The sequence below is a fragment of the Hippoglossus stenolepis genome, chromosome 6 (genome assembly GCF_022539355.2).
Source record: "Hippoglossus stenolepis isolate QCI-W04-F060 chromosome 6, HSTE1.2, whole genome shotgun sequence".
Lineage (NCBI taxonomy): Eukaryota > Metazoa > Chordata > Actinopteri > Pleuronectiformes > Pleuronectidae > Hippoglossus > Hippoglossus stenolepis.
Genome location: NC_061488.1, coordinates 7613075 through 7869669, shown reverse-complemented (window position 1 = coordinate 7869669; position 256595 = coordinate 7613075). Strand labels below are relative to the sequence as shown.

At 43.3% G+C, this 256595-nt stretch overlaps 1 protein-coding gene and 1 non-coding gene across 2 annotated transcripts; both read right to left on the bottom strand.

Annotated features, from left to right (window-relative positions):
• Nucleotides 1–7555: 7555 nt before the first annotated feature.
• On the bottom strand, nucleotides 7556–7638 carry trnal-uaa. The gene has a single exon. It is a non-coding gene; the product is annotated as a tRNA-Leu (tRNA).
• Nucleotides 7639–15629: 7991 nt separating this feature from the next.
• Nucleotides 15630–231089, bottom strand: LOC118110790 (cadherin-4). Its single transcript, XM_035158856.2, has 17 exons — nucleotides 230620–231089; nucleotides 229310–229421; nucleotides 131728–131751; nucleotides 80418–80650; nucleotides 71117–71314; nucleotides 52352–52507; nucleotides 48039–48183; nucleotides 45633–45805; nucleotides 42753–42890; nucleotides 37694–37879; nucleotides 34395–34651; nucleotides 27894–28036; nucleotides 23526–23765; nucleotides 23142–23378; nucleotides 21662–21801; nucleotides 21402–21566; nucleotides 15630–19941 (listed from the first exon to the last, which is right to left on the bottom strand). The coding sequence occupies exons 1-17, from the start codon at nucleotides 230674–230676 to the stop codon at nucleotides 19735–19737; spliced, it is 2811 nt and encodes a 936-aa protein (XP_035014747.2). The 5' UTR covers nucleotides 230677–231089; the 3' UTR covers nucleotides 15630–19734.
• Between the last annotated feature and the right edge of the window lie 25506 nt (nucleotides 231090–256595).

Here is a 256595-nt window from a genome sequence, read left to right as displayed (position 1 = left end):
CAGACTCATTAGTGGCTGCACAAATTGCCAAAATGCAACCTCTTGCACACACTCCTCTAGAAACTCCCCGTTTAATATCCTCCTCTATTAAAACGTATTCAGCAGCACTGCAGAGGGAGCGTGATGAGGCCAAGTCCTCAAAATAAAAAATTAATTAGGAGCCCATTACTGCTGGATAAAACAATACATTACGCATTGAATTTCCTTCCTTAACCTTGAAACATAATCAAAAGATGTTTTTTCATAGAAATAAACAAGATTTGTATCTCTCTACTTCAGTATTTCTGTTTTTCTACCACAGATTAAACTGTAATCTTTAGTTTTTTTTCTTGCATGTGTTCCGTCAGATGATTAAAGTTTAGCTGAACTCACTCGGGGCACTTTTAATCACTGTAAATTTATTTTATGCCTCTTGAATTTATACCTCGGTGACAAAACGGGCCTAAATCACCAGGACCTTTGTCTTATCATGTTCACAGAAAGAGGCAGTAAAAGTCACATTTATATGAGTGGTGGGAGTGAGCGGGGGAAGCTGTTCATGGTGTAATAGTTACAAAGTTCCCTCATTATTCACTCTGAGGTGTTCTTTATGGATATGGGGTATTTTAAAAGTGATCTACTGCGCAGTGGGAAGACATGTTGAGCCCCTTGGGAACTGTTTTACATTCATTCTTCTTCATCTCAGGTTCCCTCCTTGTAGCTCTATAGGTTGTTTTCACCCGTCTCATGGTTTGTTTGCTTTTTAAAACAGGATTACGCAAAAAATTGAAATAACAGATTTCTGTGAAACTGGACGAATGGGACTTGGGCCAAGAAAGACCCCTTTAAATTATGGATCCAGACAAAGGGGCCATATTTAGGGAACTAATATCTATGAGCGTTTGGTGCAGCACCATCAAATTTAAAGGGACTGTTTGGCCTCGGCGAAGTTTTGGTTTCTGATTGTAGTCTTTTGATTTGGTGTGAAAATCTCATTCATCACTGAGCGGTTTGTGGTCGCTGAGTGGAGAACACAGACCTGAAGTGAGTCGAGCCTGATGTGGGAGTCGGGGTGGCTCCACAGGAGGGCACTGTTGCACCACCTGGCCACCACACTCCAGAGTTCAGTCTGAGGCATCTGCTGCCAAAGGCCTGTATGACCTGGGTCCATATAACTCACATGTTGCCATATGTAAGAGCTGGGAGGAAAAAGTTTTACCAGCAAAAGTCATTTATTTTTGAAGCGCACGATAAAAAAAGTAACTTTTGTTTCTAAGGAAACCAGCTGCAACATGATTCCGTGCGAGTACTGACTTCCTGACGTCTGCTTCATGGAGGATCTGAGAACACAGACACACACACACACACACACACACACGGGCAGATGGACATCTCCGTTAAGGATCACACCAATGCACTTCCATCTCTTCCCTCATATTTGTTGGATTTGAGGCTTAGGAAGTTGTTTGTTCTGCTCCCTCTGCAGACAAGGTATCTCATGCCTGTTGTCGCCCAAACCGTTGTCTCGGTTGTCTGGAGATCCAGGCACGGGCACACTTCTAAGTCTTCTGCAATATGAGTTGTCAGGCTATATTTGCTTATGTTACTCTGGGACACCAAACTCAATTCCACTGCCTTGTTTGATTTTGCATAATGAGCGGCTGCTGGCTGGGATCATGTGTTTGAGTGACAGCCTTGAAGATGAGTGAATACGTTTCACATATTCTGATGGATTTTATACTTTTACACTCTAATGGCTAAAAACATGGAGAACCAGTCTCTACTGAGCCCTGATGTGAGGTTTAAATAAAGTGGACACCTGTTGCAGGTGATTATAAATGAGTTTAAGAAATATTCACGAGTTATAAAGTTTGAAACATAAATTATTGTTCATGGACAAGTATAAACTATATACTTTCCTATATAGTTTGTGTAGAATATATGTGCCTACAGAAATAAGTCATTATTTATGTCCTCCAACTTAAACTAGGATTCAATATGTAGTTTTTATCAATAATTTCCAACGTAGTGTTTATAGTTTGGTTATATAACCTTTGATTTACAGTTACATTTCATTATATAAATCATGTACAAAAATACTTAATGGTTACTAACGCAGTCCAAGAAAAAAAGAAGAATACGTATTTTTTGTAAAAACCAAACTGATAAAATATATAAATATAAACAGTGTGGAACAGGCAACACTTGATATTACAGCCGACAGAGCTTTCACCGTTAAATTAAAACATGTACAGGTATCTCTAAAAATAAATACTACCTTAGCTCCCCATTAAACATTAAAGAGTATCTGTGTTTGATCCACCAGCCTCTGTATGTGACACGACTACATCAGCTCATGTTCTCTTCCTCACATGCGATAGTTGTGTTCTGCTGCTGCTGCTGCTTCGTTTCCACGTCTGCAAAACGATCTCTCAGCTTGTGCCTTTTCTGGATCATACAGTGAAGTCGAAAGACATGAAAATAAATCCCCGGAGTACAGGTGCAGATTCCCTGTCGAGAGTTAATATGTATTTTTTAATGTAATTGCACCAAATTAAAGTTTGTTAATAAAAGAAACTCTGAGGTGTATTTTACATGACACAGTGAAAAACGGGTCTATGAACTGTAATAACATGCACGGCTGCTCTCACCTTTTACCGTTAAATTACACAATGAGAAACAGGATGTTTTTTTTACACTATTTATACCAAACTTCAGGTTTGAGTTTATTATTTGCAAAAACACTTGGCATGTAATTGTTTTTTCTCCTTTTGTCTAAAGTTCAAAAACTTTAACTCCCCGGTTGTCTTGAGTCTTGTTTACTTCCATATTCCATAATTATTCTACATTTAAGTACCAGTAAGGTTTTTATTCCCCCAAGATATTGCAGAATCGAACCTGCGGCTGCTGCAGGAGCCTCCGTATGTGAGGTGCCCACACAACCAGGTGAATTACACCTGCCCCAAGTACCATGAAGTCATTTTACCTGATTTATTCACCCACATTTCCCTGTATATTCTCAGTTGTGTTATAATATCAATGTTAGAATTACGGCAAATCCCTCTCAAAACTTTTACAGGTGTTAAAAACCAAAGAACTGAACAAAGTCAAAACACAAAGTCAAGGGATCACAGTTACATTTACTCTGACTGGGACTTGAGGCTGAATTTGATCCTTTCAGCAGATGTTGCAGCATTTTACATCTGGACAGTGCATGGACATCCTCTGGGGATCATGAATAAAGTGAAGGACAAACAGACATCAGGTCTTTGGGGCTGAAAAACAATCTCTCATGTCTAATGACTCGTGTTGATCCTGCAAAAATTTAATACAATCCACAAACACCAGTTATTTTACTGTATATTAGCGTCATCACTTCCCTCCATGTGCTCTCAAATGTGTGTTTACAGAATATAAATTAATTCACAGAATCAAAGTCCTGTAATAAGTGTGATTTGCTGCTGCTGGATGTCAACTGTATCGCACCGATCAGAGCAGATGGATGAGATTCCCCCAACAGAGAGAAACAGATAAACAAAAAACAAGCCCTGCTCACCTGTTTAGCAGGAAGTCAGCGCGAGTTCAAACTTCCTACAGGTGCGAAGCCAGAGCTTGTTTTTGTTTCTGACATTTCTCTGTCAGATGATATCCGGAGGCTCACTGGAGGTTTTGGCCTCGCAACCGTGAGCCGCTCTGTGTTCCGACATCTGCTCCCATCACTGAGGGGGGAACGGTGGAGAGGATGAGGATGAAGCTCCAGCTGCAAGAGACGAAGAGCTTTTTTACGTCCTGTAAATAAAACATCAAGTTTAAAGCTGCTGTCGACACAGTGTTGAACCAAAAATGGAAATTCAGAGACTGAAGATGAAACCCTGAGGTGAGAGGATCGAACGTTTTCCTAAGATATTTTACTAGAATGTTAGATTGTGTTGTAGTGGAATCCCACAGTGCTCCCAATTCAAAATGATCCTCTTTATCATTTTAAAATACTGTAAATATATATATAAATACATATGAAACATTATGACTGGAGTTAATGGCAGACAAATATAATGTGAACACAACTTGTTTTATTCTTTCTCATTTCTTATTTTTCCTCCATTTTTGGAATTGAACCCACATTCAAAGAAATTCTGTCAGAAAAGTAGAGGATGGTAAAATGAAGGAACTGTTGTCAGGATGTTGTCGACATCCTGACATTGGCTATAAATACAAAGATGCTTTGTTAAAAAATGTAAATGTATATTTCATTTATGGCCTTTACAAGCTAATAAATGAGTTTTTCCCACTGACAGGATATCAAATTTAGCAGAATATATCATAAAGACCGACCAACAACTCTTTATTACAGCAGTAAAATATTATGGCATAAAGATACAAAATGAAAAACAGTCAATTAAATCTGAATTTGGACGTGGACGCATTTACAATGAGCAGATAGATGTGGAGATTTATTGTTTATCACTGAAACTGAAACACCAGTTTGATTTCCCTGGAAGATAATTTGGGAAACAAGTCTTTCTGTAGCTGTCAGGTTTGGTTTAGAGCGAGAAATATTCAAGCCTGTAGGTTGCTGCTTTTCAACTGGCAGCGTGTGTGTGCGTCCGCGTGTGTGTGTGCGCTGGTGCGTGCGTGCGTGCGGTGTTGTGTGTGTGTGTGTGTTTGTGAGAGAGAGAACAACAATCTCAAACTGATCTCAGAAAACAGAAGGAGAGGCGAAAAACAGGGGAAATTAACAACACAACTACTGGTGTATCAACAAGTGCTTTAAATGATCTGCAACACATTTCAACAAATTGTCGTTCACTGTGCATCTTCAAGTAGTAAAAATAGAAGTAATTAAAAAAAATGCTGCTAACAGCCGCAATGATTTACCTCATAATTTAATTATATAAAAAAATAACAGTTTGGGTTTTTTAGGTTATGTTCCCTCAGGTTGGATTTAGATGGGTTTATTCAACTGGTGACTGACTGACTGGTTTCATTGACTCATAACTGCCAGACTCACGACTGCACTGACGTGGCAGCCGAGCAGGAGCCCGGTTACAGAATCTGATTTTTCCCTCTGAAAGGTCAGAGAGAATCGTGCTGCAGAGGAAACTTCGTGGCATTAAATCAATCTGGGGCCAAACAAGCTCTGTACAACTCTGAGCGATCGCCATCATCCCATGATGCATTTCTCTCGTGCATTGGAAGACATTTTTCTCCTCTCACCGGTTTCATGAACACGTCACTGTTTGGACACGTGAAGCCTGGTTACATAAAGGTTTATAACCTTCATCAATATCAATGTGAGAAGGTTCAATACTTATCGATATGATGATTTTGCCGTGTGTAAACACAGTGAGGAGATATTAAACATATTGATTCACATCGGGTGAGTCAAATGTTTTGCTGTTTATCTGGTATTTGTCTTTATCTGCTCATAAAGAAGAGTTTAAATCCACATAATCTCTGAACAGATTCTGCGTGTGAATAAACAGAATCTGTAGATTTCCTTTTCCAGTTTGACCAATCCCGTCTGAGCAGGCTTTGATCCATGTGGAGAGCAAACACACCGACTGAAATGCATCGGTTTTTCAGCTTTTTTAATTTCAGTCTGAAAACCTACGTTTGAAATATTTATTGCAGCAGCAGCACAAAGTTAGAGTTGGGTGTCCAGGCTCTGACTTCATCACTTTCCCCAAGTATGATAACACTAATATTGGGGGGGGTGATGATCAACTATACCACAGGTGGATGCTGGGCTGAATCGACAGACAGCGATACTGACGCAGGGCAGCAGAGACATTGACAAGCAAAGGGAGAGATGGGAAGTCTTTGCAGATTAACCAGATTGATGGGAGGGTGTGTATCATAGAGGGCTGTGGAGAGTGAGGCATGTCACGTGATCACAGCAGCACAGAGAACTAGCCTGAACTAGCTTTCAAGCGTCGCTCCATTTATCTGCAGTCATTTGAGGGAAAGAAGTTGTCGTCCTGACCTAAAACATCACTGTTCAAATCCCTATTTGTGAAAAACACGGTCGTGTCGTGTCTCAACTCCAACTCCATTCTTGCATCTCTCCACAAAAGGAAGAGTCTTGGATATCTACTGTCTTCACCAGAGGCCCTAAAGTATTGTCAGTTCCCGCTATTGGCTTATTCGTTGTCACGCGATAGCCAACGGGCTCCGAGTTTAACAAATAATGTGACTTTTACCACGAACATGATCGATATCGACTGATGTGAAATACAAGAAACGTCACAGACCCATGTGTTCACGCTGGTATTTTCCAACATGCTCCATGTGTTGGATATGGATTTCCATTACTCAGCTCATTCAGGGAAGCAAAGGGAGAGGGAACGAGCGGCGCTCCCTCCGGACTGAGAAACAACCTGCGCCTGCATCCTCGGCGCATAATTGAACAAATTAGCCGTGAGCAGCTGTTACCTGTTAAAGTGACCCGCATTCATTTTTATCACCGCGGACAAGAGGTCCGATAGCATCTGCGTGCTACAGCTGACAGCCAGTCCGATTAGCTCTCTGATTCCTGCTTCCAGTATATCATGACAAAGATAATTACCTCGACGTCTCATTTTATGGATTCTACAAATCGCCAGGCTCACGGAGCACGCCAAGTGTCCATCAATTATCGCCACGCTCTGCTGGTTGTAGCCCGTCCAAGTTGGCTGCCTCGGCTTTGAGAAACCACTTTGTCTTGAGTGAGAGAAGGTCTCTAATGTTGCCATAAGTGAGCGCCCACTGCTGGTTCACTTCTAAAATTAGGAATACAGTGTGTAATCATGAGGCAGAAGCACATGACCCTCGTGGTCTGACCTCTCAGACGCTTGGCGAGGGCTCATCAGCGGCTCGACCTCGAGAACGCTCGCTGTGACATCAGCCTCTGAGCGAGCTCGAGAAGACTCGGCCAGTAATGACCATTTATAAGTTTTGGCATTCATTGTGTTGAAGTTAAGTGGCTGTAAAACCGAATACTTACAGACATGAGTGTTCAGGTTCATTGAACTGCTGAGGGATCTTAAACACAAGTACCCTGTCTGAGAGCAAATCTCCATTCGTTATCTGAAAGAATTAAATAAAAGGAAACAACTCTCTCCAGCCTCCTGCTGAGGCGATAGTTTACTTGAAGTTCTGATAAAATTACCTCATATGGTGCCATCGTCTCGTTAAAAGAAAACTCAAAGCTGCAGAAATGAATCCTTTTATGTTATCAGAGGATCAAAGATGACGTGTCATGTGAAAGTGTCGTTATCACTCAGAGGATTTAGCCTTTACGGACGCAACACTAACATCTTGGTTCAATCTCACAGCTTTCATCAGTGTCAGGCAGACTCAGGAAGCAGTTCAATGAAAAGGTTTCTATAAACTCGACTTACAATAAGTGCATTCAACCATGAGGTACAAACCCAGAACAAGAATCAAGAAAGTACAGTTGTCTTTAAGAAAGCCAAACTACAAAGTGCTATCAGTAAGTGCCATTTAAGTTTTTTAGTTTTATTTTATTCAAGGTATAGTCTGAGACATTGTTTATATCATATATAACTGGAGCAAGCACATTAAGAATAAAGCAGAATACCAGGAGTGGGGATCGAACTCACGAGGGCATTTGCCCATTGGATCTTAAGTCCAACGCCTTAACCTCTCGGCCATCCTGGTACGAAGGACAGTGTCTTCAGGTAGCAAAACTCACGACAAACTTAATGTTCATGTTGTTTCATGTGTGGTCGATATGCGATATATGATGTTATTATAGATATAAATATGTTTGCTTTCATCAAAAAAGTGACAATATCACAGACTGTATATAAAGTCGGACGACATGACTGCTCTCTAAAAGTGAAGCCAAAGCAGCTCACCCACCTGGTGGCTGGCTGTGGTATAGGTCAGAAACCCCCACCTCATCCATGTGAGTGGATGGGACATGGTATAGTCAGGTATGGTTCTCATCACACTGATGATTGATTAGTTATTTGATGCAATAAGAACAGGGTGAAACATCATGATTGACAGCTGAGACGGAGTCACGATTGGTGGAGCGCTAGTGGACACGCGTTCTCCGTCTTTATTTACAGGCTTGGGATATGATGTTGAAATTATTTTGCACTCGCACATGTAATGTTATAAATGTGGAAAAAATATTGCTGGGTTCTGAACACCTCTTCTAAAGTTAGCCTTGACAACTGAAAATTTTGTGAACAAAAAAAAGATAATGATGATGAATAATAAATGGATTTCATTAATATACAAAACACACACACACACACACACACACACACACACACACACACACACACACACACACACTCTAATAAAAATCTTATCTGAAAAATGAAATAATAATAATAAACGAAAACAGATGTTTATCATCCACTAATGACTTTGTGAAAGTGGAGTTCACGTCCATCATCCATTCGTTCTGCATTTAATCTGGATGGAACTTCCATTGTATTTGACTAATTACCCAGAATTACCCTGGAGTCAAATTCGTATGCACCAAACTCAAAACACCTGAATCTCATGTTTTCTGTGGTTTTTAAAGAGATTGAAAATTTAATTTCCCAAATCAGCTTCTCCCAGGAGCAGAGCAACAGCACAGCAGTAATTCATTTGTAATTTAAAAATCAGCATTATAGCCGTATGCGTATATTTTACATTTTCACTCATGGCTGGAGTTATTGTTTGCATCGTTCCTGTTTCCTCTCAACTCGGGACACTCGGGGCAATAAACTAAGGCGTATGGAAAATAAATGCACAGCAGCAGCTCCATCCTTTTGAACTATGTGCACGTTATTCCAATAGTCTTCCTTGGAGCCGCCTCAAATCATCCACCTCCTTGATTATGTGGTCGCACAGTGCACCTCTCGACAGCTGACCTTTTACTGCCGGAGCAGTCGTCAACATGGAGGAACGTGCGTCTGATCTGTGCATCTTCTGCAGTCGGAGGAAACGGGGTGAAGGCGAAATGCTCGCTTCTCTTCAGACGGCTTTGTCCGTGCAGAGGAGCTGGACGACAAATCGCTCTGGACCAAAACTCCAAAACTTTTAGCAGCTGCAGTGATCACGCACCGTCATGAAATGTACTTTAAAGAGCTCAGTTGTAACATAAAACAAGCCAAAGGAAGAAAGAGACGCAAATTTGTTAAGTCCCCCACGAGGGAGGCGGTAAACTCCTGAGGCCTCATCTTGCGTGGAAATTAAAAAATTGGAAGATTCGGAACCGAGCAGGAGAGACTACAAAGGGGATTTGAATTCAAGACATTTCACACCCTGCAAAACAATAAAAATGATTTTTTTTATTCTTAAGCGTCTGGGGTCTTCTCAGTCTGTCTATTGTACTTTTCCAAATCCCTGCTCTGTATCTTCAGATTAATATTTCAGATTTTAGCGGTGAAGGCAAAGCGTTTTTATTGTTGCACTAAGATCTCATAAATCAAACATGTCGCTTTAATGGGAAATAAATCGTCTGCTTGTGGATTGTTTGTTCATTATTAATACAGTTGAACGTGTTGATGCGAGCGATGTAGGGTTCTGTTCAGAGAGGATCTCGGAGCGGCAGCCGATACAGTGGCTCCATCAGGGCGATATCTTGTAGGTAAGCGGTGACAGACGGTGGGATCATGGTGACAGCGGCTGTGTCTGTGAGTGATGGATCGCTTCTCTGTGAATGGCTGTGGAGCGTAATACGATTTAGATGTGAGAATGGATTCTAAATCTGATTTCAGGCGATACTATGGGCCCAGAGCTTCACTCCTTTATCCCCGTTTCCCTCGCCAGCCATAACACGGTCAGCCGTTCTCTCTGGGGTGCAGCCTCACTGACCCGGGGAAGGAAACATTACCACTTCCAATTCCAGCTTTTAGTCGCCTTTATGACTCTTCGAAACGACTCCCATCATATCATAGCGCGCGTGCTACCTGCCCCTGCCCATCTCGACTGGCGGCTTCTTCAGGAAGGCTCCGCGTGAGTCAGACATCTTTAGTTGATGTGGTGACCCGTGGCAGAGCCGGAGCAGAGTTTCAGGATTGTTTCCCCCGCATGGCTCCGTGGTTCTCTTGACTGTTTGAACTCATTTCTCCCGAGAGGCCGCTCCTCCCCTACGGTGCAGTTACTCTCTGCGAAAGGATTAAATGAGGAGTTCACCGCCGGGGCATCAGGCAATCTACATACAATCGTCCACTATGGCTGCGGATAAATCACAATTGATGTAGGACACTAAAGCCAATGCGGCGTAGCTATTTGTTTATGACACCGAGCAGCACATTTTGAACCATTCGGAGGAAAATGCGTTACTTGGAGATGACTCTGAACGCAGACCGCCCTCACTATCTCCATTACACTCTCTGTGCGCCATGTCTGAGTCCAGAGGCGGCCCGGCCGTCCACTAAAGCGGCCATTAGATAGCTATCCAGTCAGACTTGGGCCATTCCCTCTTTCCTGCATCCTCCTCTGTCCTTCACGTCCTCGGGCTATAATAGAGGAAATGAAAGTCACTGATGGAGAATATGAGGGAATAGTATGGGTAGATGGATGACTGGTCGGACTGTGTCTACAGAGCTCCCTGAGGGAACGTATATATAACTTATATATACACACACCTGGCTATATGCTAACGTTAGAGCAACAATATACACAACAGATGCAGATCTGTGATCGTTTTGATAACTTCTGCAAGTTGTTGAAACATCGCCTTCTGCAAAGAGCTGAAAATGTTTTTTTTATCTAAACTAGAAAATAAAGAATTTCATTAATTGATTATTTCAGCAAAAGTGAAACATCAGTCAGATGCATTCAGTTCTATTCCTGTTCAGCCAATTCCAGAAGTTCCTATTTGGATGATGAGCTTTGCTGAATCAGAATGAAACTGTTCTCTTACAGTGTTATATCTTGTAGAGTAGAGTAAGAAATTTAAATGATTATTATTCTTTGTCTGGAGACTTTAGTGCACAGTAATAAATATGCAGTATTTAAAACACACATGTGAAGTGGTGGGATGAATATTCATCAATTAATTATATATGCCGCTTATCTTTTGAGGGTCACGGGGGTCAACTGGAGCCAATCCCAGCTGACGGTGCATTCACCCTGGACAGGCTGCTGGTGTATCACACGGTCAACATATAGAGACAAACAACCATTCACACCTGTGGTCAACTTAGAGTCTCCAATTAACCCTTTGTGCTTTGTGTTTGGCCTGAGGGGTGAAGCTGGAGAACCAGAGAAACCCCACACAGACACAAGGAGAACACACAAACACACAGAAAGATCCCGGCTGAATTGAGATTCCAACCGAGAACCTTCAAGTTAAATATATTCCTCTGAAACATGAGCAGCTTCATACGAATATGAATTCTCATCCTATCTGAGACAAACCAACGGTCTATGAAGTGACTCAACTTCATTTGAGCTGCAACATTACTGTATGAATGACAATCCAGAAACAAGGTGCATATAAATACTCACACTCATATTGTTTTTTATCCACATAGAGTGTATGATTACCATTGATACTCTTGATACTTGATAATACTGTAGTAGTTTTACTCAAAGTAAGATTTTGATTGCTGGCTATTGGCTTCTAATTTAGTATGAGTACATTATGGTATTAGTACTTTAATGTAAAGAATCTGAATCTATTGCAGATATTATTGCAACATAAAATAAAGGATTAATAGATTCCAGAGCTATTAATAGCTACATATATATATATATATATATATATATATATGTGTATACTTTATTCATTTCTGCAACTCAAACTAATACTAACTTTTCGTTAACTTTGTCTTTTTTCCCGAGACACAAACCAAGACGAGCTTCAGTTAATTGAATCCACTTGGATGTGACAGATTTCACTCGTAGGCGTCATTTGGTCCCAAGTCAACGAGGTTCAGAGCCACAGTTTAAATATATGGAGTTTATATAAGTAGCACTCATGTGTTTTATGATGATAAGTATGTTGACAGAGACATTAAGGCATTAAGTAGTTTAATTAATGGTGTCGTTAGCAGAACGTGTTGTGTTTCATAAATCATGGTGATTACAGTGGGACACCGGAATAACTCGTACTGTTTTGATTAATGGAATGTTTGGCTCTTAATCAAAGCATTTATAGTTTCTGACCAATCGGAAGATTTCAAATACCAGTAACGATCGTGTCGTTCACTGGGATAAAATCACTTTATAAACAGGAGGAAAATAAACATCAAGGAATGTAAGATGGATGAGGTTGAGAAGTTTGAACGGATATGTTTGTTTTTTAGCTTTCACAAAATACACAGTCTGGAATTTGCTAAACAAGAAAAAGTCAATAAGTTCAGAAAACTTTTTGCTGCATGTTTTTCCAAAAATGACTCATTCATTTAGCAGACAAGTAATACGCTTTTACAAAATGCATTTACTGCTGATGTCAATGACATTAACATCATGAGAGGCTCTGGTTAAGTGCACAAAGGGAGAAAACTCATAACTACCCCCACACTGTATTATATGACGATGGATCAGTAGTGTGAGGTCATGTGTGTGTTTTTACTTTTTGTGTGTTCGATCCAGGATGTCACTGTGAACTTTGGAGTTCTGTGAGAATCTGAACATAAACATACAAATGAAATGGATGGTTTCTGCAGTGAAAAATGTCAGTGAACCTTTTCACTTACTGCACATGTTCAGTATCGACATTTTTACTTGACAAATCGTCATGGTGGTGCAGTGGTTCGCACTGTCGCCTCACAGCAAGAATGTTCTTGGTTCATATCCTGATTTAAGGCCTTTCTGTGAGGAGTTTCCTCATATTTGCATTGTGGCTTAATTGGAGACTCTGAATTGAAGCTAATGTGAGTATAAATGGTTGTTTGTCTCTGTATCTCCGCCCTGTGACGGGCCCTGTCCAGGATGTCCCCCGCCTCTCACCCCATGTCAGCTGGGAAGGGCTCCAGCCCCCCCCCCGCGGCCCTGTAAAGGGTAAGACCACATACGTGAATGCAAAGGGAATACTGCTGGTCAAAGTTGAATCACCACAGGAAGCGGCGCGACAAAGGTTCGCCTCTAAAATATATTTGCTTATGTGTGGCCGGGACCTTAGTGGTACAGACATTGGATGGATGGATAACTTACAGAATACATACATTAATATTTCCTCATTAAATCAAATTTATTCTGGATGCGTTACTAATTAGTTTGTAAACATTTTATTTACCCTTTGCTGTTTTCAGTGGTTGAGTTAAGGTAAGCTAATGAAATACTAGCTGTAGGATTCCTCCCTATTTAACTGACGGACAGGTGAGTGGTCTCGTTTCACTCACTGGTTTCCAGATAGTAAATATGCAGGTGACATGTAAAACGTCGCTCGTGAAGCTGGTAAAAATAACTCAGCTGTAAAGCGCCCACATGTATAAATCAACTCAGGGTCAAAATCCAGCATGGGGCGGTTCCGATAACCATGTGACCGTTAGTTGAATTAATGCATTTTGATTCGTCCTGTTGACCCCTCGGTGAGGCTGGCGGGGGGCAGGTTTCGGTTTAGCCTCAGCTTCCTTGTAGTTTGAGGAGGGAGATTTGTGCATTCATCTGTGCTTGTGTCATCGGTGTGCAACAGCGGGGCCCATTCTGTCTGCGTGTGCATCGACATGCTCTGACAGGTCAATCAATGAGGAGGAGCTGCAGTCTGCTGTCGGTTCATTGACCCGCTGTGGTGAAATACAACAAGTGAGGGGTCAGCTCATCCCCGTCCTCACGCTGCTCTGACCGCGGATGTATTCGCCACATTCCGGTTTCCGCTCTTGTTATCGGCGCCGTCGCTGAATTAAAGGGATAGTTCACCCAGAAATGACTCACCACTATGCCGATGGAGGGGGGGGGGTGAAGTGTTTGGTGAAGAATTGGTCACCAGTTCCTTCAATTGTACTGGATTTGGCTGTAAACTCCAAAAGTGTTTTGTGGACTCAAACACTTCACCCACCCCCCTCCATCGGCAGACGGTGAGTGAATTTTTATTTTTGGGTGAACTACCCCTTTAAGATTTAAGTGAAATGTCAGTCAAGACATTTTAAGGTTGACAAACAGGGATGTGATTGTGCAACATGTTGTCTTAGGACCATGCAAGTGCTTTCTGCCCTTAAACGGATGTGTTGCCTTAAATAACTCCGCCAACGAGGTTATGTTTTCACCGCTGGTTGTTTTGTTTGTCAGCAGGATTACGCAGAAACGGATTTCCACAAAAACACACCAAACGTTGGTACGGATGAGGACAAAGGGGCAGATTCAGGATTATTTATCTATCTTTTGCACCCTTTGACATTTTCAACCGTTATCCCTCATGGATTAATTTATAGACCTCTATGAAAGTTATCGGGCGTATTTCGGGGACTGATATCTATGAGTGGCTGCAATTTGGTGCAGCTTGATTGAATTGGAGGGGGCTGTTGGGCCTTGGCAGATTAATGCGCTCCACTGAGTGCCATTCTAGCTCATTCCATTTTATTTCATTGCCAATATTGCTCATATTTTTGTGCCACTTGGTGCCATTTGGTTTTTGCCTCTTTAGCGGCTCACCAGCTCGTGTCTGAGAGTGAACCAAAAAAAGATTCAGGTGATAATTCATCACCTCTCACATCACCACATTGTTTTCATACTATCACTTCATTAAACATTCATCCACTAATTGCAGAAATCTCTGTTGGCAGGTGTAATAGTTTTAAAAATATCAGTTATTGCCAGTTAAATGTTTTCGAATTGTTTTCATTCATAATTGAATAATTAAAGCAAATTGGCTGAGGAAGTACAAATATCAAGCATGAAAAAAAAAAACGCACATGCTGCTCTGCATAGATCCGCGTGGGTGTCAAACAGATAAGCTGTAGCATCACGTCTGTTTTAGATTCCGCTGGTGACATTTGCAGCATAAAAGTGAAATATAGAAAACATTAAAGTTGAATAAAAGAGAAAAAGAAGGGAAAAAAGGAAATTAAATACTCCCCTTTCTGTTTTTACACAGAGTCACTTCATTTCATCTGCTTCGGCTCGGAATCACTTCATTATCCCACTTTGGGACTCGACCCCGTCAGACACAGTTCACAAACCAGCAGCCGTAATTGTGTTGATCACTTTAGTTTATGTTTGTTCAGGAGAGGCGTTAAAACTTGGAATAGACACAATAAACCACATATTAAACAGACTCATCGTGACATTCTCAGTGTTGAAAGGTTTCCTGGAGAACTTCTCTGCAGCCGTGCTCCTCAGTGTGTGCACAACGTGAGCCTCTGTTTTAGTGCATAGTGCTTTGTTATGTTATTTACTGGGAGAATGCAAACTGGAAATGGCAGCGTGTCTGATCTCATTCGCTGGAAATTCATCCGGTCTGCTCATCCCCTTCTCCTGAGAAGAGTCTGGTTCTGTGCTGATGTGTTCTCTCACAGCACAATATACAGTTAACATGCATTTGTTCACTTATACCGGTCTCAAAGACTTTTTCAGTATTTCTGAGTAAAAAAGGTAAAATCGAAGTTTAATTTTAAGAAAATTATAACCCTGCCTTTATGAAATATAACCTTGAATTAATGTGCAGTTATTTCAATTTAAAAACGTTGAACTCAACTGAAATTTAACACAGTGTAAAGTTGCCCGACTTGACAAAGAAGAGACAGGAGCCAGTGTTCTTATAAGGAGGGGAGATTTTATTTATAACACATGGTGCTGACAGGGAGTCTCCAGCTCAGCGTCTATTTTACAAGGTTTGATCTGCAAGGCTGCGCATGTACTGTACGGTATTTGGAAACCAAGATTGCAGTGGCACTAGAAACACACGCTTGAAACAACAGACTCTTTCTGTATTTTTTTGGTGGTTTTTTTTTCTCCATTGTTTTCTTACAAAATGGTACAAACAACAATACAAAATATTTGTGCTGTTGACAATTTACAAAAGAGGTCTTCTGACTCAATAACTGTGCAATTATTTTTTTTATCAGCTTTTAAATTTTTTTTTTCTCCTCCATTTTAAACTAAGTGAGTATGGTCGACCAGAATCCCTTTTTCCCCGAACGGCAGCCCCGGTCATGCGGGCTGCGACACATTTTAAAATGTTGTATGATTACTGTAATAGAACTCATCTGTCCATTATAAAAAGACACATGCAAAAAGCTCCAATTGTACAGTTACAGTTTGCCTAACTCAGTCTGCTTAGCGTCAAGCAAATACTACATTATGTACACTTCCACTTGAGCAGTATCGGGAGAACCAGTACGAAAACACCGCCGCCTGTTCTTTTGTGATTCTTTCCAAGGGCAGGACAAAAAGTCTGGCGTCCGCTGGAGCCTCCCGTCATGTGCGTGTCCATGGTCAGGCAGTGTGTCCGCAGTGAGACCACGTGTCCTTTAACTAACACCAGTCAGAGAGGCAGAGGAGCTGCTGCAGGGAACAGGGACGGACTAGAGCAGTGCGATAGCTCTTCCCTCGTTGGCCAATTCTCCCCCTCACTTTGGCGAGGGGACGTCAATAAGACAAGTGGAGCACGGATGGAACGGGTGAAGATCAATCTTCCTCCGTTTCACAAATTGCATTTAAATGGGGGTCAAGTTTGACCGACTCCACCGGTGATTTGCTGCCACTTGTCACTGCGAGTCTGCGATAACATTCAGTATCGTAATGGCGTTTGTGTCATGTATGATGACACAGTGATAAAGGTCAGTTACCTTGTGTAAAGTGTGTGTGTGTGTGTGTGTGTAGGGGGTTGGGCCTCCTGCTGTGTTTGGCCCTGAATCTGGTCTGTACGTCTGATAAAGGTACGTCTGTATCCTGTGAATGCTGCACGGCCTTCGGTAAAGTGGGAGCTCTGTGGCTGAATTGGAACGATGCTGAGAGGGCTTATATAATATAGAACACTCACGTATATACAGTAAGGCCTAGAGGAGTGAGTGTGTGCGAGTGGAGACTGTACACGTCGGTTTGAGATGGAACCGTTTCACCACCGGGGAACTTGAACAGCGACGAGGGGTATGGCTGAAAGCTCGTTTGAGAATCGCACCGATTCTCCTTAAATGCACATGGCTTTTTGTGGTGACATATTCCTCGCCCCGGGTTTTCATTGGAAATAAAAAAGCAAGTGAGTGAAAGAAAATGGAAAGACCACACGGACACAGACAAGTCAGTCCACCAAATGTATAAAAAAAAAAAGTTCTGTATATACAACATTTATACGTCAGAAATGATCACAAAGAGTAAGAAGTAACAGCTGTGTTTATTTTGTGTATGCTGATGGATGAGAGCTTATCCAGCAGCGAGTCTCCTGCTCTCAGCTCGGAAAATCACCGCTGACCGTTTCTTCACTGACGAGGTGCGTTTTAAACCCATTTATCTGCGGATCTACATCAAGAGATTCTTACCCTGTAAACGTTATTAATCAAACTCCCTTCCCTTGTTTATAGTCGACTCACTCGCATCCTCATCTCTTTTTAATGGCATGATGAATATTTACATTAACAGGTACCATTTCCCACTTATCTCTTGTCACTTCTTTTCCCTTTCCGCTTTGAAACCGTCGCCAGCCTCTCGCACATTCTGCCGTTTGCGTGACGACGACGGAAAAAAGGGTAAAGATAGTTTCAGCGAACCCTTTAACGCAGGTGAGGAGCAGGTGAAAAGCGGTCGGAAATACAAAAGGAATACGAGCGGAGACTCCTTCACCTTCGCATCGTCTGAAGAACACTGCAGCTACGGAGATCCCCCCCCCCCCCAAGTGTTCATCATATTCTTAATTAATAGAGGATCTGGTCAATCCACATCAAGATGAAACCACCGAGGAGCATTTCAATGGGCACTCAGAAGATAAGGAATGATTAAATCTTTTCTATCATTCACCAGAATCTCGCCGGTCCCCTCTGTGAAATGTTTTGCATATTTAAATAATTTAATATAAAGACTAAAGCTCTCTCTCCCCCAGTTCTCCATGTAGAAGCAGTTCCGGGAGCCTGAAATATGATTACAAAAGCCCATGGGTAGTGGTGCTTTTTTTTCATTAAGTCACAAAACACAACTGTCTTTCAAAACGTCTGTCTTTTTAAAGCGCAATTACCGAAGCTTTAGTTTTGCCCGTCTGCTTTGATAAAGTGCGGCGCTTCATAACAGACTTTCCCTTCCGCTAACTTCTTTTCAAAACCTCTTGAACTCGCATGCCAACAATTTCAGGAGAAAATTTCAGATGAATGAAACGCTGCCTGAAGAGAGACAGATTGCGAAGGCGCTAAATCCCTGGCTGAGGCTCAGTTCCCCTCGTTTCGGTGACAGGGACCAGCACCAAAGTTTGTATATTAAAAGTTTGTCGAAGAAACAACAGTGAATCAACAAAAGAAGAAAAGGAACGGAGGGAGGGAGACAGAGAGAGGGAGAGAGAGAGAGAAGGGGGCTCAGAATGTGGCTCAGACGAGCTCACGACTCTCTATGAAATGTTATCGGAGCGATTTGAAGTCATCTCGTCTTTCCTCTCCCCCTCGTGTTTGTACAGTTTATGGAGTTTTCTTTTTGGAAACATTGACCACACGATAACTGGCGCCGTGCTCGTGACCTTTGGGTGTCTCGGCATCAACATGCAAACCCTAATGACCTGAGAGGTCAAACCCCTCCTCAAATAACCCTCATATGTACTTCACATACAGTCACATCACAGAGGTAACACACTTGACTTGTCGAAAATTCAGCAACAAGCCTCATCAAGTTTTATGTGCAAATACTGAGAGCTCAAAACAAACACAGCTGCTATTGAAAGCCACAATAAACAAAGACACACGCAATGCATTTCTTCTCTAACACAGTCCCATTATGTATTTTTCCGTAACCACATCTATAGGAGCACAGATATGCCCGACTTGGAAAGTGAATGATTTGTCCATAACTCACAGACACACTGTTGGCCTATGTACAGTACGTCTACATACAGTACAGCGCCAGTCAAACCAGCACTGACGCCCCCTTCCCCCCCCCCACAGGTGCCACAGCGCTGCAGGACGACAGAAATGAGGAGGGAAAGGGCTGAGTTAAAGGGTCAGGGGTCGTATGGGGGCATGTAAGCCCAGAAATGGCAACCAATCCTGAGTTAGCGGGAGTCTGCTAAAATACGCACCACTGAAGGCACTTTTTAAACAACAGTGCTTCTGTTCTAAGTAATTCAAGTTCAAGAAAGAATAAACCAGCGCCCTCCGTGCAGGAAGGACTTTCATATCCGCGTTCTTCTTCTTCTTCTTCTTTTTTTTTCTTTCTTCCTTTTGTTCCTCTCAGACAAAGCAAGAAGCTCAACCTAAAGCTTCTGCGGAGAGAGGCAGGCGGGGGCCGACAGCGAAGGGAAAAGTGAAAACCCTTAGGAATCGACTTGAATCAAAAGGGAGTGAGGACAGAAAAAAAAAAGCTGCAGGAACCAAAAGGAAAAAACAAAACCAGACAAAAGTTACTGAAACCCTACATCCGGCGTCAAACCTAAACTGAAACGAAAGCACAAGAGTTTGAGGAGACAAACTACGAGAAGCCTGCGATTCGGAGCTTCAGTTTCAGTCTAAGACTTTCGAGCGGGTGACGGCTGAGAAGAGAAACTGACTCACGGGGACCGGTCCTCTGTGGTGGGTAATTTCGATTGGTTGGTTGGTCAGTGTGAACAAGTCATTTTTACCAATAAGGGTGTTGTAGCCCCATGTGTTAGAGGGACAGAGCATGGCAGGCCAGCTGACGGGACGAGCGTGTGTGTGTGTGTGCGTGCGCCTGTGTGACCGGGCCGGTTTAATCTTCGTCCCCGCCGCCGTACATGTCGGCCAGCTTCTTGAAGCGTGGGCCCCAGTCGTTGAGGTAGTCATAGTCCTGGTCCCCCGTGCTGGAGGAGTTGAGCGAGCTGACGGAGCCGGCGGTGGAGCCGCTGCCCTCGTAGTCAAACACCAGCAGGGAGTCATAGGGAGGAGCGGTGGGGTCATTGTCTGCTGCTCGCAGACCCTGAACAGGAGCAGGGAAGAGGCAGTGATTAGTGCTCATGTGCTTATATAGTGGAACATATGAATCAAATATAAAGGACCAGTGATGGAAAAGCAACAAGTTGTTAGAGATCAGCTCCATCTCTCACAAAAGACTAATTTAGAAGAAGAAAGGTAAGAATTGGAGCAACAGAAGATGGGGCAAGATACTGAGCAAAGGTATTTTGCTTTGTGGCACTGACATTTATCAATTCTATCTTTGTCGTAGCCCTTTGTTTAGTCTCAGGTCTACTTGTGAAACATAAATGCAGTTAAAAAAAACATCCACGGCACTGTGGGTGAAAATCTGTTCTCTGGGCTCCAGACTAACTTTTAACATTGGTTGCACTGGTGCCCTTAACTTTTTCATTTAGGCGCACCAGCACATACTTTAGGTGCACCAAACATTTTTCACTGCACCTTTTAGCACCGCTATAATACATCTATTATACATTTTCTTGACAGTTACCATATACATTGGTAATTCCTTGAGGGCGAGGAAGCGACACGACTCGATCAAATACAGAGACACCAGATAAATTTCTGTCGTACTGGTGCAACCAAGGACGTTAATTTGTCAATACGCTTAAGTTTTGTATTCAGGTGCATTCGGTGAAATGGTCTAATTCCTGTTACATGTAGCTGTGCAGATGTGTCATTAAACCTTCCTTTTAAAGGCCAAGAGTCAGTGTGTCTATAAAGGTTCATGTGTATAAATACATGAATAAGAGCTTTGGCTATTTCTTCTTTCTGAATTTGATCTTTTATCGTTTAAACATAAATCAACATTTTATTGCGGTTATATAAATTCGATGTGAATGAGATTTGGTCTGTATGTTTTCTGCTGCCGCTTTAAAACCCGGACTTGTTTCTCCAATGACAAAATGAATGTCATTGACCAGAGGGTTCGTCAGGAGAAGAGAATTTGACTTCATCCACATCAGTGGGAAACAGTCAAAAAAGCCTCAACCCTCTGGGGCACAGTGCGTGGAACACCATGTGTTTACCAGCCTGCTGGAGCGCCGTCAGGTGAGTGCATGTGTGAGTGAGGGGGGGAGAGAGGAGAGAGAGAGAGAGAGTCAAGGCTGGATGGATCAAAGCTGAACAGCTGCTGACACCCCTCGAGTGCGAAAGTGTTGTCACGAGTCTGTCAATCAGCATTTTCTAGCATCACTGTGCCAAAGCTGGGGTTGTGTGTGAGACAGGTGTGTGTGTGTGTGTGTGTGTGTGTGTGTGTGTGTGTGTGTGTGTGTGTGAGAGAGAGAGCAGTGAGAGCAGGGGAAAGCTACACAAAACACAGTTTCATCACCATTCTGCAGTTTAAGTAAGAAAAGCATCTAGAAATGAGTAATCACATTAAATATCAAAACAAAATATCATGATGGTTTTGCTCTCATGCGTGTGAGATACAATGTGTGTGTCCGCTGTGTGTGTGTCCGTCACCTCGTGGATAAAGTCCCCGATGTCTCCAGGATGGGGCACGACAGGTCTAATTGGATACTGGGACTCTGGGATTATGGGACGCTCGTCCACCCTGCGGACACCAGGCGGCTTGCTGATGATGTGCTCCAAGGAGTCGGGCTGCTGCAGCTGGCTCAGGTCATAGTCCTACACAGCCGCAGGGGCAAACAGATGTAAGCAGGGCAGAGGCCAACATGGAAAGCATGTGTGTGCGCGAGGGCTGAGTCTCTCGGGGATCTCACCTGGTCCTCCTCTCCTCCTCCCTCTTCATCGTATTTGAGGATGTTGTCCCTGACATCGTCTTCAGGGTCAATCAGCAGCTGCTTCGTCTGCCTCTCCTTCTCTCTGCGCTTGATCCACACCACAAACAACAGCACCATGCCTGCAACACACACACACACACACACACGGACATGATAAATTGTGCTGCAACAATCGGCATTAAAAATAACCTCACCCTCTGTGAACGGTACTAAATACTAAAGTCTAACAAGTATAATGTTTAACTTGTTCACCTTCTTATTTTAGCATCTGAGCATGGTGACACACTAATAAGCACAAATACACTAATAGTATTGCAGTGTCATAAGTTTTCTAGGTGTTCCAGGTATATTAAGTGTTGAAAAAAACATATATTCTGCTCTGATATGTTTATCACCGAAATTATTTTATCCTGGTGGTCTGTCCAACAAATGTCACTTCAAACACTTAATGAGACATTTCTATACCTCCAGTAAACTGCACATACCAGTAAACTAACCAGATCTACTGCCCTGTGGTTTTTACGCCTCCGCCAACCAGCGTGGTTTCAGTCTGAATTCATCCTATGAGGTCACGTTAACTTTTCTCTTCAACCACCAAAATATTATCAGTGAACGTTTGTGCTAAATTTGAAAAGATTCCCTGAAGGTTTTCCAGAGATGATGCTCTCACAAAACCAAAACATTTCTTTGGTTAGTTCGCCTTTCATCACCAAAATCTAATCAGTTCATCGTTGAATCCAAATTTCTACCAAAATTGAAGAAATTCCCAAAAGGCGTTCTTGAAATATCCAATCTTCGAGAGTCTTTCTTTTATTCATATGAAATTATATTAATAATAATAAAAATACATAATGCACATAGGTAAATAAGTATACACACAACATGGAATACATATTTGCACCTGCTGAATATGCATCGTTATGTAAAGTGCAGCAGCAGTCACAAGGTGCATGTGCATCGTTGCAACAGGTTCTAAAGGACGTTGTGCATTATTGATTGAGTCAACTGAAGATTGTGTATTCGTGTTGCGTACAGTATAACAGTGCAGTAGCCTATAGTATTAACTCACAGCTACGGGTGAATTTGTCTATAGGACGTCTCTGTATGTACGAACAATGCAACCAAACAAACAAGCAACAGAGTAAGCCAGCGGCATGAATCAGTGGAGGACGGAGTAGCAGATATTTACTCTTCCAGGATCACGAGACAAAAACTCCTCGTTGAAAGACGCTGGAGAAGATTCCAGCAGTCGAGACATTCATCCATTATACAAACTATTGTTCGTGTTGTTGTCTTACAGCCTGGTTAAAGTTTAATGGCTGCAACCTAAACTGCACAGAGAGGAAAATCAATGCCAGTCACGGGCAGCTGTAACTTTTCCCATTGTAACTATGTGTGTGGGCGTGTGAGAGTAGTGAAGTGTCAGTGGAAGAATGGGATCTGAACACGTGACACTCACTGAGCAGTATGATGATGCACATCAGGATGGAGATGATGGCGCCGGTTCCCAGGCCAGCGGCTGCCACGGCCCCGAGAGTGGTGCAGTCTCCGTTTTCATCGCAGGGACACACCTTCACTTTGATGACCGACCTGTTGGACAGTGGAGGGTTCCCAGAGTCCGACACGATCACAGGGACCTCATACACCCCGGGCTCTAAATATATCTGGTACCGCAGACCCAGTCGGGCGTAGTTGCCTGTGGAAAGAGAGAAAGAGTAAAGGAAAGAGTAAAGTTACTCGATGCTATTAATGGGGATTTGAACAAATTGCTGGACGAGTGCCATGGTACATTTTGTAACGCGTCAAAAACATTAATCTTTCATTTTCCCTGACACCTCCTCACCACTGATCCGGGAGATTGTCCAGTTGCGTCGGATGCTGATGGGGAAGTTGGGCAGCTCAAAGACAAAGGGTCCGGCGTTGGGGTCAGTGTCGGCATCAGCGGCAGTGATGTTGACACCTTTGACATTCCTGTTCACCCTCTCGCAGATCTGAGACTCCCTGGGTATGAGCGCTGGAGGGTTGTCATTAATATCTATCAGATAGATCTGCAACGTGCCCGTGCCACTGGCTGCAGGCAAGCCTGGGAGCAGGGAAGAGAAAATAGTATCATGACGAGAGGAAAGGATGACAAAGGGAGTAAAAGGAGCGATACGGAGGAAAGAGGGACACGATTTGAAGGCCGACAGAGGGAAGGCCGATAATGAAAGAGAAGATTGAGGGAAATAGAAGAGAGGAGGTGAAACGAACACTGTTTATTTACAGTAGTGATGTTCGAGGCAGGGTCGCTGCAGAGCTGGAGGAGAATTTCTACTGTTGACAGAAATACTTCTGACATTTGTGCTTCGCAGCTCCTCTTTTAGCCTTAACACACAAATCAGAGCCATCCCAGTCGGGCCAGACGCAGGCACGGCACATCCCAGCGCCAGGAGAGGGCTTAGGTACAATAACGATGACTGTAATACAATCAAACAAATCCTTGTCTGTGCGTATTTATACAACTCTGAGAGCCATCTATGATTCAGTAGATAAAGGCACCTCTGTTTGCAATATTAACAATGGAGTTCCTGAAAGGTGAACTGGGAATTCTGGTAACACCCAGTCCTCTGTTGTCACATATTGACTTGTTAAGAGGACCTATCCACCGCCTGCGTACATACATATCAGATGTTACTCTGCGTTCACAGATAATCAAGCACTCTTGAGAATAAGACCCTCGAGATCTCCAAAGTCCTCCTAGTGACATTGTTGTGTGAATAAGTAAAATCAGTGTGAAAGCAGCTTTCCCACAGTGGAGAGTTTAGCATCCAATCACATGTATTTTTTAAGTAAAACGTGCAGTATTTTATTAAATTAATAGAAGCAATATTAACGGCACTATTCCGTGGTGTAAATGTTGCTAATTTTGAAAAACGGGTCTGAAGTTAGTTGAATCCCTGCAGTACTCGTGTACTTCTGCTGAAAACACATTATTCATTATTTTGCATATATCTTAGCCACTATCAATCATATTATGTGCAGATGTGAGAGCTGTGATATCCTCTTACATGAACCCCTGCAGACCTTACACCATGTTGTAAGTCTGTGGACATTGTTGAGGCCAATTGTCGTGAATCAGAGCAAATTGTTGAGCTATGTGGTCTGATTCGACTGTAGGCAGCCATTGCAGACTCACTACAGTGTTGCCACACTCGAACACACGTGGTAACATGCACTGGTGCACACAGACACAGACACAGACACAGACACCGACTGATGGTCTGTTGCACTGACTGAACAGAGCAACAGACCATCAGCAACAGCATTAGCAGAGCATTGAGGGTAAAGGATAGACACTTTAAACCATCAGAAAGTAAGATAGCAGTGCGGCCAGAAGAATGCATGAATGTGCATGTGCCTGTGTGGAATGTGTGGTATGGAGAAATCCCCCCCCCCACCACAAAAAAACAAGAGTTCTTAGTAGTATTAGGCTCAGAGCTGTTTATTGAGTGTGTGTCAGGGGGTGACGACACTTAGCTGCTTCCAATTACGAGTCATTTCCCCGCCATGCCCCACTGGCTGAACCACTGGAATCAAGCGACCCAAGGGCCCATCTCTGGGAGGAGATAAGGGCGATGTAATTTACAGAGATTTATGCAAAGCTGACAGATCTGCCAATTAAACATGGCAACAGAGCAAGACATTTGCCACGAGAAGAGTGAGACGCGGTTAAAGTTCCTCTCCTGGCATTGATTAAACCTTTCAAACTAATTTCTGTTCCTCAAAATTATATCTTTAGGAGTTTTTTTACGTGAATAAAAATATGTTCATGACCTTAAGATGGCCTGGATGTAACTGCCCACCTCTGCTTCATTTAGTATTTGTGGATCTATCTCCACCTAAAACACACACACCTCTGTTTTGTTAACTATTGAATGCTACACAAGTAATTATTTTTTGTTTCGTTTGAGAGCAGGACTTATTGATTTCACATTTAGATGCTCTCACTCAAAACCCTGCACTTGCACTCAAATGTAACCTGCTTGTGCTTTGATTTCCTGTCCAACCAATAGAATCGGTTATAGTTTCACTCATGTTAGGGTCTTGTGAAAAACTTGATTTTCATTGGATGGGGGTCTGTAATACTGTAAAAAAATGTAAATGTCCAATGATCACAAATCTAAGTGCTACTAGAGCTTTAGTAAAGTGTAACAAAGATTATTTCTGAAATATAATTTATTTAGGGTCAGTTGAAGGTTTCATAGAGTTGAGAGACATGAAAATTTAACCTAATACTTACTTTCATGCCAAATCTGGATATTTCACATATAAAGTGAATAATGTAACAGCTACCACAGCTAAAGAACACAAGGAAAATACAGAGATACCCTTGTATAGAACTAATGACATAGCAATACCATTAAAACAATAACTTGAGTTGCATTCTGACAATAAACATACATGATGACTGCCACATATTATTATTGACAGTAAAAAGATTTTCAGATTTTCAGCGATTTTTATAAAAACTTCTCATTGCTTTGAATACATTATATTCAATCATCACTATTTACACATTATCTTATGCTGTTATCATTAGTGGCCACTTGTTATAAGCATATAGTACATGCTCCTTTATTTTACTTATAAATAGTTATTAGTATTCGTTATTATTCAGGTTATGGGGACATGCTTTTGTCTCCATATGGAAGACAAGTCTCCATAATGTGACTGTCTAAACAGATTTAGATTGCCACAACATGAGTAATACCTGGACCACACACACACACACACACACACACACACACACACACACACACACACACACACACACACACACACACACACACACACACACACACACACACACACACACACACTCATACACGTGTGCACACTCATGCGCATGCACGCAGAGGCTTTTCCATTTTGCTGCTTTGTTAATCCCAGCCATGTATGGGGGACATGTGGAAGCAGCTTGCCACAGCTGATATGAGAATTATGTGGGTTTTAACCAGCTAAATAAATAATTATGTTTGTGTAAATTCCTCAAAAGGATTTGTATTAACTCCCTTTTTTGATGCCGGCTCAGAGATGTGAAGCATGGTGAGAAGACTTGTACCAGGCCCACCACATCGAAGAGCACACGAGGACATAGACAATACCACCGGGGTCGTGAAGAGGTGCGTGTCAGAGAAGGTCTGAAGCATTCGGGTTGTGTTGGAGGGCACACACACGCACACACATGCACACACACACAAGCACACACACTCGCACACGATATCAGTCAAACCCAGGTCAGGCTGAAAGAAAGGGCCTCTAGTAGCAAAAAAGAAAACCAGGGACTATAAACAAGAAAAACACAAGAGTTAAATGTTTGCGGAGTCCAATCAAACACTAATCCTGCTGCCTCTTCCTTCCCATCATCACGGCAGATTACATATCATGGTGTCTGACATCAGTCGAATACAGAAACACACACACACACACACACACACACACACACACACACACACACACACACACACACACACACACACACACACACACACACACACACACACTCGCACAAATGTGTTACAAATGAGCACATGCTCACAGCTAAAAATACACTAATGTTTCAAAGCCAGCTCAACTTAAGGTAAACACAGCAGTGCACTGCACGTCAGTGATAAGGCCGTCGAGGAGGGTGAAAGTATTCCCGTCTTTTACTTGAGGAAAAGCACTCACTTCAACTTGTGTGTGGGGGGGGAAGGAACCTATTTGTTTGCTGCGATTGAGTTTGTGCTTAGTTAAGCTTGAGTTTGAACTTTGAGGCAGAACAAATAATATATGCCACATGAATTTTGAGCAGAGGAGAGGAGCAAAGAGGAGAAAAGATGAGAGGAGCGGAGAAAAGAGGAGAGAGCTTCTATATCCTTATCTCTTTTTGGGGGGAAATTGACAGGTGACTGACTCATAAGCCCTGAAAATATCATGCATACATAATGTGGACAATTTGAAAATGCTTCAAAGTTAATAAGGGGCAAAAATTCAAAGTGATTTCTAGAACGTCTCATTTGAGTTTTAATATTTTACTTTAGTACCAGATAATGGTTTTTACCAAATCAAAACTATTTGTGAGCATAAATAATAAATCCCCAGTTCTGTGATCCTGGCTTTTAAAAAACTGTGATACAGAGAAATACAATCAATCAGGAAAAACATTTAAAGCATGAAAGGAGCCTCTTACCATTATCTGTTGCCAGGAACGTGGCCTCATACACATTGTTCTTGACGTAGATGGACTCCCGGTCCAGCATCGCCGTGGTTACTATCTGACCGTTGGTTCTGTTGATGGACAACCAGTCCGCGGGGTCATTCAGCTTTGAATACCTAAAGACGCACGAGGACAGATCGATGGAGAAGTTAGCGCCTGGCTTCCTGTGTTTACAAGCAATTATACATTTTCTCTTGCATCCGTGCATAGATTGCCTGCAGCACACACACACACACACACTCACAAAATCACAACAGCCTGACCTTCACACAGTTTAATTCTTCATTGACTTCTCCTCCTGAGCCTGCAGCCTACAGTCAATTTCACCTCATTTTTCACTCCTGTGTACCAGGCACTGAAGTCAATTACCTCCCTAGTTAAGCACTGCTGCAACTGCCCATGTGTGTGTGTGTCTGTGTCTGTGTGCGTTGCATGCACATATTCACAGGAAGTGTTTTTGCAGAAGGCTAAATTCCCGTACAGGGTTTTATGGTGCATGCATGTTAGGGTATGGATGTTTGCAAATGTTCCTGTGGGTGCACGAGGAAGCATGTGAATCGGCTGGAGTCGGGATGATAGCATCTTGGTGCTGATCGTCGAACAGGGAAGTGGATGTGGAAGCAGGCGGTGACTCTCCCCTGGGATGAAGTGCAGGGGAAGGAAAGGGATCAACTCCAGGATTGAATCCCAATCTCGCTCGGATCTAACTGTTCTTGTGTCTCTGGCTTTTGTCGCTTTTCGTCTCGTTCCACACTTTCTATTTTATCTGATCTCTCTCTCTCTCAACCAGCGCCGCCTCACCTCATCTTGCTGTGCTTTTGTATTCATACATTTTCTTATCCCCGTCTGTATCTCCTCATCCTCGTCTCATTCCCTCTGTGATACAGGGTTCATAAACTGCCACCTCTTCTGGCTGCAATTTCACTTTTGGGAGTGAAACATCAGCCGTGGACATGTGACACCTTGGCCTTACACAACGAGGTTTCTACATCAATCCGATTTCATTTACTGAGTGTCAGTTTGGGCTACAAGACCATGTTATTATATGGCGTACACAAGCTTTTAAAATCCTTCCAAATTGAAATGGATTTTCCCTTAACCTTGCTTTTATATTTATTAAATTGTTGTGTACTTACTGTCGGTATATACAGCCCACTTGTTTATTTGTGCCTGATTAAATACCGGATACACATTTCTTCTTACATAGAGGAGAATGGAAGCCAATAGGAGTGTGTGACGATGTGGTGGGGGGTTGACAGAGAGTATAATCTCTCTCCTGCAGAGAGGGAGGTGGGATTTTCCCAGCAGGCAGTGGGCATGATCCCAGGCGTAGCGCAGTGCGGGGAAGGGGATCACAGAGATGACATTCCCACACTCTAGACGGTTTCACACAAGCCAGCCAAACCTCTAACTGGCGGACTGTGAAATCACCGTCAGCACTAGAGTGAGTCCATCACAGTGGGAGGGCGGGATGAAAGGGGGAGGGAAATGATCAGGACTGGGTGGGGGAAGGAAAGAGGGGCAGGGAGAAGTGACATTTGGAAGTAGCAGCATGGCTGTGTGATCTGGTTCTGATATCCTCATTAAGACTGACTTTATACCTCGAGCTATTCTGTGTCCAACTGCTTCTTTGTTGGTTTTCCCAAACGGACTCTCTCTGTCTGTTCACCCAAATACGAGAGAGAAGCATCCTAATGAGTGGACATTTTTTTAGGGAGTTTAATTTAGTTTATTTGCCAAAAGTTAAAATTAAAAAGGATGTTTAATGCATGTATGCTAAACGCAGAAGAGGAATCAGCTACAGATTAGCCTGGCTCTGCCTAACAGCACCTCTAAAGGTCACCGACTAACACAGCATATCTTGTTTGTTTAATTTGTAGAGAAATTCCAGACTGGAGCCTGGGGTCTGGAGTTACTGCTAATTACTTGGCAAAGCTCATTGCGATGACAAGACTCCAGGAAGTCACTTCTGTCAGCCAAGAAAAGGTCCAGCATGTTAGAATCCTCATAAAACCAACGCTTACTTTTATTACAAAGCCGTTTGTGTCGCCTACATTTCAGATTTTTTATACCTCTGGACATAGCCATTGTAGTCGTTTTCATATTCTGTGTTTTTATGCTGATCTACGCTAATTGTATATTGTAATTGTATCATTTGCATTGAGGCGTGACAGTGGTATCAAGGTAAATCTCAGCAAGAAAATGAACAGAAAACAAAAAACAAGCACTACCTACGAGTACTAGGTACACTAGGTACAACGCAACCTACGAGTGAGGATACCCAAGTCAAGCCCATTGTGTCCCAACGGGCTCTGACGGGTTTGGACAACATTTTTTAAATGCTACTCGGCTTCGGGTTGAGTTTAATGATGTTGGCTAGGTTATCTATGAGATTTATTTATGCTGCACTTGCCTCTAATCGGTGAAAACATCAGATCAGGTTCGGACACAAAAAAACATAAATCCCTTTCAGGTTCGGGTTGCTCTCTGTTTGTTTTTCTCCTGGGCTCGGACGGGCTTGGGCAGTAAATTTCAGCCTGACTCTAATGAGCACCATAAGGAAACGTTTATCACCATCCACTCTGCCACATGGAAGGAAATATCTCAAAGGCAAAAATCACACAAAATGAGTTAATAAAGCCAAACCTATCTGCATGGCTAGACAGAAGTGAGAAAATGTGTTTTTTTGTGTGTGATTTGGATTTACTGACCCTTTAATATCGGGGACAAAGAAAAAGAAAACCTGAGACTTTTCCTCCTGTAATGGGCGATAAAACACCGCTGGAAACTTCTCTTTTCTCCGCACAAAGCCACGATAACACAAGTGGATGTGTGCCCTCCGATAATAAAAGCCGTATCACAAAGGTTTGTTCACAAAGCAGAGTGCTCTGCTCACCACCGTACTTTAATTAAGTCTCCTAAACAGCCCTCAGTGCAGATGTAATAAACCTGATACGGAGCAAATGAAGAAGCCCTGAATGAATGGTCTTTGCAGCCGAGCTCATTTCCAAGACACTGAATAGACAATCCTCCGTACGGTTCGTCTTGTTCTTCCAAACTCCAAACTCTCTTCTGTGAAATAAGTTAACGGCAGATGGTTTGGCTTCGTCCAGCCACGCGTATATGTCTCTTTACGGATATATTTCCACTTCAGCGTCTTCATGCACCCTGTAGACGATGAGGTTATTCTGGCCATTAGAATGTTCCTGTGAAAGCACCCAGTGTTTTTGTTTACAAGTCCCGACCGTCAACAACGTTACTGTGGGCAATTGGCAGTCCCCGTCGCTAACTTTTTAACGAAGTGTTGTGCCAATATTTTCTCTACTTGGAAGGGTAAACAGTTCTTGTTTACGCAAGTGCTATTTTGGAATTAAAAAAAAGAAGAAAACCGGGGTGCAAATGTTAGAAATTGTGTGAAATTTTAATGATTTCTTCTCGTCTCTTTATTTCCAGGGCTTTATTGAGTTCTCCTGTATATCTGAAGGTTTTTCTCATTTTGATGTTGGTACGTGTCTGCGTACGGACGGATGTCTGATTAGGACTGGCAGGTTAGTGATCTTAGCCAGCAGCAGGGAGACGCATGACATTTATTTTCAAACCCCCGACCCTGAGGATGAAAAATGCATGTCTGGAGCTTAGCCAAGGCAGCTTGGGTAATCATTTATGCCAGTGTCTCCAGTCCCGTGTCTCGACCTTACTGGTTGGGTATCTGACAGGTGATGCGTGATGCCTCGTTCTCCCTCGGCCTCCTACCAGCCCTTCTCCTGTCCACATTGCCTCCTGCGCAACCCACGAGAGGATGCTGTCAGTCCATCCCCTCCTTTGATAAGCACCTGTCAAGTTTCCACCTTGACCCGGAGTCAGCTCACGATCCGCAGTTCCCCTTCTGCCTCCCTCCACTGCAGTCCCGCTCTTTTCTCACCTTAACGGCTTCCTCTTAAATCTTCTCCATGTCTCTCTTTATGTAACTGCACCAACCGTTTACAAAGACATTTTGCTCTTTGTCATATGCAAAGACGAACTATAAATCCACCACAAATCTGAATGTCCACCGAATGCAAACAGGCATCAGCTGAGTATTTGACAGATGTGTTCACTGAAAACAGTCCTGTGTGGTAAAAGTTTGAAAATGAGAGTTTAATTGGGTGATGCAAACACGGCACAAGTTTATTGGAAAGAATGAGCACCTGAATTTCCATTTCTTCTTGGTAAAGGCTCAGCGTAAGATATGGAAACGGATGGAGCCTCCTGTCTGTTCTTTTGTTCTTTTGTCTTCTGAAGTCTTACGGACACAGATGAAGCTGACCAAACAGAGCAGTGTGTGATCCACACGCGAACGCGGCTCCGGAGGAAAACAGTGAACATTTAGGTTAAAATGTGTTATTAATGACCTCATTTGGAGTCAAATTTGAATGTCGGGGCTTACGGACACTTGGATGACACCACAGGAGCAGTATGGAGGCATTTTATGTTTTTTTCTGTTGATTTTTTACATTTGAAGACTCAGTCACCATTTACTTCAATTGTATTGGATCTGGTTGCAAAGCTGTTTACCCCCGAGACTCTGTTTACCCCCGATGCAAAGGGCGCATGGAAGTAAGGTGGCTGTCATATCACTTGAAATTTACTTATGTCTTTTGGTACATAAAGGCGGCATTAATGAGCCTTAAGGAGGATTCAAGAGACAGAGGAAGCAGGTGTGATTAGTGTCCTTGCATAACAATCCTGGATGAAAGTGGCGTAAAGCGGGGGGATTGATTGTGATCCTGTCCAGATGGATCCAAATGACTGAGGTGGTGGTTTGCCATCCCCGACGTGGTGAGAGAAGAGGCAGGAGATTTGGTTCGCATTTGTGTTAAGGAGACCTTGACAGACCACAGCACGGTTAGCTAACTTAATTCCAAGATGTCAGGAACTGCAGTCTTGCACAGGTCATGGGAAAAAAAACAACCCAGGGAGGAAAACCCAAGAGGTCAAGGTGAATCGAGTCGGGAGGGAGGATAAGAGAGACAAAAAGAGGGCAGGGAAAGAGAGGAAGAGCCAGCTGGTGACTTTGTCATCGATCTAAATTATAACGTACAACCAATTTACTCTCATTTGCTGTGAAATTAGCTGGGAAATTTGTTTAGATCGTTTCCCCCAGAGAAAAGGGAGGGAAGGGGCTCTCGGAGTGTGAGGTGGTTGGGGGGAGGTGGTTTTAATGTCACACTGAACAGCCGTGTCATCCACTCATTTACTGTGCTGGTCCCAAATTACACCAGCACATTCTATGTAAAGTATAGGGACACTGTACATGTGACAACGAAGGGAAACACACGTGAGTTGTATGTTCAAAATATGTCGATATCGATACAGAAGAAAGTGTATTTGATAGATGACCTAGAACCTTGACAGACAATAACGCAGACATTGTTTAAAAAGAGATGACGGTGCTTCAGCAGAACCAATAAAAAACAGAACTTTTCAACAATTCAACTCCTGTCGTTTCACTGAACTCTGCATTTTCCCCTCAAGGGAAAGAGACATAATTAGGTTGACGTGACAAGGATTCATTGAAACCACATCATAAGTTACATATAACTACCACACTGTTGTCTCATTAATTAGTCTCATGTTCCACAACAAAGGTTGTATATACTGTATGAGAGATTATAAACATTACATTCAAAATGTGATGCTAACTCAGAACGACAACTAAATCTAAACAAACCTCCCACAGAGGGAGCTCTTCGGTCTCCGTCCTTGTCGGGCGTGTTGCACGTGGTTGCACGTGGTGACAAGTTTGTGCCCCTGTTACTGTCAGGATGACAGCGGGACTGAGAAAAGGTCTGCTGGTCGTTTTAAAGGTTGGTTTACATTTAAAGTCCAGAGAGGCTTAGTTCAGAGTAAGAGCACTGCAGGTGGACATAATGCTGTGTCAGACATTTGGGCCTCGGCCAGCTGTTCTCTTTATCCTCCCTCCATCTTTTCTCTTCTCTCTCTCTCTCTCTCTCTCTCTCTCATGTGCATGTGTGTGTGTGTGCACCTGCATGCATGTGCTGGTGCAACACTCAGAATGCACACACTTCTGATTACCCCGGAGGCCATTGCTCCCTATTAACCTTCGTACCCTCCTTCCTCCCCGTTCTCCACTGGCTCATATACTTTGCACAGTAAGACTTTGAGAGATGGGGTGATGCCAAAATATAGTTCCCTTGTTGAACTCTGACCTATAACTACTGACATGGAACTCATCCAAGAGGCTCTTTAGCCCGCTGCTGGAGCATATAGAAGGATTTCTGCCAGGTTTGTACCTACACTGCAGCTCGTGAGACTTCAAGAGTCATTCAGACATTCCTCTTCTTCGTTTAGCGACAGACTAAGTGTAGTAGAAATGATCTAATCAATACTACTACAAGGTAATTATACTAAAGACATGGTATTAAAATGTCAGAATGACCCGTAGCAGTGTGATTTACTGTTTTCACTCAGTACCTGATTATCTGCTGCATCTGTAGTCGGTCGGGATCTGAGGCTGAGAAGGTCGTCAGGCTGGTGCCGGCGGGGACACCCTCCTCAAAGCGGATGGGTTTCGGGTTTGTGGGGAAATAAGGGGGTTCGTTGACATCCTGGACAGATATGGTGACCCCAGCGGTGGACTGGAGCGAAGACTGAATGCCATTGGCCAGGTGGGCCTGGTTGGACACCACCACCGTCAGCATGAAGGCCCGGTTCATCTCAAAGTCTACGGGCTAGAGGAAGAACAGACGTTAAATTGTATTCAGGGAGTTTAAACTTTATAGAGAACATGAAAACCATGAAAACCCTTCATACTTGAGCACTACAACATGTACATTTGTTACCATATTTATATGGTAATTATTGCATCGGTATCATTGACGTCTAAGTGACTCCAAAGTGGCAACTAATTTGTTTGTCTTCATTAATTCTCAAGTTACGAGCACTAAGTAAATAAACCGTGATAACTTGAGAAATAATAAAGTACAGGTATTTGTTTGGCTTGCACAAACAATATTTGTGTGTGTATAGAGGAAACACTGGATGATATTCATTAGGTCCTTGTATAATCTTTTCTTACACATATGCTTCCTTAAGTACAAAACTACAGCCTTTGTTCTTGATTTACAGGTAAAAATAAAAACAAGGCCATTTCTCCTTCGATGGGAAAACAATATAACAGCTACAGTTAAAAGTGTATTATTGTTATTATTACATTTTTATGAGTAAACCATGTCAAGTGTTCAAGCATAAGTGTCCTATAAATATTATGCTGATTACGGTGTTAAAACCCCTGTCAACATTTCTCTTTCCCCTGTGGCTGTGGAATATGTGTTCAACCTTGTTGATGATAAAGGACAAGATAAATGAACAGATGTCGTGACAAGTGGACACACACACACACACACACACACACACACACACACACACACACACACACACACACACACACACACACAAATACATATATAAATACACAGACACGCAGCCACACACACATGCACACACAGGATAGGAGGATACAGCAAGGCCTATACTATTCATAGGGTGCTCTTTGGCATTGATTGTGCCTTTTGTGTGTGTGTGTGTGTGTGTGTGTGTGTGTGTGTGTGTGTACTCTACAGGGGGGTTTGCCAGCTGAGCCTAAATCAGACTGACAGGTCCGTGCTCTCCTAATGAAGACTACACAATCAGGTTCAAATGACAACAACAAGAAGCAAGGAAACAAAAAAGAAAACAAATTAAGCTGCTGGTCCATTTCTGCACGGGCAGATGGTGATTACCGCCGCGAGGCTTGTGTCTGTGGTGTTTGATGGTGATGTTAATGACGTTGAGCACATCTGTATGTTGCACTGCCTCAGTGTTATCAATGGACAGCGTGGCGGCAAACCTCTGATATAAAAAAAACATCCTTGATCACGCAGCCCAGCTGACAAGGGCACAGGAGTTGATACGTCTGTGTGTGTTTGTCTGTGTATGTGGACACACACACAAGTTTAAGTAAATGTAAGCACATGAGTGTGGCTACGTGTGTGACCCCATGGTGCAGTGGGAACCCATTTACAGGCGAACCACGCTCAGGGCTCTTTGATCAACGGTCAGTGGTATTCAGAGCACAGGGAGGTCTGGAGTATGGCTGTAGGCAAACTAAAACACACATGCACACAAACAAACCCTGAGGGACGCCAGAGGGTCGAGAGGTCAATAACACGGCTTCCATCTTTAGCCCACGAGCCATCACATCTTACATCTCCTCTGTATCGCCTCACTGGTTCCTCTCTTACCCTTTTACCTAATTTGTTCTGCTGGAACCCCCATCAGCAACTTCTGTGTGATCTATTCCCCGTGGTCCGCGTCTCTCGATCCACGGATATCTGTCTTCGCATCACTTCTCCTCACTTCCCCTGTCATCTTCTGTGCTTATCATAAGCTGTGATTTACATATCCTAATGACTCATGTGAACCAAGCGGGGTCTGTTTGTGTGTTTTCATCCATGCTTGTTCGTCTACAGGCTTTATTACCATGCGGCAAAACTACGTCTCATAAACTCCCCGGAGAGCAGAGTAAATGTGTGACATGTTCTGGGTGCGACCTCAGCCCTTGTTTACAGAGGAGCCCGGGTCCCTTCTGGAAAATTGAGGCATACCTGGGTGTCACTGCAGTTTCTATGTGTCGACACAAGTAGCAGCAGATGCCTTGTTAAAAATAGGAACACCGAGGTAGTATCTACTTTTGGCTTCTTGATTTTACCCATCGTACCTTGTCTGATGTGAACCATTCTGCCTCCTCTTCCCCTGGAGCTAGCTTAAGCCCCTCTGTTTACTTGTTGAGACAGTCTATTTCTCATCTCTTCCCAGGAGGTGTCCTGTCTGTTATTTCATGATTTCCTGATAATCTCCCATGGGTCTCCGTCGAAGCTCACGGCTACCCGGCTGCCTGCTGACTTTTACATAAGGGTGTCAGAGGAATGGATTATAAAAGGCAGTCATCTAGAGATAATGAAGAGAAGCAAAATGCCAACGCTCATTGCTCTGGGTGCAGTGGGAATTACAGGGAGATGTTATTGCTGCTTTTTCAAACATTACTGTGTGCGATGCGAGATGCGATTTGCAAGAGTGAGATACACGAGGATAATACCCTTGGGTCACCAGGGTCATGAAAATAAACTAGTTATTTCCACAAAACACGACACGCGACATGATAATCACATTCACTGTGAACCATTCATGGGTGAGGACACAAATCCTAAAGGCCATTCAACAGGAAGCATATTTACACACTTAACATACACACACACAGAAGATACCATGAACATCTGTTGTCCATTATCTGTATATATTCTCCTGAATGGTTTTAAAACTCTCCGGACAAGCTGCGTCCGAGAGGTTGAACACGAACACACAAGGTTGTTACAAGACATAGCTTTGTTGTGGCTGTCATTTACCGCAGCGGCCAGCACATTATGGGTGTATAAGAACCGTTGCCTTTGTAATTGAGAAATCAATACCTAATTTGCTACAGTGGTCTCGCCAGCCACTGTGTTCGAGTCCGCGTGTGAGTGTATGAGCTGTTTGTGAAGGGTGCGGCGGCCTCCAATCCCTCATTTGGACATAAAGGGGCACATGAAAGGCAAAAGACCCCAGCATGTCCCCATTTAACTTATACCTTGTTATTGTTGCTTGTGCACGTTCCAGAGGGGATCTCACATTCAAATCAGAAAAAAAAGAGATGACGCTGTTTCTTCTACACAGCTCTATATAGACTGGTGTCTTACCTTAACCACAGTGACCATGCCGTCATTGGTGACGGGGTCAGTGCGGATAGTGAAGTGCCCGGACGGGTCGCCGCTGATGATTCTGTAAATCGCGTTCCAGTTTGGCGAGTGTGGTTGGTCGGCATCGATCACTGTCAGATTAGCCACCACAACGTCCACTCGATTCTCCGGGACCTCACCGGAAAACTGCAGAGGGGGAGAGTCAAATGTTACTTTGTAAGATGCCACTTTGAAATATCTTCATTTTGACAGCTCTTTGAGAGAGGCCATGTTTTTTACAAAAAGCCACTAAGTGCCTATCTCTCTTTTTTTTCTTCTTAACAGAGCCAGTCCTCCTTTCAGGTTTTCAGGTAGAGTAGGTTTAATGACCTCGCTTTTAGGACCACTGAGTCAAGCAGTAAACCCAGTTGCAGACCAGCAAGCTCATCCACACTGGGGCATCGCTCCAGTTTCAAGTGTTATTCATTTTTTCTGTATTCCCGTTCGCAGCCTTGATGAGCACAAATATTTTGTTCCTTTGAAATCCAGAGCGACAGAGAAGGAGAGAAGGAGGCCAGCAGCAGCGGAGAGGGTTAAAAACAGCTGTTTGAGTGTATACGAGTGGCTTTTAGTTGTCCCCGTGCTGTACAAACACATGTGCTTTGTCCTGATAAGCCTGATGAGGAGTGAGCCGCTGTCTGTCATGTGTCTGTTATGGTGGGGATTGATGAAAGCCACATAGGCTCAGGGGATAAAACCCACAGAGGCAAACCAACTCGTAAAAAAACACGAGTCGACCGCAGCCCCACCTTCACGACCAAACCTATCAACTCATAACCAATCATGTGGGGGGTCAGAGGGTGAGCATGTTGACACGTCCTCATCTAGAGGCAACAGGCATGTAGCACTACACAGTCACCGTGTCACTACTGGTAACAAGCGTGGAAGAGCCACTGAGCGGCTTATGTGAGTGTAGGATATCAAAGAGCAAAGCCCCAGACCAAACACTCCGAAGGACCATAATACCCTGCCTGGCAACCCTCGCATCACCCAGCAAACAGCCGACAGCAGCGGGCAGATTAGGAGGCTGCGTCAGGAGAGCTGTTCAGAGACTCAATGACATTCTTAAGACAACAGACATGTCCGGGTGGTCGTGATACACTGTCTGCTTTGGATAAGTAGGCATGCTGTCGTATGTTTGTGTCAGAGCGTGTGTGTGTATGTGTGGTTTATTACTGGGGTCGGGTTTGATTTAGTAAAATAAAACTTCAGATATCTCTTAAGCTCCGAAGGACCCTCGAGCATCTTCTTTCTCTTTGCTCAGTAACACCTAAGGCAAAGTGTTAACCAGATCTGATGGAGAAAAATATGTGAAGTGTCCGTCGCAGCTCTTATTATCAATATCCCAGTTCAACGTCCATTCTCCCATTATTTCATCATAAAGGGGGGGGGGGGGATTGGACGGGGTTACGTCAGGCATCCAAAGCTCGTGTGGAAAGAGTCATTCAATTTTCTCATTCCAATCTTAACACGGTGTGACAGTTTCACATTTCCTTCAATCATTCAATTCAAACATTTAGCAAATAAATGGTTCATTGAAAAGGAAAATGTTGAAAAGCACAGCGTTGTGTAAACACCAATTGAAGGAGGTGCAGGAAGTCAGCTATGAGTCCCAAACAACACCGCGGTAAATACACATCAGCCACCGAAAATTAAAATCTGTCATCTGTGATTGTAATATAGAATCTGGTTGAACTGTTTTCTGCTCTGATCAACTAGACTGATGAATTAAGTGTCTTTCAACAAACAGAAATAAGAATCTAAAGAGAAAAATAAAAACAAATCCCAATTCTTCTCCTTATTTTGTTCAACTTGACGGCTTCTCCATCTCTGTAGGACTTCCTCTCATGTTATTGTCAATGATGCATTGTGATGCATCATTTGTGAGTTTTAAGATTAGAGTCTCTCTTTGAAAAGGATTGGGGGCTGTTCTCTCTTTTTCACTTGCCTGATGCATATTGTTTTGACACTTGATGGTTCGAGCGGTGCAGTGGAAGTTGCTGCACGGCCGTGGTGTCTTTCAGCTCCGGCTGAGCCTCTCTCTGATCCGGTAGCTCTCCCTGCTATGATACTGTCCCTGGGAGGGGGTGGGGGGAGTCGGGGTGAGGGTCTTGCAATTGTGACTGGCACAGAGTGCAGTTGACTTTCTCGCAGCACTTGACAAAACACTTCTTGCCAACACCCTCACCCTCCTGTCACCGTGTTGGCACACGGGGGAAAGACTAAAGCGGGCGAGGGGAGGGGAGAGAGAGGAGAAGTGACAGGATACTTCATCACAGGGACTTTGTGCAGGATTTCTACTGCAGTGCTCTGTCGGCCTCCTTCGCTCACCGTCCTCACAGAGATGTGTTCCCTGCTTGATTGTAGGACCTTTACACTTAATTACAAAGCATTCAGTACAATATACTGTAGCCCCTCTGGTCAACAAACCCATTAACAGCCACTAACTTTTGTCTGAAATGGGACGGGACACAATCGGCATTCAAATGACTCTGCAGTCGACTCCGATCAGTCGCTGTGGGAACACGACACCCGGGTGAACCTGCTAACTTCCTCTTATTCGTCTCCTTTGTTTTAACGGTCTAGATGCGGTTGCTGCACCTTTACTGGGTGGCTTCATGACGTGCAATGAAATTATTATTGTACTTCTTGCTTTTTACATCTATGGAACAATATGCAACAGCGTTTTTTTTCTTCACATCGTGCAAGATGCAACCCAGGTGAGACAGCGAGGAGAGAGAGCTTCTTCAGTCTCCGACGTGTTTGTGATGACGAATGTGACTTACGGGGGAAACAAAAAACTGAACGGCAATGAGAAAGGAGTCATTTGTGTGAAGGAGACGTTCAGGAGATACAGATATTGTTTTGCGGCGCACTGTATACATAAACAAAACGAAGAGATAAACAACTTTTTCTGGGGAATCCTATTCATCTGCATCACAGAGAAAAGATGCAGAGCATGCATGCAGCCTCCGAGTGCAGCACCCAGAGCCTTCACACATGCACCCACCCTTTGCCGCCTTGAAAAATAGGCCACCCTCTGATAGACGTGATGAAATATTAATCATCAACATTAAAGACAAATTCCCCCCCAAACTTTATATTTCTGGGACACAGTGAAAGATCTACAGGGTTTATTGCAAACACTAAATATTTGCATAATGGCCTGCATTCTCAACAAAATGGCTTTTTACGTTATCCCGCCACTGAAGCGGGTGATTTATGAAAGTCGTGGGTAAAAAGTGCTCCGCTCGTCGTGGCTCTAAAAACGACGAGATTTATCATCAGTTTCCATGACGTGCCGATGGAAATGCACTTAAACACGGTGGAATACAGTTAGAGAATATTAATCTATTACTGGCCACAATCATCAGTACAACACCATCAGTGGAGAATCCCAATGCAAAGGAGGGGGGGGTTGCCAAGTCAGGAAAGGTCCCTGATTTACAATGTGACACGTCTATGCTTTATCACTGCTGCTGTAGAAAATAGCTCCTTTGACTAAACAATCCTTCATCCTTCCTCCTCTCGCCATCACTCTCCCAACGCTTTCCCCCTGCATTTTTCATCATGGATTCTGGTGGTGGTCCAGTCATCGACTCCTCTCCCCTCTTTGTTGTCCTTTTTCTCCCACCCTCTTCTTCATGTCTTTTCTCCCTACTGTCCCCCTCGCTCTGTACATTTTCTTCAGCGTGTGATATCGCAGCTCTCTGATGAGCTCTAAGGCTGACGCATGCTCGCTGCCATTGATAATTCATCATTACGAGGGTCTTAATAGCCCCCAGGGTAACAGCTAATGCTAACGGCTTCAAACTCAAAGAGCCGAGGCTACAGTAGGACTGCTGATGCAAGAGCTGCATCTGCCTGCGAGGATCGTGCTCTCATTGCGGAGGAAGCCGTAGTGACACCCGCAAGGATTTCTAAACTGAAAATAGAATGCAGACAAATGGACGCCATCTTTACATCCCTAAACAAATGAATGCCTTTGCCACAATAAAATAAATGTTGACTCTCTCAGCCATGCAAATAATAAATAACAAGTTTTTTTTCCCCAATCCGTCAATGAGAAATATTACAACCGCCTCATATGACACGCACACGTCTGAAGATTCAGTGGCTCTGAGAGAAATAATCTAGAGAGTTATAAATAATAAAACGAGCTTAACTTTTCAACAATTCTTTTTCGTTTTAACTTCAGTAATTAATTTAGTGATGACGTTGCGGAATTTCACCACCAGTGATACCATACATTATATCCAGTACATTACTCTGGGCTTCGGAGTTTCACCTCCTTCTAATAATGACCGTCCGTAATGTCATCATCATTCTAAATATCACAATCACGACAACAATCATTAACAATTCGCTGGCTCTAGTTTTTTTTTTTTTTGCTGATGAAAGGCCGATGATATGGATTCATTTTTGTGTCTCTTGTGTGAGTGTGTGTGAGTGTGTAGAAGGAAATTAGCACGTAGCATTTGCACTCCATACCCCACCCTCACTGTTATATGTGCAACAATGCAGGTGTAATTACCTTCTTTCTCCTTTCTTTATTCAATTTGTCTTTATTCTCTCCATTAACGTCATTCACTTGCTACACTTTTATTATATTTGTACTCTGATAAACACTTGAGCGGATTAGCCCCTCTGTTTTACAAAAAAATCTCCGTCCAGATCAAAAACCACTACGAACACTCCAGGACCAGTAGGTGGTGATAAAGTCTCCATCAGTGATTGGTCAAATACCAGATCAGAGCGCCGTGGTCCAAGTAGCTGTGGGCGAGGCTGACACCTGTGACTGCGGTGTCATGTGGTGCAATGTTAAATTCAGCAGGAAACTTGTAATCAGACAGTGCTAGTTAAATGTAGAGAAACCTATATATAACCAATACATATACCTATATACAGCCATTGTTGTTTCGGGCAAATGCTCATTAGATAAAGCAACAGTGCAAAACCCTCTTCTTCTTAAAACCGTGACCCCCTTTCCCCCGCCCCCCTCTCATCTGTAGCCACTCACAGTTCTGGAGGTCAACATGGGAGGGTTGTCGTTGATGTCGGTGACCGTGATGATGGCGGTGGCCGTGTTGGAGAGGCCGAAGTTCAGGTTGCCCTCCATGTCCGTGGCCTGCACGATGATGGTATACTGGGACACTTTCTGTTGAAGGTAGAGAGGGAAAAGACAACAGTGGGCAGTTATTGTCTGCCAAGCAGCTTTCACTTTCTCTCGTCTGAACAGCAGCAGCCACATACTGTGATTCCCAGAGGAGAAAAGAAAAGCTGAGCCTGTGCTCTGCTTCATCGTCACCGTCCACGGTCTTATGTGAAAAGCAGAACTGCAAGGGTGAAGTCTTTTTATCCGACTAACTTGAAACCTCCTCACGAAACATTTCCTGCCTTCACACCATCTGCAGCGGCTGAACTGTGAAGCCTCGCCATGGGTGTGTCGTCGAAGACACTGCTCGCTGCCCCTGATGGACAGATGTGAGGACGACGTTCTGACTGACAGAGATTAATAGACTGTCTATGGAGACATGATATGAGACAATGATAAATGCCATTCCATCTTTGAAATCTGGAAGCTGCAATGTGCTTCTCTTATTTGTGTTTTTGCACTTTTTGCATCCTCCTTCCCTCCCCAAGTCTCCTCTCTCTTCCCTGGCATCCTCCGTCTCCTCTCCTGTCCCATGGTGCAGTTAATGGGCTGCAGGAAGGATGGAGCCCAGGAGCCGACTGTCTGGATAATGTGTCTCGTCACTGAGATTCCCAATTACATTCCCAGTCTCTCTCTCACCTGCTAATTACCGAGTAAATATCCCAATTAAGCCAGGACGCCACATCAGGAGGATTAGACAGCTCCTCTCAGAACCTCTCATCTTGATGCCAGACGAGATGCTGAACTCCAACCTTGCACTCACGCTCTCATTAACGCCCACACGTACACACAAGCGTAGACCAACACTCACACAGAAACACACACACACACACAGCGTTTTTTCTCCGTATGTTGTTTTAAAAGCAGTGCTCGCCCGACTGTCCCATCAGCCCGTGTGTTCAGCGTGTACACAACACTCTCACTAATTAGACAAGGGAGTAATTATGTAGAGCTCCCCCCGAACCTCTCAGCTTTGCAACAACACAGCGGCATGACCGGGTTCCTCTGGAGAACCGAGGTCTGTTACTGTCAACGAGCTTTTTAAAAGTCCGCTGCAGACCGGTGCAAACCTTTAGAGGGGAGTCGGTGTGGAAGTTTATAAAAGGAGAGGAAGGAGACATTTCAAAAGTAAAGAACAGAGGGGAGGAGGAGAGACAGCAGGGGAGGCAGCGGAGGCACAAGGGAGGAGGGATACCAAAAATAGATGCCTGTGTATTTTTATTTCTATTTTTTTTCGAGGAACCTTACACCTCCAACAGCCCAGCCGAGGAGGGGAAGGGAGAAGCAGAAACTTTTCAAGTTTGAAAGGGCCAAAGTGCTGACGAAAAGTGGACCAGGGAAACACTGCAGTCTGCATCTTCCCTCTCAGTCTATGTACAGTAAAGTATAGAAGCTCAGCTTTTTTCACTGCAAGGTTTTAGACTTTTATCTGCTCTGAAAGGAGAACGTCTTAAGCAAACAGGAGTGTGAATATGTTTACTTCAGTCAACGTCTGGCCCTGTGAGAGCCAATTTGAGTTTTAGAGAGAGAGGGCATTTTTTGGGAAAGATCCTCGCTTCACACAGTTTTAGTGTTAACTGTTTTAAGGTTAAGGCAATAATCTGGGTTAGTTTCCAGGTTGGGATTACACATTTTGTTGAGTTAGTTAAAGATCTGAAACCCACGATTTAGACCCATTATTAAGATGCTGATATGGAGACGCTGTCCAAGGTAATGACCCGGGAGGCCGGACCTGGTAGCCCTGGATTCTGAGGCTTGGGTCCTCCTGCAGCCGCCCCAACTTTCATTCTGAAGGTTCAAATTAGCTCTGCGCGGTTGACAAATTTGTCAACAAGCCTGACCTCGGGTGAAGAGAAGTGATGCTGCTCTGGGCTTTACTGCCTGTCAAAGTAGGGGCGCTCTGTTTTGGCTTGGTTGAGACAGCAGGAAGACGTGAGATCTTATCTTGTTGGACAAACTGTCTTTCTATAGAATATGGTCAAACTGAATAGGGCACACAGTCACAGTCACACATAGAATAGTCACATCCATCATATACCTCTCAAACTCACCCAATGTCTCATGTCGATCACCCCGTCTTCTTTGCCAAATTCCCACTCACTCACTCCACCCTCATCATAATACCCCATCAGCCTCGCTCTGTTTTTGTTCAATCGCTCCCTCCAGTTTCCTTCTCTCACCTCCATTTCCTGTGTTTTATCGAGTATAGATGTGATTATATGGGCTTTTGTGTTTGCCTGACAGGTGTCAAGGGCATTCCATCTCAGATATTTCCACTCTGTCTTCACCGCACAAACGCACACATACAACACAACGTGAGCAGCCCAATGCAGCGTGATGTGTTGTTAATAGGTCTGTCGCCGGTGACAGTCCGGGACGATGATCTGTCTCCGAGATTTCTTTGCGGGGTTTGTCTTTGGCATATCCATGCCGCATGAATACACACATTTGGATGTCGGCACAACTTTTATAGCTCCATAAACAAGGTGACCGCAGAAGCAGGCAATTTAGTGTGAAAAAAAAGATGGCTTGATGTGGGTTTGTGTGTGTGTGTGTGTGTGTGTGTGTGTGTGTGTGTGAGGAGTGACTACAAAACATTTTAAAGTCAGATCTCAGGGTGTTGTCAACAAACAATGATTAAGGTATATCTTTTAACTAGTTGTGTTCTTAGTGTTTTTAACGACAGAATCATTATTATGTTGATGTTGTGCTTAATTTAAAAGATTGGGGATGACGATGACCAACCTCTCGATCGAGACCAGGCGCCACCGTCACGATGTCTCCCGTCTCGCTGTTGATGGTGAACATGTTGGGAATGGGGCTGTGTGGCGTCTGGGACAGGATCCGATAGCGCACCATTCCGTTAGCGGTGGTGTTGTCGTCCGCATCGAACGCCGCCAGGTGCATCACATACGTTCCTGAGGAAGACAACAACATTATTTAACATTTAATCAACATAAATACAAGTGGTCAGATAACAGAAAACAGAAATAACTATGTTGCATTCAATTTGTATCATTTATTAAACCTTTATCTGTGTTAAAATAAGACTGGGTGACATTTTAATGATAATGACATAACACAAGTGTCCTTTTTAGTGAAGGACAGTTGAATTTATTGGATACAAATGCCCCCTTAACTGCTTCAATACACCTACATACACTCTGATTACAGCTTAAAGGCCCATTTACACTCCACCTTACAGATGTAACCCTGTGTCTGAAATGTTTTCTAAATATTCTTGTGTGAATATGAATGAATTGACTAATATTGAGATAGGGCTACACTATGTTTTAAAATGTCACAGATAAACAGTTACATTGTACAACTGAATCTTGGGGATGGAACCTAAGCATTATTCTGTGTTTGTTAATAAAACATTTCTCTGTCCCTATTTAACTGATCATTTTGTGCGACCATGCCTTTTATTAGATCGTTAAACAAGAGGAAGAAATGCACTGTGCACAGTGCAATGCTATCTGTGATCAACCATCCTACAAACACATTTTAATGATATACACTGGTATTATTCACACACTGATGGTGGTTAATGTGAAGATAAAAGTGGTGAATATACCATAACATGTCCCATAACAATTTATATTTGTTATATATATATATATATATACCAGCATATAAATGGTGAACACATATTTTGCAAATAGGCACAAACATAAAGTAGGTTTACATGCCGATATTACTCACATTATACTGTACTTTGCATTAATGAGATTATTCTGATATTGATTAGTTTATTACATAGCAAGTGAACTATGTAAATGTTAGATACCAGCAGCTTACACTGATCTTTACAGATAAATGCAAACCTCGAACAGGTTCTCGAAATGAAAATGTCTCCACCGTGAAGGGCAAGTAAGCACAGGCATAAATATGTTGACACTGTTGTGTTGCAGAGAATAAGACGCTACCCTTGAACGCTGCCTGTTGGTTTTTCCTGCCTCCACACACACACTTGCATAACTCTGTGGCATCACTGCCTGTCACCTAATCTCTCCATCTCTCTCTCTCTCTCCTTCCCTCCCTCATGCTCCCCCTCTCTCGTGGCTGATTGTAATTGCCAGAGATAGTGATATCATCCCAGTGACAGCCCCTGTCCGAGGATAATTGTAACCGCAGCTCCCATTTCAAACTTCATTACATTTCAAAGCAACATTTGTCAATGACTCGGCCAGAGGGAGCACTCCGAAGGCCTCTCAGCGAGACGAGAAATAAAAGCGAGCGAGGGGGGAGCAAAAGAGAGAAATAGAGGACAGACTCCATATTTGGTTGGATTCCAAGAGGAGTGACTATCAGTCCTTCACCCATCTTTTTTTTTTAGATGGAGGGATAGAGAGAGGGAGGTGAAGAATCACAATGGCATCGCATCAGCGGGGTAATTTCATTAAGCTGCACTCTTAGGGGGTTTAATGTGGACCCTTTGTACGGGCGTCCTAAGCTGCGCCTGACAGGATTAGGTCCCCATAATGACTCTTTAATTTGCAAACTAATTCAAGTCTGTAATTGGCCTTCCATTGAAACTACTGGAGCTCTAAATTCTAAAACGCTATTTTTTTTATGATTATTGTTTAGCAGAATGTCATGCACGCCGCAGAGACGTGTCTGCTGTGCGGGTGGGGGGGCTGAGGGGAAAGGGAAGGCAGGATAGCAGAAGAAGAAAGAGAGAGAGAAAGAAAGAAAGAAAGAAAGAAAGAAAGAAAGAAAGAAAGATTTTATTGCAGTTCTGGTGCAATAAACTTGGGCTCATCAGACTCACACACATGCATGCACACAGAGAGCTCATCTCCGGGTTTCTTGCGCTCTGAGGTTACACATAAAATGACCCAGTGGTACTAGAGAGTGGCGCATTTAATCCTCAATCTCCTCTCCACCCTGAGCACCTCTTTGCTTTATGGCCACTGCTGAAGCCGACTAAATGAAAAGCCACTATAGGAGACAGATCCTCCGTCTGCTAAATCAGGGGGAATGGAAATTTCACAGTTGGGTCAGAGATTGCCTGGTGCCGTCATACTTACGACACAATACCGTTCATTACCCCTCCCTTCGTATCCAATACAATCACACATTTCTTTCATCTTTAATTAACACACTGAAATTGCTCCGGCTTCACACTTGACTTGATGTTCCGCGTACCTGGTTTCGAGCCTTCGTCCACGGAACCATTGTAGACCTGGTTTTTGAACTCAGGTCTGTTGTCGTTCATGTCGATGACGAAGATGTACAGATCGATGGGGTTCTCCACCTGGTTCCCATTCATGTCCACAGCGTGGGCACGCAACTGAGAAACACAAACACAAAAAGATTAGTTTACATTACAGCACATAGTTATTACTGCAGTTCAGAGAAGGGATGAGTTCATGAAAATGTTCATGTACCCATTTGAGTCATCGTCAGTTATTATAGTGACACTGGGAACAACACGCACACAACAATATAGATTTTATTTACAGGTAGGGTCTTTGTATTGTTCTGAGGACAAGTTACTGCAAATGACTGCATGTGTTTCTGGGACATCGTTTTACTTTGAGGACCAAAACTACATTTTACTGCACTTTAGTCTATAGTTTAGTATATATATATATATATATATATGTAGAAAAACAAAATAAAAACCCAAATTCATTCATTGTATTACTTCTGAAGCCCACATCTTCACCCTGTGTCTGCTGTCTACATCAGTATGCGGCTTAAATTACTAACTTGTGTTTTGTTTGTGCCTTAACTTTAACAGCACATTTTCCAAACAGTTGTTGGCATGTTTGAAAATCAGTTCTGATAAACACACCCTTACTCTTTCAGAGTATTCCCAACTGTCTCCGCTCACAGACGTAAAGAAACTAAGATGCAACGTTAATAAAACCCCAAACAAACTGGGAACAAGTGGATTTCTCCTTCAAAGTAAATACTTTCAAAGCCAAATAGAAAAATACCTAAGCAGCGTTTTCTGAATTTGTCATTTTTATCATGCTCCAGAACACAATGATGGATAATACGTGTATTTTTGAATTATAAAGTTTAAAAAAGACTAAAACCCAAAGGACAACATTAAGTGGGGTCAAATTCTGGATATTTTTCTTGCAGATTTATTGCCTTTGCGTATCGTGTGCTTTGTCCAGACTTCTTATCTTTTCTACACTTAGTCCCCAGAAGTTTATATTTCAGCAGCACCCAAAACCAGAAACATCTTATTTTCAGGGAAGTCGGCTGTGCTGGGAAGCCGAGGTGTCTGTTTCAGGATCACAGCATTGAGTCCCGGTGCCGACATTCTGTTTGATTTTGTTTGAAAGAGAGTCGTGAAATCTCCCCCACAGTCGGCGCATCTCAAAATTCAACGCAGAGGTGCTCAGACCAATGGAATCGCCAACTAGGATTTTCCACACAAAGTTTGGACGTGAAGTTATGACAGGAATCAATACGTGATATAAAAAACAGTCCTGGCTGCTTCCTCTCTTATGAAGTCTGGGGGAGAAAATAACAGAGTTATCAGGGAAATGTTGAGTTTGAATAAGTGCTTGTGGTCTGTTGTTCTGCAGCCATACGTGAAGGTCAAAACAACAGACCAAAGTGGCAATTGACAATGAACTGCTCGCTTCAGTTTAAGGCTGTTTTGATTCACTTCACCTTACCTGGGAATGTTTATATCCCTGAACATGACTTATTCAGTGATACTCCTGTCAGGTGGTAGCACTGGGGGATATGTTTAGTTTATACGAAGGAGAAAGAAGAGAAAAAAAAAAGATCTCAGATACTATCTACATCCTGCATCCTAACGACATAGGCTGATCAATATTTATTTTATTAAAAATGTCGGCAATCAATTTCAGAGCAAAGGACCCTCCGACTTATGGGATGTTAAGGATATCCATCTATAGGACGGCCAAGGGACGAGGGAGGGTACCGTGGCTGGAAGGGGCGTCTGGAAGCAGATTGTAACACGAGCCCTCTCTTCCCACCATGTATGGAGAATGGAGGGAATCGTTCTCTTTCCAACTGAGCCTGTCTGATGGGAAACATACTACCTGGTCACTGCAGCAGCAAGAGAGCCAGATAAGTGAAATACCCTCTAGGCTCATTTCGGCAGGAAATAGAATAAAAAAGCATTCACCATCGGCTTCTTCTCCTCAGAGAGGTGGAGATCTCCTCGGCTGCTGCCTGTCCACTCCTCTCCACCGTCCGCACTCCACTCCACGCCTACACTGAAATTGCGTCCTCAGGTCTCCCCGAGGTTAATTTGACTTTACTTTTTCCAGTGCATTGTCTGATCTGTCCTGCACCCAATATCCGCGCACGCTGCCATCGCATCTCGCCGCGCTGGAAGCCAGAACCCCCTTATCTCCCCCCCCAACCCTCATCCCTCCATCCTGCATGCACCCACACCCTAATTCAATAACAGCAGGAGTCAGAGATTACCGGCATGTTTAAAGAAGGCAAAATGTAATTCTGGGTCCACATTAAAGTTATTATCTTGAAAGGCAGGGGGAGAAAACAGAGCGTAGCATGCAGCGCTCTGCATTTGGCAGAGAGGAAGCGTCCTGATAGAGATAACAGCAGGCCAGATGCTCCAAGGTTTTTCTCCTCATAAGAATGCATCTTATGTTGCTTGGCTAGTTTTGAATTTCAGAGTGCTCATTCTTTTGAGGGAAAAAGAACTCGACCATAACTTTGTTCTGTCCTTGCATGAAATATGAAGTAAACAAATGAAAGAGCACAAAGTCAACTTCTAACTTTTGTGTGTTGTAGTTTTCCAGGATAATGTTGCTCACAATATTTAAAGTTTGAACCGATTCAGTTTAATTGCCGTCTCGTCCCTAACAGCATCAGAGTAATTGATCGGCAACACCTTCCCTCATCTGTTTACATCTTTACCTTGTCTCATCTGGTTTCCCCTTTCAATTTGTATTCCACAACATTAACGAACACTTCTCCTCCACAGCAAACACTGAATTTAACTAAAGCAGCCTTTAGAAAGCCTTCGCATTTCTTAACAAATCACCTCATTGATTGGAGTTTCTCGCAGGTATTAATCTGCTCGGCTCCCACTAAAAGGTTGGGCCTGCCAGCTCTCTAGGACCGTTACTCAGACTCGGCTCCCATAGAAAAACAAGGTTCAGAGACAGACACAGAAACGTAAAGTGATAAATCCACTGTGGTTACTACACTACGCCCAAACCTTCTTCTCGTGGCGGCGGAAAGACTTGTGGAGAGACTTGCTCAGGCAGAAAAACAAGAAGTTAGTGCTTGATTAAATTTTAAATACGCTTTGCCTGACTGCCTAATATTTCCATTCTTAGAGCAGCATGCACAGCACAAAGGCTGCAGAGAGATGGCACTTTCATTCAAAACAAGCAGAGCCGAGGCAGGTGTTGGTATTTATGGGAGAAAATGGCTTCAGACCAGCACGGCCATTAGCCACCATTTCACATTTCTGTTTCACTTTAGGTTTAACTGTCTATAAAGATATATACGACATGACTGCTCCCCAAAAGTGAAGGAAGAGCGTCTTGATCGCCCTGTGTTGACCTGCTTCAGGATACGTCATGAAATCCCTCCTCCTCCATGTTAGTGGATGGGACATGGGCAAAAATGGGGGGAAAAAATACTATTAATATAATATTTCTGTCATTTTAGGTAGTTCTCATCACACTGATGGATGTCCAAGTGCTCCTTTTAGTGGTAAGCTTGGTTTTGATACATTTTTTGATGATATAAAACCAGTTGAAACGTCATGATGGTAATCGAGCGTGTGAATCGACAGGACCTCAATCCTCTGATCACTTCACTGCGCAGGCTCAGGCTCAAAATGCACAACATGGCGGCGTTACTATCCTTTGTATTTTAGCCTAAATTCTGCAACGTGTGAGGAAGAAAAGATGCATCACCCATCTTTATATGCAAGCTACAGGTTAAACAAACAATAAACAGTGGTTTTATTCCTCAGCTACAAGTTAAATGCGATCCGCTGTGAACTCAATGATCGAGTATTACTTTCCCTGACTTTATACATCACTTCATCCTGATGCTTTGCATATAACACATAGTGAAAACGTGCAAGTTTCCATCATTCTTTTCAACATCACTGTGCACTAGACTAATCCTTGCTGTGATTCAATGTGTTCATGCTTAATAATGTACTGCAATATTCTTATGTAATGTTTATGGAATGGCTTTTCACTTAATGGCTTCTACAGCTGATTTGTTTGTTTGTAATTTGTTGTATTATCTGTTGTGGTTTTCCTCATGTGTAACTACACAGATTCTGATTCAATCCCACTTCTGTTGAGGTGGTAAAGTAGCTGTTTGTGTCAAAGGGTTTAACGGCTTTATAATAATCTTCACGAGTTTCATCTCAAAGGTCATCGCCGGTGTGGTGTGCATGGACGTGTGTGTGTGTGTGTGTGTGTGTGTGTGAGGCCGAGAGAAAGAGAGAAGGGGCGAGAGACACTCACATGGTAAGAAGAGCGATGTTCTCGATCAAGAGGTTTGGTGACAAACATCTTCCCGACCACGGGGTCGATGCTGAACACCTCATTGGGCGGTTGATCCGCTCCCACCCCAGTGATGCTGTATCGGATCGAGATGTCCTGGTCCTGGTCGGAGCGAATCTGCATCACATGAAAGAGAAGAACAGGAAATCAATGGAGAGATTATCGGTCTCATGATGTGTTTCTAGAAGCGACGCCACTTTCTATCTTACTTCTGTCTCTACCCCAAAAGACTAAAGTCATTCACACAGATCCCCACGGCCAACCCACACCTGCTGGTTAAATATACACAGTGAGGGGTTTATTATTCAAGCACCACACTGTGAAATATAAAAACTCCAGAGTTTAATAATCTAAGAAACCTGATAGTACATATTATTCACTGGAAACACACACACACACACACACACACACACACACACACACACACACACACACACACACACACACACACACACACACACACACACACACACACACACACACACACACACACACACACACACACACCACAGTTGGGCATTTGGAGGTAGCACATACTCAAGGATTCCATTAGTGCTGCTGCAGGGAGCACTATGCATTCGGTTTGGCAGAATTGGACTGCTTCAAAAGAGAAATTCAAATTCAATATTTCTGGGAGGGATAAATGAAATGGACATTTATTTACTGTGACGGTCAGGTAGTAATTTAGAAGGACTTCCCTTGAGCCATGCTGGGAATACAGACAGGCTGTGGACAAAATGACAATTAGATAGGTAAAGGGAGGATTTGAGGTTATAATGTCTGTGTGATTAGGGAAGCAACAACAGCCAACATAACAATAAACTGTTCTTTCTTTGCAGGAGGAAAAATAGGACAGAGGAAAATAACAGCCTCAAATCCAGGGTGCACATGAGAGCAGCATTATTTAATAACTGTGGTATATAAGAATCACAAAGTTTTCTAAAAAATGAAATATAAAAAAAAAGGTATTTTGGCTCAGCCTTCCTTGCTGGATAGAAAGCTCCGAGCATTGTGCAGTAGGTCTGTGATTTGGTCTGAAGCAGCGCGTAACTGGGCCTCATCTGGAGGAGTTTTTCTATTTAGTGCCCAAATAGTCCGAGGCTCCGAGTGTGCTCTCTCTTTCCAATAAGTACATGACAACCTGAGAACATCAGCTGGTGTATCAGAATGACTCAATCACACACACACACACACACACACACACACACACACGCACACGCACACGCACACGCACACGCACACGCACACACACACACACGTACGCACAGAGAAAGGCCCAACCTTCTTCTTTTGTTCAAGGACTATTTCAGTGGAGATCCTGAGTGCACAAGAGTAAGACTGTCCAAAGTTGTCTCCATCTTTCACCACTCGTCGAACCAATTTAGCCGCACTTTTGACACACCGGGAATTCTGCCTCGCTGAGAAAATTGCCGGAGCAACTAACAAGGACAAGGTAAGGACATGTGGTATTAGACAGGTGTCATCCTGACTCTTCCTGCCTCTGGAATAAAAACCTGTCACCATCACCAACACCGCTATTATCACAATCTTGCTTGTCTAGGTTCGGCATCCACGTTATCATCAACTCCCTTTTAGCAAAAGCGCAGTCGAGGTGCGTCTCAATAATCAAACCAAAACAATCATTTATAGACACCTCAGCTGTAATAATGCAAGAGGAGCCGTCACGACAGCTCACTAATTCTATTTGTGCAAGTCTGTGTTTATGCGTTTTCTCGGGGGAATAGCGGGAGGAGAGCATCAGCACGCTCTGCACATATCTCAGCGAATTACTGCTGACAGCTATGATAATTAACGAGCTGCAGGCATCGACCGCTATTACTTCAAAGAAAATCCACCCGTTCAACACCGACAAACTAACAACTACTCAGCGAGCGGCTGGGTTGAACTCCCGATGTACCGCCATTACCCTCCTGTGCAGGCGAAGCTACAAGACCACAGCACGCCGACTCCATCTACCTCTCCTGTCGCATTAGAAAATACAAGCAATTACTACACATCCGCCTGCCAAACTGTCTCCCCCCTCTCCTTCATCCCCCTGTTCTTCTTGTCTCTCCCTTCTCCTCTCCATCTCCTTCTCTCTCATCGTCACTCCTCCCCTTGCCTCTCATCTCTCCCCTCCGCCGTACTCTCTCAGCACTTTCTCTCTCCCGCTCTCTCTCTTTCTTCGCTTCAGGTCTCTGTGGGGACAGAAGCCATGCATAAAAAATGAAATTACTTCAATCCGTTGGCCCTGGCAGTGCTGTATAAATCCTCACTAGTTAGGAAGTGATAGCTCTCCATAATTCCATTTGGGTTTTCCCCGCCCCTCTGGTTTCCCACCCGTTTCCAAGTTGTCCTGCTTGGGGGGGAAAAAGAGCTTCAGCTCCATTTTTCCACAGCCTTTCCAGCCAATTAGCTCTCGCTCCCACAATGTTCACGTAGACGTTCTAAATTGTTAAGGGACGGCGCCAGGATCCTCAGCCTCGTCTGTTGCGACCAAATATTTGTGCATGGCTACATGTGCACACATATGCACATTCGAGCGTGGACGCTTTCTTCAACTTTTTTGTTTGTGCCAATTAAAAATGTACAAAAACAGAGAGAATGCCTCGTTTCACCTCCAGTCCTCACACTTGGCTTGTTTGTCTCGGAGCGGAAGGCGAAGTGATGACAAAGTGCCTCCGCCACGACGTCTGGCTCATGATTAACAATGTATGTAATAAATCACATGCACACATGGTTGTGCGTTTAAGGGATCCAATAAAGGCCGTCAAGAAAATGAGTCAGCTAAATGTTGCATGCTCGTCTCCTCCTTTTATCAGAGAATATTGTGACAGACAGGATGTCATTTCAACAGCAGGCAGCTCTCAGTGTCACTCTGCCATTTCTCAGCTCCAGAAAGGAAGTGAATGTGTTGGAGAGAAAAAAAAAAATAGTCTTGCATGACACAAACGCAAAAAGCTTCTCATGACTGTATCAGAGCTTTTATTTCCTTTAATGAAGAGAGGGAGTCTCTCTCTCTTTCTCTCTCACTCGGTCTTTCTCTTGTTACACTGCTATCTTGCACTTCGAATGGGACACACACACACACACACACACACACACACACACACACACACACACACATAAAAAGTAAGGGAGTGCCAATAATAATCGACAGTTTCTTCTTTATTTGTCTTTTTCCTTTGTTCCCTCTGATTTTTTTTCTGCATTGTCTTGATAATGTGTGTGTGTGTGGGGGGGGAGAGAGACTGGACGAGAAGTGCTCAGCCGAGAGAGTCTGAGAGAGAGAGAGAGAGAGAGAGAGAGAGAGAGAGAGAGAGAGAGAGAGAGAGAGAGAGGAAGTCATGACTGCATCATTAGGCATCAGAAACTAGACACCGTCTAAATGACCCATTTGTCAACAGATCAAAGCCGTTCCCTTCATTACTGACGACTTGTCGGCTTCTTAAGGAGATCTTATCAGTGAGCTGGGCTCCCCTCTGCCAGGCAAAGCTGAATCAAATGAGAAATGATTGTGCCACTGGGTCCACGGGGACAACAGCAGAGGAGATGGAGGGAATGAATAACACAGTCGTTCTACGACTGCAGTCACCAGGGTGCGGAGGAATTTAACTATCACTTAAAAATTCATGTTAACTAACGCTAACAAAGTATCCAGCTACTGCTACTCAGATATGTGACCACACTGCATCTTGTAGAAACACGATGGCATTATTTAAAGATACGATGAAATACATATTTAAATGAAATGAATCCAAAGTTTGGATCAGGCAATCTATACTGCCAGCCTACGGGGTAACACTAGTATGAGATATGTATAAATACCTGAGGAGCTATATACATTTTATCAACTCTAAAGAAACAGATGACATCTAATCCATAACAATTTACATATATGGGGTCAAACTAAATATTAGAAATATTAAAAACACCTCTACATACAATATATAACAAGTAATCCCTGTACAATCCCTAAAAAGTCCTACTAATATATCCAGAATTATCTTTGACTGCTTTAGAACCAGGCCTGTTTTTACTGAAATTCTGTTTCCACAAACCAAACGAGGAGACGAGTGGAGACTATTTTATTAATGATGGATAAGGAGGTAAAATTGTCCCAGTCAGATGATGATCTCAGACATTGAGTGACCAATTACATTTGAAACTTCCCATCCATCCATCCCTCATGTTCACAAGCAGCCCATATGATTGACAACACAGTTTTCTGTGTGTCAGCTCTGTGTCATTAAAATCCGACCAGTCAGCCAAACCTGAACCACCATTTTGATGATTTCTCTCGAATGCCTCGAGCGTCTCCTGAAACGCTTCCTGGACCTTAATCTATCACGGTTACAATAACAGAGAGTGTACCAGGAGGGACGTACTGGACCTTCATTGCTGTTACAGTATAATAATATAATACACACACAGTTAAGCTCATGGAATCGTCACAGTTTGTTTAGGTTTGCAGGCACAAAAAACTACTTGGTTAGTTTCAGGATGAGATTGTGGTTTTAAATGAAAAACTCCCTTTTCAAGGATCAAGAACCTTTGTCATCACGCAGTTATAAATATGCAGTTTCTTTTCTGTATTGTCGACACATTGATTCACACCAACCTTCTCCTGAGCTCTTCACACTATCTCCCACACTACGACTCTTAGAGGTCACTTAATAATAAACCTTGACTATGGATTGCAATAAGGAGCTCACACAGAAGACCTTTGTGGTTGCGTTTTACAGTCTCTTGAAATCAATGCATGAGAAATGTACTTTACACGTTATATGCTGGTGTATTCTGTACTTTTATATACACCACATTTCATGCTTTATTAAAAAAAATCTTAATTAACAGCTTTCCAAATATGCATCCAGCAGTGGCAAACGTTTATCATGGGAAACACTGACTTATACAGCGATCTAGATATACTGTCAATTACTGTTACAGCTACATTTTCTGAAGAGACAAAGCGAGTCAAGGCTAAACCCGAAGCACCAGAGCCACAAATACAAGCACAGCTAACTGCAGATCATCTTATAACTGGATCACACCGGCCACATGTTGACATGGTGACTCATGAGTGCAAATCCACACGGGTGGTATTTACATTCCTTAGTTAAGAAAGTGCAGATAAGATCCATTCATACAGTTGATGTTTGGATTCACATCCTCATCCGAGCTAAACTGAGCCAGGTCGGATTTATATTCATATTCAGTAAAAAGCCAAACAAAGGCGACATGCACTGGATTTGTTTCTGACATTTGATCTGTGTTGAATAGAATTCAAGACGTGCATCGCTTTGTTTATAGAGAACAGATTTAAAACTCACGACCTCCGTTTTTTTTTGTTTTTATTCAATTTTCCTCAAACACATGACACAAGACAGAGGCTCTGGTGCGGCTCCAACATGGAGACAAAGTGGCCACATGTTGGTGTTTGTGCCAGGAGAATGGTGCAAACACAAACCACAGCAAAGCCTACAAAATATTGTTGAATAGTGTTTCTTGAAATCACTTTGCATCGAGCTGAATAAAACCTTCAATTTCAAAACACATGGAAATGGAAGGTGGCCTTTCAACTTGAATTGTCATGCAGCTTTGTGCATTACATCTTCCAGACAGCTTGAAATGATTGGCCGGCTTCCATTTCTTTTTCTTGTGAAACGGTTTTGAAAAATAAGGAAAAAACTCAATCTAAATGAATAACACACTACGAGAGATGACCCGTGTACTCGGCACTTGTATACATTTGTATATGAATAAAATGTAGCCACAATAAAAATGAAAAACAGTATCTTGACATGGAGCAAAACTGAAATCACTCGCTTTGAGTTGGTGTATTTCCAGAAAATGCTCGAGATTGAAAAAAACAAATCACTATCTGGCTTAAACATGTCGCACACAAACACGAAAAAGAAACAAACCCACAGACACAAAGACACAGAACTGACTCGTGAGTTTGCCAATTAGTTGTGCAGTGGAGCCGAGATGTGTTTCAGAGAACGACACTGGTTCAGGGAGCGGGACAGTAGAAACAGTCTGTCGCTTTCAGACGGCAAAGTCGGAGCCAACGCAGTTTAGAGCCCCGACAAAAAAACAGGGATTTAAACTCCAAACACAAACACAGACAGGAACAAACAGAGATACCTTATGTTTTCCGGAGCTGTGCCGTAAAGCCTAACAGGCAGACTAGAGATGCAGGTACACTAGAGATGCAGGTACATGGCCAACAGGTCACAAACAAACTCTGAAGAGAAAAGAAACCCCTCTACAAGAGCGAGGTCTTTGGAATGTCCTCGTGTATCACACACACAGACCATCTGTCAAACGTTCTCTGTTCTACACGCAGAGATGAAAAGACACCTTGTGTTTTGCTGCGAGTCAGCAAGGTGTTTGCATTAAGAGCTTTCATGGCCTTTTTTTAAAAACAAAGAATTTTGCTCAGGCTTTGATGTTTTGCGCGTTGTAACTCTTCAAAAAGAAGGGCAGGATTGATGTCGACTACCTCAGTCTTAAAAGAAATTATTCCTTTCAAAAAGCCCTCTCGTTCAGTTAAACATAAAACATAAATTGTGTAACATATTGTATTAATTAGCTGGCGAGGATTGCACAGCCGGCTCGAACAGATGTACCTGTGGCTCTGTAACAATAGGCTGTAATGCTGTTTCCGTGAGAGAACGAGGAGCATCCAACCCAATGAAAGACATTTAATCAACATTCATGTCCTCCTCGAGTTGAATTTTCACAACTTCATCTAATGTCATCATCAGGCAAAAGTGTGATAGGGTTAAAATGTGTTGTTTAGAGAGGTTTCAGTACCAGCATTGGAAATGCCTGGGAAACTGTCAAAAACACAATTTTTTGCATCGGCGAGTACGAAAAATAAATGTTTGCGATTAGAAATGATTACATGCACCCACTACATTCAAAACTGCAATTTAGTTTTTCAGGTAATCACTTGTTCTTTGCCGCTCCAAAACAGCAGTTGCGCTGCACAGCCATTGACAAGTACTGTTTTTAGAGCGGCAAAGGGGAAGTGATTTCTGGTAGTGTGGCATTAGCCACAGCTACTTAAACAGTGGCTGCACTTTAACAGCTATTTGCAAAAAGTAATGGTTGTGTTTTCCTAAATGTATTTTACAGTCGACTGTTCACCCTGAGCCAGGACATATAACGACGACAGCCATCATCACTTCAATACAGGGCCGTATAAATATGTTATATAAGTTGTAATGTCTTTAATATTATATCAGTACTCTGCTGATACAGAAAGTCCAGGCATCAGAATCAGTATCTGTATTTTGTGTTCAGAAGGGCTACGTGCTAAACCAAGGAGGTGAGCATGGTAAAGATTAAACATGCTAAACATCAGCATACTTCCACTGTGAGAATGTTAGCATGCTGAGGTCAGGCTTTACATCAAATCACCCTCAGGGCTGTCTATATGGCTGCACACCCTTAGTCTTGTTGGGTCATATTTGTGCCAAATCCTCTTTTTCTCTTCATATTGATTTGCAAACAACAGAATCATGCACTCATCTCTCTTCCACCTCGGTGTTCTGCTCATCATCAGATGGTCAAACCTCAACCACTGCTGCTTACCGCACTCCCCTCTATTGGGTTTTAATAAAGGCAAACTCAAGATTAAGTTGTTTTGAGATACATTTTGTCTGATACATAATAATACTACTTCAACTAATAATAATAAATGTTACTGAAGTAGCACTTTTCATACATAAAATTAAGGTAAAAGTGCTTTTCAATAAAATCAAAGACATGAAATAAGATAGATAAGATAATAATAAGAAAGACTTAGGATAAAAGCCTAAAACTAGAAAAAGGAATAAAAAGAAGTAGAAAGGATACAATTAATTAAAAGCAAGAACATAGAAATTGGTCTTGAGTTGTTTCTGAAAACTAACAACAGAAGAAGCTTGTCTGATGAGTGGTGGGAGTTTGTTCCAAACCTTTGGTGCATAGCAACAGGAAGCTGCTTCCCTAAACTTTTTGTCGTTCATTTTTGGGATGTTTAGCGAGCCTGCGGTAGAAGACCTCAGGGAACGGTTAAGAACACACTACGATAAACAATCAGAAATGTACGAGGGTGCTGTACCATAACTTGGAGAAATAATGTTTTTTATTGTGGCTCATAAATGCTGCAACATCATCACATCACTATTGTATGATTGCAAAAAAAATAAATAAATACAACTTACTACCAAACCTGTTTTGACCTCAATGAAATCTTACACAAATTATCACACCCCTATCCTCTGGCACGCCATTTCCAGATCTACTGAAGGGACAGAGAGGACGGAAGGGCAAAAAGGTAAATCTTCCGGTTTCCTCCAGCTTACGCGAGTGAGCGAGAGAATAAAATGGAGAGATGGTGTGTTTTATGTGTCTCTGTGTTATCTGAATGGAAGCTAGAAGTTATGCAGGTGCAGATTATTAAAACAGATCTTTCCCCACATTAGGGAAAATAACGCGGAGTAATGGAAGTTAAGCAGTGAATGACTTTTCCAATTATTGCAGTGTGAAAGGAGTCTGGTCTTCAATAGTGCAGGCTTATGGCAAATTAGAGGAGCCATTCTCCCCAGAGGTAACAATGGAATGACTCGCCCTCCGCACTCCCCGTCTTCCAGGCAGAGAGAATGAAAATAAGGCAGCCATTGTGGCGGCAGACAAAGAGCGGACACACCCCCCTAAGCTTTGCTTTAGCGGGGTTAAGGTGTTAGGGCTGCCATCTCACTATCACCCCTCTCTCTCTCTCTCTCTCTCTCTCTCTCTCTCTCTCTCTCTCTCTCTCTCTTTCCGTGAGGGGATTGATTAAATTGTGAAATCGGCAGTGTGATGGATGCATGAATGACTTCTCCAGTTGCTCCCTATTGGCTTTGACAAGGACAATATCAAGGACCCCCACCCCCCAGTTATTGCCCCCTTTCCTCCCTCGTCCCTTCATCCCCAGGAAACCCAATCTGGGCAATTAGAGTGAGGAGTGTTGGAGAGAGAGAAAGAGAGAGAGAGGGGGGGTGACAGTGACATGAAATATGCTGCTATAGCATTTTTCCCAGCCATTTACTCGCCCAGCCAAACTCCATATATATATACACACGCACAATTCTGCTTCGTCCACTTTTCATACACCACTATCACCCTCCTCTTCCAACACCCTCCCTCTCTTTTTCTTCTTCTTCTTCTCTCTTTCTACATCTATCAGGCTGCGGTGGAGATGAGAAATGCGGACTAGAGCGAAAATGAAGGGAAGTAAAGAGAGAGGAGAGTGAGAGCTAGGGGGGAGAAATAAAAACTAAAATCTGTGAATTGACTGCATCAGCAGAACTCTGTGGCGGAGCATGAGCCTTTTGGCCGGAGAACTGGAAACAGGAAGTGTGGAGAAGTTGCCAGGACTTTGAGTGGACATCCGTCTGGCAGGATGGATCTACAGTATAACAAAAAAAACAACCTAAGAGGATAAAGCTTTTCCCCCTTGACCAGACATATGACCTCTGTGGGATCCTGTGCCGTAAATTGTATTTTTTTCATCGTAGTCAGAGAAACATCCACTTACGTCATTACACACACACACACACACACACACACACACACACACACACACACACACACACACACACACACACACACACACACACAGTGGACACAGCGCTGAAGGGGTGTCTGGACGGGAGAAGCATGCAGTACACTCATCCCAGCCTACAGGGACAAACACTCTGGAGGTATCACGAGGTAAACAGATGTCTAAGGACCCAGATGCGAGTGCAGAGGCGAGGGAGGAAAGGTGTTGCTGGTGGAGGCGGGAGCAGTGTGCACGTTTGATGTCGACTGGAAGCCTGACAAAATGGGCCGCTCCCTGCCAAGCCTGCCCCTGCCAAGCACAGGCAGAAACTGAAGAGGGGCTGGACCTTGCCATGCCGCTGCTGGGCGTTTTGAAAAGTTGCACACGCACACCAGCACAAAGACACACTCGCTCATGTACATACACACGCACACGCGTACGCACACAATCCCAGTGCAGCCCTCTAAGTGTGTGTCAGAATGTTTCCCAGGATGTTCTGGCTCCCACTAACCAAGCGAGGGATTCAGCTTGGCAAACTCCACCTCAGCAAGAGTCCAGCTGTCATCTTGACAAATGAACCTTGGATGAGTGAGGAGGTGTGTGTGTGTGTGTGTGTGTGTGTGTGTGTGTGTGTGTGTGTGTGTGTGTGTGTGTGTGTGTGTGTGTTTGTGCAGCCCAGCCATGCATGTGTCTGTGGATTCAAGCCGGTGTATTTTCTGCTGGAGCGTAAGCATATGTGTCATGAGAACGACATGCAGATGTCTGGTGTACATGTGGTTTCTGCTTTTTCAGAAGCAGCCGACATGTCAGTTGTGTTGATTGATTGATACGGATCAGGAAATTGATCAGAACCAGCTGTGGTCAGTTTCTCATCCCGGAACTCATCAGGAAAAAAAATCGCAGAAAATCAGGAACTGCCGCACCCTAACCCTAACCCTCCCTGGCCACTTGGCTTAAAAAAAAAAACTAAAACGGACTACACAGCGACCAGTACAAATCACCTTATATAAAGAAGCGCTTTGCACAGCCTCAGATGAACCATAAAATAATCCCCCTGCATGCCGCGATGCCAGGTGCTGTGCAACGAGCTATGCATCATTCTGGTTTTATTAACAATGTGGGATGTTATAGCTTTTATAGAGCGTTAGGAGGAAATGTTCCTTTCTCCTGAAAATGAAGAGCAAATAAAAATGTGTAAAGCAGCATCGGGGAATATTGGCCAGAAATAGTTTACTTCACTCACGACTGAGAAGCGAACGAGGAAGCCACAAAACTAAAAGACAAGTTATAAAAACACCGGCAACTTTTTATTTGGGTGCTAAAGTGTTTACCTTTAGGATAAACGCATTCACAGCGGTGATGCACTGTACGCCTGCTTGTACCGGATCTTTATGTGTTTGTGCTCCTGCATGTCTCTGGGTATGTATGAGCTCAGGGGACGTTTACCACTATACAAAAACACCATCACCCCATGACAGTATCCATTATGCTCGCATGAAAAGATTCCGACTGGGGCCTTTCATCGTAAATGACAAAGTAAATAGGATCTGAATTTTTCTGTCGCAAGCCTCGATTTTTGATTTCCCCCTCAAATTTTTACCTCCAGGAAAGAAAGAACCAAAGAGAGGAAAATGGAAAAAATACAAGCACATTAGGTGAGATTAGAATTTACCTCACACGACTTGCATTCAAGTGCTTCAATTCAATCTCATGCTCAAGGACTCCCCCCCCGCAATGGCTCTTTTCTCCCATTTCCTCTAAACGCAGTTTTTTTATGTTGAATCAGATTGTTATTTTGTCTCTTGACCAGGCAAACGTGAGGTGGGAGGAAAGAATTACCTGATGGGTCGACCGCATTTATCTGCATGTCTTCTCTGTCTGTCTGCTCTGCTTTCCATTTTGTCCCGCTGTCTGTCTGTCTGTCTGCCAACCTGTCTGTCAGCCCGTCCTCTCCGTTCGACCGACCTTGTCTCATATCGCCAACAATCACTGCCACCCACAGCCCCTCACTTCATCACTGGTCCCCACCTCCCCGAGTCCCCTTCCGAATATCTTTCTTCCAATTTCACTGCACATTATTTTTTCATGTCTTCTGAGGAATAGATTCTTGGCTCTCCTTCATCCCACTGATCCGCAGGGTCGCCGAGGCCAACCTCCCGGGGACCAGACAGAGGCTGTTTGTTAAGCTGTTATTTATCTCCTTCATAAAGTCCTCCTCATCTCCTATTAAGGAGCCCAGAACTGTTGCCCTTGACTCACATATAACTCTTGTGTCTTTTGGTGGGATGATTTACTGTTTAATTTAACACCAACTGAACCCAGGAGGGAGCCCGCCTGGTGCTGCCTGATGTCATATCTGAGAGGAATGTGGTGGGGGGGATTTGTGAACATGTGTGTGTGTATGCTGTCTGAGCGAGTGTGAGCGAGTGGGTGGCTGAGGCGGAGTTTTTCTCTTGTTTGTTTTGTTACTGTTAAGCCTAAGTCGTGGCGGCTCTGGGCCTGGATGTGCACAACCCGGCCGCGGCTGGATTTTCTTCTCTCTAGCCGAGTGCGACTGATGAACATGTTTACCGGGACTTCACGCCACTAATTTCAAAATAATGAGATATTAAACTGTGAAAATTACATTTCAGTCTCACTTCCCCGAACACAAAAGGGAAAACAAAGGCCAAACTGCTGTTGACAAATGCACGAATGTAGTAACAATTTGTTTTCCTCATCAATACCGGTAGATTAGGAGACTCCATTTCCTGGGGCTGATAGATGTAATTATATTGATCTCACTAATTTCATTAGGAGGAAAGGAAATGCAGTTCATAAAGTATTTTGCGCCGAGACAAAAGGTGTGGCCCTCGGGAAAACAGTAGATCATTGAGGGGGAGACAAGACTCTGGAGTGTCAAAGAATACATGAAGCTATTCCCTTCATATTTCACAAACGCCCTGGATCGCCTCCTTGCGTGAGATATTAATGCAGCCTCAGATGCTCACCTCTTCTCTTAAATACCCGAGTCTCACACTATTCGGAAAATGGTCTGATGTTTTATTAATCACCTGACCTGTCAGAACGGACGGCGGTGAGCATGCCTCTCCATCACAAAGACTCCATTAGCAGGAGTAACAATGTAAAGCACTCTCGACTTCCTCCCACTAGCTATTCAGCTTCATCCCTGTATAGTCACAAGAGCAGTTATTTTTAGTGAAATGAATGAATAGTCGTCATATGTGAACACTTCAACTTTACACTTATGTGTGAGGGGGATGATCTACTTGTGCACATGCTGAACACTTAAGAAGTCAGGCGATGTTTTTTTCGATAAATGTGTTATTTGAATGTAGAAAGCTGAAATATCGTTTGTATCCGTAGCAAAGTTCATTGCAATGAAGCGAATCATTTTATATATAAGTTTCACTCAGGTTTTGCGCTAAAAGGAGAAGCGAGGTGATCAGAAACATATACCTTATGATTCCTAACACATCTCTACATCGTCGTCAATTGGTACAAAACGCTGCTGCTGGGATTATTACTGGTTACGGACTCCAGCCTCGCTGCTGTTTGTTTTCGCATTGATTTTAAGATTCTGTTGATGAAGCAGATCCAACGTCGCCGTAGCATCAGTGGAGCACGGCTAAAAAAGAAGACCAGCAAATATCAAATATTTGGCCCGGGTGATTTGCGGTGTCAGCTGGAATAAAAGTCAAAGCTGGGGTTTGGAAGAAGGAGTACCTTGTGTGAATTCCTGAGGAAGTGAAACCAAACAAAAAAAGCCAAGAGTTTAAAGTGGCCAAGATGTTTTACTGAGTAAAAACAAAGAAGGAATCAAGTGCTGACACGGCTGTTTGTGCTTTTTTCCCCCCAGAGTGGACCAAGGTCTCTCGCTCCTTTTTCCTCCCTCTTCAAACTTTACAGGAGGTCCACCCATTTCTGAAAGGAGTATATTGTTTCCTCTATTTACTTCCCCTGGCCAATGAAGAGAGAGCATGTGTGTTGGAGGACGTACGGCTGCCAAGAAAGAGACTTCAGCAGTTCACGAGAACATCGAAAGAATGCAAGACAAAACACGGCCCCGAACAAAGTCCTCTTGAATACATATACACCGGTGCACATCCTGTACAGTGCATGTGTTTGATAGACTTAGTGTAGCCACACATTTAAGTGTTTTCACAGCCGGAATTTATTTAGCCCCGAGAACTCTGCAGTCCGACATTCATAAAACGTTCCATATGGGCAGCGATGTGGTTTCCCAGTGACCGAGCTCTGGATTGGACTGTGATCCTTAAATACTCGCATCCCAGCGTTTCACCATCCTGTGGCTTCTCTGGTCGACTAGGTTATAAAAAAAAACACACACACACACACACACATACACTATGGAGTCCTATTTTTCTAGCTTAGCTTTTTCTCCTCTTTGTTCGGGGATAAAGCAGAAATGCGAACAAACAAAAAACCCCGAACAATGAGCATTTACAAAGGCAACAATGCAGCACATACGCTTTACAGAACCTTTATTTGCCGCCTGTGCAGGACAAGTAATTTCTCTCTGTGCCCGTGTGTGCATATGTATGTTTGTTTGTCATCGAGCGTGCGTGCGTGTGCTTGTCTCAGCGGGAGGGAGTGGAAAAGGATGAAGCGGGCAGACTTGAGCTGTGCAGTGCTGGTGTTGGCCGGGCGGTGGGGTGGCAGATGCCAGAAGCCTTCATTAGACTCAAGGGAGGAGGCTGTGAATGGCATTTCTCCGGGAAGTCTATCAGACCTAAACACAAACACAGACGTGCCTCTAATCCTGGTCTAGCCCTACACTCCCCTCTCTTGCTCCTTTTCCCTTCTCTCTGTTGCTCTCTCTTGTTCTCAATCATACCCAAACCTTTTTGTCCCCCCCCCTCCCGCCCTCAAATTCTCCAATTCAATCAGCTCCAGCTCACTTGTACAGTATGTTGCTTTTTGTTCCTTCCTTTTCTCTCCGTTGTTTTTGTTGTTGCCGTGTCTGTCAGTGAAGCGGAGCAGTCATTAATCACCAGTAAACGTACGCGGAGGAGAAAGCAGACACCTCGGGGGGGGAGTTCTCTCATTCTGCTCGAAAAATGCTTTTTTTTCGCAACATGCTCAATGGAGAAAGATGTGGAAAGTGGAGCACAGGTGCTGCAGCGAGAACAATAAACATGACCAGATGCACTGCAACACACACCGACTAAGATGCAAATGCTTAACATGCTGGCTGCAAAGCTGCTTCCAGGAAGTAAATACAGACAACACATAACAGATATAAATGGCTTGTCGATAAAAGTCCAGGATATCAAACGAAACTAACACTTTCTCTTCATATCAGTCAATACAGGGCTTTAGACAAGTACCCATTTATTTGGCTTATTGCTCTCACTGCTGCTTTTTCACTCTATGGTATTCCTGTCAATATAATGCCCTGTGATTATTGAAAAGTGCAGCTGCACTTTATCAGGATATCTGGCTTCTGTGTCTCAAGGACACGCAGCAGGTGGGAAGAAAAGATCCTTCCAAAGAGATATTATCCAATAAAGCAACAGTTTAGCTGAAGTTGGAGAGATCTTCACGTCCCTTAATCCAAGCTCTAAAAGTAATGTCTTCTTTGTCACAATCTTATTACTGTTATAGTTAAGTGTTTTTTTATCATATTAAGAAAAAGGTAGAAATGAAGAGTGAAGACGGAGGAAAAAAATTGCAATGAGTGTGAACAATTACCTGAGAATTGATGGTGAGAATGTAGAGAGAAACAGAGCCTGTGAGGGATCATTTTCCTAACGATTAGCTGTTCCCATGGGAAAGAACATCACATTTTATTAACTGTTAATAATTGACGATTTGGTAAATTGCCATGACAACAGCTGTTATTCTGACTATGTGAATGTAGATTTCTCTAAAAAAGACTGTTCATGCTTTCCAATTTATTGTATGATACAAATAGTCTGATATCAATGATACCACGACATCATCTGCATCTGCAACTCAGACATGACAAAACCACATCTCTCCTCCCTCATACTCTCTCACAGACCAGAGTCAGTGAACAGCAAAATGACAAAGTTGGTTAACGGGACCAACATGTATTCACAGTCTCATCTTGTCCCTTGCCTAGATAGTTGTTTCATCGAGGTCTTGCTCACTTTTTCTGCTGACGCTTCTAATAGGGGGTTAAGGGAGCTGAGTGGTGGAGGGGGATGGTTACGTTGAGTCTTTATTTACCCGAGCAAAAGAAATCGATGTGTCTCAGCCGTAGGAGAAGTGCGCGGATCAATGCAAGGTCTCAAAAAAGCCTCTGTGAAAAATCGATGTCCCTTACATGCTATTGATGGCTGTTTGGCTGCAGAAGAAAGAGAACGACATAGAACAACTGTTTATTGTGAAAAATGACGCCCCGCACCCTTTGTTTTAGTCTTTCTGGATCTCTTCTTCCCTTTGTTTTCTCTAGAATAGTCGAGCGTTGCTGTTTCCTCTCCATTGCTTTCTTAGCATTTTCACTTTTTGGAACAAGTTACACACTACTCACTGTCAATTATTGTAACGGACCATTGCAGTAGTGAAACAGGTGCTACATCCAACAAGGCTTAATATTAACCCTTTGAGTTGCACCGTGCACACTAAATCTCCATGTGCAACGGAAAAGGCGCAAGTGCCGGAACAATTATTTCAGTGCTGCTATTAATAAATCGGAGTCGATATAATTTCTCTTTGAGCTTTGACACTGTCTTGGCTTTAGAGCACGATGGGAGTACAGTGCTGCCAAGACTTTACCGGAGCAGTCAACATCTCCCTCGAGCCATGTCAGGCTGCGGAGCTCAGGGGCCAGTCAGTGGGGCCTCTGTCCTGACACCTGCCCGATCCTGTGCCGGCCTGATCAAAGCGACAGTGCTGCAGACCTGCGGAGATGCAGGTGAGGGCTGCTGTCACCCCCCGCCTGTCCAACTGATGGCAACTTGGTCAGGGCAGGGAGGAAAGCGGCGGGATGGCGAGTAAGGCCGCCGCCTGCTTGTCACTCACTGCTCTGCCGGATGACAGGACGGCCCATTAGGATGGGGACTGACATCACAGGCCATTAGGGGAGCCATCACACAGCCGAAGCACTCGGAGCGCTGAGCCTCACACGGAAACACTGTACGCTCCGTTTTGAAACGTGGTTCATATCATTATTAAAATAGCAATTAACGTTTTGAAGACATTGAAAAAAATCGGTCTTCACCTTTCCTTGGATTTTGTTGTTGTTTTGAGTACGATTTTAAACTGAGGGAATTGAAACAGACGCACGTAAGCCTCAATTATCCAAAGAAGAGCAACGAGGTTATAAAACTGGACTAAACACATAAACAACAAGTGAAGCAAAATCATCCACATGCCATTCACCCCCAGAGCTGTCTCCTTGTTAAAATCACTAGCTCTCAGTTCGGCCCTGCCTGCCCTCCAGTCATCATTAAAGAGAAAGACGGGAACCTGAGAGCCCAACAGAGGCATCAACACGCATCACTTCTCCTTTTGCTCTGAACGCTCCAGTCTCAGCGATCCACCAGCCCCTGACGGACCTGTTTACTGCACAGAGTGGATTGTTTTTGGTAGCTCACTATACTTCCAAATGTTCCTTTGATTCGTCTTCTCCAGGCTCCGTCGCTCTCTGGTTCGGACTCAACCGTGGAAGCAGCAGAACCCGTCTGGCCGGTTTACGGCTGGGTGTCGCTCTTCTGAGGGGCTCAGCGGGCTTAAGAAACGAGTGCCACACTGCGCCGGGCTGATGGGATGCGTTCCAGCTGCAGACCCACTTCAACTCCAAATACAAAAGACCTACAAACTCTCTCCTCTTTGAAATAAAAAAAAAAAAAAAGTTTCCCTCAAGCAGCTCCCCGGGCATTTCCCTGGGGATTGGATGAAACCCGGCTGAAAAACAAAGAACAGAAACAAAACAAGACAAAAAAAAAAAAAAAAACACAGAGGAAGAAAATAACTGCCTCTTTTGCACAATTTAAGACCCCAAAGAGATAAACTGTGAGAGTTTTGTAAACAGCGAGGAAAAGCTGATGGCTACATATTCCAGATAAAGGAGGGAAGGAAAGTGGGAGCAGGGAAAAGCAGCGGTCTCCAGGAATGGTGTTTTTTGATGAATTACAGCGTGCACCACAAGCTTAGAGTCGGGAGCTTCGCTACGAGACAGACAAACTGCACTTTCTGTTATGACAGAACCTCTGACTTCCAAGCACTGTGCAGCTCAAGCTTTTCACATAGCAACACATTTACAAACCTTTGTTTACTGGGTTTTTTTCTCTCTTACAGCCTCAACCACTAACCTTCACCATGTCGAATTTATATTATATTTATATACACAAATCAAAACTAGCAGTTTTGAAGAAATGAAATTTGCTGTGATAAAAGTCGGTCGTTGTCGCCGCGTTACGATCTTGAATGCTAAGCGAGAGCCGGTTTGTGGAGCTGTGATTACAGGCGCCAGCAGCTGAGGTGTTGCTACTTGTAAATTCCCTGTATTGTGTAGACATGGATGCACACAGGGACACACATGCAGGGTGAGGATGCAGTCGGGTTCTTTGTCACGTTGTTACCTGTGATTTATTTCAGTTTTAATGTCCTTATGGGGGCGCAGAGGAATAAACCCCTGTCCTGCTCTTTTGAGCCGGAGAACGGCGGCTTTTCATACTTTCTCTCTATATCTCACTGGAGGCCCAGAGTTATGGCTTCAGTAAAGATCCTGTGACAAATTCTATTGTTATGGAGCGGCTATAAAAATGGAATTGAACTTCGAGCAACCTTTCTGAAACGGCCTGATAAAGGGAAGAAAAAGATGCACAAAAGAGCAGAAATAATCATTTGTTTCCCCGTGAACCCGCTGGACCTCGCACGGTGGGAGAACTTCGCCTGAGCTCGGCCTGTGAATGACGGGGGAAACTTCTCAGGGCCAAATCCGGGGCTGTTTAAATACCTTACGATTTTTTGTGGCTATAATTACATCAGGGGGGGGATGTGGAGAACCAAACCAGTTATTCTAATGCACTTTTGTTCAATATCAAAGTCCATCACACGTCCCCAATCAGCATTAGCCGTGAAGTGCCCTCAAGACATCCCAGCTGTAAATTCAGAACAAATCAGCGACGCGGCCCATCAGGTCTGTCACTTACGCTGACGAGCATCTGAGGGAACGGTCCTCGAGAATTCTCCGCCACGTTGATTGGTGGGATCACCCAGTCCCTCTTCTGCCGCCGCAGACCCTTGGAGCCGTTCCGGCCAGACCCTGAGAACATGACGACAGGAGGCGGGGCCTGGAACGCGTCCGTCTTCTCTTTTCTCTCAGCGACTTCTCCGTCTTGCTTTGTGACCTTTAAAAACAAGAAAAAGGCTTTTACTTAGCAGGCAGGACGTGCTTTTTTTTTTTATGAAAACAGTAACTGATGTGTCTCTTTCAGTCTGGATGTAGAAATTGGCAGAACAGCAAGAAAAACAACAACATTCAAGGCTTGTGAATCCGGTTGAAATGACACATCTAATGAATTTGTGATGCGTGAATCCATTGAGATTTTTAGGACTCGGTCATTATGAATAAGTGTCATTCAGATACTTAGTGGTTAGTGCTACACCAACCTATAGGGAAGTGAAGTGGTCTGTATCTCTAATGCTCTGCAGCAGAGCAGAACTCCGGCTGCTGACTACATCTGATCCTATTAACAACCAAACTCTGCACATACTCTCATCTCATCACGCAGCCACATGGGATACATATTTAGATAAGGGAACTGTTAGCTGGTTTAAGTAATCTATCACAGTGAATTATCTCCTAAAACTTTAGAGCTAATGTCGCTCCAAGTCTGGTTTTGATGAGTTTGTTCATTGCTGGTGAACAGGTGTATAACTCAGGGGAAGGCAGATAAATGTGGTCTGACAATAACTGCAGGGAGGAGTGTATAAAAAGCGCCTGGCTGACCTCCAGCTGCTTCATGAAAGGCATCCTGTACAGTTGTATGGTTTCTCCTGTCAATACTGCTTGTGAAATAGAAATGCAAGTATACATCATTTGTTTCTGCAACCTACAGTATTTCTGTTATCTCCACAGCTGAAGAGAATACATGGTGTTACTATGGAAACAAAAGTGCACGGTGTACATCCTGCATTTGAAAGATCTAATAGAACCGACTCGCACACACATTCACTCATTCTGCCCAAAGGCATAAACTCGACATTCAACCTAATTATCGTTTTCAGAACAAACTGTGACTGGTGCATTCATTAAGAACAGTTAAGTTTTAGATTTAACAAACTGGGTTATTTCGTAAAGTCAAGGGATAAATTCCTTGAAGATTCCTCTAGTCACACATAATAAAAGATACAGGAAAACAAAAGATTTGAAATGAGTGTATGTAGTAAATAGACAATTCTGTATGATAATGATGCTTAAGAGTGGAATAGCTAAAGGCAACAAATGGGCAAGAACTGGAGAAAGGTTATATAATTCATACTTTAACCATTATGCTCAATTAGCTGGAACTACATGGCAATCATGAAATTAATTAAAGTAACTCAGTTTTCTGGGTCTATAAATGTCCTGAGTTCTGAAAACAAGAACTTAACTGTGGTACAAATGTACACACACTTCTCTGCAGGTGCATTGAGCTCTCAATACTTAGTTCACAATTAACACTAGAACAGATGTAAATCAGTAATTATTATTATTTTTAAGGTTAGAGCAAGTCTTACACATAAACCTGGGTTATTGTCTTCTAAATTAATGTGTCACATATTTTGACTATTTTGGTCCTATCAGGATTGAGGGATTTTGCCTGTAGCAAAGCTTAGGCTAGTTTAATTAGCTGAATGATGAATAATGAGACCGAAGACCCCGCCGGCACATTCAAGTCAGCAGCGGTCTGAACCTCCTCTGTTGTTGAGTGTGATATCGGAAATAAGCCTCAACTACAAACTCACTGAAATGCTCAGTTATTTGCACCCACACTCTAACTGGGACTGGGTAAACCATCTCAAACACAGCAGCATGGAAATGGGAGAACGCTGCACAGCTGAAGTAGGAAGCCTCAGTTCCTCGAGGCATAACGATCTACTGTTTGGATTGTGCCAACTAAACAACAAACACAATGTGTTAAATCAAATGATATCGATCATTTGTGGCATCGTGCATCACACCTGAGCAGCACAGAACTGTAAAGTGTGCGCACACAGGTGTGAATTCTGAATTATTTCTATGTATGCATGTGCACATATATAAATATATATATATATATCTACAAAAGAGACCATAAACTTCAGACTTTGTCATTGACACCGACTATAAAAATCCTATTAACAGAGATCAAGTCTCAGGGTGGATTTACAGCCCCTCTCAACAGACAGTGACAGCTGAATCACAGACACATACTTCAATCATACAGTATTCTCCCATCATGCACTTCCCTCACACGCTCCCTGCAGGCAGAGAGAAATTACCACCACAAACCTGTCTGTTTGAAAGATGCTCAAATAAGGAATTTGAAAGGAGCCCATTTTCAATCTCCTCATGAACATTAACTCACGCGTGAGTCACAGGAGCTACATCAAATCCTGAAAAGTATCAAGCATATCACCGACTTAACATAACGTCCTTCTGTGGAGATGCTGCAGAAATACATTAACGGGAACTACAGGGAATCTACTTCATTATAGATGCTTCCAGGGTGGGTAGAAACAAACAAAAGTCATTGAAAATACAGTAAGAGAGCTTTAATTGTGTAGCCCAGGGCAACGGAGTGTAGATAATCAGATGTTGCTTCTTACGCTCGAGTTTATTAGACATATTTACACCTCTCGTCAAGGTTAGGTAGGGTCTACCGTTTCACCAGGCTCATTTCTCAACTAGCATGCCGCGTGTCCCAGGGGATGCAGTAGATGTGCAGTATAGATATATATAAAGGTTATTTTAAATTGACATTCCGGGGAGTTGTTCTACAGAAAGTTTACCAACATATCTCAAGGTTACGAGGCAGAAAAAAAACATGTCAAGAATTCAGTCACGAACATCTTTGCTGAAGCAATGCATCAGTTGCACTCTCGGTCTCAATCACATTTCCCTGAGCCATCCCCTCGCTCCCGTGCTCCACCCTGCCCTTCTCCTCCACTGTTATTGTTTTCCCTCCGTCTCTCCTCCCAGTCAGCGCTGACAACTCGTCTCGATAACAGCGATTCCTCATGCACTGGGGCTGTGTTCGACTGATGGCGCACCACAAGGTAAAACAGCAGCCATAGAAGTTCACCTGTTCCAAACCTTCCTCCCACCGCGCCCCAGCACATTCTCAATTCCTGCCTTTGTCATGTCTGCCTCCGGGGCAGGAATAAAAAAATAATATATTTCCATCCATTCATTCAACCTTTGTTTATGCAGGCTGGTCCAATAAAAGCAGTTTACGACCTGAGTTAGATAAACATTTAAATGTGTACAACTGCAAATAAAGTATGAGGGTAAAACAGGGAGAGGTTTAAAAGGGTTGTCAAAGTAGCAGTGAACACAGCCGTATTAATTCAGAGCCTAGTCAACCGAAAACATCAGCGCATCCTTCAGAACGAGACGTTGCAGGAATGTGGACTCTGCATTCAAATGTGTAAACATCTGCCAGTGACTCGTTTTTATGCAGCAGTGTTTTGTGTTTGGGGAAGAGCCAGGTCGGGAACTGTAGTAAAGCAGTGAGATTCACCATAAATGAGAGGTTCAAGATGGGCTGTTTTCTTAGATAGCTTTAAAAACACAGTTACATATATTATTCCGTATGATTCTGATGATGTTCAAATTCTGAAACTGAAGCAAACTCTCATCGCTGCCACTACTTCAGATGCAGCCTGTTGAGTTTAAGTAAAAGATCGACATACTTCTTTTAAAAGCTGAGGAAAAAACACTGTTTTTAAGGTAAAAATAATATTAGATTTTATACTTGAGTGCACATGTAATGCAAATAATTACCAGGAAAACAACACAAAAGGGTAATTTAAAATACAAGTGCTGTTATTTTCCTCTTTCCCTGTAAAACTTCAGCAGTAGCAACCTTTGAATTACTGCGTTTACTCCCAACCGTGCACTATTAAACTAATCTCTCCAGTTATCATTTCTCTTCTAGTTGACCGAAGGAGTTTGCAGTCTATGTATTTGATTATGTGAGTGGCTGTGGGTCTTAAATCAACGGGTGGAGCGGAAGTGATTTATAGTTACATCTGACAACACGAGCAAAGGGGTTGGCCCCAGTATGAAAAACTACACAATTCTGCACTTTTTAATCAAATGCTGAAAAAAGGGCAGAACTCAAAGTGAAGAATATAGTAGTCTTGATGTATCTGTGCAAAAAAAAAAAAGAAGAATAGAATGAAAAGCATTGCAAGATAGAGAGTGATGGAAAAAGAAAAACATAAAACAATCGAAATTGGAAACCACTCACGAGAGATAGAGAAAATGGTTTAGTTTTTATTATGGTAAAGGAAAACAGTGCGAGCGGAGAGGAGAATATCTGTGCGTTCTCCATGTCTGTGTGTTTGCTCAACGTCTGTATGTGTTTGTGTGGACGCGAGTGTGTGTCTGTGTGCGAGTGGTTGGGCGTTGCCAGAAAACAAGAAAAATCTGGGCTTGTAAAGTCAGGAGCATAAGAAAAAGAGGTTCAATCACCATACATTTACATACAAAGAGGCGAGTGTTTTTAATACTTCTTCCACTTTTTCTTTTTCCATTACTCATGTGCAATATGTACCCTGTACAGTTCCCTGCCGAGCAGCTGACATTTGAGAATAAAAATAAAATACAACACAGGGGCAGGCTACACTGTTGGAAGACGGCAATGGCTTCTGGCACATATTGAAAGTTGAGGTTTCTGTACAATGCAGTCTATAAAAAGTGTTTTCTCTTTGTCTCTCTCTGTTCTCGCCTGGTCAAGGTCCCTCAGAGAGTTGGCTTGTATCTGCCAGCGGAAACAATGCTTTCAAGGCTGACTTCATTAGACGGACGCCCGGGAGAAAGGCTTTTAAGGCTGCTTTAAAGGAAATGTGTCAAGCAACCTGGCATATGGTATGTGCTGTGTGCGTTCGTGTGGGCGGCTTGAGGAGTGGGTTGCAGAGCGGCATGGGCAAGGTGTTAGTGTTCAGTGTCATCAAGCAGGCGCTACATTTCAGACATGCACTCTGCGGTGCAGGGGCGCTGGAGCGCTGGTTACACTCACAGGTCCAGGTATGCGCAGTAGTAGGAGAAAATAGGCTCCACTTAGGGCAGTGGAAACAAACTGTAAACACAACTCGGACATTTCGTCATGGTTTAGGCTGCTGGCAAACAACAATCTATTTATAAATCCAGCAGCGAATTGAGATTTGGACTCATTTCAGCTCTGATTCTGGTCCCCACCAACTCAAGAGGGTAATATATGGCCCTTCGTCAGACATTTGCATTCATCTGAAAGGTACGCAAACCACCTAAATGCCACTGAGGCAAAGCAGCAAAACATAAAAACAAGTTCTAAACTCTTCTAAAATAAGTTCTCTGTGCCTTCATCACTACGAGTGAGACCTATCACACACAAATCCCAGCACAGTATCTTTAAATCAACTGGTTTCCAGTGTCCAGACTGACCTTTAACTCAACTATATGAACAGTTAATTAACTGCAAAGATTAAGTTATTATAAATTAAGTAACAAGGTTTATTTTTTGGGGATTTATATCAAAGTGCTTTAAATGATAAAAAAACACATTCAAGTAGAGAGAACTTCTAAGAGAAACTTTTAAATAATACAACAGTAAAATGTGGATTATAGATTAGATTATAGATGGATTATCATTATTATCTGTATTTCAATTATACATTACATTATGTATAAGTGAAATACAGCATGTTTATATTCCTTCTGTCTCCGATTGGTATAGCTGAGGGTAATAGCATATCCTCATTTGGCCACAAGGGGAGCTCTACCCCCTTGATACAGACCAAACATTCTAACGAGCCTGAGGAGCTTGTTCTCTAACTCGTGGCCCAAAAAAGCACAAGCACTCCTCCTCTTCTTCTGTGTTTCTCGTCTGTATAGAGAAGGTCCAGCACACATGTTTCCCTGGTGCGTATTCACTGTGCTGTGCGACAAGGTCCCTGATGGATCCCTTTGCATTCAGCCCGTATTCAGAGGACCAGTCTCTGCCAAGCGCAACATGCCTGTGTTTGTCAGCAGAGCGGCAAGAGACAGATGTGAGCGGGTTTTGGACAAATGTATTCTTTTTCCTCCGAGTGGGGGAGGCTTAGTGGGGCTGACTGCATGGGATGGCTGCCCCACATCCAGCCAGTGTGGCGGGGGGGCGAGACATGTTTGGGATGGAGTGAGAGGGGGGGGCTGTCAGAAGCAGATGTGTGCCCCCCCACCCCCACCTAAATAAGTCATGCTCCAGATCCTTTTATCTGCACATGCTAACAGGTACTAGTGAGTTCCCTGAGGGGAGATGCAAAAAAATAAATAAAAAGGATGGGGAGAGAACAAAAAAAACCACAGAGGAAGAGACACAGAGGTGGAGAAAGATCTGTGACCATCACTGCTGCAGAAGGCTTAAGAGGGCTTGTCTGTGGCCGAGGTGAGATTCCGAACGCCGCTTCACTCTTTCTCATTCTAACTCACACAGACAGAGAGGAAGCGACTGGGAGGCGATGAAAATGATTACGAAACAGGTTAAGCAGCGTCGTCTGTGCACTTATTCAAACTATTATAAAAGATGGAGGATAAGGAGCACAAGCAAACCAGGAGTCGGATATGAGATTTTTTTTGAAACAGCTTTACCGATTCCAGAGATTTAAAGGTCGTGTTATTTCCCTTAATCCCACTCAAGAGTGGGAACACACACTTTTTGACATGCACAGATTTTGGGCTCAAACCATACAGACACTTTAAAGCCTAAACAAAGACACAACCACACATACGCCGTTCACAATAATTAAAATTGTATGCATATTTAGCATAATTCACACTTGATCCAACATAATCTCTTACGAAAAAGAAAAAAAAAAATCGCACTCTCGCGTGCACACACACAACCACACCAGACACACACATGCTTAAGCACACTAACACTATGTGAACAGGAGTCACTGAGTGTGAAATGGATGCAGCCCCCCCAACCCTGGTGCCATCAGCCTTAGCCAGCTGGCGGTGGTCCCGGCTCTACCCCTCCATGCTACTGCCTCCCTAAAACCCTGCATGCTTTGATATCAGCCAGCCCCCGGCTACCCAGACATCTGGAAGTTATTATTCAGCAGAGCACGCCACAAAGCGCCATTTCCATAATGAAACAACACATTTTGTTTCAGCGCCCTGCTTTCTGCTGCTGCCGCCCCTCGCCACACACATGTTTGATCCAGTGTGCGTAGCGTGTTTCTGACCCCCGACCCTGTTTAACTCCTTCACTGTTGGTCAGTCCGTTCAGAACTCCTCCGGGTCTTCATATTAGTTGCCTCACACAGGAAACTCAAGTTCAACAGCAGGTCAAATGACCTTAAAACGCTGTGGTTTCATAAATAGATACTAACCATCGAATCCCTTTTAAACCCGAATTAGAAAAGTGTGAAAATGAAGGCCAAGTTATTCAGAGCCAAAACAACATCCTCCCTCTTACACCCACTCTGACTAATAGATCGTTTGTTGGCTGATGTCCCGCTCCGGTTCTCGATTGGTCTTTAGATTGTATGACTGACATTGTGCCATCTATTCTGTTTCCTGGCCGTGCACACTACAAAGAAAGATCCAGCCGAAAAAACAATTCATTTTCGGGTTTTAAATGGTCTGAAGAGGCAGCACTCAAAGTTGAAAAACTCCCAAAAGTTGAACAACTTGGAAAAGTCATGAAAAGTCAGTTCTTCAATCATCTGAACCACCCTCCAGAGGAGTTTTGTATTCCATTTATTTTCATCTTTTGCTTACACATAAATCTTAACTTCACAGTTTACTGTGAGGTATGAATAAGTCAGGAATCACCGAGTGATGGCAGGGCAGCTGAGATGGCAGCTTCTGAAGTGCAACTGAGATGCTGTCAAGCTCTTTCTGTTATTCTCTTATTTACCTGAAACAGTGACTGGTTCAGCATTCAATGCTGGTTTGGAAAGCAGCCACCCAGCACCATGAACTGGAATACAGTCAATAAGTAAAGAAAACAATGTCTATACCAGGGGAGAACATTGTCAGCGTGCTCATCGGTGTACAGCCGGCATTGTTGTTGTTGTTTCGTTGCACAAATCAAGAGTGGGCATGTATGTACGAAAATGCTCCATTTTACATGTGCAAACAGATACACAGAAACCAGAGAGTTCTTGAAAATCGGCATTGGTAAAAATGACGAGAGGCCAAATTGTGCCCAGTGTGGACAGGGCCTTAATTACTTCCCAGCATTGGCATCACAATTATTTGCCATAAACAAGTTTTGGGATAAACTGATATTTGAAACATCGATTTAGATATATATTTTTTAACACAGTAACACACTGGATAAAAGTGAGTTTGTTGCTTCTACAATAACCGGCTGCTAACTGGGTTTGTTTGCTGGTGCTGGCCAGGTTGTGTACAGTGAGGTTTTAGAGCTGCTGCAGCCAAAAGCAACATTATGAGAAAGGTGAGACTTCATCAAAACATTAAAGTTTGTGTGCCACAAAACCCACACAATAAAATGAAAGAAAGCTATACAGGAGCAATGAAGGCCTGTATAGAGCTGAGGGAGCTGCAGAGTCGGGTAACAACTTTTTAATGTTTCAAATAGCCATTGGATTATAACTGCTTTCAGCATTATTGTTTGAACATTTTTTTTAAGTTAATTTCAAACCATCTTACGTGGCTAAAAATGTCTCTGGGTAGCAATGACCAGGAAGTGAAAACGAACCTGCCTATGAACGAATCCATTATGTCTCGTAAGTGATACGTCTGTCTCAGCCCGTCCTGCCTGAGCTGTTCCAGCCTCGCACGGTGTTGGTGAACACGGCCCCCTAATCACGCGTGTTGTCGTTACCTAATCTGATTAACGCGCGGCTGATATCGACTATGAGATGAGGTCGTTTGTGGGTCTGTTGTCATGGGGACGGGTTGAGTTCAGGCTGCTCGGTCCTCGTCTGGCCACCGAGAGCTTTTAAATAGATGAGTAAGAGTTGAGGACCCATGGGTTATCCAAGGCACAGGATGTTTTCCAATAACAGCTTATGGCTGGGGGGAATCAAACCCTCCCCCTGTGGCAGTGTGATCCTATCACTTTTAACCATGTGCTACTGCTACTTCTCGCTGCTCCGATCTCTCTTTCTCTCCCTCTCAGGAGGAGTTCTGACCTGATTCTTGGCTTTTCCTGTCACCACACCACTGCAGACGATTTGATAGGAGGAAGAAACCCTGGGACGATGATTGAAATTAGAAGCATGATATTTGTGTTTGTGCACGTGCTCACCATGTGTATAACTCACCTCATTCTCATTTTGTGGAGGGGACGGTGGTGGCGGGTCAAACAGTGCCAGTTGGACCACAGTCTCCCAGACGTGTGCCTGCGGACCACTTGCTGTCAGTTTAAACTGGACCGGTTCATCTAGGCTGGCTCCCGCTCCCCGGGCGTAGATGGACCCATCTGTCCGCACGCTGAAGACGGGGTCACTGCTCCGAAAAACCACAGCTTCATTCCCCACGCAGTCGTCAAACTTCACTGTGGACAAGGAAAAGTGAGACAGTTTTAATATACTATTCATTAAAGCAGCTGATTTCAGTCATTATTAAGTAATGAAATAGGTTGAAAGTACATAGCGGCATATGGGAGTGAGGCGGACACAGCTGTTCTCACACACACACACAAACACACACACACACACAGGGCGTCTGCAGTGCACACATCCCAGCAGGAGGTATATAGTATAGAGTGACTACTTATTGTACCACTGTGCCTGGTTTGATACTGCTGCGTTTGACCATTAGTCTGAAGGTTAAAACATCACAAGGATAAGTCTCTGGAGGGTTTTTCTCTAAAGCTGCATTTGAAAAATAACCCTGTTGCGGCGGGCATTTATTGTGAAGGGGGTGAAACACATTGTTCTTTCAGCTTAATGTATTTGTAGCTAATTAACTGCTACAATTACAGAGAGGAGTATTGATACAAAAACAAAGCAAACAAAGTTGCAACTTTTTGAAGACAAAGAACAACTGGGATTTTTTCCCCCCTGCATGAAAAACAGTATGATTTTAGCTTTTTAAAGTGAAGGCCACATTACTCTATGTTTGATCTTTCTCCAGTGATCTCAGCCCCGAGCTCATCCAGTCATCGTCTTTCTACAAGTTTGTGTTTATGCTGAGTGAAGACATAAAGCAGACGCACAGTGTTTAACATGTCGCATCACCAGCTCACTCTGTGATATATATTCCACAGGAACGGCTGTAGGAGCATTTAAATGGCTTCTTCTCTCCAGAAAGACCAAGATCATTGTATATTTTGCCATTTTCTTCAAACTACACACTAGGATTGAGTTCAGTGCACTTCAGTGGCCTCCCTCACCACCAGTTCTGAATCCAGTAGAACATCTTTGAATTGTTCCCACCATATACTGTATAGTACCATGGGAAACATGGCTGTGATTGAACTAACAGAAGTAGCAATTTCCTGCAGAACATGAACAGAACATTAAATGACCTAAAACAGCCAATTGTAAGATTCACATAAATGATGTTTATCGATATCCAGTTGGAATTTTTTCATTTCATTTCACTGGGAAAAACAAATTCTTCTCAGAGAGAAATATGTTTTTATATCAGGTTTCACAGATTAGGCAGAGCCATTTTCTTTTTACAGCCTTGTGGGATGTTCGGTATGAGCAGGCTCAGCAGGGACTAAATTAAACTCAAGCCTAACTCTTCAGAGCCTCCTTGCATCCTACATCGTTTGGACACGATAAATAAGGCGCAGCAATTGAGCTTAAAATATAGAAAATAATGTCATTAATGCACCTCCTACAAATCTGAACATTATATGCAACAGTATTTCTATATATTGAGTTTCAAATGCTCCTTCAACAACAGGCACTGACTATGTTTACATGGACACCAATAACCTGACTATTAAACATATTCTTATTCATTACTCTGAATAGGATGTTTACATGAGTTGCTAATAGAATAACACCCTCATATCCCTGCTTGCAGAGAATAGTCTGATTATGACCCACACCAATATAACACCCACTGCATCGCGTCCAATGTTCCTGCCAGAGTTTTAAAACCACAACCTGTGGTGGTTTAATGCACAATGATATTTTCTTGTTTACACTCAAACCCAGAATGCTGTGAAATCTCCAATACATTATACTGCAATTAAACTATATTCATGTCTAAATAAGGTGACGAAGGTCGAAACACTGCACATGTATTCATTCTATGAATACATGTGCATGTAAACACGTCTAGAAATGTAATTACATAAAGAGCTTAGAATTCTATAGCTAATATAATAAATACTTTGTTACATCCTGAAGTATAGTACCAGTACTTCTATACTACAACATATGGAGCTTTCTTTGTTTGATCTCTTATGAAACTACCAGACACAGGTAAAGGTATTCCATACTGTCCTCATCCTAACATACACAAGATGCTGAGCTCAAGGCCGTAATGCAACACTGTCTCTTCTCTTTCTCACTTTACACATGTGCTCAACAGCTGAAAACATGCTTCCATCACAGAGACGCACAGTTTGATCCGTCTGGCCCAACACACGTCTGTGACCCTGTGGGTGCCCCCCCCCATCTGAGGCCAGACGTCCAGACAACCTCTCAGAGTTCAGGCAGAGGGGACAGCTGCTCAACAAGTGTCCTGGTCTAGACAGGAGGAGACATAAGATGGATTACATCAAAAAGCCTCTTCCGTTCAGCAGATTGCTTCTCTCGTCGTATTGCCGAACACTTCCATCCCGAAAAGTCTTCGGAAAGCTTTCTCGCTCCTTTCTGTTTATCTGATTCTTTCCCTTTTGTCTAATCTCATTTCTTCCACCATTATTTTTGCAGATTCTCAAAGATTCGATTTGGAAGGTTGTGGGGCGACAGTAACAAACACACCAGTTGGCACGCATGTGCCTGTGCAAATAGAGTTCTGGAAGGCTGCCTGATTGTATTAACAATGAGATGAAGACGAAAAACAAAACTCAAACTCTCGTGCTTTATTGTATTTTCTACTTGTCTGTGAAAGAGTCAAACACTAAAAAACAACAATTGTCTCCTCTCTCTCGGAGTTGTGCCCTCAGCCTGTAGTGGTGCAGTGCTATGCTCATGAAGTGAAGGCCTGTAAACTTAAGCTGCATTCTGAGGGAAGTATTGTTAACCATGATAAATAAAGCATGCATGTGTGGGTTGTATACAAAGGTGTATTATTTGTGGCCGTCTTGTAGCAGGAGGAACAACTTTGGATGCATGGGTTTAGGTTAGTTTGGTTTTATTTGCAAATAGAAGATCTAAATAACGATTAATGTTAATTCAGGTATAATACAATTATGAGTGTTTTATATTGATTGATCTTATCAGTAATTTCTAGCAAAGATGGCAACAATTCACTGGGTTTTTCAAATGTCTGTGAGCTGACGTCAATTTTCAGCTTCTCCTCTTTGTAAATTAAACACTGTTAGGTTTTGGACTGTGGAAAAAAAACTAGACAGTTTACCCGTCATTTTATTTATACATTTTTGGGCTTTTTTCCCCTGATTATTATTTTTATCATTATAACTATTATTCGTGCAGGCCGGGAAAAAAGAGTACCTTAAACAGTGCTCTCTCAAGTGGGGATTTTACACGTCGTTTAATAGATTAAAACTAATCATAAAAACTCTAACACAGTTAAATCCAGGACTTCTCAATTCAGTTGAACAGCATGAATGAAACACAGACCAGGTTGAAAGGCAGTAAATGTTTCAGGTAACTTTCAGGAAAACTATAAAAGTCAAAGTCAATGAGCCAATAAATGTTGAGGCAAGTAGAAGTTGTATAATCAATCTGTGCGTGTGTGTGTGTGTGTGTGTGTGTGTGTGTGTGTGTGTGTGTGTGTGTGTACATTTATTCTCTATGATTGGCTGCACGTCTCAGTAATGACAAGCAGAACTAAGTGCACCGATACCCACACACAAATGGAGTGACAGGCTGTGCATAGAGTTCCCAGAGGGTCTTGTTTTTCCACCAATTAAAGAGAAAGACAGTGCAGATTCTACCTCTCCATCAACACACACACAGACACACACAGACACACACACACACCTCCGATAGCTCCTCTTTCACCCAGTTCGGTCGATACTGCTATAAGAGAGATTATAAAAATCGGCCAACAACAGAGCAATGAAGCCCAACGGCACAGTGCTGCACATTAACACGTCGTCTAAAGCAGTGGACCCAGGTCGTGCATTGATCTGGCAAATAACACCAACACCCCCAGTGTGCCAAGCAGCCAGCCCAGCACTTCTACACTGTTTAGTCAATGTGAGCAGTCACAACCCTGAAACGTTACAGAAACCACCATGTGCATATCCACACTGGGAAGGAAATGTTTCTTTTTTTAATCACTATTACTCTGAGGCTCACCAAAGCCCCATTCTCACTTTTCTCCCAACTCTTTTTTCTTTTAATTAAAGTTCCCTTCACCCTCCAACAAGACAAGGACAAGGAGGAGAGGGATGCTGAAAGGAGGTGTGACCTTCTTCTGATGTTCTCTGGACAGCCTGACAGGAAGTAGGTGACAAGTGTTGAAAGGGAAGTGAGAAAGGGATACAGTCAGGGGAGAGGGAGAAGGCTCGGGAGTGACAGAGAGAAGGTGAGACGAGAGGGGGAAGATGGAAAGGGTAAAGGAAGACAGGGAGAGAGAGAGAGAGATGAGAGGACAGAAAGTGTGTGGAGGTGGCAATCAGAGAGACAGTGAAATGATGGGAGAACATTAAAGGAGGAGAAAGGAAGCAGGTACGGAGCTCATAGGCAGATTGCAGTCAGTGAAGTGGAGATCTCCAGAGGCCGCAGCCATTTAAATTGTTCCAAGTATGATGCATGGAATGCTTCAGATGTCACCGTGCATTGCAAAGCAGTAAAGAAAACACTTTCTTTTCTGCTGCTAATCCCCGCTGTAATCAGGCCCACTGAGGACAAGAGAGGGGGAGGAGGAAGGGAGGGCATGACGAGGATCAGAAGGAGGAGAGAGGGATGTGAGGTGGAGTGGAGAGGGAGGCTGGAGAGGGCAGTGGATGAGGGCCTGGCACTGGAATCCTGGCTCGGTGCACTGGCTCTGTCTCACACAGCCACACTGGAATGGATGGGATGCTCAGATGGCTGTTTAAACAGGTTAATTGTGCTGGCCTCCCAGGAGATCGGGACAGATGGATAGATGAATAGGATGAGAGAGGGGAGGAAGAGAGACCAAAAAGATCAACAAAGAGAGAGCGACGGAGCTGGGAGAGATAGAAGCAGAGGGCGGGATGTAGAGATGGATGGCAAGAGATGAAAATGGCCACTGATCAGACGCTCCGTGGGGAGTGGGCCGTCTAAACTGTGGAGCTCCGCTCGACTCTGATCAGTGACTGAATAAACAGAGCCAGGTCCACTGTCCACGCACTGATGGACTATGAAGGGAGAACAAACTGGTGATGGAAGGGTGTTAAAAGCAAAGTGAGGCCCGTCAGGGAGCTGCTCCACTGAAGCCAGTCGGGGGAGGCTCGCTCATCCCTCCATCCCGACCACAGACCTACAAAGGGGACGCAGGCATTGACCAGCTCCCATTTCAAAAGAGCCCACAGCGCGAACGGACACAAACCGAGAGGGAAGCAGAAATCGAGTGGGGAGAATACATCAAACCAGACATCAAAGAAACAGAGGAGGTATACGAAATACAAATGTATTTATTATTAACTGTCAAACAAAACTAAACGTTACTTATCAAACAGGCCTCTACTAGATCAATTATTTGACTCTTTTGTGTTTTTCTTTATATTTTATGTCCACATGCACTTCAGAGATTGAGCTGCTGTCTTGTACAGCAAATACAAAGCCACAAGGAATTTGAACTATATGCCTTTGCATGCTTCTGCCAAGCAGCTGTTTGCATCCATATCTATCCAGACTCATGTGACGTACATAGTGAGGACTTTAAATAAAATGTTTTCTGTCAACATTAGAATATGGATTCTTGAGTTCTTCAATGTTTTCTGGAAACATCATCTTCACGAGGTCCAAAAATGTGATTTGTTAAGGTCACAGTGACTTTGACCTTTAACAAACTAAATTCTAATCCGGTAATCCTTCAATCCAAGTGAACCTTTGTACCAAATTTGAAGTAGTTCCCTCATGTCATTCCTGAGATACTGTATTCATGAGAATGGGATGGACATGGAAGGACAGATGAAGGGTTAAACGGCTGATGGATGGACGAACTGACAAACGGACAGACAACCCTACAACATACTTCCTCTTGTGCTGGTGTTGAGGCATAAAACCAATTAAAACTAGTGATGAGGTTTTATTTAGTTGGGAGGAAATAGAGAACTTGTGAGGGAAAAGGATTGTTTGTGTATCATTAGCTTGGACTAATTCTCATAATGAATGGAACTGGAATGAGAAAAAATATATCAATGAGCTTTTAAAAACAAGGCTTTAATTCTTAAATATATTCCAGTTTAGGATTTCGGTCACGCAACAACTTTGTTGTTTCCCAGTTTCTACGGCTTGAAACTTTCTCTGCATTTTCTTATGCAGCAACACGGCATGTCTGCAGTGGACTGTGTACCATAAAGGGAATGTCAATGTGTGTGTGTGTCCTGGATATGGATGGCCTGGGGTGTCTTATGTAAAATTAAGCAGCTTCACTGTTTTATTTGGTTGAACACATGCACTTTACTTCACCACTCGACTTTCTCTGGGTGAGAACCCAAAATGTCAGCATGAGATATTTGGCTGTAGATAAATCTTGGCAACTTTTCACCCCCAAAAACACTTCTCTTGGTTTGCTGGAAAACACGATCAGTTATTATTGTCCTCCTGCGTTAACTTTTAACCACGTGGATGAGAGGAGGCTCGGATACAAGGAAGGACTCGAGGCACACAAAGCTACTTATAGCAATATGTGTGTGCATTACTGTGCTTATATCTTGAGGGCACTCCTGCAAGTGTGGAGGTCATATGCCTCCTCAAAACATCTACGCTTATTTTAAACCTCTCTGTCAGCAACAATTCAACACCGCTCAAAAAGATGCTGTGCGTGGACATTGTGGTGCTGTTTGTATTTGTCTTCCTTTTAATTTGTTTTTAACACAAGAACATATCTTTGAGCTACGAAGTAAATTTTCTTTCATTTAAAGACACTCAATACCAGAGGCCATTTTTAATTTGAATGGAACACTTGCCAGAGAGCTTTACAGGAAACCTCTGCTATCATTCTGATTAAAAGGTCCACACTTAAACAGAGAGGTTGAAATGTTATGTTACGATTCATTAATTATCCTTCGTGTTCATCTGGATTTGCTCTTTTCAGACATGAAGCCCTGTTGTATGGATAATCAAGGGTCAGTTGTGGAAAGGGGTCGTCCAGTTACACAGACTGGCTGATCTCAGAGCTGCTGGCTAACACCACCAAATTTATGCTAATATACACAGTTTGATTTGAGCATTAGATTAATGTGAGGGCAGTCCAGATTTAATTCTGCAAGGATCCATTAAAATCTGTTCAGCACAGCTATCAGATGTTGAGGACGCAACTGCGTCGCCCATTTCAAGCACAACACCCCGGAGTGCATGTGTGCACAAGACTGTACAAACACAAATCATACAGATTTAAAGTCACACTCACAGAGAGAGCGACAACAAACACTAAATGAAACAATGTTTTTTTTGACTAATCACTGTCTCCCTAATGACTGATCAGTATGCCTCCAAACAGGCTCAGAAGGGCTTGATTGGCCTCCATCAATTCTCAGCCATCTCTCACAGTAAGACGAAGTGAGCTGGTGTCAACAGCACAATCGATCACACTGTGTAAGTGCCTGCATGAATACTGTATGATATACAAGTATTAGTACACAATGCCAACGAATGTCTGTGACCATGACTAAACATGACCCATCAATCCTGCATGAAAAGCTCATCCCTCCCACACAAAGACGTCACATTCTACACGAACCGAAGCGTCTGCGTAGCTTCACAGTCTCCTGTTGCACATCTGTAAGTCCCTCCAATGAAAATCAAAGAGTCCTATTTTCTTCACTCTGTATTGTTTTTTTATTAAACACTCATTTCCAGCTTCTTAGCCGCCTGCATTGTGGTGAGATATGAAAAAAGGAAGACGGACAGAAAGAAAGTGAGATGGCAAGAAAAAGAGAGAGAGAGAGAGAGAGAGAGAGAGAGAGAGAGAGAGAGAGAGAGAGAGAAAAAGAGAGAAAATCTTTTGGCAATTAGGGCTGGCTTTAGTGGTGATTAGGAGAGAAGGCAGTGGGAGAGAGAAAGGGATCAGGCAGAATAAAGCCTCTCCCAGGACGGTGGAAAAGTCCCTTTGTAGAGAAAAAAAAAAAAAGAGAGAGAAGATGAAATAACAGGCGAATGAAAGTAAGCACTTCCCCAACTTTTATTATTTGGGAATTGTGGGTTGGTGCAGTGCAGGACAGCGAGTTTAGTTGTACTACACACACGCACACACACACAAAGGTATTTACACAGCCGACCACAGCTCGTATGCCTATGCTCCTCTCAGTCATTTGGCCTTTTACCCTGCCTCTCTGCGGTTATCGGGGGAAACAAACTCCAAAACGCTCTCTGGGTGGCGGCGGTTCAGTGCGTTTACTGGATCGATCACAAATTCAATGATGGATTTGATACGTACAGTATAAGTTACTGTTCCCCAGAGCCTCGGCCCAGATTTTGTATCACCACTGTTTGCACTGCGATACCGGACAAGAACCAAAGCCCTGCAGCAAGAGATCTGATGCAGTCGGACCAATGGAACTTCACACGGTGCAGCAGTGCAGCAGACAGGGGGTCAGCATGTTCGTGTAATGCGGGCTGGTGCTGCCGGGCTGTTAGTGGCTCTTAAGGATGAGAGACAATGATGGAGGTGTTGTTAATAATTACAAAAGACATTTTTGGCATAGACGAGGCAGCTTCATCTTTAAGATTGAACTGCTTACTGTGCGGGGGGACAGCTGCTGTCAACCGTTTGCATCAAGTCCGGTTCTGATGGATTTCGTTTTTGCTCCCATGCATTTTAATGTTGCTTACCTTATTTAACCCCTTTGGGTCTATTTAGTCTACATTCAAGAACCAACAACATTCAGGTGCCAGCAATCTCAAGGTCAGTGTATTTGTGTATGTGTGCATTTTTGTGTCCTTTCCTCCCTAAACCAAATATCTATCAACTTCCCCCAGGACCAACCAATCCCGGTCCACTGTACCAACCACTGAATCGCTTTTTATTTTCTGTCACAGTGGAAAACAGTAAGAAAAATGCAGAAACACAAGTATAAAAAAGACAACTTAGTACAGGCCATAAAAAACAAAGGCTTCAACTTTGCCTTTATTCCAGTGTTTGCCTGCGAGCATCAAATATGCTTGTTGTAAAGAAAAAGAAATCATTTTCATATTGTTTTCTCAAGCTTCCCCAAGGAAGCAAACAGCACAAAATTGCTTTCCCCTACTGCTGGAGGAAATACCGGCTGCATTTCTCAAATCTAATCAACATCTCTCCATCAAAAACCTTAAGAAAAGGTTCTGTTTTTCCAATTATAGGGGTCAGAGCATAGAAACCAGAAACCAGAGAAATCCCTCTAGCCTTTAAACCATGGAAAAACATACATGTAATTGCACAATCTGTATGGAGGATAGGGAACATGGGTTTTCGGCAGTAAGTAGTGATATCTGTTCTTTTCTTTTACTCCCTTGTACGATAGCCATCAGGCTGTGATCCCTAAAATCCTGGGATGATGGTGGACTACTATGGCTGAACCATGCAATTAGTGGTTCTGAAGTTTCACTGAGATAGGAGCAGAGCTGGAAGTTCAGCAAACGGCCAAACCGGGGACATGACTCGAAGACTGTGTGAAAACACTAGAAATACAGAGTGGTATGCATCAGTAGTGACACTATGACGTCAGTATGCATAGACTGTTTCACTCTGTGTTTAAATTCCCATCACTTTCTAATGATTTTTCCTTTCTTAAGTTAAAAAACATTTCTTCATATGACTGGATCTGTATGTTTCATTGATGTAAATAAAGATGGACATCAACACGGCTCCCTAAGCCAAAGCTTCTTGTTCGCCTCCGGTTGGATTACTGCAGTATAGGTATATAATCAATGCCTCCTCCATGTTAGCAGATGGGACATTGACCAATCAAAAAATGGCAAAATACACATCAAATGGTTTTTTTTGTTATTTAATGATATGATAATGCAATGAAATGTCATGATTAGCAGCTAATACGGATTACTAATTGGTCAATGTGCGTGTCTCAGCGGGGACGTGATACCGCGGCTCCATCCTGGATGTGTGGACTCTGCTTTCATCCATGCAGCATTTATAACCAGGTTTTTCTAGCTTCATTTCTGAATAGTGGGAGGAAGTAGATACATGTCGTCCACTTCCACATTTCAAGTTATTGAGTTTAAAAAAAAATCTCAGCTTCTGCAGTGGTGCAAAAATAGCTCTTATTGTCAGCTGAACACAGACTAGAATCCATATTGGACAACTTTGCATCTCACGATTTATGTCCAATTCCAACAGAGTCAATGCTGGAAATAGTGGCCTGTGCTGCGAGGATGAGGAGAAGTCCAGGCAGATGAATTGTTGTGCAGTATATGTCCAATTTTGTTGGAGAAAAACTTTCTGTGCCATAAAAGTCCTGCAATAAATGTTTTAATAACTGTATCCATGATCTTTCCCTAATACCACTTCACAGAGTTTTTTCATGGCTGTCCATTTTTGCCGAATTGCCCAATAATACTGTTATACTGGTGGCGGCTAATGTTTGTAGCCCAAAGCAGAGATCAGGAGCAGGCTACAGAGGTCTCATAAAAATGATTTTTAACTCCACATCGCTAGAGTATTATTTTTTTAAAACATGTGTTTTTTCCGCCCCAACCCACCCAGAATACATACACTGTTTCCACCATATACATTGTGCAGCTATGAGTCAACATTTTATGATTCAACACAGGACAAAGGTTACCTGTATTTGTGTGTGTGTGTGTGTGTGTGTGTGTGTGTGTGTGTGTGTGTGTGTGTGTGTGTGTGTGTGTGTGTGTGTGTGTGTGTGTGTGTGTGTGTGTGTGTGTGTGTGTGCACAAACAGGATTGCACTAAAAAACCTGTGAGCTAGAATATAGTGTCATGAGCGACCTGGGGGAGAAACATTAGTCAGTGATGATTACTAACAACATCTTCCTAAGGGCATCAGTGTCATTATGTGTGTGAGCACATTAAGTTTTTTTTTTATTCTATTATGTCGCACTGAACCATCTTGTGGGCTGAATGAGGAGCTTTTACAGAGAAGTGACTGATGGGTCTTAAAAGTGTCACCTAAATGTGTCTTTGGGCTCGTAGACTATAACGGATCCTGGCCGGGTGGGTTTAGTCGTGATTTTGTGTCTACGTGAATGTGTTTGTGTGCGTTTGTCTGCACACACAGGTTGAGGGGTCCAAATCTCTTTCCTGTGACTGGACGTGTGAACTATGGGAACACTTTGCTGCAGCTACTGATACGGAGCACACTGATATGACAGGCCGGATAACCACTTTTCATCTCTTTCACACACACACACAGACACACAGACACACACACACACACACACACACACACACACACACACAGACACACAGACACACACACACACACACACACACACACACACACACACACACACACACACACACACACACGGAGAATCACAGAAGCTGGAGGCTGAAGGAGGCTGGCAGAGGAGGGATCCCAGAGGTACAAACAGACAGCAGTGTAACAACCCCCCCTCTCACACACCTCCCAAAAACACATTCTCAAGTACACACAAACAAACACACATATGTTTCGGAAGCAAATGCACATATACCATTTGTCAGAGCGTCAGCGATGGTGCACTAACCTTCATTGCAGCTAATTGTTGTGCAATCTAGCAGGAGAACGCCCGGAGCTCTATTGGAGAGGCCATGTGCTCGCAGCATGGGGTGTGTGTCTATTGCGTAGGCTTTAGGGCAAGCGTGTGTCTCAGTTAGTTGTGTTAGGGATATACACATAATAAAGTGTGTGCATCAGTGTGAGTATACTATGTGTGTGTGTGTGTGGTCTGCTTATGGCGGGGTTTGTTAGTACAGGGGAAATAAATTAGCAGCGCTAGCAGGTTGCGCTGACAAGTTGTGTTAATGAGAACATCCTCCAGAGCCTTCTGGGCCTGGGAGTGAAACCAGAGGCCATGATCATCTGTTCACTCTGGAAGACGGCGAGGAGAGAGGGAGGCTGCCAAACAGCAAAAAGCCTGCACGATTAGACCACACCATCTGCAGGAGAGGTGCTAATGTGTGGTTGGAACTATGGGCAGTAGAAAAAAATAACTGTATCATAGAAAAAAAAATGAGCCCAGAGGACATATTAAGTTTTACAATGATGGTCGAATGTAAATTAAACCGGAGTTTGCATCTACTCTGTAAATTTGCGCACTATGCACTTAAAATACTGCAAAAGCATATATGCAACTTAAAAGTCAAACAGCCTCTGGGCAAACAAGCAAAAGTGTTTTACAGCATTGTGGCGAAGTCTAAAATAGCCAAAGGTGGGTTTGTGCCCATAGGGATTGTGACAGCGCCACTTGACCAAGTTTATGATGTTATGACAAAGGTTTAATGTTGTATTAAAAGTCTGTAATGTTACCAAATACAACACTTTAAAGAGATCAGTCAATCAAAATGTCCTGCAATCTTATTTATGTGTTGTAAGTGTGTTGGATGCTTTATGTTTATGCATCTCTACAAGTGTGTAGTGTATTTATGTGTGTGTGGGAGATCAAACATGTTCCGACAGTATGCGAACACGCATATGTGATTATTTGCCAGTGTGTTTACATCTGAATCACCTGCACCTGGCACAGTAAAGCAAAGCCGACTGGCTCCTCGTGAGTTTTTGCAAAATCACCAACCGAGTTGTGGGGCTTTGGAAATGCATGAGGCGCTTCGCTGTGTAGCATTACCATGATTCATCTTCACAAAACTGCAAAAGCTTGTGATAATCGCTTTAGCTAATCCTTGCACGCTTCGGGCAAACATGCATGGCAAGAGTGAACGGGTGGCTCTTAAACCCTCGAGGGGGTGAGCTGAACTGGGTGATGCTGCTGGTGTAGGTGCAAAACGGCCACATTTGGAGGTGTGTGTGTGTGTGTGTGTGTGTGTTTTGTGTGCCACTAAAATTACTACAATTGCATTTGAATATGTTAAATTTAAAATCAACTGTCAGGTGGAAATGAAATGTGAACGCGAGGTGTGGAGCTCTGGGTCCGTTTCACCCAGTTAATACATGTTTGCCTTTGATTATTGCACACCTACTGTGCAAGTGTGTGTGTGTGTTTGCATATCTCCACGGCCTCGGTACAATCTCTGCACGCTCGCAGCTCAATCCAGGCATATCCATCACTATCTATCACCACGTTGACAGAAACGTCTTCTCTCAGTCTCAGCTCTGGCTGCCTGCAAAGCCTCACCTGTGCTGCTTCTATTTCGAGACTTTGGATGCTTCCAGTAGAACGAAAGCACAAAGGTTTACACCCAGACTGACACCTTCCCGGGATATGGCCTATAGACATGGCCACAGGATCACCTCATTAGCATCAGAGGGTGCTCTCATCCCTGACAAGCGAGACTTCACTGCACCCCTCTCACAAAATAATGAGCAAATATAACCTCTAATGGCTAAATATAGGTAACCGCGGTCTCGAAAGACTCGGAGCAGAAAACGTACACTGTGAGAGGTGTCTCGGGCATTTTCGAAGTTTCGTCGTGGTGTGGGCGTGAGGAGTGCGCAAAGTAAACAAAAGACTTTAAGAGGAGGAAGCGATAGTTGAACAGTGTTTGATGAGAGCTCTTAGCCTGTAGCTATAGCACATTAGGCACAGATGAGCCACAGCCAGCTCCCACACTGTTAATGTGGAACACATTACAACTGCACAATGAGTTATGATTGCCATTAAAGAGCAAATGATTCAGACTTCACAGCTGGATTTAAAGGGATCACACTCCGCTGTGCCCTGTCCTTCCTTGTTCCTGCCCACGCTCCCGAGACACTCAGGTGACAGTCGCTCCACTGGACTCGCCTCACCGAGCGCGTCTACTCACACTTGGCGAGCTTTTGTGAACGTTTATGCAATTTTCTTTGGATGTTTCCGTCTCTGAACCTATTTGCGTCACATTAAGCAAACTTGAGCTACGGAGTGCATGATTACATTAACTGTGCGCAACATGATAAATTGGTAGTTTGTGCAGCTCACAGACTTCAGCCGAGATGAGCTCAACATTCCTTCTCTCTTGAGACACCCCCGATTCTTTTTCTCTATCTGCTACTTTCAGTGCTAGCGGGAGGCCTAATAATGGCATTCGTAAGCCATGAGTGAGCAGTACATAGGGGCTGGTGGCGAGAGTGGAGGGGAAGAAGTAGGTAGATTCGCAGACGAAGATACCTCTCGTTCAAATGATCTCTCTTTCTCGCCCACATGATCTTCCGCTCTCCCTGTTGGGCCGGGAGCCTAGCTGTGAAATGAATGAGAGGTAAAGCGTGGGCAGTCGCTAACGCTAAGATAAGGACGCCGTTTTGTCAGCCCCAGCCTAAAGCTCTGTCTCTCTGGCACAGGAAAGAGGAGGGAGATGGCAGGACAAGTGTGATGGGAGCGAATCTACGTGGCCGTGAGCTAACGGCGCTGAGCGTCTGCCGCAGACAGGACAGAAAAGCATTTAATTCGGGCGTGTGATCCCTACAAACACAGCTAACAGGCCAAGAGAGCCCTCACACTGTGTCAAGAGTGTCAGTGGTCAGAAACCTCAACCGCTCCTCTCCATCTCCACCGCACTTAGGGAAAGCTGCGAGCAATTACTGCAAAGAGAAAAGTTTCTCTCCAAGAAGGAGAAGTATTCGAGGTAGAAGACAAGTTTTACTGTCTGTTTTTTAAAAATGTGGACCCCAGTGAGCCGGCCGCGACCGCTGAGGGGGAGATGAAGAGACGGAACCTGCATTTTGTCATTAGGCTGCGAATCAAACTGTGAAAAAGTAAACCAAACGAAACCGTCAAAGCAACGACTGGTACAAATTACCGCTGGTGTTTAACATCAGAGGAACAAAACAAACAAACAAACAAAAACACTGCAAATATTAAATGAGTTCTCCATGGGTTAAATTGAGCCTCATTTATTTTAAGTCCTGCTGGAACATGATTTGTGGCTGCGAACGCCCATGCTGTGCGTCAGAAACCCAGCAGATGCTTAGTTACGACTAAAACAGTAAAGACACTTAATGGTAATGGGGGTGGTGGCGGCGGTGGTGGGAAGGAAAACAATAAGCTGTGAGAAAAATCATAAAGTGCAAAGCTTTGAAAACAGATAATTAGATCTGTGACAACAGAGAACAATAACAGTGTCAGCGGGGATGGTGATGCCTGCATTGCATGAGACAACAGCACAATGTGCCTGTCTGAACAACTCTAACATATATCATGTTCAGCGCCCGAGTCGCATTCTGCATCACGCGAGCTGCTAATATGAATAACGATGCCAAGATGAAGAAAGAGAAAAGTTTATCATTCAATAAATCACCGAGTTTTTTCGTCAAGTTTCTCGGAGCCAGCGAGTCCTCTCTCCCTCTGTCACGGCCGATCACTGACTAAACAACAGCACAGCGAGAGACCAAAGCCCTGTCAGTGCCTCATTAGGCTGCTCATTAGGGAGCTGGCTGTACATTCAAACATTCTCCACGGCTGACCATTTGAGTCAAGGCTAAGTCATCTCTCTTGCTCTCGCTTGCAAGGCGGAGGGCTCGAGGTCAGTGGGATCCGTCATTATTAGTTCCGTTACATTTTCTCTGACTGGTTCGGATCTAACGACCTGATCCTGGGGTCAGACAGCCTCCGGCCCTGTCTGCACGGGTAACCTTCTCTCTTCTAGGATCCAACTTTGCATTCGTCTTGGTGCTGTAAATCACTTCCTCTCATTTTGTTACATGACCCTTGCCTGCAGGCTCCTGACACTGCAATTGGAACTGGAACAGGCTCTTCTACCGTTCAACTGCCAGCACTAGTTTTTTTGGTTTATGAAGTTGAACTACAGCGAGAACGTGTTCCTGCATGAGTGTGACAGATTGATACACAGACTTGTGTCAATCACATGTGCACGTGTGAGACAGCGTTACTATAAAATTGTGGATTTGGCCCAAAATGCTGAATACTGCAGCATTGGCTGCGGTCAAAAGGACATGAAGAGGAGGTAGAAGCACCTGCTACTGCCAGAACAAGCTTCCTGCTCTAGCTTTTGGCAGCAGAGCTCTACGGACTGTGCATACAAGCTCCCATCCTCATCTGTCCCTGAATTATCCATGTTCCTCTGAAGAATTTTGTAGACACACAGAAACACTCATTACACATCTTAGGTGTTGCTCCAGGCACAACTTCTTTCAGTTCACCCTCTGTGTCTTTTTTCTGCAGACTTTTGAAAGTGTTCTTCAAACACAGCTACAACCTTGTCCCTTTGAAACGTTTGTGGTCTCTGTTGTTGTTGGGCCACCACAACACATCTGAACAGTGTCAGCACTCCTTGTTATAGATGCCACGAGTCTCTGAACTCAAGAAAAGGGACGAGCATCATTCTTCCAAAGGATATTCCATCCGCTTAGTGCATGCTGGTAGTATTCTTACAGAATACCTATCATCCTGGTATTTGCACCGGCTATTATATCTGATTCACATCACTGTCATACTCATCAGAGCATTCTGTGACCCCCTGGTGCCCTGTACGGAGGCGTTTGTTATGTCTCTCCACTCAGTTATTCACTTATTTCCCTCAGTTTGTCAGCTGTTTACAGAGAGACACCGAGACAAATGCTGAGCAAATCAGTATCGACTGGACATCGCAAAAAGGCAAAAAGCTTTAAATAATAAGGTGAATAGAGTGAACTCAAATATATAATACATATACATTTATTATTTATTCTTTCAGCAACCAATCAGAGCTGACAAGTGGGGGAATAAGTGAAACACAGGTAGAGGAAGATAAAAATCTAGAGAATCCTCAACCTGGTCCATGGGTCTGCCGACAAATTGGTGATGTATGGGAGGCATTCGAGGGGAAAGGAGAGAAAAGTAAAAAAGCGATGGAACAAGATGTTGAAGATGAAATTAATAAGCCCGGGTCAGAGATAAGGGAGGATTGTGGGTGATTAATGCCCCAAACAGTGCAGACAATCCCCCGACACACAAACACACAGACAGCCACGTCATTACTTCACCGTTGTTACTTTCTTCTCTTTTCTTTGGTTCAAATTTCCTGTCTTGCAGAAAGGTTCAAAAGAACGCCTTATCATTAAAACATAAAGACTTGTGATTTCCAATAGTGGTTTAGGTCTAAAAGCTATTTTCCAATAACATAACAGAAAACCAAGTCCCCCAATTACACTCAATTGGTTTTTCACACTTAAATGGTAATATCGAATAACGCCATAGAATCCTAATATGTGTTCTCATTTGTTTTTTGTGTATTTGGCTTGTTTAATCTGCTTTCTCCCTGCACAGTGGGTTAGAGCAGTGGCGCACACTTACTGAGACATAATGAGTATATCTTTGTGCCATAATTACCGGGTGCGACACCGACTGTCGATACACTTGAAAGTCTGAGCTTCCGCATACACACAAGTGAAAAGACAAGGATAGACGTACACATGCAGTTAGTCACGAGCGCGCAGACACACACACACACACACACACACACACACACACACACACACACACACACACACACACACACACACACACACACACACACACACACACACACACACACACAGAAATACACACACACACAGAAATGCTCCGGGAGCACAAAGTATAAATGGCTTTCATACGATCATTGATCTGTCCATTCAGCAGCCTCACAGCCGGACAGAAGATGAAAACAGCACTTTTGTTTATGCTGCTGTAAACGGTGAGCTTGTGTGGAAGGAGAAAGGGAAGAGAGAAGGCCACATCGATATCGGCCAAATGGCTGTTTCTTGTTACAGTCCGGGACCCTTGTTTGTGAGGCAGGAGACAATAGGCCTTGACTACTAAAGTGCTGGAGGGAAATGAGGTGAGAAAGAAAATCAAATTGATATGTCTCACAATGGGATTACCCATCGGCTGAATTACCAAATGAGGATTTAGTGATTTGCTGTTAGATAAAAATGTAGGTGCGCCGCTATTTGGCTGATGCGATGTGTTTTTATGAAACCTCGAGGGGATACTTTACTTAGTATCCAGACAGTCACCTCTCGCACACCTTCATTCACTCTGCCTCACCAGCAGAGGGGAAGATTACATGATTAGTATAGGAAGCTGGAAAAAGCTATTTGGCACAGAGGTTTCAATTGATCCTCTGACAGGGCTGCAGGAAAAATGTGGCGAATAAGTTTTAGATATTGGATTGAGATATCACAATCTGTGGCTCAGCATCACATCAAGTGAAATCTGGGTGTTAACTAGTCGCTCAAAATTGGCGTGCAAACACTGCAGGCTTTCTTTTGGCTTCCGTGCAACACTATCTTTCATGCAATGTCGACTGTGAAAACAATAAAAGCATTAGTGAACAGTGATAAATTACCAAACTAAAATGATAATAGCAAGATTCAATCTTTCTGAAAATGCTTTCCAAGCCTAAGAGTTATATGCCAAAAAAAACATGGTGGATCCAGGGTTTTTTCCTGCCCTTGCATCCGGATCCGCTCCAAAATCAAGTTCCGTGAAAAACGTGTTCAGTAGTTTTTGCATAACCAACCAACCAACAAACAAATGGACACGGGTGGAAACCAAACCTTACTGATGGAGGTGATAGGCAGTGACAAAATGTATGTGACGTAAAAAAATCCTGCACCACCAGCACAGTCTCTCAGAAAGCTGTAGTGTAAATTACTCATTAATTCACCATAGGCAACATGTGAGCAATGACGGCAACAGTTAAAATATATGCACGGCCAATATCAGTGCCGTCATCCGCATAAAATGAAATGCTACGGCTGAGCTAACAGACACAGTTTCCCAATTAATGTTGCTAAGCAGCATCACAATTTAAAGTTTCCTACTGGTAAAACTTGAAGATGGTCCCCGGGGAGCTCTTCTCTTCCGATTGAAATCACACCTATTCCAGCAAACACACGGGAAAATAAGTAGCTACAAGTGGAAGGTACTACCTATTAGTCGGTTGCCACGGCTCTCAAGGAATAGGGATGTGATTTTGCAACGGCTGAGTGTCTGGTCCTTCTCCATTCCCTCCTGGCCTGGGGACACTTGGTAATTCAGAATAGAGCTGTCACTGAAAAAACCTGCTGGAAACTGCTGCACACCGGGAATAGAATCAAACTCCAGCCTCTGCCTCGTACAAATAGTGACTGATGAATTAAGAATGAGTCCAGAGAAAAGCCCCAAAAAGCCACCTCTTGTAAAACTAGACTGCTGGACGGGGGCAAGGGTGAGCCAGGAGGGAGTCAGGGGGGTGGGGCGGAGCTGGTTGCAATGTGGGACAAAAGGGACAAAGTGCAATATCCTGCTCTGTCTCCGAGGACGGTCTGCAATGAATTTCCCATGACAATACAGGGAAATGTTTCTTTCTGCAACGTTTTAACCCCCTTTTCTGTCCCTTTATGCTTCTGTTACTGTGTTCAATCGTGTTCTATCAACTCTGAAAATGGACACGTGGAAGACAGAAAGCGGCGGAGAGAAGTAACAGAGGGTTGCAGTGGATGCTGGAGATGGACGAGAGTCGATGTGTGGTCCGTCACTGGGCTACTGTGTGGGGAGCGTAATCAGAGGGAGGGAAAGGTGCATCATTATTCAGAGTGAGGAGCCGGTGGAGAGACGCTGAGAGGTAAACCAGATGATGGAGGAGCCTATGATTCCCCCTACTCCCCTCTGGCGCTGCCCCCGAGTCCACCCCTGTTAAACCCTGAATCCGGAGCTGAGAAACGAGGAGTGCGCAGCAGCGGGCGCAGTGCTACCCATCACTTTCACAATGGGGAACATGGAGCCACATTTACCCTTAAATCAGAACATGGCAGGGGGGCGGGGAGAGCGCGCTGCCTTGTGTGTACGTGCTTGTGTATCATACATGCAGACGTGGATACATGAATGCTATCTATCCATGTTTAGTGTCTTGTAGTTTCTTATTTTCCAATAAATTTAGACCGAAATTCTGATTTGCAATAAATACATTTTCAAGTCCAACCAATACCTTTGAAACAAAGCCCTTCAATTTCAAATAAAAACAGTGACGAGCAGCATATTTTTTACATATTTGAAGGTGATTCTCTAACTAACTGTATCAGCACTTTATCTGGCTATACCATTTCTATTTTAATGAAAGGTTGCAACAGCATTTGTTGTAACCTTTCAAACCTTTATCAGCTTTACGTCTTCAATCATACGAGGCAGCACTATGTCTTTAAAGAAGATAAAGACAGTATATGATTCTTATCTTCAAAGACACAAAGCAAGCAGATGGAGTAAGCAAAGCAAGCAGATGGGTGCTAAGTGAATCACTGTGTGTCTTTTCTCTGTCTATGTGATGTGAATAGAGATTAATTGAGGAGATGCGCTCTCACTCATTCCTGAAATGTCCTTGCACCGGATCTCAGGATCCAAAATAATTACAGGCAACACTAGAACAATTAAGTCTGCCTCCTGTCCAGATGCTATCGGAGCTACACACAGTAAACAAGAGTAGATAGGAGCAGGCCCCAGGAAGTGGAATGAATCACAGCCTCGGCCTGATACAGATGCTCCTCTCTCTCATCCTGACATAAACACCCCCGCTCCTGCGTCACGCTCGGATCCAGTCAACGAGCTTCGTCCGTCCATTTTCAATTGTTTACCTGTTTTCTAAAATGGAAAGACCTCCAAGCACAATCAAATTGGAGGATAACCGCTGTGTGCATCCGAGAGTCGACTGTGCACGTGTGTTTCCGCATGTGGGCCTGTGTTTTATGTGTAGGCACACAAAAAATGGAAATAAGAGATCGTGGGCAAGTGGGCCTGAATATTTATTTCAGGTTCCCATGAGTGTGCGTGCGTCCTCCCGTCAGCGTGCGCCTGTGTATCTCCACGGAAGCTTTTCCAAGGGAACATAAGCTACAGCGAGTACAAAAAGAGTAGATAGAGATGACACATGGGCAGACAGACAGAGCTGAGATAGGCTCCGTCAGCCCAGAGGTGGTTATCTGCTGCTTCACAAGTCCCCTCAGCTCATCCCACCAGATTAGCTGTCTGGAATCCTCAGATCAGTTCAGAGACCGACAAACGTCACTCCGGATACTATTTGTGGCATTCGATTGATTTGCGAGGGCTCATCTCTGCCCTGTTAAAGACGCACATAAAAAAAAAAACAAGACCATCCACTTTTGTTGGGTTATAAAATAATCAGTGGTTTGAATGAAAAGCGATAAAAAGCGTTAAAATAATGTATAATGCAGTATTTACTTTTTCACCCCAATGTATATATTAATCATGTGACCTCTTTTTTCTGTGTGGTTCTTCCATGGGACTCCTGCCAACTCCTACACCGAGGGTATACAACAGAATCGCCTCTAATACTCACACAGTCGGTACTGGTTTGTTTGGTTTGTCTCTCGTATCACTTTTCATCATCTGATCCTGTGGCCCAGGAGGCAGAGCGCATCTTTAACTAAACAGATTCGGCGGTTTGATTCCCCGGCTCCACCTGTCCGCATGCAGAGGTGTCCTCGGGCAAGATAGATTGCCCTGCTGGCAGTGTATGATAGAAATAGCTGAGAGTGAAAATGAAGTGTAAATGGGTGAGTGTAGCTTGTGCTGTAAATCACTTTGCGTGGTTGATACGGTTCGAAAAAATATATATGAAGAGAAATATAAACACAGTCCACATAAACATACAAGTACAATGTTTTCAGACTCCAATTACATGCAAATTTGGCAAAAACTGAAATGCGAGCACACGCGGGCGAAAACAGTTAAAAGGAGCTGCTCATATTTCCCTCCACAGACGTCTGGCAAAGTGAGCACAGTTTGCACCACATCATAATATTGTCCCTGACATCAGCGGCATTCAAACCACCACTTCATGAATAGAGTAATGTTTCATCGCTGTTGTGAAGAGGCACTCCGTGTGCTACATAATGCCGCTGCCTACAGTGGAGTAGGGAACAGCATGCAGTTGTAGACCTGTGAACTCTTGTCATCCTTTATTGAAGATGACATGTACTTTTAGCACACATCGCTCCCAGGCTTTCTCCCCTGCGCTGTCAGTTTTAAACATACAACTGGGAGCGCTCGCTACAAAACAGAGAGAGCACTGCAGACACACATAAAACACATAGGAGCTCATAGTCTTTGATTCGGCATCATAAAACACCCTTAGATACAGACACTTACTGTACACACACACGCACACACACGCACACGCACACACAGACCGATTTAAGTGTCTCCTGGGTCGTCCTTTTCTGTAAAATAATCCTTGTTAGAGATGCAGGGGCGTTGTAATGACAGCCATAACCATTCTGAAGCAGTTAGTCTTGGTAGCACCTCAGCCCCCCCAGTCTGCTGGGAAGCCTACTTCACACACTCTTTTATTACCTTCAAGACCATTAGTAACTCCATTTTATCGCTGTCATCGTCACCATTTACCTGACAAACGCTGCCTCAGCAGGATTTCACCTTCCTCTCTTTCCCTCTGTCTCTCTCTGTCTCTCTCCCCTCTCTGTCTCTCTCTCTCTCTCATAATGAGTCACTCACCGATTAAAACTTTTACTTATTTGGTACAATTACTGGCTACGTCAAAAAGTACTAGCATTGTGGATTATAAAGGAAATACTAATAAAGCTGGTTGTGTTCGTACAGATGAGCAAAAACATTTTGATTTTCATTTCTCGCTGTTTATTTTAAGAAATCACCTTAAGCTGTGGTGATATAAGAACATTTTTCGGCGACATATATATATTATATTTTAAATTGTAATATATTTATATTTAAAAGTATCTGCACACAATACACAACTTGTATTCATTTAATTTTGAATTAATATGTTCCTGAGGGACACAAGGAGTGTAAATGAAAATGCTTGTCTATAAAAATGGAAGGCACCATCACTCAAAAAAGTGACACAACAGCAGTTCAAACTCCCCCTGGTGGATGGCTGCAGTATATAAAGTGTGTATAATACAATAATAAATAATATGCCTCCTCCATGTTAGCTGATGGGACATGGGCCAATCCGAAAAGTCATTTTAGGCCATATTACACCGTTGTACATCAAAGTGCTGGTTCTTTCAGTATGTTTGCTTTTAATAACTTAAAATTACAATTAATTAGATTCAATGCTATGAAAACAGGGCTAAACATCATGATTGACAGATGAGACTGACTCGCCATTGGCCGAGCAAGCATCAGCGCCTTAATACCACGGCTCTGCCAGCCCCATCGGAGCCAGATAGCAGAGCTCCTATCTCGACCATGTTGGCCTCATTTCTGGATGGTGGGAGGAAGTGGAGATGTGGCATCCGTCATTATACAAGTTTCAAAGACTGCAAACTTTAGAAAAAGCTAATGAACCGACACAAAGTTCATGCGGCATAAACATAACCTAGAGGGAGAGCGTTGCAGAAATATGCCGCATCAGAAAAAAAACCATCCGATTGCTAGGAATCATCTTGAGGTGTTTTTTTGGGGCCGCTGCTCTTCCAGGAGTCTGGTGACAGAAGATAGTGATGCAGTTTGAATCATGTAGTGCTGAGATCAATACTGACTGATCTTACAGTGCTGACAGGCCACTGCGCATTCCTCTATGGACTCTTATGTTCTGGCCCCCTGGCCTGATAAATGCTGACATTCAGAAACATGACACCACTGTGATGGACGTGTGTGTGCGTGTGTGTGTGTGTGTGTGTGTTTGTGTGTGTGTGTGTGTGTGTGTCTTTGAAGGAAGATAGATGGGCACATTTCTCCAGGGCCGCTCACATCTATCCAGGGATTTCTGTGTTGGTGTACTGTAAGCGGTGGCTGTGGTTAAGTCCAGCCTCTCTGTATGTCTCGGATGACAGGGATATACTTTCCTTCCCTATAACTTCATCCCTTCATCGCAGCTGAGAGACAGCGTGCACAACATAATCCACAAAAAACCTCTGTTCCTGCAGCTCCTGCGGGCAGTGGGATTTCCTTTGAAGCAGGTGTGTGTGTGTGTGTGTGTGTGTGTGTGTGTGTGTGTGTGTGTGTGTGTGTGTGTGTGTGTGTGTGTTTGTGTGTGTGTGTGGGCTGTGTGTACCAAAATGCAATTACAGAGAGATTAAAGAAGATAATGTCTGTGTATATTTTTTTGTGTGCGCCCATGTTTTGTCAATCCATCACTCCTTGACCTTTTCTCTTTGTCTCTCTTTCTCTGTCACTCTTTCTGTTCCCGTTCCGCCTCATCTCTCTTATCATCCCTCCATCTTTTTTTCGTGGCACAGTTTCCCCGTTACGACTCTTCAACCCGACACAAAACGATTAAAGATAACATCACAACCATCACGCATTAATGCAGATGTTTTTTTAGTCCTATATTTTTCTGTCTGCAGACAACACGGTCATTAGTGGTGTCTGTTGTGTGAATGAGCAATGCACTCAAGGATCGTCAAACATTTATTTTCATTAATTTCATGTGGGTCATTCTGTTTCAAATCATCCCACTGTTGGGCTGCACCGTCAAAGAGCTTAATAATATTTTTCATGCAAATATGGTCATATGAGAAACCTCTGGAACGGAAATTTGATGCATCTCGGATCCTAATCAAGGGAGAAATGGTTCTCACATAATAAATTAAAGCTCTTTTTCAGCTTTATCTTAACAGTGTGATTTCTCTCATAAAAATGAAAACGTTTTGGGTTTATAACATTTCTAGTTGGATAAAAAAATATATAGTTTGGTCGGATTATCCCGAAAGTTATTTTATTATGTCATCAAGACCTCCAGGAAGTTTTGTCTTTGGTTTTTGAGTCGTTACTGAGATATCAACACTTATCTGAAGTGACATCACATCATTAACTCCTTACAAAAACCTCCTGTTGAGGTATGAACACATTCTCAGGTATGCAAAATACTAATGTGTGACTTTGTCGATGACTCCCAGTTCATTAGACAATGTGCTAAAATAAATAATACATGAGCAGAGTTACAAGATTTAAGCTAAATGTTCAATTTAGTGCGAAAACAGTTTGTAGTTTGAGGTGATAAAGAACATCTAAGAATGCTGGGGGAGGAGTACGATGGAGCTCGTCCATGAGGATACAGAGAGTTCAGTCTCCTCAACACACTTCAGTCCACAGTTATTAGAAATTAACATGTGGTTTTTTGTGTTGCTGTTTGGTGAAAGCAGAGGATTGTGTGGGCACAATTTTTTTTATCAGAGCCTTTTCTCTGTTATGGCAATAAACGAGGTCGGTGAGTGTGATGACAGAGGAGCATCAACCTGAACTGCAAAATGTGGAAATGAATCATGTTGCACAGTCAAAGTAGAGTCAGGTTAAAATCATTGAACTTAAAAACAACCTGTTTTACATTACAGCCGTTTGAGGGGCTCATTAGTGCTGCGTTAAATCTGGTTCAGCCAAAGCTCTGTCGATCTCCCTCAATGCAGAAAGAGAGATTGCTCAGCCGCAACGTTTTTTTACTAGCAAACACGAGTTATGAGTGAACTAAAGACGAGGCAGAATTTTAAATACTAATCTGAGTGTGAGGGTCACTGCGTGTTTGTGTGTAGCAAGAAATCCCCTGTGAATGAGCAGAGTTACAATGATACAGACATAAGCAGTTCTGTGACATTCAGATTTCAAAAGAGATAACGGCTACATGCTGAATGCAATTTTTCGGAAAGCAACATTAATTTGCGGTTCTATTCAGCGAAAGAGAAAAACAGCTTCAAGGTGAACCAACAGGGATTGAATGTATGCATCAAATCATGGTAATTGCTGACAACTCTCATTTTTAGCCGCACATGTTTAATTGTGTGAATCATATTCAGCAGCATACACAATTTACAGCTTTTTCCCAGTTCACTGCCGAAGACAGAATATCTCATGAGCAAGCTGCTGCTGCCTGACTCGGGCTCGGCAGAAGACGTATCTTAGGAGAAGAAGTAGCATTTAAAATAATAGATTCTCTGTGTCAGAGGTGAACGTTCTGCCTCCAGCCATCCTCGGCTCTTCCTCAGCAGGAGGATCACTTCCATTTTAAAGCCTTGGAAGTTCAATGATAAACAGCCTTCTGACAAGTTAGTTTAGACTTTGCATCATTACCGTATCGCAGAAGCAACCTTTTGATCCTTTCTGTATTAAGGGCGTATGATTTCCCCAAATGTGTGGTGGTGTGTGGTGTCAACTTGCTATGCAAACATCACAAATCAGTGGCTTCAATAAAACTAGTCTCAGGAAAGAAAAAACCTTACACATCGTTAGACTTTTTCTTGTTTCTGAATTTGATCAAATACTACATGAATCTGCTGCAGCTTCCTCATCTCAACAGAGGTTGTTTTCACACAGGTGTGTCTGTTTGTGGTTTGTTTGTTTGATTGTCAGCAAAATAACTTGATGGAGGGTTTGGATCAGGGAGCGGATCCAGGATTTTTTTTTTTATTGCGTCAGGGAATAATAAATGGGTCTTGATGAAAACAATCAGGCACATTTAAGTAACTGATATTATTCAGTGAGTGAAAATTCAATCAGCCTGATTGGATTTAATCGGATGTGTTGGGCTCGGCGAAGGTTGAGCCCCTTTCTACTTTCTACTATTGCAAGCACCTTGCAATTTCTGCCCTCCATTGTCTATTTAACTTTTCGCTCTAATTTCTTCAGTTCAGTGAAATAAATTCTCTATTTTCTTTGCGGCAAACCTTGTGGGGGGTTTTTTTTCTGTAAAAAAAAGTGTTTGGGTGTTTTCCACAGTCATTAGTAATATAAGTTTCACCAATCATTGACAGTAAAAGGTGGAAAAGCTGAATAATTCATATGAAACCACTTACAGAATGAAAAGTCTCCTCTGCTCAGGTGTGAACTCGATAAAGTTTATTCTAAATTAAAATAGGTCAGGTCATTTCTTTTAGGAAACAAACTTTGACTGAAAAGTTATAATACTGAATTTTGAACTGTGCCTTTCAGATTCAATTTTGAAATACATTCATTGGACAGATCTTCATTCATTGAAGTGCTGAATGCATGAGCATGCGGTATTGTAATTTCAGCAAGACGAATAAAGCCTCTGCCACCACAAGTCTCTTTCCGTAGCATGGGAGTCGAGACAGGGGTAAAAAACACTCATTTCCTGTAGCACTGTGGCTCAGAAAACAGTCCGGCAGAAGGAGAACTGAGCACAGAACCTACGAACATGAGCAATGTTGATATGAACTGTCAAGTCCGGAGAAAGTGAGGGAAAAAAGGAGGCAACGCAACTCTCTTCTCATCCTACTGCTGCCACGGCTTTGAAGAGAGTGCTTTGTTCAGCCGTGTTATTACATTATCAGCCGACAGACAATTTGTTTGACGGTGCTTCTGGAGAGAATTGTGAGGTGCGGTACACATTGCTTTACCCCCTTCTGTGGTTTCAATTAACAGTTTTCTGCTCTCCAAAGCAGTACGAACATTTTTTTTTAACATCTGTCTCTTCAGTAAGTCAAGGACAGGCTATTACGAATCTGTGGAGGCGGCAGGTTCGCCCACACGTTAATTGCTTGGAAGAGAAAAAAAAAGTTTTGGAAAAGTAGAAATAAAAATAAATTAAAAAGGAGGTAAATACTCACATATATATAAACAGGGTGAAACGGCTTTGTACATCACTGTGTTGGAGGAAGTGGCGACTCACTGCGTTTTGAAGACAACACTCCTCTCACTAATATCACATTGTGTCACTTCGGGGACAGATTGAACACAAACACTTTGTCGGCACGTTTCCTTTCTTCACAACCACGCGATCCACTGTTTGTAGCAGATACTGTATCTGTTAGCACATTGTCAGTGTTAATAAGCAGCAGGGAGCAGGACGCTGTGTGGAGAGCTGCACAAACATGTTTCTTCGGGTCCGACTACGCCAGCGTGTTTGTGAAGAAGAAGAACAACATGCTAAGTGAGACCTTGCCTGACCTGGTGACTCCTCATTAAAGCTGAGAGAATGTCAGACATTGCAGTTAACCTATTCTCTCTCATACTGTCAGTGTAGCAATAAGACATCCAGTATAGTTATCTTCAATGATAGGTATGTCGAGGGGGATGTCAGAGAAAGACACGGCTACTTCCATCTCTCCTCCTTCATGGTTTCCTCTCAAATAGAGTCGTTCTATTTCATTCTGAGATCACGACTTCTCAAAAGTGTAGCAGTACAAGTGTTTTCCATTAATTATCGACACTGCGGTGATAGTTTTGTAATGAACACAAACAAATTCTACACTTCTCCTAATAACGCTATAATGACACAGAGCTCATAACACAGAGGCCCAACAATCCCCTTAAACTCAATGAAGCTGCACCTAATTGTAAAGACTCAGATATTAGTTTGCTAAATCAGATTTTTTTTCAATAAGATGAATAAATTATTACCGAGGAAATTGGTGAAATGTCGAAAAAAAAGCCTGTTCTCAAACGACCTCTCGCCAAAAACAAAACAAAAAAACTATCTTGGATCTGTTGCTTTGTCTGGATCCCTGCAAAAAGTTAATGGGTTTGTTCTTGGCCGAAGTCTCATCCTTCCACCAAAAGTTAAGTAGTTTTTGCATAAGCCTGCTGGCGCACAAACAGACACACAAACAGAGCTAGAATGGCACTCAGTTGCACGCACTCATAAATGTCAGCCCCCTAAACATGTCTGTCTTTTTTCATCAAGATCCAGGAATCATCTGTGAGAGATCAACGGAAATGTTGAAAAACGTCCGGTATTGAAATGTTAAAACATATTGAAAAAGACATTCCTGAATCTGACCCGTTTCAGATTCACACCGAAGTCAAATGGGTTCTTCCCTGACCCACACCGCCTGTTTCCCCCTAAGTTCCATGGTAGTCTGGTCTGTAGTTTTTGTGTAATGCTGCTAAATATCAGACAATCAAACAAACCAAACCATCAAACACACCAACAAACAGAAGGACAGGGGTGAACCCTCCTTGGCGAAGGTAAGAAAAAAAGCCTTTAAGACGTGTTTTACGCTGCCTGGCGAAGTGGTGTGCGGCGCTCAGCCCCCTCCTCGCCCTGCTGTCTCTCTCTGTCTCACTCACTCGCTCTCAAACACGACGGATCCATCTGTCAAAGTCGGACTGGCTGTCGGGAGCACGGGGAGAAATCCCGCCTCATCCTTCCCCAGCCAGCTACCACCACAGATGAAATCTAATTCTGTGGGAGACACTGAATACTTCATTATGATTCCTCTCCGGATAAAACTACTGTGTTACCACTTCATCGCTCCCACCAATCCCTTTTAGGTGTGCTAGTGCGGAAACCGACACGCACAGGGAAACACAAGCATACAAACACAGTGGCTGTATGCTCTGAATGACAGAGTTATACAGGCTTTGCATGAGAAATACAGATAATGCAGTCAGATGGCAAGGAAAAGCGATGTCAAACAGACAGGCCTTCAAATGAGGCAGTGAGCCTCCCCCCCCTCCTCTCAGTGCTCTGACAGCCTCTGGCCAGAGACTCAAGCAGCGTCAGGATGTCAAACTCCACTGTGTTTTGACACCTATTGCTGTCCTCAGCAGAACGAAAGAGGCAAAACAGCAGCGAGGCCTTTTGTAAACACAGAATTCACAGTCCATTTGTGTTTAAGTTCCCATTGAATGCACAAACAGGCCGCGCAGAGAGACACATATGTGCATAAAAAAAAAAATACACAAAAAGAAGGGGAATATATGTTTGTTCTTCAGATGTTCACTGCAAACTGTAAATGATTTCATATGCTGGCGTTGTGTTTACTGACAGAGTTTTCTGTAAAAGTTGACACATTACAAGTAAAGACATGACCGACATTATGATGCTCTTACTTTCAACATTAGAGGAATAATATGTGGATTAGTGATGGTCAAGAAACTAATGCTGGCGAGTTCTCCTCCTTGATGGAAGAGATTGTTTTTAAATGGACTCTGAACCAAGACGTCCAAATCAATACCACTTCAGTAATAATACCTGGAATTTTATCTGATGGCAAAATTATACTGCGGTTTGATCAAACAGCATGGTCAAGTTTTCCAACGGACCGATCAAAAGAGCCGAGACCTCAGCCACGGTGCCTCCAAGTTATGTCCCTCACATCTGCTGGTGTCCGCTAACACCTGCTAACAGCTAAGTGATCGTTGGTGACTTAAATTGTGCAGAAGACCTTCAAACGTACAAGGGACATTCACCATCTTGACCTGTAATGCTTAGTTTTTACATGTGCAGGTTTGCAGACTGAATTAACCCCACCGACCTGAGTGTGAAAGCCGGATTTCTTAAACAGATAATTGAACAGGAAAGTTATAAGACCCCATAAAAAGTGGTTGGAGAAAAATAAGTAGCGAGGGGCAGAGCAATAGCGATAAAGAAGGAGAGAGACTGAGAGCAAATGTACGACTGATAGCGATTTGCTGCTTGCTGGAGAGGAAGGGAAACAGAGGGGTCCGTTCATGTGGCTCTTGTCCCAATAGAAGAGATAAGAGAGTAGATAAGAGAGTAGTGGAGCTCAACTGACCTGGTAATTACACTGCACAAAGTCCTTGGAGAGGTTTTTTTTTTTTTTCTTGATTCTGAGAACTCCATAAAACACACTCCAACAGACACAGGAAGGGTTAAAGGTGTTTGATTCCATACTAATCCTGAATTAACTGCATCACATCTGCCATCTGTCAGGATGTACAGTAATTTGTGTGTCCAGGAGGAAGGTATGTACGTTTCTGCCATATGGCACAGCCCTAATTTTGGCCCCAGAGGTCTATTTGAATATTTGTCTTCACTAGCTTGCTGGGATGGTCTCCACGCAACCATCCCCCCCCCCACTGTCACCGGAGCACTGGTAAGAGGCAATTTTCTGATGTTATTTGGGTGATTTTATTTGCTCAGTGGGGAGGCATGGCCCCCAACCACCGCTGACGTATCTCTACTTCTTCACAATCTGCCAATGCAAAGCGCACCTGAGACATGGTCGAATCGGAGTAATGAAGTACGCAGCAAACTGACAGCGGCATCAATCAGACGACAACAGCAGGACTCACAACAAAGAGGAGAATGTGGAATAGCAGCGTGGACAGAAAGATGAAACTCAACCGAGGGGCTGCTATACAATATTACACAGTCATACGAATGTGATAGAGAGAAAATTAAAGAAAAATAAAATGAATGTGGATGGTTCTGGGGGAGAAGAACGAGGCCAATCATTTGAGGCCGGATATTCCCTTTATGGGCAGTGTCTGGTTGGGTTCTCCTCTCTGACAGCTTATTAAAGTTTCATGCAGAAATGAGTCAATATTAGATATGACATTTTCAGAGAGGACTAGTCTGGGGCGGATATGGGAATAGGGTAGAGTTCTCGTTGCCATGGTGGCTAAATGACCAGGCCTGGCCAGAGGGGACCCAGACAGGAAGGAAGACGCACAAGGTGCTTCCATGTCAGTGATATTAACTTGCCTCAATTTCCACTAGAATAAAGTTCAAAGGCCATAATCCAAAAGTGAATCAAAACTAAGCTTCTAGAAATGTGAAAAAAGGATATTTATCCGTCCATCTATCTATTTTCATTTTAGGCCATTTACAGGTTTTTTCGCACAAGGCCTGTTACTCACATCTACACTATTATCATATTCTCTACATTATTAATGTCTGACTAGGATATCTGTACCTCATTACTTTCCTTTTGTCTTATTCTCGCGTTTAAAAAAGATGGCGTCTCGATCATAGGCAGTAGAAAGGGTGAAAAGTGACGGGGATCAATGGGTTTTGCAAAAACTCGCAATAAAAGACATTCTATTTCCTCTCCTTTGAGATGTGTGGGATAAAGTAAAGCTTTCATTTAAAGACATTTAAAGACAAAGCAGCGATGTAGAAATATCACAATGTCTAACTTTTGTGAGGGACAAATGTCATCCTGAGCTCCTTTATCCATGTCTCTTGCTCTTCCTGTCGAACCTTTAGAGAGGTTGTCTGACGGGTCTGCGGCAGGACGGACTCGAACCAGGCAGCTAACAATCACAGCATCTAACCTTTCATTTCCTGGCTTCAAGTACAAAATCAAAGACATGGAACAAATGATCCGGGAGGGGGTGACGGAGACAAAGAGGTTTTAAAGACAGAGATAAGGGAAGTTAAAATAGGGGGGGAAGAGAGAACGGTTCAAGAGCGAGGTGGTGATTGACGGCAAAAGACAAAGGTGACAGCCTCGGCGAGGGTGCTCTTTATTTCAATGAGTGTTAAAGGGATTGTTGTGGAAAAGCACCGGAGCAGCAGGAAGTCAGAGGAACTGGCAGACCAATTAGCTGCAGTGGTTCAAAGTTTAAAATCCTCTTTCTATTCATACACTCTCCTGTCATTCACTCATGAAAGGACACACACACACACACACACACACACACACACAAACACCTTTACACTAGCATCACACACCAGTGCACATGATGCTTGCATGACGCTTGACTAGACTCTCACTTCATATACACAAGTGACTTTCAGTAAGATAGAGTTGATTAGAGATGCTGTAAAAAGAGGATGGACTTTACAAGCCATTGCTTTCATGAAGCTTTAGGACCAAGCACAAATTAAACAAGCCACATGCAAGTGAAATCTAATTGTGACCGAAGGTGTGATCTCATCTGAGCTGTTATGGGTATATACATATATAGAGTATGTGTGCGCTGAGCAAGCACATGGTCTTCCTCTCTTTGCACACTATCCACTCAGCATGCTTTGATCTGCCAATATCAATCTACACGACTGCCCACGAGGGCAGGACCATAGACTAACTCAGACATGCACAGGTTTTTTTTTTTTTCATCTCTCCTTTTTTCAATCAGTATACATTCGAGGAAGTTTCTGAAAATAGCTAATGATAATAAGGTGAGTCAGTCCTCTGCGGCATTAGCTCGTGCCCTGGTTTTAAGTTGAAGAGGGGGGAGAGTGTGTAGGTTGTAATTTCACACTTTAACTGGCATTCCGCTGTTTACTTTCACTGCAGCAGGGGAGCGAATGCGGAGAGAAATGTTCCAGGACTTTCTTGCCAAAAAGAAAAAGAAAACAATTTGAATCAAATTAAATTGTGATAATCAAAGGCCGATGCAGTGCTCGTCGTGAAGCCGCTCGTTTGAAAATGGGCCTGTGGTGACGCCGGTTGCAGCTTTTCTTTCTGACACAGTCAAAGTGACCTGCAGTAATTGGGCCAGGCCAAGTAAAGCACAGCTGCAGGACTCAGTGCACAGAACCCAGAGGCTGCACCAAAGAGCCGCTCACCCGTTTGTTCAAAGTCCAAGTTCAAGAATTTGCTGTTGATGTGAACAACATCGTCAAAAACGTCAAAACACAGACAGACAGAGATTAGAATTAGGAGCCAGATACTGTACGTGTGCGATCGAGTGTGTGTGCTTGTACTTGGGTGTGTGTGCTTGTAACTACACTGTGTAAAAGGTTCCACTGTGGATATGCAAGAGGATCTGATATGTGGGGCCTTGGCATCTCTCCTCTTTAATGAGTATCTCTGGAGATGGCAGGTGCGTGTTCAGCCATTCTTTTACAAGCTCAGCAACAAACAGGCCGGTCCTCTTTCTCCCACTGCAATTACCACTGTCATTAGCAGAATCACATTATCAACAACACCAAACAAGTCATATCGCTATTAAACACACGCACAACAAAAAAACACACTTCTAAAGTACTGGCATCAGCATACACACCTAGATCTATGACAGCAATTTTAAAACGACCACTAATAGGAATATGACTATAAATAAGGTAAAATAGATTTTTGGAATGACCTTCCTAATGGGTTCAGTCAGTACGATTTTTTTGAAAACCCATTTTTAAAAAATCTTTACTTAACGGTCCTTGACCTGCCTTTTCGTGTTTTACTCGAATGTTACTTTCCCCAAGTTGCTGTCTAATTTTTATTTATATATATTTTTTCTGTTAATTAAATCCCTTCTTTTTATGCAAGTCTGTGAAAATCACTTAATATGCATTGAAAGTGGTTGTGCTAATAATAATCATAATAATCATAATAATGATGCTGGTTCCTGGTAGTTGTATTAGTGCTAATAGCAGTGGAGTCATTATTAGTGGTGGGACTTTTACCCTTATTGCAGCCCAACACTGAAGATAGTGACAAAGCAGGTATTTGAAACCGTGCGTCCTGTAGTCCTGTAGGTGCGACTGGGGTCCTCCACAAAGCCCCCCCCCCACACACACACACATACACACACCAACAGGTGAGCACTATTATTATGTTTACTCTTTAAAGCCAGAGTGGTAGCTGGGGAAATCATCTACTCTTCTCTTTCATTGCTAATTTCTCTCTCCCTGTGTTCTCTCCCTCCGTGGCTCCACTTTGCTCCTCAGACTATAGATAACAAATGTCTCCTGTGAGGTGCAGGGAAGCGTTTCAAAACCAAATAATGAACACATTTGGAATTTAAAACTCCAAAGGGGCACAAATCATTGGTGGCACGCAGAGAGCTTTCATCAGTTATTTTAAGTTTCAAGGTTGGGGCGAGTTTGTGGCCCTTCAGGAAAACCACAGGGCGGGATAATTACTTGCTTTGCTGTGTGTGTGTGTGTCTGTTTGTGTGTGTGTGTGTGTGTGGTTGGCAGGCAGGTCTGTCTGGTAAGATAAATGGTAAATCACCCAGGGGCAGCACATGAGAGATGAGGAAAAAGTCATCTGTCGTTATTGGAGGATTGATCTGTGATTGGGTTTGAGTCTCGTTATGTGGACGTTTACTCCGGCAGCAAAATTGGATGTGAAAAACAAAGGTCCAAAGATTCACTTAAGCCTAACTGAGTGAAGAAATATAAAAGCTATGAGAATAAAGATGGTGAAGCAAAGGTTTGTCGTGCCATGGACGTCGTGTATACTGGCTTTTTCTAACGTCCTCGTACAGCTGGAGACGCACGAAGCGATGGAACCATTAGCTTCGCTGGGTGGTCACTTTGGGATGGAAGATCACACACACAGCCAATACCCACGTCTCCGCTGGGTGATTCAGCTGAGCAGGAGTGGAAGGGAGGAGAAGGTTACTGGCCGTTCAACCCTTTGAATTGCAGGGGAGGCTGGAGCTGAAGTCTCCTCTATGTTTTCTCCCGTCATGGCTCGCCTGGGGCAGCGGGGAGCTTTATTTACTGGAGCTGACACGCCAGGGGCGGCGAAGAGCCCTAATTGCTTTACGGCCTCCTTGAGCTGCCTGATGTGTTTTGCTCTGAACATGGATATCTCTCACAGGGAAATTAAGGGACCGTGGCGTGAACGTTGCCCATGTCCACTTTTAAAAGACAGGCCTGATGCACGCATGCACAGAGCAATGCACTGACACACTCGCCGAGACCAGAGAGGTCTCTAATAGCCAGACTCCATCAGAGTACCGGAGGGAGCTTAGGCGCACGCTATGCAGCACTAACGCTCAAACAGCAAGCACTGCCTCTGGTTCACCATTTCCTTTAAAGCTCCGTAGTATGATGAGGGGCCCGTCACTAAAATCTCATCTTTGTTGCACATAATGATGATGCTCAGTGAAACTAAGAGACCGCGGCACATTATGCCGATGCACTCGCACTGCTCAGATACTACATAAACCCTGGTTTAATCAAGTCTAATTGTCGAGATTATGAGGACTTGTGTATGTTAATGCCTCAACAAACACCAGAACTGGAACAAGTATTGTCCCTTAGGAGGGTTTACACATTTTCCTCTGCTATTAGTTCATGTTAAGCTGTGAGTCAGCTGAAGACAAATACGATAATGACGAGTGGATCAAGCTTTATTTATGACTGCCAACATCAAATACTGTGTTCTGGGTGAAAGTGAGGACTCCACGTTGTTCATGAGCATGTTATAAGGGATTAATAATGCAGATATGTGTGTGTGATGAGTACAAGAACGTCTCATGAGCTATCTGATTCACTTCGGGATCAAATGATATATTCAGCTCCGTCTAATCTGCTCTGTGGAGACGCTGGCGTGTTGACAATTATCCATTCACTTTCCATTTGCACTATAGTTAAAACTTTACGCTGCAGACACTCTCATTCAAACAGAAAATAACAGCATCTAAAAGCAAAATTAATAATGAAAGCCACCACCCCCCCACACCACCCTGGAACTCCCATTTCCCCAACAGTATCTCTATTAATGTTGATTGACCCTGGCTCAGTCACAGCCACTCTGCCACAGCTCACCGCTCACCCTGTGCCGGCCCGGGTGCCAGTGCAGGTTAGCCGGTATGTGAATAATTCCCAGTGGACATTAACAGTAAGAAGTAGGGCAGAGGATCCGGTGGTGAGCTCCTCTTCCCACCCTCGCTCTCAATCCCCTCATCAGCAAGCTGTTAATATTTAATTATACAAGCTTCATTTCACACACTCCAGCTGAAACCATGAGGTGGAGATGGAGGTATACGGGGGACCACTATGAGGGGGAAGTAATGAAAAGGAATACGGACGGTTGGTCGAGGATACGAGACAGAAAGGGAGGGAAAGAAGTAGAGCGTGGAGGAAGGGGGGTGCAGGCGCCTGCAAGTTTAACCAGGCAAGTCAGTTAAATACATTATACAGTACGAGTGGTGTTGGACCCATTAAAGGTGAATGTCTGTGAACGGGAATGCAAATACAGATTAAACATAGTCTGAATATAAAGATGGAAAACATGACTGCTCCCCTGAAGTGAAGCCAAAGCGTCTCAGTTACCACCTGGTGGCTAGTCACTAATCCCACCCTCTCCATGTTAATGGTTGGGACATGAACCAAACTAAAAAAGTCATGATGGTTATTTAAGGTCATTCTTATCACACTGATGTTTGTCCAAGTGCTTGTTTTCCCAGTAAGTTTGGTTTTAATCTTTTGTTAGTTGTGTGATGCTTTAAAAATTGAGCTGAAACGTCATTATTGACAACTGAGACTTACTCGATATTGGTTGAGAGTGCGCGTCAATCGCTTCTCTAGTTTTCACAGTTTCTCTTTTCTCTTTCATAAAAGACATGTGCTCCATACGTGCACTGTTGTATCCGCTGGTAGACGTCAGCGCAACCATCCATCTTCCCCTCGTCTTGCTAATGCAACACATCCCACCGTGTTGTTGACGAATGGCCTCACTGATATTTGTTCTGCTGTGTATCTTCCCCCCTGAACCTCCTCTTCTCCGGCGAAGGTGCGTAGCGCACTTTCGGTTTGCCACAGAGTATATTTAAAAAACTTTTTGTGCAGTTGAAAGTATAAACAACTCAGTGTCAGAGCAGAAAGTTCCTAATCTTACAGAGCCATAATTAACTCTAATAACAGGGGACAACTGGATGTGTGTCTCCCTAAAATGTTTATCTGTTCATTTCTCCCATTTTTTAGCAGATAAGTGCGACGGCTTTTCACAGATTATCTGACAGAGGCAAGACTTTAATGATACAAACAGACAAATTAGGCTGCTGTGTACATTAGGATCCTCTCTCTCTCTCTCTCTCTCTCTCTCTCTCTCTGCCTCCACACTGTGTTTACATTTTACACATGACCAATTTAGACTAGAAATCTCCTGCCAAGTTGCACGAGCTAATGATGAGTAGGTTCAAAGCGCCGCTGGAACTTTTTTAGCAACGTGTACGTCACACGAACAGTTTTAAGAGAATTATTCAGGGAACTTGTGTTCGGAGTATTTAATGTTGAAAATGTGTCCTAATATTAGACCTGTGGGCTATTTCCTTTTTAACAAATCTTGTAGGAGTGAGATCTTGCAGATGAAGTGGTTGAGCATTAATAATTTATGACTGGGGCTTTTTATAGAGCACAGCCCTTGAGATTCATAATTCTATTCACATTAGGCCACAGAAATAAGCTAAAGTTTTAATAAATAGGTATTAAAACTTTAACTGATATTAATAGCACCAATTAAAGGGCATGCTGTGGAGCCATGCATCATTTCTGTACTAGTAGAGTGGAAAACCCACTACGCAGAACCACCCTCGGCTCTCTGTGTCTTTCACTCACTTTCTCTCCGTCTCACTCTTTCTAATTCTCACACGCGCAGTCTTTGCACTCCATCACTGTCTCCTTTCCAAAATAAGAGATAATAAAGAGTAATAAAGATAAAGAGTTGACACTCTGTAGTGGAGACTGTGTAGAAACATTAACATCTGTGCAAACCTTTTTATGGCCATCATAAATTGAAAAAAAAAAGGTTCAGTGTGCTATAAATGCGAGAGACGCAGCATTTTACTCCACCTCATCATTCCACAATCAATTCACTAAACATTACCACGACAAGACGAGAGCGTCTGACCATCCGGGGTCGTGATTGATGAGCAATTTTCCTTGTCTCCCACATCATCGTTTCCTCCAGTGTGCCAGGTCAAATGGTGTGTGTTACGCCGCCAGTGCTCATTCATTTCAGTTTATGAAGTGGAACCTGCGCTGGATGGTCATGCCATTAAAAGACATTAGCATGCACGTCTTTGCCGCAGGTATCGAGCGCATGCAAGTTGGGCTGTTTTAACCAAAGCTTTATTTCACAGGTGAGTGAAGGAGCCAGCGTGGACGTTACTGCTGTTTGTCTCAATGCTGTCAGCTTTAGTAGCACTAGGGGGGCAATCGCTGGGGATTTTCTCCCTCTACCACAATTTCCTGCTGGGCCCAGGGAAAAATGGTGGTAAAGGATGAAAAGGTAGTGTGTCTCCTTTGTTCTGCAGCTCTGAACTCTATAATTCATACTATAATTTTCTTACTGGAGCCAAGAGAAGCGATTGACTTAAATAACAGCTTCTGTGTTCTAATTTGTGTTGGGATTTATCCTGCTGCTCGGGCTAGTGTAAAGCTAGAGTGTCTTGTGAGCTGATCAGTGTGAGCAGTCAAAGAGAAATGAGATAGCAGAGTGGGGAAATGAAGACGGAGAGAGACGGAGGAAGGCTCAAAGAGAGAGCGAGGTTCTACTTCTTTGCTCCAATGATTCCCGATGAAATTGATTCTCATGCCTCCTGGGATCTCCTGCTGTCCCCTCTCTCCCCTCCGTCCCGCCTCCATTACATACCTGTCCAGAGGATGAATGATCTACACATTACCCATGAGTACCGCTGACCGGTGCACGCATCAGCGACTCCCAGCGCTCTGGGACCTCACAAGACACGCCGAAGAGGCAGAGTGAGAGACCGAGCCGGGGAAAGGGTGGACGGAGACAAATAGAAACGATCAAAGCTGGTGATGGAGATGAGCACGGGAAAGAGAGAGTCAAAGCGAGTGAGGGAGAAATCACCAATGTGACGTGGGTGAAAAAGTGTGGAGGTGTGATTAGGTCAGCAGACGGAGATGTGCAGTCCAACGGGACAATGGATGCAATGTGTTAGTGTATTATAACGTAGGCAGGGGAGCAGAGGATGAAGTTAAAAAAAAGATTAGGGATTCCCCGTGAAAGAAATGAAGAACAGATGGAGAACGAGGCTCAGGGAGCCTGTGCAGGGTGTTATAGGCTTTGCCACCAAATAGCTCAGAGGGAGGCAATCAGCGCTGCGCCTGTGGTTTCAACCCTGTAGTTCACCGCTGCTCTCCCGGGGGATAGGTGTCACTCGTGTGGAGAAAGAGAGCAGCCACTTTAATGAATGGAGCTCTTTATGTGAGCCTGAACAGCAAGTTATTACCTACTGAGTAGACACTACGGAACGAGCTCCATTTCCATGGCAGTGATCCCCAGGGCAGGATGGAGGAGGGGTGGAGAGGGAAAGAGGAAGTTCATATTTGGTGCCTTATTTTGTAACAGGGTATGACATCTCCGGCCTCCGTGCTTTAACAAAGCCCCGAAGCATGGTCGAGCATCACTGACGAGAGGAGCATTAGTGTAGAAGGCTGCAGGAAAACCACACAATAATAACACCCACTGGGGAGGCCTCAATCTCTCCAGCTCCTTTCTGCATTTCAACTAGGGAGATGGGAATGTTTAAAATGTATTCTTACAAGTATTCATAGCATCGGAAACTTCACTTTTCGTAAATGATTTAGTTTTCGTTTGTCTCAAAAAAGGGGGTTTGGCCATAGAACAATATAAGTTTATTTTGACTCCAATTAACACTCAGGGCAAATTAAAGGTAACTGAATTATTTCTGATCTAAGTGTAACTAATAATGTACACATATGTTCAGCTTTGGTATAACTGAAATACAGTTTTTATAAGTCTGTACAAAACACATTATCCTGTGGCCCAAAGAAGTGGGATTGTATAGTGCTATTAAAAATAGCTATGAGTACTTTCACTCTGTAGTAGACTGGCCTGACCTTCCACCCACTGTATACTCCGATCCAGCTGCTTGTGATTGTAAATAATGATATTTATCAGTACCGTGATGAAAGAAAGAAAAAGTCAGATGCAGAAACTATGAGCCATGTACCTGTTATTACTCCAGAACCTCCCTACACTGTGTGTCTGCAGGCGGTGGAGAAGGAGGATGGAGCCAGTCGAAGCCCTCTGTTCTCCAGCTCTGCGGGCTCTGAGAGCCGCCTGGTTCCACTGGCGCTGCCCGATAGCTTTAATTGGTCTCCTCTGGATAGCAGCGGAGCGCGGGAACACTTACCCACTAATGGAGTGAGCTGCAACAGGAGTAATGACTTTCATTCACACACATATATGTGCATGCATGTGCATTCAGACAGACGTACACATATTAGTATGCACAAGCTCAGCTATATGCATGTGCGCATGTACAAAGTAAAGCATTTAATCCTCCTGGGAACGCCTGCAACTCTTTCCATCTCACTCCTCTCTGCATTGAGACATAAATCCATATGCCTGAAGACCTGTCAGGAAAATCCTATGTGAATATATTTCCCCCTCAAATGATGTTGGAAAGACAAGTTACTTCTTCAATGGTAGAAGTTAACACATTCAGGCAGGGGTTGAAGTTAGAGTATCAGAACCAAAAAATGTAAATCTTAGTCTAATCTAACTTTTGTGCAACTCCACATTAAATCCCTTCTGGTGCACTGAAATATATAAGAAAAAAGATCATACCAGAGCTAATGTGCCATTTTAGTTAGTTATAGTGTGACGGAAAACCCAGAGTGTGGTGACTTAAAATCATGCATCTGAAACGTAAAAAAAAACAGAGGGAAAGAAGAATCTGTTTTCCTCTTTTGACTCTCTGGGGAATGATTATAGATGTTATTATTCTCACGGACAGATGCTGTTTGTACCGAGTAGACCATCTCCAGAGCTTTGCAACTTGCAAGATGAGAGAGAGAGAGGAGCAGGAGAAGAGAGGAGAATACAGACAGACAGTGATACCACTGGTGGAAGTGCAGTACGTGAACCTCCTCTTTTATCTAATGAGCATCCGAGACAGACAGAGAAACAGACCACTCCCTATCTTGCATTGCTTGCCGGGAATTACAGCGTTGAGGACGGGGGAATTGCTAAAAGCTACATAAACACACCGCACACCCGGCAACTCCCCATCGCTTCCGTATGAAAAAAAAAAACAGAGCTTGGAATAAAAACATGAAAGGCGGGCAAAGGGAAATTGGCGAAGGGTAAACGCGCAAATGAAATAGGGAAGAGAAGACGAGCAAAAATGAACCATACAGCGGGAGTGTGATCCTTTTTAGCATTTGAGCTACATGCATTTACTGACTGAATGAGAGCACAAGTCTCCAGGATGTCTGAAGTGCACAGAAACAAAGCTGACGGAGGAGATCAATCCACGAAACTCAACACATCCCAGCAGCAGCTGTCACTCTAATTGCCTCCTTCACTGTCATCTTCAGCATCAATGCCATGCTAATGCTGCACCAGGTAATACTGGTTATGGTCTGGGGGTAATTCCACTCCCTCTAATGAGCATTTGATTTCCATACAGAGCTTTTTTCTTTTCTGCGGGGCGACCACGGCCCCTCTGCATGTGGACTTAAGTTGTGTACAGTACTTTTGCCACTATGGCATAGTGCCAATCTGGTTTGTTAATGGGCTAAGCAGTGTTTACTGTTCAAAGACTTCCACATGAATTATTGATGGCTGCACGCTGGAGTTGTGCTTGGAATTAGCCGAGAATAATCCATCTGGGCCTACCTCACTTCTTAGGTGCCGTGTCTCTCTCCAGGGTAAACAGGCTGACTACAAAGTTGTGTAAATTAGCCAGTATTTTGTTATCCTGATTTCTGCTGAGGATATAAAGTGGATCTTTAAAGGAGCACGAGAAACCGTGCGACTAGGCGTCGAGGCGGTGTGAGCACAATGGGACGGTGACCGGAGGGCTTTACTTTTCTAAGTGGAGGCACAAAGGCTAAGGAAGGCATGCATGCATAATGTCAAATGAATAAATCAAGAATTATTTTTTAATCAATCTGTGATCTGAGCTTATGCACTTGACTGATCATTTTGCAAATATTTTATTATATCATTTCCTTTCATGTAATCCATGATCCCATCAGGGCATCGATGCAGCAGAGGAAAATCCCCCAAACCGACCTGGTTATTGCCCTAATCATCCTCTCCTCTCACCCGCATCCCCATATTTGTAACTTATTATCTTGTTAAAACTTTCACCCTTTGCTGTAATTTTTCCTTCAAGCTCCTCTGTGTGGTTATGATGCTGTGTGCGGTTGCCCTCTCTTAAACCCGACAGCAGTCTTAATAGGAACTGTGCTCTGGAGCCATTATTGGTTTGGTTTCAAAGGGAGACTGATGAACCCTTGGAGATTTCGGGATGTTTGGAAAAGGTTAAATACGAAAGTAACCGTCTCACATCTAATCTACCAGAAATTAATCGTATCACATGAGCCCATAGGACAGATGGCACCAACATAATGAGTTGCTTGTGAATATGCATTTGCTTGCACTGTAAAATATATAAGACTGTGTGAATTGTGAAAAGAAGAATGGTTGTTGGAGAAAGTCTGAAAAAAAAACAAAATAAACATTGGCAGCGAGCTAAAGGAAAGACACGACTTCTGTATTTGAAAACTTCTTCCCGCTGCGCTCATGTGAGTGATGCCAATTTATCCAGACCCCTGATTCATTTTCTTGGCGCCGTTTGGTGTGAGAAACGGAAAAGACTTTGCATGTAAAGTTTGGTAATACACTCTTGGATTAGATCCATTGCTCAGACAGAAATGAACCAGCCTAAGCAAAGAAGGCAGCAGTCTGTCAGGAGAAACTGGCTTCGCTTTCTTTTTCCTGTTTGAGTCTTTCTTTAACCATTTCAACTTACTTGTTTACTTTTGCCTTCAGAATACCCATCTGCCATAACTGTGGTGACATGCCTTTGAGCAGCTGATGAGGTTTGAGAGAGCGGCACTGCAGAGGGGAGAAGTCTGCTTAATTAGTGTGACTGTGGAGTCGGGAGATGTGTTTATCTCATTATGGGCGTTTGAATGAATATTCACATGTCCTCGCTGAGAATAATACAGCGATTATTAAACAGAAAAAATCCAAAAGTGTCCAAAAGAGCAAAATATATCTCAAACGATAACGTGAGATCCAATGAGGCTAAAGCAAATGGCTGCGGTTTCGGAAGATGTTTCATGTTTCAGTGGTTCACATTGTGCACCGGAGCGCAAACCAGACACAGCACGGTTCTCAGCAAGTCTTTCTCAGGTTTCTCAGGTGTCTGTGTGCTGAGCAGAGATTGATGTGCTCTGTCTTCCACTCCCCGTTGTCCCTCCCCATCTGTATCCCTCTGTTTCACCTTGCTGAGCTAATCCAATCTGGCCAAATCCCTCTGCTAAGGAGGCCTACACAGGAGCGGTCCTACTGGGAGCAATATGCCACCCGCTTCATTGGCAATGGGAGCCCTGTAGGTCTTCAAGCCCAACCGCGGCGTTTTGTCAGTAAACAGACAAAGACGTATGAATTGTCTAAGTGACACGGAGCACGCGGTCTTGTGACAATAACATGTTGTAGAATCGTGACAAACAGGTATTTTCGCTCCATGGGATTACTGCAGCCCTGTTCCTCGGCGACACCACACGGCAACAAAAGCATCACCAGGGAGCCGCGGTCTAATCTCCCAGATACCTGCCACACACCATGAGGTACGAAGACGATTCACCTTTTCAATGGAGCCGCTCTACCAAGGAGAGGACAGTTATGATAAGCTGCAGTCTATCTCTACATAGTCAATTACACCGCACACCGCCTGCATGGATGGCCTGAAATCTCAATCCACCGGTGCAATCAGTGTTGCACCCTAATGAGCAGAGCAGGCAATATTAAATTAAGTTCATCCATCAAGGGAACAGGCTGTTCCTCCATCTAATTGGCAGTTGTGGCTTAAGAACAGGATTCTGTAAGAGAGAGTGGTCAGTGGTTTATTCCATCTCCATTCTTTTTGTTTGACTTGTCTCCGCTTTTTATCTGCTCCGTCTTTCCCTGAGAAAGGTTTCAATGCCCAGACGGCCTTAATGAGTCTAAGATGTGGGTCTGCCGAGGCTCTCTTTGTGTGGTTGTGTCTTTATCTTTATCTCTGGCTCACACTCATTTGGACAGAGTTTAGCCTGGCAAACAAAACGCATTATCAGCCTCCTGTGGACAAATAACAAACAGCCTTTCACATAGTCACACACACACACACACACAAAAAAACTTTCTGCTTCACGCGCAGGTACCACGGTTCACAACCTGTGTCTCTTTTCACCGGTCCTGTCACAGAGACTTCAGTCGTGCTCATTGGGGAGTTCGCACCGAAACCTACAGAGTCTTGTGTTGGCATTTAAATTCAATACATGCTGGACCTTATTAGTCGGCCGGAGGGAGGCAATATAGACAAGATGATGTCTATAGTGACCCTTCTCTCCCGCAAAGCACACCCAGCTGACTTTAAAGAAAAAGAAAGGTCAAAGTAATCATGCTTCTCATTGCAGGGATTCTGAGACTCAGCAGAACACAAACAATGGCATGTTCTTAGGCACATACAGGCCTTTGAGCAGTTTCTGTGCATATGAGAAAGAAATGTGATTTCATTCAATTAGAGAGTTGGTTTTTACGCCAATCCTAAAACTATGATATAGCGACCGAAGACGGAAACTGGAAAATTAAGGTGGCAGACAGAAAAACAAGGTTAACGATCTACAGCAACGTGAGCAGCTCAGTGACGTTGTACTTGATGATGTTGCTTTGAACTACATGTTACTTTTCTATGGTAAAATGCTGAAATTTGCTAATTAGAGCTAAACCCAAACTCTACTCGGGAATGATGGAGTGTATAACAAATTTATACAATTAACTAGAATACCACTCAGTAGAGAAACAGCAAGATCCAACATTTTATTTAAATTCAATCAAGCTCATAAGTATCAGTTCCACTTAATGTGCCTGATTATTTTTTTTTAATAATGAAGATTCATCCATCCAAGTATTCCCTGCTAAATCAGTAAAATTGTTGAAAGGCCGCTCTTTCTCACTATGTTAAGCAACGTCACAAAAAAAATGAATGGGATCTTTCCTGACCTATACCACATCCTTCCATTGTGTTTCCGTGGTAACCGTTCAGTGGTTTTTGTGTAGTCCTGCTATGTCACAAACCAACATAGATGAAACATGACCTCCTAGGTGGACGTAATTATATTTCTGATCAGTGAAAATTTGACACGGTAATAAGATGGAAATCACCTATGTTAGTACTCTCAATGCTTTGAGGGGTCATTAAAGTAAAAACTAATATTTATGCCAACTAATCAAATGGATGTTTCACTCAAAAACAAAAAAACCAAGCTATTATAAACTGTTGATCATCTTGGAACCAAGCTCGCCTGAAATGTTGCACTGATCCATCCAGTAGATCTTCTAACCGTTTTACTGAATGAGTGAAAACATTGTCCTTCTACTCCTGCAAGATGAAAAGTCAAGGGCTCACGTTGGGATTCATCATCTCAGGACTGAGGGTAACTGAGATACGTTTCATGGCAATTCAACCAGTAGTTGTTGTGATAATTCAGTGACGAACATTGACACCAACTGACCATCGTTGGCCTCCACTGGTTCCACAGTACGGCTGTAACAACGTACTGTTTGTGTGATGGATAGTAGAGTAGAAATTACAGTGGGCTGAACACATAATCCACCTGTATCCTCATATACTGTCTGTAGTCAATACAAACTCTTTAGATACTCAGTGCTATGAACGCCGACGCCACATTATTAAAATATTAGAATTATTCATCTTGTCATTATTATGATCTGAAGAAAGTGAGGTGACATTCCTCTGCATTTATAACTTCTATTTCTAGCATCCGTCTCATCTCCTTGTTATTTATTGTTTGATTAAATGAAAATTAATTTCCACCATGTATTTACTGTCACCCAGGGAAGTCAACAAAGAAAGAAGTATCTGTGATCTATAAAAATACATGTATTACACGTCTCGTTTATCAAAGGCTTAAGTAAATCCAAAACAAATCTGTATTAAAAAACAATAAATTACTCTAACCCTGTCATAAAGTGTAGTTGAAGTTGTGAAAGTTACAGCGATAATCTTTGAGTCGCCCATTTGGAACAAATGATGATGAACTAATAATGAAAAACGTATGCGTTCGTTCTGCTCCTCTAAACCAAGGTAATACCATTAAAAGAAGATTGTACAGGCTACAAAACTCCACAAAAGGATAATGTTGGCATACACAAGGTGCTTGCATCCTGGTTTATTCCTTTAATGTGAAATTGAGACGCAGGATAACTGAATATCACACCAATATTTGATGTATTTCTTCTGCAGCAATTATTTTTTATAAGTTAAGTAGTGAAAAAAGTGAGGGCAGTGATGTACGTGTAAAAGCCACTCGGGCAGTTTAAAATTTGCACTCAAAATCGCGTAAACATAAAAAATGCATTTTGTGTCGAAAAGGTGGTGAAGAGCCGTGACTTCTACTTCTGCTGCTGCTGCTCAGACGTTGTAATGGTTGTAAAAATCATTGACAGGACCAAGGAAGCAGGATGGGGTTTTAATTTCATTACGTTTTTCATGAGGCAGACCAGACAGGGGCCCTCACACATCATTATTTACACCCTGGCTAGTGCTCAACTTAATGTGTATTATTGTATCTGCAAACTAATCACACTCTGATGCGGCCGTAGCGTCGCACAGGATTTTTTCGGAGCGGGATTTACGAGGCTGTTAATGGCCGAGGATCCAACGTGAGGATTACAGTATTGTGAGAATCAGTTTCCAGTCATTAAGAGGGAGTTTAGTGAGGTAAATTATAAATGGACCTGAACAATTATCAGCAATTTTAAACGATAGATAATAATCCATAGATATAATCAATTGTAAACTATTCTATTAATTGGGTTAATATTGGAGTATTGGTGTCCAGGTAGTCGGCACAAACATCCTTTGTATGAAAACTCAACACATATTATATATGTGACGTAATGTCTTCAATCCTCAGTGGCAACACAAGAAGAATCTGAACAGCTTCCTAACAGTAGATTTCTCTTCATGGTGGCTTTGGTTCTTCAAAGTGCTTCCCCTGTAAAACTATACTTTCAATTAGTTTCCCAGAACTTTCAGGGAGGCTTTGCAGACCAAAAGTTAGAAGAGAAACTGGGACCATCAGCTGCACATTGGCAGAAATGCACATACATTTAATTCAAATTCCTGTGTCTCCTCGACTGGAGCTAAACACCCTCTTTTCACAAGACAGAGAGAAAGTGCTGCCGCGAGGACAGAACGTCTCCAATTTAGCTTCAGTTGGAAGGAAGATGTTGAGGAAAATGTAATGAGGGAGAGATCTGGACACAGAGGACTTTAGAGAGGAAGGGGTTTGGAGAGAGAGGGAGACAGAAAGACGAGACGAGAGGAGTAACGTCGTCTCAAAGTAGGCTGACAGGTAAATTAGCATGTGCGGCTAATGGGGCAAAAAGCGGCCAAGGCCTCGTGGTCACCCTTTCAGTCAACAGGCAGCTCGTTGACCCAACCATTGCCTCTGTCACTCCGCTTCTCGGTTTTTAGCATCTAAACACGAGAACACACCCTCGACTCTGACACTGACAACGCGAGAGACATACTAACAACACGCGCTCCAGCACGAGTACGCGTTGAGCTGCCACGCGTGGGAACACAGAGGGAGAACTTAATCTAATAGGATTTAGAAGGAATTGGGAGACGAATCTTGAAACGTTCAAAAAGGTTTTCGAGATGTTGGCCTTTTGATTGATTCTCCTGTCAAGCTTTTTAGCAGAAGTGAGAAGCAGTGAAAGGAATCATGGATCACAGCATGCATTTGGAATCGCGTGTGTGGAGTTGTTTACAATCTGCTCATCAAGGCGAGGGGGTAAATCTCTCCCGTACTTTTTTCTCCACCTTCCAGCGGGAATCAATAGCCAGAGAGCTTGTTCTCTGCATCTCCCCGTCATTCATTTTCATTCCAATCACTTTGCTGTGTATACCCTGGATGCCACAGTGGAGTCATAGATCAACACCGTTGCAAAGTGGGGGTGGACGCGTATGCATGTACTGTATGTGTCTGCGTAACCAAAACGTGCACATGCATAAGTGTTTGTGGATCAGCGCCAGAGAGACCACAGTTGGGTATTACCACATATCAACGTGCTTGTCTTCCCGTAGCGGGTGTCTGAATATTTCATCTAATCATTAAACGCTGACAGGCTTCACAGAGTAGCGCCACTGATCCCCGTCAGAGGAATACAGGGCCTGACTTCATTAGTCCTGTTAGTACTAAGCTGCTTTACCCTCACTCACGCCTGGCTTAACCTGCACAGCGATAAATGCTGAGCGGAGGAGGAAAGATAGGCAAAGGGGAAGAGAGGTGAAACCGGAGGAAAGCAGCGACAAAGGCATTTAAAGAGCGAAGCAAAGGTGCCAAAGTCGGGCATGGAGGGTGGGGAGGGAGGAAATGGGAGGGGAGAGGGAGGGCACAGAGCGTGTGAACCTTGGGTTTCAGAGGCGGGGGAGAGGATAAAGCTCAAAGTGGTGTTTGAACTGTGAGGGATTTACAAATGCAAAAAAAACGGGCAAAACAACCAATTGACTTGTGTTGCAATCGATCGATTATCGACAGCCAAAGCGCTTTACTGCGATTCCAGCGTGAGGCTCCTGTGAGCTGAAGAATTACCACTGACCTCTGTGCACACACACGCATCTTCATTTATGCATAAGCTACTTCATGCTTTCACACATGCATCTAAGCAGATAAAGATATGCACGCACATCTTTGGTCTCAGCAGATTTGCCCGGTAAATTCATCTGGTTTCTCTCCTACCAGGGCCCCACGCCCCTCTCACTCAGTCTTCTGCTCCTGGCAGCAGAGGTTTTTGGCTGGCTTACGTACGCCCACAGGCCCCGGAGGGACAGCCCGTGACGGATGGCAATGCGCGTGACTCCAATTCGATTCAGCCCATTTGATAAATTTATTGCTGGCATTTTGAAAATGAAATTAGAGGGACGTCTCCTAGAGACTGTTTTTCCAGCGCAGGTGCCATAAATATACTTCGTTTGGCAGAGGAGCGGGAGAGGGAGTGTGGAGAGGGTGGAGAGGGGCTGAATAAAGGATGTGGTGGTCGGGGGGGCAGATAGGTGGGGATGTTCCGCAGAAGTAGAGGAATAACGAATAAGGTCACGTTATAATGAGCTTCTGTATTAATCATGATATTGGAGGGAAACAACAGTAAAGGTTAGTCAGCCATAGTTTGAATACTACCTGGGCCTTAAATGCTACGTGCTGTCCTTCAGTCTAATACATGCACTGTCCTAATGTTCTCTTTCAGCGGGTGTGAAATCCGCCTCTCTCGTGTTGCATATTGACAGATTGCGTGATGACATTGGCGGTGTGCACAAATGCCCTGCTTTCTCCATCTTTCATGCTCATGCACACACAAACACACTCACGCACAGATGCACGCGCACACACGCACACGCACACACACACACACACACACAGTTTATGTACATTATCTTTGCCTCAAGGCCCCGTGGCTCTTCAGTAGCAATGACACTGTCAGAGCTGCAAATCCATCTATAACTCAGAGTGGATGAATGAATGCGGCTGGTTATTTTTCTCCGTGACAGCCTTAATGTGTGGGGCCGAGCGACAGGGAGTGTGTCTCGTGATGCTTCCGACTAAACCTGATTTGAATTGGACGGAACACACAAGTCGTACAGGCGAACAAAGGAGAAGCTCCATTCCCCCGTCGGGGGTCACGTGACCTTATTTTCCTCGCTCTCATTCAGAAACATATACGAGTGTAGCTACGGAGGGATGATGTACGCCAAGTCAGCCTCTGCTCATGTTCAGCATTCATCAGAGAGCGAGGCCAGGGCAGCTCACATCACTTACCTTTATAGGTCCATCCGACAAACAGTCATCTCCTCACAACAGTGTGTACGTGTCTGAGTATAAACTGTCGCACAGATGCACGCCGTCAATGTCTCTTTCACTGTATCTACAAGCGGCTTCAGCGGATTCAAAGCCTTGTGAAGGGGGAAAATGTCACCGTGTTCCCAAAGACACACTCCTGCTGTTTAGGGTTTGTTTCGAAATATAAATGTTGTGCATTTTATACCACATCTACATGAAGATGAAACTAGTTTTACCTGCTGCCTGTTCTGCTCTGGTGAAAAGCTCGTGCAAAACAAAACCCAAGTTCTTACGAGCACAGCAGGGAATCAAAGAAAGTTTCAACAAAATCAGCGGGGGAGTTCTCCTGAGTGATCGTGTGCTTCTTCTCCTTCGTCTTCGCAATCACAGAGCGTGACACACCCCTCTGCCATTACTGTATCTCCACCACGGAAAGCGGAGGGCTGGGACTTGCTCGGTGCATACACCTGCAGGCTGTCGCTCAGAACAACGCCCCTGGAGCTGTTTAGACACTTTGAATGTCTGGCCCCATCAACTTACAAAACAGCCTACAGGTACTTTCCTAAAATCTCCACCCCAAAACACAAACAAACACACACACACACACACACACAAACACACCCACACACACACACACAAACAAGTTCCTTCTCTCCCGGAAGACCGACTATGCAAAGCAATCACCTCCCCCTAACCTCGCATTAACATACACATGCAACTGTGGAGGAGTCTAAACAGAGCTGTGATTACTCTGAACATAAGACTTACAGAAATCAACGCATAAGCACAGACTGCGGGCTGTCTATCATTGTGGGTTAGCAGGATAATTGAGTCTAGGGTGTCAGTGGGTGTGAGTGATTGACTCCGTAATCAAACAGATTGTTCTGTAACGGAAACACTGAGGGACTCAATTTCAAATCAACATCAACACCACCGCGATATGTTATTCATCTCATTAGCAACAAACTGAGAACGCGCGGAGCCGCACACCTACACGGCACCCATGTGAAAAACGCGAGGGGATCCACAGGTGACTGATTGAGTGCTGTCTTACCTTTTTGTGATGATACTGCGGCATCTGTAGATAAAAGAGAGAGGAGACACAGAGGAGCGTGTTAGGAGTTGACAGCACACACATAAAACGCAGGAGATGACAGCCGTGGAAGTGATTTGCTGGGAGGGAAACAAGCCACCCAGGAGGATAAACAGACAGGGTGGGGGTTGTACACAACCAGGGGGGTCTCTCATCTCAGACCTGCAGAGAATATTCCCTTTACCACCCTCGCACTTAGTCATACCTCAGTAATCATGCAGTAGGTGTACTTAGCAGAACCTGCAAACGAACACAGCAGCTTTTCTCCAATCCACCGAGAGAGAGAGAGCGGGTGAGAGGGAACAAAAAGAGGAATCTGAGCAAACACATCGGAGAGCGGCATCAAGTAGAAAGATGAGAGTCTCCAGACCTTTGGAAACCTCTTTCACAATTTACCTGGAGTGAGCTTTCTAATAAGTAAAGGTAATGCCGCTGAGGTGCAGCAAGACAGAGCAAATCAAATCCTTTTAGTAAGCATTTTAGGTTCTTACTCAGAGCCCACTGGAGACACTCCGGGCCCAGAAGGCGTAAATCAAAACACAGCCCGCTCAGAGGGGAAGAATGTACTGCAACACATTTTTTATACAGCAGAGCATTTATATAAAAAAAGAAAAGACAAAACCCAAACCAAAGGATGTGTTATGCTGTAATCTTGCTATATTGTTCCCACAAAATATTTACCAGGACAGTATTCGTAAGCTCCCAAGGTTTCATTTTTATTTAATAAACTTGTCAAACTTGCCGTGATACAATAATAAATAAATAAATAACAAAGGGAGACAAAAGTCCTTTTGTCTCTTTTTTTATTACTTTGTACTTTCAGCAAAGCCTTTAGAAAATGTCTCGGCTGGCCATGTGCCCAAAAAGCCCAAATGGCCACAGACATGGGAAGGGAATAATTGAATCCAGATGGATTTGTGGTGTACTGGGCTGAGGAAGTGATAATCCAAAGCTCTGCCTAATTGCCAGAGTAAAGATGGCGTCCATTGTGGGGGTGGCATCGGTGTTTATCAAGGCAGTGTGGCGTGGGATTGGACTGAGCATTAGGGCTTTACACACTTTTGTTTTGTGAGGTGTTACAGTGGATTTGAGCAAACATTGGCCCCTCTGGTTATTACATGGTCTGATTGTCTGCTATGCGACTGTCCATAAGCTCTGCATGTCTAGTCTAATCTGAGAGGAGGCTTCAAATAATTAGTTAGTGAAGCACTCTCACGGCCCAGCGCAGTCAACCTTATCAGGAAAAAGAAAAACCTTGGTCCATTTCCTTTTCACCCCAAAGGCTTAAAGACTCTCACCACTGTTAAAGCCCTTAGGGTGGCTGCATAGCCGATAAAATATTATCCAACATGTCCCGACCACTGCCCCGACACTTCTTCTTTCTGTCATTTGTTATATTAAAAAAGGCTACAGTGTGTCAAATGGAAATGTTCTGCCAAGCGCTTGTAGTACAAGCAGGCTACATGCACTTGTCTTAAACTTGTGAAGGCCAACTCTACAAAGGACAGGATGAGTTCCAAAAGCTTATAAAACTTTTTTTGGCAAAGACAAAGAGGGAGTTTTGTCAGTGGTGACGAACACACCTGATTTATTACACCTACATATTTTTTAACATCTACCGAAGGTAATGACGGGTAACCGACGTAGTATTAAAGGGATAGTTCACCCAAAAATGGAAATTCACTCATTATCTACTCACCGCTACGCCGTTGGACGGGTGGGTGAAGTGTTTGAATCCACAAAACTCTTCAGGAGTTTCAGGGGTCAACAGCGTTGCAGCCAAATCCGATACAATTGAAGTAACTGGCGACCGAGCTTCAAACGTAAAAATACAACAACAACAACCATGTGTCCATAAGTCCCGACATTCAAATTCGGCTTGAAACAGCGTCATTCACACCATGTGTTTCACCTAAATGTCCTTAGGAGCCGCATTCACGTGTGGATCACAGTGTTTTGTTGACTCAAACACTTCACCCACGTTTCCGTCGGCATAGTGGTGAGAAGATAATGAGCAAATATTCATTTTTGGGTGAACTGTCTCTTTAAAACGTTGTTATAACTTGAGTAAATGAGAAGAAGAATATTTCTGGAACAAACGCTGCGATGCCAAACTAAAAGCTCGAGACAGCACAATTTAAGTGTGATTTAATTCTAATATAATAAGGCATAATTAGAATTATGAATTCATTAATTGGGCCTATGTACAGCTACCTGCAGTAAACAGAAGGGTGCTACACTGTGTGTCACGTCCTGCACTCTGATATAATACATTAGGGTTGGGGCAAAATTAAAAAATAAAATGTAATAACATGGTCTCTATTAACACTATTTTGAATACGATGAATAATGAAAACGCTCCAGCTTGGAGATAATGAATAATCAGATGAAAGCACTTCTTCCCTCTGTAGAACTTGCAGGGTCGGAGCAGAGTCATTATGCTGATTGGTGTCAGCACATATAAATAACTTTAGGGAGGTAAAGAAAACCACCATCATTGATTATTGCATTTTCTCACCCGCTATCGTTGGCTCGCGTGGATTTGGAGACTAATTTGCAGTGAATGTGTGAGTGGTGTTTTGATGTGAAACGGCCCATATGTCAATACAGGTTTCCCCCCCAGTGCAGAGCAAGTCTCGTCAAGTTAAGCCAGCCCAACAGCATGGCCAAGAACATGAAACGCTACTTTCTGAAGAAGTGAATGTCCCAAAGGTTTTTCTCCACTGAGGAGAGTAGAGGAGAAGAGCAATGGAAACGAGGAGTGGCACTAAGACAGTTCATTATTCATTCAGGTAAACAGCTCTATAAGACTGTTTAAAAGCAAAGCAGCCAAGAAGCGAGCACAAACAAAAACACAGGAATTAGACATGCGTACAGGGTATTAAAAAACCTAATCACATATATTTTATCAGTCATTACTCGTTAAATCTATTTGATTAAATTTTTTTGGATTAAATCCACACACACAGTCATTAACCAGAGAAGGAGTAAAAGCTTCCAACTTGGAATTGAATGACAGATTGACAGGCTACAATTACTGTATTCAGACTAAAACTGAAGTTTCGGTGCTTGAACTGGCGAATGTTCCAAGTTAAGACCGACACACACGGAAAAAATGAGTTTATATCAAAACTCCGGATCTAAGAGGGATCACACATAAAAGAAGGGATCAGTAAAGACGCTTGAACACAATGGGACGTTACTACAAACTCTCTCATCCTGTGATGTGGGATGTTTGACTGAGAGATAATAGGGTTCAACACTACCCATGTGGCAAATATCAATTGGAGATCAGCATCACCAAGACAGGTAACTGATCAAATAAGCATGGTTTTCTTATTCCAAACAAAGAGCCCAGCTTTAGTCGCTCCGGAGTCTGTTTTTAGCACCTTTGCTAAGTTGCGAGGACGTGTCATGTAATTTGGGGTTTTCAGACGTCAGTAAAGTTTGCTCCTCCGCCGCTTTCCTGTTGCGGCTCCTGCGGTTGCCATGGACACATTAAGTGGCGAGCTGGAAAGTTTGAACAACCGCAGAAGCAGCAAACCATTGTCTTTCTTGCTTTGCCACATCACTCTGCCTCAGTCGAAGAAAGTTCTCTTACGAAACACAGGAGGAAGCAGCGGTAACCACAAAGTCGTTGAAGGAGCAATTACAGCTGTTACATAAGCGTCTAATTTCACTCTGATTGTTCAAAACTAGGCAATCGTCTTCTGGACTGAAGTCTGTAAGCAGCAGATAAAGAGGCCCAGTGGTGTATTTTCATGTGCATGGATTCACACTCCATTTGAGTGGTTGTTTGTCACTATACAATATATACTATGCAGTATGGTAGTGACCTGTCGATTGTGTACCCTGCCTCTTCCGCAATATCAACCGCGATTGGCTCCAGCCCCTCATTACCCTCGAGTGATGAGCGGTAAACATGATGGATGGATTTTTAAAGCAGACTCGCTCACTCATCAAGAATAAAAGAAAAATTATTCTCTATCAAGCTGATGTTGCAATTTTTAAAAGTTTGATGCTGTGACATGAAAAATAACACGAAAAGTTGCCGAACATGTTGCGCTGCAGAAGCTGTCAAACACCAAGTAGCACGGACGACTGTCGGTGTCCATTCGTCAGCACCTTTTTGGTGGTTTGTCCCGTGTGAGCATCAAATGATTGAGAAAGCTTTTTTCTCTCTCTGTGAGCAACGAGCTGGTTCTTTTCACCCTCACTGTCGAAATGAAAGATTGGAACACCTGCACCAGACTAGATTGGAGCCATAAACACGGAGTGATGGATTTAACTTTAATGACGACAGTGAGAACTATCAGCAGGGATGAGAGCGGCGTCAAGAATAGTATCGCAGCTGAAGGTGCAAATTTCTTACATGTTCCTCAGCTTCCCTCTCTTCTCCTCTACTTCCTCGACTCTTCCTCAACCTCGTTTACTGTCACACTTCCCCTATGTGACTCTATTTCCAATGACAGGTGCATTTATTTGACACATAAATGCTGTAAAGCAGTTGTTTCTAAGGGGAAGATTGTAATGTTAAAACTCTTGGTTTGAAAATCTCTATTTTGAAATAAGGAAAAGACACTTCCACTTTCTGAATGTTGCTCGTTTCTTAAGTTGTGTTAAAAATGACACTAACACACTGTTTTAAAGACATTATTAGATTAAATCCAGCGACAGCCGTCACTGACCCTCTGGTCCATTACGTTACTGATTCAACCAGGACCATATAGGTGAGACTGTACTTACATGCTGTGTGTATGTCAGGGTTAAATCCCCCCCCCCGATCCTTTACATACAGTCTACATCCCGGCCTTATTGAATTAGACTGCTATTGGAAACATGTCGTCTATTGACCCCTTAAAGTTAAGGCCTTGCTGCAGCCCGCTCTGGGAATAGTTTTAATTACAGACAGAAATTGGGTTCGATTTTTACCCCCATTGTTAAAAGTGAGGAATCCCTACATCGCTAATCCTCGCTTTAAGAAAAAGGAAAACTATATCACCTCTGGAAAGTGTGCCAGCATGAATACGTGTTGTTCCTGTGTGAGTGGAGGAATCTGCATGTGAGCCGCGTACTGTACTGTACCGTGTGTGCAGTTAAGTGTGCAGACTGCAGTGCTATCTACAGATGATTTACCCCTATTGATATACATCATCACTGCAATGTAATTAGGATAAATTTCAACTCTGTAGCTGGTCGTCTCTTAATCACACTCACTGCTGGACAGTGACAGGCCAACAGTTAAAGTTCAGGATTAAAGACGCCACTAAGTGATGGATGGTGACACCAGTCAGTTGTGACCACTGACGCAGATGTTAATGATTCTCCCAAGACTCTGTAATGGTCCAGCTCATCCATGAATCATACACGATAAATACTGAATTTACATCTCCTGGTTAAAGTGGCTATATATATAACTTGCTGTTGCTGCATCAAAAGCATAAAGAGCTGTTGTTTTACAAATCGAGTCCTTTTAATGTCTTACTTCAGAACAATGGCGAGTGTTGCTAAGTGAATCGTGTTGGAGTTAAAGCTGATAGATGTTGAAGATCAATTACTTTTCTTTAAGAACTGCAACAAAGAAAAGAAAGACGTCGTCCGTGTTAGTTTCTGGTTCTCTGGAGGGGGGGGGGGTGCACGTCAGGGTACGGCATAGCTTTGACGCAGAAGCATGGATTGGGCTTAAGGGGGAATATGTTTTGGTCATTTTGGTTTAAGGAGAATTACACCCACCCTCAACCCCCTCCAGTTCAGCATCAAACTTTAGTACTTCACTAATCATGAACCATCTTCAGTGGTGAAAAGCAAAACCAATATTAGCCCTTGTTGTGTTTCTACTTCTATCTATTCTAGCTAGCTGCGAGCTTGCGAGTCTGCCGTGAAGGAGTAGCGCTGCTCAAAGGATGCATTATAAACTTGTCTTGTAAACAGAAGGATAACTTAAGCTGTTTGCAAACAACCTTCACCAGCTCCCGTAAGAAAACCATGTTTGCCGGCAGAGAAAACGAAGATGGGTTTTACTCCAATGTCTGTCAATGTAGTACATTCCTCGCACATCTGTTGTGCTACTCGTGAAAAGAGGATGTGCACTCGGTTGTAATAACAGTTTGCAATTTACAATCACCAGTTACTGTGAAACCTACGATACGCTCATCCATAAATTCACTGTACAAGCACCGACCGGTATGTAACACGCTAACATACCATGATTCATACTAAAGTTCCACAAGCACATGTATGTGCCGATTTAGGAGAAGAAAACAAGACAGACCGCAATCCAAGGTTTTAATTAGCCGTGTATAGAGTATAGAGTACGCTCATCTGCTATGTACTGCGCAGGGAGAGCGGGGAGTGCTGCCTTCTTGCTCATTATGTACTAATGAGTTGTCTATTAATGAAAATGGAAAGCATTTATTTTGCGAGCACAAAGGGTTCAGCTGGAATAATTACTGCACTACGGCAACAAAATGAAAACAGAAAGTGCAGCATCACTCTTGTGTGGCACAGTACCCATTAACCAACTGTTATCGAGGCCTGGCCAACGGTGCTGCACGGTGCACACCAGGAGCAGAGACTGTTTGCATGGACCATTTAAGCGTCATTGTGAGCCGCACTTTCAACATCGTCTACATACTCTGTGTGAGGCATGCATTATTAATCGCACATGAATCAATGCGTGTCAATATAAAATGTGTTTCCACTGCAACATAACATTTCTACAGTAGGCGGGTGTCTTTTTTATTTTCCACTGTACAGATCATTGTGTGCTAAAGTCCTTAAAACATAACTGAGTAGAAAAATTTGGTAATTTGATATAAGACACGCCCAAAAAGTATTAGGGGGAGGTGGGGATGAAGAAATGTGAAAACTGTGGTTCATGTGCTCAGAATGGAGGAAATTATGACACAGGACCAGAGGGAGGGCACGAGTGTGGCTGAGAAGAGCCGTGAATTAATATAGCAGCAACTGTGGGATCCCCGCGACGATAATATAATTTTGTCATGCAGCATTTCTTTTCAAATGGTGATCAGAACCATTCTAATAGGCCGCTAACAGCTTGATTTCCCATTGGGCTCTCCTTGGAGAGGTCAGGGGAATGGGGAGCGTGTGGGCTCTGGCAGCCTCAGCAGATGGTTCTTGATCAGATATTAGAGGCTGGGCAGCGAGGTCGTCTGGCCACGAGCGCTCTGTCCCGCCGGGGGGGAAACAACCCCCGTCAGAACCTCCGGCCCGAGCTCTGCTTCCAGCGCCAGACGAATAGCTCTGCGTCCCGGCCAGACAGCAGGGACATTGGAGCCGTGACAGACTGCTGTCCTTAAGCCTTGTGACAATCTGGGCAAAGGAAACTCAGAAACATGCCGTCTGCTGTCATTTATTGTCCTCCAGGAATTGATTTCACCATATTTGGGCTGTGCATGATTTGATGACAAATGGTTACGCAACTCCTGCCGTTGTCTGTTTCCTTTTATAAAAATAATGACAGCGACGACCAGAAATCCTACTGAGCTGGATTTGAAACAACTGTCCCTCTCCTCCCATCACTCGCTATCCCTATTGTGGCAATGTCTGCAGGAAAGACAAATCATAAAATAATAGGGAATCAGAGATTTAAAACATCAAGTGTGTTTTTGTTATTGGGAGGATCATGTATTTGTTATTAAAATTAAATCTGAGAAATGTCAGTGTGGAAGCAACAAGTACGATAAGATAAATCCTACTTAGATAATTCTCCATCATCTATTGGCATCCCTCGCTTCTTTCCCTTCATCCCGCCTCATTTGTCAGTCGCTCCCTGCTCCATCGACAAAGTGGGGATGAATAAACACGCCGACCTGAGCTTTATTTATCCTTTCCCCTGCGACAGTGGCAGTCTAAAATGGCAGGGCTTTGGATATGACCTTCAGTTAGAGTGGCTCTCCATCAGTCATCGCTGCCACCCACAGATCAGACAGTGGATGAGGAGCCGCAGCGCCCACCGTCCTCCTCCCCGTCTCTTCTCCTTTTTTCTAAACTCCCCCACAGCTGAGATTTCTCATCCCCAATTTTTATTTCATATTTGCCCTTTTCCTACCGACGACCTTTCTTTATTTGGTGAATATTTAACTCAATATGTAACCTAACATCCAGGGTAAGTGCTGAATACTTAAGAGGAAATATAAAGGGTGCATGATTTTGCATATAATACCCTTAAATGCAAACAATATAAAAGTAGTGGGGCGATTTTCCCTAAAATAGCTAAAATGGGAGTGTGATCATATTTTTCAAGTGTACTCTCGAGAGTGTTCATTATAAGTGAGCATCAGCGTCTAAAATCTCTCATTGTCGACAGCTTTAAACAGCTTCATGCCCTTAGCTAGACTGTGACATCCTCCGTCACCTCTTTGAATCATTTACAACTTCTGTTTCAGGACTTTGTGAGATACAGATGAGAGGTTGTGCCGTTCTGAGGGGAACACTCCCAGCATGTTCTTTTCGGATGCTTCCCTTTAACGTGTCGGAATAGATTTGTCGTATTGCCCCCGGAAGAGCTGCCTGTTGCACGACAAAGATAGCTTTGCTTTGAGAAATCTCTGACTGTGTGCAGCCGGACCACTCTACTCATGTTGATTCAGTTGTTTGCTCCTATTCCACAATCAGCCTTTTAACTAACGCTGGAATTAAGGAACAACACAACTTTCAAATAATTTTCCAATTCTGTAAAACAATGGTTACTGAATACTCAAATATGTCATCATCTGGAATATTCTTTTTAATGTAAATCTAATTCCCTTCTTTGTCTGCTTTTGTCAGATTTGTACTAACTATTGTGGATTTGGCCTCATTGTGCTGTGATTTTTTTATTTTTATATATATATAATTGTTTCTTTGCTTGTTTTCTTTTTTTAAATCAACCTGCCTGGGACTGCAGATGCAATTTAGTCCAAGAGACTAACTCTGGCACATTTACATAAACCCTTTTAAATAAAAAATAGTTTTAAAAAAGTTACTTCCAGCTCACATTGAATTGTTTTTTTAAAAATCTGCCACGCATGAAAAGACCTTATGATATTGACATGCCATTATTTGACCAGAGAGAGAGAGAAAATGAAAGAGGAGGCAGAGGGGATGGAGAATGAGAAGCACAGGAGACGATTACAGGAAGAAAAATAAACACTTCATCTGAGTGACCTGCGGGACGTCCTCACTTGTCCCTTTCTACCAAGACCACTAATCCAGTATCTGATTATGTTGCTCTACATAATACTCAGTTATTTTACTTCACAATTTGCGATTTTCGCATTCCTCTTTATCTCTTTGAATGAGTCATGATGAGTGGCTAAGCCTTGGCTAGTCTGATTATAGTATTCAGAAAGACACAATAGTTAAAAGTGCTCACTTTACATAATGTAGCTCCTAAGCCCCTTATGCTAATACTCCTGACTCAGCTCTGCTGCCTAAACCCTCGTCCAGTTCACAGTTTTCATAAATCTAACAGGTCTCCATCAGAGATATTGTTTGTGTGAAAAACAGTGATGAAGAGTATCCACTCTACTTAATAACACATACTTTGCAGGTGAAAATCTCTTAAAGAACTGCTTAGTTTACTGAGAGAAATAAAATATTGATGCGTTTTATAATCAGCAGAAGCACACAAAGAAAAAACTCACATTTAAGCACACACACACACACACACACCCACACAGAGAGAGAACACTAACTTGACGAGAAGCTTCAACATCAAAATAATGACGGCAGCGACAAATACATGTGAAATCAAATACAACTGATAAATGAAAGACAGTAGATGTAGTTTTCTTCTTTATATAAACTGCTGTTTAAAGTTAGTTAAGTATTTCACACATTTTTTAATCTCAATTGTTTTTCTGTCAATCGAAGGAGAAGAGAGGAGGCTCAGCACTTTGTTGTTTCTCGTCCGTTTTACACTTGCTGTCCACAAACCTATCTATTAAATCAAAGTGAAAAAATGCTCATTAAATATATTTTAAGAAAGAAGAAAATCTACAGGAATAGATTCTGTTACCTACACGAACCAACAGTATACATACCCTGGACTGGCAGAATGAAAAGGGAGACAGAGGTGAAGTACATTCTCAAACCGACCTTTAGATTTAACAGCTGTGATATATTATTGTGTCAGAATCTTATAATCTACAATTAAGGAGCTTAAGTTGGAGTAAATCATATCACAAAACAATATCCTATATGCAATAAAGACAAGGCAAGTTTATTCGTATAGCAATGAGGGAAATTCAAGGTGCTTTACATAAAATACAAAAGGCCTAACTAAGATTTGCAGCTGACCTGCAGTTCTATGGGAGCTTGTTCCACACCATAGAAAACTGAACGCTGCTTCTCCCTGTTTAGTTTTGACTCTGGAGACAGACAGCAGACCTGCTCCAGAAGACCTGAGGGTCCGGATGGTTCATAACGAAGCATAACATATTTAATTTTCCATTATCGGAGCAAGTGGGAGCATGTAGAGGTTCAACATAAACACTAAATCGGTTTCAGAGAAATGGAATTGTTCCATTCCTTAATAACTGTGTATTGCGCACAATGTGTTTTTTTATATACACACACTCACAAATTTTCATATCAAATGTTCTTGTTCTGACACTCGGTGCACTTCTCTATAAAAAACCTTAATAGTTTCAAGTACACTTTAGGATTTTAGTATAATAATAAATATTACTACTATCCTGTTCTTGTTAATGTTAATAAATGAGAGAAAAGCTTAAAAACTACATGTTAGTGAGAGTGTATAGGTCAATGCTTTTAGTCGCACTTTCAGAACATGGACATTTTTTTACATTTCCAGGAAAGGTCTTTGTGGATGTAATTAAAAAGAGTAAATACACAGTTGAATAAAACAGACAAGGAAAGAAATAAACAGCAGAATGTGTCATGGCCAATTTTGCAGTAATGTTCGGTTTCTTTCAGGAAAGAATCTAAATCTAAAACTACTTTTCAAAACTTTGTTCCTTTTATTCATTTGACTGTAGCACTAAGTGCTAGTACATAACATTGTACCCATTTGCTTTAACCAAACTTGTTCTCACTGTATAATTCAAGTATGCCCCTTTGTATAAAATGCTAATGAAATACAAATCAGAAACATAAATAGTGGCTGCTACTAAACTATTCACAACCAATGTGTTACCCGTACAATCAACAATTTTGAGTGTTAAATATTGAATAATTCCAATACAATCCTATGAATGGAAATTTATTTCAATCCATTACTATGTTTCCTGTTAAAAATCGTGTGGTAAACGATGTTTGTCTTTACACTCAAGGTCTAGTGCAAAAGAAAAAAAATATTTTAAAATTGATAATGGCAATAACAGCGGGTGAAGCCAATCATGTGAAACAGCCTGCACAAACCTACCAGGGACACGTGTGATTGGACTGAGTCGTGCTTCTCGGAGCAGCAGATAATTCACATGCAACTAATGGCACTCAGCAGATTACAAACCTCCACCAAAGCCCAACAGTAACGTCAATCAAGCTGCACCAAATTGATCATACTCATAGATATCAGTGCCATAAATTTGCCTTCATGCATTATTTCATGGGAAATAGCAGAAATGTGATGAAACATTCCTGGATCCGTCCCTTTGTCCTCTGCCCCAAATCTGTCTTGGTTTCATCCCTCCACCAAGTTTTGCTGATAAACAAACTAAGCTAAAAACAAACCAAGGGACAGGGTTGAAAACATAACCTCCTCGGTGGTCAAGTATGTTTAAGGCTAAATTAAACTTGAAAGATTTGCTTTCAGTGTGTTTAGCACATCACATAACAAATGAGTTCTAACTTTCAACAATTTCACAATTTAGAATCAAGTAAAAAGTCCCAGTATTGTTCCAAAAGTGAAACCATGGAGACATCAATTGGCTTCTCATGAGTGCTGTGTTGAATAGAGCAGCTTTCTACATAAAGCTCCAACATCACCCGTCCCCCTAATAGGGTTAACTACCCAATAAATCCTCAGCCCGTGGTGTGAGAGATTTTTATTTTTGCAAAGTGTTTTTTGATAAATTTCTAGACGAGGAGTCAACAGAGTACGAGGCTCAGAGGGACCGTCTAGACCCGCTTCCTCCAAATCCAAAAATATCAGATAACAACACACCAACTGTGCTAAGACCAGCAAGAAGTTTCCCCTCTTTGCAGAATCTGCAAACACAACCAACTTAGCATTGAGACAGACTTTCTATAAAGCACTTGTGGATGCCGATAGCGCAACATGAAAAACAGCCCCACACAGCAGCCTCGGGGCCGGCAAACAGAGCTTCAGCGGCTGCTATAGCTGAATGTCTAATTCAGACCTGCGGACGGCTTCTAAAGCTTGAGGAGGGTTAGATGGCAGCAGGGAGACACTACGCCCTCTGAGTGCTGCAGCCGGGACTGTTAAAGCCAGATTTAGTCTTATCTGCCAAGTTGTACCAGTGGTGCTGTCGTAGCAGCTTCAAGTGTGTAGGAATTTATTCATAGAGTGTTCATAGCGTAGGATTTAACATGATGATTGGCCACATCACCACTGCAACATCAGATGGGCGTAACATGCATTGTGAATTCCTGCAGAGAGTTTGTGTTTATTATTTTATTTACTCTGTGAGATGCTGTTGAGTGACTGAGGGAAAGTTGGCAGTGGAGATGTAAATGGAGGAGTTCTGTATTTAAATATAACTTTTCTAGTCTTGATGATCACTCAATACGCTTTGCAGTACAGGTGTTACATTCAGCCGATTACAAACTCAGAGTCACCTTTAATGTACCCAGATGTACTTGTATCGGTTATCGGTTGGTGGTTTCAATCCCAGACTCCTCCATTCCGGGTGACGAAGTGTCCTTGGGCAAGACACTGATCCCCAAATGGCCCGTAATGGATGTGTGTGATAGAGAAAGTGCTGCATTAATGCACTGTATGAACGGGTGTGTACTGGTATAAATCCAAATAAAACACGATTGTACTCCATTCCTCATTTTGTGGTGGAGTTTGATGAAAATACAACGAAAATCGGTTGATTCAGCAACATGCAACTTCACCACTAGGTGTCACTAAATTCTACACACTGAACCTTTACAAAAAAAGCAATTGCTAAGACTTCCCTCAACTTACTGTGTCTCAACTTTTCTATCACAAGCAACACTTCTTTTATCAGCAGAAAACACATGTAGGACACATGCAGCTAAAACTGCATGATCACAGTACCTCCTGTGGCATAATTGTATTTTTCGCAGATGAATTTCCCATCTGACGGAAGCTCCAGCCCTCCTTTGCACGACCCTAATGCAGAAGAACAAATCCAGCTTGAGACCTGGAGCTCACCGGAGGCCCATCATCGTATCAGGGAAGCCTTAAATCGCCCAGTGTGTGGAAAAGGATGGTTAGTCAGTTGGAAAGAGAAACAGCTCAAGAATAAAAGACCAAGTGAATGAATCTTGGTGAAGCCCAACTACTGCAATTTGTGATCTTAGAAAACTGGTGGACCTCCCGATGGGTTGTTTTGGCTCCGGCAATCAAAACTGTCTCTCTGTTATTCTCTCCATCCATCCTCACTTCAGAGCCAAACTACTGTGCAAACGCTGGAGAGGGAAAAACGATCCTACCACCTCTGTTCTATAATAACTGATCTGCTCTCCCTGCTGTCCTCTGGAGGGAGAGCTGTGGCTCTCCCATGGGGACAAAGGAATGAGTGAGAAGGATTAGCCTGAGATGGTGGGATGGCGAACAGCTATAAAGCACTTTAACTACAATAAAAAGACAGGAAGTTAAGAAAACTAACATATATTCACCTGCCGAAATGAAGAGTAAGATGAATACAGAGTTGTAGAGTAAGTGGGATAAAGGAGAGACTCAGTCAGCCAAGTCAGCACCCTCTGTCTCGCTGTCACACCCAACACGCACCACTGCCAATCACACACATATGCAGGTTTGTGCAGCAATCCTCATTGCGGCTTTGCATTGACTTCTGTTCATTGCGGACAGCCTTAACAAAACCTTATCCCTTAACCAGGACCTCAGATATTACATTTAGCCACAGTAGGACTGGGCTTTGGTCCCATGAGGATCTGACAAGGTCAATGTTTATGCTGGAAAAGGTCAAAGAGAAGTAACAACAAGAAGTGCACACACACACACTTTTGGAATTATCCAAACACTAACGCATCAGTATAGTGGGAGACCTTGAAGTGAGCATGAAGTAGTACATCTGTTCAATAAGATGAAGTGTAAGAGTTCAGGTAAAGAAGTGACCTAATAGTGCACAGTAGGTGCTAGTGGTGATTGTTAAGGTGACTTCAAAAAGGTTCTTGAAAACCGAGAAGGATGCCCATGCTCCGATATCATTTGGTGGCTCATTCCACCATCGGAGAATGATAAACGTTACCAGACTTGCCACGTGTGTGGGGATGGCAGCGTTTGTTGTAGTTGTGCGTTCACATTAGAGGGGAAAGGGGATTTAGCCATAACATCAGCCCCAGAGTAAAAGTAAAACAAATACTAAGTCATTTGCTTTCTCTGCAGGGTTTCCAAAGGTTTTCAACAAGTTTAAGTCTTTTTTTAATCCATTATGGTCTTTTCAAGACCATAATGGATTACATTAAAGACCTATGTCAAGTACGACAGACAGGAAGGAATATCCACGAAATACTTACACTTCCCCATAATTGAAGGTGAAGTGTAGATAAGATAACCCTCGCAAACTAAAAGCAAAGATAGTAACTATCCATCGTCAAGCAGAGTGTTAATGCGATAAATTAAAACGAAACTGCAACACGGAAACAGTAAAAAACTAAGACCTACCTTAATGCTTTTAAGATCTAGTAAATACTTTTTCAATGCATTAAAGTCATTTAAAATCAAAATAATACAATGTGTGATCATCCTCATTTGTTTTACTGTGAACTACTGCACATAACCTGCAAAATCCACTGACTTCAGCACCAGACTTTTAAATTACATCAACTATAACGAATAAATTATGTTCACAAAAGGTGAACAATATTTGTTGCAGTTCATGGTTGAATTAAATTAAGGAAAGCATATCTCATATTATGTGAGGACATAAACAAACACTTTTTAATGGATGTTTGGTACTTTCTTTTAGGTTCTCACATCCCCTCGAGAAGAATTTCTAATGAACAAACAACAATGATACCTGAACACTTCATAAAATAAAATGCACGGCACCAAAGCCCAAACACATGTGGAAAACCTGCCGCCGTGGAGTCTTCTGGGAAAAAGAAATTTTATTCCCAGCGTTAAACCTGTTATCAAACCCACATATTAAACCAGGCCAGCTTGTCCAGAAGTACACAGGCAAAGCTTTTAAGCAAATGGCAGTTGTGTAAATTAAAAATGGCAATGTTGAAAGTCAATTCAATAATAGCTGAAAGCCATTACAACATTGTCATTAACAAGGTTGCTGGAAATACAATTAGCCCCCTCACATTGCTCACGGCGGCAAAGCGGGGAGACGTTTCAATAAAAAAACAAAAAAGACAGGAACATGACAGAGGGGCCTGAGTGAATGATGCACTTCCTGAAATTACAAAAAGATGTGTTAATAGAAAGAATTACCACATTTTAGAGGAGATCCACTGACTAAATGTCGACTGAGGGGCGCTTTCACACCTTCAGGCCTTTTTCAAATTAGTCCAAACCAAAATAACAAGAGGGAAAAGGCGCCTGTGATCTCGGTTCAGATCAAACTAAACCAAGCTTTGGGTCATTTGGAAAGTTTGGATTTTTTTGGAACAACCGCAGGAAGTTGAGACGGCATCAAACGACAGGGGAAGAAAAAGAAGCGGAAGGATTACTTGTCGTCTTTGCATCCGACGACATCAATATTCAAATGACATTTCATGTTGCTCTTGGTAAAACCATAATGGAATTACCGTGTCAAAGAAAATGAACCGGCTCATTCGTTTTGTCAATTTAAATGGAAAGACTGATTGTTTTCAATGCACTCTATTCAAAAACAGAATTGACAACACACCAACCTCTGATGCACCCCCCCCTCTACAAACCAATCAATTTCAAGTATATTTAGTATAGACTCAGTATAGAAGCAGCAAAACTACATATACTGAAAATTCATCAAATGTTAACAATGAAATAAAGACACAAACCTTTGTTCTGCAGAAAACAGCAACTTACTACAGCTGCTAATTTTCTCAGTATTGATCTATTCACTTCAATTTTACTCAAGTGCTGCTGCTGCTGCTGCTGCTACGCCTGAATATACTTCCCCCCCCAAATGTGAACAAAGAAGCACAACAAACTCTTTGATTAGTCCGAACAACAAGACCCCCATTCGGGTTCTGACCTGAAGGAATCAATTTAAAACACACTGGACCTGAGAGTGAAAAACAAAAAGAAATGAAGTTCAAGCTATGACACTTTACAGGTTTGTGAATCACACGCAGTTCAAGGATAAACACAGACAGACGGACAAGTCTTTTTCTTTCCCTTCTTGGATGTTGGGGCCCAGTGAGACAGCATTTGTTGAGATGGCATGTGAAGGAGGATGAGGTCATGGCTAAATGAATGATAAGCATCACTGTCACACAGCAGACTTCCAGCAGGTCTCCTTGGAGATAAGAACCAGCTGTCTATCCCCAGCACACTGTCGTCAAGGTCACTCCTCTGCTTATTATGGACAAGCCACTGCTCCTCAAAGCTAACGCTGAATCACACGACTCCTGTTCCTCTAATGCTGTGAGACATAACAGCTTTTTAACTATGCTGGTGATACAGCTGATCTTACATTTCGGATTCTGTGTTAATGTCATAAACTATGGGGCGGCATTAGATCACAGCTCTGACATCTTAATCGCAAAGAGTTGCATTAGTAATACAAAGAGAAGTCTCACCAGTGTAGCAATTAACACTTTTACATAATTCAGCACCATTTAGAGAGAACGTTGAATTAAATTTGTCAAGGGAATTCAGTATTGTACACAGATTATGTTTGTACGGCTGCTTTAAGACGTAGCTACGCTCTCAGAGACGGCATGTGTTCCCGAAGAGCGTTCGTCGTGTAGAGTATTTGGCGATGTGTTGTTCCAGCATCGGGAAGGTGGGTACCACTGAGATCCCAGTGCAGCACTAAGGCAGCAGACGGCAGGGTAATGAGGAGGCAAATATGATTAAGACCGTCTCCTCAGGCTGCCTTGGACCTGCCATTAAACCAGCGGACACTCCTCATGCCTAATCCATCACACTGCTTAGCTCCCACTGAGAGCGAGGAGGGGGACGAGTGTTTGTTACAACAGCCTCAAACCTCCAATCTCCCCTCACTAAAACACAACACTCCAGGAGGCTCACTCTTTATTAAAGATCTGCCACCGGAGCCCCCTGGACACAGGGCCCGGTGGTGCAGGTTCCATACATCTCGGGCGACTTGATGTGATCAAATCAGTGAGGGGAGTAAGGGTCTTACACATCATGCACACGAAGTCCACAACTCAGAACAGAATTTTGTTGAAAGACCCACGCAAGACAAAAAAACAAGCTCAAATTTTGTTTGGGAAATAAAGCAACGATGATGGAGATTTGTTGCCAAGACATGCGAGAGTGCCAAAAAACATAACATTAAATTAAATGAAATAACGAATGGAGATCATTTTATCAGCCCCCTCAAAGACTAAAAACTACTTCCAGATTAAAACTCTGAGATATGAGCGTACTGTGTTATTAATACAGGTTTAACTGAATCTCTACTGTAAACAAAAACTAGTATACAGCTCCATGGTGGTATTCAGTCAGTGTGCAAAGTAGAGGATGTCACAGAACACCAGTTAGCATATTCACCACGTCACTGCTCTGTCTCTGCATTCTGCCAAGTGTCGGCTGGTTTGTAGCCCTTCGTCTGTTTACACATCTGCTCCACTGGACATTACACAGGCTTTGTACCAAGCAACTGGCAGAATAAAGTCTGTTTAATGTCCGGTGCGATCGATTCACACATTTTTTCACACATACTACACCTCCTCCGGGGTAATGTCAGGTAAAATACAAAAAAGTTCAGGGTTTCAGGTTAAGAAAAAATAAAATAAGCTATTGTCTGTCACACAGCCTCGTTTTAGAAAACTGCAGCTCTGCCTCTCGCTGAACAGATTGGAGAGAAAGAGGGAGAGAGAGAGAGAGAGAGAGAGAGAGAGAAAGGTGAGCCTCGCTGTAACTTCATCACTCACTCACAGACATTTGGGGGACGCAGCGTTGGACTCCGGCCAGTCCAGCCAACAAAGCTGATATGGCCAAAGAGGCACTGCACCGTGTTTGTGTCTAATGAGAGTCTATTTTTTCTCTCAGCTACTGACGATAATGCTGATGTAGATGTGACTAATCTCATCTGCTCTTCTCCGCAGACCCCCGTTAATGCGTCCTCTACACCTGCAACTCCTGCAGTCAGATACTGAAACACCCCCCCCCCCATATAATCCCCTAAAGACACAAGAATCATGGATTACAGCTGGAGAGAATCCACAGGCGGCTCACTGTTGAGCAGAACATGTTGGATTGTGGTGCAAAGCCTGTAGGATAATTATCAGCAGGAAGCGCGGCCTGTGGAGAAATAAGGCATCTTGTGCCCTAGGCCCTTTAAATGAGCCCTGCAGACCAGCTGAAAGATGCTGATGCCTCTCTTTATTGAGGAAATGAGAGGTAGTTCCATTAAATGAACGAGGACTCCAGGGGAGCACAATTTGAGTGGAACACTGGAGTGCTGCATAAATATGAATGTAAAGAGAAGGCTCGTGTGAAGGGCCACAATTTAGAGAAATAGCATCTAGTGCATGTGATGCAGTGCCCAAGAGATCAAACATTTTACAGCATCAATACGATGAGTATTAATCATTTCTAACTAGAATGCTATGTATTGATAGATAGGGCCCATACACAAGTGAAGATTAGTGCTTCTTCACTTACAGATGTGTAAAAACACTGCAGCTGCATGTCTGTGTATGTACCAACTAATGGTTAGTGATGAATTATTGTACAAATTATATTTAAATGCACTAATAATAATAATAATAAAAGGTCAGGCATACATACTGCATCTAAGAAATATAGTGTTTTACTTTACAGAACGATTACACAGTCAACACATGGTCTCTTTGTGGTGAAACTAATACGCACAGTGGAATTAATGAATGAACGTAGACTTGTCAAATCATTTTGCTCTGTAACCTGATTTGCCGACCGTCTAAATTAAAATGTAAAGCGACTTCAGCTTCTTGACGGATTTTTCCTCTCCTCTCCCCCTGACACCAGATCCTTTAAGTGGAAGAACCAGCTTTCTATTCCCAGCACGACACAAAACCCCAGTCTGGTTGAAAAAAAATTACTTAAATGGAAATAGTGGCTTCGTCGGATTGTTAATAAGCAGAATGATATTTTGGAGAATTTCAGTGTGTTTTTTTGGGACTTTTCCATTAACTTATTGTTATACCTTTTCTCACAAAGCTTTGCTTGATTATCCCGCAGGAATTCACCTTCTCTGGCGCTAGATGAAAAGCCAACAAGCCTGATGTGCGTGCATGAGGCATTTTCTTTCTCTGTCATTGCTTATGAAAAATACTGTAATTATGGTGCAGCAGAGTACAGTCTGTCACATGGTGGGGGCTGGTGGAGAAGATTGACCGCTCTGTTTACATAGCCACGGGAAATAGGGATTTAAATGGGGAAGTTCTCCGCTCCAAGTTTGGATTTGGATGCGTCTTGTTCCGTGTTTAATGGGGTAGTTGAGCGCTCGGAGAAGATGGAGAGGGTCTGTTTTACGGCGATTACTGGAACCGGAGCCATATGTTTGGTTTGGAGTCGATATCCTCCCTTCATGTAAGAGCTACATAATTCAACTTTTTACTGCCTGATGATGACAGTCCAAGTATGTCACCTTTGTCAGAGTGGATCTTGTACCACTTGAAATATTTCGAGGGGTGAGCGCGTGTGTTGCACGAGGGCGAAACCCAGGGCATGTCAGTTCAGCTGCTGGGACACGGGAAGAGACGAGAGCCAGATACGTACAAAACCTTAATGTTCTATGACACCGTAGGAGGCTTTCATCCAATCTGCACTGACTCACACAAAATATAAACACAGACACACATACACACACACACTTCATCCACCAGTTACAATTTAATCATTTCAGTCAAGCATTGCATTGCTTGTTCAACCAAGCATATCTCTCCATCTCTTTTTCTATTTCTTTTTCTTCACTTGGAGGAAACTTCAATTTTGTGTGAGCGCTCACCACCACCACTTTTTGGGCAGCACTGTCTGCACTTCCTGATTTTGTTTCCATAGTGACTGCGACAGAACATTTCCTCTGCAGTGATGGATTCTAAACTAACGCAGCAGCCATGATGACACGCAGATCAACCCGGCTGACAGCGGTGATGACTTCCTCCTACTGAGACTCAAACTCCCGTCTCCGTGTACCCACTCTCTCACTCCACACACACACACACAGTCATTTACATGTAAACATCTCTAGCACTGATGGATAAGGAACTCACTAGACTGAGCTGCAGTGCATACCAGGCTGTGGTAAAAGATCTAGTTACAGGCAAGAGTGTAATCATCATGCTTTCCTGGTGTGCCATCAAAAGTGCAGTGACAGGAAAACGGAGTCTAGTCATGAATCAAGAAATGCCAAATGCGCAGCAGTGAATACTTCTAATCTGTAGCTTTTGCAAGGGAAGCAATAAATTCCAAGAGGGATTTTTTCTTATACTGTTCTGCAGGAAGAGATTTACAGCTCAATACAGTGAGTATCATAAGACACATTAACATTTACATTCTGCACCTTTCTTCACCTACAGCCTGCCAGCGGACCCCTGCATGACCTATATGCTGTTTGTTGTCAGCCTAATGAATCTGCCATTATTAATTATTTCTTGAGAGTGGGAACAGATACAGTAACAACTGCAATGCTGCAGGGAACTAATGAGACGACTCCCACTTCCCTGCGCCTTTTCCTTTTGAAGTGGTAATGGGCTTAAGGTGCGTGTAATTTCCTGCCGATAGCGGATGTGGGAGAGGGCCACACCTGGGCACGCAGGATAAGGAAGTGGGACTCGGGGGCTCTCCCAGCGGCGCCGCTCACCGTCCTCGCTAGCGCGTGGCTGATAAAGGAGCAGGTGTGGCACTGAAGTAGGATACTGATAATACTTGTGCACGTCAAACCGTGACTGCAAGATGAACTGCCCAAACACCTAAGTTGGGATACGTTGACGTAACAGTTGCTCCGGTTGATTACAGCAACCAGTAACTGAGGGTGAATTGGGGAATAAACTGGAGTGTTAGGTTGTAGCTACACAGGATTCAGGAGACACGCATGTTTTATAAGGCAAACTCGTGAATATTTTTCAATGCACACGACATGTAAACGATATAGATAGCGTGCGCTGCAGAGTAAACCCGTGCCCTTTAATCTTTTCTGTCGACATATCACATTTAACCCAGACGCAGCGATGCATTGCGCTGACAGTTTGACACACCGTGCATATATATATAGATTACTCTGAAATTCACCCCACGTTATATTTTTTAAGAAGAATCACCTGCGATATATTCTGAGATGCACCAGGATGCAACACTATATTGGTGGAGCACCTGAGCACTCTATAAAAGTACAGCGCCGTGTAGAAAGACCATTTTGCACCACCAGTGTGTGCAGTGAAAGTTTTAGGGGTAAGTAGGTGGCTGCGAGGATGGATGGCAGCTCCTGTGTCCTCTAAAGTCTCCTGTTGTAGGCCAGAGCCGAGTTCACCTTCATCTATCAGCAGCATCGCTGTGGCCACTATAACTCATCTTCACCTACACAACAAGATATGGAGGGTGAGCGTGGAGGTGCAGAGAGAGGACGGAGAGTGGAGGAAATAAAGCCAGAAGAGGATCGCTGGTGTCCTTGCTTGAATACTGTGGATGCCGGTTTGCACATACTCTCTCCGCCTTGCACATGACGTTAATGTTCACTGACGTACATAAAGACCCAGTGTGTCAGAGGCGGGCTCTATTGGATTACCTGAGGACACATTGTCTGTCGTTATTGCAGAGGTCCTTGTCGATTAAAGCTGCTGATAAATTGATTATGCCTCAAGGCCACCTGCTGGGCGCCGTCTGGCAGCAATCCGACTCAATAGCAAATCAATGTTGCATAAACCAGGTTATCATAGCCCGTATTGATCTCATCAAGGTATATGGGGAGAAACATTAGGGCTCAAAATATGGTCGACGACAAAGGACAGGGTTAATCACATTTGACCTGTCTCTTCGAATGAACGGCAAATTGAACAACAAAACAGGCCTCACCCACAATCACCATTCGTTTGTTTGGTCCGTGAGTTTCAAATTTCATCGTGATGCAGTTGTGTGTATGCATGCATGCACTTGTACCATTTTGGACACGGACCTTAAAGGGATAGTTCACCCAGAAATGAAACTTCACTCATTATCTACTCACCAATAAGCCGATAGAGGGGTGGGTCACCAGTTACTTCAGTGGTATTGGATTCTGCTCTAACACTGTTTACCCCTGAAACTCCAAAAGTATTTTCTGGACTCAAACACTTCACCCACCCCTCCATCGGCACAGTGGTGAGGAGATGATGAGTGAATTTTCATGTTTGTGAACTACCCCTTCAAAGAGGAAGGACATTTTGGCCGGTCATCACTTTTTCAAAGGGCTGTTTAAGGATTAAGACTTGGTTTTAGGCTTAGGGTTAGAATTAGGTTTAAGTCAGGGTAAGGAATATGCATTTAGTCGTGATGGTTAAGGTTAGGGTAAGGGGAATGCATTGTCCCAACAAGTGACCTCAACCAAGATAGAAGTACAACCATATGTGTGTGTGTGTGTGTGTGTGTGTGTGTGTGTGTGTGTGTGTGTGTGTGTGTGTGTGTGTGTGTGTGCGTGCGTGCGTCTTCCTGTCCGAGCAGGTGTTCCCCATCTCCTGAGGACTGTTCTACATATACAGTCACCTTGGGCTGTGTCTGTCCTGCCACTGAGAACAGAGCAGTGGGACGACCTGACCGGCTAACTGGGGGATTCCTGTTTATTCTCAGCAACAAGGATGCAGAGAGAAGAGGTGACAGCGAAACAGAGTCACGGGGGGAGGGAGAGAGAGAGAGAGAGAGAGAGAGAGAGAGAGAGAGAGAGAGAGAGAGAGAGAGAGAGAGAGAGAGAGAGAGAGAGAGCAAAAGAACAGTGAAATGGAGGACAGGATGTCAGAGAAAGAGAGAGGGGTGATGCACTGCAGAGAGACGGCAAACACACCAAATATCTCTACTCCAGCTTTAAATAAAACAGAATTATGCAGTATGGCGTGTTTGTGTTTCTCTCTGATGATGAGCATGGTAGCAGAGCTATATGATCAAACTGTGTGGGGAATACGAGAAGGAATAAGGACGGCAGAGTGGTCAGACATGGGGATTGAACTGTCTCTGTCCCCGACTCGAACCTTTAGCCTTCTCAGCAGATACCGTCAGATGAGAGCAGGGAGTCGGGCTGCGGTTAGTGGAGCAGAAATATGAACAACGGAAGTGAGGGCGAGGGGTACGCACTGCGAAGCATGTCCACCTCATAACGACTCATTTAGTCACATCACACACATTTTTTAATCTGTCGTAAATCCTTTCTTAATTAAGAGGAGCGACCCATTCCTGCCAAATGGCCTGTGATAACTCCACCTGTTTTCAATGCAGTTTCAATGGATTTAAGTGTAAATATCCGGAGGCAAAATGAACAAAAAATGACACCTCATTAAAAAATACGACTATATTTACACTTTCTATTTCTTTCAAAGAAAACACTTAATTTTGAATTATACTTTTTTGCAGTGTAGATCGAGAACAATGGGCTGTGGAATCAAAATAAGAGTCCGGCAAAGAAGGAGAGAGAGAGAGATTGATTGGGGACAAGTGGGGCTAAAAGAGCGAAACCCAGCAGAGGGGAATCGGTGGGGAGGAAAACGGGGGTTCGGTTTTCCTGCGATGTGGGGATTAGGGGCATGACACCAATCCAAACAAAGCTAACGACCAGAAAAGGGAGTGGATAAAACACACACACACACACACACACATACACACAAAAACACACCACACAAACACACAACTGCCACTTGGAGTGACACACAATTGTAGTTTTGGGTCACGAGCATGAGGAAAGAAAGGGCGAGAAGGGGAAGAGTAAAGCTGACGGGTCAGAAATGGGAGGAAATAGAAAAATCCAGTCTCAGAAGGCAGCATTCTCTGGCTGACGGTAACTACTGGCCAACATGAGCCTTTTACACACATCAGTATCTGGGTTCATGTTTGCCAAGAAGCACAATTATAGAAGCTTTCAGTTTACAAATGTTGTGTATTCATACATTTTACGTAAATACAGTAGAAGGTACAGTCCTCTAAATATGCCCGTTTGTCTTTAATCAAGATGGTGAAAACGTCATACTTCATCTAACAATGTTAAAGACAATTAAAAGAAGTTCCTGGATCCGCCCCCTGATCCACACCAAACTGTAATGGGTTCCTCACTGGCCCATATATGGTCACAGGAAGTTCTGTGGTAATCCATCCAGTAGTTTTTGTGTAATGCTGCAGACGCCGATGACAGATTCGAGACTATCTGTCTATCTGATTCAAGTTCTATATATTCGGTCGTATTCGGTTTTTTTGTCTTTTTATTCATAGTTATTTGTTAAATTATGGTTAAACTGTAAAATATAAATATCAAAAAATAATTATTTTTTATATTGGCTGATATATCAGTATCAGATTTATTTTACTCTCTAATATAGTTAATGGTATCTGCCACTAAAATTCCATTATCAGTCTGGCTGCATATTATACAGAGCAGCGTCTCCAACATGGGATCTGGTCTTTGAAGCCGAGATGAGGAGTGACAGAACAATAACGCCCGGATCCATCCTCAAGGAGCAAGTTGTTTCTGAAGATGCCCAGATAAAGCGAAGATGCGTGCGTGGAGATAACCGGTGCACAGAGAGAGATCGCCCCCTTATCCTGTTTCACCGGAGTGAAAGATGAGAGCCAGCGTCTGTGTGACGAGACCCATCTTTTCAATAGTATCTATAAAGACGGACACACCCGTCCGCTGACATCTTTCACTTCCAAGAGACTCTGTAGTGTTCTCCGCCGTCTGTGTAAGAAAAGATATGGAACCACTGCGACATTTTATCTCCTGGAACTATATGATGCTTTTAAAAGGCTAAAAACGGGAAAAGGACGACCTGTACAGTCAAATTGCTCTGCCAAAGCCAACTCTTTTCTTTTACTGCCACACTTTAACCTCTCGCCACATCCACTACATGATTTAGTGCACCTCAGAAAAACAGTCCAACTCTCAGTCCCTAAAATGACAGCTATAAAAGCCATGTCATTTGCCTTGGGGGGGAATGTAATACCACACGAGCCAGTGTATATGCCCGAGTTGTGCCATCTAGCAGAAACACCTTCTCCCTCTTCCTGAGAATGCAATATAAGAAAACGTGCTTTTTGTTATTCCATTCCCATTTCCATTAAAACTGACATTTCATCTAAAATGAAACCTCCGGGGGAAACTTAAGAGCTGGAGAGGAGATGGAGTAATAAAGATCTGTGTGTGTGTGTGTGTGTGTGTGTGTGTGTGTGAGTGTGTGTAGGTCTGAGTGTGTCCATGTAGATTTGTGTCTGTGTTCCACATGCATGCCAGTGTGTTTCTGGGGGTAGATGGGAGAATATGATGACCTGAATGTGTGTTTATTTTGTGTGTGTGTGTGTGTGTGTGAATGCCTGTGATATAATGTTTTTAAAAGGCATCACGAGCTGGGGTCTGAGAGCCTGTGCGTGCGCCCCCAGGCCTCGCAAATCCATCCCGCTCCTCCCCTGGATCAAGAGAAATGTCATTATTTGTAGCCATCAGTAAGAAATCAATGCAATTATGTTTTGAGTCTCCACTCTGTTCTTGCCTATAATGCATAATTTGCAAAGTCATAAACGCCATTAACACATTCTCCCTCCAGAGCTCTCCTCTCTTAACCCTTGATGGTGTGATCGGCTTTGATGGGAAATTAATTATTCTGTTTGCAGTAGAGGCTTATGAACTCACTCCGCTCCTCGCCGTGGTGACGGAGACGCGGGATCTGACACTGCGATAGCGTCGACTTGTTTTTGTTTCTTATTCTACCACGAGAGGATGAGTGACAGGGGTGGAAATGCAACAAATATACACTGGACCTCGTCCTCAGACATGCACATACATGCAAACACATAAACCGCTGCAGAATGAGGAACATAGATGGGGGCCGAGGTCAGTGGCACTGTAACGCAACAAGACATGCTTCTGTTAGCTCCGAGCAAGCAAAACACAATCTGTGGTTAATCCGGGGGGGGGGTCACCGTGTAGCAACACATCTCTGTGGACAGGATCAGGTGAAGCTAATTTTAAAAGACTGGGAAGTTTTGAATAAAGCTTGTATGACAGTGACCAAGCTCTGACCCCTATTAAGTGGAATCAGGGAATAGGGGGAAAATGGAACTTGTAAAATAGAAAAGACAAAAATACATACCGACAATCAAAGATGGATGTATTGAGTTGGACACTCAAAGAGCAATTAGTCATGACAAACACAACAATTAACTCGATTGTGAATCCATACTTAGAAATAAGAAACATCGGATTCATAAAGTAGTAAAAAGATCTCAAGAATTTGGATTTAGTCTTTTGGGTGAACCGATCACAAAAGTCCAGATGTGGTCCACTGGATGCATCGTCATCTATCGATAAACCTCTTGACATGAGGTCAGTCTGTGTCCATCTATGTCTCGGGGAAGAGAAGACAAGCAAACATCCAATCCAAGATCCACAACTGACCCGTCTCTTCGTGAAAACCCCGGCTCTCCATTCTCACAGACGGACTAACAGGATCAAGACCTGACTGCTGACTTCATGAGCAAACACCCGACCTGCACGGTCCTATGTCTTCGTCAATATCACATATTTCAGTTGTCTAATACTTCATACTTCGGAATCAGGTGGCATCAAGCATCAATGAACTGCTTCTGTTTAAAACATCAGGGTCTCCCAAACCTTTTTCCAGCAGCTCACTATAGATTTGTTTAAATCACACTTTGATATAAAGTAAACACCTACTCTTCCATGGCGACTGCACACAACCAAGATGTGAGCAGCTGTAGCTTCAAAAATGCTTAGAGGACATAAGAATTTAAAATGCAAGACAAAACTGGAACTAAAACATCATTGATGAAAGCTAGACTCACACTTCTGTTGATAAAACTGACAAGCTTTCTGCATTTAGAATAGACACTCAGTGAGTGCACCTTGGCCCAAGCTCAACAGTCCTCTCATCTAACCACATTTAAATCTCACATCAAGTATTTTTCCCCTAAATATGACAGATTTTTTCCATGAATTATTCGGAGAAATTTACAAAAATGTTGGAAAACTAACTTGCAATGATATAGAAAGAAAAGAAAACATCCTGGATCCACCCCCTGATCCAGATCCAAACCAAAATTGAATGGGTTCTTCCCTGACCCACAACACTTCCTTCCACCAAGTACCGTGGTGATCTGTCCAGTAGTTTCTCATCAATGCAGCTAACTCACAGAAAGACAAACAAACAAGTGCCTGACGCAGGTAACAAGCCTCAGGTAGGTGGACAGCGTTGCTAACCAAGGTCTGTCTGCGGTGTGAAGTCACCACAAAGTGTTGTTATTAAATCTAATACTCCTTGGACCACAGATATTAGACAGAGGGGGTGACTGGCCCCTTCTGCAAAGAGGCTCTCCTGTGAAGCAGCTGTTGAGATGAACAGTTGGACAACAGCAGCAGGTGGTGACTAATCCGGCCTCTTTTCTTCCTGCAGCCACTGGAACATTTGAGTTCAAAATGAGATGGAGCCTCGCAGCACAGCGGTGCACCGAGCAGCCGTTGTGTGAGTTTAAGGACAATCATATCAAGCCACTCTGTATTGACTCTGATCGTGGACAGACCGATGAATCACACCTTGTAGCCGGAGCAGCAGCAGCAGCAGCCCTGGTGGGAATGTTTGTCTCCCTTCCACCAAATCAACACTAAACTGAAATATATGGTGCGCCTGTCAGTAGCTGTTACACGCACACACACACACACACACACACACACACCTAAAGACTTGCAGGTCGGTGGTCAGTGTCGCTGACTAATGCTTCCTGTTCGAATAGGAGGTCATATACTGCTGCCGTCTGTACAGTCAATTGCCTTCCATGAGGAAAGTGAGAGAACGTATCACACGGGGCAGTGGGGGGGGGGGCTGGGATTCGGCTCAGTTGGAGATGATGGAGAAGGGGCAGAGCATGAACTTGTTTCCTGACTGAAAACTGCCAACTGCAATGTAAAGATATGTGTTACAGCTACATTTGACACCTCTTACCAGGACATGATGAAGTTTGCAACCGATGCAACAGAAATGTGTGAAGACAAAGCACAGCGTCCATAAAAAGAATCGCACAAATCAATACCCCAGTACCTCCTACCTCCACTGACTGAGACTCACAATAACACAACGCTCAGTTAAACCGACCGCCACACAAACACGGCACATGTACACACACGCACACACACACGCACACACACACACAAAAATATCTATTTTATTCTATCCATTATTCATCTTATCGCTAAAATATTAAATCAAAATTCTATTATTCCAAACATATTGTCAAGCTGTAACAGAAAATAATCTCACATTCCAGTCGTTCTCTGCCTTCTCATCTCATTCAGACGATGCTGTTGCGCTACATTTAGTCTCTGGGTGGAAGCTCTCATCCACAAATGGCACACTATGAAAGCTTTCTTCAAAAGCAGCCGGGGGAAGAGACTGGGAAAAGGTACATTAAATTCCTGAGGCAGTAAGTGATAAAAAGCAGACACGCGGAGACGCCGAGAATATAATCCACCGCAGGGTTTGCGGGAGTTCACGGTGAAAATGGAACGGTCCAATTACTTAGTAAAGATGTTAAATATTTGATTATTACCTGTTCTGCCTTTTTTCATTTCGTGGGTAAACTGAACACTTTGGGGTATTGAAAGAGTTGTTTAAAAAAAAAATAACTTAAAAACAGTTTTTTGATTTGTTTGAATTTAGCATGTTTATTGTCAGTTGTGTGAAGTCAGAAACAGTCAGTGGCAGATGCACTAAAGCAGACGGACACCTGTCTAATTTATTCATGTGTACACAAATGGTGTATAATTCACGACCACATGTTCCCTTATAAAAACAAAATGAGAGAACGCTGTTCAGGCTTTTGGTTTTACTACAGTGTACTTACAGGAGTTATCACACAGAGAGATGTCAACTCAGATTCAAGCAAATCCAACAGTGACTCCCCTGTCCCTATGTTGGGATCCGTCATTATTGCAAATGTTAATCCTGAAGTCTACACAGTAAATGTACATCTAATGCTTATTTAAAAATGCTTATTGATAATTTTTCAAGCTGAAATCGACATCTAGCAGCTTTGGGGCCATTTTTTAACAATCAAAGCCAGTTTTGCTTATTAAATGGCACAAAAAAGGTCATCGCACCAACGGGCGCTCAGATGGACGCAGGTGCATTTGCTATTTACGTCAGCCCTGGACGGGAAAATGACAAATGCATCAGTCTGACGCTTGTGATGCACCTTGCACCATGGGAATGATGGGGACCACGGTGTTTATGCATCATTGTGATCACTACCTACTCATTTTAACACAGAGAAATAAAAAAAATGGAGAAGATGGGGGTGGAATCAAATGATGGAGACAGAATGGAGTGTAACAGAGGAAAAGAAGGGCTGTGAAGAGTGTTGGCGGACGACAGGGATCAGGGTCGTTAAGTGAACCCTTAATGGAGGATAAATTAGTGGACTGAGAGGTCAGCTAATTAAGGTGACTCAGACTAGCATAATTCTAACTTAATAATTCATCATCTTTTTGTTAATTATTCATTAAAAAACTGCTCACGGCCAACCTCCTTCAGTGAAGGCAGAAAAACACACCAGCACCGCACCAACTACATGAACAGGCACATACACATAGGAGAAAATGAATAGACCCACACAGAGTGTACTGTGTGCAGAGGAAGAATACGTCTTTAGAGTAAATCCTGGAGGTAATTAAGCTGAAGATAATTGAAATGATTTCAGTTTGCACAGCAGCATGAAGCTTTGACATCGTAAATAGTAATAGTATAGTAAAAGCATCTCCTTGACCTTCCACTTCTTAATAAAAAAGCCAGAATAAAAGACCTTTAGAATTATATAAATCAAACAATGTTTGTTGTCTCGCCATTTCAGCAAAAAAGAAACTACGCCTATTAACATGATGCTCAGCAGTAATTACTTCTGGATCTCTAATACATCTGAAAAGTGTCTTCATTGTTGGTTATGTTCAGTGCCTATAACTAATCATATTGTGATGCAGTTCCAGCTCCAGTTTATAAACTTTACACAACTTCTCTCATGTATAATTATGTGCTCCTGAGCCGCCTGACACATTCAGTGGGAGAAAGTTCTCCTTTCTCTTTGGAGTTTCTACTCCCACGTCAACGTTTAGGTGCGTTCCATCACATTTCCAGTCCCGACGCCAACACAAACACGCACGAGCTGCGACGAATTTAAAACTTCTCTATTATCGCAAACAACCCCAGCGCAGCATCTGATAGATGCTTCAAAATAAGTTTCGAGGAGGATCGTGAACCAGAGCAAACTATTTAGAATTCAGGCCTCACTTCGCATAAAATATTATATTAACAGTATCAGATTCTGAGGCTTCACCTTTATTTGACTGCACTGGCACAGCGAGGCCCCCCCATCTCTGCTCACATCCACTCTCCCCGTCTCATTTTCCTCCACACGTTGTCTCCGATAAGTAATGTAATCTCGGAAAAGGTTACGTCTCTAAAACAGGGCAATCATATTAAGCACTAATGGATACATAAAATCAAGAGCTCATAGGTGATGATTAATCAACTTCTGAAATGCACTGGGTTTAAATCAGTTTAGACTGAATTAATCCCCAACCAGCCACTGTTCTTCTCCTCTGGGCAATTTAGTGAGAAAATACAATTATGGCCTCAGAGTTACACCTCGCTGGTTCATCTCACCTCTGTTTTCCTCCAGTGTGCCAAACCCTGCCTGCATGACTCAGTATGCAGCTCCCGCAGCCGGCGCGCAGTAGTGACATGATTAAAAAACGGAAAAATGTACCAACTCCTGATGGAACATTTGAAGCAATACATGTACGATCAAGTGTTGTGTATCTATACTCAATTCAGTAGATTAAACTCAGAAAAATATATATTTTTAGGGCTTTTTCCAGCCCACAACTCAGGTTAAGACAGCTGCTGCGGAGTGAGAGGATTGAAACCATACCTTTGGAGCCAAGAGAGAAAAAGGCTGTGTTCTCGTCTGGCATGTATCACGTAGTTCGAAGGCTGGGGGTTATTCTCAGGGTTCTGTCTTCCTCATGCTACCCGAACTAACTCTGGCAATGTAAAGACACACATTTCCCACACATTTCCTTTACCCGCTCAGCCATTACACCAGAGATGTGCCCCTCTCGGCCTCAGTGCGGAGCGGGTCAGGATCCAGAGCTCTGCCCCAGGAAGAGCTCACAATATCTTTGATCCCACCCATGTGACCATATGCATATATGTGTGCGTGCGTGCGTGTGTGTGTGTGTGCGTGTGTAATGTTTGTACAAGTTTACAACGAAGTTACACGGCTTAATAATACATGTAGGGCAGTGGGTTGCCCAGGGAGAAGAGGCATTTCAACATAAATCCTTTGACCATAAATCCTCATAACAGCCTCAAACTGGCTGACCATCCCTACATCAGCACAGTGGTCGATGCAGATGATGCGTCTCAGGTGATGTAAATCAAAAATTTAATTCATAATTAATTTGAAATTAATCTCCGTCTTTTTATTACCAGCAGTTTATGAGATAAATGACGAATGTGTTAAAAGATTGTTTTTTAAGAAAAGTCTTTCCTGGATTGGAGTTGGGCAATAAAACAATAACAATAATCACTGCCAGTGTTTCCCCTGTTTTACCAGCGGGGGCAGTCCGGCCAATGGGTTTAAATACACGTCTCATAAACTCTAGAGCCAATCAAACAAACACAAAGTAAACTTCAAGTACCGTACATGTCCTAATTACTTCTGATAATAATGTACACAACGTATAAGGGAACTGTGACATATTTTTTAAGTAGTCTATATACTTAAAAATGTAGCATGTCATGAGCTCACAGATGATGAGAGAGAGGAGGAAGATCTGCTGCTTTCATGTTGTATAGTGTAAGTATTCAAAAGTCAGTTTTTTCAATAAATGGACTGCGTGTTTGAGTTTTTTGTTCGAATCTGAGCGAAAGTAGAATTTGGAAATATAATAATGTGTATTAGCTTTTTTCTTCTTGACATCAAGAATGGCTTTAAGGATTTCTTGGAACGGGGAGCTGACATGGTTTGTTAAAGAGAGAATGGCAGCCAGACAGACTCACACACTCACAGCATCACAATCATTACATTTCTAAGATTTATATGAATGTCCTCACTTCTCTCTCTCACTATATATATATATTTCTATTCCACCTCCATCTCGAGTGCAGTCGTTCCATCAGGCTGAAATCCACAGGATGTTCCGAGCTTGTTCTCATCACCACAAGAATTTTAAGGCTGTCCAGGGCAGCACTGGACTCCTGTTGGACGATCACACGTGTATTTGTATGCAAATGTCCACAAGTGTGTGTGTGTAAATTGGTGTAAATCACACTTACTCTTTATTGGTTGCTATTCTGTCAATGTGTTACTGGGATGGGAGAGTGCGTGCTCGAGTGTGTGCTCATTCTGTCAGTCTGGTTCCCGTTCTCTCAGATGCCCACTGAGAGAAGTAAAATCCACTCAGGGAAACAAATAGCCCCCCTGTTGTGAGTGTGAAGTGGCCATAAAGAGAAAGGGCCCAGTGAGAAACAAAGGATGGAGAGAGAGAGAGAGAGAGAGAGAGAGAGAGAGAGAGAGAGAGAGAGAGAGAGAGAGAGAGAGGTACAATGTGTGCTCTCGCTCTCCTCCATCATCCATCCATCCATCCTCACAACTCCCCTCTACACCTGAACAGTCTCTTCTCGCTGCATTTACCTCCGGCCCTCATCTGCATGGCTCTTCATGAGAAAACATCCCCGCACGGAAATTAATTTCACTATCAATGAATATACGTAGAACTGTGAAGGAAGGAAGGATCTCGCCGCGGATTCTATTTACCCTTAAGAAAACTCCATAACTCAGCTCCGGCTCGCTTTGAAACACGCAGATAAAAGCACGTACGGTTGAGTTAGGAGGTTTCCGCCCCGGCTTACGCTTTAGCCCTGCTGTTACACCCACCGTGTCCGTCCCTTTGTATCTAAATCCATATTCAAATATCGGGGGATTTATGGGTATTGATGTTTTTAACCTCTTTCTGCTGACATATTAGCATTAAATATAGCATTCTGGGTAATGAGACGAAGAAGTTAAACATGAGGCAATGAGAGAGAGAGAGAGATAGACACTGCAGATTAAGGGTGCATTGCTGTGTCTGAGCTTCATAGGCACATAAGCTTGATTCATGCAAATCAATGTGGCTGTCAGCGTCCTGGACGTGGCCACAATGGCCCCTTTATGCCGGGTGAGGCTCAGCACTCTTCTTGATGGCTACAGGGCAATAATTATTGAACATATCCGGCCAATGTGCTGTGTCTCTGGATAACTGTCAACCCCCCCCATTTAAATGACAGCGGCTCGATAAAACTGGAATGTCACATAAAAATGTAGCTTTGCTTCAGCTTGCAAACTGTGCGTGCACACACACACAAACACACACACACACACACAAACACGCACACACACACACACACACACACACACACACACACACACACACACACACACACACACACACACACACACACACACACACACACACACACACACACACTGCCTTGCCTCTCATTGACTCCTGTTTTAAATTCCATTCTGTCAGCTCTCTGAGCATGGCTAAACAGCAGCAAATGAATTCAGTAGGTGGTGATGTGTGTCGGGTACTGCATGTAATAATGCATATTAAATTCAATAATTGGACTCTAATTAGAGAAGGTAATAAAGTCAACTCAGAACTCTCACGTCTCTGAGCAAACTAGGCAGAAGTTCTCCCTCAATCGTCGTTTGAAGGTGGAGGAGAAGAACCTCAGATCAAATTCTACTTTGAATGCCTGCTGGAGGTGAGCACTCAGTTTTCACTCTCAGCTTTTGTCTGTTTCATGAAGAGAGACTGTAGCCATCAAGAGAAGTGGCAACGTGTGATGTCGAAGGACCCCGGGTAACAGCGACGTGTCGATCCGCTGTCACTTCAGCGTCTCATGACTGTTAAAACTGTACGAGATGAAGTGAACATCCACAACAGACATGATCATCTATTCAAACCTGTCAGAATCAGCCACAGAGGCTCCAATGATCACACTCCACTAAAGGTGTTAATGAGAAAGTGTTTTCTTTTCCTTTTTAAAAGCATCATTAGCACCAGGCGTCGCAGTATAACACCGTGCACGCAGGAGCGCCATATCCTTGTGAGAAGACGTATTACAGCCCAAACGAATGGGAAACTAATGGAGTGACGCTGGCAGTGTTTGGACTGTGCACCTCATATACTACTCAGCTTCCTTTCTGTCAGCAGTAAAATGCTAACACCTTCTGCACCATGTCCCAGATTTGGACCATTTGCATAAACTGCCATCTTAAATTATTCACAGCTGCTGTCTTGGCTTTTTCTGACTAATTATATTTTCGGCTCCTTTGCTTTTCGCGCTAACATTTAGACAAAGAAGAGAGTCCCGACACAAGCACCTGCACACATCGGCAAGAAAACTGCAAACACGTGCAGGTGACGCACACGTTCAGCACCACAACACTTCAACAGTTTTCTGAGTTGTGTTGATGGTTATTTTTCTAACTTTGCTACAATTCCTCCACTGCCCTCCACTTGAATTTGTTATTCTTCCTAGATTTTAGTGAATTGGCAACATGAACATTTAATCAGCTCATTGTCTACAGAACGTTTTTTTTATCTGTTTTCTGAGTTCATTTTTTGGAAGGTCAGCGGCAAACTTGAGGTTTGCTTCAACAAATGTACAAAACTAGAGAACAACCAGAAACATTCCCCACAAGTGAACTTTCAGAACTCTGCCAGGAATCAACCTCTGCCAGGCCTTTGCTACGAGTTTCAAAACAGAGACGGCATCTTTTAACACGCCACTTTGTCGGGGCTAGAATAAATCAAAAGGGGTCTGAAAGTACTACAGGCTTCAAGTTTATAGTTTCAAACCAGACTCATTCGATTTTGTTACAATAAAAGTACTAGTGAACCAATATGTTCTCCCACAAATGTTTGGAGAGACGGTCATGTTCTCCTCTCCCAAGGCTGTTTGTTTCCAATAATCAAAGCATCAAAACATGGGGTAATGCAAAAGTTTGTAACTGGAAGGTTATTTCCAGTCAGCTTTGTAATTCAACCCCTATAATTCCCTACATAAACACAAAAAAACAAACTGGAACAAACACACAGGCCTTTGCCACTTAGCATTTATTCAACTCCTGAACAGCATAAGCGCCATCATCATTTAAAGCAGGCCCGTGCTATTGTTGCTAACAATGTGCCAGACTTATAATCTCTTTAAGACCTCAGCGTTTTCTCCCCCCCGCTCCCTGATATATCTCATTATCAACTAATCTGAATTCAATAGTTGAATTCGACAAAACTTGACAATTCCCTCATTACTATCATGTCCTCCTCATCCCTCCGAGCAAACACTGATACTTTCATTAAAACGCATTAGGTGTTGCATCCTTCCTTCCTGCTCCTTTTCATTCCTCTTTCCTCTCTCTTGGGTGTGTGTGTGTGTGTGTGTGTGTGTGTGTGTGTGTGTGTGTGTGTGTGTGTGTGTGTGTGTGTGTGTGTGTCTGTGTGTGTGTGTGAGTACATATATGTGCATGTGTTGTACATTTTCATATTATATTCTTTGATAGTTAATCAGTTAATCCCACACACACAACCAGAGACCAGCAGCTCTCAATATATTAACGCTTACTTCACTCAGTATGTGAGAACAAAGAGAAAGCAAACTATCCTGTGATCTCTCCTGTGATCTCTCATACAACTTTCAGTTCCGACTCCGGCAGATCACACGCCACAGATTCCCTTTCTGTCGTTTTAAACACAGTCTGATTATAGACTAAAAAAGGGGCCATGAGAACGTTTGGAGAAACCACAACTTATAGAAATGTAGGAATGAAAATATCTCCAGGTATGTATCGTGTCACGTGGATCAAACCCTGGCTCTGTCCTCCCCATGTTCCTTTCTCTCACTCCGTCTCTCTAGTCATTTTAACCTCAGGAGCCGTTTGGCTGAATAACTATTTCCACATTAACATATTGTATTGCCTGCTCACCTGCTTTGTTATGCAGCAACCAAGCAACAGTATTAAATATTAATTTAAATCACAACCGTTGACGCGGCGAAAAAGAAAAACCTTTACTTTACTTTCTGCATCTCAGATCTATATAAACGTCGGAGCGGCACAGAGGGCAGTTAGAAGAGAGGTGAGTGAGAGCCGAGCGTGAAATCAACTCAATAAATCCTACTGTTTACCATTGATGACACCCATGTATCTCATTCATCAGTCTGAATCCATCACTTGGTGTAAAATATGTCTGGGCCTGATGATGAAGCTGCTGATGTTTGGAGCAACAATAACCTTGTGTGACTGAGTGATTGAGTGCGAGCTGTGTTCTCTCATGGCTACAGGTCGCGGGGCTATCTCCCTCTGAATCGCATTTTGTTTTGGACCAAATATTCTCTCCAGACATAAAGACTGACACTGACATGATCCTGAATAAGTTGCTCTTTCTCCCTTACGAGACCTCGCTCAGGCTGACAAACGTATTGATTTCGCAGGGCTGCCCAGTTTTCCCCCTCAAAGGATGTTTTCACAAAAGGCTTGTGAAATTGAGGTGTGACCGGCAGGATTCTTCTATCGGAGCCGGAATCCGTGGACGAGCCGTCACTGTTGTAGCTGTTCCACTGTAAACATCCTTTCACACTACAGCCTGTGTGGGAGTCGCGTTGCCAGATCCTCCAGCGCCTCTCTTGTCCTTGTGTCACAACACTCATTAGAAATATGCTGGATTTGTGTCTCCGCGCATTTTGTCGCCGAAATCCAGTGTGACTGTCGGTAACCCTCGCAGACGGATGAGTGGCGGACTGTGTAATGCCGTCTGTAATGTCATACGATTACAAATCTTTGTGATAATACTAAATGCTCAGTATGTGACGGAAGATCCTGCGGCAAAATCTTGAGACCCTTAAGGGGTCGGAGAAATGAAGCGGTCTTCTTCGTTTACTCACCGTGTTCATGTCTCCATGAGGATGAACGACAGCTGATGTTACACTTTGTCATTGTTAACTTTGAGCCAGACCTTTAGATTGCCAGTTATAATTGGACACACACACACGTTGGTGATTGATGGAGAGAGGGGGGAGAGAGCAGAGCTTATTTTCTATCTCTATTGTACCTCTACCTCTATCACACAAACCATGGTACTTTCATACTCCATATAAATAGGAATATTTACAGCAAACAAATGGGACCCTGTACAGCTCTTAATCACCAAGTCCCAATAGTCCCCTCTAATTCAATCAACACACACTTCTTATATCTTGTATCAGTCCGGTGTTTCCTCTATGTTCATTTTGCAGCGGCGGCCCAGTAGCCTTGTACCGTGCTGTATTACCCTGCTGCATGTCCTCCCTCCTCACTCACCCCCCGAACGTTAACATTAACCAACAATAATAATCACAAGTTATTAGGACCTGAAGAGGACTTGAAGTTTGCTTTGATTCGCTCGAGTGTTTACAAGACACGAATTTAAAACACATTGGAAAAAAAAGTTCAACATTTAGCACTTGGTCGGCCCGGAGAGAAATCCCAGGGGAGACGATGCAGTCCCCTAATACACCAGATTATTATTATTATTAATATCCATAGGAAATTCGTGAAAATGTATCTCATAATGTTAAAGAAACTGGAAAAACAGTTCCTGGATCCGCCCCCTGATGCAGATCTGCAACGAAATGTAACTTGAATTAATTTTAACAAAGCCCCGTCCCACAATGTTAAAGAAAGTGATTAAAAAAATTCCTGAAAGTAGTTTTTGGTTTGGATACACACCAACATTTAAGTGATCCTTTCTTCACTCATTGTTCCTCCCAGTGGTTTATTCATAATCCTGCTTACAAATAAACAAGTCAACAAACCCAAAAGGAGTTGGCACATGTAATAAATCTGAGCAGAACCTTCCTTCCATAAGGGAAGAAGGCTGCCTAACAAAAAGTCACACGCTTGTAAATATGAACCGTTTTCTAACACACACCAAAGTATGCCAGCTCCGTTCATTAACTTGATAATGTGTAAATTTTACCTTCTACCAGATAATGGTCGCAGTTTAGTTTCTGAACCAAAATATCATAAAGTGCTGCCGCTCACTCTTTAACAGTCTGTTCCACAATGATCACACAAACCGCTGTGTTCCTTCATGCGAACGACGGAGAGAATCTAAAAGAGTGAGGTGCAGGAAAATGAAAATGTAGCGTACATTGTAATGCCCCCCCCCCCCCCACTCCCGTTCCCCAGCTAATAACTACGCTGAATGTGCTTTCTCCGGGGAGTCTTTCTAACCTTTACCCCTCCCTAAATAATAGCTCTATTGCCAGCTAGTTCCAACTCTGTAATCTAAATATAATTGGAGGGGGAGCACCGCTTCCTTAGCGGGGAATACTGTAGGAGTCTTTATAGCTGGTATCTTCAAATTAAACCCTCCCTGCTGCATGCTGCATCTGATCAGCACGGCCTTCAAAAGAAAGCCCGCGCTCCCGTAGCTGTGATATCGTCTGCGGGATCTTGTCACATTAGTCTTATTGTGCACGGCCGTCGGCATTTCACTCTTACCTGCATTAATAATATGCATCGTGGAGTTTGTGCAAGTAGATGATATCTGCACGGTTACAGTCAGAGCTGATATTTAATTGCATCAGGAGACATGATATTCAGAGTTCTCACTCAGAAATTGATGCATATAGATCAGTAATAATTCAAGCTGCCTGCCACCATTTTCTTGAGAGTTAATTCTGTTCATGTACCCGCTGATTCCTTCTCATTTCACAAGAATGGTGTTAATGAAACACAACTATGAGGACATTCTTTTTTGTAAAACCCAGGAAGCTTCCCTTGGATTGTAGGATTGCATTTTGCTCTGGCCAGAACACAACAGCCTGACATTTCAGAATCGAAATAGTCATCATAGCACCACAGCTGTAACCATGCGAAGGCACTGGGTGCGTGAATCGCTCCGTGCTGAGCTCCTCTGGCAGTGACGGCTGGATTGTTGCTGGAGGAGCTGGAGACAACAGCGATGGGAATGGGAATAGTTAGAGGACCAAATAGTAAATGCAACTCTGTGTCTCCCACTGATGAAAGACCTTAGAATCATGACAGTGTGGCTGCTGTCATTTCATTAGCAGCCTGTCTTCCATTTGCACAGATACACCTGTAAGGAAAGCCATGGAGAGTGTGTTACTTTTAAGACATTATCATCTAGAATTGCACTCAGTGGAGCGTATACCTCCACCGAAGCCTCTTAAATTCAATCAAGCTGCACCAAATTGAACACACTTATAGAAATCAGTCCCCTCAATATGCCTGATTTTTTAAAATGTTCAAGAACTAGTCCCTGGGAAACACCAATGGGATCTTCCCCGACTCACACAGCATCCTTCCACCAAGTTCCCTGGTAATCAGTCCAGTTGTTTTTGTGTAATCTTGCTTACAAACAAACTAACTAACAAATGCACAGGGGTGAAAACATAACCTCCTTGGTGGGAGAGATGAGGAAGGTGTAAAGAGGGTAATGGGGTTTTTCCGTCGTCGTGCAGGTGTGAATTACTGTTTACTGCGTGTGTGTATTTCCTGAAACTATCGAGTTGTCACCTCTATTGCAGGTAACGCTGCACGTGCACGTGTGGCCCCATCAAAACAAGCCACAACAAGGCCATCCAATCTGCTGGACTCTTTCCATCATGTACCTAAACACATAAGCTACAATTTCCCCTCAACCAGCTCTCTTCTCGGCCCAGAATCGATGGCCGTCGTGACTTTCCTCTGCTGTTAGCATTGACATTTCTTGGCCCCTTTGCTTCCTTTGTCATTTCCTCTGGGGAGTTTACCGATGTAGGAGACAGAGCGAGCGAGGGAAGAAGAAAAGACAGATAACCGAGGAGGATGGGAAATGAGCCATTTCTTTTAATGAAATACATATTTTTTCTCTTACCTGGTTTGAAAAGAAGTCAGCGAGGTGGGGGACACACATGTGGAAGAAAAGAGGTTTCTGTTAAGAATACGTTTAGAAATGCAGAAATACATAAAAGAAAAAACATAGGTACATGGTCAAAATGCATTCAGTTTTGTTACATTGGTTTTCTCTCTTGAAAGTTGCATGGGCAGCTGAACACGGGCAACATCAATACAGTAAAAGATCAAGCCCGCGTTTTCAGCTCTCTCTCTTTTCGCTTGTTGCTCTCTCTCTCTCTCAGTTCTCTCTCTCTCTCTCTCTCTCTCTCTCTCTCAGATACTTTCAAACGCACAGATAAGTAACTGGGAACGGTCCCGTACCTCGCGCACATATTCCTGAACAGATAACGCTCTGCAGAGGCTCTCCTCCAACAAAATATCTCCATGTCCTCTGGCACAAACAAGCAGGCACCAGAACAGCAGAAAGTACCCGTGTGAATAATGTATAATCGGCGATTTCAAAATTCCAGCGCAGTGTGCGTACTGTATTGTTACTTTCTGTCACGACAGATTTTTCGGGTTGCCCCATTAGCTGGCACTGGACAGATTGTGATTTACATTGTGCAGCCATGCAGCACTGCTCTCAAGCCTGGACAGAGGGCTAATGGAGGCACACACGGCTTTTATTAGCTGTGAAATCCAATGGCATCAAATATTAAACACTTCATTACGGAGGACTGCTCGTCTTGTTCCACAGAACAGCCACTTAAACCTACAACGGCCACGAGAAAATAAAGAGAAAAGAATATGCGATGACAGCCATAATTACTGGAAATCTATTTCATAAGATGTGTTTGTGATGGGAAATTGCCGTGTGTGTGTGTGTGTGTGTGTGTGTGTGTGTGTGTGTGTGTGTGTGTGTGTGTGTACTGTATACGTGCGTATGGGTGCATGCTAAAATGTGTTTGCACTCAGCGGCATGTTAGCAAACATAATGTTGTGCGTTAATAATTAATCCTTCTATATCAAAACAACAATAGTTTTCTCAGTGGACACATAGGAGAGTGTGTTTAATAAAATGAAATGTTCCCATTACATCTGACATCAAAGCCTGTTGAACTCTGACTCGGCAGCTTATGCCAACAGTGGGCAGTGGTGAGGAGACAGAGGCAGGAAGGAGAAAGAGAGGGGGCGGCTCACAGAGAGAGAGAGAGAGAGAGAGAGAGAGAAAGAGAGAGATAGATAGAGAGATAGAGAAAAGAATGGACAGACAGCCAGAGAATGACACAGGGAATTGGAGAAGAACCAGACAGGCGGTCGTCAGGGCGCATGAGTGACAGCCTCAGCGACGACCTCTGAATGATTTATCCCTGGACATGCTTCTGTCTATCAGAGCATCAGGGGCCATTAACATCAGAGGAAGCAGCGAGTGGAGCCTCGTCTCGTCTGCCATTACTTAAAAGCTGACCCTCGGGATGGAGGGACAGAAACGTTGCCTCACTACCAAAGCCGCCCTGTCCTGTCCTCCAGTACTGTATGCGCACATTTCTCGGAGGGACACTTAAACGGCCTCAGCGTTTTTTTGTTTCCTCATACAAAAGGATCAAAACCTTCGCAGCACACAACTTTAATCAATTGTAATCTGGTCCACCTTGACCGTTGTATCATAAAGCCTGAGGAGCCATATTTTACTTTAAAAAGCACCAGGGCCGCACGCTGACTCCCAAGTGGGATTGTTATTCATAGAGGTTTGTTTCCAGCACCTCTTATTTGTCTGCTACAGCAGGGGTTAAGGCTCACTCAGAAAAACAGCCTGCGAAGAAGCACAAAGAGTTTCACTTTGCTCGCACCGAGAGGAAGCTGGCGTGCAATTACTGCAGTTGTTTTATTCATTAATGCACTTTATTTTATTGAAAATAATTTTAAGCGCTTTGGCCTTTTAGTCTCAAACAAAAGTGCGGCAAACTGTGCCAAGATTGAGATTGCAAACCCCAGCAGCTGTGGAGTCGACCATCGAAAGACCACTTTTCTGTAGATGTACAAATGAAGGAGAGCGGCTCAGAGGAAAAGAAGAGCTGAAATCCTCAGTCTCAGATTCTAGAGACAACACAATCACAGATAGGCCGATAAATCTGTGCGTGTTCTTTTAATGGGATGTTGATGGAAATGTATTAACCTAACGCCGGTATTGGCCAATGTTTGCCTTGTTTACCGTCTTCGGCCGGTATCCACAAATAAGATAACGTTCACTGATGGCAGAGGCCAGTGTTGATTTGTTGTGTTTGCAGAGTGATATCAAGATATTGACCGGCACATACTGATTTTATACTTTATCATTTAGGGTCACGCCGCGTCTCTGTCCTCTGCTCCGCCTCTGTCTACACACACACACACACACACCGTTTGTCCCCAAATAAACTCTATGACACACACACACACACACACGCACACACGCAGAGCAAAGAGGCTGCTGTGGACACAGTGAGCCAGGTAGAGTGAAGATAACCTGAGTTGACGACAAAGCGACGCTCGTTACCGTCATTGTCGTTAAGTACGTTTCACAGGACCACGCCAAACTGGTTACACAGGCTAAAAGCAAATCCTTAGAAAAAGCTCAAATCAAAATTAATTTAGACTTGCATCCTAGATTCAGGTAAACTTCTTGTGAACGTACAAGCTGAGACGAGGCTGCCGACCTCTCAGTGCCTGTGTCACCTGCAGGCAATGAAGCACATCAGCAGCAGAGGGATGGAGGACAGAGGACAGGAAGAAGGACTGACTGATGTCTGTGTTCCTCAGTCTCTTCAAACTTCACTCAGCATTTTGATGTCAGGGATATTCTTTATTTTAGTGACCTTTTGGTTTCATTGAAATCGTCCTCACTGTTTTAAGTATTATTTTTGCCATATTTATGCAATTTCTTCTTTTTTTTTAAATTTCTAATGCTTCTGAATGTATTCTTTGAAAATACCTCTTTAATAATAAAAATAACTGAAAGGCTTTTGGAACAATTATTTTTCCACAAAAAAAATCTTTGTCACGTGAAAGACAGTAACATTGAAGGTTGTTTCGTAATTTATAATCAAATATGTGCTCTTTCAAACTTTGGGACTTTAAAAGTTTTAATTGTAATTTAATGTTTCTCTGTTTCAATGGCAAAAGGGGAAACAAATAACACAAATAAACAAACAACAGCCGTATCAGCTCAGAATTTTACAATCAGTGCAACCCTAATTAAAACAGTAATAGGATCACAGCCATTACGCCCCAGGGCAAAGGAGAGATGGAAACACTTGAGATCAGAAGTGACGAGAGGAGGAGAGAGGTGAAGTACAGATGGAGGCAAAAAGGCCAAAAATCCAAGTTGATCGTTGTCCCAGAAGCCTGAGTTTTAACCCCGTCCCCGCAGTGAGAGTGGCAGATTCAGTCGCGGTGCAAATGAAAGATGGGGTTAAGCAGAAGGAGAAAGTATTTAGGATTGAATTAGCCCTGCCTCTCCTTGTTAGAGCGGTTCAGGGCTGACAGGTGCAGGGGAAGGCAGGGAGGCCGGGCGGGCACATACATCCTCTCTCTGCCGTGGCAGGTGACGTCCCAGCCACATGCAACAATATCAGGTGGGAGAGCGAAGACGATATCTGCAGAGGCTTGTTTACAACCATCAGCGTCCCTGATTGAATTACCCCCATCGAAATGAATACACCTCTCAGAATCTGAATAGAAGTGCTGACAAGTCGGCAACAAATCAACCAGGGCAGTCACACTTAAGGTATCTCACTGCACCACATGTCAAAGTAATTGTGTTTAACTTCTCTCAGGTCATGCCCTTGAATCACAGCAATCACCAGACCCCGACCTTTGAATCAAACCCAAAAAGTAAAAGAAGCTAAATGTCACAGTTCTACTTTAAAAGGAGGTCAAACTTTCCTCACCTGAGCTGAGCCGTGACGTGGACATGAGGGAAGAGACCTGATGCCAAAAGTCACTGGCACAGTGTGAACATTTTAACACTTAATCACTTAATTCCGAAGTGAACTACATATGGACAATCGGACCTATAACCTGGGGAGGTAGTGGATTATGACGGTGCACTTCAATGAATAATTTGGACGGAGCCAATAATGAAGTCATAAACAAGCTTCATCCCATGCCCCCTCACATCGGTGAGGAGCAAGCAGAGATAGCAACCATTGATTTTCTCCACGGCACTGGATGTTCCGTGGATCTTTTTCTGCAGACTGCCAACTGTGTGCATCAATACCGACGTGCCTTGCTTCACCAATGGCACCCTTCAAAAAAGGCGGGAGGAGGCGCGAGGCCGGGGTCATCCTAGAAGACGTTACCGGCCCCGGTTTGCGGTCGATGAGAAAACTTTGTGTCTTCGAGCTGATAACAATTGTACAATATGTGCTTATTTGAAAGAAGTGAGAGACACTGACAGAGACGTCACGAATGAAGTGTGAGACTTGATAGAGAACAGGTTTTTCTGTGATGGGCTGGTGATCTAGATGATCAGTGATTTACATTTACAAGTAAAAAAGAAAAACATGTCACACAATGGACACAATGTATTTTTGTTAAATTCTGAAGTAAACACAACTTTTGTTATATTTCAAAAACTCCACAGGGCATGAGAGCCTTTATTTTGAAATTCAGTTATTGTAGATACATAAATGTATTGTAGCTGCAAATAAAATAAAATGTTACTGTCGTTAATCATATTTTCTATTTTATCTTTTCCTGCTCAATAGTGACTTGTTATTGTGTGTGTGTGTGTGTGTGTGTGTGTGTGTGTGTGTGTGTGTGTGTGTGTGTGGCTTTAGTGTCTCCAGCTGTGCCAATGAGAATATGGACATCTTCCATTAGATCCCTAATAAAGCTCAACCAGGTAAAACAGTGCTGTCTAATCAACCCTGTCACTAAACACATCACCGCCGCTGTTTACATTTTCAATTAGGGCTCTTAAGCTTTGTGCGTGTGCATGTGTGTAAATCGGAACCAATCACCTGTGCAGGTCGCGGTGCACGGCGCTCACAGGGTAATCATGGGACTGTCGGTGACACGCCAGCTCTGATGGGCATCTACCATTAATATTTATGGTTCTTTAAATCAGCCCCACACTGAGCCCTTTGACAGCAATCACCCCGGTTCTTTGTTTTTTTTAATATCCACATCCAGATCAATTCTGATTAGCATTTCAAGCCCCTGGTGGAGCCAAGCACACGAGCAAACTTCTGCTTGTGCTCAGAGATGAAGAGAGCCAGAGAGGGGAAGGGGCAAGTTAATCCAGAAAAATTCAATGTTTGCCATCCAACAACCAAAGTGGAGAGAAAATGACGTCTTGTTCTTAAATGAAAACAATGGAGGTGACGCTGCCGGGACTTGAAATAAGGAAAAAGATTCCAGAGCAAACAATGAAAAGCCAGTGGAGCAGTCACATGGCGAGTCACATGCCAGCAGGAGACGCAGATGTAAAAAAAACCAGGACAAAAGTACCTGGGTAGGAATTTGCATGTCTGTATTGTTGATATGAGAAGTGACATTTTCTGGCATTAGAGGTAAGCTTCATAGGCTCCTGCGAGCTCGCTCTCTTCTCCACCACCGCGGCGCTGCCATTTTATAAACCTTTGTGTGGACTGAGCTGCTTTTGTCTTCTCCAAAAAGACAAACCAATCTGCTTATCTCGAAATCCAGAGGGAGCGCAGGCGTTTGTTTCTGCAGATCGAAATAATACGCAGGAGAGGATAGTAACCTTCGGAACGAGTTGAGCGGGTGGGAGGAGGCAGATTATGTGACAACGTGTGTGCGTGTCTGTGTGTGTGTGTGTGTCTCTGCATCTGTGTTACCGAGTGTGTTTATGTGCAAGAGAAAGCCTCTGCCGGCCTTGAGGCGCCCCCACAGATGTTCATTTGTAGTGACAGCAAGGTTTGTTCTCTCTGTGTTCCCATTTATCACACTGAGCTGATTGTATGGCTGTGGCCAGATCCCACGGAGAGGACACAATCACCGCCACGACAGATATGCGTGAGTAAGCAATACAGCTCTGTGAATTTACAGACATAATCTATCAGCCTGGATCAGCGAGTCCTCACCGAGAGAAACGAACACTCAAGCAGAGAGGGGCTCCCGACCATGTCCTGAATATGGAGCGTTAATTTGCTCCTTTTTTTACGATGCATTATTAATGAGGGATGCACTGAAAGGTTTGAGATAAACCTTAAAATTCATTCTCGTTCCCCCGGGCTCCACATGTGGAAAAGTCATCTGAAAAACAAACAAATGATCGACACGAGCTGGTATTCCAGAAGAAAGGAGGAACGAGCTGGAAGGAGTGGGTAGGAGCGACTCCTATGGGGAACGAAATGCTCTTTGCGGCTTTAGTGAAAATAATGACTCACCAAATGGAGCACTTTAAGGAAATTCACACTCAACTCTCTTGGCTCTCTTCCTTTTTCATTCTCTCTCTCTCTCTCTCTCTCTCTCTCTCTCTCTCTCTTATATATTTCTGTCATCTCCACTTCCCTCTCGCTGCTCGCTCCACTCTCACATTGTCTCTTTGCCTCCCATCAGGAAAATCACAAGGCTCCAAAAAACGACTCTCATCGCTCACACTCTTGAGTCTTGAGTCTGCTCACTCGTTTGCACCTGCATATACACCGATAGAGATAGGTGGCGTACACCTGCAGATCCCCAGTGTGAGTCTTGACCTTTTCACATGAGTCATGTTTCCCATAAATATCTTCTTTTGTGTACTTGCTTTTCAAAGTGTCTATACGTGTACTTGTCTCTGTCTGTGTTGCGTGTTGCGTGTGTGTGTGTGTGTGTGTGTGTGTGTGTGCGCGTGTGTGTCTCTATCTCTCCGTGTTTCGCTGCAGAGTTGACCTTTCCATCCCTGCTTTGTCCCAGATTAGAACTGACACCACCCTCTGCTACAGACCAAACTGATACACACACTGACACCAACACACGCACACACACACACACACACACACACACACACACACACACACTTGCAGGATAAAAAGTCATGCATGCAGACACATTCAGGCCGGTGTTGACAGGTGAAAATCTCTAAAATGTCACATGTTTAGGACCTCTTTCTAAACCTGATTAAAAACACCTTTTGACATTTAAACATTTCCAAAAGAGGATTCATAAGAGGCCGAATCATTTTCTCAACTCACAGACAAACGTGTGAGGGTTCACAGACTTCATCCGCCTGGCTTCATTTCTGGATAGTGAATCCTGTGGATCTTTATTTACAGTCTATGCTCAATATGCTGTAAATGTCAATTTCATGTTGGTGCTAGAGGAAAAGTCGTAACGTGTCACAGACGTCATCAGGAGTCGTCCTGAGGGTAATGTAAAAAAACATAGAAAATTAACCACGGTTAATAGCACTTATGAAAAACAGTCAGTAAACTTTATCCTCTGGAGACCATGAAGGTCTGTACAAAAGCTTATGTCAGTGCATTCGATAGTTAAAGGGATTTTTCAGTTTGGACAAAAAGAAGATGACCATTTATTCAAATATATACCTCAAGTAGCAGTTTAAAAACATGAAAATCCCAAATGTGGAGACATGTGATTTTCACTGGGCAACAACAATGTATGGATTCACTTGTTATATTGTCGAAGCAGATAATCAAACGGACTCACAATCCAGACACACAACCTACAAGTTGGAGTGAACAAGATAACAGCAACACTACTAAGCCAACATGATGCCACCAGTTTGACCCCAAAAGTTACTCGTGAGTCACTGTACTCGCCCACGAGGGTGAGGATCTGTGTGGGGCTGTTGGTGGATGCGTCTCCGTCTCAGTGGGAGAAAGACCAGAGAATGAAGCTCAGACTGAGCCGAGCCACACTCCATTTCACTGATGGCTGAGCAGCCTCTCAGCCACCGCCGCTGGGGGATAAGCTCACTTACCTGGATAGAATGTGCGTTTCTGTCCGAGTGTGAACGTGCATGCACCAATCTATTTATCTGTATCCATCATTCGTTGAGTGCGTGGTAGTGTTCTATCTTTCCATCTGTATACATGAGAATACACGTGTGTGTGTGAGTGTGTATGTGTGTGTGTGTGGGACTGTAGCCTGGTGTCTAGCTGCATGGACGATGGGTTCTGAGGCCTGGTCATTTAACCTGAGCACTGACCCTCATCGCTCACTGCGCTGGTGACGGGACGGGACACAAAGAAGTCAACACCTCTTGGTCGCACAGGGTTCGGGGCACAGCCTGCGTCGCCATCAGATAGACGTGTGTGTCTTTGTGTTTTTTTTATTTATTTATTTCACGTACATGCATTTCATGAAGAAGACGCAGAGATGGAGAATGATGATGAAGAGGCACTTCTGAGAGAGTTTTGCTTGCACATGCACACGTGTGTTTATCTCAGACACGCGAGCTGGCCACTTCACTGCTGAACTTGTGTACATGCTTCAAAAACAGCGAGTTACCATTCATATTAAGTTTCTATGGAGACGTACAAGGACGAAATACTAAAGTAGCATCAACACATACTATACAATTTTCTGATAATTGTGTATACAAAATGAATTACAACCCCAGATGATGGGATTTTCCTGAACTATATTGGAGTTTAAAAAGTCAGATAGTTAAATATTAGACCATCTTTTTTTCCATCAACATTTTGTCTATTTATTTTATATCTTGACCAAGCTATGTATTTATTGGGATGTTTTAAAGCTGGAATGTATCTATATAATACATCCCATGGGGACACTGCGTCTGAGTGACCTCAAATAAACATTTTCTTTTTACATTTCAGCTTATAACATAGAACATATATAATAACATATGGGCTACATCTGATCTGAAGTATCTTCACCGACCTAACCGCAGATGTATGAGCCCAGTTGATTTAATGGTGCAACTCCAAATTGCTATTCCTAAGCCTGTATCCCAACATGCACTGGGTGAAAGGCGAGGAAACACCACAGAGAGGTTTGCCAGTTTCTCGTAGCAACATTCACACTCAGAGTGACACTCACGGTTAAATTTAGTCTCCACTTTACTTAAGCTGAATTTCTTTCCACTACAGAAAGGAAACAGAAGCATGGAGGAGACTCACACAGCCACAGGGGGGGTGGGGAGCTTTAAAACCTCACATATAAATAGAGCGGAGCTGGGTTTCGACCACAGAACCTTCTTTGTAGTATGTTGGGTTTTTTTTAATGGCCCTGTGCTGGAACCCCACATGCCACAAGCAGCGGCACACAGATATTTCACACATATCCACAGACGTAACATTGTAGATGCCACTGGTTGCATAGTTCAGCCACAGCCTGCAGAGAGTAAAATTATGCTGTACAGCCAAGGGAGCAAAGGGATAAAAGGTATATGAATGAAAATGAGAAAGGATCACAATAGAGAAAGTGTCGGGAGTATAGCCTGATGGGTTGACATTTCATGAACTCTTATTGTCGATATGTGAGCAGACGCTAAGAATAAACCTGGGTTTTTTTGGCGAATGTCTTCAGGAAAGATCCATACGGGGAGACAGTATTAAAAACAGCTTCGCCTTGTGCAGAAGAGCCAGAAGACAGAAGGGGGTTAGAAGTGGCAAACAGCTCATATCTGCCTAAAGAAGAGGTGAAGAACTGTTACTAAATACATTCAAAGGGGCCAGATGGTTTACTGAACAGTGATCTCACACCAGAAGGGAGGTTTTTCTATTTCTTGTTTTACCATTGCTCTGTGTGAACTATTTTTATTTTGCATTCTCCGGGGCGGAATGGTAATGTCGGGCAACGCGGTCGTGCCTGCTTCCCCGTGCTATTCAAGAATCGAGAGCATGATATTGCTTGGACTTGAACCCCCCCCCCTGACGATATATTGAGCTGAGCTAACGACTGTTTAATATCATTGTGTTCGGACACCACCAACGCAGGAAGCACAGGTTTAAAAAGGGGGGGGATGAAAAAAAAATGGTGTGACTGATGAGGAGCTCTTATAAACATGCTGATTCATTCCTCTGCGAGCGCTTGGAAGCTCTTCCTTTGGGAAAGAGGGGTCAAACACATTAGCTCCCTGCATTGAGCGAGTGCAGCGCGCTCAGAGAAGTGCCGGTGCGAGTCTGTCAGGGAGGCTTCACCCCAGCGAGTGACAGAGCTCAAGCGAGCAAACTGAGCTCTCAGTCGACGTCACCTTTATTGGAAAACAATGCATTTCACGCACTCAGGCACACGTGTGGCGTTCAGTGCTGCAACGAAACAAACAAACGGCCCGAATTTAATCATTTGAGGTTATAAAACAAAACTGAATTCTGCAGGGGTGTTGAAACATTTTTTTTTTTTTAATCACAGCAGCACTGTAATCTCATGTGCGCTTCGTACTGGGATATTTAGAGTTAATAAACTTTTCATATTACTTTTATGTTTCATGCATTTTTCAGAAATCCCCACGGCCCCCTATCAAAGGCCTGGAGGTCTTACTAATCAGAGCCCAGCTTTTTATGAACACATCAATATTAATACAAAAACAGAAGCATGGATTAAGAAAACCTTTTTAACGCCTGCTGATTCAAGTGATTTTGTGGTCTGGTATAATTAACGGAAGGGATTGTAGTTTATATTGCATGTTAACATTCCCCTTAGGAGTCTGCATGAGTCACAGAATCAATGGCGAGTTCCCCGGGCTAGTAACATGGTGTAATTAAGTCCAAACACTTGGACAAACGGATAGACACACACACACAAACACACAATCACACACACACACACACACACGACCCAACTAACTTTTACATCTTCCCATTTTAATTTGCACGTACCAAAACTAAGTGCAATAACCTTCTGTATGAACTTTGCTCAAACAAAAATATCATTCTACGCCTGCATGACCTCAGACCGTGGCCTGTGTTGTGATCGAGTTATTACAACAAGTAGATAAATTGTTAATGAGACACAATCTAAGAAGAGGAGACGTCCTGGATTCTACTCGGTCTGAAGATCAGGATCAGGCTGTTGTGTCGTGAAACAAACAGAAGGAGCTCCATCCGTCCTGACAACTAATATTATCAATTATTATTATTATTGATTATTAAATGGGTGGACTGTCTAGTGTCTCTATATGACTCCCTGACATATTGTAGCTATATGGAATAATCCATTATAATCTGTATTTTTGATGATTTCTGCGTTCGTGTTTTACACATGACATGAAATATATAATATTTTTTTAGTCTTTGTCTATTTTGCAGGAAAGAAAATGATAAATTCTGGACTGTTCCAATGTAGTTATGTAGCTCCATTTGGATTTTATTTTCCTGACGGATAACAGACGCTCGTTAACCAACCATTTTCTGTTAAACTGACAAGAATAAAACGCTGTGTTTAGAGTGAACAAGTGTCTGTGACACATGAAAACAAAACCACCACAACATCTATTATAACAAGGGTGAGAATATGTGGGATTTCCAACGTGCAAACACCAGCATGAACAATAGAGGATTCACACATCATCACACACCTGCAGCTGCGGAGCACAACAGAACAAAATAGACCAAAAGACCTACACAGTGTTTCCCATTAATTATCTACACTCTGGTGGCCCGCTATAGTCTCACTGTTTCATAATGACCCCAGATTTATCTTACTCTACTCTGGAAACCTGCTCAAATAGCACAGGTGTCCCAGGAACACAGAGATAGAGCTTAAATACAGAAGAATTTACTGTTTAACTGACAGTAATAATTAGTCAAAATACTTTATTATCTACTATTAAATAGATAATTATGAAGATTCCTATTCCAAAGCCTAAAAAAACGAATTCGATTTTGTATCACTCGGCACTAGAGGGCAAGATTCACAGGTCACAGGTGAAATAAAGAATTCTTAAAATGATCTCCCTTTCCAGGGCAGTCAAACCTACGTATCTACATCCGACCAGACACTTGAATCAGGAGTAATCGCCGCATTAAAACGCACACTCCAGAGCCACCCTTCCGCACCAAGGCCCCCGAGCAGGGAACGGTGTCACTGCTGAAAACTATCCCCAAGAAAAAACAGTGTAAATACAGATCTCATTTATTACATCTTATTCAAATGTGTCATTATGCCCGACGGGCCACCGTTAGCTGCAGCGTCTAACTGCTGAGAGAAGAACAGAAACTCACACACTAGATTGGATATTGCTCTCCGAATGGCTCTCTGGAGTAGCGCCGGGGCCATTCTTGGTGCGGAGGATTGATTGAAATTGCACAAGCGTGTTGTCTTCTTTGTTTTTAGTTACACGTGTGTGTGTGTGTGTGTCTGTTTCTGTTAAGTTGCATGTGTGTGTGTGTTGGTGGACACAGGGTGAGGTACGGGGTTGAGGCTCAGAATCATTAATATTTCCATCACAGCATCTGTGAGCTCCTTAAAAACCTGACAGGCTCAGACGAGGTCACGGTGCTAAACTTCATGTCACTTCCCATTTTCCATGTAACAGGTCTGTGGGCAATGTTATCACAAGGCCTCTGGAGCTGAAATGAACTTGTATAATCAGCTGGCGAAAATGATTTTGGAAATTGCCTTTTATTATTAGAAACACTCCATTACTTTCAGGTATAAATACATTAACTGCCCAGTGAAAGGCGCTAATGTTTCCCCCTCCTCCTCCTCCTCCTCCTCCTCCTCCTCCTCCTCTGGCTCCCGTCCCTCTGGCCCCCTCCAAACCGAGGCCTCTTCCCGCCAAAGCCTCCCAAAATATGGTGTGCGTGCAAAATTTACTGGATGCCTTGACACCCAGTGCCTTGGCTGGGTTGGTGGCTAAATGGAAAGGTATGAAATTAAACAAATTAATTCTGCTCTTTGACTGGCTGACAGCCTTGGTGCCTGTCACTGCTGCTTAGTGTGATTGTGATGCTAGGGGGAGGGCGGAAGAGGAGAGAGGCCCGTGGTGGAGAAGCCAAGCCTGGACGTCAACTGCCAAGCCTGGACAAAATGCTCAGCGGGCCTGAGGGACACCGGCAGTGCAGGCGGGGGGTTGAAAACGGCACGGAAGGGAGAGGACAAATGCGGGGAAAGACTCAAAGACAAGGGAGAGGGATGAAGACGACAACGGGAAAAGGAGACAGAGAGAATGTAGGAAGAGGTAACAAAATACGGGGGTGGGTGGGGGGGGGGGCCTTCAAAGTGTTGGAGCAGTTGAAATTTATTGCAAATAACTGCTCCTGATGCTCCGCCGTTTCAATTTCACACAACACAATCCACAGCTCTGGAGCAAATGTGTCCCTGTCAGCATCACTTAGGCTTCTGCTGCTCTCGGTCTCACACATCCGGGGCCCTCCCTCTGCCTCCTCTTCCCTCACCTTCACTCCCTCGTCTCCCTCGTCTCTCTCTCTCTCTCTCTCTTCCACCAACTTCCCTCACCTTATCCCCCGCATCTCTTTTTAATGTTCTTTTTTAAAGGGTTAGGCCACGGCAGACGGACATGAACAGACAAGAGGGGCGGGAGATGGGCAGTGATGAGAGAGACAATAGACGAAAGGAGAAAAGGGGATAAAGAGGAGAAATATGGTAGAAGCAGAGAGGGGGAGGAGGATACATTAAAGGATGTGGGACAAAGTTAACTTTGAAATTATGACGCTTCATTGTAACTTCGAGAGAAAAACAAAAAAGACGATATAGCAAAAGGGGAAGCGGGGTGGGGGGGGGCTGCATCTTGATTGTGCTTGACAATATTCAAACCACAGTTGAATTACAGATTAGATGTGCAGCAACCAGAGGAGGCCTATTAAAGCTGTGGGACTGAAAGACTTGCGGTTCATTAGTGGGCTGACACCGGACTCGCCTCAATTCGAGGTTCTGACACAGGACACTCACTCACCGTCCCCTTTCCACACCCGCACCAAAGCATGTGAAGCATGTTGGAGGGATGTCGAGATGAAGGGATTCGAGAAGGGTTAAGGCGAATATTATTCATTTGGGCCAAGTGGTGAATAATTTATCTATAGGATGAAGAGCAGCTCTGGATTCATAATGAGGCAGAGGCCACTGTTTGGAAGACTTTCATCCTCCGCAGTCTAAAGACCCTTTATCCTGCCATTAAATTTGCCAAAGAAAAGCTTCTCCAGAACTTTAACTGCGTGTCTCTGTAACAACTAAGCCGCGTCCGTCGAAGCTGATGCTTTCTCTCCCCCCCCGTCATCGGGATGAGAATCAGCTCTCGCTATGTCGTGCACGGCACAGCTGGATTAGCCAACTGTGTGCTTCACCAGCAGCGTCGTGAGTGGCAGGAAGAATCAGTGAGGGAATCAGGCTAAGAGACGAGTGCTGAGCAGCAAAGACAAGGACGCAGAGGAGAGAGAGAGCGAGCGAGAGCGAGAGAGAGAGCTCCACTCAGTCTGCAGTGGTTTGATAAGAGTTATTATTTCATTATCTCTCCCTGGGCCTAGTCCTGAGCTGGCATACACAGGTACAAGCGCATGCACAAACACACACACACATACTGTACAAATACACATGCACACATGCTATTTGCACACAGAAAAGATAGAGAGAGGGGGAGAAGCAGAGAAAGAGAATGGAGATTAAGGACATTTTAATGAGGGGGATGAGGGATAAGGAAAACAGGCCACAGAGCACTTATCACAAGTTAGCACTGAAACTGTGAGGAAAGCAGTTGTTCAACCTTCCACTGCTACACCAGTTATTTTTTCCCCATGATTGATCTCTCACACACACACACACACACACACACACACACACACACACACACACACACACACACACACACACACACACACACACACACACACACACACACACACACACACACACACACACACACACACACACCTGAGCTGAACTGTTCATCCTTAATCAACTTTAAGACACATTTGCTTTATGTCCCTTCAACGTGAACGTGATGGATTCAGACTTTGACACCGAGATATTTTCTCTCTCTGCTTCTTTTTAATTTTTCAAACGAGAGGTCTGGATGCAGCAGTTCATTGCCCGTCGTCGTCGTCGGCACCGCGAGTAAATGTAATGTTTCACTTCAGTCATCAGCTTACTCGACGAGTTTGGGGGAGACCTGGATTTGATTCAAAGTGTGGTGGGCTGTTTGATGTTTTGTACCTTACTCTCAGTGGGATGTTTGTCCCCATTAGAGATTTATCTGTCCTGATGTCTGGCACAGAGCCGAGCAGAAGCTGCAGGCTCATTTTCTTCAAGCTCCAAACCACAGTCACTGTCTATAAAGTACAGTATATACATACAAATATACTTACATAAACTACATTCATATATTATACACATGCACAGACAAACTCCGAAGACCTTGTGGGTTTTAATTGCATTTTTTTTTATAATACTGTAGTTATATTCCATAGTATGTTGTGGAATATAAATTATTGATCCATCTAATAGCGTCTGTGGTCTGAGTCCTGCAGCTGCTCTTCACTTGCCACAGCTCAATTCCTGTAGGTCACTTTTACAGTTCCAGTAATTAAGCTGCAACCAGAATCACAGCAAACAGCCCGTTTCAAACAGACGTGTTCAGAACTATTATGAAACTGTTGGAATAGGTAAGGTTTTTTAAATCTCATCTTCTAAATGTAAAGGTCAGGGGTAAAAAAAAAAAAAAAAGGACATTTCAACATCCTCCCAGTGACCTGCAGCTGACAGACCAGTGACAGGCAAGGACCACACACTGACATGTTCGGGGCATGTCAAAACAAAAGGTAGATGTGGATTCACTGATGCATTTTAAGAGTATGTATATGCACTGACAGGTGTGAACTGGAGTTCAGCACAAGACGTACCACATGCACGTCCACGTGCACAAATACACACACACACACACCTGGCTGTGTTCCTTCTACCAACAAATTCATGATCAATCCCTTTTTTATTTAAATCTAATCAATCCAATGTTTAAATGTACTTTTGGCTTGGCTTTAAAAGGACTCATGCACTCCTGAGCTGAAGTTGCCTACATGACCCACAGTAAAGGTCTTCAGAAAGAATGCGGCATATAAAAAACTAAATATTATTTGCAGAAACCAATGTGAGAACTGAGGCAGTTTCACTTCATGGCTGACTGTGGAAAACTTTGGTTTAAGTATTATATAAGCCTAAGTGATGCCGACAGGTGCACATTTGCTCCAGAGCTGTGGATTGTGTTCTCGCCCCCCAGGTGAGCTTCTCTGAAAATACAGGGAATATTTTCAAAAGATGCTCCCAGCAACTTTATCTTCTTTTAAAAACCCAGCGGCCTCCGTGTTGGCTGATTTTAGAACTAGTGCACAGAACTATTGTCAAGAGTGTTTTAACTCTTCACCTTCCTGCCAGGTACGCGTTGTAGATCTCAGGATAAACTTTTTAGAGCTGCGTCGAAGGCAAGTGAAATAGATGGCAAGCTCAATGTGAAGACTCAATTTCTTCACCGACGGGATGAAGAGGGTGGCGAGGAAACAGCTTCCAGCCCGTCTTCAGCCAGTTGGAGCCTTTAAACTCAAGGAGGTGCCACAGGGTCCCTGGTGTGACGTCAATATTCTACAACTCAAGTGACTGACGAGATTAAAGCCACAGACATTGACATAAACTGGTGTGACCTCATCTGTGTCTGTTTTACCAGATTCCTATGCCGTTGTTCTTTTTGTTTGTTGAGCACATGACAGTTTTCCACTCCTGGTTGACAGGAAACAAATGTTACGTTGAATAAATTCAAATGCAATCAGCTCTTTCTTTATTGGACAAAGCTCGTCATACAGCTGTCTAAGTAATGTTGGTCTTCCGTGTATTTCTTTTCCTCACATGAAGTTTATCCGCTTCCAACTTAGAGTGAGATGTGAGGATGAGATGTGAGAGAGGAGGAAACACATTTTGAGATGTAAGACAAGTCTTCCACTCCGGCTTCCTCTGACTCGGTGCCTCTGACTGATGGTGATGATGACACACAGCTGGAATCAGCTGTCAGTGGGTTTGTGTTTGCACAGATAAATGTGATGTACAGTCGAAACAGCGAGAGTGAACAGTCAAGCCATTATTTTTTCAGTTGTGTCCACCCACATGAAAAGAAGAAGCCATCTGGAAAAGAAACTGCTGGTGCAGAACACAAGGGTGCTTGAATATATTTGTTTTTATGGCTCTGGTCATTCACAGATAACTTTTTAAAGGATCTAAGTGGCTCATTATCAGAATGCAAATAAAATGTATAGAAATAAAAATATGCTCCTCAGTAAATCACAGCCCGAGTGTGATAGTGGCCCAGGGTACAGGGAGGGTGCCCCGCAGAATACTGTCAGGGAGGAGCTTTTGGCTGCTGCACACAGACAGATTGCTGCACATTGGGAGGTGAGGATGGTCAGAACAACGGCAGAATCTTTGTAGATCTTTGTGGACCGTTCACCAAGCGGGTCCACCTTTAATGAGTGAGCCAAATCTTTATCACAACTTGCCATTTTCAGCCTGTAGGGGTTCTGGGATGGCTGTTCTGTTTCCCACAGCAAAGGGCAATTTGAAAATAATAACACAGAAAGTGGAAGGGGAGGATAATGCTGCGTACGCGACCCAGAGTCTTCATCTGGTGAGTCAGACTTCACCTCATTTGACCCATCCTGGTATATATCCAATACTAAGGCGACGACAGACAGTGGCCATGTCTGCTTCCACTCACAGACCTCCTCTGGAAAACCTCCACACTTCTCGAACCTCCAGGAGGGATGAAGGGAATGTGAAAGGCCTTAATGATGGTGAACCTGATTAGCTTTTTAATCGCAAAAAGGATAATAGATAAAGCCTCTGAAGCACATCAGCGATGATGTGTGGACTGCTAAATAAGCTCACTTCCTGCTCGGCTGATGAGCATACATTAATAGAGTGGAAGGGGTAGTGAAGCGGGATGGAGGCTGAACTCTCAAAACAACAATTGTGCCCGAGAGACACGGTGGTAGTGCGGTCGAGCCGCACACGTGAAGTGACGAGTGTATACGCCAGAATGTGGGCACTTATGAAGACGAGCATGTTTAAATAACAGAAAAAGAGCACAGTTGAGTGCAGCCTGCTTGAGTGATACAGTAATAGCTTTGACATTTTTGCGATGCCACTTTCATGCGGCTCGACAAAGTTCCAGGTACTAAGGGGTTAGAAGCTGAGAAGAGAACAAACTGTAAATGCTTCCTTTGGAGGAAACAAAAGGTGCAACGCAATTTTTTTTTTTTCCGAAAAGCTGAAGAAGATGAAGAGAAATTGTTGAAATAGTTTTTGCTCTTTTAATTCAGCATGAGCTTTACAGGCCCTTTTTTTTGTTTCTCTACAGTGACCCCCCCACCTCCCCCTCTGTGTCCCTGGGGCAGGTTGAGCTCAGGCGAGGAGGGGGGAGGGGATTGGTGGCACTTGGCAGGAACCATGCGGCCATGCTGAGCCCTTCATACTTCATTAGTGTCTCCTGTTTGCTCTCTAACCTTTTTCTCCATTCCCTCCCCTTCCACAGCCACCCCGACATCATTTATCGCCACAATCTCCGGGGGAACTAGCTCTTCCCTCAGGGATGTCCAACAAAGAAAAAAAGGTGTTTGTGTGTAAGAGGAAAAGTGCAAATGTGTGTGTCTGTGTGTGTGTGCTGACACCCTGCACCTGAGCTGTACAGCAGCACTGCAGCGATGAAGCCAATAAATTCTGTGTTTCCAAGGTCCCCTTGTTCATGCCGTGTGCTTTTGAATCTCTCTCTTCCACTTGTTCATTCCTCCTTCTTGCATGTGCGGTGCCACCTTAAGTCAGAGGTTTCAAAGGCAGGTAGTCGCATCGTTCCTGAGGCAGCGATGCTTGGGACTTCTCACTCTGCCACTCCAAACCAGGCACTAAAGCCCCCACTGCAGTACTGTGGGTTGATTTGCTGGACAAAATTGTTTAAAATACATTAAAGCTTTCAGACATGCACTAAACTCTGAAGTTCCTCCGCATTTTCCCGGAGGAGGCGCACGTGTGAACGCAAATGTCAGAGTGAGACGCTCAGTAGTTTCGAAGGACTTTATCCTACTGGCCTCCTAGTATCAAGTCAGGAGAAATCCAGGAGAAGTCCATGTGTGAACACAGCAGGGGATCACCCCAACTGGATTCACCACGAGCGAGTGGGGGGGGTTGATGATGCTTCTAACACGTGCAACAGACGCAAAAATTTAAAAACAAAAAGAAAACAAATATTTTGCGGTGACACACACGTAGAAGACATCGATGAAGATGTCAAGAGAGTTTGTGGTGATGAGATCCGACGATGGTGTCGGGGCGATGTAATCATGATCACGTGATCTCTGCAGCGGAGTTAATACGTCACTTCCTGCCTCTGCCTGCTGCACCCGGCTGCTCCACCTCTCGCCTGAATACTGCAGAGGATTTGATGCAGTTGTGAACGCGTCTGTGCAGAGAACCTCCTGCTGTGTTGTGGATGTGTGAAAGACAAACTCTGGGTAAACTCTGCAGCCAATTCCCCGGATTTTACCCAGAGGTCATGTCTAAAAACGACTACACACGAATGAACACAGATATGCACATAATAAAAAAGGATGAGCACATATGCACCTGCTGAAGTTTTTTTTCCAAAGTGGATACTCTGAACCTACCTGTGCCCTGATAAAAGCACCAGGTGCACACACACACACACACGCACGCACGCACGCACGCACGCACGCACGCACGCACGCACACACACACATATATATATAAACCCGGATATGAACCATGGAAAATATGAATAAGTGGTTGAGCATTACACATCAGCCTCTGTGACTCTTTTAGCACCTTTCCACACGCTCTCATTCTTCCTCCAGCCAACTCATCTCTTACTCCAGTTTCACAGAAAGCCCTCATCTAACCAGAATCATGTGTAAGCAGCTGGATTAGTAGCACCCAGAGAACGAGCACCACAGATGATTGCAGCAGCAGCAGCTTATTATGGGCTCACGACACCACGGATCATACAAAGAAATAAGAAATATCCTATCTATTGTATACCTCAAATTGAATGACAGTTTTTTGCCACTCCAGAATAAATCTAAAAATGAAATACATCTTCACAAGACGCATTAAGGATATTTTTATGTGTGGAAATCACATTTACACCAGCAAGTGGGATAGAAACTCACCCACAGTCTCAAACTGATTGGGTCTAATGGAACGGTTTCCTTGACCCAACTGAGCTGGAAAAGGTTTATGATTGAATGAGTTTACCTGCTGCTCTTTCAGCACAGGAAACAAAGGGAAGTGTAACACAAGACAGCACATGCTTTTCCCACAGTTGAAGCTTTTGCTGCTAATACAATAAATGTCACATATAACCAAAGCCAGGACCACTTCCCATGGTACTGAAATGGGAAAAAACTTCGAGTGACTGGTGCCCACAACTTTCCCAGTGCTTTGAACCATGGGAAAAAGGCTAAAGACACTAATGTTCAAACAGCGGTAAACAATCCCACCATTTGTCCCCGTGCCACAGGATTAAGTGGCCATGTTGGCCTCTATCACATCCACACAGCGCAAAACATTTCCCATGGTCCCTCTAGGAAAACTCCACACCCACAATGTAATTACAGTGAGGGCAGAGCATGGTCAAAAAACAAATGTGTACTTGCCATGTTAGGTGGCCGTCACCAGGGATGCATTACGCCGGCCCCGGAAAATGAAATGCAAGAATTCATTCAATACATTAGGTTGCTTTTACCAGTTAGGACCTATACACCGGGACTGGAGCCAAGACCGTGTCACTCAGACAGATCTGTGATTACTGTATAAAGCAGACCAAGGAGCTTTTGCCCCTGAGAAACAAAAAGCAGCCACGGAGGGAAGATCAAGGATGAGAGCAATAATGTAGAAGAGAAAGGGAGCTTGAGAGGGAGGGACGAACGCAAAGCCGAACAGATTGAAAGTGTCAGCGCCCCACTTTACAGCAGATGGGGATTTCACGATGCACAGCTCTCCTCTCGTTCTCTATTTACTATTCTCCCACTTAGGCTTAGCGAGAAGCAACTCTTTAGCGAGTCTGTCATGGCTCTTGTCTAAATACATCCATATTCTGCTGCACAAACAAGTGCAACACAATTCAGCACAGTGATATGAATTTGTCAGTAGCAATATACGGTTACTTGTGTCTATGAGGATAAATAACAGCAAACACACAGGCGGCGCGAAAAAAAATATTCTCTTCAAGCTGAAGAAACCAGAGGCATTATAGTGTAATTGGCTTGATATGGGCACACACACACACAAAAGCACACTTCCTGCCGCCGTCTCCATCCTCAAGGACCGCTGCGGGTTCAGGCGTAGAGCACCCGGCTTGGTAATGAGGGGGAAAACTAATATTTGGAGTGCATTAATATTGTTGATCTGAGGTGGCGCTGAGGCTTAGCACACCAGCCAACTGCGGTGTGTGAAATATGCGGGTTTGTGCGTCGTGTGAGTGCAGCGGCGCCCAGGCGGAGAGCATCACTCAATCAGCCGCACGTTGGACAGGTGGACCCGGCAGATCTGCTCGTGCGCCCCCTGGACAGCAATCCATCCGCAACCCTCCATTACTCGTGTGCACACACAGACGTATGTTCCAGACACCAGAGCTAAAGCAGATGCTCATTTACAGAGAGAATTCAATTGATTTGTAAGTTTGTTGACCGTTTCTTTTTAAGCGTGGTGATATTTACCAATACTAATTTAAGAAATACAATCATTCCGGGCTCTAAAACCAGATAACTGATTCATCGTTCAATGGCTTTCACATTAGAAGTTTGGGAAATATAATCAAACATTTCTAATTATAATCTGCCATAGATTTGTCACCACTTTTTTGTGTCCTTGGAACGATATGACTCACTGAGCAATGCTGTCTTGCAGCAGGAAATGGTCACAATAGTCAATACAATTATGATTCATAATTCATAGAAGCACACTTCCCACATTCCAAAGTCAGTTTTTTAAACTGCACATCCTGTCACCAAACCAAATATATAAGTATCACTGTATCACCACAGCGGAGAATTCCCTTTGATTAAAAGACAAAACAGTCACAGACAGAAAAACTCGACAGCCCAGTGACACCTTCCCTAAAGAATAACTCATATTCATCTCTTTGAATTACTATCACAGTGATACACGCTTGCATTTCATGGCTTTTCTGTGGGTTTTTCTTTCTTTTTTTAAACAACAGAGAGGATTTGAAAAGCTTTCAAGTACAGCAGCCCCCCTGCTGTGACAGGCAACAGAGCAGTGGAGGTGCTGATACTCTGTGGGGAATTTTGCCTGAGGTCACTTGAAGGCATCCAGAAGGATACATGGGGTGTCACTTCCATTTACTCCTGACTCCGACAGTGTGGCTTATAGTGTTATGGTGAATCTGTTGAGCGGTGTGGGGAAAGGGAAAAGGGACGAGAGGATAGAAATGTTGAGCCACAGCTATTACCCCCCCTGTGCCCGAACGGTGAACATTTGCGACTCTATTGTGACACAGTTTCTAACCATGCTTTGGGATCTAAGAGGATGTCCGAGGATGACCTGCCCATCCCGTTGTCTCCTCGCCTCGACCGCTCGCGTGTCAGTGAGGCCAGTGCCAGGCCACGCACACACAGATTTGTCTTGTGCCTGCGCCAAAGTAAAGGTGACAGTGACAACACCATAACAAGGATGACTCACCCTTTCAGACCGGGCCTTACATTTGCGAGCCTGAGGATAATTTGGTTTTACTGGAGAAATTTAAAAAATAGCTGTGAAAAAAATGATTGCTTCTTGTTGTTTTTTTCCACTAACAATGTCCTACTTTGTTTTTGTCCCCACTGGAGGACACCCAGAGCCTGGTGGACAATGTTTGTCTCTATTAATAAATGTAATTTTAGCTCGCTTACCTCGCTGGACTGCCTGATTAAAAATGAAATGAAAAGTCTAATGAAGCGGGTATCTCTGTTACAATCAAAATTTCCCCGGCGTGCAAATGTGGCCAAATGTGGCCCAGTCCCTAGCCTAACCCCCAGTCTCCCGCCCTAAACCCCCCCCCAACCACTCACACCATGCCCGAGAGCCCAATACCTCACTATCTCACCAGAGCCATCCTGGCAACCACAGCCATCATACAGATTGTATCTCGAGCGCGGCAGTGTCAGGCTGCATTAAGGCCTCGGTGCAGGCATTAGCACATGTGGCTAACCAGGGAGGCTGCAGATTGAATTATGACTCTGCCTCGTGTGGGCAGAATGAGCAGAAACACATGTGTCGCTGTTACTCCTTTAATGAGAACATTAAACACATCAGCACACTCACCATAAAACGTCTGCACAGACATCTGCATGTTGCCGGGATGAGGAATCCTCCCGCTGGATGCGAGTGGGACCAACACGTCTAATTGTCTTTTCTTTTTTTACTCTGAGAGGAGATGTCGATTAAATAAACGTTTTTATATAAGGAGAGCAGTTTATTAAATCTTTAAAATATGTGAAAAAAGGTGGTCCTATGTAAGGGTCACTGCAAAATGCTGGCAAAAAAATTTCGAGTTTGGAAATGGCCACAAAAAAAGGCCAGACAGAGATGATTGAGTACGAAGTTGAACAACATCCTCAATATTTCAAAAAGACATCTTGCAAAACTGTACACTTGCAAAGTGAACTTCCTCTAAGGAGTCACATGCAACCAAGTGAGTGATACACACCAACATAGCAAAATAGCATCTCAGCTAGCAAGTTCTCCCCAATCAATACTTATTTACTCCCTCCAACTGGCTGGGGACCAAAGAAAAGAGAACAGAGAGAGCAAGTGAATGCATGTGTGAGTGAAACAGAGATGCTGAGTAACAAGGCAATCAATTCAAGTTGTAAAAAAAAAAAAAAAAACCTGGGTCCAATTCTGCAAGGAAATGGGAAAATATCTGCACTAAAAAGCAACTAATAAATGTCAAACAATGTGTTCTTTTGTAATCACTCCATCCATCTTGTTCCATACACTGCACACGCTCTGCACACGTGGCGGGTGTGTGGGAGCAGTCTGCTGGAAATGCAATCAGGTAGATCCTGCAGTCTCTGGACCCGGGCGATGCTGCTTCACAGAGGAAAATGCCAGTGATATTCTCTAGAGCAACGAGCGGGGAGGAGGGATGAAGAGGGATCATCGAAAAGGTGATGCGGGTACGAATATGTACGCGTGTCCCTGTGCAACGTGGAGGCCACGAGTGCGACTGCACCTGAGAGTATGCTCCTGTGTGAAGAAGTGCGTTGGGGAAGGATGGGGAGGGGGGAGGGGGGGCTGCATAAATGGACTGTATTCGCAAGCCTGGGCTGGGAGAGACTGAGATGGCAAGGGCAAGGAGATAAGAGAGCCACAGCAAACAGCAAGTCAGACCAAGTAATGGAAAAAGGAGGGGTTGAAGCGAGAGAGAGAGAGAGAGAGAGAGAGACTGAGAGACTGAGAGCGGGGGGTGGGAATGAAGACCTGGGACATTGGGAGAGGAAAAGCCGGCGGGTTGCTGAGCGTGAACCGGTGTCGCTCTGTCACGTTTGGCTGTAAAAGCTCAGACGGGGACAGCGAGTTTTCCGACATTCGAGGTCACATCCCAAGCGACAACACCGGCCCCTAAAATTGGATCTAAATTAAAGACCAGTCTAATAATTCGCGTAATCCATCTCGCAGATCATTGCCGAGTATGTTACAACCGAAGCCTGAGCTCGGTGCCGTACAGTACATTAAAAAACCCTTCATTACTATGCAGAAATCACTTAGACAGATATGAAGAGCGCCACTCCACAGAGAGCCCAGTGCACCCTGGGATATGGTGGGAGAGGCGGAAAACGGGGAGCGGGCACACAGTGGGAGAAAGAAAGAGAAGCAAGATTGTCCAACCACTGTCAGTGTGTATGAATTATACATGAGTTGTAGTTTTAACACTGTCTGTTCACTTTGTCACGATTAAATATTCACACCAACATCTTTGTAGGCCGTTAATTACTCATCACAACAACTAAAGGTCTCAGCCGGAAATTGCCGATGCCAACCTCCATTAGTATGAAGCTTGGGTGGTGGCACATCTATTAGTAGCAGTAAATCAGTCCCGGTACCAAATGTAATAAACAAAGTTATTTTTCCGTGAGGTTTGAAAATGCCGCAGTAGCACTCTGTCACCCCGGCAAAGTTAAACCTTGTTCTGGAGAAGTTTTGACACCGAAGCACAGAGCAGAGTAACGGTGAGCATGTGTGGATCTACTTTTGGCAGAGCAACATTCAAAAATCGTTTTGGAGCAACAGGAAAACAGGATTGAAAAGTTGTCGAGAGGCTGAGGAGTCAAACGGCATCGTTCAGGTTTACAGCTGCACCTCAGCAAAGTTGGAAAAACTGGCAAAAAGCTGCAGAGCTAAAACAAGATATGGGTTAAAGGATCGGCTCAACTATGTAAATCCCAAAAAACATCTTGAGAAGATCTAGTGCAGATCATTTTGGTTTGTTTTGATATCCACCTCCTCTGCTACCAACTCAGTAAAATGAAAGTGAATCCATTAATGTACAGTCCATTAATCAGGAGGAGTGTGATGCTGCATGACAATAAGGGCTTTATATTTAGGAACATAATACATAACACTCTTTTTACAATGGCTTGTTATCGCTTTCAAAACTCCTCATATGGTAAATGGATCATGCACAAATTTAAGTGTTACAAATATGTTTTTCCCATAACTCTGATTCATACACTGCAGGTTATATAGGAGCACTCAGAGCTTATAGTGAGAGAGATTAAGAATGATGACGTTATAAGAAGAGCAATCTGGCATCGCTCATTTAAACAGCATTAGTAAAAATGGTGACAAGCATTTGATTCATTAAAGAAATCTTAACAATCAAAATTGAATCTGAAAGTTGCGTTGAATCTCTGCCAAAATAAGACAAACTGCCTTGTGTCACAAAATATACAACTTGATATTTAAGAATTTAGCTTTTTCTAATCACTTTAATGACACAATTGATCATTTGAAATCAATTAAGAGAATGACAAACACTTTTAGAAAGTATGATACCTAACTATCAAACCTAAACCACAGACTACCGACCATAATAAGGTCTGTTTGGCTTTGAGCCCTTTTTTTTTACCGCTCTGTTACATTCATTCCCTCTGTCCTGACTCATTTTTCTTTTTGTTCATTGCGTTTGCTCCTTACTGCAAAAATAATATTCATTTTACTTTATTAAGCAAATGAATGTAAACTAAATTAATCACTAAAGAAGGGGTTATAAAGCGTGAACCTTTAACACAATTTCCCCCCCATCAGCCATCTCTTCATGCCATGCACAATGCACTACATGCACAACGTCACCCTAAGGCAAACTCATTGTTACCTCTCAATAGGTCACTGAATCTGGTATTTTACCAGTTCAAAACCAAAATGGATCAAAGACCATCTGCAAGTATATATTTGGAAAACAATGATCCTAATGACTACCTCTCGGTTGACTAAGACTCAGTTTGGTGTCTTTTTTTGCAATTATAAACAGTGCAGTAATTGTAATTCATGATCATATTGTCAACCTAAATTTCATTTTAATCAATGCATTAAACGTTTTTCCATATTTGACGCCAAGTAGAATTCAACTATAGATGTTGCAAGTGAGCATTTAGTGAGCACATCCCATAAACAACCACTGTATATCGTCTGGTAGCTTCCTTCTTACTGCGGCTGTTTATATCTGGTAACTAACTTATTGTCTGACACAAAGAATTTCTCCCTTTAACCCATCCAGCAACATCAGATAGGAGACACAGACAAACCCCAGAGAACTGACAAACACCCTTTGAAAAACATTGTTTTCCACCAAGGGAGAGAACAAAGTCAGCAGGCAGCAAGAGTTTTGCCCCCAGACACTTAAATTTACACACTTTAATCCTGAGCTAAGCGTCAACACACAGGAACCTTGAGCTGTGTGGCTTTACTCTGCTAGCCCCGGCTAACAAGGCTGCAGGGACATACTGGAAAGTTAGGAGGCAGAAAGTGCCTCTGAAACTACAATCTGCGCTTTGTCACACTCGGTGCTGCAAGTGCGTCCACACATAAATTTGGATTTGCATAAATGTATGGTCATGTTTAGCAGAAACAGCCGCTGACCAAAGAGAAGGAATGTGTGAGTATGTGTGTGGTGATTGTGGTGGAATAGGTGGGGATGGGGGAGAGAGATGGTGTAAACACGCCAGCCTACATGGATTGGGCTAATATCCAGTTTGTTCCCTCTCGCCTCAGCTCCACGGTGGCTGCAACGCAATTTCTTCCAATTGACCTCCCTGCCACCGGCACAATCACTCTCCACTGGAGACACAACGGCCCCAGAATACGGAGCAGCCAGCAACACTAGCCCGACGCTGGAGGAGTCGGCAGCGAGAGGAGGTGGGGATTGAACCAACCACGAGGCGGAAATGAGATGAATTAGGGAGCGGGGAGGAGGAGGCGCGGGGAGGTGAAAGAGTGAATTTATTCTGTGGTGTAGTGGCAGTGACAAAGCACAAGCATTTAGAGATCAGCTCAGGAGGAAATTAGAAGCGTTACAGCCAGCCCTGTTGTTTCCATGCTTTCATTCTTTCTGACTTTTACTTGTTTTAGTCCAAATGACATTAATGGAATTGTAGAAGTATAAGGCGACTGATTAAAAGGAGAAGGCAGATCCCAGCTGGAAAACTTGTAGGTGAATGACACAAGCTTTATGACAACTGTAAGCGAGCTGGATTCTGTCAGTATACAAATGCCAATAAGTAACCTTGCAATCGCACAAACTTGAGGGAATCGCCCCAAAGGCTAGGAACTAGATTTACGGGAGCAATAGCGCAGCCAAAGGCTAAAAGGCTTTATAACAGCAAAGGATTTCCAATAAAAGTGAGGTTGGAGCCCTCTAAGAGCAGCACTCTCAAGTAATAGGATTAGTAGAAGTCAAGAGCACGGCCATCTTAACTCTTGATGTTGCAGAAATCGCTGAGAAGCATCTTTCTGCCACAGCCGATACAACTCTGCTGATGGTGCAAGAAAAAAAAAAGAAGAAGAATCCTGAAGCCGCTCCGTGACGCTGGGATCTGGCGTCTCTACACTCGGACATTTACATGTCGCTGCCAGTGGACACAGCAGAAGACAAGCGCTCGTTGTGATCCGACAAACTCGGCTGCATCGTCCAGCAAAGGGAGGGACGTAAAAGAAAGAGTTGAGAATGAGTAATATGTGTGAGTACGGAAGTGATGGCGCCCCCAGCTTATCTCACATTCTCACTCCATTCAACACAAACTGCTGACTGCACCATGTTCCCCCCGGCTGCTCCTCCCCCTCCTCCAACCCCCCCACACCTTGCCCGCGGCAACTCTCCGGGACGCTGTTCCTCTCATTTCTTTAAATGTTAAATGAAATTAGTGCAATGCATCAGTGGGTTTCGTTTTTTTGTCTCGCTGAAAATCACTTGGTAATTTGCTCTGCACATGAAAGGAAGGCGCCGGGGCACCTGAAGGTCGGCCACATGTCTGCGCTCACGATGCACTTCCCCTTTTTCAAGCACAGGAGTACAATCATTGATTTTTCTTTCTCTTTTTTTCTGCCCACCTTCCTCTCTGGTATCCATCCCTACAGACGTATTCCTGTCTTTTCTCTCTGACTCTCCCCTCTGCCGCTCGGCGCTGCTCAGATGAATTTGAAAGAGGCAGTGTGTTTGGCTCTCCATTAAACTCCCTGAGCCAGCAGATGAGCAGGGTGTCCTCGCTCTGCCAGTGTTGATGTGAACGTGTCTGCGGAAGAACGCAGCCATTTGTGCATGCGTGCGTTTGCATAGGTATGTGTGTACACATGGGTGCTGGTGCATACGCATGGGAGCAGGCTGCTGTTTTCGTCTCAATGTCCTGTGAGAATGCTTAAGTGCAGCCTGCTCATTTTGCCCACAATTGCTAGCAGGCTCATTTCTGCACCTTTCTCGTCGTCTCTAATAGCTTAATGGGGCCTCCAGTACTTAGGGCTGTTCCAATCACCACACCAGAGACCCCGTGCACTACTGTAAAAAGAGCATCACCCTCACTTTCTGGGAGAATTCACAATGCCTTCTGCTTTTTTCCCCCCCGACGGAGACACACTCTGCTGCAGGAGTGGTAGCCACCGTTGGGAATTGAGCTGCACAAGGAGAGCAGTGAGTGATGGAATTGCACAGAGATTTAATTCAGCTCTTAGGAGATGGCAGCTTAATGTACATAAATGCACCATAAGGAGCGGAATGAAGGAGGAAAGGCCGCTTCTGCATGGGGGGGGGGGGAATCATCAAGGCTATCTCGGAGCTAAGGAGTGCAAATGTAATTCAATATATTACGACCCTAGTAAATATGTAGAGCTCCAAAGCTGAAGGAGGCTCTCGCTGCTTGTTTGCTGCTGCTCCTGCTGCAGGGGTCATAAAGAGCTGATTTCATGTGACAGGAAGAGATAATCAGATGAAAATAAAACCATTCAGTTTTTCTTCTTGTTGGAGCTATTGTTTGGAAAGTCAAAACAAATAGATTTGCTCAACACACAGCCTATGTTTGTATAAACTCTGAGCCCAGAGGCCGAGTCCTTTCAGATTACAGCAACTTAAACCTAAAGGTTGCTTCTATGTCATGTCTTACATAACAGCAAATGTTCCTTTAAATAAAAGGTTTGTATTCTTGATCATATGCTTGGGCTGTTCCAGATTTAAAATATATGACTCTAAAATATGACTTCAACATTATATTTTGTAAGCATGCAGGTGGCATCAAAACAATGTTGCAGTGGCAGTTTTCAGGTGATTTGACAGCTTTTTGGGGTCTTTATCACAAATCTGGAAGTTACACTTGACTTTTTAGCATAGTTCTGAACTGTGGTGCATAAAACTATGTACTTCATGGACTATTTGGGTTCTTTGTGATAATGCATATTTAATAATGATGATGGCAATAATAATGATATTAATGCTAATAATTATAACAACTCAAAGCTTTTAAGCATTTAGCTCAGCCCGGTCATATACATTTGAATTTTATTGACCTTTGTGTGGTTTTTTCTGTGTGGAGTTTGCATGTTCTCCACATGAGGTTTTCTGCAGGTGCTCTGGTTTCCCATCACCGTCCAACAACATGCATATTGTTGCCCCCCCCCCCCTCAAAAGATAAGCGGATATTGGATGGATGAACTTTGGAAGTATGTGCATTTGTTTCCATTTTTGGGTTTGTGATAAAAAGGCCTGCTACCACAGATTTCCAAAATGTTCCACACATAAACAACATGTCCTCTGTGGACTAGCTGAGCAGTGAGGACACTCAGGCAGGGGCTGGTGGCTCTGTGGCTTTCCAGTCCCGTGTGACGCCCAGACAGAGCTCACTGCCAACACGCTAAGTCTTCCATGACCAGGACTGCTGTCCGCAGATTCCTATTGGATTTCCTCGTGCTCCTCGTGAGACTTGAGCCTCCAGAGTTTGGTTTCGTCCACGTCACGCAGCTAGCGGTCACTATTCCCAGCTATGGGCTCCAGAACGTCAGATCTGGAGCATGCTATGACGTTCAGGGCCGGCTTTCATTCCTGCCTCACACACTGACACTTTGTTCACTGTCACACTCCGACAGGACGTGCTGAGAAAACAAAACTAAGACTGTTCAGTCACCACTCGCCACACACACACACACACACACGTGGGCACAAACACTATGCACCCCCACACATGCAGATGCACACACACACACACACACAAACCCACACATATACATACATACCCTTCCTTCTGTAAACTACTCAGCTGGAAGAATACTGTGTCAGCCATTGCTCAGTGGGAGAGGGAGGCAGAAAAAACAGAAAGAGAGAAAATAAGCTCAGATAAAGAATTGAATATGTAGGAGAGAATTTATGAGGAAGACTGCATGAAAGATGCACGGCGACATGAAGGAGTATAAGGAAGGAGAAGAGAGTGAGGTCTCAGAAATAGACTGAGACAGAACAACAGGGATGTGGGGGGGAGAAGAAATGGGAAAGATGGACAAAAACAAAAAAATGAGAGCATCAGTCTTTGCTGGTCCATTTGGCATTCCTCTCGCTGTCCTGTCTGTCTTGTCCAGCAACTTCACTGTGCAGCTCAGCTATTCGAAAAGCCTCTCACATAGCCTTTCACATTGGGTTCCAACATTTTCATGCACTTCCTCCCACTTCATCTTACGCTCGCTGTCTCCCTGTCTCTTAACCCCCTACTGCCATCTCATCTCCTCAGTGTGCAACTTTTGCCACGGGGGGAAAGTTTCTGCATATGTGAGTGATTTTCACATCCCCCTCTCCGTTCCTCTTCTTCACCACAGCGAGGAGTCGACGTTTCTAAAAAAAAAAAATCTACGTTACAAGGCCAGGTTCTTCTGAATATAATGGAATATATGTAAAAGCTTTCTATGTTATTGACTAAATGCTCGTCATGCATAAACCGACAGCTCTCCTGTCCGCACATTATCTCTCTATAACCCCCATCCAGCATCATCTAATGAAGCAGGGAAAGAACACTCCCGTGTTCTAAAAGGCATGGGGTGAGTTTAATTAAACAATGCTAATGAGCAACTAATTAAAAGCTTTCCAATCAAAACAAGTCAGTAATTACCTGGAGCAGAGATGGGTAATGAGCACACTACAATAACTGGCAGACAGGCAAACCCATGGAGACCCTGAGTAGATCAATTCCCTCAGTATTAATGACCGCTCTCTTTTCTCTGTCGGCCTCATGCTCTTCGTCTCTCTCTGCTCCAACTCTTTCAATACGTCGGACCACAGAGAGGATGAACGGGGGCTGACATGATGCCTGGGAAGGAGCTCTTGAGGAAATACTGTAGCGTTGAGAGAAACATCAAACATGCTTCTTGTGTCACTCACTAAAATGTCTTTCTCCCTCTCTCTCACACACACACACACACACACACAGATATATCTTTGTACATCTATTTTAGTGAGGATACTCATTGACATAATACGTTCCTCTATAGCCCCTTAACCTAACCTTAATCATCCAAACTAAATGCCTAACCTTAACACTAAAGTCTTAACCCTCAAACACCCCATTGAGAAATGAGGACTGGTCCAAATGTCCTCACTCTGTAGGGTGTATGCTTAAAATGGTCCTCACAAACATATAAGTACAGGAACAACCCCCCACACACACACTTCCTCTTAGTGCTGTATGACTTTGATATCTGCTGAAACATGGTCGGGCTGGGCGATAAAACAATATCAATAATTATCCCAGTATAATTTTCCTCAACAGGAATTTGATCTTTAGCAGATTTGCAAATTGTTTTGAAGACAGACAGACAGACGGAGCTTTTCGTCACAGTGTCACAATGAAAGCATTCAAATGTTCGGCTGTGGAAACTCTCTGACTTTAACTTGCACAGAATACTTTAGTTTCCTTGTTAGTCAGACTCTCAGACAGATTTTTTTTTTTTTTAAATACGAGGACACATAGCTCCATATAATGATCTCGCCTTTCATCCAGCCGCTCGGCTCTGTGCTTTCATTACTATGATTATGCTCATTTTCTCATACAGGGTAAATGAGAGGCGTAAGTTTACTCCAAGGGCTGTTTTTCACTGGCACGTCGAGTCCTCAACTAAAATGGCCCTTTTAAGTCTTAAGGAGCAAAAGTCAACTCCTGACTCCTGCATTAAAAATTGTTCTTGACATGATGTTCGATAAAAAGAGCCGCTTTTGAAGTTACGGCTAAAACATTTCCATTCCCCCAGCTATAGCCGTTAGAATATAACTACCTCTGCAACCTGAGTGCAAAATAAACTGGAGGCATTGAATTAGATAGTTGTTGTGAAGGGATTTTATCCATCCAAATTGTTTGTACTTGAATGGAGTAGTTAGACTTTGAAGAGGCCTTTTGAGAATTGGACAAAGCAACCCTCGGGTTTACCATTGTTCAGCCATGTTTAATGATCCAGATCATACTCTGATGTGTTGTAAGGCTTCTTCATTCATATTAACCATTTATCCTCATCCGACCAAGTTTAATAATTTCAAAAATGAAGCAGCCATTTCATTTCCTGCTATTTTCTTGGTTTTCATATAGCAACCAAGAAATCAAGACTAATGCAGGTGGCTGTTTCTTGACTTAATCTTCGAGATTATGTGTAAAAATGCAGGAAATTTGTTTTAAATGACTTTCTTTCCCCCTTTGGGGATGGACCCCTTCCTATAATCCAAGTTTGCTCCTCCAGTTTAATACATAACGTTCATTAAGTCTGCAGGGCCCAGAAAGCAGAGCCCAGTACCACGCACACACACACACACACACACACACACACACACACACACACACACACACACACACACACACACACACACACACACACACACACACACACACACACACACACACACACACACACACACACACACACACACACACACACACACACACACACACAGACCTGCTGTCACATATGGATGCAATCCATAATAAATGGCCCTCTGTTAAACACTGTCATTCTTAAAGTTCTGCTAAAAACAAAAGAGGGTATGGTAAACATTTTAACAGCAGGGCGTTGTGGTACCTTCCCACTGATGGTATACCATGCAACACTTCCTCTGTTGACTCTAATCTCATTCTCCTCTCCTCCACTGGTTCCGTTGGTCTCTGTTTTCCTCTCTAAAAGCCATTTGGCTGTGTGGGGGAAACCTCTCTAAAGTAATTCTCTACAGTGATGCAATGGTCTTCATTTTCTGGCCACAATGACAGGTCGATGCCCGTGACTGGCCTCCCTTTTTGGCACTTGAGGAAAATCTCTGAGTGACAGGGTCACTACCACAGAGGCAGATTGAATCACCATATCTAAACCACAGTGATGCCATGGGATGTAACCATGGCATACCTCTTGCTGCATCCACTCCGCGTGAATGCAAGTAGGACTGGCAGGTGAGAGGAAGGAGGAATGGAACACTGGAGTGTGAGCGTGAAATTCTACTGATAGAAAAAGAAGCCCAGAGGCCTGTGAGATAAGACGGGAAGAACAGGAGATGGGGAGGAAAAAAGAAGAAAGGAGCAAAATGGGGAGCAAGGAAGTGATCAGAATATAGTTAGACACAGGAATATGATGAATGGCCAGAAAGAACGAGGCAGGACATGTGGGATATGCAGAGATAGATCCAGCGACGGGGAAGAAAGAGAGATAAATAGATGGATAGATAGCAATGGCCTCTCGGCAGTTTTCTTCCTTTTGATCCTCTCCTCACGACTAAAAAGATTATCAGTTTCTCAGAAATGCCTCAGTCAACAGGGAGCAGTCAGAATCATCTGTTTCCTCTTGTCTCTCTTTTTCTCTCAAGCAATTTGACAGAAGGCCTTTTAATGCATGTTATTGTTATTCTCTATACAGCTGATACAGTGTGCATAGAGGTGCTGTCTTACTAAATATCTACTTGTCATGCTAAGACAACCCTCATTCTTTTACATACAGTGATAATGCATGACAGGTACTCTTAATGAAACCACTGTCTCCTGTCTATACTGTTTAATATACCACGATTATTAGATTTCCCAGATGTACCTGCAGCACATATACACACATACTGAGCGTGTGGAAGTTATTCCTCCTTCTTCCATGCTCTCATCACCCTGGATGTGTGAACCATTTAACCAGGTAGGCAGATCAAACCAGTATTTGCTGTGGGCTATAGCTGCAGCTCAACTCCTGCACATTAAATACTAATCCCACCATATATTTTAGCTGAAATGTTAAGAGAGGAAAACAAAAAATTAATCTCCTGCTTTGAAAAAAAAGCAAGGCACACATGCAAGTACTGATCAAGGCAACGTTTTATTATTCATGAGGTGATGAGGCATATGAAACAATGGAAAGCCCCTAAATGCTATGCTAGAGTGGAAGTAAGCATCCAAGACACAACAACCCTCCCAATACAGAGAAATGTGGAATTGTTGGCTTTCTTAGCCTGCAGCTGATTTTACAATCCAATCTTACTGAAGCAGAGGAGAGTGCGAGGGGACAAGGTCACATTCAGACATCCATTTTGAATGTCACACACTCAAAATGCAAAAATTAATCATTTAGTGGATTTTCGTCAAACCAGTGCACACAAACCTAAGCCAGTTATACTCGCCCGAGTGGTCAAGTTAAGTGCGGTCTTAAATCTGTGCCGGACAGATTCTGAAGACAGGTCTTGAGGTTGATAAACTTTAACAAAGACCAAAATTCTTCATGGACGGACATTTAAATGGAAAATGGATTAGTGCCAGTCCATGAGAGAGAATGAGCACACAAATTAGCCTGTCTACCCACAACTACATGCATTATGTTTCTCCAACGACACTGGAGAACTGTCTTCGAGGACAAATGATCTTCTCTGAGCTCATTAACCAGTGGGTCATTAAGTACATTCACACAAACACACTAATCACAGATTTAAGTTTCACCTCGACCCCCCAAAACCTTAACCATCAAGTTCAAAGTGACTAATGCAATACTATGCATAGACGATGGGATGGAGCGGTATACTGTAAGTAGATATGACGCATAGCAGTAATAATAACTATAGTACTAACGATAATGCATCATGAATGGAGGTTGAGGCTGTCTTTATAGTCCACATAAGAGTGTCCATGGTGAGCAGTGATGGCTTCTGCTGTACTGTCCAAATGTTGTGGGGACAAAAGACCCATGCGTCCGCTCCTTAGAGCAGCGTGGGAGGAGCACGGCGTAGCTGAAGGAGCTCCCCGGGGCACAACTGGGACTCATGCAGGCAGTGGGATGTATTGTCCAATTTTGTTCTTCCTCTCACTCGCTACCTCGGGGGGTGTCCTGGGGGCACCCTAGTAAAGATCCAGCCCTGCTGATCCGTGTATTCAGCTTTTCCTTCCAGCTGATGTGCCACTACCCCGACTAGACGACTGCAAAGTGTCAGAGTGGGGAAGGGTGGACTCTGGCCTTTCTTGAACACAGTTATGTTGACATCCTTCCCACTGCAGCCTGTTGAGATGATCACCCAGGTGTCTGTTGGACTGAAGCGCCTCAGGCTCCATCCCCCTGGATGCCGACTGACCTGGCAGATTACAGCTTTGAAACACGACCTGCAGCTCTTTGGTCTTTTTCGCGTCGAGCTTGAATTTCTCTGGCACCACTCTGCAAGTCTCATCACTATTGACGATGCCAACAATTATGAGTAACCAGAAAAATAAACTGGAGCCATGAAGGTTCCTTGCGGAGCTCTTGCACAACTACGTCCATGATAGGAACAGAAAAATGGAGATGATAAATTGTGGAGAAAACCCCACCTTTTTTTCTCTATTCATCATTAATTAACTATTCATCATCATTAATGGAGTATGTGTATTTATCTGTGTTTGGTGCACTATGCTGGTGACCTGGATTTGTGCTTGCAGCAAGAAGGGTTTTCCTGTGAAGATGTGAAGCTTCAGCCTCTGCAGGACAAAGCAGCAGAGTCTGGCAGACAGCTACCTCAGATCACACTCCATGTATCTAGCTCCTCTCTTGACTACTCTCATCTCCTGTCCTCTCTTCCCCCACTTTTCTCCTCCTCTGTGAGGCAGGGGGAAGGAAACACAGATAAGGCTGCTTCCTACCCATCACAGCCCGGTGATGTGTTCAGCTTTGCTGTCTGAGAAACGCTGAATTTGTCAATCCAGTTCAACTGAAATGAATATGTGAGCTCAATTTGAGCTGCCGTTTTAAATGAGACGAGGGCCTGTAGGTGTATGGATAACAGAGTGTATGCTGCATAGCTCAAATGGGCAACAAATCATGTTCTGCGGCTTTTATTCTTTTTTTTTACACTGAGATTAACCCAGAGTAAAGACCTTCATAACCTATTATCAGAGGACATTCATCACTAGCAGCAAAACAGACTGATTTGTATCAAGGTAAGATTGCTCTCTGGGGCTTTATCACAAACTCCCTCAGCTACATACCAGCGGAGAGATATAACTCCTAGTTCTCTGCAGTTGTGCTACGAAAGGCCATCATAAATTATAATAAAACAGCATGGCAAGACCCAGTGTACGGTTATTACCAAATCTGTGGTTATAAAGCACTGACATAATTGTGCATAATGCATATTTATTACTTACAAACCAAAGGGGGAGTGATTATTTATTACCTCATTGTGAGAGAGGTATATATCTGTGGGAGTCGCAGAGGATGAATCCCAGTTATCTACAGACTCTTTACTCCAATCTTAAAATACCTTTAGCCAGCTGTACTATTTAAAGCCCAAGTACAGATGATGAACAGCTCTGTCTCGGTATCCATTCAATGTTTTGTTCAGGTGAACCTTGGGCCATCGGGGGGCCTCTTATTCACGAAGACAATTCCTGATCTTCAGAAGCTGTAGTCACTCTCGTATCCACTGCATCCTCCACCTTGGTTGACTAAGTGTTTATAAGAAACGTCTGCCTGCTCTGTTCTGTCTCCGTGGAATGCCTGGGAGAGATGTAGCGCTGCCGTGTTGCGTTGATGTTTTATGCTCTATCTGGGACACATCTCTTACTAGCATGCCACAGCCTAATGGTATCACAGATGAAGTGATATGATTGGAACAGATGGTTCTAAGTTCACTCGCTACCACTCAGGATTCCTGCAAAGTCCCAGAATAGACTCCAAAGGACAAAAATGCCAACGGTGACAATCACTGAGGTGTGAGCTGTTAAACTGGAAATGTCCAAATGAGTCATTCACGCCGGCGAATCTTCTCAGTACATCCTGAGACTTCTGGAGAGCTTAAAGGAATAGTTCACCCAAAAATGATAATTCACTCATTATCTACTCACCCCTACGCCGATTGAGGGGTGGGACAAGTGTCCACAAAACACTGCTGGCTGACTCAAACACTTTACCCACCCCTCCATCGGAATAGGGGTGAGTAGATAATTAGTAGATTATCATTTTTCAGTGAACTATTCTTTTAAGTTTAGGTTCACCAATCACCTTTCAACTACTGGACTAATTACAACAAGCCTTAGTGGAAGGATCATATATGGGTAAGGGAATGCAGATGGGGAAGACTGGAATCGAACTGCTGACCTTCTGGTTGGAGGACGACCACTCTACCCCTCAGCCACAGCCGCCATTCTGTTTTTCGCCCTTTTCACCAATTTTCCAGGAAATAAAAACGTGGACCTTGATATAAAAAGGAGGAATATTGAAGGGGCTGATATCTAGTGTGTACAGTGTGTAAACTTAAGTCCTGCTTCATTGAATTTAAGAGGTCTATTGGCCCTTGGTGGAGGAATGTGCTTTTTCCGAGTGCCATTTTTGTTCTTTATATCCTCTTAGTCAGACAATACTTTTCAAAATTGTAAACATAAAATAGCAATAGTAATAACTGAAACAAGCCACTGTAAAGCTCAATTCTAGAGAATTTGAGTTTTATTCCCACATTCATTTCCATGAACCAAATATATCTACAACCTGCAGTGGCTTCCACACCCTGTCGCTGCTTATCAGAAAACCCCTAACGCTCCACTGAGATGACTAATTATCTGCAGCACTATCTCCACCCGCCTGGTCCTCGGTGAGTCCAAGGCTAGCAAGACGCAATCCCTAATTCTCACTGTCAGACGCAACACTGATGAAAACCTCCTCCTGGATCAACAAGGAAGACTGGAGTCTGAAACTTCCCTTGTTACGGGACATGAAGCCGTAGCTGAGCTGCTGGAGTGAGCCGCGTGGACAGAGTGACTAATTTAACATGTTGTACTACAGGACTGATTGTGACACCTGGGAAAAGGGCTGCGCTGTACACGTCGCCCCTCTCCAATCAGGAAGACATTCCTCTCGTCTCACAAGTGAAATACAATTATCCATTATTACCCGACAGCATCCTAAATGTCAGGCCTGATTTGTAAATTATATGCTACTCCTAATTACGCTGATATTTCCAAGAGCAAAACAAACCTCTCTCCCTCACTCGCTGCCATCACAGGGCCCCTACCCCTCGCCTTATCTCTCGCTTTCCTTTTCATATTTCAGATTGTGCTGCCTTTTGGGGGAAAAGAGTAATTCCATTAGTGTGGAAAGCACTTAAATCTAACATTTAACTCAACTAACAGGTGCCCTTTCATTTCCTGGGGCACCGATGTCCTAAAGCTTTCAACAGCTGTAAATAAGAATCAGAGTTAGCAACTGAAATCGTGAGACTGGAAAAAAAATAAAACTCAAGGGGGTGGAAATGAATGAGGAAAATACACCCTGAACAAGGCAGTAAAATGTCAGCTGCTTTAACGGAGCTGCCAAATGTTCACCTACTGTACAAGTTAGCACAACATAGCAGCAGCACAGCAAAATGTCAGCTCAGAGTTCCTGGAGGTGTGAAACTTTGCCAGAGATATAATATATATCTCTGGCAAATATCATTCAAAAACTAATCCAAAACTGACGGATGTGTTAAAACTACTGGCCACCGTATCCATTACCTTAAAATGCCTGCGAGACGGATGTATTTAAGTACTGAGCAATACTAAAGTATTCTAAGGATGTGCAATGGAGATACGTGAGTTTACCACGGGGGTTAAGACAGCCTTTGAGCTACGTCAAATGAGTCTCCTGGCTCCAATAGGCAGCATTGGCCCTGAGGGTCAAAGAATATGTCACGCCAAGACATCTCACGGGAGATGAAAGATCGTCTCCACATCTTAACCCACTGGGTATTACTATCATCATTAGAAATGTTTTTCACAACATAGCCCTGGGATAGAATAAATGAGCCTTTAGACAGAGCAAATGACCGGTCTGAGGAAGGCCCTGCTTCACCACTGGAAGGGCAGAACTCCATGAGTCCCCGGCCTCCATTAAAGGAGACAATGTGATTCGCTTTTGTGGCCTCCCCACGGCCCTCTCTCAGTGTGAGATGAGTAGAGTCTTCAGCTGCAGCCACCAGAGAGACATACAGACAGACATACAGACTTCTGCTACTGCCATTCAGATGTGGAGACGTGAACGAAAAAAGTCGGCACATCTGAAAGACGCCACGTCCACAGAGAGATCACATTAGGGCTCCAGACGGTCTGGAAGAGGAGCGTGGGCTATAGTCAGTCCAGATCTGAGAACACCCCGACAAAGAGCCAGCCGTCGCAGGGTAGACTCCGGCATCCCATTAGCCTTTGAGTTTAAATGTCAGTGTCTGCACTGGCCTAGTTCAGCAGGCTATTTGCCTCTTCCCCCTGAGACCCAGAGTACAAACATATAAACAGAAGCAGGAATAATAAGTCAAATGTCACGTGAGACTATTACAATGAAATACAAACAATTGAAGAAAGTATGAGTATATACAAAAAGTTGTTTCATCAAAGCTATTCATTGTGAGTCATAGATTGTGTCTTTGCTCATAAACGTACAATATGTGTGATTTCATGTGCAAGTGTTGGTGTTTGGTAATTGCACACTGGGATTGTCCTGGTTGCTGCAGCCAGGGGTCCTTCCTGTGTGTGGCCCCTGATGCCTGAATGCTCTGTGTGACATTTCGTGGTAAAGGCCATAGTAAACAAAAGCATCTCCACCAGGAGCAACAGCACAAATTCTCTGCCTTCCTCAGTGAAATGATAAACTCCTCCTAATGTCTCCTTTATCAGTCTTTTACAGTTATCTCAGCTGTGGTTCAGGTCAATACATATGTTTTAGAATTGATAAAACGTTGCCTCAGAAACTCCTTTCAGACAGAAGAGGCTGCCATTAGAAAGATGCCGTTCATGACCATCGCATGAGAATAAGGGCTAGTAATGGTTGAGTCGGGTTTGTAGATAAAAGCATATTTTTGGGGTCGGGTGTTGCAGGTTTGCTTTCATTACGGGTCGGTTAGGTGCGAATAAAATAAAACCTTGAATGTAGGTTTCGTGGTTTCTCAGTGAATTTAGAAAAAGCAGAAAAAAAAACCTCTTCCAATTTTCCAGGGTAAAGAGTTGAGAGAACTATAGACTTCTCAATCTCCTATTACTTTTCCAATAAGCTCTATTCCCAGTAACTGGTGAAGGGCTGTCCAGGCGTTATGCATACAAATAGACCACTTAAAAGAGGAAAAATCTTCTTACTTTGTTTTATGTAAACCTCGGCAAAGCAACCTATTTAAGACAGATGCCACAGTTGGTCCATTAAGGAGCCATAACGCCGGAGACAAATGGACGCTGAGGAGGACAGTTTGTGAGCAAACACACAACTGAGTACCAATTTATACACTCCAAACATGGCAACAGAAGCTAACTGGTGCCAAAAGACTGGCACAGCACGCGACTGACATGCAAAGCACTCGCAGAGCACTTGCTCTCTTCCTCTCCGTCTCCGCACTAATTGCATGCATGCTGTTTAAGCAGGCATAAGTATACTCCAGCCAATTTGTTGGACAATAGAATCTCATTAATGATATCTGCATTGTGCTCCCCAGTCCATACTAGACCTCCTTTCACTGTAACACACCATTACTAGTCACACAGAGTGGGTGCACTATTGGTTTGGATTAAACTGTCCCCATTGTCTTCTGCGTTGTATTTATCACCTTAAAATACGTCGTCTCTCGCATATTTACACATCATACATAGCACCCAAGGAATCTGATTGAAAGGGTAGGAGAAATTAATCATCAGTGTTGACTTGAGTTTTCACCATGGCAACACATTGTTCACTGGGTTTCCATGCACATTCAGAAAAGGGCACAAACAGTTGGAGTCATCGTCCTTTCTTAGCGGGGCCATTCATCTTATCCAATCCCAAATTGCAATTAGCCCAACACATGCCGCCACAGTCTAAATCGCATCCAGCATTTCACTGCGACCATGGTTCACCAATCCCATAATACACATTCCACGCGGCCGACCTCACCCCCCCCTCTCCCCTCACACCCCCAGTGAGGTCATCTGTCTGGGTTTGAGGCTAACCTCTTCACCATTGGCTGCGCTCTGCGGTGCAATGGGAAGGTTTGACATTAGCGAAGCGAATCTGAGCTCGAGCAACTGGCAGCAATCGAGCAATTAGGACACCAGTGTGGTCACAGTGGTTTTAGCTTCAGTACAGTTAATGGTAACATTTCCTCCTCATTTCAGCAGCAGGGAGAGACAGTCACTTAGTTCTAGAAAGGCTGAGTCTGACACAAGACGACACTTTTTCAAAGATATAAACAGACACAAAAACTGACTGTTAGCACTTTAATTCTGCAAATAAATAATTTTAAATATTCAAAGCCCATTAAGAAACACATAACAGTTGCACTGAGATGCCCTCTGGCTGTTATTGTTAAGAAATTTGATTAAGCTGCTATTATAACTTTTAAAAAGACAGAATGATTCAAATTAAATACAGACAAACATATTGTCCGTGGAAATTAAATCACACTCTTAAGCTCAATTACCCCAGTTAGAACTCAGTGGGATATGGAAACAAACACATATCCACAATCATACAAGAAAAGGGAGAGAGAGAGAGAGAGAGAGAGAGAGAGAGAGAGAGAGAGAGAGAGGACAAACTGAGATGCATTGAGACTGATGAAAAATGCAGGAAGTCGTTTTAGTGGTGGCGGCGATTTCGCGAGGGAATTCACACAATTGTTGACTTCCATGTTGAGAGAGACAATGAGTTCAGCTTCATTGACTTCTACAGAGCCAGTGAAGCACAGTAATTACCATGGCTCAGACAAAGGAGGCGCTACCACCACAAACATCCAGCACTGTGGAGTCAGAGACACTAACAAACACACACACACACACACAAACCCACACACACGTAAACCTTAGCTACAGTTTTAACGAACACACATGGGCACACAAGAAAAATATACAGTAGCAAGGCAGAGATTATTCTTCAGCCCAAGCAGCGGAAGAAGAGCGGAGGCAGTTGCAATTGCAAATGATAGACGCAGATAAACAATATCATCTGAGGTGGGAATGTGTGTGTTACAGAAAAGAAACCCATAGTACGAGAGGTATGAGGGGAAAAAATGAGAAATGAGAATCTCCAAACAATCTAATCTGTCCTTGAGTGCCCTCCTGCTGCAGCATTGTTCCGTCAGATGAGTTGGGAGGCGCTGCAGAGGAACAGTCAGGAGGAGAAGAGAGAAAAGGCAAAATCAATGATAAGTCTCCACTTGACTAAAAAAAGGACTGAGGTGGAGGGAGGAGTTGGAGCCACGGAAGGGGAGGAGAGGAATAAGGAGACGGGCATCAAGTGGGAAGTCTGATTTACACGTTGTGGATATAAGCGACACCAAGGCAACAATAATTAACTTTCCAAAATATCATAATGTGTAAACACATCTTTACGCTTCTGAACATTCAAGTATGCATTTAATTGCATTTTAATTCGCCGGGAAAATGTTCTCTGTGGCCGATTAATAGGTGGCGGAGAGAAAATGATCCCATTCCTCCAAGTCGAAGATAAGCAAATCCCTTTTCCCCCGATGATGACATGAGAATAGTCTTTGCTAAATGTGCAGACATCCCATCAGATAGGTGTAATATATACAACCTCTTTGTCTTCCAGCTCAGGTCACCCATCCAGGGCCCGTTTAATTCATTAAGCCCTATCTTAAGTGGCTGAACTGATGGACTTCCATTATTCAAAAAAGTTTCAGAGCGAGTCCTCCAATACAATTACCTCCGAGCACTGGTATCTAAATTAAAGTTAAATATTTAGAAAATCTTTCTAAAACTGCCCGAGGGACGAGGCTGCATGTTTTATGTGTTCGTTTCCTAAAGATAAATCTGAGTGCAAACAGTTGAAGAAGAAAATCATTTGCCATGAGTCTGTGCTGTTGCCTGTCTAAACATTCAGCGGTTAGGGAGAGAAGGGAAGCTTGTACATGAGGAAAATGTGACACACACACACAAACACACACAGAGTACATCATGCTGGATTTACAACAAGACAGACATTCATTTTAACATGAAAATGAATGTGAGTATTTTGGTGCAAATGTATGACCAATGCGGATTTTCGGTGTAATAATAAATATGAAAATTAAAAAGTAAAAAATTTCCAAGAGCGATAATTACAAAAGAAATGTCAATGATCCCTAAGATGTTGTTATTAAAGGAAATGTGGGAAACAAACACCAATACAACCAATGATATTCAACTTGAAAATACTATTGAAAGGCCCTGTGTGAGCACTGTTTATTCTGTACAATAAAAGTTTCATATCCCATCTGCAAACAAAGGATAACACCCATATGTCTGTGAGAGGCTCATATCGGATGGTTTTTATCATCGGCCCATTGATAAATCAGCTCTGAAGTCACCAGATCAGTGAAGGAGATCGTGGCCACACTGTTGATAAAAGGGGGCCGGCTGTAATACTGGATAGAATCTAAAACCTTTAGACAAAGAGGAATTAAAAAACAAAGATGCTGGCAAGACAGATGTGAAACCAAGGACAATCACTCATTGATTCATTCCATCAATAATACTAATTGCTATTCCGTTCCTTACTTTGCTCAGCTGCCTTACACTGCGAGTCCACAAATTTCACTTTACTCATTGTGCTACTGACAAGGCCCAGACACGAGCATTGTTTAGGAAGTCGATCAAAGAGTGTAGACAGAGAGGTTAGATATTAATGTGCCACAGATGAGTGGCAGGGATCCTCCTCTACCGGACTGGACTGATGCCACGCTCGCTGCTGTGTCTGCAGGTTTTGCTTCAGTTCTCCAAACTGGAAAAAAAAAACGGCCATGTGAGGAGTCGACGCTCAGTTAAGATGCAGCATTACTCATTGTTGTCATCATCTGAACAAATCACTGAAGCCTGCTCCTCACTGGTCTGGTTGCTGCTGCCAGGCTTCATTAATTATCAGAGGAGGATTTCCAGACTAAATTTCTTATACTTAAAGAAACACAGACTAGCTTGATGAGACTAGATTGCTCTCTCTCTCTCTCTCTCTCTCTCTCTCTCTCTCTCTCTCTCTCTCTTTCTTTGCACACTGACCAACAGATATCTACTAATTCATCTATCCACCTATCCATCCATCTTAAACCTCTTCTCACACACACATGCAGTGCACGGAGAGAGCCCGCTCTGTTAAACTGAGGGAGTTTCTTTGTTTTTTGGCACAGATTAGTGCTTCAGCTGTGAGGACAGGACAGCCCAATTTGTCAAGAGGGTGCACGGAGCTAATCACATCAAAAGAAACTGCTGCCCGGGATAACATCAGCCCACAAGCAGGAGACCTCGGTCATTAGTCCACATCTGCAGGACAAATCACTGCTCTGCTGATATACTTACGCGCGAGCAAGGATCATGCCTAGTAAAACTTGCAGCGTGGTATTGACGCGAGATAAACAACGCCGAAGCAAATTTGATGGGATGAATGGAATGTGATGCCATGTTTGACTTCGGGAATTTTCTTCTGTTCAGTGGCTCGCGCCGCAAATCTCCAAATGGTAAAGTGGTGCTGCAGTGTGCACTGCGGCAATCATGTGTATGCAAATGTGTATGTGCTTCAAAGAAAAATGGCTTTTCTCTATGGCACAGTTACATTTAGAGTGCCTTCGCCTATCCTCTGCTCGAGTGGAAATATGGATCAAATGGATGAAAGATGTTTCCGCCTCTTCTCCATAAGAAGGAGCAGACATCTATGAAGAATATTCTACCTCCTTAGCTTTAACAGAACAGACTGGTGCCCTTCACTGCAGTATCATTTGTCTCCATTTTTTCTTCCTGTCCAGTGGATATCACATCCGACTCGGCATTTCAGCACATCCTCCTCTGAGAAAACAAGCCTCCTCTGGGGCTTTGTTGGGCAGAGACACGATGACGGTTAGAAGACAGACTGCGGCGATTTAAAATGTTATTGGACCAGAATGCTGCCAGTTGCTGGTTGGGAACCAAACCACTAAGACACTTATTTACTTAAGAGTCATTAAAGGGAAAGTTTACCCAAAAATGAAAATTCCCTCATTATCTACTCACCACTGGTCTTAAGTTGCTGCAGGTCACTTTTACAGCTTCAGAGAGAAAACTGCAAGCATGATCACCACAGGCCAAACAAACAGCCCATTCCAAAAACAGGCGCATTTACATCAGGCACTGCACTCGTGGTCTTGATCGTCAGAAAGTGATAGCTGCACTGGCTAAACTCAGAAAAACAAATAAAATGTGTGTGTGTGTAGTGTTTTTATTGTTACATACCTAATGAGGTGGTCATCAGTAACATCTATAAGAACAAAGCCTCTCTGACTGGCAGCTAATTCAGGCTCACACACGTTGCCTTTCACGTGGCTGAGCAGGCGTCGTTACGCTCCGCTCGCCTCCCGTGATTCCTTTTCATGATAGATACTGACAATGTTGTTGTTGTGAGGTACTGTAGCATGATGAGGCCAAGCCTTTTATCAACATTTCCACTGATTATTATTATTATTCTGCTTCCACGTTTCATTCTCTCTCCTGTTTGTCTCATTCGGTGGAAGAGAAAACAAACTTTCTCAAGTTCAATCGTCACCAACCGGCACCTCCGATTCCACACACACGTACGCACTCGAGTCCGTTGCAGGCAAAGTAGACGTACACTCATTGTGATGCGTAAAGAGACAAACAAAGAACACATCCAAAACCTATCTTCTTAAAACACAACAGGGACTGTCAAATTGCTGTCACTAAACTTTGTGATTTACCAAACTATGAATAATTTGTGCATAAATTAAGGGGAACGGATAATGAGAAATGCCAGGCTTTTGTGATGAGAGGAAATGGAACGCAGCAGTGGCCAATCAACTCATGAAGATTGGAAATAGAATCACCAACCTCACCTGAGAAGAGAAACATGCAGGGATAGAAATCCTGACTGGAGAGTTAATAAGCTTCCGTGGCTCTGGAGTCCGACCAGCTGTAAATGAAGGGGCGGGGGGGCTTCTGGGTGGACGTGGGGAGACGGGGCTGCTACGGATAAGATGCACTGCTCCGTCTCTCATTGCTGGGGGGGGGATTCTGTTTCTCTGTTTGAAGCTCTAATTCTTCTGATCTGTCATCTCGTGCCGCCCCTGCTGCCCAGTGTGCCCCCGCAGGACGATGTGATTGACTGCAGCCAACGCTCAGTGGGCACGGACGCCAAGTCTAACAGGCACATGATACTCATCTATATCCATCAAAGAATTTGGTTCTGATGGAACGGTTAAATATCAGGTCGCTGCGGTGCCAGCCATTTTGTCCAGGTCCCCCCTCCCCACCACCACCACATGCTGTTTGCATCTATTAACAACAGAAATCAAATGTGTGATGGCAGAGTGCTGACATTTTCTTACACTGTGCCTTTTCATTCAGCTCTGGGCCCTGCAAAGAGTCTGCCAAATACTTTCTCATGTGGAAGACACCGGCCACGAGGAAGAAACAACTGAGGGATCAACACTGCCTGAGACTTCAGAGGATCCCGGTTTTATCAGGTGCCGGTGGTCGGTCAGCGGCGGTGCTGACGCCCAGGCAATATCACAATAATCTCCTTATGCTCCCACACCCTCTCTCTCCGTCTCCAAATCTTTCTCTTTCACCCCCACAGCCCGGGGGTGTCTGCCTGGGAGGCACGTCAGCATGTATCTCCCCGCAGTCTGTCTCTCTGCCACTGTGGCAAATCAATTCTTAATAAACCATCTGAAGGCTTCCTCTGCTCTACCTTTCATTTCCCCTCCTCGAAGCTGCAGGGCAAATTAGCCTGCCAAAAGGAGGAGGGGGGGGGGGGGAAGCAAGCGGCAGAAGAAAGCAACAGAGAGGGGAGGGTGAAAGAAAAAAGAAGGAAAAAAAAGCAAGCGAGCAAACACCTACAATTAAATTAACAAATCACTGTTCTTAATTAATCTGGGAATTTCAACAGAACTGTGGGTTTGGGACGTGACTGACATGGCTCGAGATCCCCTGCATCTACTTTTGTTAGTGCTGCTGGGCTGGAGAGGCAGAGAGAGGTAAAGGAGGAGAGGAAAGGCAGATGAAAGCTTAATAAAAACTCTCCGCAGAGCTCCCTGAGCAGAATAGCGAAGCCGTTGCCCCCTAAACCCCCCCAACCCCCCCTACTTTGGTTTCTTCTTCCTCCCACTCCCTCATATTCTCATCATTCCCCCCCTTTACTTGGCTGCATCTCTCCTCCCTCTACAACAATCTATATCTTTCGACCCTCGTTCCCTCTTCAACCCTTCTTCTCCCTTTCTAATTTTCCCAGCTTTCTGAAAACCGGTGTTTGCTAATGAGGTGTGGGATTGACAGCTGGATTACACCTTCGCGTTGTAATCCTTTCATTTCTGTATTTAGGATAATCACCTACGCCCACCAGCCCCCCCCCGACCTGGGCATTGCTTCCTGCCTCTGGGGACAGTCGATGCGTCTGCGTCATTCGATTGTGTGTGACTAACCTTAGCCCAAGCCCCAGTTCATAGGAGGGCAATAAAACATTCATTATCTCCACTGAACACTGAGGCAAACAATATGCCAATCATCATGCAAGACCACCAACACTCTGCTGCATACTTCATGGACCCATGAAAGGTACAGAGTGAACCCATCTTTCTGTCCTGGCACAGTGAAAGTGTCTGTTGCTTGCCAACCTGTCTGCAGCTCCTCATCCTCTTTTTATTTTACCTCAGAGATGAGCAAACAGTGCCTTTCCCTTTTGCTCCTCCAGCCATTCTCCTCCTCCTCCTCCTCCTCCTCCTCCTCCTCCTCTGTCTCTTGTCTCTCCTCCCTCCTCATCCCTCCCTCACTGGAGCTCGTTCCCAATGCGGCCACAGGATTCACTTTGTTTTTGATCATTCTCAGACTCAGAGCTACACAACTTATCTGCTTCTCTACATTCTCCCAGGCCCAGAGGAGGAAAGCGGGGCCTTTCATTACCCTTGCTCCACGCCGCCTCCTCTGATGTGCTGAAAAAGACAATAGACAGATGGGGAGAGGAAGAAGAAAGGATTCTGACCAGTGTGCTTTTAAAAGCGTGTTGGTCCCAAGGCTTGAAATGGCTGGTTCACTAGCATACATTTAGTCATGGAGTTCCACCAATCGTATTACAAGGCCTTTTGTAGCCTTACAAGCAGAGACACGTTGCACTGCCATGTACCGATTTACAGCATTTAGCTTGTGACTCCAAGTTGTATAGAATAACAGCAAAAGCATAGTTATACTGTGGAAAGGGATTCAATGAGAACAGATACTTTTTAACAGTACCGTATGCACCAAACAATACCACAAGCTGCTGCAGGATAGTTGCCTGCTCTGACACATACATAGAGACATGTTCACATTAATGTATAACATCTAAGCATTGAAGGATGAGTTCAGGTTAACTTTGCACAATCTATTTTGATCTTCTATACATTTCTTCACTGCCATGACACTTAATAAAAATACTACAACAGCAAGTACTCTGCTGTCAATTAAAAAGTTAATGGACTATAGTTTTGATAATATATTCATATTTTGTGCCAAATATCAAAGTGTTTCAAGCTTCTAAAATGTGAGGATTTGTTGCTTGCATCTGTTTTAAATTTAAGGTCAACACATTAAGGAGTTTTTCAATATCTGAAAAACCAAAGTCAAAAACATAATGGAGATGTTTAGGACATTTTTAAGCAATATTTGGCAAATAGGAAAATAGGCAAATAGGAAAAAATAAGTTCTAACATTGCATTTTGAAGGTTACCTCTTAATTTGCGCTGCAACCAAACCGACCAGAGTGTCCTTGAGCAATAATTTAACATTCAACCACAACGTCAGACGAGAGCAGCGCCTAACTAGCCGGCTCACGGTCTCAAACCACAGGGAGATATGGAGATCTCCCCTTTGGGGAAATCAATCAGGTCCGTCAAAAAGCCAACATCTATCTTGACATGAATCATCAGACGCTGTTTGCAAAGCTCCTCTGAAAGCTCCTTTGTTAGCCCCTTATTAGCTTTTAGCCTGTTGAATAGCGTCGGCCCAGACGCAGAGGGACTCATCATTGTCTTCTGATTAATTAACAATACTGGCACTCTGTTTGTCGACCCCCGACTCCACCACCCCTTTCTCCCTCCGTCCCCTGTGTTGCTGCACGGCCTCCTTGTTCCGAGGCAATGATTCGCCTGTGTGCTGAACTTAAGAACTTAATGGGGAACATTCACAGGGAGTTCAGGACACAATTAGTGATTACCAGACAGCCATGTCTTCTGAGGGCTTCCATCGTCCGTTTCATCCTCCCTTAACAAAGACGAGGGATCTTCAAGCAAAGGGAATAGCATATGAGGCTGTAATGCTCATGGATTTGTCATGCCCACATTCTCAGAAAGATCATACACTTCTGCTGGTTGATAAGAACACTGGGAGAAATGGACAGAAGTCTCTTTAATTAACAATAACGATCCCATCTCAGTTTGGTAAAACTAGGCGGCGTGGACAGATAATAGAGAGCCGAGTTAGAGGTGAGAACAATGAGCCATTTTGCATATCCTTTTTTTTCTTTTTTTTTTTTAATCACTCGTAAGAGGAGTTTTCTCAACAATGGCTGCGAAAGAGCTTTCAGGCCACTTCTCTTTGATTTCGTCTTATTACACGGAACACTTTAGGTTACAGATTTTTGAGGAAAAAGGGAGAATTATCCAAACTCATCTCCTGCATTTTTAATACACCCAGTGCTTGAAAAAATGGTAATAGAATTTGAAAGTTGAAACAATGCAACAAAAGACTTTTTCCCACTGCATAATGGTGTCACCCCCGTGTCCCTGTCACCACCACCGCTGCCAGTGTATGTTTATCGCAGCGCGCGGAGAAAATGGAAAGTGATGGAGCCCCGATAGCTGAATCATCACTTTAACGGTTGCCTTCACAGTGGCTCCATCTCTAACTGAATCAATTAGGCTGTAATTAAAATGCTGCCATAGACAAATAAGAGGCGGGGGAGGAGTAAGGAGTGAGTGGGCAGGGAGAGGACACCACAGTGTTTGGACCCGGGCCCAAGCTACAGTATACTGGAGCAGCAAGGAAATCTGGATTCCAGTTTTATTAGAGAGCCATAATGGGTTTGCTGTTTGTTCTTTGCATATGCATGGGTTTGCATTATTGTGTACAGTAAAACTATTCAGATAGGGTTAGGTATGTAGATAAAAGCACCATAAATGATAATGTGCTACCTCTTTTAGTACGCATGCAGAACTTGATCTTATATTTCCTCTCCTTGCCTGAGAGGAAAGTGTCTCCCTCCCTCCCTCCGACAGTAGCCCAGCTGAAGGACATGGTCAGTGTGTGACTCTCGAGTAAAAAGAAAACAGCCTTGTAGGCTTATAGCCATCCTGCTGGTCTAATCCCCCGTCTGCCACATCCCAGTAAAAGAGCAGCTCTGGGGGCGTCTTGCATCATTCTTGTTCCTCCTAACAAACTATTTCACCAAAGACAGCGGGGACACCTTACAACAGCTGCTCTAGAGCCTTAATCTGACACTACCGACAAAGAAAACCCTTCTTAACCTCACACACAAATGTGCATGTGTGTGTGTAAGAGAGAAAGAGAGGGAGAGGAGAGAGAGAGGGAGAGAAAGCTACTAGTGGCCCCTTGTCATTTTACAGCCTTCACAGACCATCTGTGCATTAAAGAGCTGGAGTCCGAGCAAAGTATTTAAACGGCTTGAATGTCTTCAGGAGGGCCATAACCTTGGTCCTGCAGGACCCCAGATTGGGCATCATACCGAGGTAGGAGGGCTCTTAATGTACCAAGCAGATGACAAGGATACAGAGTTCACACACACACACACACACCGCAGGGTAACTCAATCTGCAGGAAGTCACCCCCATATTTTTTTTCCCCTTCATCCACATTCCTCTGCCCTCCCTCCCTGTCTCCGCTGTCCCTCCTCCCCAAACAAAAAGGGGAGAAGATGTCAAAAATCTCATTAAAGTATAATGGCCTCCACCTGCTTTCTTTCTTTTCTCATCCTCTCCAGCTTGCCTGTCTAATGACCAGCTTGATAAAAGCTGGAGGATACCCACAATGCACTGGACAACGACCTCAGTGGGCACAGTGTGTTCAACCGCAAAAACACACACACACACACACACACACCAGGCACACTAAAAGCACGTAACTGTTCCACGACATGTGTTCCCAGTATTAAACACAAAGAGACTCCTGCAGGTGCAACGCCTGCCCCCACTGTCGAGCTCATAAAGCACTCACGTCTGGGCCCGAACAGAGAAGGAAAGCCTCCACCATGAGGCTAAATCATCTATATGAGCCTCACTGGAAAATCTGCACTCAATTTCTTTAAACTATTACACACACATCAGGTCTGAGGTTACGCATAAAGTAAATATGTGTCAACTGGCTATTTGTAACAGCTCCCAGGGGTCAGATTACGCTCTGGCCCGAAGCGCATAAACGAGCACCTCAGTCCGTCTGTACGTCTGTCGCCACCGCTTCACTACACATCCAACAAATGTCGTCCCCGTGCGTTTCTCAATTTAATAACCATGGCAAAGGGATGTGTCTGTTCCCGTCTCCGTGACTGAATATCCTCACAAGAATTAGCCACAAAACCGTGTAATGGTTCAAACAGATGGCGAAGAGAGAATAAGGATTTGTGTTGTTATTCTGCATTATGACAGAGATTAGATTGTAATGTGAGAGGAGGGTGCAGCAGACACAAAGCAACAGTGAGGGGAAGACAGGTCTTTGCAACCGATTTAAAGCAAAGTAAAACATCATGATCCAAAACTAATAAAAACAAAGCGAAAACAGAGGGCATGATTTAGGCTGAAACAAAAAAGAAGCAAAGGAGGCTGTATTCCAGCTAATCTCCGTGAGGACGCCTGTCTGCTACCAGCCCAGATAACACTGCAGGCTGTGTGTCATGAGATTTTGGGCGAAAAGGTAAACAGGAAATCAAAACAATCTAATTCTGTTTGAGGGTGAAGACGAGGAGAAAACCAATGTATTGTCCATCCCTATAGAGCACGTTAAAGGAAATGGCATCTTTTATTCAGGCTCCTGTGAGTCACCCCTTCGAAGCGGACTTCTGTCCCCACATCACTGGCACTGGGGTGTGTGTGTGTGTGTGTGAGTGAGTGAGTGAGTGTGTGTGTGTCAACTCAATCTCCATGTGTTAGTAAAACCAAAGGCGGAGGATCTTTTCAGGCTTGTGTGATTGATCCATGCTGTTTCGTATGAACGTTCAATAAAATGGGGGTAAAAATTGATACCGGCTGTCGACTGCTATCAACTTCTAAGTTCTAAGTTTGGATGATGAAGATGATGTTCGGAATACAAAGCCTGCAGCTAAATAACAGCTCAGCTATAGGATTCTGAAGGGGAAACATCCCCCTAAAGCCTATAACAGGGAAGCTTCAACCAACCACAGCAAGAGAGGCTCATCACACGGGGCCGTCTGGATGCCCGCCGGAAGAGATTTTTTGGGAAATATTATCCCGGAGAAAATTACAGCTCCGAACAATTTGTTTTATTCAGAATGCAAAGCCCTCGTATCCATTCCTCATGGTTTCTGGTTATCCCCGGAGTGGGCAACAGCCAGAATATGCTCTGAATGAGATGGAGACAAGGTGCCACTGAATAGAGAGAGAAGGGATCTGGGTCAGAGATACAAGGCTTACATTTAAATGCCAACTGCATGGCAGCAAATAAAGACACTGCAAAAGGCATTTGGTGTATGTGCATGTGTGGGAGGAGGAGGTATAGTTTTTTTATATATTAGGTTTACAAAGGTTATAGAGAGACTGAACAAGTGCTTAAAGTGCACGAGGAAATTTCTGAAACACAATAGCAGTCCAGAGCCGGAGCAAGAGGGCTGAGGACAGATCTGATACAGAGATTCAGGACATGCACGGTGCCTGATGAGGTGCTGAAGGAGTACACTCCTTTTCTGGAAATTCTAAAAACAAAGTAACGACCACAGAGAAAATTTCCATTTCCCCTCTGAGAAGCTACACTGTTAACATGTGCATTCCCATACAGTCTCCCAGGCACTGACATGTCCAAGAAAACACCAGAACTCCTCAGACCCGTCTTTCAATTCCCCTTCCTCTGTTTCTCTCTCACACACAGAAAACCAGCACAACCACAGTCACACATGCGGCAAGTGAGGGGGCAGCCCGAAACCACCAGTAACCAAAACAAAGTACAAGGTCAGCAAAGTGGGCTCGCTGAGCGGAAACCAGCAGCCTCCCTGGCTTTCATTACCAGGAACAGAATCAGGAGAGGGAAGCAGGGACACATGGGACGATGGTACGTTTGTCGGCTCTGTTTATCTGTGCGAGTCCAACTCACGCTCCCTCGTCTGCGGGATTCAAAAACCTTCCAAACATCATGACGGCATCAATTGTTGATGCGGTTATCAAAACTTTAAATTGGGGACGAGTCCGACTGTATTTTTCTTCATGGCTGAAACGAACAATAACTGAACAGGAAACCTAAAAAAGAGGATAAAACAGTTTTATTCTTTTGTGTGCATGTGTGTGTGTAGTGATAACAGGCCCAGTGAAGCTTGACCTCTAATGGTGTCCTGAGTGTGTAAGTGGTAACCTGTCATAGCTCTAATAAAAACCAAGCATAACAGGCAGCAGGCATCCTTAGCTCTCGCACGCACGCACGCACGCACACAAAATCTCAGACACCACAATCTCATCCAATGCGGTTCTGTAAAATATGCAAGGCAAAATTTGAAGTAATCAAAAGTCCTGCTTACAGTTCAGGCTCATGTTGCACCATCAAAAAGCAGCAGTGTCCCATTTTTATGTGTTTTTCAGCCATTAACTCTGGTAACTGGTTTTCTGGATACATAGAGAGCTAATCAATTCTCCCAGCAGGAACAATGTAATGTGTAGTACTTAATGTTTAACAATGAAAACGCTAAGTTGGTCAAAACTCCCAGATTTTCTTTTCAGGAAGTGATCTAAATTAGTTTAACAGCTAATTAAAAGAAGATTATTAAAAAACTAAATAGTGGGAAAATGGAGATGACTCATCGTCAGACGGAAAAATGACAAAAAACATAACAGAGAAATAATGAAACCACAAAAAGCTGTTTTTGTTGAGCTCTTAATTTTTTTACAATAATGAAATGGGAACAATAAACTGCACAAAAAAAAAAAAAGCAGCTGCTGCTTCTATGTGGCAAAGATTTAACTGTGGTTTTCTTCTCAGCTTTGGTTTAGTCATATTTGCTGTGGCGGTTTCAATAACCACACAGGGCTTTTTCACTTTCTGTAATTTGGTACTTCCCAGTGACTCAAAATGATAAAATGTGAACTGCTACGCCCTCCTCCTCCCCAACGACCTCCTGTCTAGACCCCGGCATCTTCCTCATCATGGCCATGGTCCTAGTTCTGTCCTTCCCATTATTCCCCTGATGGATAACATGAATATATACAGTATATGTTCGTGTGTGTGTGTGTGTGTGCATGTGTGTATGTGTGTACACGTGCGAGTGTGTACATGCATGAGTTTTCTGTGCATGAGTGGGTGTCATTACTCCTGCCCCCATCTGACGGTTTTGGGTTAAACAATGTTATTATTAAAGCCCTTCCAGAGTCGCTTCCTGCCTCCCTCCAGTGATACCCTTACCAACTATAAATCAACTGCCTGAGCCCTGGAAGTCACATACTATGCTTGTGTGTGTGTGTGTGTGTGTGTGTGTGTGTGTGTGTGTGTGTGTGTGTGTGTGTGTGTGCGTGCTCCACAGCTGTGCTCTCAGATGCACGTGAAGACGACACTGCAGCTGTGAGTGTGTCAAGGCAAAAAGACGAGCACCTTACTTTCGCAGGATCCTCCCTCAAGAAAAAACAAATGATGAATGTTGAAGCACATGCTCAAGATGTGATTCAAGGGAATAACGTCAATGAATTTATGTTGCGTGAGTCGATCGTGGTTTATTTGCTGTGATAATGCATCTGACTTCACAGTGGCTTCTTCTAAACAACTATAAAAGAACAAAGTGTGCAGCCAAATCACACAAATGCATTGATTGTTGGAGGTAAATTGAATTGGTAACGGTGAAAACAACCCTGCTAGACCACTAAAGATTAGTTTATGTCAGAACTGAGGCACTGAGACAATTTCATCTCCCTGAAACCAAACCAGATAAATAATGCTCTGTGAAATAAATGGCTCCTGTGCAGCAGTGATGGCTCATTCTGGGATTGTTTGTGATTGTGTTGACACCCCCTGCTGGGCTGAAGACATAACTACCACACACACACACACACACACAGAACAAGCTCACCACCAGCGACAATGTCCCATTTCCAGTCAGGCTTTAATACACTTAAGTTAATGAGACAGTCAAATCAAACCGATTCCTTCGTTCAGACATATTCATTACTCCAGCAAGAACACACATGGAGACATGAGAAAGAAAACAACCCCCCAAAAAAATGTGCTGTACACAGTTGTGCTGTACATCAATATTCTAAAATGCCTGTGTCTGTGCACGTTAGCCTGTGTCCACACACACACTTAAGAAAGAACGTCTAGACAGCCGTATCCACGCGAGTGTCTCTCATGGCTAAGGAGAGTGAGAAATATATACTGTGCAGCTGCCGAAGACACAGTCGACCCACAAAAGAGCTATTGTGCGCCCGCAGCAAAACAATACAGCTTAGCTAAGCTATGAGAGGAAAAAAAAAAAAAACATGGGGATCAATAGAGAATTGCAATTAGCCCACATTGGCAGGAGCAGTGCCAGATTAGACACAGGATGTCGATTCCATTTCCTGCACTATCGGGCCCTAAAACTTGGTTGGCTCACTGTGTAATTGGAGCATCGCAAATAAAACTGGATAAGACGTTGTGGTGCGAGCGTGTAGTAATGAAGACGGTGATAATAACAGTAATGTTGAGGAGGTTGGTTAAAAATAAATACATTTCTGGAGTGATCCGTGTTGCCAGAGGACAACAACAACAGACCGAGGTTCTGACTTTTACAGCACCGAGTTGATCCTGATCAAGTTACTGAATTTACGTCAATTTTCCATACGTATAAAAGCGACTTCAATAACCTGAAGACAACATGACCCGGCAGAGAGAAAAACACGCCACCAGTTATATTTTTCCTTTTACAGGCCTTAGCAGAGAGAGATAAAGGGAGAGGGAGAGAGGGAGAGAGAGAGAGAGAGAGAGAGAGAGAGAGAGAGAGAGCTCTTGGATGTACACTGTAGATCGTCTTGACAAAATGAGAAAGAACTGACTCGCCAATTAAAGGTCTTACCTTTGAGTATGCCCTGGCCTTGCAGTACATCCCTTGAAATCAGCACAGAGTAGAAGCTCTGCGAGAAGCCAGGTCGGCAGGGACCTTTGAGAGCACGCTCCGCATTATTCCTCTGGAAGAAAAGAGAATACAATGTGAGTCATCGATAAACATGGATTTCATTGATCTCTTGCTTCTCTTTAGCCCTGAACCCACGAAGAAAGGCAGCATATATAACAGCAGTTAGCAGAAATATATTCAACAAGTTTATCAAATATGGCCCTGGGTACGCACATAATACTCATACACTCTAATGTCTCGGATAAAATGTGCTGTGTAACACACGCTCCATTAAAGCAGCCAGATGAAATAGGTATTGCCCTGAGGATTAAGCGAAACACAAAGTAAAACAAAGAAAATTGCATGAACGCAGCAGCATTTTCTCATTTTCTGACTGTCGGTCTCACACCAGCACAAAAGGACCCTGCAAACAAACTGCAGAAAAAACTTTGCACCCAACATTTAGTGTTACATTACACACACACACACACACACACACACACACACACACACACACACACACACACACACACCAGTGCAGGGGAAAGGCTGGTGTGTGTGTGTGCATGAAGGAGTAAAATGCAGCAGTTCCTCTCCTCTTGAAGGAGGAATAACGCAGCGCCAAAGTATCTGTCATGTTTCCTAAATGTATATGAGCTCCATGGTTTGAGTGAGGAGAGCAGAGAGAAAGATGCAGAGCTCCTCGGTGCACCCACCGTTAGAGGCAGCCCACAGGCGCCGACTTCATTCTGCTCTTATCGCTTAAATGATACGGAGAATTGTTGAAAAGCACCTTACAACTTCAATTTTTAACTTATTGCTGGCTGTAGGGAAGCTTTAGAAAATGATGCACTGGTGGAAATGAGCAGGAGTTAGTTGCAGGCATCACCATCGGCGATTGAATTGTGCAACATCTCTTAACTTGTCGCAGCCCCGAGAACCCGCAGCGATCCGGAGAGAAGCTCCGATCAGGATCACAGAGGACGACGATGGTTCCTTTTACTTTTTCCCCCTCTTTCTCTCACACACACAGAAATTCATTAGGGGACCAATTAGCGGGACTTGATGGGGAAATAACAACCGACGCTGTGCTGCTGCTGCTGCTGCAGCGGGACCGACGCTGGACTCCATCCGACTGTACACGACTTTATCCAAAAGCTTTCATCCAAACCCTGCGCCTCGGAGAGACGCTGCGTCTCGCCGCCTGCTCTCACAACTCATCCGCAAATCACATGTGCGAGGAGAGGAAGGAGAAGAAGGAGAAATCTCACCCAGAACGTGTCCAGGAGAAGCGCCGCGGTCAGGACCAGAGCGAAGTCAGCTCTCATGGTGGCGGGGATACGCGCGTCAGGGGCTGCGTGCTGGACGAGGAACCAGAAGGAAAAAAAGAAGGGGTCGGTTCGTAAATTCTTCTCCTCCGGTGCTGCTGCTGCTGCTCTTACGTCCCCCTGTTCTCTCCTCGGTCAGACTCTCCTGTTACGTCCCCCGTGCTCGCGCTCCGTGCGTTGTGCTGCAGCTCTGCCCCGAGTTTCCCCGGCTCTCTCATCCGCAGGTGAGCGCTCCGCTCGGCACCAAGGCGCAGCCAGCGTCACTCTCCAACCCCTCCTCTCACCCCCGTGCAGGAAAACTCCCCACACGCACTTAAAGAAACACTCGTTAGAGCCTCGGATGAGACGAGCTCGGTTCTCTCCTCTCACACACACGAGCCCGATGTGCGCGCCTCATGCTGCGACCTGCAGGGGTTTTACGCAGGTTTTGTTGTTTGGTCTTTAATGCGCAAAGGAACATGGCGAGCACACGAACCATTAGCCCTGGAACCTCCACCACTGGTTCACAACCATCAAGCTCCAGCACCTGAACTGTGCACACTTGGGCTTAATGCATTTTCATTAAGGTTTAAATAAATCTTTAATGTTTCCATTCCATTAGCATCGCGTAAAAACTCTTAAGTCTACATTTACGCAGTGAGGATCATGTGACCTGCAGCTGATCAGCAAGTGTTCAAAAATAACTTAAGCATGCTGTGGCCCCTCCCCTTTTATGTGCTCCATCTTAATCACTATGAGCGAAGTTAATTGATTCTATAAAAAGTCATTAAAGTGTCTCATCATGTCGACGGCTTCTCGACCTTCAGTCTCCCGACAACCAGGCCGATGTGACAGACTCAACACGCCAATAAAAAAACACGTACACGACATTAATCGCTGTTTTTATGATGTGATTCAACTCAATCCTGAGCGTCGTTTTTTAAATGTTTACATTTTTCGTCACATCCAATGTTTAAAAAAAAAAAAAGATGAGTCTGAGCGATGAAATGCCATTAGCGAATCTTTGGGGCATGAAGTAATGGATGCACTTTTGAATAATTGATTTTCTGTGATATTGTGACGTGAGGACCACAATCTGAACCACCACAGTCTGCCACACTGACTGAAACCGTGCAGGAATCCATTTGACAGAGAGTCAGACAGAGTCAATGACAAAGACGCTCATGAATACAGACATGGATGGTGACTCAAGTGTGTTTTGACGGGATTGATAGGCCCCGCGCGCGGTATTTGATCATCTTTGTTTTATTTATGACATTAACTAACCGAGTGCGTTTTCATTTTGCAGAGATTAATAGCGTGCCACGCTGACTCTCCGTTGATGAACTCACCAAATGCCCCTTTTACCTTTTTTCAACAAATCCAACATTGTCTCTGAGACTGAGAATATAAAAGAGAATTTTCATCAAAAGAAAAGCTGAGCACGGGTCAATTCAAAAGCTTTTCAGTGTGAATCCAAATGTTTCACAAAAGCTGAACTTAGTCCTCTTTGAACTCCAAAGAATCTTCTGTCAAAGGATTGACAATGCCACATCCAAGTATTACCCTGTATCTTTACTATGTGGTTCAATAATACCTGTTACCATCAGCAGTTTATGTCCCTGCACATTGTCTTGTGGCTCCATAAAACATGTCCCTGTACATAAAACTGCATAATATGGAGGTTTGCCATCTATCTGGCCTTTCTTAACTACTAATGATCTTTATATTTGGCTGTTTCTGATAGGCAGAGCGGTCTTTGTGTCTGCTTAGTGAGCCAGTGGGCTCTAATCCTATCAAAAAATATGACTCTGCATTAGTGGGTGGCTGCTCAGCCAATTTCCTCTGTGTGACATGCAGGCGTTTTACCACCTCTCTCATCCCAATCCCTCGGCCCCAAGGATCAGCTCCAGCACTCCCAACCAAAGTCCCTTTTTATTCCTGATGGCCCCTGTGACATGGTGGTGGTTTTGTTCTGCTAAATGCTGTGACTGGTGGGGTCTCTCTTTGTCACGCTCGCTCTGGGTGGTGTGTGTGTGTGTGTGTGTGTGTGTGTGTGTGTGTGTGTGTGTGTGTGTGTGTGTGTGTGTGTGTGTGTGTGTGTGTGTGTGTGTGTGTGTGTGTGTGTGTGTGTGTGTGTGTGTGTCCCACAGTTGGATTCAGTGTGTGGCGATATCAGAATCTCTCTGCAAAGTGTTCTTACGAGTCAATTTTACATGATAATAATTTGCTTTGTTGTCTATCCAAATTACTTTTGGTTTATTTCGTACCAAATACAATGCGATTAGCAGCTAGAATGACACTCATTAGAGTTCATACCTCTTCCAAGGCCCATCAGTCTCCTTACATCAAGCTGCACCAAATATCACACATCTATAAACATACTATATGTATGTATATCTATATATAGCCTAAACATGCCTGATTATTATTCATCAAGATCCCTGTATTACTCTCAGCTAAGGAAATGTTAAAATCTCAAAGTTAAAGAATGTGAAAAGAATTCCTCAGATCCACCCTCCAAGGATTGGCACTAAAATGTAATGGGTGTTTTTCCCCGACCACCGAATCCTTCCACCAAGATTTGTGGACATTTTTTCTGTTGATTTGTTTTTTTTGTTTTAATGAAATACACATGAAAAAGTTTGTGATAATGGCAAATAAGGTGTGACTGCGAACGGGGAGAGAGTGACATCATGTTTTTTTAAAGGTGGTAACAGTGTTTTGACGGTTTTTTTTAGCACATGTGTGGATATTCACACAGTGACCACACAGATGACAGCAGCTGAAAGGCGTTGTTTACCTTGAAGGTTCGGTGGCGATGTGCTGATTCACACACACAGTCCAGCCTGTCGCTTGCATCTCTCCCTCCAACTCACTGCCGCTGTTATACTCCTTGTACATTCTCCTGCAATATTTAAAACAAATCACATGAAGCAGGCCACAGTATATCCCTGTTGTGTGGACCCCTTTTTCTATTGAAGACCAACACTTCCAACAAGCTACTATACTACATGGCTTTTCCTATAGCTGCTTGACAATTAAAAGGCTCCTGCTGGTTCGCCGGCGGAGAGCAGAAAACAGCAGGCACGGTGCAGTTTGCATTAGCAGAAGCTCTGATGCCGTTGTAAAGCAACTGGTTACCAGTGAAAATAAAACTGGTGTCAGACAGTACAAAGAGGAGAGCAAACTAAAAGGGAGGGAGAGAAGTAAAGACTCCAAACCACAGAGATTCAGTTCCAAGCTACAAAAGGAATGAGAGCTGAATACAGAGAGACTTTTCAAACACTGCCATCGCTCTCGTAAACCAGAGAGGCTGCACACATCGAGCATGTATGGGTTGTAAATTGTCGGCTGCAGAAGTGCTCACTATGACCTAATTCCTGAGGACACTGTGCCGTGTTAGAGACTGTGACACATTTGAATATTTAAGCATAGGGGCACAATCCTTTTAGACTTTATGAAACGCTTTTTCATTTCTTTAAATTTCATTGATATTCTTACGTACAGGATGTAGAAAAATGGTAATTTTGTATGTAAATTTCAAGGTTCAGCTTCCCTTGTTGTTACCTTCTTTGTTTTAATACATCACGATTTCCCTGGAAAGCAGGAGGGTATTAACACTAAGTTGATTATGCTGATTAAATAAAATACAGTGTCATTTTAAAAAAAAAACTATTTTAAAAGTGCATATTCTTGTTGATCAAATAAAACACGGCAAAGATATTACAGAGCAAATTAGTTTTTGTTTTTCTTGTAGCTGTGTTTTGTGTGTGAGGCTTTGTAAGGACCGCTGAAGGTATCATACTAAACCTGAGCAAATGATTCCCTGGTTATCATCGTCTCTTTGAATACCATCAATGAACGCTGATGCTAACTTGATGCTAATTTTCGTTTTGATTCAACTGAAGTGCAGATGTTACGTTTAATTTTAGCAATTTTCCAGGAGGTATTTAAAAAAATTATAATAACTTGACAGTTTTTGTTCAAAGTTCAGTCCAGAAGTACATTGGTATTTTAAAAAAAACAATCACCAACAGCATCATCATTGACTGATGATTTTACAGCACAGCTCCTCCCGGTACTAACACAGACATGTTCCTCTTGCTTTGAGTCGTTTGAAGTGCGTCTGTATCCCTTTGTGGCGTTCTTTGGTAAAGGAAACAGCAGAGGATGTTAGGTGGTGTATGGCTCAAGGAGAAAAGTTCCAAATTTATCTCTATAAAAGATTATTTCCCAGTGCTTTTAGACATTTTCCCTGCACTACTGCGCCTTTACTTCAGAAGTCAGAGGAACTTTTAGAGTCATTTGCTTGGGGATAGTGAATATCCTCTAGTCACTGATGGTGCTTCCCGTTTTGGGGGGGAAATGTCTTTCAAGTTCTTTATTGGTTTCATTGCTAAACTATTGTGCTTTCGGAAAAGAGTTCCTCCCTAAGCGCTGATGGACAATTGTTCATGTTCTTGAATCCACCTTGACTAAGCTAACAGGAAACAGGAAAAGAACTCCTATGAGGAAAGACAACATTTTCATTTCATTTCTGGATAACTACAGACGCACACATCTTTCTTACTCACCAGTCTGACTGTTGTCTATGTCCCCCTGTTGTCTGTGACAGAATTTAACCCCGTCCAGACTTTGACAAGAGAGAAAACCGCCCATGCTGAGAGTTTGCATCAAATCCACACTCACGACTCAAAACATTTAAAACATTTAAAACTTAAACTCGACATTGCAGATAAATCACAGTTGGAAATAATGATACCTCAGGTCAGTTTATGCCTCCTAAGAAGACAGCACACACACTATCTGAGACCTGGACACAGCTACAGTACATGTAATGCAGCCATCGTTAAGGTTTCTGCTTCAACCTGAGCTCGTTCACCAATCACATGTTTTAAATGTCCGCTGCTCAGTTTGTCCCTATACAATAATACATATAACATATGCTGGGGTTGGGAAACAAGTTTTGAGAGTTTTTTCTTTGTGCACATTGGTAAGTTACTAAATAAAATTAATTTAAAGTCAATTTGCATAGTAAAAAAAGCTGGATTCCTCAGTGTGCTGTGTACAAAGCAAATGGCGGTGCTGCACGGGTTGCTACACACAGCTGGAGAGCATTTAAGTTGGAAAAATTAACATAAAGATTAGCATATATATACATTAAAACTTATATATATAAATATACACATTGACATACACATATTCACACACACACACATAGACCACGATAGGCACTTTCAAAAATGACTTAATTTGCTTTCTCTGCAGTTTAGTGCAGTGCCCGTTCTGCACATCTGTTTGGATTGGGCTGTTGGTTTGCCCTGTGGTGATGCTGGTTGCAGCTTCCTTTCTGAAACTGTAAAAGTGACCTGCAGTGACTGAGTCACGGTAAGTAAAGACCAGCTGTGGAAGTCAGTCTAAGGAACCCGGAGGCCGCTGCTGCACAAAGAGCTGTTCGCTCAGTACTCGGAACCTCAAACCGGAGGATTGGCTGCCGTGGTGTTCAGACTCATTGTTGTGAACCTACCTGTTGTCATGATTGTCAATCTCACTTCCGTTGCTACAGAGTGATGGTGGTTTATTAATACTGAACATATTGGGTGTCCAAACACACAAAGATTCTACACCGCACTTCCTTGGGCCTGTAACAATACACATGCTGGGTGTCGACAAGATGAACGGTTCTGGATATATGCGAGCTGCATACAGACAGTCAGACAGACAGAGCTCTAGAATATTTAGATATGGATTCAGACTCTGCCAGTGTTGTTCAGGTGTTCACATTTTTCACCTCGTCTTTTGCAGAGTTTCAGAACACAGATCACTGTTAAGGTTGATATAATGTGTTTCAATAGCGTTGTTTCAAACTGGGTATTTTAGTAACAGTTCAAGAAAACATTTCTAAAACATGTATATGCTCTAACAGTCGTCCTGCTCCAAAACCTGGCCTCAGTTTGATCTAAATTTGAATTTATATGTCAACCTATAATTTCCAGCTCAAAGGTTTATTGTCCGTTTGATAGTACTGGATTTTCTGCAGGAGCAGAATGAATTCCATATTTCCAGTATGCATAAGTTGGTTTGTATTAAAGGTAGCATTTTAATTTGAATGACCATTCATACGCACAAACACATATTTGTGAGCAGGACTCTTGACTAACAGATTTTTAAAGCAGGAGCTGCCCAACATAAACAAATGCGATGCTGTTATCATAACCTGTCAGCTGAGGTTCTAGGAGCTGGGAGCGATGGGAGCAATGGGAGCCCTTATTTCCTCACAAAACAGCATCTATCTGCTGAACTCCCATTGAGGCCTGCCACTGCATTGTGGACAGGGTGCTTCATTATGTCAACTTATATTACTGTGCTCAAAATACTCAAACAAACTCAAGCCCGGGGAGCAGTAAACAGCCAGACAGCCTGGGTCTAATGGCAGTTAAAGAAAGCAGGGGAGACAGGCAGCATCGCTCTGAGTTGTCTTAGCATATTCTGAGGGGCCCAGTCATCTGGCTCTCCTGATAATGATGCTTTCATTAGCCACTGGGATGCCAGGGCTGTCCCATACATTAAATCATTAGGGATCTCTCTCTCTCGATCTCTGTCGGTGAACTGATCTGGTTGCAGTTTAGGTTTCACCTTTTCGATCTCCACTCTGAGGCCATTAATGCAAATTACACTGAGAAAAGAAAGCCGGTAAAAGTGCAAAGGGTAAAAAAGTAAAACCCACTGAGTTTGGTGCCAGTCTCTAAAGAAGATGTTAAATTATTCCCTCTTCATGTGCCACCAGGGACCTTCCTCTGGGTCTTAAAAGCTACTTGAGAGATGGAGATTCTCTTGTCACAAGCTGGACATACACGGCTGGTACGTGTTCTTACGGAGGACAAGGATATGATCCCATCCTTTCCTTCTGGGTTACGGGGCCGCTGGGGTTTCCTGGTCCTGCCCCTGGTATCCTGTGGCATTGCCCACGGTTGACACATGGAGGCAGGGCTCTCAATGGTTGATGATGGATTCAAAGAAGTGTTGACAGCTGGGAAACAATGACCCAGATGGGGATCGGGGGGGAAATGTGAGCTTGGAGCAAAAAAAGAATACTATTGTTTGATTTCCCATCGCTGATGGAGACGCAGTGGAAAGAAAATGCAGCTGGATGTCCCCGCTGGCTAAGCAATGGCATGGATTATGATATTCAGACATCACGAAGCCAGCTGCAAAGTGGTCAGCTGAACAATGCGGAGCAGCGGGTGAAATTCACATGGCACGTCACTGAGAATGGTCAGGGGAATGCAGCATTGTGCCATTCAGACTTATTCATCTTTTAAATGAGTCATGCAAATCATGTGGTGTGTTTAAGTGCTGCTTCAAAGTCCTAATGTTTTTCTTATGTACTGTACAAATGGAATTGTCAAGTTAACCCACAAAGCCCTGAACTACCACAGTCCCACGTGCATCAGGAGAAAGAGATGAGACAAGACATCTGATATGAATAGATGCTGCATGGTAGAGGGGTTTTTCACGTGCATCTGTCAATCACATGTCTACCTTTAATGGAGCTGGACTGAGGAGACCGACCGATCCACCGACTGCAAGCTATCCTCAGTTCTCTTTCTCTCTCATTAACGAAAACCCAATCAGATATTGTTGTCAGTGTGGGTGCACGGAGCCGTGCAGGTGCTTTCATGTGCGGCAGGCATGATGCATGTGCTATGTCCCGTGAATTGTGAAAAAAAAAAAAAAAACGAGGTGCTACGAGAGGAGAGATGTTAAAGTGATTCCTAGGCAGGGAGAATTTTTAGCAGCTATGGGAGGCACTCAGTGGAGATGCCCCTAAGGCTGATAGGACGCTTTGATCAGAGATGGAGGGACACGCCTGTTAAAAATCAGCAGCCACCCGTTCCCCCTCATCTCTTTGTATTCCTCTTTCTCCATCCCTCTTTCTCCCTCTCCATGTCTCTGTCTTTCATATCCCTCTCTCTCTCTCTCTCTCTCTCTCTCTCTCTCCCTTGGTCATTTTCCCTATACCTCTCTCCAACTCGTGCAAACACACACTTACTGAGGGGTCAGTGGAGCTGTCTTGTTTCCACCCATGCTTCAGCCCAGTCAGGCTCCCCAGGTGGCTGCACTGTCATGCCCACTGGAGAGGGTAGCACTGGACAGATGGCCCATATGTGGAACCCATCATATCCCTACGACAGGCGGCGTTAATAAGCATGCAGCGCACACAGGGCCGCGCACATAACGTCCTGCGATATACATACACTAATAAATCATACAAATCCAATCCAGATATAAAGGCAGAGACAAATGCGCAGCCGCGGCTACAGACTTTATTGCAGCCAGATTCCTGTGCTGTTCAATATGGTATTTCAATTGCTTTGATTTCATGGCAGCATATTTATTTCTGAAAACACTTTCCCAGTGATTTGGTTTTGTGGTTCCCTTTATGTCTTTTCCAGGGTTGCTGCAGTGTGGGGATTCTCTGACACTGAGCAACAGTAGTGAGTAAATTATTCCATTCAATTATCTGAGCATTTGCTCAATATAAATACCATCTGGGTGCTTGAAATAGATTAGTTTAAGGCCATAGTAAATTATTAAACTATTCCCAGTGAACGAGTCCCCATTCCCCCTTTAAATGAGGCAGACTTATGGGGTTCACACCAAGCCTGTGGAGGTCTGACGGGCTCGGCACTTGAATTGTGTCTGCCTGGAACCCTGCGCCAGGATTCCCAACAGGAACATGAAAACAAGATCAACCACCGCTTGACCCTCCACTTCTTCCTGCTGCCCAAACAGTTAACCCATTTCCCAGACTAACTGGCCTGGCCTAACAAGCATGAGGCCTGGAATAGAGAGAAGTATGCTTGGAAAAGGCCCTGACTCCGGAAAGGGTGGGTTATGAAATATCAGCCCTCTGATTTTGGTACATTACTCCTGACCATAATGTATTTGGCAGGGGGAGCTCTCCACACACATGACCTCAATCATGCTTCTCCCTCGCACATGGACTCAGTCTGACAACAGACCTACAGCACAGTATTTCTCACTTATTTGGCACACTCCCTCTGGAGGGCCAAATCCAAATTTGAACATATGGCTGCCCTGCAATGTGCAGACTCCACTACCCTCTAGACCGCCTGGGCTCAGTGTTTGGGGGCTTGGACGCCTCAAAGGTAGACACAGCCACACACACACACACAGCCACACACACAACACTCCAGCAGCTTTCAGGGGACTTTTAACCATCTTATGACCCGTGAAGCATTAATATAAATGTCCTTGCCAGGGACTTTTTCAGCACCTTGCCAGTTTTTCACAGACAAAGATATGAACCTTCATAGCAGAGGACAAGAAGTGAGTTCAGTGTCGTGAAGGAAACACTTGTACAAGTAAAAATACCTAAAAAGAGTGGAATACTTACTGAATATTTACTTCTGGATGAATTAAGATTATAAGAGCGTCTTTTGCTTTCAGTGGAAACACAATCAAAAAAGTAGGAGAGATGTTTAATCTGACACTGGCATACAATTAAATTGTCATTTATATCATGTCTGTAGCTGTTTGTAGGATACATTTTGTAAGCTGCTATAGACTGAAGAAAACAATTAGGAAAAAAATAAGACACAATACCGTCTATTCTTTTAGTGACCACTGTCTTGTCAGTCCAATATTCCACCACTTGCAACCAGATAATATATTTTCCAACACTTAAATTACAGCTTAAAGTCGGAGGACGCTCCACCAAAGCCAATGCCTTTTCTCGAAATGCTAAAGAAAGTGCGAAGAACATTGGATCAGCCAATTTATCTCCAAACTTAAATGGGTTATTCCTTAGGTCGTGCCCCGTCCCTCCACAAAATGTAACGTGCCTGATATGACTGAATATTTTTGATCAAGATCCATACATAATGCACTGGTAGAGATGTTATGCAATGATAAAGAAAGTTAAAAAAAAGGTTCTTTATCCTTCTTTGGCTCCTGTCTCATTCTGACGTCAAGTCAACTGTGCGTAATCCTGCAGATAAACAAACATAACCTCTTGGGCGGTGGAAATAAATATTTGTTGTTGTGGAGAAGTTGTTTAATCAATACCAATCAATCAAACCCCTCTATTTTTGCTCTTGCTGCCACCACATAATTCATTTTGCGATACTGATCCAGGTATTTAGCAGGTACCTTGAACGAGACACTCAGATAATCTTTCACTTTTCTGTACCAAAGGCTTGTCACCGCACACGGGCCCTTCATCACCCTTCTTCAGCAGATCACGAGGCTCAGGTGTCCCCAAGCAAGGCCCTCTTCACAACACCATCTCCCACTCATCACCTGCAGCTAGCATAGAAATGAAGCACAGAAACAAAAGCGTTGTTACCAGCAGTCTGCGAAAACCAGGGCTGTCTCAGCTTCATCAAATGGCACATCGTCAAAACACACTTTGAAAAGAAAAATAACTTCCCCCCTATCTAACCGCCGATCGTGAGAGCCATTTTTCAAAGACCAAGTATAATGGAAATTATGAAAAGGCAATTTCACCCTTGGGTAGAATTAGGGCAAGTGAGTGCAACGCCGGCATTGTGCTGCATCATGTTGGGCTGTAAACACCGAGATACGGAGCTGTAAGTTGTTGACACGTCTTCTCAGTGTATGGTTATGTTACCCCACAGCACCAAGGAGTCCACAGTTCAGACAGCAGAATAAGGGGCAGTGCTACAACTCAAAGCTCCTATTATTTGTGTCAGAGTGGAATAATGTCCCCCAAGTCTGTCCTCCTCTCTTCATCTTCTTCTTTTAAACCAAACTCAGTTCTATTTGTTTTGATCGTCTTTTCCATCCACAGCATCGACGGACGTGTGTTCAAGCTGTGCTGCTTTGCATTTGTTTAGAATTGTCACATGAAAAACATTCTCCTGTCCATTATGTGACGGTAATGCATCGTGTTCTATCTTCGTCTGCACTGAAGGATGTGTATGAAAATCAATGCAGGGCCATTATGGTGATGCTGTCCTTCAGTGGCAAATGGAAGGAATGTGATGTTATTCAATCAGAGTTTGTGGTTTGACTATTTCACTATGTATGTTTTTATTCTGACTTGTATTTAAAAAAGCTAAATTTGACACAACAAAATGATGAAATAGAGAAAAAAGGGACGAATTTAACAGTGTTAATTTTTACCTCCTTTGTCAAACTGCACACTGCATTTCACAAATCATGCTGAAATATGCAGATATCGAAATGATATGTTGACTCAGCTCAGTGATTGTTGTAAATATGTGAAAACACAAAAGTGTAATTCATGGCACCTGCACTGGATTGCTGATTGTGTTTTGATCGCTGCAAAACACAAACACCGCGGCAGTGCAGGAGGCCTGCGTTGTTTGTTTATAAGTTTCTTTGTAGAAGTGTCAGCAATTTAAAAACTGTCATTCCCAGAAGCTCGAGCGAAAGAAACTGCGTGTTTGGGCCACGACTCGGTGGCGAATGGTGACGCCCTCAGAATATGTTGATCCAAACACTTTAACTTCTTCGTGGAGGTGTAAAATGTTAGAAAGGCAGCGTCAACAAATATATATTGCAGAAAATAAGGGAAAACACTGATGCGGCACAAATACAATGCGAGACTACTGACCACAGCTGAGATTCACTGAGCAAACTCTGATCATCTGCACTTGTTTCCCCTGTGTTCAAAGTCCTGTGTGTCCGTTCATACTTGTGGATTCACTTCGTGTTTCTCTTCTTTCAGTTTGCCTGTTTTGTTAGTTTCTTGGATTTCCTCAGTTATGTTTTTCTGTTCATTTCTGGATTAAATATTTTTCCTGCACCTCCTGCTTGTCATGTCTGCATTTGGGTCCTGCTCGGCAAAACCAAACTCAATGAATGAATAAACGAAAACCATAATCTACACCACTTATCCTCTGGAGCCAGTCCCAGCTGATTTTGGGGCAAGAGGTCGCCAGTGTAAATACAAATATACAAAGAACCATTAGTGTTCATATTCATACTTAGGTCAATTTAGTCTTGAATGAATTATAATTTTACATTTATTTGTTTTTCATATTAACTATCTTATCTAATAGTTTCTTACTCTGCTATACGAGGCCCTATTACAGAAAGTATTCTGAAGTGGACTTCATTTCAGTTTTGATTTCAGTTTTGGCTTCCAACCTTCCATCCTTCCATCCTTCCATCCTTCTATCCTTCTATCCTTCCAACCTTCCATCCTTCCATCCTTCCATCCTTCTATCCTTCTATCCTTTAACCTTCTTCCTTCCATCCCACCCTTCCATCCTTTGATCCTTGTATCCTTGTCTTCTATCCTTCTATCCTTCCATCCTTCCATCCTTCCATCCTTCTATCCTTCTACCCTTCTATCCTTCCATCCTTCCATCCTTCTATCCTTCCATCCTTCCATCCCAGTATGAGTAAAAGGGGTAAAATAGTGACTTTTGCTACAAACACAATACAACAACACTTAGAAGGATGGTCAGAGAACATATTCCTCCACCAGGACTAACGCTTGATCCCACCATGTGACAAAAAATCCTTGGATCTGGCCGTTCATGTAGATCCAATCCAAAAATGCAGAATCTTCCAGATCATCCTCCACCACAAATGTTCATAGAAAACAAACCTACAACAATGTGAGCATATTTGCCAACAGGTGGAGGTTGAGTTATTGTTGTTTGTGGTGCTCAAAGCAATGAAAAGTGCTGTTCTCCACTGACATCATATTGATATTCTGATTTTGTGTCTCAGCAATAAAACTTTTTTTCTTATTTTCCATTACAGCAATTTTCTTTGAGTCAGTGGGCATTAGAGGAATTTTAGCTGGAGGCACTTCAACACTGGATTCAACTCGTTTCAGCCCTTTCTGAATATACGCCCTCTGAAACTAATATAAACATAACCCAACGCACCCTGCATGTAAGGATTAGATGTCAACGTTATTTCAGCGAATTCTCCAATTCTCTTGTCTGCATAGTGAACTTTTCCGAGCTGCGTAAAAAACTTGGGCAGCAACATCACGCCATGTGTCTAATTTCATTTACCCAGCTCTCCAGCTCCGATTTAACACGCCTCAACTTCCTGCTTTTATCCCTGCATCTCCTGCTGGGGCTGTTGGATTTATTTATCAGTGGAGCCATCTGAGGCTTGGCAGCAGTGAGACTGGTGTAGTATTTATGTCGATCCCTGTTCCACAGTAGGAAATACACACACACAGTATAAGTATCACTACATAGTTTTCTTTTTTTTCATTGCAAACGACTAGTGACATACCATAATACTAAAACACCACTTTATTAGGCGTTTCAGTGACTCCGGGTCTCGAAGGCCCTCGGAGGAAACCACAGGACACTTTTTTGTAGATTCACTCAAAGTTCAATTCAGGACGCTTGTAATGGAGTCCAGTGTTTCCCATATACACTGATTTAATTGTAGCTGGTGACCACAATATCAATATTGACCGCCACATATTGATTCTCTGTTTTTCTATTATTTCAAATGCTTATTTCCCTGTAGAGCTGCACACAGTATACCTTTGAATAGCCCCTCCTCTGTGCGATTGCCCCCTGGTGGCTGACAGAAGTATAGGTCATAAACCCTTCCTCCTCCATGACAGAGAATGGGACTAAAAAGTCAAAATACATGTCAAAAAATGTTTTTCTTGAAGATGGCTTGTGCTGTTTTTGAATGTTCTAATCACACTGATGTATATTGGAGGGGCCTTCATGCCACAGCTCCATTCCCTAAACACAACTGCGCGGACTCTAGCTCCAAATCTGTGATATTTTGGCTTTATTTCTGCATAGTGGGAGAAGTTAGAGTATCGTCGTCCATCTTTATTTAGAGTCTACGGCACAAACACCAAGTCAAAACATAATCACGTGTGATAAACTGGATTGTTGTCGGCTTTTCCACACAGAGAACACAGCTCGAATAACTGCTAGTGAATATGAACTACTCGTACAAGTGGATGAAGATGTTGAATCTTTAACTTTTCACTGTTAGTGCAAATACCTTCTGGACAAGAGGTATTGGCATTAGAACTTTAAAAAAGAAAACAGTGTGATTCGCTGCCCAAAAGGCCTTTTCCACTGAACAGAATCTGACACGTCACAGTGGGAAAAGCTCAGGTATAGAAGATGAAATTCATTTCTGGGACGGAGAGAACAGAGTCATCAGAAACACCTGCGTTCCCTACTGCGACAAGTCAAAGTGACTGCTGTGAAAAAGCCCCATTATACGGTTTCATTTAATAAACTAGTAAAGAGTAAAGGGATTAAATTTAATGTTGCACTTGCAAAGTTTCCTTTAGTCTGGTAAGTAAATGGTAACATTAGCTATGCAGCAAAAGCAAAGCTTCCGATTAGCTCCAATGTGAGAGCACAAACGTAGCCATCGAAAACTTTAGCAAGTCTGAAGTTACGATAAGTGGATGTTGTCCTGCAACATCAGAAACTTCTCCATAGACTAGTCACAATTATGTTTCCGACATAATTATATTTCTTTAATACAGAAACATGTTTTTCAGTGACAAGGTTGCACAACAATATGTATGAGATAAAAATATAAAAATATGATAGTTTCATTATGTGACTATAGAAGCCATTTCTTTAGCTGGAAAAGCTTATTTTTTGCAGTTTTGTCACCTCAAGGTGGTTGATACTTTGAATACTTTGAATACCTTTCCACCACAACCCTGGCTCAGATTTGATATATCCTTCATAAGCTGCCTCCCCTCATACTCATGTGCATACTTGTGTGTGAGAATGTATTTGCACATATTGCACAGATCTATCCCCATGAATTATGCATGTTGTGCAGTTTAAGGGCACTGCCAGTGATTTTACACTTTGTTGGATAGCTGAGAGAAGTTGAGCATCTGGAGCTGGCTACTTTCCCTGTCAACTCTGCCCGCCCATTTCTGCATCTCAATATAAGAATGAACTGCTCCAAAGACAGTGATGTAACACATATATATATACATGTATCACATAAACTCTCATAAGCTGACCAATAAAACTGCAAATCGATTTCAAGCCTTGTAAAACTGCAACAAGGTGCAGCTGAGCTCTGTTTACCTTCCCTAAGATAATCATTATACACTAAACAACCCCAGTCATGCTAATGACTAATCTGCAATTAGACTAATTAATGCGACAATTAGAAAACACTTCTGTAATTATACTTGTTTTCCCACAAAACATTTGCAATATTAATTATCTGAGTACGTAGCGAGTTGCAGAGGTTATTTTAGAGGATGCAGTGAAAATAAATAAACTTGAATGTGTACGTGCACACATATGTCGTTTTTGTGTGGGTATATGAACTATAGGCTTAAAACATTGGAGGGTTATATAGTTTCAATTAGAGGAAATCTGTTTTCCTTCCTTCTCCAAAAACTCTTCCCTTGTCTGTGTGTGTTTTCCTCGTGGTTCTGCAGCTTCCTCACACAGTCCACAGACACAGATTGGGTTTACGTCCATATTGACTGTAGCTGCGAATCTGAGAGGTTGTTTGTCTCTGCATAATTGTGATGTTTCAGGATAATTTTATGGCAAATCTGGAAATTCTGAAAACACTCACCAGAAGCCTGGCTCTGTTTTGTTGTCTCTGACATTCTGGTGGAGTGAGAGCCGACTGATCAGCCGTGCACGGGGTCAATGATATGTCTCTTTGTCGTGCTTGTGGTGCGATTAACCTGTCTGGCACCTGTAACTCCGGCTGAACCCAGGTCAGTGACACTATTGGCAGTGATTGTTAACCCAGCTGGTGACTGTGACTCCAGTTACTCTAACACCTGAACTTGGATCAGTTAGACTTATTAGTGCACGGCAGCCCACCCGGTAAGCTGAACTTAGGTCAGCTGGAGAGGTAGCAGCAGACAAAGACCAGTTTCCCTCTCGGTGCTGTTATGTAGCCTCCACACTTAGTGTGACCCACGCTGTGAGTTATATGTGTGTGTGTGTGTCGACAGCACGGCCGGATTCTCAGCGTTTGATGCACTGAGCACTATTTGATACCAGAGAACAGGTTTGATTCATTTGGATCCTCCACTGCAATGCACAAACACACACAGTGTAATTATAGAAATGAGCGATGACTGGTGCCAAGAATAATGAATGTAAAGGCTACAGTGAAAAACATATGAGCTCCTGTGGGTTTGTAAGTGCATACATATCAACCATGTTTGTGTGTGTGTGTGTGTGTGTGTGTGGGGGATTCATGGTCCTACCCAGACATGTTTTGATAATAAGGGCATAAATGTAAAGTAGTAAACAGCTGAGTTAATACATCACTTCCTGCCTCTGTCTGCTCCACCTCTCACCTTAATAATGTAATGGATTTGTTGCTGTTCTGTGCAGAGAACCTCCCCCTGCGTTGTGCATGTGTGAAGGTCCAGGTAAAGTCCGGACCCGAGTCTCTGGACTTTACCCGGAGGTCACGTCTGAAAACGGCTTAATTATGCACCAAAGATCTGGAACAAACTCCCACTGCATGAAATGCCTCCTCTGTCGACATGTTTTTTATGATCTTGCTCTCAATTATTTTAACCACGTCTTTTCTTGTATTGTAATCTTAACCTTGCTTTAACCCTTTTACAAAATATATATTTTTATTCTAACATCTTTCACTGTCTCAATATTTTCTGTGTTTAAACTTCTGTTGCTCTGTTTCAAGTAAAGCCCTTTGAGCTGCTTTTAATGCTAGGAAAATGAATATTTATATATCTAAAGTTTATTATCATTTATTATTATTATTATTAGTAGTAGTAGTACTAGTAACAGTAGTAGTATTATTACCTTTGAACAGTGGTTGTAGGACTTACAGAGTATAGATCCTGTATTCTGTGTTTAAATAAAACAGCCCTTTACTAAACTTATATCTGGTTTTCATGATATTAATCAACAGTTAAATTTCCATCATATAACTGAACTGTGCTGATATTTCCTAAAGGCACAGGTTTGCCAGAGGTTCTGATCCCACAGAAAATCACTACACAACTACACAGGTCTTTATAGTGTTCAGCGCATTGATTTTTCATTACTTCTCTGTATGGTCGAGCTGTACCGACATTACACCAGGTACCACTGTTCCCATTGGACGACCCGCTGTAGTGTACACTACTGCGACATGTGGTCCAGCACAAAACGGATGAGAAATGGCGAAAAGGAAGAAGCTGGTGAACAAAAGGAAGCACGCCAAAGCTAGACGGGTATTTTCTTTATAGCCGTTGGTGCAACACACCTCAGAAAACCAATGCAAACGATATGCAAACTACAAATTCAGCCTCATGGGCTTGTTTGATGCCACATCACATGTTTCTGTGTCGCCCTTAAAAATTATACTTCAATTTTAAGAGTAAAGTAAAAGTAAAATTACTTGCAGTGACAGGATCCAGTGGTGCAGGGATTAAAATTAAATGTTGAAATGTGAATAAGAGAACAAGGGGATTCGAGAGAAAAGGGTGCATCACCAATGTCTGTGAGCAGAGCTGCCACTGAGGATCCATCAGGGAGTGAGACGTATAAGCTGGAGACTTAATTGGAGACAGGTCGTTTTCTTTGTCTAATGATAGAGATATTACCAACATTAAAAAGTAAAACAAGAGGTGAACTCATAATCATTGATTTGCCCATGTTTGCTCCATTCACTGACTGACGATAAACAGACGTCTAAATCACGGAACATTGTCTGCAGTCGTCACAAGATCCATTTTATTGTGTTCACTGTTTCCCTTTACAAACCGATTCACATGAACTCCAGTGCACCCACATACATGCTCCTTCATAGAAGAATGAAGGGAAATAAGAACAGAATGAAGGAATATAAGAGAAGAATGAGGGAGTAAGAGAATAATCCAAAGAGGTTTTGAACAAGTGAAGCTGAATGCTGCAGCCTCAGTTCACCAACAACACAAACGCTTCATTTATAATTAAGATAGACGCCGACACAGGGTTTATTGAAGCCCAAGGAGGTTGTGAGGTTTACCGAGGTCTAATCCATCCAGACATTACTTTATATAGCTTCTTTCTATAGATTTTGTCCGACCCATAACTTTATCAAACAAATGACAAGTTTACTTCTTTCCATCAGTAACTTGTATCAACATCTTCATGGTCAGAAGACTGAAGAGACTGAAATCACTCTCGGCATAAGGTCCTGTTATACACTGTAAGTTGTGCTGTTATAAAGCTTTATTACGGTTTTATAGGTCAGGGATGCTGAAATGTTCTTGTCTACATCAAAGCCAAATCCTTTCACGTTACATGCAGCATTAAAATCTTATTGTCAGCAAATAAAACCCAACATTATATTTGCACAAAACGTTGTTGATCAAAACTCCCTATTCAAATTTATTCACGAAAAAACTAAATGTGAAAATTAACTCAAATTAAAATACTCAAGTGTTTAATTATTCATCCCACACAGATTTTGAATTACAGATAAAGTTGATTTGAAAAGGAGGGAACACGTGGCTGAAGAACGACAGTTTGAATAATTAGCAGAGATCTACAGAGAAATCCATAAATCCCCTCAATCAACGTTTGGAGGATTCAGCGAGCCCGACCTCTCCTGGCTTTGTGAGCAGAGACAAAACGCAGACGCGACTGAGTAACAAACAGTGATTTGCATCATCCTTTTGAGGTCATGCTTTTGAAATGTTTTACAACCTGAAGTTAAATGTGCAGAATAGTTGCGAAATGAATCCAGCCCACACTGCCACACTCTTTCATGCAGACAAAGCACGGTATCATTTATCACCGTGTCTACTTTATAATCGATGCCTCAAGCCGAGACAAAATAAAAGCCTCATTTACTTCAAGCACAACACCTACTCCATGAAAAGCCATGCACTTTAATCAAAGTGCTAATAAACAGAGTGTGACATAGTGACGTGCATGCAGCAGGTGCAGCTTCATCAGGTGGTTCCATCCCGTCCCGACATATCCCATGATTCATTGCGCTTCTGTGACAAACTGTTTTCCAAAGAGGTAATGGCGGCAGTGATCGAGCCGAAATATTTATTTTAACATTATCGTGCTCAACCGAACAGCTAAATGTTAAAAAACATAATTTCAATAATTCTAATCAACCAAAGACCTTTTTTGTCAGTAGCTCTGTTGCTAGGCGACAACTGTAAGGACAGGACAAGCCTGTGATGCAATAAGAAGACCAGACCTTCTCATTTCAGTCGAGCCAACGCGGTCTGCGCAGACGATGAAGGATGCAGGCGCCGTCGACTGCGCAGCCCGGGTCCCTCGGAAGGATGCAGCCTCTGAATTGAGACACAGCTACAGTCAGTTTTCCACTGGTGACGAGAGTTGGGTCTAAATCTATGACCCAGTAACTAAACAGCAATCTTCACATTGGAAGACGTCACAGTCTGCATGACCAAATAAGGTGCGTCAGGGCAGGAGTGCGCATGAGCATGCACTTGGCAAAATCGTTGACTTTGACATTCTCCAATTTCAGGCTGAATTGGCTTGAGTCTGACTGTCAACACCAATTTCTACTGCACCGTTCTGAGGTGTCTGAGTGAGCACATTTGACGCAAACGACCTGAACTGTGACGCAATGGAAACATGCAACTCTTTTAGCCACAATCGTCGTTGTTCACCTTTGTTCCCTGCATCTTCTTCCTAAACCGTAAAATTCCAGCTGAAGTAGGACCATTGTTACACAGTGGAGACGATCCAGGATGCGTCGCAGATGCTGCTTGACGCTCTTATGGAACAAGACTTCCAGGCAGCGTTCCAAGTGTGGCAGGAGCACTGGGAGCTGTGTACTTCTGCAGAACGGGACTGCTTTGAAGGTGCTGGTGGCCGGATTTGAATCAGCTACGTTGTTTGTTCTGGGCCATTTCCAAACTTTTTGATCTCACTTCATGAGCCTAAAGGTGAGACGTTTTGTTCTCCTTCACCGACAGATTGTCCTATCCTCTGAAAAAAGGAGAAAATAGTGTATCGTATAAGTCGGCTTTAAAAAAATCAAATAAACACATCTTGGAAAATAAGAAAGGGGTTGCAGTTCTTCTCATCTTACTCGTCTTTATTTATTCAAAAACAATATGTAGAATGCAAATGTGTACATAAAGTCTCTCTATATGAGCTGGTCCATGTTTGCTCAAACTCAAATTTAAATTCACGTTTAGAAGTTATGGCATGGATAAATACATCATCACACTCTTTACAGAATATATTTCTTATGGTGCGTTTCTGAGATTACATTCAAAGTCAATGCAAAGATGCCGATAGACAGGAATTTCACGTCTCTTGCACGGGCGATGCGAATGATGCGAACTTTCCGTCTATGGCTTGAAATGAGATATTTGAACTCCTGGAGAAGACTGCGTTTTTGGACCACACACATATTCTGGAGAACAGTTACAACACAACAGCCTGTGGTCATCCTCTTTCTCTTCAAACAGGCAAATAAACACAAATGATCCTGCGGTGCAAATCACGCAGTCGGTGTGAACCCACCATTAAACGTTCTTGCAAACACAGAGGCAGTCGATAGAAACTCGAGAATTATTCCGCCAACAGCGCACACTTCATATCTCCATCACCTGGGAAGAGTCCAGACGTCAGATGCCAGCACACAGTGCTTACCTGTTTTTTCAGCCTTTTTTAAAAAATCAATCAGATTCCCACACAGTGAGATTCAGCTGTTCTTAAGCGGCTTGATGATTAAATAAAACGGCCACAGAAAAGAAAAATAGTTGTTAAGGCCGACTCATGGTGAAAAACACAAACAGGTTTTGTTTTCTCAGGGTCTTATGTGAGAATAAAACGCCTCTGAGAGGTGGTTCAGGGTGAAGAACTTCCTTTCTTTATTTCTCTGACAAAGCAGAGGCCGTGAGACGATGAATAAATGACTTGTTAAGAGGAGGTGCGGCCTTCGCGCGTTAAATTTTCATAAGACGGGAATGATTGATTATTGATTTAAATTTTTCTGTCATACGGCTAATGCTATCCTGAGTGGAGGGGCCGAGGTGGGAGACGTGCGGGTGATGAAGCTTTGAAGTCGGGAGTATGTCTTTGAAGCCCGTTAGCTTTGCAATGTGCTTTAAACGTTCCTACACCGGAGCAGAGTTTCCACCCTGATGTGATGAACAAATAATCGTCAGTCCTGTGATCCCGCGAAGACCTGGCGGTAGCAGGAGTACGCTGGCAAAAAAACGGCGTCTTCACAACCATTCTGCGAAGGGAAGTGAGTTTTCAACTAAACATTAAATTATCTGCTCCTTTCACTCCGCTCACCTGTCTTATCAGATCTCTCTGTCTCGCGGTCCCAGGTTTACGCGGGCGCCGACGGCAACAACGAGATGCTTCGCGCCTGACACGCTCGCAGCTGAGCGGCAACACAACAGGCGGCGGCGTCTGTGCTGCTTCCTGTCACATCCCCTCCCTGTGACCCAAACCAAACACAGTGTCACACCTGAGGCACAGGGACAATGAAGAGCACTAATCGGCAGATGCCAGGGTGTTCTGCACAAAGTGCTCCGGCATGACAGTCCGTTCCCTGTGTAATTACTGCCTCCTGGTTGGGACCATTAAATATTCATCCGCCATTGGCTGGGAGCTGCTCCAACTCTGCCACTTCACTGGCAGCTCTTTTCACTCAGAGGTTGGTAATGCAGTTTTTTTTTTTATCCTTTTGTATCCCCCTTGTTCTCCCGTTCACATTTAAACTTTGCACTTTAATCATTGCGCCGGTGTTTCTCTTTCTTGACACATTCGGATTCATTTGTTCCCGAGCAACCTTTTCCTGTAAGTTCATCACTTTCCAAGATTCTCCGTAAATTCACATCAGAGCTCTTCAATCATAATTAATATTTAATCAGTTATATTTAGAGCCTGCAGAGGAGAGACAGCGGTGATGCTGTGATGTTGCAGACACAGAAAGAGGAGAAGAGAGGGAAGCAATGTTAAGGCAGCTCTCTCTCTCTCTCTCTCTCTCTCTCTCTCTCTCTCTCTCTCTCTCTCTCTCTGCATGAATCACGTAGGAATAAAAGGTGAGAGGGAGCTGAAAATCACCACTATCCCATAGGATTAAGTCTGAGAATTACTAAAGCATGGGTACCATTCGGATTAAAATCGATGTGAGGGAGGTGCATTTAATATGAGAGATGGGTCAATTCAATATACTCAGTTTTATTACTCCCGCGTGTCTTTAAAAAAACAAACCTGCAGTTTAAGCCCTGCAACAACTGGAAGTTAAAGGTCAGAATGGTATTTGCTCATTTTAGAAAATTACAGTCACCATCTCGCAAAACTGATATTCTATTACAGTGAATGGACCAAAGAAAACATTTCATTTTCCAGTGGAGAAGAACAGATGCAACTTGTAGGTACAAATATATTATGTACACTGATATTTCTTGTTATTGTCTTGTCTTGCTTAACAACGTATTCATTATGAGTAATGGTGGTGACTGTAATAACCTGAACAGTATAATGGTTAAAAAGATGAGGTAGATGTGTAATGAGAGGTGATAAAATAAAGTTCACTAATTAATTAGAAAATATATTAATTTCATATGTCATGTTAATTCAAAAATGGGGAATTCACTGGCTAAGCTCACATAAGTAATAATGTTTTATAAAACAAGACAAAAAGAAAAAGAGTGTATTTATATGCTACCTGTATGTTTTGGAAAGTGGCTGACAGATAGTGGCCATGTTGCCATAACATTTATTATGGTATTTATCATCACCCTTTTAAACGTTTAATGATGTCACATAATCATCTTGTCATTAATTTTGCTGAGGACCTTCATGCTCCTGAGGGGAATAACCATATTTTTTGTTTTAAGAGCCTGAATATGGCCTGAAGTCGAGCAACAACAAGCTTTACTGTTTTTAGACCATAAAGCACAATATCAACGAGGGATATTTGCTAAATGACGAATGGGACTTGGGGGGAGAGGCTCCACTGTTGAGCGACTAAATATCATAAAAAAACGTATTGAACACAATCATTTTAAAACTAACACAAAAAGTGATAAATTCAGCGACAGGCTTGAGGCCAGTGGTTTGTGTTAAGAAGTTGGTTATGAAAGACTGTTGGAGTCACGGCCTTGATGATAACAAAATCACTTTGAGATACATTTTTATCACAAACACAGTTTATCATCGCATGCAGCACGGCGCTGTGACAATGGGACTTAGCGATGAAGACGCGCAAACTTTGACACATTGTTACGTGATGTCAAAGAGGATGAGAAATCTGGATACATAAACTGTGATGATGCAAATGTCCTTGAAACTGAGACAAATACACGAAGCTCTGAAAACCGTATAAGACTCAATGTCAGCAGCGATGAGTTGAGCAAAAACACCACGGAGTATATTTTGTGACATATCTTATTTCCCTTTACAGAGAATTACAAGTTTTTTTTTTGGCCTTGATGCCACAGGAGCTGAATAACACAAAGGAAATGTAAGAAAATAAAATAAAAACAGGGAGTTTTCAACAGGCTCACTTTAAGATTTTGGAGACATAACAAGTTTATTCATATGCCTGAAACCACGCTCGGTTTCTGGGAACACAAGTGTGACAGAGGCATACGTGAGATCACAACGAGCTAAATACAGCTGCACTGACAAAGGTTATAGTTTGACAGCCGACACAAACAAAACGCACTGATGCAAATGAGGAACACTTGAACTTTCTATCACAGGCAGGGTTTTCCCTACCGTTAAAACACTTAGTGGCATGAATGGAATCAAACGTGCTGGGAGTTTTCTCATAGCTTTGCCGTAATGGGTCACTCTCCTCTGCCTGATTGGCCGAGAGTGGGACCACGGGGGGGGGGGCAAACCGCATGAAACACAATCGAAATATGTATCCATCATACGTTACTCTACAGGGATTCAAAATCACACATATACAACAGTGGTCAATGCCAACACACACATTTATATATTTTTTCGCCTGTCTTGTCAGTGGGATGGAGGGGATTGGGGATATGAATCACTCTGTGTAAGCTTGTGACCGGTTTAGCTATTGATCCTGGGTATTGTTCACTTTTGAAAATAATACTAATAAAAAGATTAAAACAAAAAAACACATACATATTTCAGCAGAGGGGATGTTAAGGGCTTCATTGGACAGCTGGACCTTTTACCGTCTACCTGAGGGAAGGTAGTTTGCCAAGATTCTTAAAATGTGGCAAGTTCTGCTGAATGTTTCCCTTATTATTCCCTCAAACTACTTGAAACTCCCCAAACACCTGACATAACTAATCCTAAACCCTTTCAAACCTCAGGGAACTCCATGGTAGGTGTATTGAAACCAGTCTGACCTGGTGCAGTCTGAGCATGTAAAAGCCTGCCACTGGCCGAGTGTCTCATTCTCCTCCTCCCTAGTTTTGCTGATTATTTTGATCACCCAATCAGAGCTGACACATCTTTCACTCTGGCTTTCTCCTTGTGGGGGACTGAGCTGTTTTAATGACAGCGATCGCCTCACTACGTGCAAATGTTCCACCCACGTCCCCCTGACACCATTTTGCAAAGCACCAGTGCTGCATCATGGGCTTAATGCCGCCAAAGACTTAGTTTGAAGAAATACACACAGAATAGTAGAGTTATAGTCCGTGCAGCCAAACCATTCTGCAGCGCTGACACAGCCCTCTGGAAATAAATCTCACTCTGAGAAACTAATTGAAACGTGGTCTTCCAGTTTTCAGTCTCGGCCTTTATTAATTACGTTTGCTGTTTGTAATTAGAAATGTAATTACTCTTTTAATATGTAATAAGTAATTGAGTACATTTTTCAACTACTGTGTGTGACATATCTCCTCTTTGGGTCCGTTACAGTATTTCTCTCTCACTCACTGACTGCACTGCTTATTATCAGCCAAAAACTCTCAGTGCTGCCACCTGTGGCGGAAATCTTTATTGCATTCATGCACAGTACAATATTCTGCACACACAATAGTCAACTTCAGTGATCTTTATCTTTTATTCTCTTTTGCCTCCGATTATACTGATAAACCTTTACCAGTCGTGGGGCCAGAAATTCAAAGATGGTCATTTGCAGTGTCCTTTAGTGAAAGGTCCTCAAAATCAAGAGGGTTCATCCCCACGGGACAATGACAGAGGGCATTTAACGAAAGGAAAGGTCAACAAAAAACTTTGGAATTACTCAGAAAATGTAATGTTCAACAAAACATGGTTCTGAGGGAAAGTTTGGAGTATGGTGCTAAAGGATCAGGGCATAAATCTGGTCAATGAGATTGTTTCTCACAAATCCCCTAATAAACTAAATTAAACCAAATTAAACTTAACATTAAAGTAGACCAGCATGACTTCTGCTTTAGTTTCACTTCTTCAACAAAATAAGTCTTAACATGCAACAACGACGACACCCGTCACAGCGTTTGTCATTTGCAGGGGGTTCTGTAAAATAAAATTACCCCTACAGCTTGCTGCACAGTTTCTTGATTGGCAGTTTCTCTTTTACTCCTCACAAGATCACACTTACATGACACATCCAAAGAGTGAAAATTCCTAAACTAGTTAACTGCAATTTTAATCACTCGGTGTTGCCTTTGGTGACAGATTCCACCTCATTTCAAACTGAGACTTTTCTCCGCAGCGAGTGTCGCACGCAGCCCTCACACCTGGGCGTCCCTGCCTTGGTGTCACCTTCTCGTGCATTATTCAAATCTCTCCTCCCTATTTTCATAAATTTCCACAGTAAAGGACGGCGCTGGCCTCGACCTTTCCTGGAGCTTGTCGACAGGTGTATCAAAATCACTACTGCCTTTTCTCTCATGGAGGCAGTTTGTACTAACACAAAAAGCTACAGGCGAGTGGCAGCAGACTTTGAACCCTATCACAGATACAGTAAGTGTGGGACACATCAGGATATGGACTCCGCTTTTTCTCTCAGTGCTGACATCAATTTTAAAGGAAGACAGA

Coding starts and splice junctions, on each gene's coding strand:
- LOC118110790 (XM_035158856.2), bottom strand. CDS start 230,676: ATGAGAGCTGACTTCGCTCTGGTCCTGACCGCGGCGCTTCTCCTGGAC. Junction 45,806..48,038: donor GGACGAAGGCTCGAAACCAG/GTACGCGGAACA, acceptor TGTCTTCCTCAG/GAACGTATGTGATGCACCTG. Junction 42,891..45,632: donor CGCCTGGTCTCGATCGAGAG/GTTGGTCATCGT, acceptor TACCTTCAACAG/AAAGTGTCCCAGTATACCAT.